The sequence below is a fragment of the Chelon labrosus genome (assembly GCF_963514085.1).
Source record: "Chelon labrosus genome assembly, chromosome: 20".
NCBI classification, from domain to species: Eukaryota; Metazoa; Chordata; class Actinopteri; order Mugiliformes; family Mugilidae; genus Chelon; species Chelon labrosus.
In genome coordinates this window covers 7,020,269-7,258,716 of record NC_140353.1, presented here as the reverse complement: position 1 = coordinate 7,258,716, position 238,448 = coordinate 7,020,269, and the positions used below count along the sequence as shown (strand labels likewise).

The following is a 238,448-nucleotide window of genomic DNA, read 5'->3' as shown; positions in this document are numbered from 1 at the left end:
CACTGTTGTCATGACAGCAAGAGGGGACCAAAACAGGAAGTCTCAGATCAGCGTGGCACACTGTTGATTGTTTTTTTGACAGAAAGTACCGTGTAATTAGGAAGAATCCCAAGCTAAGCGCAGCCGGTAACCCCAGGCTGTCTCTTGTCTTTGGATTTTACCTGCTCTTTTAATTAAATACCATAGTCAGTTACATGTTGTGTTGTACAATTAGGTTGAGTAACTTTCCAAGAAGGCAGTGTTTCCTGCCACAGAAGGGAAGAACTCTGATAATGATCAGTTGTCTAATGCGCTGTGATAGCTAATACTCCGAATCTTTTACACCTTTCCGCCCTGGTCCGAGTGACGTGTCTGCCTCCACCATTAGAGCATTGTTGATAAGGGTTAAAAATGTATGTTTAACACTTTAAAAATTCTATTTTTACAGTATAGTGACCAAGTACCAAGTACCTTGGTATAGTTACCAAGTATAGTGACTACCAGATTACCGTCATGCTAACATGCTAATATCAAATATCCCAAAACTCCATCAAACAGCTTTTAACACAAGTTGATACACACAAAAAGAAAGCTGAATTCTGAAGTTGATGCCAGAAACATGACTTTTTCATGCTAAACAGGTATAATAATGTCAGAAACTTATACCTGACCAAGTCTACATCAATGCTAATGGCACTGTAAAACTGACTTGTTCATGCTAACCAGGTATAGTGACTACCAGATTAAACGTCATGCTAGCGCTTGCTAAATAGCGAAGGTCTTTTGTTTTCCAGGTATTTGGTACCATTTGTTAATATCGAAATTTCCCAACACTCCATCAAACATCTTTTAACACAAGTTGGTACACACAAAAAAAGCTGAATTCTGAAGTCGATGCCAGAAACATGACTTGCCTCTTGCCCAAGACAAACAGTTACAGAAGATGAATGAATGATTGAATGATTGATTCATGCTAACTAGGTGTGGTGATTACCAGCATTTACCGTCATGCTAACGTTTGCTAGCTAGCAAAGGTCACTAGTTCTGCAGGTGTTTGGAAACAAAACCAAAAGTATGAGTGGATCAGTCAAGTCATTGTTATTCATCCTCTGGGAACCATTTGTTAATATCAAATTTCACAACACAAGTTGGTACACAAAGTTCTTCAGGATGTGGAGATCAGTTTACCAACGCTGCACGCATGCAACCATGCTGGTAGCACAACTAAAAGTAAGCATTTAAATGCATAATTTTACTTTACTTTTATCGTGTGTTTGGGATTTTGTCACAGCATTGTTGTACTGACTGATGCTGGTTTTCACAGGATTATTGTTGTAGTTCCAGTACTTCTATCCACCAGGGTGGATTCCCCCATTCTGACACTGTGCCACACCTAAGAAAACCTGTCACTTATTGTCAAAATTGCAGGCAGGGCTTTCTTCAAGGGGGACATTGTTCTGAATGCAGTGATTGTTCTGAAAGTGGTGTAATAGTTGGCATGCCACCGTGTTGTGATTTGAGCAGTTTGCCTCCCATCGAAGGTCAGAGTCGGCCGGTCATTGTTTGAAATGGCACTCTGGTTCTTTTCCACAAATGTCACGGACAAAGCAATTAGCCAGCCACATCACTGTCCCACCTTCTTTGAGTCACACACATTCCACTGCCATGACTTCCATCACCCACCACCCCTTGCGGTGGTGTGACCCAACCAGAGTGATATCACCCGCTGTGATGTCATGACGGGAAGATACTGTGTAAGAAGGAACGCATGAGCCTTGTTCGAAATGCTTTAGGTTAAGCTGGCTGGGAAACTTAAAAAAACAAAACAAAAAAAAAAACAACTGGAACCAATTCATCTCATCAAAGACAGAGCGAGGGAGACAGAGTGATGTGTTTGGGCATTGCAGACTTTTGAATTAGGCGGAGTTCTGTGCTGGTTTCTGCGCATACCAGCGATGCCAGAAACATGAGCTTTGGATAAAACTGTCTGGGAAAAAAAATAAAAGAGCAAAGAAACAACTGGAAGCAATTCATCTTATCGAACACAGACGGACGACTCAGCTTGGGCACAGAAAGATTTAGGATCAGCTGCTTGGTGTAGAGACTAGATAGATGCCAAAAAGAGTAGCAAATATCAGTACCGCACCTTAAAAGCAAGACAAGACATTTTCCTTATTGTTGCGGTTTGCCTTTGCAGCGCGCCTTGAGAAATCGAACGTATTTGTCGGCATAATTGTGTTTTTAGTGCAATGGGAAGTGCTTATCAAATCCCAAATCTTTCGTTCCTGTTTTATTCTTTTCTTTCACAGACACGTGCACTCACGCATAATAAGCCCCCATCTATTCTAATGAAATGCACAACCGCAGAAATAGGTAAAGTGTTTGATGGTCCGTGCAGCTGCCTTGCAGACCTCAAAGAGGATTGAGAAAAAAGGGGGAGGAGGGGGGGGTTGGGAGAAGGTAGAGAGAGTTTGACAAAGAGACACAGACAGTGAAAGAGAGAGAGAGAGGCAGAAAAAGAGAGGCATGTCTGCTCTTGTTGGTGCGCGGGGAGCTTTGGGTTGACTCTTTTGAACTCACGGTGCAAGTAAATTCCATCTTCGCGTCTACGGGAGGAAGTGCCTCGCGTGCGCACACCTCGCACACACATGTGCACATGCACACGGACACGCCATCACCTTCCATCGTCCTCTCTGCAGCCAGACGCCCGTTATCGTCCGCCTCTCAGACTACATATGCACACACGCGTAGACACAACATACTCACACGGATGCATGCATAAACACACACACACACACACACACACGTGTACGATCCAAGGGTGCAGGGAGGCCATAATTAACATCCAGAAAACCGCACCGAAAGAGCTGGAAGCCATCCAACAATCTCTTTTCCCGCTTTCTCCTCTTTGCTTTCGATCTGCAGCAGTAAGAATATACAGAACGTACTATCATATGGCTGGACACATTCCACTGACTTCAAAGACCTTCTGGTGAACTGAGTGTGCATGATTACAGGGAGGGCTCGGTTTAAAGAGTCTCAGTGAGAGAGAGAGAGAGGGAGAGATGAGGAGGAAGAGGCGAGGAGAGAGAGAGAGAGAAAGCAGCTGGGTTGGTGGTAAACATCTGGTGGTTGTGGAGGCCTGGCCCTGACATACAGGGGAAATAGTTGCGTCGCTGTTCCAAGATCTGCTCCCTTCAGTCTTTCCTCATCCGCTCCCCTCCACACATCTAATCTAAAGTGACTGGCTGTCCGTAAAGATCCCATACGTGATTCAAGGTCCGCCAGCTTTGGCTTTGTCACGAGACGTATTTCACTCAATAGGATTTGTCTTTTTCTAAATCACGGGCCGATTGTGTGTGCACGGTTTCCTCTGTGCAGAAACGTGGGAACGTCTTTCTTAACAGCGCGCCGCAGCTCTTGTTGCACAATTCACTTCTCACTTGTATAAAACGAAGCCCTTCCCCAAGTCATCTGCTTCTCTTTATCTACATCTCCTCCTTTGTGTTTAAAGCTTATTGCATTAGAGAGGAGATCAACATAAATATACCTTGTTAGCACTTGCAGATGATTACGTTTCAATCAACGTGAACGAGGACCTGAGACAAACCCATATGTTCAACAGCCATATTTTCATGCTAATTGGAAAAACTCAGTATGGTTGCTTTTGTTTTTATTCATCGTTTTCCGTAAGGAATATTTTCAATTTTATTGTGCGGTTGAAACTGATGTTTTCAGTGTGGATATGGTAATAAACATCCTGAATCTGGAGTCCAGTCTCAGTGCATTGAATAATAAGCTATTCAGACACATTTCCAACAGAGAAAGAAATGTGAGGCAATAATTAAAGACTTAAATTAGACCGGGTGTATGAATGACTGCATGGATGTATATAGTGTGTATTTACTTCTGTTTCTGTTTCTTGTAGAGTTGAAAATGTGCAAATCAGTTCAATTCAGTTCAATTTTATTTATATAGCGTCAATAACAATACAAATTGTCTCAAGACACTTTACAAAAACCCGGACTGAAACCCCCAGAGCAAGCCTGAAGACGATGGTGGGAACAGGAAGAAACCTTAAACAGACCTTTTTTTGCTTAAACTATTTTATTTTATTTATTTCATAATTCTATTTTATTTTGTCTTTTTTATTTTTATTTTATTTTATTTTTTATTATTTTTATTTTATTTTTTTATTTTATTTTTTTATTTTTATTATTTTTATTTTTATTTTTTTATTTTAACTATATTATACCTATTTTTCTCTTTACCAGTGGTTTTCAAGTGTTTTTTTATTTTTTTGGTTGTTTTGTTTCTTGTGCAACTGAGCGACTGTAACAAAGCAATTTCAATTGTGGAGCAACAAAATCTATCGAAGTCAAAGTCTTAGTCTAAGTCAAAGTCTAAGTCTAGACTGGTCCTAAAACTCAACAAAAACTCCACAGTTGTGTTTGACCAGGTTTCCTCTGAGATCCCCGAAACTCTTTAACAGCACAGTCAGCGTCCCAGCTCTCCAGGTATTGCGGCTCATTTTGATTTTGTACGGGTAGCGCCTTTCAAAACACGTCTCCTCTCTTGCGTCTGAGCCTCTCAGAGACTAGAGCTGCGGGGCAGGTATAAACACAACGGCTTTTCACTCGCTCGGTGTCTGCAATTGGCGTCGACTGCATTGTTTACCCAGCGCTAACCCCTCGCAAATCCCAAATAAGTCTGTTTGGATTTCTAGTGCGGGACTTTTGTCCGTTTTGTTAATAAAAGAGCTAACAGGCCGTTGGGCCTCGGTACAGCCTCGTTGGCCTCAAACGCAATAACACCGGTTGATGTATTCAACGTTTCTTAATCCATAAGTGATTTTCTGGCACACAGAGAGGGTTTGTCCTATATTTTGACCTATATAACATACAGTATTTATTTGATGCAGTGTAAGGGGTTATGTGAAACTCAAAACAAAGAGGAAATGTTTCTGTCACGCACATGACACAGTGGGCAAAGCGTCAAACGGGGTAAAAACTAAACACAGTGTGTCCGCTAAAACGCTAAAACTGGGAGGTGGCTGACATTTTCAAGCCTCTCGGAACTTTATACAGGCTTTGCTGCACGATTTCTGCGGCGATAAAATATCTTTAAAACTTAATCACTGGCTGTAAAGTACAGCTTTATGGAAGGATCAGCGTCACAATCCCCTTTCTGCTGCGGTACAATGTATTTAATTTCCTGGATGTGTTCACGTTCTGTTAAAGGGACTCAAGTAATCTATCAAAAGATTAAACATGAATGAGTGTGACACATTTCTGGGGGGGGTGCCCACTGCATTGAGACCTTGCAATAGTAGTTCTGATTTGATTTTTGTGCCTGATATGTTAATTCCCTCCCTTCGAGGATGAGTTTTGTCTATTAAGCCCGACTGAATTTAAGTGACTTCCTCGCAGGCTCACCGTCTCAGCACTGGGCCGTTTTTCCTTTCGCTGGCTTCGAGTTACACCATTGGCTGTTTTCTTAGTGCAGTTGCAGGAATGTGTTTGAGTGTGTGCCAGCGGAGAGAAATCTAGAACTCAGGGGTAATGAGTGTATTTGGCTGCCTGCTTGAAAATACAGCGGGGGATTACGGTCGGAGACAAACATCGACACAAGTGACGGGGGCACCGATGTGATTTTAACAGCTTGTTTTCGCGCTTGTTCTTTTTCGTGAGGCGAGTACAACGAAGTTACACACGTCTGTTAGATGCTTTGATTTTCTTTTTTATTTCAGTTCACAAAAAATAAAAAATAAACACCTAACGAGGGGCTGCTTTGATTTTAAATTTATTTCTTCCAGACCCTTTGGAACTACACAAGCCGCTTTCATCAAACGGTGGATAAGTGGGTTTGTTATGAAGCTATTCAAACGATGTGTCTGGCACGAAGAAAGGTCGAATGCTCCGTTCCTGACATGCACTCGTTGGCATTAATGTCTCACTTTCGAGCACTAACACACCCAAATAGTCTCCTGCCGGAGCAAAAAACCACTCTGCACATACACGTCTAATATTTGCAGCGTTTACGTCGTATCCTGAACAGGCTTGTGATGTATATATATGTGTTTGTGTGTACGTGTGTGTGCACCAACGTCAGCACAGATTTTGCTGATGCTGGAGGTGTTTCGTTGAACCTAAATCATTTTATTTTAAGCTCCAGTGTCGGGCCTGTAACCCTTGGACCTGTCAGCTGAGGGATGCCGGGTTTCACTGCAGCCACCAGAGGGACTTTGGCCTGTTGTCTAAGTTGTTTTGGAGGGGCTCGGACAGAGCTTTGGCCAACCTAACTCACTCATAATCTGCTACATGTCGACTAAAGTTGCGCAAATATATATTTTTTTCTGTTTTCTTTCTTTAAAAAATGATTAAATAAATAAAATAAAAGACCTCTGCGAGCAGGGTGACACGGGTCGGGCCTAACATGAACCGGTTTATTCTGAATTCAAACATGCTTTTTATTTGCTTAAGAGTTCACCCAAGTTTTTGGCCTGACATGACCACTCAGGACACGACAGCTACTAGATTTATCACCTCTCGCATGCCTCAGTTTTGTGTGAACACCAAGACAAAAGACCAAGACCTCTGTTCAGACGGGCAAGCCACTGCACTGTAAATTCTAACGTGGTATTTAATCAAATAAATAGTTTTTTTTGGCAGCTAGTTTTCGACACTTAGAGGTTTGGGATCGAAAAACCACAGTACGTTTTGTTTCGTTCATGCTATGAGGAAAAAAATGACAAATTTAAGAGAGAGGGAACTCTTTCAATATAAACTGACTCCTCGGGGTAACGTAAGGGGCATGAGACGTGCGAATGGATCTCTGTCCTCTGACTGTTCTCCCAGAAGATTGGGGTCCAGAGTCTCTGCATCTCCAGCCCATCCCCACTTGTTTTATATCAGAAAATCTAAAATGTATTTGATTTAATCAAGTGAACCTGAATAGCTGAGTGAGAAGAAGTAAATCTGAAGCTGTGGTGAATAGTTGATTTAAGCACCTAGTAAATTAAATTAAGTTAAAAAACTTAATAAGTTGGTGTTAGTTGTACTATATATTCAAGTAGTAGTTTAACTGAACAGTTTGGCTCTAATTAACCATGTTAAATTAGCTTTAGTTTTGTTTGAGGCAATGAGTTTGCATTTTTTTTAAGTAAAGTCAGCTTAATAGATTTTAAGTGTCAGAATGAATCTATAACCCACGGTTTAGAAACGGATTAAATATATATTAATATTAAGATATTAAATTCTGCATTAAATAGTTTAGAATGGACTAAATATCACCCTCAGTTGTTGTGTTTGACTGGAATGACTCTGCAGACTTCTTGATCGCTTAAGGCAGGGGTTTTCAAAGCGGGGGCCGCGGACCCCTGGGGGGCCGCCAGGGGGCGCTAGGGCGGCCTCAGACAATTGGAGATAAGATAAGAAAAAAAATTGCAAATCTGTGTAGACCTGGCGGTTTGCACCATTGACATATATACATAGACGCCTAATTGAACGCTGCTGCCTACTGGAGCGGCGTGCCTACAGGGCGGCCATCTTGGAACAGGGCCACTCGCTCCTACAGTGCATTACATCTATGGAGGAATGGGGTTTCTACACAATAAAAGTGATCATAAATCGCTCAGTTGAAGTCTGGCATCTTTTCTTTACAATCTTCTGTCAGAAGCTAGTCTGCTGATAACATTAAGTAGAATTTGTATTTGGGTAGTAAAACCATATTTTTTTATCATAGCTACATAGTGATGTTTTTAACAAATCAATACATTTGGAAATCGGTCCAAAATTCAGCGAATAATTCTACTTTGAGATTGAGGAGTACCTCTTTCCTACGTAGGTTCATGCCCCGCTGCCTCTGCTAGCCCTGTACCAAGATGGCGGCGCTTTAGGCACGTCCCTACACAGTCGATGCGGCGTCTATGTATATATGTCTATGGTTTGCGCCATTAATCAAGCTGCTCTGTCCCTCAAGCTAGGGTGTAGCTAGTGCAAAATGGACAGGTTTTTGACAAGAAAGAGACCGAAGGAACAGACCAACAGCCCTGCTGTGGAGGACACTGCTAACTAAGAACTCCTGGCCAACTAAAATCAGAAAATATGAGGCAGCACTTATGCTAAACTAATGTAATAGTTATTGAATAGTGAATAAAAGTAAGAAAAAAACATTCTAAAAGTTGACGTTTCTTTACATATTCTGTAGCATTGTCTGTGGGTTTGCAAAGGTGGTCCTCAACCAGAAGCTAATGCTGTTTAGGGGGCCTCGGCATGGAAAAGTTTGAGAACCCCTGGCTTAAGGTATAGGGATCAGCTCATTCCTCTGTTTTGCATTTCTCGGTGCGCTACAGTCGGCGGATTACGGTAGAGGAGAAAAAAAACGTAGGCGGGACCTCGACCTCCATGTGCGTCGCGTTTTGATTGACATGGCGGAGTCTCCCAGTACGCGTCGCGCCGCGCCAGCAGACAGGCAAGACCCGACCCTGGGAATAAAAAAACGCGCAGCTCCGTCTGTTTGAAGATTATTTTATTACAGCGAGGTGAGTACCCGTACGATTCTTTCAACATCGCGCACCGCGCCGAGAAGAACGGCAACCGAGGGCGGCGGAGTCGATGTTTGAAAAAGTTTTAGAAGTGCGTGCCTCTGTCTGTGAGTGTGTGTGTGTGTGTGTGTTGAGTTTGGAGAGCCGAGCGCTGACGCCGGCAGTCTGGGCTACTTGGCCAACGCAAAGGAAAAAGGAAAACTGCTTCACCGCTGCGGAGAGGGAGAGAGAGGGAGATAGAGGGGGTGAACTGAAACTTTCGGACCGATTTCCCCGTTTATTCTGAGGCAACAGAACGGCGGCGGTTGTCGCGCAAGTTTTCGGCACCAGTCGAGCGAATGCGTCGGTGTGTGCGCTTTTTTTTTTTTTTTTTTCTTCCATTTTTCTTATTTGGGGGGAGCCTGCTCTTTGTGGTCCCGATCTCTCAGCTTTCCCGAAAAGAATGTGTTTTTGTCTCCGAGGACTTCAGATGGAGTGAGTGCGCAACAGGAGAAAACCTCTCCGCCCTGGCTTATTCCCTAATAAATCGCAGTTGTTGTGTCGCGACGTGCACTTGTGTGTGAGAGTGTGGTGGTGGTGGTGGTGGTGGGGGAAATAGCCGCTTGTGTTGTTGCTGCGTAAAATCAGGAAATGAGCACTTTTATAGCTGGAAAATAACTTGGAGTGGAAGATGCTGAGGCAGTCAGATTTGACAGAGGGGGTTGCGAAATCATTGAATCGGCTCGGTAGGGGGGTACAACGCGCTGGATAGCTGTTGAGAAAACGGAGAAGGGGCAGTGTGATAGAGACTTTCCGCGGAGTTTGTGTGCGGTTGCAGAATGCAGTTAAAAAAAAGAAAAAAAAAAAAGAAAAAAGGGGGGCCTTTGGAGAAGAAAAAGTCCCAACTCCAGCATATCCTAGCATTCCTTCCAGCCAGTCTCTCCCTCTCTCTCTCTCTCTCTCTCTCTCTCTCTCTCTCTCTCCCCCCTCTCTCCCTCTCAGAAACGACTACGTGTCTGTTTGTGCAGGGAAGACAAATCCTCCTCAGCCTCTCTGATGCGGACGTGGAAAACCAAACATTGATCCCCAGCTGGAAATGATCGATAATGTGGCGTTAAAGGAAAACGCACAGATTTTCTTTAAAAAAAAAAAAGAACAACAACAACAAAAAAACTGCCTCCTATCACTTGAAGATGAGCTCTGATCGCTTAAAGATGCGCTCAGCTGCAGATGTGTTTGTTTTAATTACAGGTCAGGTCGGTTAATTGGCACGCTGTCGCCATTAGCGGTGGAGGAGGAGGGTGATAGGCGCGCATCCCTCTCCATCACGCTGGCTTGGCTGGCTGCGCGGCTCTGGATCCACCGGGCACGTTGGAGAATATAGGCTAGAGGGGTGAAAGAAGAAGAAGGGACGGGGGGGATGAAATAACACATCACATACACGCTTACTTTTTTCATGGGAGAGGAGACGGAGAAATCCGATCCCAAATACATGACGTCAGATGACATTCCTTTGGTGAAAGGCTGATGTGGCCATGCAGATTTTTTTTTTCTGTAAAAAAAAACTGATATCCCACTTTTTTTTCCTTTTCTTTTTTTGTTTAGGAGGGTGAATAGGGTTGGCTTCCAGCTGGAAAGGTGTGTTTAGGTTTGGAGAGGAGAGGAATTTTGCCTGTGGTGCATGAATGAGCAATTTATTTCCAGCAATGGGCAGCAAGGGGCTGCAGAGCTGTGACTTGATTTGCATATTTCAGAGAAACTTTTTCTTATATTTGCTTATTTATTTATTTATTTATTTTTTTTATGCAAGTAGCATCTCTCAGGTGATTCATTTTCTTCCTCAGATTTCCGTATTCGGTCACTCAGATTTCAAAAGTTAGCCTACTTAACTTCAGGAAGGCCCCGCTCTACGGCCTCAGGAAATTTCTTCGGTTTCAGCCGAGGCTGCTTATCCAAGTTTGTTGCATTTTGCATTCGAATATCGGCGACGGAGACAAAGGATCAGCGGTGAAGGCGGCTGACTACCTGTAGTTCCAGGTGCTGAGCTGGTCGCCTCTCTGTACCCGCATTCTACAAGTGAAGTTATTGTTTTTGTTTCTCACTGACCAAGTGCTGCACTCGTATCGCTCTCAACGCGAGCTGAGTGCACTGTTCTCTGAGAGTTAAGCCTCCCTGGCTTCGACGTTTACACTTAATAAGAATGTAAACCAAGCACATAGGCCGGCGTCTGAAAAGTTATGAAAGCCGTCTTGTGTTGCAAAAAGAGAAAAAAAAACAAAAAAAAAAACGGAGCCTGGCTGAAAGCTGCTTCTTGTAACATTTGTAAATGACAGCCTTTTTCTTTTGAGTTTTTACATTTTTTTTCCTCTTTAAATCTGCATTTAGCAGACCGTGCTGGGGGGTGAGGGGCTGAGGGGGGCTAAGAATAACCAGTGGATGTTCGACAGCTCCACGGAAGCGGCTCTCGAACTGATGCAACGGCGTGCAAGTCATATTTTTCCTCCTGGTTTTTCAGCTTGCCATTTACAACACGTCTCCCTTCTTTTCTGCGTGTTTTCTATTAAATGAGACGCAGTGGAAGTGCAGTGTTAGGGCTGGGGCAAGGTTGAAGGAGCGCGGCCATTGTTGCCTTTCACATGAACAGGCAGGAAAAAAAGGAGGGTTGGATAAAGCTTTATGTAAGTTAACAACCTGAGCTTTGTCACACAGTGTCCGTCGCAGTGATGGCTCGTCGCTGCCTTACGCATGGACGTCGTGTTAAACTCATTAATTTTCGTCCCATCTGCTCCTGTGTCAGCTGAAGAGAGCACCAAGGCCGATATGCCCCTCTCTAATATCCGGACGCTGGTTTATTCTAAGCACAATGAGGAAGTCATTCCCATGTTTCATAAGGGCTCGTGATGCCAAGAGGATCTGTTTCTGTCTAACCTCAGACATAATCTGGGCCCTCTGCTTTCCACCTTCTGGTTTTTGCTGCCGGCCCATTAAAACCTTCTGGTCGGAATGGGGTCAGGGAACGGGCAGGATGATGCTAGGCATTGTGGTGTGTGTGTGTGTGTGTGCGTGCTCGTGCGTCCGACCGGTAACCTAGAACATGTTATCCGGTGGGTAGTGTTACCGAGCAGTGCTTGTGTATCAGGGACAGAGGCCGGGGAGGCGATAGGGTTACGCAGACAAAACAAAGCTGGCCTGGAAAGAGTGTGTGAGCTTGTGAAAGAGATGCGAGGAAAAGGAGACTCGTGATAAACCTGTTGGCTGTTTTGTTTCCTGTTATGTCGGTCAACGTATATACCTGGTATACTTGTCCAGGTGGTTGACCATTTGATATCATGCAAATTCAATGTGGAGAGTTTTTTTTTTTTTTCAGATTTGCAACTCTTAATTTGAATATATTAAGATTTTTAAAGCCACTTTAGGCTGTGTTTTTATTTTTTTTGCAGACATTTTATGGACCAAACGTGTAATTATCCAGAAAATAATCATCAGATTAAAAGCAAATAATTGCAGCCCTAGTTGTGTGCAGTGCAGTGGTGATTTAGATAATGAAACAGGTGCGTGTGCCCTGGAAGCCTTACGAAATAATAAGTTCAGACGTGCTCGGCCTGCGCAAATTTGAATCTATCCGCCATTCATCATGTCGGCAAATAATCAGTAATAACTGCTATTAATACGCGCTGATTACGGCCCTTTAAAATTCTTCAGCTGGCCCTGATCAGGTGCCCATATTTGGACTATTCCTCCCTCCCAGTAAGCGGCGTGCCTTTGTACGGTGCTGCGATCTGTCTGCAGTTTTTGTGGAGCCCGCCGCACCAACTGCTTCTGCGAACGCGACAGGTGTGCTGCCGCCGCTGCAGCCGAGGCGCGGTTTCGGCCCGAGCTTCCACGGCGCGGTGATGAGAGGCTTGCTCGTTGGCGGGTTGGACGCTCCGCTTGCGAGGTCAAGGGGTCGACACCTGGAGAGCAGCAGCAGGAGGAGGAGGATCTCTGCGGCTTCTCCTCCCGCTGCCTCTCTGGTCCCTTGTTCTTGCGACGAACATGGCTTCCCGCTGTGGTCGAGCGGGCATGGCGTGTTTGCATTAAAACCGCCCCGCTGCTGTGGCGTGATGCATTGCAGGGGCTGCTCTGTTTTTTCGCCCGCAGTAAACAAAACTGACTTTCTGCTCCGTCTGACATGCACTTAAGTTGATTGTGCGGAATTGTCCGGGGCTACGTTGGGATGCGGTGCAGGTTTGAGTCAAGCTCTTGGGTTTGCTTCGTACAGAAAGCGCCTTGAATTCGCTCGAGTTGCGTTTAGCTGCAGCGCTTTTAATTAAAATCTGTTGAGGTTAAATTTAGGTCAGGACTAAACTCCGTGGGCGCCTCAGTGCTCACCGTGAAAAGGCTACAGGTGTAAAGCAGAAACGGTAAATAAACAACTTTGTCCCATTTAATGGCAGCAGCTGGTTATCTCCTGCCTGATGCTTTCACTTTCCATTTCCCAGCTTTTTTCCCTCTCTCCCTTCTCTCTCTCTCTCTCTCGCTCTCTCTCTCTCTCTCTTTCTCTCTCTCGCTCTCTGCTGGCTGTCTTTCTCCTGCATCCTCTCTCCGTCTGTTTCTCTCTCCCATACGAACCGCCGCTTTTTGTTGACGTATCCCAGCATCTCATGTTTGCTTGGCACAGAGCTGCAATGTTTACCCTCCTCCTCCTCCTCCTCCTCCTCCTCCTCCTCTCTTTCTCTCTGCCTCCCCTGCCTTCCTCCCTCCTTCCATGCCTCTCTCTTGCTCTCTCTCTCTCTCCAGAGCCGAGTCTCCCTCCTTTTTTCTTTTTTCTTTTTGCCTCCCTTGATAATTTCCTGCATTGTTGACAGTTGATTTAGAAGAAGATAAAAGAAGCCTTTCAACTTCTCTTTGCCCCCTCCGTCTCCCTCCCCCCATCTCCTTCCCCGTTGCCTTTTCCTTTTCCTCCCCACCTCTCTACTCTCGAAGCATAAAATAGAATCCCGGTCATTTTGGTTTTATGGCTTTCAGTCCGACCCAATCGGATTACTTGGACTAATGTGATTGGTCTGATAGATTATTACAGCTTCACAACAAGCAACTTAACAAATTTTGCATTTGTTAAACATAGTTTTTGGATAAATCAAGTATTTTTTTTTAGCTTACAAACTACTTTAATACAAAAGAAATATTGCATGTTTTCAGAGCCGCGTTGTCTTCAGATGTCTCGTTTTGTCCAGCCTAATATGGCATTTGCATTTCAATCTGAAGATGATTGTTTGTACGTTCGATTTTCCCACTTGGTGCATGACTTGACCAAAAACTTTCACTTCTGTTGAGTGGCAGCCGCTGCTCGTGACCTGGTGTCGGTTGCAAGGTTTTGACGGCAGCTACGCGGCTGCGGCAAAACAAACGGCGGCGGAGGTGGTGGATTAAAAAAAAAAAATGCGCGCAATCCAGAAATTAGGCCCGTCGGGATTGTCGTAAGGGTTTTGCCGACAGTGCCGCAGGTGGAGACCGGCTGGAGGGGACTCGGATGAGGTGTGTTGAACCGGGTCGTTCTGCCCTGCTTGCCCTGCCCTTTGCACAGTTCCTCCTGGGGGGGGGGTTTATGTGTGTGTATGGGTGTGTGTGCGTGGTCAGCTGGCCGAAAAGATGAAGCGCGCACCTGTACACACACACACACACACACACACACAGCCCTGAGTTAATGCACGAAACATACACACAAGCGCGGAGCTAACTTTACGTGCCTGTATTAGCATGCCAGGCGTGTTGGTGTTGCTGGTTGGCAGGCCCATGGAAAGTTCCGCCAGTCGTTAATGGCTGTTTTTATGCCTGACTGTGAGCATTTTGACTGTGCATCTCAAGTGTCTTGAGTCCTGGAACGGGATAACCGAGCCTGTTTCTGGTTATATTTCTGATTATACGGTACATTTCGTTGAATTGGAGCCGATATGTGCAAAGACTTTGACATCTTTTCTCCGAATTTCTCTGCTGCGCGCTCCGTCACGTGGCGGCAGTTGCGCTGGTCTAGAGTGGAGGGCTCTGCTGAAGGAGGAAGTAGGTGCTTTTTAATGCAAACCCACATTTTTTATTGCTTCTCCTTGTTAAACCACTCGCCCACCTCCTCCTCCTCCTCCTCCGCCGCCCTCTCCTTCTCTCAGCCCCTCCAGGCCCTGCAGACACACTTCCACCCCTCCTCTTCTTTGGCATGTCTTCCCCCGCCCGTCCCGTCTCCACATACCTGTCATTTCACCTTTTAATTGTGGCGAAATGCCGACGAACTTTTGATCGAGCGCTGATTTGTGACTTGTGCACAGCTGCAAGACAAGAAAATCAGACGCCGGCTAAACGTGCTAAGATTTTTCGATTTACCCAATCTTGTTGCAGACCCAGTTCCTTATTTTCCTTCACTTCTCCCCTCCTTGCCCTCAAGCCGGACCCCCCACAAATCACTAAAATATCCCAAACTCACATCCACCCACAGTCACACACACACACACACACACACACACACACACTCTCCTGAACTAGTGTGTGAAATCCTGAGGCTGATTGAGGAGGAGGAATGTGACCTTCTGACCCTGTGCTCAGGGGAGGGGTGTTGTAAGTGTGTGTGTGTGTGTGTGTGTGTGTTTGATGTTTGATTGTATGTACACTTTCCGTTGGCTTGCTATTCCTGGTTGCGTCTTCTCTCATTTTTCTCCAGAATCCAGTGTTCTTGTGGCGGCACGCTCGCTCTCAAACACACGTGCAAATTCATAAAAACAACAACAACTTTGTGTGTGTGTGTGTGTGTGTGTGCGAGAGAGAGAGAGTGTGTACATCTCTCAGACTCGGTTGTTGTCCCGTCTGTGAGAAGGGAGACGGGTTTCTCATGTAGGTGTGACTAAATGGTCTTTCTCTCTCAGCACCCTCACACACACACACACACACTACCCACTGAGCAGCCTTTTTCATGGCCCATAAAACTGGTGATCTAAATGTCTCTAGGTGGTTTGTCTGCGTCTACATGCTTGTCCACATGAAAATGGGAGTTTAAGCATCCGTGTTTGTGTGTGTGAGAGAGAGAGAGAGAGAGAGAGAGAGAAGGGTTGGGGTGGGGGGGTGGTGGCTGGGTGAGTAGAGTTCACTTCTTGACTTGGCATAGCCGTCTTAATTAAGACTCATGGCATCCAGCCTTGATGGAGCTCAGCATTAGTGGCAGAGACATGCTGTGTGTGCAGGCCCGGATGGCAGCAGGTCCGCTGGCAGTGAATGAGGGCTCATTGTCTGGACTCCGCGGTTGTCCTCCTTCGCTCCTCTTTACTGGCCGCTTGTAATGTGGAGCTGATTACAACGATTCTAAGGTCGCTGCGTGGAAATGCGCGGCACTGCGGAGGTCAAGTCGGATTTTTCACATCCTCGAATGTAAATGTCTCGACACTGTGATGTGTTTTTACTGGGGATGCACCGAAAAATTTCAGCCGAAAACCGAAAATGCACTTTTGGGCCCTTTTTCAGCTGAAAATTGCTGCGGGTGTTACTTGCATCATCATAACATACTTTTCGGCTGTGTTGTTTCGGCGATAAATTTCCAGCCGAAAAGTGCATTTTCGGTTTTCGGCCAAAAAATGTCAGACTTTTATCGCCGTAACAACACGTGCAAGCAACAAACGCATCAATTTTCAGCCGAAAATGGCCCGAAAGTGCATTTTCGGTTTTCGGCCGAAAATATTCGGAGCATCCTTAGTTTTTACTTGATTCATTTGACAGTTTAGTGCTTTGATCTTTCCTTGGAATGGAGCATCACTTAAACTGACAACAAAGAAAAGAAACTCTTGGTCTAAGTAGTTGCAAATTAACTGATGGATCGACAAAACCCTGATGCTCTCTTCAGAATACTTTCACAAACTTGCATGAGGCTTCGATAAAACCTTAAAAAGTTCCAAAAACTTGTTTCGGTTTCTTATATAAATGTACGTCATCTTCTGTCCCGTGCCAGAATTGCTAAAACCCTGTGTCTATATATAACTGGCATTCTCCTGCGTCCTGTAAAAAGCATTTTAGGCAGCATTGTTAACATTTTCCTCAGTCCATGTGTGTGCTGCAATCACTGTACGGCGTGTGTCTACGTCCTCATTCTTCATGTTTCATGTGTCTATGTGTCACATACTTACCATACGTACACAGATTGCATACTGTGTCCAGTGCATGATGCCTGAGTGATATTCTGTGGTAGTTTGGGTTTTGGGGTTTGACTCCATTTGTCTCTATGTTTATTGTGGATTGTGGAAGAGGCTTTTTTTAACTCGGTTCAGCCGCAACTCAAATTAAGCACTAAATATAAGGAATATGCATGTGAAACTGTTCTTCGCGAAGACCTACACAATGGGCACTCTTGAGTCCTGTGGTGTTTTGTTGTGGAGTCTGGGCTCAGCTTTGAGTTTACTGGCTGGAGTGCAAGACTGCAAGTATTGTGCGCCGCTCGCCGGGGCCATACAATGCATTATGTGTATGTGTGTTTGTATACGTGTGTGCCCATGCTTGTTTTTGTGCATCGGAGTTCAGACATGCCTGTGTGCGCAGTTGCTGCGTGTTTATATGTGTGTGCGCGCGCCCCTGTCGATGTGCGCAGTGAGGAGGAAGTGGCTGTGTTTGTTTAAACTAAGCACGCTCAGCCATGTGGGACAATTTAGCGGGAATGAGAGCCCCTGCGCACACCCCCCCCCTCATCCATGCACGCCCCTCACCCTTCCCCGAGCATGCAAACAGGCCGCTCTCCTCCCCCATCCTACCCCAAAACCTTCTGAATGGGCGGCTGTCTTTTGAAGGCTAAAGGGTTGTTTTGGAAAGCGGGGCCAGTAGTGTGGGGTGAGGATGGAGGGGTGGGAGGAAGAGGGGAAGAAGGAGGGCAGGGGAGCGCTGAGACGGGTCGAAGCTGAAAGTGGGGTGCAGGAGGAGCGCATGGGACGAGGGAGCGGAGGAAGTGGCGGGGAGGCGGTGGCAGGAGCGCTGGTGCGTAGAAATCGAAGTGTAACTAATGCTCATCGGCCGCTGGTCCTTTCTTGTGAAAAGCATGCAACCACGAAAGTCATACCCAACACACACTCATGTCCCTTATCTGAGCCGCCACTTAAAAGGGATCCAGCTCTGCAGGAAAAGCATCGTACGTACGCCTAAGGGCTGCATTACATGGAACCGAGTGCATTACGCAGCAATAAAGAAAAGACAGAGAGGCGGCAATGGGTGAGGACGTATAGAAGAGACATGAACGAGAGCGTGGAGCTAATGCAGACCTGGTGCTGCATAATGGCACCGTGGCACAATGCCGTCATGGGTTTGTTGGAAGCCCACGACTATTTCGTACCGGGTATTCATGAGGAAGAGAAAGCGAATGCCGGTCAAAGACAGGCTGCATAAACCTGAGTTCATTCATTCCTCATATCTCCATGGTGATAAGAGGTGGATGTGACTTTGTAATAACTTGCATTTCTGGAACCGGCACACCGGTTTTATAAATCTAAACTGTCTAGTCCGTTGCTAGATGTTCTGCTTTCTGTCTTTCTGTCTTCTTTATCAACCAGTTGTTTGTATTCCTTTGCGCTCCGCTATCTTTGACAAAGATTACGGGAAACACTTACTGTTTCCTACCAAGAAGCACACCTAAGGGCGTGCACGCGTCTACTGTGTGGCCAGTGGGTTAAAGATCAGCAGGGTTCACTGGTGCTTCGCTTGCAAAAATGAACCTTTAGGCTAAAGAACTAAGAATTCCCGACTCTCTAATAACCCTTGGTTGTAATGAGTAGAGACAACTCCAGTTAACCTTATCATTATTAGCAAGTTAGCCACGCAAAGCCAGCACCGAGACTCAGCCCACCTCAGCTTTTAGTCTCCCCGGCCCGTTGGACTCGCCTTCCAAGAGTGTGGCCGGACCTGAGCCTCGGAGATCCGAGGTGTTAGGAAGGGGTTTGCCTTGAGCTCTCCCGGGGCTCACTGCTCAATCCTCGGCCTCCTTTGGATCTGATGGAGGAAAAGTCTAAACTGTGCTGGTGCAGGAGGGAGGGAGAAAGGGAGGGAGCTAGGGATGGATGGGAGAGGGAAACGGACATGATGAGGAGGAGGAGATGGGGGGGGGGGGCAAAAGGAGAAGAAAAATCTGGAAGCACTGCCATCAAGAAGAGTGAGTCATGTTCATGCGCCTGTGGGAGAACGGCCACTTCCTCCATACTAAACAGCAACAGCGTGTTCCCAGGGCAGTCGGGCATATTCATACTGACGGGGATAATGAAGACGTTGGCAGTACCAATCATGACAGTGGTTGGTGCGTTACGGACAGTGATGAGGCTGATTAAGTCAATGAGAGATGATCAGTTTTTACCCACCCTTAGGACGTTGATGATGATGATGATGATGATGGTAAGGGTGGGTTTGTCTATAAACTCTTTTGTTGGGAGTGTGGTCATCCGTTTATATTCGGAGGCCACCGAACATGTGTAAGATGACGGAGTTAGAGGAAAAGAGTCTGGTGGTCCCGGTTGATGTCATTGAAGGAAACATTAGTGTCTCTGACCGGGATGAATGGCATCACAGTGTCACTTTGTCTCCGTGCGTCGGACCATTTGCATCGCCTCTGTTTATACCGGGACTCCCGATTTATTTATTTTTTCCCTCAGGAAATTATTTGCACTCATCTCCTCTCCTCTTGAGTTACGTCGTGGCTACGTGGCAAGCGTTGGACTGTCAGGGCCTCTGCTGCGGGTTTACTGCCTGTTGGCCCCCTGCCCAACCGCACGCACACACAAAATAACACACACACACACACACAGGGCCAGCTCACAGCCAGCTCACAGCTGCGCGAGGGAGGGCTCGCTGGCAGATGCGCACATCTGCTGGAGCTAGCGGTGGAGGCTACGCCGGCGAACGCACGACTCCCGGAGCGACGCGGAGCCGACTGTGAGACGCCCCGGCCTCCGCGAATAGCCGGGGAAAAAAGCGGAGAGCGCGTCTCAAACTCTTGGCTTGACTCTTAATTTGCCGGACTCATTCAATTTTCTCCCCCTCTGTGTCTCCTTCGCTCACACACAGACATTCTCTCTCTTTCTCTCTCTCTCTCTCTCTCTCTCTCACTGCCTGCTGTCTGTGCTATGACAGGCAGGACTAATGTTTGTTCTGCAGCAATAACACAATTAGGATTCCACACATTTCTTTCTCTCTTTCTCTCTCTACACCCACACAACCTCCAGCTCCCTTGTCCCACTTCCCCCAATCCCAATTTTGTCCTCTTTCCTCTCTCCTCTCCTCTGGCCTTGCCTCTTTCCTTCCCCTCCTCCTTTTTCCTCCTCCTTCTTCTTCGCCTCTTTCTTTCTTTTCATCCTGCCCTTCTCTCAGTTAACAGATTGCCGTCAGTTCCACCCTGCGCAGACAGGCAACAGATAATATTGATTCAATAACACCAGATTGCTTTGTTCTTCAGAAAACTACAGGGCTCTGTCAGTTCTGTGTGTGTGTGTGGGAGTACTATATTCCTGGCACAGTTCTCCTGCTCGGTCCACTGCTCTTCCGCTTTGGGTTTGATGGAGGTGATCTTCCACCGCGCACCAATTAACCTTTCGCTCTCTGTCTCATTCACAGACACACACACAAACACACACACACACACTCTCTCTCTGGCTGGAAGTACTCTCCCACAGCTCCTGACCTGAGTGTAAAATAGCCGTTTCCTCTTCATTTTGTTCCCAAGGAAAACCGATGCCTTTACCTGCCCCTCCCTCCCTCCTTCTCTTTCTCCCTCCATTCTCAACTTCTCTCCTCTCAGTCCCCCATTCTCCTCTTCTCTTTCTCTGCACTCCCTGTACTGTCTCTTCAGCCTTTCTTTCTTTCTCTCTGACCCTGTTTTGTGTTGAGGGTGTTGTCTTGACACATGTGTGTGTGTGCGCAGTTATGTAACTGTAGTCTCTCCCTGGGAATGGGCTCCTGGTTCTTTGAGATCAGCTTTTTGCTTCCTCCCGCCCAGTGCCTCTTCAGCAGCCTATAAGGGGAGCCAGTGCCTTCCCATCAGCCAGTGGGAGAGGGGAGCTGTGTTTTGACAGGGCGGTGGAATGCATGGGAGGCGGGGTCTTTCCAGGAAGTGGATGGCAAAGGAGCCAGATCCTGGAGTCTGTGGCCGAGCTACTTAGCAGCATTCTGAAAACGATTAAACATCCGTATTTGTGTTTGTTGTGGCGAAACGTGCAGATTCGAGCTGTTAGGGTTTAGGCTTTTGTTGTGTAAAACATATTGCGTTTGTCCTAAATGAGAGAGGGTTCTAACTAGAGCTTCCGTCTTGGGACCACTTTAAGAGAGGGGGCGGAAAGAGGGGGAGAGAGAGAGAGAGAGAGAGAGGCACAGGCTTGAAGTCACTGGGTCATCTGTTTCTTGCTCGTGTTCCTGGAAACCAGGCTTGATGAGAGGATTGGATGGATGAATGAGAGGATGACAGAGGAGAAAGGCTTTGCCCAGGGTGCTCATTTTGTGCGTCTGTGGAGGGCAGAGGATGGAGGGAGGAGGATGGGGGGGGGGGTTGCTGAGGCTGTCGTTTACCAGGCTGAGTCCTGACTTGTCCGTGCTCCGGCTGCTCTCGAAGATCTGCAGAATGCCTGGCATTCATAGGAAACAGGAAAAAACTGAGACAGCGGGACGGGGAGGGAAAATGAAAGAGAAAGAGTGGTTTTATTTAAAGAGGAGGAGGAGGAGGAGGAGGAGGAGGAGGAGGAATCCAGACAGCGATGTTTTTTTTTTTGTTTTTTTTTTCCTGCCACCTAATCTTGGATTGATTAAATGCAGTCTTGACAGTTCAACAGGAACATCAGCAGTGTTCCTGCATTTCGTAGCACAGTTGTTAGGATAGCTTCTCATCTGCCTCGAGTTATGTTCAAGATGCAGGCAGTGACCGCAGTGTAACCTTGGACACTTTTGTGCATTCTGCAAACTGGATGAATCCTCGACCTTGCGGGGAATGCGGGACGTGGCAGTGAAAAACTTTCTTGCAAAATTGTTGCAACGAGTTCGGCAGTAGTCAGACCCAGGAGAAAACAGCCTGTGGCAATGAAGTCCTTTAATGTCTCAGTTTGATTTTTTGCGTTTTACTTTGCGTTTGCGTTGATATGTTCGTCCTGTGCAGATACCCCCAGTCTGGCAGGCTTGCCTGGTGATGCAACAGATCGCCCTGCACCCAGACGATCGCTGTAGGTTTCCCTTGAAAAGAGCGCCCGCTAAATGCACAATAAACTTTAATAATAACAAAGTTTGGAAGTGTAATCAAAGATTCCTCTGAGATGTTTACATTCTTTCACCTCGTCTCGATGGGTCGGTGGCTGATTATTTCTGGGAAAGAGGGCTCTGTTTTAGCAGCCTCTGAGCATGCGGTGGCATTGAGGTAAACTGGCATGATTAAAAGTTCTAAAAGAGACTTGTTAAAAGTGAAATGAAAGCCAAGAGCAGCAGCCGGGTGGTTGAGGCTTTCCTTCGGCGTCAGATGTGGTTTGACGAGGTGCCGGATCTCATCTGTTTTGGGAGGGGGGGCAAAAAAAGGCTGCCCTAAAGGCTCCAGTTTAGGGAGTTTGTCGAGGAGCTTGTTCATACTTGGTTTGCAACTGGAACACGTGTGCGCGCTTGTATGCTCCCAGTGCATTCCACTCCACCCGTTCCGAGTTCTTCTTCTTCTCCGTGGATGACATATCATTACCGCAATTACAGGGCGAGAGGACTTCGGCTGCGCACACACACACACACACACACACACAGACACAAACACACAGAGGCGTGCACGCATAAAGGCAGCGCTCAAATGTATGCACACGCATATGCGAGCCAAATGCACGCAGGCAAATTGGAGAACAAGCCGAAACTCAAGCTGAATTTTGATTCTGGGACGTTTCTGGCGTCCATCTCTTTCAGCCCTCTCTCGCTTTCTCTCTCTCTCTCCCTCTCACACACACACACACACACTGTCTGCATATGTGCAGAAAGCTGCCGGCCAATGTGGGAACCAAAAGAGGTTCCATCTTTTATAAATCCCCTCTCTGTCCTTCCCAAGTGTGTGTGTGTCGGTGTGTGTGTGTGTGCGTTCACGTTCCCCTCATAGTAAGCACAAGCACAGCATTCCTTTTTGCCTCCCTCTCCACCCTTCTTTCTCTCCTCTCCCTCCCCCTCTCTCCTTTTCTGCGTCTCCCCCTCTTCCCTCCACCTCTCTCCTGGTAGAAAGGTACTAACTCAATGTGTGTGTGTGTGTGTGTGTGTGTGTTAGAAAGAGGGTGAGTGTGAGAGAGATAGAGAGCGCAGGTCTCTCCCGGACTGAATACCTTTTGTAAAAGGAGCTGGGGTTGAATGGGAGTGGTGTTGGTGGCAGTTTCCCACCATATTTAGAAGCTGCCCCCCCCCACCACTTTCTCCAAACAGACGCACACACACACACTTATCAAGGCATCTCTGTGTGTGTGTGTGTGTGTGTGTGTGTGCGCGCGCGCGCATTAAATGCCTGCACAGATTGAAATTGTCAGCCGATAAGACGGGTTTAAAGGGACCCGGATCATTCTCAGTCCTGCTCGCGGCGTTTCTCTGCGTTGTTTCGATTCTCCGTGCGTCCGTGTTCACTGAATAGTCATTCAGTCACTTCTGAGTACTGACACCTGAGAGCATTCCTCGCCGCTTAACACGCCCTGTGTGCGAGGAAGAGGATACCTGCGTCTCTCCTGTTCTCTCTGTTATCTTCCCTCTCCTTCTGTATCACATTTACGTGCGCATTACCAATCGCGTACGCCCCGTGCTATTTTTAAGGCCGCTAATGGTGCAATTCACTCCCCGTTCATAAAGGAAAGAAAAGACAAATGTTCTCATCGTATGTCGGACGCGGGATTCGCCCCCCCCCGGTTTGATCGCAAAGATCGATTCTGCAAATGTAGTTCCGCACTCCCGACCCTTAAGGCCACACAATTGCAGGAGAATAACATTGTTTAGGTATCAAATAAAGTCCAGTTTCAGTTCTCCTTCTTGTTTCTCTTTTTTGTTTGGTCTGTCACTAGTAGAATCCACCCAATGTGAAACTCCCATCCCAAACAGAAATACAGAAGTCAGGCTGCAGCTCACATGGACCTACAACTGAACTCTTAGTGTACTTAACCTTTCTGCAAAAAGAATATTGGTGTTTTTTTGAGCCAAATAGGAAAAAATAACACTGAATGTACTCAACATTAGTCATAAAAGTGACATTAATAGACATTTTGATGCATCTGTAGTTTAGATAAGTAGCTCACACAGTCCAGTTTCCTCCCTTGAATCATACAGTCCAGTGAAAACTAATACCTTTGTGGCCGGACCGTTTTTTTTTTTTTTTTTTTTTTTTTTTTTTTGCAAAAGGAATCAAGAAACCAAAATCACAACCAGATTAAAGTTTCTGCATTCCTCAAAGAATACCCATGTTCCCGGAAAAGTCAGTGTTGGGGACAAAGGGATTTAGACTTTTCTGTCTTATGGGAGGAAAGCCAAAACCTGTAGCTGATTACGGTTATCGCTTATTATCCGAGACGGCGAAACGGTGTCGTTCTTATCACGGTTTACTGTAAGGGGCCGCAATTAGGCTTCTCGTGGAGGCGCGATAGTGCCGACTGCGATTTGCTCACACAATAAGCGTCTCTGTTCAGTGTGTAGTTTATCCGTCGGTTTGCGCAGTTCTGTTGCGGCAGCGTGTTAACCTTTCGTAGCTCTACAGAAAATAATAAATGCTAAAACCGTTGTAGGCAAAGACGGATCAAACACGCGATTAAAGCGTGATGGCAATCAAATGCACACCGCGTTTGGTTTAGTTATTTACCGTCATAAAGATAAGATAGCATTTTCTTGCCAGTTTGCAACTCAGACACGCTCCACCCTTCTTGCAGACGGCTCTCACAGTTCAACCTTTCAGCTTTCATAGATTGATCCTCTGCCTGTCCCTTGATAATAGTGGTTTTGGGGATAGGAGGGCGGGGGGTATGTGGAGTGTGAGTTCTTCAGAAATCAATGCTTATCTCTTTATCTGACACATTCGCTTTTAAGGAAGTGTCTTGTCAGCCATGCACGAAGTATGTATCATCTCCCTCTGACAAGACTGACCAAAAGATAAGGGAATTTTAGAACAAATCACATGTCAGTCACATCCACCAGCGCCCTGTGCTCTAAAAGTTATATATACACATTTGTGATGAATTTAACGTCCGCATGACTGGGACTGAATTGTAGAAAAATAAAAAAATAAAAAACAACCAAAAACCTCAGTATCTCATGTTTCTTAATCATATCTAAGTATGCAAAAGGTCAGGAAGAGTTAGAACAATGGTCCTAGAGGCAAACTTTATGGAATAGTCAAAATGTTCATCTATGATTGGCTCTAAATCAACATTAGATGAAGCTTTCTGATTGAATATAACCTTTTTTTTTTTTTATTCTTATTGTTTTTCCTTCTTCCTTCTAAGAAGTCGTACACGCTGACATACCGTTTCAGCACTGCTCCGCACGGTGAATACGAGGACGCGGCTGACTTTGATCTCCCCGGCTGCAGGAATTAGAGAGGCAGTTTGTGCAGCAAAGTAGAAGGAATAAATATGTATGGCCAATTAGCTGATGTCGGTCTTATATCACCTGTGGCTGCTGCAGAAACCCCAGGCCGTCACCCAGATTTATTTTCTTCACGTCACAAACAAAAATAAAGTGGACATGCTCAGTCATTTTTTCACTTTTTATGAACGATTCCTTTGGTTAAAGAAGAGTTCAAGCCACCAATAGTCTCCTTTCTGCTAAATATGGTCAATTTTATTAGTACAGTCAAGTTTAAGAGCAAGGAACACCAGTCACAAGCGATATTGGCTCATGCCGAGGTTGCACAAAAGTGTGTTTGTGCGCGTGTTTGTATTTCTTCGGCTGTGGGAACGATGACAGGTAGAAAGAGGTGTGAAGCAGTCGACTGGAAGTAAGTCAGACAGTCTGTTAGGTGGTTGTGAAAGTCCATTATGCTTCATCGAGATGGCCCAACCGGAGTCACTGGCCATGTGTGTGAATGCTGACTGACTGTGTGAGTAATGACTATCATGTTATGAGGTCAGACCTGCCCGTAAATATCTGAGGTTTGTGTGTGTGTGTGTGTGTGTGTGTGTGTGTGTGCGCTTTTCACTCTATGCATCTTTTATGTTACAGAGGCAGTTTCCATGCTTACACAAGGCTTTCTGTCTAATGACAGAGACACGTGTACATGCACATTCGCGCTCTTTCACATAGACACACACAAACATTCATACACCCAGACAAGTAGCTGATTGTTTTCTGGATCCAACATGGAATTTTTCAATTTAACATTTTATCCCTGCTGGGAATCGACACCTTATTCCTCCCGCATTCCACGGGCGAACGGAAACCACTGAGCACGTGTGTGTGTGTGTGTGTGTGTCTGTGCAGCCGTGTACATGTGTGTGAGCATGGTGATGTCTGAAGCTGTCCACAGCAGCATCCATCTGGTAATGATTCCACTGGAAAACAAAGGCCATTATTCATTCATTAATGCATAAAATTTCCAAATTCATACATTATATCCGGTAGGAAACATGTGCAGCAGCTGCAAAACAACGTGCGTCTACATTTACTTCCCTAATGACTCGGCCTTAAAGGCGAACAGGCACAAAATCAAGTCATTTGTGAGGCAGTAGAGAAATAGATAACCTCTCTTTTCTCAAAGTTGCTTCTATACTATGCAATTTCACACATCAGTTCCCCCAAATTGTAGCAAAAGGTTGTGTTTAAGTTTGGAGGATGCCAACTCCGGGAAATTATATAACAAGACATCAGTAAGCTGAACACAAAGCTATTATATTTATCTACAAGCTGGCCTGTGATTACTTGAAAGGGGTAATTTGGCATTTTAGAAAATGTATTTGGGGACGTTTGAGGAAATGGATACCTTTCAAAGTTGAAACCATTGAAAGGACAAGTAGGAGAGGATTGATCTTTTTAAATTGGATACGTGTACGTGAATCTGCAGAATCAGTGGGCACGTTTCTAGTGTGAGTTGGGCCAATCACAAATGAACAGAATGTGTGGCAGCATGCCCTGACGTACCCTGTCAGGAAGCAAGCTAACACATGGTGTTTGTCAAGCAAATGCCTAAAACGAAAAAAAGTTGAGTAAGTGTAAACTGGAAACTTGAGAAGAAGTCCTATTGTAGTTTCTCAACTCCCAAGTTGCTAGTTGGCTGCTAACCCTAACCCTAACCCTAACCCATTAAGTCTTGGATATCCGCTAAAGCCCCGTCCACATTTGACTAGCTCGTCAATGCTGCTTTGTAGCTGACAGATGGTTGTACTTCCCAACCCAAATGATAGGAAATCTGCGTTTATCAAATGCTGCAAACCCAATATCAACATGGTAATTTTGGTGGTAGTGAACCAAAGATCATTGCTGGTGTTTCCTTGCGGTAATTGTTGGGGATACTCTGAGGTGATGGCCTCAGAGTGTCCATTGGTGGTGACCAATGGGATAGGCTCATTCAGTTGATTGACATGTGTCGCAAGCGCAAAGTTGAGGTTAGTTCAGCTCGGTTGGCAGCGCTTGAGGTTTTTCCTGGGTTGACAGAAGATTAGCTTAGCATAGCCTAAAAACGTAAAGCTGGAAAAACCGCTAACATAACCTACGGGATAAGCAATAGCAGAATCTTGTAAGAATTAAATATACGAGGTTGTCATGCTAAGCTAAAGGTTTTGTGGCTATAGTTTGATATTTAACAGAAAGATATCAAACGGCTCCCAGACAGTCATCTGAACAAGGCGCCCAAAAAGCACATTTAAAAGAAATTACAAAAAGCTTATTTTCTCATTCTGGCAGCATTTGAGAAGGGATCCGTAGCTTCAACTGGTAACAATGAAGGGATACAGATACTTGTTGGTGTTGAATGGTATAATCAGATGTTTCAATTTAGGGAAGATTGAAACAGAATTGCTTGGCTAGGAACATGTCGGTAGTTTTGCATAATGGAAACTTGATGGCTTATATTATGACGCTTACATTTTTCTTTTGGCCGCTTTTACTATGTGGACTTTCCAGTTTGAATTCCTCTCATTTTCAGCGCAGCAAAGACTTCCTGCCAGTACCATCACCCAACGCCAGTCCTCGATTAAAATCACACAAACACTGCGCAGTATTGGAATCTCTTGTCCGAGACGATGTAAATATAATGAATTTCTTCAGGAAATGAGAGGTTATTTTAAGAACATGGGGTTATTGGGAGAGAGGTCTCGCACTGTCCTCCTCGCTCGCTCTCCATTTATCATCCCTGCCGATCCTTATGTTACTTACTCCCTCTCCGTTCCCTCTCGGCTCTCTCCTCCGTCTCGCTCTTCTTTTTTTCCTGGCAGAGCTGACAGTGGTGTTACCATCTGTCTGTGATGTGTCCTGGACGCAACTGTCTGTGTGTGTGTGTGTGTGTGTGTGTTCAACGCAGGATGGCCAGGCTGAGCTGGGAATGGGGCTCAGGAGGAGAACGAAGGAGGGTTAAAGACAGGGGAGGCTGGGAATGAAAGGGATGCATAGATTGACATATCCTAAAAGACGTCGAAAGGGTGGCGTGAGTGTGTGTTTTTACGCTGCGACAGCGCAAGCCACAGCTGTGTGATCCACTAACCCCTGCGTCGACCCCGTCGGCGCTAGAGGACGACCGGCTGAAAGAAAAGACGTACGATGGCACACAGCTGTTTTGCCGAGGAGCGTGTGCGCACATGTTATCCGTGTCTGTCAGAGATGGATATCAGATAGATTTGTTTTACCTTATTGTACCGAAGTGAAAGGAAAACCCCAGCCCCTTACTGTATGTGCGTATCCATGTGTGTGCTAATGGGAGCTCATAGCCGTACGTCAGTGGCTTTTTAGCAGCGCTTTCACTCACCGGCTCTGAATTCAAACACCTACGTCATGCAGTAATCTACCTCTGGCAATGAATCTGTGTGTGCGTTTGTGTACATATGGGCTTGTGTGTGTATGCTCTCGCAGAAAAAAAAAAAAAAAAACAGTTTATCTTTATCTGCTGTATATAATTCCCCCCCCTGGAGACATCGTATTCTGACGTAAGTGTAAGGAAGCTTCAGCTGGAGGATCGTGTTTTTATCTAGAGCGTTTTTTCCCCCGTACATTCGAGCTGTTAAGGCGAGGAGCTCGGTTGAAGCCCGATCACGTGCGCGGCGGCGGGCACATGCTTTCTTTTTAAAAAACTGCAGCCCTATAGCTAATTAGGTGATTCCATGTCATTTTCCACTTAAAATGAATGGCCTGGGTTGTTGTTTTTATGTATTTTTTTTTTGTCACAGTTATGCTTTTTGGTTTTTACTGCTATTATTATGCAAGCAAGAGAAACCATCTCCAGATTTAGCTCCCCGTATTTCTCTCTCTGCAAAGAGCGCCGACACAGTTGACCCCAGAAGACCTCGAAACACTTCCCATTCTTGCCTCGTGTTTACATGGGAGACTCGTCTTCTGTGTTGCACTTTCAAAGCCGGCGGCAGGTGCAGTTAGATATCCCCCATTCACCTGTTTAAAGTATTCACCCAGTTTTTCTTTTTTAATTAATCCTCCAAACAGGATATTCATTCTAATCCCCCCTTTATTTTTACAAGGCTATTTATTGTTGATGTGGAGAGCTTTGAATAAGTCTCCTCTGTTTTCCTCTGCCGCTTTAATCTCATTCCTTTTATACTGACGTGATGCGACTTGCTGGATTTTACCAAAGCTAACCCATGCAAAGATGAAAAAAAAGAAACATCTTAGGAAACGCTGAAATATCCTTTTTCTATGCGTCTGCTTTGTTTCCTCATATGCACTACTACAAACCGTTTTGTGTCTTTTGTTATCTGGATCATGCGTCTCCTTTTATCTCAGCATTTATCTCATTGATCTGCTTGGCCACATTTTGTTCAAATAAACCCTATCTCTTCATGTTATGCTAGCGCAGACCCAGCAATGATATTTCACAAACACCTCGGTTATTATGCGGCGTATCAGGGTTTTTTTTTTTTGATCAAGGTTCCTGTCCAAATTGGCGTGACCGCAGTAAACCCAGTGGAAGCAGGCGAATTTAATAAGAGCTCCTCAGCAAAGTAAAAAGTATTTTTTACGCTCACGCGAAGTGGAAAATTGCTCTGTCGATGAAGAAATTGCACGATAAACGCTGATGGTCGCGCACCGCTGGGCGGGAATAACATAACACCGGCGCGGCTGGATTTATATGCGATTGCGAAGTAGTTAATCGTTTTGGGAAGGAAGAGGCCTGGCTTTCTTGCTTTGTGTGTTTGATTGAAGATCGATGCTAATTGTGTGTTTGTCTGTTAAATATTAAGCCAACAGATGAAAAGCTTAGTTCAAAGAAGTATTTCTTCAAAAAGCAAATGGTTGAAGCTTTTGAAATTAAAAAACCTGTCCATCATTAGCTTGTCGTTCCTTTTTTTTAATGCACAGGAATCCCGTTTGATTCCTATGAACAACCACGGGGAAAATGCCGCTGCATGTGAGTGCAACAGTGAACAATAATTATGTTCTCCTTTTCTCTCTCTCTGTACTTTCCCAGGTAGGGCAGTTCAGTCAATTTCTCCATGAATGTACGTCACAATGATGATGACAGACCAGATTCCACTGGACTTGGCTCCGCCCCCCCTCCTTAACGGAGAAGTCCCTCTGATGCCTCACATGGTTAACGGTGACGCAGCTCAACAGGTAAACACTTACTCACACACACACACACACTGTTATCTGTTCAGTTATCATCACAGAAGGAGCTTGCAAACGTATTGACCTGCTTTCAACATTCCTGCGTCGGCATACGCACGTTATCCAGATGCACGCACATCAAAGAGTCCCTCGGGCACTTGTCTTTGTTGTCATTTCACCGCAAGTCTCATGGCTTGTTGCCAAAGGTAAAAGCTGCCAAGCTGTTACAGTAAAGTATTTGTCATATAACAGGTACAACACTAGACACCTGCATGTGCAGCGTTCAGTCCTAGAGGCGGCATATAACTGTCTGAGTGGCTCCATTAATGGATCCCAGGCCTTCGCTTACTTTGGAAAAGGAGTTGGCTTCAGTCAGCTGTCATTGAGTGATCTTATCGGATGCGACGGAGCCAACTGGATCCGCTTCTAAGTGCAAAACCCCGCCCGATAGCAGGCGAAAAGGAAGCGATCAGTATAATTAAAAGCATCGCCGTTAATTGATCTGGGTTTAATTCTGTTGTCGCAGATACATTTTTACACAGTGTGCTTTCGCCAGATGAGGGACGGCGATGATGATGATGATGATGATGTTTGTGTATCATCCCCAGCCTGTTCCCTCACAGCCCAGAGGAAGCGCGGTGGGAGTGTTTTGGCTGCGGCACGTACCAGTTAAGGGGGGGGTTTTGGCTGTAGCACACAGCAGTTAGGGAGCTCTTTTTATTGTAACACCCTGCTGTTTAAACTCGGTTCCCGGTGTGGAATCAAGGATCTAGACCAGTGATTATATAGATTTGAACCCTGCGTGTGTGTGTCCACGTTTGTTGTTTGTTTCTTGTCTTGATCTGTCTTAACTCTGCGTTTGTGTGTTTGTTTCTCTTGCCATTTCCAGTGTCTGTGTGGGCACACGAGTGTCTATGTTGAGTCTGCTTGTCTACCAGCTTTCCTGTCTATCTGCGTCTACCTGCTTACGTGTGTGTTTATCTGCGACTGTTGCTTTGTCGCAGGCGAGCGCGGGCCTTTGTGTACGCGCACATGAACGTTTGAGGAGGAACAGCAAATCATTGTACGATAATTTATGTAAAAATATGACCTGCATAATGGGGAACGTCTCACAAAGTGCCAAAGTGCTTTCACATCAAAACTGTTCTTCCTCCCTTCCTTTTTAAAATAAGAGAAATACCAATTGTAGAATTTTAACATCACGTAAATTATAATTTATGTATCAGTATTTCACGCCTATGACAAATTAAAGTGCAAAAATATGGCCAGTATCAAAAGAGGGAGGAGCTCTTTTAGTTCCCGTGGTTCCAGAAGTCTCATTTCTTTTTGCCGTTGATGATTCACAGTTGGTGCACACTGGCATGGATCCACACTCGCCCGGTTACGTGGTCGGCACAAAAGCTTACAATCTGTGTTCGCTGATTTGGTTCGGTTCATGCAAAAGTCCAGAGATGAGTAAAAAGTGAGCTTCTGGAAGAGCGGTGCAAGAAGCGTCCAGTTCCCTAGCGTAAAATTCTGTAATGTGTCCCACCTAGCAGGAAAAGGAGAAAACTTAAAACACAATCTGAAGGACGAACTCTGACACTGTCTTTTGTTAACTATGACTGTGAAACAGCAGCCCTGGCTAAACCTAATAGATTACGTAATATTTATAGCTGTCTGCCAAAAATTACAGACAAAAAAGATTTCACTGAGTCAAAGATGGAATCATTTGAAGTCCTTGGTAACATCAATTACATCGTTTAATGAAATGGAAGTGTTAAAGAGAAAACCTGCCACTTTTATGTGGCTTTCCGTTAAACGTTGATGGTAATTGTTGACAGTTGAATTAATATATTTCTCCAGGCACGCTATGAACTATATTGACAGAGAAAGCTGCCCAACCCACACATACCAGGATGCGTTGCATGTGCACGCCTTAAGCTCAGTCCTGTAAGCCTTTTAAAACTTGCGCAGCTCATGGAAGTGGGTGTTTCAAACCTGGCGTGCCGTCCTGCAATGTGTGCAAAGCAAATAACGTTACTTCAACATAGATAGTAGCTATTGCTTTGTTTCCCAGGCGTGGCGTTAAAGACAAAAATAACTCAATCAACGGTCGCCTATGCTCTGGCTCCTGCTGGCTCTGACCATCTTTTCAGATGTATCTTTGTTCACTCAAAACCTCTGTCTGCGCACGTACCTTGTGCATTGTAAGGTGCAGACCATTCCCCTCAGGGCTGGTGTCAGCCACTAGGATTCCATTTCTGTTAGCATCAGCTAGCTGTTTAAGCAAACGTGTCTTCTGGACGGTCCTATTCGGCCATACCCTCGGACAAGGCTAATGCAGCTGCAGCCTCGTGAAAAGTTTCAATGCCACGCTCGTTTTTAAAAGATGCAATTTTCGGTGTCGGAAAGGTGGTTGTTTTGCAAATCAGGCAAGTGGCAGTATTTTGTCTAGAGCAGTGGTTCCCAAACTTTTTCTGCTGGGACCCCCTTCGGTACATGAGAACCCCCCCAAAAAAGGTAAACTTTACTGTGTAATATGTTCAGTGTAACAGCTTTGCGTTTGCGTGGGAGCCCGTCAAAAACCTGTCCATCTCATCGCTCCCATCCCGAGCCCACAAAAATACTCCCGTCATATCCCGATCACGTAACTGCCCCACCGAAGAAATCCTGTCCCGCAAAATCCCGAGAGAAAGACTCCTAAATCCCGTCCCGCTCCCTATGTTGTTGTCTAAAGTTGGGTGCACTCACCGCATTGCAGCATCATTTTTTAATTTAATCTCCGGCTCCGTCCTCCGTCCCGGTCCCGCCCGCTCCCCCGTTGATTATTTGCTCTATCCCGTCCCTATCACGTTACCAACAGTGAAAATAACTCCCGTACCACGGGACACCCGCGGCAATACCGTGACTCGCGGGCGTCACGAAAAATTGTCATCCTCTAATCCTATCCGCGCCCTGCGCCCCCATTCCAATGGCTCTGCGACCCCCCTAGGGGGTGCGCCCCCCACTTTGGGAACCACTGGTCTAGAGTAACCAGATTACCAGTGAAATCATTGAGTTGCAAACAAAACATTTATGGCTGTTGCCTCATTTGGATTACTAGAGATAAAGCTCCAAATGGACACAGTGTAAGGATCAGTTGTGGTCAGTTTCAGAATATAGGACCTTGAATTGGCTACATAATTAAAAGCAACAATGTCGACAGTGAGAGAACACCCAGTTCCACTTCTATTTGTCACATTATCGGCTCTTTATTAAGTTAAATATCTCATGTGTGCTCGGTTCTCACACTGTTGCCAGTTTGGCATGCAGAGGAAGGGGGCTGCCTTTGTAATAATTTGAGTTTTTTTGATTCTGAAAATTTAATTTTCTATTAAAAATCTATTAAAAACAAAGTAACAAACCGACCATGACTACTTCACACAGCGTTATTCTATTCAGGTGTATGTTTAAGCTCCACAGACACCCACCCACATGGTCCGACATAGGGGTTTTCTCGGTCCTTGAAAACATGGGTCGCCCTGTACTATGCTGAGGTTCCCATAGCAACAGCAGCCGCAGCGGCAGACAGAGCAGGAAGTGTGTGTGTGTGTGTGCGCTGGTCTGAGGGAGAAGGAGCAGGTTAGCGTTGAGATGGGAGAAGATGCAGACGCTACAGGAGGAGCGCCGGATTTGAGGATTTTACGACGGCGCACCTGTGGAGTGTAAACGGGGCGCCGCGTTTCTCTGTGTGTGTGTGTGCGTGCGTGCATGCGTGTGTGCCTGAGTACCGCGTGCCGGCGTGCGATGGAGGGTCACCTGTTTCATGTCTACAGCCACGTGTACACTCTCAACAATCTGTATGCGGAGAATATGACGGTGAGGTGCATGCGGTCTCCCTTTCGGGCGCGTTCAGCAGAAACGCTCACGGAGACGGTGTCATGTGTTTTAGTTTCAGCTGCGTGCACTTACCTGTCTGTGTGCTCAGTTGTGCTTCAAACCCCTCTGTGCGTGTGTTGCGTTTTATGTGTAGTGATGTTCCTTCTTGCAAGTGTGGTTACCATTAGCTTATCTAACACCTCAGCCGTATGTGTGTGAACTCTGTGTCCGCCCTACTCTGAGATCTGATGGTTACTGTGTTATGTCACCTCTGCGAGCTTATTGGCTGCCTAGCAAAGTCTCACAAGAGTCCTGTTCCGTGATTGTTGGAGATGGATGTACATAAATACATGCATGACATTTTCTCCCTTAATATTGCCTTAAATTCTGCATCTTTCCATCAATTCCCATGTAGTTCTTTGTAACCGTGTGATTTTCCTTGTGTGCTGTGTGCAGGTGATCCTGGTGCAGGTGAACCCTGGGGAGACGTTTACCATCCGGGCAGAGGACGGCTCACTGCAATGCATCCAGGGTCAGTCCTCTCTTATGTCATTATGCCTTTCATATTAATGTGCGGCCTGCTGGGCGCTCTGCAGTGTGTCACCGCGAGACGGAATATTCCCCCGTCATTACGTGCAGGCTGTGCACGCTGATATTAGATTTTTGGGGCTTAAAATTTATCAAGCATTCACTTTTTATTGGAATAAAATCGAAAACTCAACCCAGGAAATGACTCAGAATCTAATCTGCCACCTTCTCTCTGCCCGAACCATGTTTTTTTTTTTTCATTTTACCTTCTATCATTGGGTTTGATTCACGCTAGTTCATTTAAAGGATGGAATAGTTCTTCAGAGATGCAAAGATCTTACAAAGATGCTGCTTTTTTCCTATTGTGTCTTGAAGAAATGAATTGCACAGATGCGTATATCCAAGATTGATGCAGAGCTTTAGATTATCCATGTGCAGGTGTTTTTCCAGATTTCCCCTTCAGTGTCTTCTGCCATAATCGCCAATGGTCGCCTGGGTTTAGATTTCTAATCAGACACCGTGGGAACGCTGCACTGAGCAGCTGGCTTTCAGACTGACATAATGCCGCTTCCTATCGGCGCATTGTGTCGGTCCATTCACGGCGATATCTCGTGCGAAGTGAAGCGCGCGTAAACTCCTGAAAACTCCCTATTTGCAGTCTTTTTAAAGGGAGCAGCCGGTAGTGCAATGGGTAAGGAAAGCGAAGCGAGCGGCGGCGGCGGCATCTGAGGGTGCTCTCTCCAAATTAAAAAGTGCTACTTGAAAGCGCAGCGTGCTCAATGACAGGTCGGGGCGGAACGGGCGGCCGTGGCCACGCTCTCTGGCCACATCTGATATCGGGTGCATGAAAAGGCTGGAAATGTAAGCCACTTAGAAGCTCCTCGAGGGGGGAAAGGAGGTGGCGGCGGCGCGGGATTTCCCCCAACTCCTCTGGAATTGTGTCTCACTTTGATGATGTCAGACGTGTAAGCCGTGCCTCAGAAAACTTTTCAAAGGGCGTCTTTGTTTTCTTCCCGATCTCTCTCCCTCTGTCTGTCTCTCTCTCTTCTTCTCTCGCTTTTTCTTTGGTCTCTGAGTGAAGGTTTTCTTTGAGAGAGAGAGAGAGAGAGAGAGCGAGAGAGACGTTTTGGCTCAGACACTGCCCCCCCCTCCCCTCCATCCCAGTGGAAAAAAAAAAAAAAGAAGTAGCCCCCACCACCGCAGCTCTCTGTGTTGTAACAAATTACAGCCCGCCTCCTTTTCTCCGCCCGCCGTGTAATTCAATTTTTCCCTGAAATCAGAGGGATCGCCCTGGGCAGACAGATAATGCCAGATAGAAACGGTTCGTGATAAGATGGACGGATGCAAGGATGGATAGATAACAGCTGACGGATCAAATCCACAGTATCAGTGACTTGTGGAAAGATGGCTGAAGGACAGATAAAAAAATAATGGTTTCATGGACGTTTTGAATATCGAGACGCTGATTTGCAAAAAAAAAAAAAAAAACCCGCAACACCGACGTGGCTCTGTCTCTTTGTGCAGTAAAATTTCGCTGCGTGCGCTTTCTTGGTGCGTTTCACTACAGTGGCAGACAGTTAATTGGGCTGGGTAGAGGTAGGGGTCATGTTTGAATGCAGATATTATTAATGTGGAGGGCCACACACAAACTCCTGCTCTCTCTCTCTCTCTCCATCTCTCTCTTTCTCTCTCTCTCTTGAGGAGGTCACTGAGTTTAATGAGAGGTGGAGTGTGGCGGTGGTGTGTGTGTTGAAGGCGAACTGAGTCGCTCTTTAGACAGACCCGATGTGATTACTGGGACCTCAGAGCGCCGTGTTTGCGCACGCTTGTGAGTGAGATTACAGAGACCTCAGGGCACAGCCAGGAACCCGGTTTTATATAAAGTAACCTCTGTTTAGCCGCCTGCTGCTGCTGCTGTTTCTGCATCTGCATCTGCATCGTTGTGCATGCATGCAAACGTGCGTGCACGCAGACACACTCCTGAAACCCGGCCCGGAGACGTCAGCTTAGCGGGCCAGAAGGGAGTCTTTCATATTCACCTTCAGCCTTCCTCCGCCCCTGCTCACTCTCTTCCTCCCTCTCGTCGTTTATCCCTCCCTCCCCTCCCTCCCTTTCCTGTGTTTTCCTCTCATTCATCTGTCTGTACCTTAACGCAAACCTGGAGCAGAAAAGAGGCTATTGTATTAACTGGATTGATGTTAAGTGCCGCTCATTAGCCACACCGCTGCTAACGGCTACTGGCTGAACTGTGCTCCTTCATTTGGACTGAAAGTTTATGTGGACTTTTATTAAGCTCTGCAAATTCCACAACCTCAGCTCCACGGGCGATCACGTTCCAAAAATGAACGCTTGCCGTTGAATACGCTGAAGAAAACTTCATGGTTCCCTGTTATCTCAGCGATAAGCTTTAACCTGCTCTTATCTGCCGCTTTCTTTCCCTTCTCTGTTGCTGCTTGCGCCTTTTCGTTTCCTCTAGCGGGTGAATCTGGATCTCGGATCGTTTCCTGAATCCGCTAATTAGCATGTTCTCTTTGTGCATGTGAATGTCTGCATGTCTCCATCCCCTGTTCAAACAGACTGACCCCTCGGTGCTCCGGGGGTCAGCTTCAACCGCTCTCCCCCCTTTGCGCTCTCCCAGTCTCTCACCGTCCTCACCTCCCCCTCTTTCAGCCCTCCCCCCACTATGCCCCCCCCCCCCCCTTCCCCAACTAAGACCATTCCCCTGAGCTTTCCCACACTCACATCAAAGGACAAGACTCTGGAGGGTGTGTTAGAGCACCCTGCTCTGGAATGCGAGTGTGTTAATGTGAGTTTGCGTGCATGTGTGTGTGTGTCTATGTGTGTTTTACAAGGCTGTGTGGGTTTACTGTGTTGTTTGGTCTTTGTTGGACTTTTATGAGGGATGATGAGGCCAGTGGGTGCAGAGCAGGAAGCTGTGCCCTGCCAGGGAGGATGTGACATCATGGGGCTAAACCTCTTCTGCAATTACTCTATGGCTCGAGTTAATATTTGCAGTAGTCAGCGGTTGATTCGTTTTAATAGCTGAATGGTGGTCCTCGGTGTGTCGGTGTCTCAGTACGTTGAATAAGGATGACACCAAAACCTTTGAGGTTAAATGCAGAGGTGGGTAGTAGTTTTTTTCCTGCACCATACTTTTTACTTTTACTTGACTAGATTGTGCATCAGGTTACATTCAACCCATTACTTTTTATTTATTTATCTTTTTTATCTTTTATTCTACACATTAGATACACTTTATGTTGTGAAAAAGTCAGATTTGGACATTTGTGCTTCTAGCACCTTAATGTGTGTCTGATTGCACCATTTTTAAAAAATAAATCAGACATTACGATCACATACTCAGCACTGTTTGGGACACATCAACCGGGCAGAGCTTTTTTCTTGTGTGGTGTCCGGCAACTATCCTGTGATTGGTCAAAAATTGGAAGTGGGCGGGGTCAATGCGGAACTCTGTGAGCTCACAGATGGTAATATTCGCGGTGTGACCGCTAATCTCTCCTGTGGGTAGAGATTGGCATACTGTGTGTGGGTGCATGCTGAATGAACGGCGTGATCCGATGGACACCGTCGTCAAAACGACCGGCCGATTATCCGAAAATAATAAGAAAATTGCCTCTCTCTGCATCTCCCACAATGCTTAGTGCATGTGACATAAGCTGCAGTGGGAGGGGCCTATGAGGACTTCCCTGGAGTTCGGCACTTGAGTTTCAGGTGAAGTGACGTGGCCAGAACAAACTTTTTTCTTGTTCTTGCAGCCCTAGGAGCGAGAACAAATTCCTCGCCTCTCGCAAAGTATGTTACAAGCTTTACTTGAGTACAGTTTTAGGCTACTCTATCCACCTCTGGTTATACACTGGCCGTGACATATCAAGTCAACTGTTAACTGTTCGCCACCACTGGCTTTCTGTGACCCTATTTTCTTTGTGGTTTTTGCTGCACCGTCACCACTAGTCTGACCCCTTTTCAGCAGAACTGCCATGTTGAATCTGTGGCGTAATGTGTAGAAAAGAGAGATCACCTGATCCGGCCGAGTGGCTAAAACATTTAAAACTTCTGTTTTGTGTAGAGTTAGCGTGTGTTTACTCTTCGCGTTCCAGTTTTCTGGTGCACTTGGAAAAAAAAAAAAGTTTCTTAGGAACACACACCTGCCGCTGCTCTCGGCGGGCTCTGATCTGGCAGTTGTCATGATTATATTACAGAATAACATTTTAATGTATGCAGAGGGCTCTGTGCAGAATGTGGTTGTCGTATAAATGTAACTGGCCGTAAAATGAGCCAGAATGATTTGAATGAACTTTATTATCACATGCGTATTAAACTTAATTCATTACAATAACATTGGTTTTCTGCTTTTTCCTGCACAGATTTCCCTCCAAACGCAGAATGAATGCATGATAACAGTTTATTCTCACTGCTGCTTTACTGCAGTGGGATGGCGGGGGGAACGTAGTCTCCCCTGCAGCCCCGTTGGCTTAGGATGTTTTCCTGACAAACAGTGGTTATCTTGGACACTGCCGGTGTGACCTCAGTGGTGTAATGTCTGCCCCAGCTGTGTGCACATGTTTCTTTGCATGTGTGTCATCTGGACAGAGCGGGGTTTGAATCACGTCGAGGTCTGTTTTGTGTTTTGCCAGCAGATGTGAGCACTTTGTTCTCTCTCTCTGTCTCTGTCTCTTTGTGTCTGCCTGATTGCTACTCTCTGTCCCTCGTGGGGTGCATCCTTATTCTGCTATCATCCTTATTCATCCCGTGTATTCACACTCTTCCGAAAAAAATCAGTCAAACCTGCTGTCATTAAAGAGGTTCCAGTTACCTTATTGCTGCTCAGAGTGGCTCAGATGGAGGATGCACAGGGTGTTTTTGATAGATGCCTTTTATCAGGCAGATACTCGCCTTGCATAAGTAACTGGATGCTGCAATGAAACCACATCACCACGACCCTTTTAATCACATTGTGTTCTTTTTCATCAGGTAAATTAAGTGGGGCATGTGTTGAGAGAACCTTTCTGAATGAAGACTGGTCTGTTCTCTACAATCTACAAGCTTTTTGCTTTTGCCATAGTGATTGAATGATGGCGCCATTTTCAGATGATATGATGTGTGAATCAGCCAGAAACAGCAGCTGTAATGTAGACTTTTTTTTTTTTTTTTTAAGTCGGTTTCTACACTTCATGAGGCATCTTACACCAATCAGGCGTAACATTATGTCCGCTGACGGGAGAAGTAAATAACATTGACCATCTTGTGACAATTCAGTGTTCTGCTGGGAAACTTTTGGACCTGGCATTCATGTACCTGTTACTTAAACATGTAACACCCACCTAGACCAGACCAGGCATCCCCACCCCATAGCAATGACACTCCTTGATGGCAGCAGCCATCCCCAGCAGGATGCAGCCTGACACAGACACACACACAAAAACAATTTAGGAACAACTCAAAGAAAAACATGAAGAACAGCACAAGGTGTTGACCTGGCCTCCAGAGAACCTAGACCTAGATCCCAAACTGATCAAGTATCTGTGAGATGATCCACAGAGGCCTCTCACCTCAACCCATAGGACCCAAAGGCCCCCACTAACAACATCCTGTTCCCGGTCATCCATTCTCTGATGAGTCACAACTGTTTTGGAGGCACAAGAGAGACCTACACAATATTAGGAAGGTGGTCATAATGTTATGCCTGATCGGTGCATGTACATATGGTATCGTGTTTCACCAGAACCTGGCATCGATTGAGATGATTTGCGTGTGGTTCCTTCTCTCAGAGTTGGAGAAACCAAGAAACGCTGGAAAATAAGCGATGAATTAAAAACGTGATACACTACGTTTCTCTCAGCCTCCGTCGTCTTCTTTTCCCTTTCTTCGTCTCCCTCCGTCTGTCTCAGTCTGGCGTTGGTCTCGGTTGGATGGACCGTGCAGATTTTGCTCTGGCTGGCATCGATGCGTCGCTGCAGAAGCTTTGCTGCGGCGTTTTTTTTTTTTTCTTCTTTGACCATCTTTCTGCCGGAGTGTGCACTTCTACGCTCGGGATCCCTTTGATGTAAATGGAAATAGCTGGTTGAGCGAAATATGGTGGAAAGTCTCGCGGCCTGTGTTTACACCGAGCCAGATGGCTCTAAACAAGCTGGGGTAGAGGACACAAATACATTTTTCTCAGAAAGGCTTAATTTAGAGTGGCGCTTCCCGTCGCCGCTTGTAACCTGAGGCGGTTGCTTTAAGAACTTTTTCGAACCTGTCTGTGATTCCAAGCAATCAAAATTGCCGTGCAACTGAAAGAAGGTTGCTTAACGTCTGTGTTGCAGCTGACCTCTCAGCTGAAAGCTTTTACAGCTTTTGAACTGAGTGTGTGTGCTTTGATCCCTCCTTTTTTTTTTTTTTGCAGAATCAAAAGAGTAAGTTGATCCCAAATAAGTTAAAAATAGAGCGTGCGTACATGTCCCTCACATCGCTCTGTCAAATAAAAGGGCATGATGTCATTATTATTCCACTTGCCTTCACCCTCAGACATAATAAACCTCATAACCGAGCTTATGTATATTGTAAGCGCTTAAAATGGCTATTGTTTGTGTCTGTGCGACTTTTCCAGACATTCGCAGCTTCCGTTGGTGATATCACTTTCAGACCAGTTTATCTGTCTTGAGAAAAATTACGCAAGCGTCTAAAATGAAGAATTACCGGGGAAAAACGGCCAACTGCCATAGCTGCCTGTCAGACTAGGAAACTGCCGTGCCGACAAGTCGTAAGTCTCAGACGGTGACGTCTCGGCCCTGTGCGTAAGAGTGTTCTCGTACCTGCTCTGTTTAGAATTGTCGAAATTCCCCAACTGCTCGATCTGTATTTATGGAATACGATTCGTACCGGGCTGGAAAAATGGATGATGGGGAAGGGTGGAGTGGTAGAGAGGAATCACATAATGGACAATAGTGTGTTAAGGTGTAGTCAGGCCTCAGTGCACGTGTTATACTTTATTTTGTTTGTCTCTTACGATACTTACAAGCTTGTTTGCCCTCTGGCCGCCTGTTAAACAGATTCTGGAGGTGTGTGTGTGTGTGTCTTAATTTTTATGTTATGTCCCACTGGATTTGGTAAACTGGTCGCCATGGGAACTCTCTCTCTCTCTCCAGGTGGTGTGTAATGGAATGCGATCCCTCTGGGCACAGTTTGTGTGCGAGTGTGTGGTGTACCTGCCTTTGTCTTTAACAAGCTTTTTCCACTCAAAAGTACTTTGCTAGAAAACAAAAAGTAGGTTTGGTACATGTTGGTTAAGTAGCTTGACTTCAGTGTGTGTGTGTGTGTGTGTGTGTGTGTGAGAGAGAGAGAGAGAGAGAGAGAAAAAGAGAGAGAGAGAGAGAGGGAGTTGATTGTTGTTGTATGCCCTGCCCAGCGCTCCCTTCTAAACTCAATGCCCTCACACAGTAGGGCATGAGGAGGCAGAAGCAGGAAGGGGGGGGAGGGGTGGGGAGGGAAGAAATGGAGTTGAAATGATAGAATGAAGGAAGGTAAATAAAGGAAGACAGGCAGAAAGAAAACTGAAGGCTGGGGCGAGCGAGAGAGAGAGAGAGAGAGAGAGAGGGAGAGAGAGAATCAGACGCTGCATGTCTGGTCGTGTCTGCTGCCATGCATTCCGGGTGAGGCCACTTCCTCCGCTCGATGACCCCGGCCACCCCTGCTGCCGCTCGCCGAGCTGGTCCGGCCTGCCGCGGCTCGAGGGAAACGGCCGCATTCGCCGCCGGGGCCTTGTCCGCTTGGGGCAACCCGGGCGTCGGAGGGGTTTTTGTTAGGGAAGCCTTCGTGTGCAAGGCTGTGTGAGAGTAGATGCTTGTGTGAACGGCAGCTGCGTAGAGGAGAGTCCTTGCAGAATTTTCCAGAGACACGGAGGGAGAGAGGGAGAGAGAGGGAGATCTTTTCCAGGGATGAAATTCTTGGCTCTCCTGAAGCTCAGGGTACAGCTGGAGCACTTCTCCCTCTCTCCACCTCTCACTCCCTCCTCCTCTTTCCAGCCTCCTTCACTTCCTCTCCTGCTTCCCTGTCTCTCCTCATCTCTGTTTTTCTGCATTGCTATATTTAACTGCAACATTTAAACTACAAAGTGAGCTCGGGTGATTTGCACGCCCTTTGCAAAATTGAATTTCGTCTCGACACTGGGAGGGTTGGGGGTGGGGGGGTTGAGATTTGATGAAGCTTTATTGAACACACGAGGCTATCGAGGCCGCAAGTTGTGATGGGATACATCAAAGGGGGGGGGGGGGGCTTTGAAAGGCATAAACAGTCATCCTGCACAGCTGCAGAAGTTCCACATGTGATTGTTTACATCGTGTGTGTTTAGGTTTCACAGGGAAGCCCCTCTTTTTTTTTTTTTCCTCCCTCTGATCTGATTGGATGGGCGGAAGTGTATGTCGAGTCAATGCAAAGGGGCGGCTGCACCCCGGGAGGTCAAGGATTGATTGGAGACACCGGTAGAGAATCAGGTTAAATAAGGCCCCGATAGAGAACTTAGTCTGACCTAGAAACTTATTTCTCTCCCTGCCGCCTGTATACATATTATCCACCATATCTTCACTTCCTCGCTGGCCTGATAACCAGCCCTGGGACATGCACACACACACACACACACACACTTATAAACACATGCACTGAAACAGTGGAATTCAGAGCTGGAGTGTGGGGGAAAGTCCCAGCTAATCTAGGACTTCCAGTCTTGCCTTCTTTCTTTCCACTGACATTCATACACCTCTTCTCTTCTCTTCTCTTCTCTTCTCTTCTCTTCTCTTCTCTCCCCCCTCCACACACACACACACACGCACACTTTCTCTGCTGTTTGTGGTGGACACAAACTTGCTGTTCAGACTGTGACTCATACACCAGGAATGCCCCACATTAACATGTGCGGAGATAGAAGGAGAAGAGTGAGGGGAGGATGGGAGAGGAGAAGAGGGGGGAGAGAGGATCGCAGCTGGGTACAAACATGGCAGGTTGTGTACCGAAGGGAAAAAATGAGTAAAAATGACTAAAAGGATTGCTCATTCTTTTTTTTTTTGTGGGTGCAGATTTGTAAGTTTGTTACATCTTGGTTTAAGCGAGGGAGAGAAGGAGGAGGAGGGAGCAAGGGAAGGAGAGCCGGAAATGATTATGACTCTGAGTCTGTTTACACACCAACAGCTGTTGCACTCCTTTTCTCTCTCTCTCTCTCTTTCTCTCTCTCTCCCTCTCTCCCTCTCTCCCTCTCTCTTTCTAGACATGTAGAGTTGATTAGAGCATGGTTATAATGAGTCATCAGTGCCTGGATTGCGTATATTTTTGTGTGCATGCTTGCACATATAGGTTATGTGCACGTGTGCGTATGCACACGAGTGCACGAGCGATAAGTGAAGTATCCAGTGCATGTTGCGTGGTTACCAATCCCAAAACAATTGTATCTGCTGGCCCAAGAATAGCCTCATGTGATAATACTGGAGGCTTCACTGTGTATGTATATGTGTGTGTGATAGTTGTTGCGTCTGGATTTGCAACTGTGCTGCTTTGTTGTGTGTTTGTGCCGAGGTGACCGTGATATATGTCAAGGGAAACTGTCCGAATGTCGGCGTGTTTTATAAGCCCTCTATGCACAACTGTGTGCGTGTCTCTTTTCGTGTCAGCGTGACACGCAAAGAGTGTATTAGCATGTGCCCAGGTGTGAATCTGGCTCGTTGTCTGCGGTTTTGAAATTTGCCAGCGATGTGCTTTGGCCCTTTCGTGCGTGCATGCTCATTTCGAGTGACTGAGTATGTGCGCAGCTGTCGGGGTGTGTGTTTGTGCATGTTGAGATCTTGAGAACAAAGCACGGCTGGGCTCGGTGTCCCTCCAGACGTTACGTTGCTCTCCTCTGGAGCGGGCCCAGCGGCAGAAGTAGGTCGGCCGACAGCACCCCTCCTCTGGGTGGGGTGGGGTGGAGTGGGGTGGTAGGGACTGGAGAGAGATCTGGACTGGGTGGAGGTATGGGCTGGTACCCAGGCTACAGGCTGAACACTAAGCAGATCTAGACTTGTATGCTTGTGGGCCGTTTACATAATGATCGGGACAAGATAAGGTGAGATGTTAACATCATATGGTAGGATATATAACCCTCTGGAATAAAAACAAGATAGCAAACTGGAGTGGATTTGGCCACTGATAATAAATGTTAACGAATCCATAGTTTATTATTCTAACGATAATCCTAATATGTTTCATTATATAGTGGGTGTATCAAAGTTGGGAGTAAAGTTCTCCATTCTGAATAAAAATTTCACAAATAAAAAAAGGAATGTTATTCGAGTATAATAATAATAGCTTGCATATGTTTTTCCATGCTCTGGGGCTATTGAGTGTTAAACACTTATAATTCTGCCGCTGTCTTGGCCAGTTCTCCATTGTTCAAAAAAAAAACAAAAAAAAAACATACCTGGGCTGATTGTGACTAACCTGGATAAATAAAGTCTAATGCGAGTAGAAGAAGAACTATGCAGCGCTTATTCCAGATTCATCTCAAATGATTTTTAAAAATAAATCCTTTTGACATTATATATATATATATATATATATATATATATATATATCGTCTCGATCATGTTTCCCCTTTCTCCTTGAATCGCATACATCTTAAAAGAAATCTAAGAATTTAAGATGGGCTTTTATTGGAAATGTGAGCTACAGAGACAAATTTGAGTAAGTAGAGGGTTGTAATTGTAATTTCATCCCAATGCCAAATGAGGACATGGAGGATGGCCACTCCCAGTACCTCTGGGCAAACCACCAGAGGACTGAAGACTTCAGTGCAGTTGTCTGGCAGTTGTGTTTGGCAGGGGCGATTTTGCACAAGTGGGGGTGGAAACATTTCTGCACAGTTGTTGCAAAAGGAGTATTATTATTTTTTTTTTGGAGACGTGCATGCTAAATTTTAAACATGAGCCTGCGCCCGCGAGCTGGTAAAACACCAGGCCTGGTTTTTACAGTCCTCGCGGCGACAGTTTCTTCTTCAACACGTAATAATCTGCTGATGTCAGATGTTGATGAAGTCATCGTCGATCATTTCATGCGCTGGCATAACTGACAATATGTCCCGCTTGCTTTCTCGTGACACTGTTATTCAACAAAGCAAAGTGGCTCACTCGTCTTGTGGAATGTGCCTACGCATACCTACACACACTCTATGCACGTACAGTAGGACCTGGCGTTCAAGGACAGCAGCGCTCCAGCTTATGATTTACATTCCACAGCAAATTGGGAGCCGGCTCAAATTACAGCCTGTCGCACCGAGCGCAGATTCAGGATCAGAAGTGTGAAATGTGCGTTTTAGACGGTCCATTTGTGCACGGAAGGGTTTGTGCGCTTATGCATGCGCTGGCGTCTGCGTCACTCTGCACTGTGTCATGAGGGCAGCGGGCTGAAGGCAGGGTGGCGCGCAGGAAGTCCTGACTTCCTCCTCGATCACTGAACCTCACCCTGGCCGCAGAGAAAAAGATGTCCGGCGGACTTGACTCACTGGAGTCATGCATATTCTTGCGACACTAACCAATCTGGGCTGTGTATATACAACGCTGTGCTATTTTGAAGTCGTCTCCCACGTTTCCTACTTCCCCTCTTCCTCACGCTGACGCTCTGTTTTTTTATTGTCCCCCTCTTTTTCCTTACACTTCCCATTGTTGCTCCTTGTTCTGTTTCTTCTCTGTCTTTCTGTGTTCCCTTTTCTCTCCCAGAGACTCTGGTCGCTATATCAGCTGACTAAAAGGGGATTTTTCTTCCAAATAAATATATTTTTATATATAGCATTCGTCTTAGATATGAGAATAGGTCATGCTCTCTGCAGCGTGTGTGTGTGTGGTTCTGTGTATCTCTGTGTGTGTGTGTGGATTGGCCAGCCAGCAGAGGAAACCGTCGTGGGAGTGTCTTGCTCTTGGAGCTCCGAGGACAGATAACATTACCCCGCTGATGCTTACATAACTTCCAGGCAACGCCACGTCACAACTGACCCAGACACACACACACACACACACATTCACGCAGACACACAAACATACACACATGCAGGAGCGCAAACACCCATCTAGATAGGACAGCTGCCTTTGTGGGGCTCAGTTAGGGTACACGGAGAAAAAAAATAAAGTGAACATGTGTCTCTTTAGTAACGCTGTTTGTTTTCTTGTGTTTTTGGGAAATCCATTTGAGTCTAGATGTTTTGTATGTAGGTCAGCTCCCAAACAGGCTCCTTTGGTCTGATACCAACACCACACATACACACACACGCGCTTTCCCGAGAGGGTCTGTGTTTCCTTTCAATGTGGCGACCACATGTGCGGGATGAAGGGAATGAAGGGAAAGTGCTTCACTTCTTTCTAGATCTAGAAGCTGAATACTGCTTCAGTATATGAGAAAGAACACCGAGACGCACAGCTGGCCTAGTCTCATTGTCAACACTGACGACTGATCAATACGTGGTAATGTGTGTTGACGCAGCGTGTGTGTGTGTGTAGGCTCATGCATTATTGTGGATGGGAGCGAATGAGCGGTTGTGTCTAAGACCGCTTTTTCTGTGTTTGAGTGTGTTGTGCTTTGGGAGGCCCTGTCGCAGCTGTCTTTGACAGCTGTATCACGGGAAACATCTGATGAAATGTTGCATCACCTCCTCCGTCTGTGTATTTGTCTTAATGTATGTGTAGGCAGCTGGACAGAAACACTAGTTTGTGGGCTTTTTATTTTGTGTGTGTGAATGGTGGAGAAACAGATTTTCTGCTCGTCTGAGATTGTGTGTCACCGTGTGTGGCGAACAGCGAGACAGGATGTTTACCGTGGACGTGTGTGTGTATTTCTTGTGTAAATCTTTAGCGGCAGAAGTTGAACTTTCTGAGGTGAGACTTAATATGTGTTATGTTAACGTGAAGATCTGTGTGTCTTCTGCTCTGCTGGCAAGCGCTGCTCCTTGCTGCCTTACATTTTTTTTTGTCTTAACTGAATGTATTTATTTATGTCTTTGCAATTTAATATTTTCACTGAACCCTTTTCCTCCTTACGATAAATGACCCTGCCCCCTGTGTATCACTTCAAAGTGGTGTCTAATATAGTTACACACAATAAAAAAATGTTGTTTGCCATCATTCCTACTGTCCTCCTGGTTCCTTTAGACAATGGCTCTCAGACAAATATGTGCAAATGTCTCTGACCCCTAAATGAACCTCACATCTGACCACAGATCTCGGAAGTCCCTTGCAGCAGAGCTGTTTAGTTGCAGTTGTGGCAAAACCTTGCAGTTACTTGCAGTTATCAGTCGTGCTTCAACTGATAACCGAAGCGTCTCCCCTAGAAGACGATCTTCAGCTTTGTAACAACCAAACCAGGAAACAAGCGAATTGTGTCGTTGCGCCGACTCCAGCACGCAGTTGTCGTTCACAGTGGTTTCGACTGTGTGATCGAAGGAGCAGGTGCAGACCAGCTTCTGACAGTGTGTCCATGTGAATTAGAATGGCATTTGTTCAAGTGCTCTGATGGAATTATCCGGAGGCGTTGGTGAGGTCACCGCGCTCTGAATTGAACTGTAAATGAAATTAGCGGCGTGAAATGTAATAGAAGTGTAACTGGTGGGCAAAAAAGGCCTCATTCCCTCCCAAAAAAAGCAAAAGTCAACGTTTATTCAGATAGATATTGTCGGCACAAAATAACTGCCTAGGAGTGTCACCAAGATGGCTGCCACGTAGTTTAATGTATAATAAAAGAAGGTGTATCCAAGCGTTTGACTGGTACTATATACAGCAGATCAATCCATATAACAATATAAGATTTCTTCCTTTGAAGAATGCATGTGGGCAGTTTAAAGACAAGAGTGAGCGATGGGCAACATCCAGTTGAATATGTCGTCCAGCTGTGAATCGAGTCTTATAGGCGGTTTATACCTCTGTGTCGATTTGACGCTGTAGCTGTAGCGACAGCCCAGACCCTACGCAGACCCTAACGCCGTGGAAAGACCACCCCAGAAAGACCACAAGAGCTGTGATTTGTCCGCTTGGTAGTAGCGTGTTTCCGCTTTAGTATTTCCGGCTGCTTCTCCAGTTCCTCAATTTTCAATTTGATTGTTTTCCATCAATAAAGATGGAACACATTGAGGAAAGGTTAACTGAGGAGGTTTGGAGATTCGTCTTTGGTGTAATTTTGGTGAAAGTTTCAGTCACACAGCTCCGACTAGCGTTTGGGTGGCGTTTTTACAGAGCGAGCCAGACCGACGGGACTGAGCCTGTATGATTTTGACAACCGCTGCAGTACCTGTATACCTAGTAATGCAATCAGAAAGTGGCATTCTTCTAGATACCTCCCCAGTGTGGTTCAATGTTGATGCCCTGCTGTGGCTCAGGTGCGCTGATGTCATTCCACGTGCAGGATATGACCTCATATCTGATCTCTTGACCTGACCCCTCCGGCAGTCGGAAGCGGACGAAGCAACAGATGGAAGATGAGATGTGCAGGGGAGCAAAAAAGGGGGGAGTTGGGTTAGTTAGCTGTGTTGTCTGGGATTCCGGCAGGATTAGGCTGGAGGAAGTCGTGACTCTATTTGTGGCACTTAAAGGGTAAAGCTGGAGGCCAGACCGGAGAGTGACGTTACAACGAGGCTCAGCGACTACACTGACTTACTTGTGCATGTGCACGCACACGGAGAGACACAATTACAACCTCTTGAATGCACGCGTACAAACGCTTGATTATCCGGAGCTTTTCTATATGGAAGTCAGTCTAATATTGTATGACTTACAGCCGTGTGTGTGTGTGTGTGTGTGCGAATGTGTGTGTGTGAAGGGTAGCAGGACAAAGAGTGTCTTGTGTTTTGGGGAGGGTGTTGGGGGGGTAGTGAGGCCTGTTGGGTCCAGTCCTGGGGGCCAGGGATGGGAATGTTCACTCTGTGTGTGTGTGTGTGTGTGTGTGTGTGTGTGTGTGAGAGCAGAGGAATGCTGCTGTTTGCTGAGTGAAGAGCACAGAGGCAGCAGAGACTGTCCAAACACACGTCTGTTTGCCAAGAGTGTGTGTGTGCGCGTGTGTGTGTCTGAGAGATGGTGACTGAGAGAGTGTGTGTGCGTTCGGGGCCGAGTGTGAGCAAGAGGGGAAAGTGTGCTACGAGCAGTGATGGAAAGAGGTTTAGAGGAGCTCTGTGTGTGTTGTGTGTGTTCTCCCCATGCTGTGACCTTCTACTCAATGAGGACTTTCATATCCACTCCTAGCCTCCATGTCAGGGGAGCAGATGGGACTGAAAGAGGCCTGTCTCTCTCTATACCTGTGACCCTCTCGCCCCACACACACACACACGCACACACATTAAACCCACACTGCAGACTTTGCTCAGGCCATGTTTGCGTGTGCGTAGGTGTGCGTCCGTCTGTTTACTGTACCGTTACCTGTTTGTTTGGCCTCCAAGAGGTCGGGGAGGTGGGTGAGGGATGGAGGGATGGAAGGAGAGGAGGAGAGGAGGAGGTGATGGAGGGAGGATGATGAAGTTGGGAAGGAAGGGAAGGATGAAGTGAGTAATATTTGAAACTAACGGAGGGATGTGAGTAATAACTGAAGCAAGGGAAATAAAAAAGGTCATGCAGGAGGAATTCCTGAAAACAGGGATGGAAGTATTGCGGGTAAATATGGAAAGAAAATGGGATTGAGTGAGTAAGAGCAGAAGAGTGAAGGTGTGGGACATGCTGCAAACAGAAGTCATTGAAAGGAGGAATGTACAGAAGGATGGAGGGAGAGGAAAAAACAAGGGAGGAGTGAAAAGGAGTTGCCATGTCTTAGGAAAATGATAAAACGTTGCCTTTTCTAATTTGTGTGACCATCTAAAGGAGACCAGATTTTTGGAAAAGTCAGCTGACGTTCAACTGGTGTCAACTTGGACGGAAAACGTTGGTGTGTCTTACTACTAGCATGTGTGTTTGTAGGTAGCGAGGGCCTCTCTCGCTCTCTCTCACTGTGTAGTATGATTTATTCTGAGGCCAGGTCTGCTTCCAGCCGTCCCAACGGGGTCCCAACGACTTTAACAGCCGCAGACCTCCTCCATCACAGAGAGACAGAGGAAGAGAGAGATTTGGGAGGTGGTGGGGGAGAGGGTTGGGGGGGCGGTGGGGGTTATGGACAGTGGAAAAGTCAACATCATTTTCAGTCTGCTAATTCTATTTCACATTTTCGTTCGCCTCCTTCGTCGAGGCAGAGATTTCATTTTTCGGCGAGTGGCCCGTGTGCCCTGATGTGTTGCACCTATAATTATCGACGTGCTGCTGCTGCAGAATACGGACGTTATCCTCCTCTAAGCTGTTCTCCAGAAATAAGGAGCAAAACTTGGATTTAGATTTATTTTTGCGTGCCCTTCAGGGTCGGAAGAAACCATATCTCGTATTCTAAATGTGAAAGTGTCACGTTGAATGTACATTTTGAAGTGTTGAATTTAACTGAAATGACTGATTAGATGTTCCTGCACCTAGAGAGGACATCTTTTAAGTGTGCGTGGTACCCATCATTGTCATATGGTCTTGTCCACGTCTTTGTTTATGGACGGCATGAAAGCTCATCTAAAAAATATGAATTACAACTTGTGTTGGAAGGAAATCTCAAGCCCACTCTGCTCTCTTGAGTGGTTTTACTTAGGGATGCACCAAAAATGTTCGGGCCGAAAAAACGAAAATGCACTTTCGGGCCAAAATTTATCGCCGAAACAACACGGCCGAAACAATACGGCCGAAACATCATGTTGTGATGATGCAAGCAACAGCCGCAGCAATTTTCTTCCTTAAAGAAAAAGTAAAAGTAGGGATGCACCGAAAATTTTCGGCTGAAAAACCGAAAATGCCCTTTTGGGCAATTTTCGGCCGAAAATTTATCGCCGAAACAACACGGCCGAAACAACACGGCCGAAACAGGATGTTGTGATGATGCAAGCAACAATCGCAGCAATTTTCTTCCTTAAAGAAAAACTAAAAGTAGGTTCTTTAAGGTTTTGTTAGCGGTCATGTTTGCAATGAAGACTCTAACGCCACCTTCTGATAACAAAGCACTTGATGGAAACGCGTTTTTGCTTCAGATTCGCTTGACAATCGTATAAAAACATGACTTGTGTCGCCCCCTGATGCTGAGCTGCCCTTCAGTGTCTGTGGTTTCAGCATGTGACAAATGTAAATGAGAATTTACTTCAGCATGAGTTGCCCGGTTTGGTAAATAAATCTCCTCCTCCCTTCTTCTCCCAGGTCCTGCCGAGGTTCCCATGATGTCCCCAAACGGGTCCATCCCACCCATCCACGTGCCCCCAGGATACATCTCACAGGTTGGTTTATGTTTGTGTGTTTTTCCCCTCAGATGGCCTCTGACGTATTTTTTAATGTTCATCACGTGTCTGTGTTGTGTGGGAGACTTTCAGACGCAGTGGGAGTCTTGACGCAGGCACGCCGTCCGTGTACGACTGCTTTTAATTAGCTTGTGGCTTTTGTCTCGGGAACAAGAAACAGGAGTACAAATCGACCGCAGTGTCTCACATAAACGTGTTGTTAAGGTGAACACGCTCAATCCTGCTTCGTTTTTACGTCGCCATGCTGGTCTCATGGAAAATTCCTGAAGTGCAGTAAAGAAAATTAAATGGAAATTGTTGCAATACAAGTGTGAGACATTTCTTTGGAGGTCTGGCATGCTGACTTCATTCATCTATCTAACTATCAGAAGTCGGGGGGAGTAGTCACCGTTAAAGAATGGCAAGTATTAATATGGTCGAGGTCTGGAAGTTTGTGGAGAGCTTGTGCACAAAACCACACAGAAAGCATTCCCCAGGCGTTACACCTATCCTGTCTGGTATAGTGTAGAAACAGAAGAAACCGAGGCGGCCTCCTCCCCCAACAGAGCTCAGGAATGTGCTGAACTTGGGGTGTTAAGGTCATTTGTTTTTCTGAGACTCTTGCATGTATGCGTGCCGGTCGCTCTGCCTGCTAAATGCCCCTGCAAGGATGGAAAAAAAAAAAAAAAAAAAGGAGAAAAGGAAGGGGAAGAAGGAGTCAACAGACTGTCCCTCACGAGCAGAGTGTTACAAATAAATCCGCGGTCTGCATGTCTGCATGTGGTGGGATTGTGTTCCTGCGCCAATGGAAGACGGGTCATTGGCTCGCCGTGGGTGGGTGTGTGTTTGCCTTTGCCTGTGTGTGTGTGTGGGTGTGTGTTAGTAGGGTCCGGGCCAAGTGTGAGCGGGAAACACTGTCACTCTTGCATAAACAAGCCTGACGGGGGAGAGACAGGCGTTCGGTGGGTAGGTTTTTGGAGGAAGTGGAGGATGGTGAAAGAGCGCTGCAGCGGTGGAAAACGGTGCGCTGACAACACAAGATGGGTTTTGCACATGTTTGCTTCTGCGCGCGTGTGCGTGGTCCCAAGGGGTTTGCGCTTATGCCTGCGTTGTGATTGCGTATATTTGCAGGTGCCTCTTTGGAATGTGTGTCCTCCTGCTAATAAATGTGTGGGTATACAGGCCAGGGCTGCATGTTCTCATGCAGGGACTTTGCCCTTGTTTTTCTGTAAACATTCTGTTTTTCTCCACTTCTGCAGAGGAGGGGATGAGGGGGGCCTCCGCTTCCTCCTCCTCCTCCTCCTCCTCCACCTCCTCTTGTTCTCCCCCTCTCGATTTTTTTTCTCACTCGGATTAGCTCTGTAGCCCTCCTCCTCCCCGTCCTTTCCCCCCTTTCATACCATCTCTTCTTTCTGCCTATTGTATTCTGACACTGAGTCTGTTGCTGCTCAGTTGATGTGGGTGTTGGGGAGGGGGGTGATGCTATCTGGTGTGTGCATGTATGTGTGTGTTGTTGTTGTTGTTGTTGTTTTTGGGGGACCAGCAGATAACTTCCCCTCTCTGCAGGGAGTGTGTTTGCTCTCTCCTTGGAATGCGGGCCTGTGAAAGTGCCTGAATAGCTGGAATGCGTGGCTGCGTGTCCCGGCCGATGAATGCGAATATGGAATCTATGTTAATTCGAGGCAGCTCTCTGAAACTTGTTGTCATTGAAATCCGCGCACCGTCTTTATGACAACATTGCGGCTCTTGTTCTCCCAAGACACCCTGTCAGCACACTGTCTCAGTTGTCAAATAAATTATGCAATTAATTCCTTTTGTTAGATAGCCACCATTCAGCCGATAGAGCACCTGCTTTCGGACTATAATGGGCATGTGACATGCTCTTTGAATGATAAACATTTACCTAGGACCTCTGAATGACTTGCCTCAAGTTACCTCTAGCCAACATATATATATATATAAAGCAATCGCAGGTCGTGTGCACTTTACAGATCTCACATGATTTGTGGGCTTCAAAGTTCAGATTAGTTCAAGCACACACACGTTTCATTGTCCTTTAGAGCGGCCCTTGTGTACTTTAATATTCACACACCCATCCTTCTCTTTTTTTTTTCTTTCTTTTCTTTCTCTCCCACAGGTGCTGGAGGATACCACAGGGGTCCGCCGAGTGGTGGTTACCCCCCAGTCCCCAGAGTGCTACCCTCCCTCCTACTCTCCGGCTCTCTCCCCGACGCACCACCTTCCCCCGTACCTGGCTCACCCTCACTTTATCCCCAACTCTCCCTCTTTCTATCCACCCGTCAGCCCCGGGGAGCTGCCCCACCAGTACTACCAGCACCACCTACCCCCCATGTACGGCGATCCAGGTACTCTCATGCCACCCGGACGCACGATGCACCCGCCGAATGACCAGGGAACACTGGAGAAATATTGAAATATTATATTTATGTCTAACATGAACGCTGCTCTTCTCTCCTCTAGAAATCATCCCGGTTTACGGGATGTCGAACTACATAGGCAGAGACGAGACGTACAATAAGCCCAAAAAGATAAAGGAACAGAGGCAACTAGAGCGACAGAATCGACTTAATTCCCCTCCCTCCAATCTCTATAAGAGCAGTTTGGGGCCAGCACACAACGGATACAGGTGATCACACCGGGGCTTTATGAGCATTATGAGGTGGACTCTTAAGATTAGCTCTCATTTATGGCTTGACTTTAGTTTAAAATGCTTATAATCTTCCCAGTTAGTCCCCAGTATGGATCGCTTGTAATATTCCTCATCATTTAAGTATAGTTTTATTTAAATTTTTTTGTTTTAAACCAATGACAGCTCACGTACGTAGAGCAAAAAATCTGTTTAATATATCATGTCTTCTTCTGTTTGCGATACAGCAGCAAATCACATGCCCCATCGCTCGGGTCAGTGGGGTCAGGGGGCGGGCTCGGCAGCCCAGGGGGGAAGAAGCCGGAGAGACGACTCCGCAGCAGCCCGAGAAACAGTGAACCAGAGACACACACACAAGGTAGGACGAGCACACAAACCCGCAGCGGAAAAAAGAGAGGCCGGCACACGCTGTCGATGAAGGGTTCACAGTGGGCTTTAATGTTTTTTCTTTCCTGAAAGCACCCATCGATTTGGTTGTTTTTCCACTTTTGAAACATCAAAAAGCGCAGAGACTCACACCTGGATCTGTACACACATGGACACGGACAAATGTTAAGCGCAAATGGGTTAAATCAAAGAGCTGCAATGCAGTGTGTGTTTCTGTTTCTCATACGCAAACATGCTGAAAGCCTCGCATTTAAATTTAGAATGTCACTCCCAAACCAAAAGCAAGGGGATCATCTCGCCTCTCTTTGATTTTTATATGTCTCCCAGTCAGAAAATGGCGCTGCGTTGCCTTTTCATTTTCCAAATAATAGATATGTCACCTTTCAACCACACCATCTGATCTGATATGGCTTTGTTGAAGAATAACTTCCTGCTGACCTCTCTCTGTCCGTCTCTGGGTGACACTCTTTGTCCTCCTCAACCTCGGCGTCCCCCTGCACTCAGATAAAATGCACCTTTCGTCCTCTTTGTCGCACAGAAAGTCACCAAAAAAATAACGAATAGATGAATGCAGCCTCCCTGAGGTGAAGGGATCGGGAGAGGGAGGTGGTGGTGGTGGTGGTGGGATTGAGGTGGGGAAGGTGGAGGACGGGGTAAGAGGGGTTGTCTGGGTAACCGCATAGCTGAACCCGTCCCTGAGCGCTATCGTTTTACCCTCGCTACAATACCGGCCTTGTTGGTGAAGGCTGAGCCGGGGGTGGCGGGGGGGTTGGTTGCGAGAGGGGTGAGAGAGATGAGGTGGGGTTGGGGGAGGGGGCGGGGGGGGGGGGGGGGGGGTCACATACCTGTAGAGTCCTGCTTGAGATGAAGGGAACCTTTGAGCTCTGAGATTTAGACACCGCAGCTCAGTCTTATCGCTCATACGCGCATGAAGAACGGCACATGTGCAAAGACATTAAGAAGGCACACACACACACACTCTTTTTTGGTACTGCTCCTCTTTAACGACATGTCTTTTCACACATCAGATGTACGTCTGAGTTATTACAAAGAGGAGAATATCTCATTTGTGTGCAGTACACGCGAACATCTGTGGAAGTGGTGACGGAAAAGAAAGACATAAAGAAAGACATACAGTCAATTCATCGACTTTTGAATTGTGACCGTTAACCTCCCCACATAAAATTGTGGTTCGTTCCTTCACAGCATGGTGTCAGATCACAGGAATAGTCCATTTAGGTTAGTGGTGGGTATATGCGTGTTTCCCACGTACTGAGTTCACAGTATAGATGCACAGACAAAGGCTTATTACATGCTCGTCATATAATGTTATTTTACTGTAACGTGCATAGTCTGGATATATACGGGGTATTTGGTCGCACTTATTTTCTTAACTTCTCTGGTATCTAGGCACGCAGGTAAATTAGGATTTTTATGCCCACCAGTAATTCCACCAACTGCATTTGGTTTGTGCTATGTGCAGCATTGAAAAACGTAAAATGTTTCGCAGGTAGAAACCGATTTTTAAGTTGTTTTTTAATTTAATTATTAGATAATCAACAGAAGATTCAAAGAAATCGATTCAGGTGACTGATTTCTTCTTTAAGTCGACATATCAAATCCTCTGCTTCAGGCTTCTATAATATAAATACTGCATGACTTCTGATTTTATATATTTCTAGTTAGTCATTAGTTGCTTCCGAAGAAGCAATAAAGTTGCTTTTCTGAATTCTTTTTTTTTCCCCCCCTGAGCACTACAAGGTAAAAAAGATATTTAACAACCAGAGTGAATAAGACCTAAAGGTATGTGAATAATTGTGGGAGTAAGCCAGCTTTTTGTTATAAGTCACACACACTCACACACACACAAACCTGCTCACATATATACTCAAACTGTACACATGCTATTCTGGACATGTGCTAATGCAAACTGCACACACATACGTCTGAGTGTGCTGCAGTAAAGCGGAGGCTGCACAGCTCATTGCAGTAGGTGCACACACACACACACACACACACACACACACCAGGCAATCACAGAACAGTGAAGCCTTTAGTGTGTGTGTGTGCGCCGTAGCAGGAAACCGAGGTCGACAACTCTGTGTCATGTTGCGCGCAGTGTTCGTACTCGAACAACAACAACACACTTGACGGACAGGAGCATGTCAGCACGTATGTTCTGGTCTACCAGGGTCTCAGTACAGGGCTGGAGATCGGGCTGAGTCAGCTAGATGTACCACACAACACACACACACACACACACACACACACACACATACCAACACACAGACACACACACACATGCACAAACACCCCGTGACTGGGCTTCCTGTAAAACAATCAGAGCATGAGGGTCCAGAGGATAGGGGGGCAAACGGAGAGAGAGAGAAAGAGAGAGAGGAGGAATGTTGGATTTGAAGGACAGATGAGAAAGAGAGAGTGAGAGAGAGAGAAAGGAGAGAGAGAGAGATGGAAGGTTTGCAAAGAGGAAAAAAATAAAAACTCAACCAGAAACCCTACATCACAGAGGAGGGAGCAATGGAAAGACAGAGAGTTGAAGAGCAGAGTACAAACATTCCGACAAAGTTGCTGCTTGGCCCGACGCATCCAAGTACAGTCCAACCCAGAATACCACACACACACACACACACAGCCGCCTACGCTTTGCCCTTGATGCCCTTGCTTTCTCCGTGTGTGTGTGTGTGTGTGTGTGTGTGTGAGAGAGTGTGTGGCTGTTGCCCCGGTGCCAGTAAGGCAGCAGGCTGACTTGGCTAGCGCAGTGTCCATTCCCCAGTAAAGCCAGCTCTACAGGCCCATTTCTTCAGAACTGTGCTGCCTGCTGAGCAGAAACAGATGTGGGCTCCGTCCCCTCTGTTCCTCCATCTTGGCTCTGCATCACCACCACCGCAGATCCAGTCTCTCACTTAGGAAAAACTGGGATTTCAGCAGAAACAGATGGACCCGCTCCCTCAGCTCCTCCGTCTTTGGTTTTACGTCACTTCCAAGTTCTGCGGATTCGGGAGAAACCAGATGTGCGCGGCGACTGCTGTGTCCACCATGTTGGCTCCGTGAATGGGGAGTGAGGAAAATAAGGAGAGCAGTAGATATCATAGTGTTATGGTGTGAGAGGTGTGGGACATCTATTACGTAGAGGGGATCTTTAACCTAAATCAAAATTGCATGTGACCTGTTTTCTTTCTTTTTCCTGAAATGCACTCACAAGTGTTATTGGGATTTCTCAGAGTTCATTTTCGCTTGCACAATCACAGCAAAAGTAAGAAAAAAACCCAAAACATTTAATGAATCCTAAGTGTTGACAGAGTAAATCTAAACCAAAGGAATTACTAAAGATTTGTCTTCATTGCCAAACCTGATGACAACGTTCCAAGACTGGTATTTTTAAAAGAGGAAAACTCGACTGGAATTTAATGTTCTGTCAGTTCTTGGTTTAAGAATTTAAACAATTCTTCTTCTGGCATTTTCATCTTAGATAACGCGTTTCTTCTCCCCGATCCGCTTCACTGTGCCAGGCAGAAAGTAGAAACTTACGCAGGATTTTCACTTCACCTTAAGATATTTCTTGCCTCGGCCCATTCACAGCCCGTCTATCTTTAGCTGAGCTGCGGCCACAAGTTGCAATTACAGGGTGACTGTAAATGCTAAAACATATAGTACAACAGCAGCGCAAGTAGGAAAGGAGCCATTAAGTGAGTAAACTGAGTCAGTAATATCACTGGGGCAGCAATTTCTACCTCAGTTTGCTAGTTTTTTGAAGATTCGCCGCCACAAGTCGGTGGTCATAATGGATTAGGTTTGGCTTCTGAGTGTTCAAGACAGCATGTGTGTGTTTTAGGTCCTGTTCAGACCTTGCATTAAGATCCGATCTGGGCTATACGATTGTAAGTCACCAGCTTTAGGTACCTGTGTTCAGACCTGGAATTAACATGTCTCCAAATGCGTCTCCGGATCCAATCTCAGTTTCTCGGTCTGCGTGCACATAAACCCCGACATTTTCTGGGGCACGGTACAATATTGTAACAGCTGATGTCTCTAGTAGATGTTTTTCACTGCTCCAGGACCGAGAACAGCTCTGTTTTATATGTGCGTCATGACTTTGGCACACACGTCAAGTTATTATTTACTGATCTCCAAGCTGACGTTAGTTAGACCTGCACTAAACTCAGATTATAACTCCAACCCCCGGAAGTTTCCGTATGTACCGTAATCTCTGTTAATAAAAGTAAATGAAGACACTGGTGATTGAGGAAATACTTAACTGCACGTAGCTCCTCATACATCAACACGACTGCATTAATAATTAGTTGGCTAACTACTACAAGGAGAGAATGTTTTAAAAAGCTCTTTTTACTTATGATCAGATATTACTTATGGTGCGTTTTCCTTTTCAGGCGATCATTTGTAATAGCGGTTGTGTGTTTTCTTTTTCCTCAGTGAATGAGGCAAAACTCAGGTACGCCCCTGTTGAGTAAAGGAGGTCTTTAATGCGACTTGGGACGCATTGCGTTCACACTACCAATGGAACACGGTAGTGTGAGCACCTCCAAATGTGGTCGGAGATCAGATCTCTCAAATGCGATCTCGATTCGTCCTGGGGGTGTTCACACCTGTTTTTTACGTCATCGGATCGCCCAGATCGGATCTTAATGCTGAACAGGTCCTTAATATTAAGAGCTGAATATTACATTTGATGTGTTTCAGGGGCGGCGCAGTGGTTAGTATTGCTGCCTCACAACAAGACGTCTCTGAACTTGTGCAGTGTTTGTCTATGCATGCATGTTAGGTTAGTTGCTAATTGTTTTTTTTTCGGTTGTACTGATGTTTTCGAGTTTTTACCCACACAGGCAATTATTGGTGATAATTTAAAGTTATTCATTATGAAAGCAACATGAAATAATAAGGCAGCTTTTATTAAAGAGTTACAGGCTGTAACAAGTGGCTTTAATGTGGATGAATAATTATCTGGTTCTATAGAAGTCTGTTTTGAGCCATTAATGCGGAAAACATTTGTTGCCTGGAAAATCTCACTCCATGATGAGTCAGCGTTGGTGATTAATTTTTTGTAACAGCCTCTGACTAATTAATTTTAACTGCACCAATGAAGTGAGAGTTTGAGAACAAAATGGGGCTTTTAAAAGCATGACGTCCTGTAAGGATTTGATGTCACCCTCATTAGCTCTTGTGGCCCTTGACCAAGTAATCGAGTCATGGCTTAGCAGTTATATTAATTATCGGACTCCTCTCCCGGCTCCTCCTGCTGTGACTGTAGTAACAGGCCTGGAAAAGAGCGAACGCACTCCCACCCGTTCCTCGCCAGCTTGTTTTTGTGAGTCACCATGGCGATAATCTCGGCCTCCCTCCCCGCCGCCTTCCCACACACAAACTCTAACCCCTTCCCACAAACCCAAATACGGCCATGTTTGTAGGGCAAGATATCTGGAGGGGCAGCAGGAGTAAAAGAAGGGGAAAGTTGGAGAGGGAAAAAAAAAGAGATGAGCAAAAAAAATGGACGGGGGTGGGGGGAGTAAGGAGACTTAGGAATAAAGGACTCAAAAGGGGGGCATGTGGAGAAAACAAACGAGGGAACAAGGGATGGCTTTACCAGCAGAGGAATGTCTTTCCCGCTGATATCGTGTAACAGGGGACGGTGGGATTAGAAGGGGAGGTCGTTCTCGCCAATCACAATGAGCACACCAGACATTTCCCTGTCCAGCTGAATGAACGCTGTGATACAAGCGATAAACCCTCCGCACTATCAAACAACAGCGCCCAATCATTCTGTGTTAACCAGAAGTGGGTTACATCACACCTCAGGTCATTTTCCAGCAGCTTGACAAAGCTAAAAATATGGACTGAGCAATTAGGAAGAGTTAAACTGACTCCCGCTCAAGGACTTTGTGAACACCTTTTATTTAAAGCTTCTACACGTTGGCTGAAAGTGATGCCATTTCACTTTTCCCACCATTATGTGGCTTTTGGCATGGAATTATAATGTTTTAAAGCACAAAACTGGAAAAGAGGAGTCTACGGTGCTCGGGGTCGGCAATCCAGTTGCCTTTCTTTAACGTTTTTTGACGGCGTAGCTACGGCAATAGCTCAGACCCTAGCGGCGTAGCTGACGTGCACCTCCCCAGAAATGTAAGCGTCGACGCAGGCCGCAAGAGTTGTGATTGGTCCTCTTGGTAGTAGCTTTATTTCTGCTTTAGTATTTCGAGGCAGCTTCTTTATCTCCGCAATTTTTGAATTGATTGTTTTGGATAAATAAAGATGGAACACATCGAGGAAAGGTTAACTGAGGAGGTTCGGAGATACGCAACTAGGGGCAAGTTTCGAGTAAAAGTTTTCACGAATCAAATCAGTACACGCCAAACTGCATATGGTCTGTACATGAGCATATGAGTCCTCTGTACCCAACTTTTTGTGACGTGAACTCCAGAAATCACTGGAATAAAGTGTATACATGGTTGGTAAACTGTTGGGCAACCATTATGATCTAGTTCAACTCTTAACTATTGTGGCTATTGTTGTTTTTAAATGTAAGCTGCACCCCAGTGTGCGAAGGAGGGTTGTTTTATGTGCTAAATAATGACTGAACACACACACACACACACACAGATGTGTTTTCATTTTATTTCTGTAATAGTGCAGACGTGGCCTTGGCCAGTCGGTATCTCTGTCTCGCTCCATCTGCCCACTTTCTGTCTTTTTTTTATTTATTTTTTTTAATCTTCGTTTGCCTCTTTGTTAGCTTTTCTCTTCCTCTGCCACCGTCATTCTCTCCAACCGCCTCTGCTGTCTGCTGTCAGATTGGGGATTTCTGCAGTCACTTTCTCAATGGTTGTTAATGTTTTTTTTTTTGTTTTTTCTCTTTGGCTGAGCGGGGTCTAATGGGGTCAGGGTTCTGAGAAATGCATCCCCCATAATCCCTCGCTGCCTGGCCAGGTTGCTGTGTCGCCCGCAGCACGTACGCACTTAAACAAACACGTGTGCTTGCACGGTCGCAGTGTTTTTGAAGAAGCGGAGAGACTTTTTGACAGTTCGAAGTGCTCATCCTTTTCCATAGTGAGAGAGAGAGAGAGAGAGAGAGAGAGAGAGAGACGAGCTGCAGTGGACAAGGTCTCTTTATCTGTCTTTGCTTGTATGCGTGCATAAACTTAATTATCCAGACGTTATGAGAGGGAACTATCAAAACTAGATAATGCAGCCTTGCTTAGACTGCAGCTTATTGCTGTGACAACGCGCCATGCAAAATATTTACTGTAGTCTTTGTCATGCATGCACATTTTTGAGGTCTTACTAAACACGACTAAGAAGTCAGACTTCTCCTGCAGAAAATTGTTTTAACCAGATTCTTTGAATCCCTTGCCCCGAATAGGAAAGCTTGGTTTCTCATTTTTGTATTAAGTCCAAAATGTAGGTTACTGGAGGAAGACGATATTAACCAGTGTTCTTATTTGCACATCTCTCTCATCTCCTCTCTTTTATTTTGAAATTATTAGTTTGACTTCCTCTTGTCTTTATTTGCTCTCTTTCTTATGGCTCTTTTCCTTTTGTCTGTCCCACTCTGTCTGTCCATCTCGCTCTCTCTCTCTATCTAATCCCCTTTATAAACGATCAGGGCTCTGGCCATGAGAACCAAACCTTCACCATGACAACCGCAATTTCAGGCATGTCCCAACAACCTCTCTAGTGTGTGCGTGTGTGTGTCTGTGTCTGTGTGAGTGTGTGTAGCCCAGCTGTTGAACAGATGGAATGCTCACTATGCAGCAGATGATAATGGTGTGGAATCCAAGGTCTGTGCCCCCCTCTCTTTCTACCTCCATTTTCCTCTTTCCTCTCCTCCCTCTATCTCAACTCTGTCTCCACTCTTTCCTCTCTGTCCTCCACATCTCTTTCTGTCCCTCTCTCTCTCTCTCACACTCTCACCCCCCCTTCCCTTTTCCTTCCAGATGAGTGTCCGTGGCTTTGCTTTGTTCTCCCTGATTAGAGGCTCCTAAAGATGGGTATCATATCTCACTTTGTTCTTTTAGGGGAGACACACACCGCACGCGCCCTGTGGCCCAGTGTGTGTGTCGAGTGGGGGCTGAGTGAGCAGCCGCTGCCACATTTTTCAAATTTTTTTCGTCCGGGCCTTAAAGGTCTTTTTCTGTCCCAGCGCAGACGGTGTCTAAGGAGCACGGGCCGTCATGCACGAGGAATGCAGCCTCCTCAATGTCAAAAGTGACTCATTTTTATTGAAGCTGCATTCGAAAGTGACGTGAATACTTTTTAAATTTGATGGTGCAACACCAAAAAGGAATGCTGTAAACACGTCCGTGTATTTGATGAAGACTTACAGAGCAAGCAGAGAAGGATTAGAAAGGAAAGGAATGGATAGAGACGGAATTTAGTGTGTGCTCCCAAATAATCCAGTGCATGATTCCCATCTCAGTTCTGTGTAATACCGGTTGCATTGTGAAAGGTTGTCTGTGGTTTTAGAACCAGAAGTTGATAATATTAGTTTGCTGGAACACTTCAAACACAGAAGCATTCTGCCCTCTCTCTCCCTGGGATATCAGATAAAAATAATAGAATAAAACAGAAGTTTTATTGTCATTGTCTGGTAAAAAACAACAAAATACAGTTAAGCAGCTCTCTGGTTCGGAAGCAATGAAAATAAAAGCATGAATGTAATTAGTTATAGTGGTGGATGAAAGTGACATTAGCACAGTAAACTGGTATGGTAAAGGAAAGATGGTAAGAGAAGAAAGACACCTCTATTTAGAAATTCTGTAGCTGTGTTGTGTGGAGGGGTTGTACCGACTAGTCGACTTTACTGCTGCACCATGACGCTTTATTCAAGTTGCCGATCATGTGACAATAGTAACACGAACGCCTCCGAGATGACAGGCGAGGAGCCCAGTGGGTCGTTGCATCCGAAAAGGCATCCAGCGGTAACAGAGAGAAGGAGGCTCCACATCAACTATTTGCTGGTGAATTTCATTGTCAGAGTTATTAGACCATATGCAGCCGTAAAGAGATTATTGGTTATTGACGGTGCCCATTTGTATAGGCTAAACATCTGCAGCGCACAGTATTGATAGTCTGTTTAGTGCTTATGTCCAGTTCTGTTGTTTTCTATTAGTTGACATTGTTGCCGTGGTTGTAGAGTGTGTTTTTTGTCCTAGATGTCATTGAATGCACCACGCGAGAGACCTGAAGTTATGATCAAACAGTGTTGACGTGGTCTACGGCCGACAGTAGCCCACGTTCAAGGCGCCACAATATGTGTTCAGGTCAAGAATATAGATTTGATTGTTGCTTTCTACTGTGTTTTCATTTGTGACGTCATCGACTAGTCGACGTCGACTCGACTTTAACCGCATATTAGTCGACTTTAATAAGTCAGAAGTCGTTCAACCCCTATTGTGTGCACTACTAGTCTTTGTAAAGTCTTTATAAACTCCTCATCAAGTAAATAAGGAATAATCAGATATTTTAGAGACTGTCACACTAGCAGTTGCACTCGTATACGGTGTATTAAGGCACAGTTGTTGCCAGTTTAGCTTCACACGATGACGTCATTTGAAGCACAGACTCCAAAACAAACAGACAAAAAAAAAAAAATAATCAGAAACAAAGTAGAAGTGATTAAAACTAGTGATTGTAAATAAAAAAATAAAATAAAAAAAGCCTGTATTTGAGAGTGGTGACATATACTATCACTGCTACTGCACTGAGATCAGTGCTGCGCCTCCTGATGATGTCACAGAAGTTTTTGTAATCCACACCTCACATCCTACCAAAGCCCTCTCCTCCCTCTCTCCTTTCATCCCTCCCTTTCTCCTCCTCTCTGTTGATCCCTAGCTCGCTCTTTGTCTCTCAATTTCCTTGTGTTTTTGTACCTAATCTCTTACCCAGACTCATCTTGCCCGTCCTCTCTTTCTCCCTCTTCGCTCCCTGTCTTTCAGCGTCTCACTTTCTTCCTCTTAAATTCCCCCTCTTGGCTGGTTTTGGCTCGGCCTGCGGCCCCCCTCTCCCCCACTCCCCTTCTCCCTCATTCCTCTTCTCTTCCTGCTGTCCGTTGCGCTCCCCTCGCTCCGTCTGGCTGTCCTCCGTAATCAAACGCAGGCAGTCAGACGCAGACAGGATGTGAGGTCAGACGAGGAGAAGGAAGTCGGGGTGCGTGGGCGGCACACAAACCGAGAGGAGAGGACAGGACAGGAGGGACAGTGAGGACACAGGAGTGTGCGGAGTAACACTGGGACGTGGTTCAGTTTCTGTTTCTGCCGTCAGCCTCGACTCTTTGTGGTTGATCTCTGTATTAAACACTTAAGCAGCTGGACGCAAAACCACAGCGAGTCATAACACTGGGTGATGATGTAAAGCAGTGGTGCTTTTCAGACTTTATTACTGGTCTCCTTTAAATATTAAATACGTCTCTTTCTTCTGTCACAAAGCTCAGCTTGAGGTCCGGCCAACTTTTTTTTTTCACTTTACAGAGAGTATTCATTCCCTGCACAACTGCTGAGCCTGTAACTTGCTGCACATTGCAGTAATTCAGTTAGGGTTATTCAATTTTAAACCTCAATAGTCGTTCTTTAAGTTCAGATTCACCCATAAAGACGTAATGTGTCACGTACGCAGGGTAAAGAGTTATTTTAAAGTCTATATTAGACATATTTATAGTTTCAGACCCCAATTAAAATATTCTGTATTAGCAAGGACTTATTTCCAAGTGCAAACAGTTGAATACACCGATCAGGCATTACATTATAACCACCTTCCTAAAGGTCTCCCTCGTGCCTCCAAAACAGTTCTGACTCTGGTAATGGGGGGGGCGTTTGGGTCCTATGGGTTGAGGGGAGGAGTGTCTGTGGCCAGGCTTGTTCCAGACCATCACACAGATACTTGATCAGTTTGGGATCTAGTGAATTTGGAGGCCAGGTCAACACCTTGTGCTGTTTTGTTTTTAGTTGTTCCTAGACTGTTTTTTTTAATGTGCATCCCGCTGGGGATGGCTGCTGCCATCAAGAAGTGTCATTGCTATGGGGTGGGGGTGCCTGGTTTGGTCTAGGTGGATGGTACATACTTTATCTAAGTAACATCTACACAAATGCCAGGTCCAAAAGCATCTCAGCAGAACATTGTATTGTCTCGGGATGTTCGACGTTATTTACTTCTCCTGTCAGTGGTCATAATGTTGTGGCTGATCGGTGTATGTGTGTTCAGTAATAGAAAACAAATAAATGAATCCAGCCTGTTAAGTGGAATAAATATAACACATGGGGTTAGAGGACTCTGATCGCTCTACAGCACTGATTGTCACAGGAGAGGATGTTTTATAATGAAGCAGGAGTTTAAAATTATAAAAAAAGAAACGAAAAAAGCAAATTATGATTGTATCTTTATGGACATCAGTGTTTATTTCTGGCTGAAAGAGACCGCTGAAACGATGGTACTGCACCTCCTCTTGACTCTGCGCTATTAGCTGCACGAGACAAGCAGGTACAGGACCTCGGGCAGCGAGAAGGCCGTGGTCTCCTTTCTCATTCAGCCGTGATGAATGGGTGGAATAAGCTGTGTCATTCTGTTATTTGACTGTTCATGTCTGGAGCTGTGAGTGCGTGCTTTTATTCCATAAAAGAGAAAAAGTTCATTTTGTCCAAATGGATGAAAGGGGACAAGTGTGGGTGGGTGGGTGGGTGGGTGTGTGTGTGTGTGTATGTGGGTGAGCGCTAATGAGCCAGTGTGTCGAGCAGCGATGCAGAATGTGTACCTCACCTGTTGAACTCTGCCAGCCCAACACACACACACACACACACACACACACATGCACACATGGAAGCTTAACTCCCTCCTTCTATTGCCCATCGCCGATCTCCTGTAACCTGACACCGACACACACACAGCCTTGTCTTTTTTTTTTATTCCATCACACACACGTACGCACACACACAGGGAGGTCAGGTTGAGGTTGTGCTTCCATGACATCACTGTTGCCATGACTCATAGGAGTACCCCCAGGCACAGTAAGGCCTTCTCTCACACAGAACCTGTCACAGGGACTCACACACATGCACACAATATCTCATTCATCACTTGCACATCTGCAGATCTTTAAAACTACCTTATGCACACCGATCAGCCACAACATTATGACCTCCGACGGGAGAAGTGAATAACATTGACCGTCTTGTGACAATTCAGTGTTCTGCTGGGAAACTTTTGAACCTAGCATTCGTGTGGATGTTAGACTTAGACTTGTACCACCCACCAAGACCAGACCAGGCACCCTGCCCCCCCCTCCCCACCACCACCCCATAGCAATGACGCAGGATGCAGCCTGGCACAGGCACACAGACAAAAACGGTTTTGGACTCAAAAAAAACATGAAGAACAGCACAAGGTGTTGACCTGTCCAACAAATTCAAATTCAAAGTCCTGATCAAATACCTGTGGGATGATCCACAGAGGCCCCTCCCCTCAACCCATGGAACCCAAAGGCCCCCCACTAATAGCATTCTGTTGCCAGACACCACAGGACACCCTCAGAAGGCCCATGTCCATTCTCTGATGAGTCAGAACCGTTTTGGAGGCACAAGGGAGACCTACACAATATTGGGAAGGTGGTCATAATGTTATGCCTGATCGTTATATACGTCCGCGTTCATGTTAATCAGCATTAGTTTCACACAGTGTATGTCTTGCATTGTTGACCTTCGCACACACATGCACATCCTGTATGATTTACACTGATGAGACCAAGATGAACAATGCAGGTCTCCCCTGGTTGGAAAAAAACCTCAGCTTCTCGAATCCCGAGGGGGGAGACGGAGGGAGGGAGGGAGGGAGGGAGGAGGGGGAGAGGGGGAGAGGGGGACTTACATTACACACACGTGTATTAACTTGCGCTCATAACAACCTCAAGTGTCCACTAAATCACTATGAGACACGTGTCAGTGTGTTTGTACGCGCGTGTTTATACAGTGTGTGTGTGGGCACTCGACAATATCAAGGAGGCTGTCCAGCACCCCCGTGACACAGTGGGCCGTTGAAGTAAAAAAAAGAACAGCCCGGGATTTTTATCCCTCATACGTGACCTTTAAATTTATTTATTATTTTTTCATCTTCTGGGGTAACACGTCTCTATATAATTCCGTGGAATCATCAATAAATCCTTTCACTATCATCCAGAGCCCAAATGTTTAGTTTTGCCAGTGCACATCTCACATCCAAATGTGGTAAGTTGGCAATGAAATGAAGCTGAGAAAAACAGCAGGAATAATAGTTTAAGAACTGTAAGTTATTGGAACCTTTTTTTCTTTTTTGCATCATTAAATACATCTACATCTACTTCCTGCACAATTTGCTTGTGCAGCTCGCAACAGATGACCGTGAACCACTAGCTTGGCTTAAACGGAGCGGCTCCTTGACTGTCTGAGAGACAGACAAGTCATAACATGAAAGAACAGGCTATTGGGAATAATTTAATAAGATTAATGGGAGAATATTAAAATGTAAGTGAGTGATTTTGAGTGCTGCCGAAATGGTTCCAAGACAAATATCCTAATCTGGGTTTTATTCGAACGCCTACAAGATCCAGAAAAGCATCATTAGACCAACCCGGCCATCAAATACAGTGAATATGGCTTTGTATTCAGCATAATGTCACACATGACAAGCAGTACTGCAGGGCTACAGCAACAGCGTTTGGGAATAATTATTCCCAGGTGTAGGGACAATTGATTGGAAATGATACATAATAATGATTAGGATAATGATTTCTATGAACTAATGACTCTCGTGCACACAACTGAATAGTCACAGTGGTATATCAGTCATATTTAGTTTTTTCTTTTTTGGGGTGATCCCCTTTTTGTTTGCTCCCGGGGAAGGAATTCGTGACTAACGCATTTCTGTGGAACGCTGGATAATTTACTGCTCCGGCTTGATGAGATGGAATAGTCGCTCGTCGAAGAAAACAAGCGTTGCATCACACACACCATTAAGCAACGTTATTTCTGAAGAATTTCTGCCAGTTTTTGCTCTATTTTGGGCTGCTGCCGTGCTATTTTCCACACACACGGCTGAATCACTGGCTGGGTAGAACATGCACGCAGACAATAACGGGGCTGATTAGGAAATCGAAAAATTTATCCTGGCTAACTTTATTCAACCAATTATTTTAGGAGCTGAATGCAAAACCTTGGCTGACCTTGGGCAATAATGAGGCATAGATTTGTAGATATCACAACAACGCGGCCCTTGGGAAGTGAAAACCCCTCAGCCGCGTTTTCGGCTGTTGCTAATGTGGATCTTATTTATTTGTTTCACTTAAAAAAAGGTTTGAGTCACACCGTGTGCGCTGATTGCAGTTATGCTGCACCAAGTATTACACTGGAAATATTTCCTGTCGTCAACTTCTAATAATTGCTTTCTGTTGCTCTTCTGTCTCCTCAGATCATGATTCAGAGGGGAAGCGCGTTCAAGACATGCTGTCTACAATCGACAAACCACAGGTTCGTGCGCTCACCTCTTCCCACATCTGCACCCACACACGCTGTACAACCGCTTTCATCAGTCGCCTCCTGGTCTGGTGCAGTCATAGCTGGCACGAGCATTAATGCCTTTTCCATATTTTTATCTTGTCTCTGTGATTCGCATGAAAATGCTTCCATTGAGGGAAAATAACGCATGTCTCTTATTTTCAAGCCTTTAGTAAAAGTTATGGGGGCCTAAGTGATAATTGGATCTTGGCTCACCGTGGCCACATGAGGGCAGCATCTGCTCATCCACGCCATTCGCTTCTCCTTGTCTCCTTGCGCCTCCATCAGCTGTAAAACTCTGTAAACACCTTTTTTTCTTTTTTTTTTTTTGTCTTCCACAAGGAGGGGAATGTGAATGGATGAGCCGGTGCCCTGCAGACATGGTTTTTGCAGAGAGGAATTGCTCACTCCCGGTTAAAGCTGTTTGGTCAGCAGGCTGCGCGATTGGATCATTTAACATCTGCGAGTTTATTGCGGGGGTCAAAATGGAGAGTGAGAACGGAGCAATGAAGGATAGGGGAGAGTGTAGTATAAAAAGAGACGGAGATGCTGAGAAGTACATAAAAGGAGAGCTGAAACAGCGGGGGTTTACGCGCTCTCATAACCTCTAGTGACCTCTGAAGAGTTTAGCCGACGTCGAGAAGGAGCGGGAAACGGAAAGGCAATAACAATTTTCAGGTTTCCTTGTGCCATTGTTTGCGCTTGTGCCATAAACTGGAGGGGCGATGTAGTGCTGCCGTCTGTTACAGTTGCACGGAAGGCAATAAGAGTGGTTACACGGTGATGAATTGGGACAGACAGCAAAGGAGGCTGTGTAAATCAGCCGTCCACTGCTCAGAGGCGGAAGAAAGTTTTTCGTCTAAAACTGTTCGTTGACTTAGCAGGAAAACAAAAAGTGAATCTGTTGGAGTTGAACTGAAGTGCGGGAGAATGTAATTTGCGTCTTGAAACCTTGATTTGACAAACCGCTGCTCACTAGAGAGAGACGGCCGGTGTGCAAGCAAAAGCACTGACTACATTAACATGCATGCACGATAATATTGTTAATAATCACAGTTGGACATTTAGACCAATTAAGACCATTATGCCAGTTTCTTAGAATGCATCAATATTCATATTTCCATATTATGGCGCACCGACTGACTGTTTGATTAACGGCAAATTGCATTAGGTAAAGTCATTAAATAATTTTGACCCGGGCTCAAGGTAACCGTCTTTGTTCTCCTGTGGGTCAATATGCACGGCTAAACTAATTAAATTAAGGTTAAATTTAGAGGGTGACTTTGGTATTTCAGACCTCGACTTCAGCTACCGGTGCAGACTCACTGGCGATTTCTTTGTCTGCGTAAACGCAAACCTGTGCCACGCTGGTTGGTGTGAAGCGAACGTGACCAAAGTGGACGACTTTTTGTTGGGATGCTGTAGTGTACCAAATTATTAAATGCTCACGTATAGTGAGATATAAAGCTTTCAGTTTAACAATGTTAACAGAAGCGCTGAACTCTAATGAAGCTAATGCATGGACATGTACCTGGCCGACCTTAAGCAGGTGGCGCCACCTACAGAGCTGCTGCTCGGTTAGTGGCATCAGTTAGTGCTTGCTCTGATAGTTTAAGGCCCTGGGTTCTGTAAAGCGTCTTTTGACAATTTAGATTGTGATTGCCACTCTATACTGCACATAAAACCTGGAAATGAATTGAAATATCTTGCAAACTGAACAAGATAACTATAAACTTCTAACCTTCACTGTCTACCTCTGTCTTTTCCTCATAATTTATTGTTTGTTTGCACCATTTCTTTTGTGTTTTCTTTCATTTTGTCCTGGCCTCACTGTCTTTTTCTCTCTGCCTATAAATGTGTCTCTGCATTCAGGCTGCATAACGTGTCGGGTCATTTATTATGCGGACGCTATGGCATCCTATTATGCATGATGCCGTGGTCATGTAAAGATTACCTGACCGGGAGTGATACAAACGACACAGGAGTCCTCACGCCTGCGGGCACAGTGATGGGATACCTCATGAATAACTGTGATCGAGGTTCCCAGTAAAAATGACACATCCGTCTTTTCCCTTATTCGGGGACAGTCTCGGCATAGCTGTGGTTCTGCAGTGCCATCAAAGCACACTCGTTGCCTATTCGGTGGACCCGCAGTCTGGAATGGCTGCGGAGTGCGCTAAATCACGCTAAATTGGCTCGCCCGCTGTTCTCTGCGACTAAAGCTTCCATAAACATGCAGGCACTCGCAGGCGGACACACACACAGGCATGCACAAACACACAAATATTCAGGTGTCTTTTTTTGTGTGTGTGCACGTGTGTTTGTTCAGTTCAAATTTCTTGTGGGTTCATGTGAGCTTGAAACAGCAGCCAGATCTGAAGTGATGGTTCCAGGGTAATGTTTTATCCTGTTACACACACACATATGCACATTCAAAATGACTGCAAAGCACACACCTTTATAGAATAATCTCCCCTATGTATGGCTGTCTACAAAACAACAGAATGGAGTTAAATAAAACTGAGTCAAACCATAGTAGGACAGAATAAAAGTGAAATAAATTGCAGTTGCAAACTGAAAATTGCACTACATACACCAAAACATTTTGCGAAAGGTGAACCGGTTTTGCTTTTATTGTGTGTATAATTTGCATTATGTGTCTTACAGGTGTCCAATATTCAGGCACGCGCCGTACGGCTGTCCTGGGCCCCCCCAGCCGGGCTGATGAACAGGCATAGTAACGGGATGCCTGTTACCTGCTCCTATGAAGTCTCTCTCTCGGATAAGGGACGAGACGGAAAGTATCGCATTATATACAGGTAATATATACCCTCGGAAAAAAGAAAATCCAACTTCGGCTACAAGCAAACCTGTTTAATCTCATCCTGGTTTGACATTTGTGATTTGTTTGTGTGTGTTTCAGTGGTGAAGAGTTGGAGTACCATCTGAAAGACCTAAGGCCAGCGACAGACTACCACGTACGGTAAGGATCCGGTCTTTTTAACCTGTGATTTTTAGGTTTGTGGCTTCTTCCAGGCAGCAAAAAAGACTCGTGTTAAAGGGGAACTACTGTTTTTTTACAACCTGGACCTTATTTCTGGTATAAAATATGATTGTTTACTCACCCACGTGACTTTGGATTATCTGGATGAGTTTTGCGGCAGATAATGCGTTATTTAGAGGCTGCGTTTCGGTGCCCCATTCACTCCCATTCTATGGATATACGCAGGTCTAAATATCTCCCGAACGACTTCAAATTACACAAAAGTTGTATGGGTGAGTAAACGACCGTATTTTATGCTAGAAATAAGGTCCAGGTTGTAAAAAACAATAGTTCCCCTTTAATGTCACGCAAAAGCACCTTTTAATTATCTTTTTTGTGTCTCGTCCATCAGGGTGACGGCGATATACAACTCGGTTCGAGGCTCGTGTTCAGAGGCCGGCTCGTTCACCACACACTGCAGCGTCCCCGATGTCCCGCTTCCCCCAAAACTCTCCCACCGCACCAAGAGCACCCTCACTCTACAGTGGAAGGTACAGAGGCTCCTTTGCATCGTGAAGAGAACTCGCAAACCATTTCACCCGATAAATATCAGCGATTAAACGTTCTTCGGTTGTGATTATATTCGAAATCAATCTAAAGCTCCCGGGCTCGGGCTCTGAATCTTTATTATTAGTCCATTATGTCTGTGTCAGAGCTGCGATACAACTGAGGGAAAAAACTCTGTGATGAATGCGAACTTTATGTTTCGCCGCACCTGGTTTATCTCCCGGCTTCGACTTTATCAGCCCCTGCAGCACCTCATAGACATTCTTGCATAGTTGCACGATGGCGTCGGGGTGCATCCCTGCTTCCTCTCTGACCCTTTTCCATCCACTGTCACTGATAAAGACTGACATCAGACACCCAGACAGGATATGAGGCCAGTCATAAAAAAACACAGCAGGTATTTTGTCTGTCTTGTTGTCAGAGTCTTTTATCCTTGGCTAATCTCTCTGTCCCTCTCTCGTCCCGCCATCCGCAGCCCCCGGGCGACAACGGATCCAAAATCACAAACTACCTGCTCGAGTGGGATGAGGTAAGCGTCTTCCTCGCTCCGTCCGTCATTTGTCAGCCTTTAGCCTTACCTCAGAAAAACAACTTATACCAATCACAGATGTTGCTAAAATGGCGTTAACTCTCGGCCCCTTGGGGCGGCATGTAATTGGACAGTGAGTTATGCTTTTCCAATCAATATCAGGCTTGCCTCTTCTCCTGCCGCTTATTTAAAGTTTCATTCAAATGAATCTTATCAACCCTCGTTTCTCCTCCTCTCCTCCAGGGAAAGAAGAACAGTGTTTTCAGAGAATGTTGCTTTGGGAGCCAGAGACACTGTAAGCTGACGCGACTGTTCCCCGCCTGCGGCTACACGTTCAGAGTGGCTGCGCACAACGACATTGGCACAAGGTACCGTCGCGCATAAGCACACGTGTGTCCAGTAAACATGCATGTATTACTGCGCGCATGTCACCGTGAATACAGTAGCAGAGAAGGCACATGTCACGGCTTGTTCTTGCTCTTCATTATGCACCACCGCCGATGGTAGACACAAACGTGGAGCTCACCGTCTGAAGCTATTACTCTACACGTGACACGAATCTCTTTCCTCTTTCCCATTTTCTCTCCATTCATCCCCTCACTCCCCTCCCCTCGCCTCCTCTTTTGTCATTATGTCGCGGAGCATCTCGCCCGCAGTCGTTAGGGGTGATGGGAAGGGAGAAGGTGATAGAGGGGAGCGGATGCGAGGGGCGAGATATTAGCTCTCTGGCTGAACTCAGAGGAGTGGCCTTAATGCATCTTTCAGCTCGGTTCGCATTTGAAGCCTCGCGGACGCAAACATGCTCCACTCACACAAGCTTCGGATCGTTTTTAGCTTCCCTTCAACTCGCAAACTACTGTCCACCATTATTTTTTTTCTTCTCTCCTGGCTTCACCGCTGGTATTCCCCAAACATCCTCACCTGCAGCCCCACGTGCGCCCCTTCAAATGGGCACTTACTGTTTCTTTTTCACACTTTCTCCGCTTTTTAAAAACACCCCACTGAATCTGTAATTCTTCGCACACAGCATCTCCCGCCGCCTCCGCAAGTCAGTCATTTTCTTCAAACGAAAAAGGTACAGTCCAAGTGAAATGTGTTTTCTTGCAGTGGCTTCAGTACAGAGGTGGTGTTTTACACCATGGGCACCTTGCCGGCTCTGCCTCTGGCGCCGCGGCTCGTCAGGGCAGGGGTGTCCTGGGTGACCCTGGAGTGGGGGCGTCCCGAGGGGAGCCCCAGCGAGGAGCAGCTCAAGTACACACTCGAGATCCAGGAGGACAACAGCGTACGTACCACAAGCATTTCTTCTCCCTCCCGTCACATTTAAAATATGTCTTTCCGTATCAGGGTATATCTTTTTAGACGCCGGCGCTTCACTTTCGGCAATGGCAACTGAAACTTTCACCAACAAAAATAAACGGACTAATAAAGGTGTTTGGTAAATTTATTAGACGCACTGAGCTGTTAATCCTCTAGCACAGATGCGTAGAAACACATATACAGATAGCTGAGTGCAGGGAACTATACCAAAAAAAAAAAAATCTGAATTTACTGCATCCATATTCATGCACATTGATGTTAAATCACACTGAAAGAAAGAAACCCTGACACATACAGTATTACTGATACTGTGCATCTCCCACAGGGAACCGACTTTCATCCAAAGTACACTGGAGAAAACTTGACCTGTACTGTACAAGGCCTGAAGAGGAGTACACAGTATAAATTCAGGGTAAGTAACAATGGTACATACAGTAGATGTATTTGTCTTTCTTTTGACTTATATATAAGTCTGCCACCCTGTCTGTCTCTTTTCTTCAGCTCTTTTACGTGACGATTTGTGACTACAACATCAGTAATGTGCTAAAAAAATATATATACACATATACCAACCCATCTAGGTGTTCCTTATTTCACCTGCAGAGAATTGGCTGCAATTTAGCCAGTGGTGAAACGAGCTCTGATCGTGGTTGCTCATAAATGAGGGAAACAAAATGTACAGGCGGTGGATCTGTTTGTGTGCTTGCATGCGGATCAGTCACCACAAATAACACCTTCCCCGTACTTTCACACGCGCTGACGGATAAAGCGTCGGATGCTTGAAGACCCAAATCCACGTGACCGCACACGAAGAAACGTTGTGTTGTCCGTCCTGTGTGAACATCCGGGAACAACGTGCATTGATTGGGCACTGGACGGCGTAATGGATTGAGTAAAGTGAATACGAATGATAGCGGAGCAGCCAGGAGCAACCACATGTGAAGGAGTAGAGAGTAATTGGCCAATGTAAATCAGGATTAGTTTGCTCCACGCTCCATCTTACTCTTTTCGTCCCTCCTTCACCCTTTCTTCTCCTTACCTTCGTTTCCTGTCTTTAACCGTCCGCTCTTGCTCTTCCTGCAGCTCATAGCGTCGAACATGGAGGGGAAGAGCAGTCCCAGTGAAGTGTTGGTGTGCACCACCAATCCAGACAAACCAGGCCCTCCATCTACACCCTGTGTCACCGGAGCTACACCCTATGGATTCACTGTCACATGGGGTAAACACTTACAACACTTACTGCTGCATCCAAAAGAATCATTGTTTCCCATTAATTCTGATAATTTGAGTCATATTTCTAATGGTGTCACTCATTTGGTTCATTTGCAACGTCGGTTTTGCACAAACATGCTTGAAATAGAGGTAGCAGCCTTAAAAACGGCTAAAATAAATTCGGCTATCGTCCGTCTGTCCTGTGTCAGTACTGGAAAAATAAGGGCAGCCTGTCCTCACATGTCTCACATGTTGTAAACACGGTACGGTGTGTCTCTCAGTCGCTATACGCTCACTTGACACGCCATTAGGTGCACTGGTGAAGACAAATGCATTCTAATGTAACACCTAATCCCCCTCCGTGACTGGTGTAATGTTCAGTTTGTGTTGAGGCAGAGCAAGGAATGTGGTAATTAAAACAGTTTAGGAGAAGGATTTGGTTTGTGGTGCATGTTAAATTGAACATGAAAGTGTTTCTGTTATGTAGCATGTCAAAATAACAGAAACACGTGCCGGTATAACACAATACTATTCAGCGGTACCACAAACCACAGCCTCAAAAATGGAATCACAAAACAAATTCTGCATACTATGACCTTCACGAAGCCGAGATTGATAGTGCTGGACTATTTATTAGAATGCATTCGTTTTCACATGTGTACCTAAGAACTGGCAAGTGATGTGCAGCCGTAAACGCAACACAGTTTTCCTAAAAAGGTTTCCTTTACGACGTATTAAGTCATGATTTTAAGCACAATTCCAAAAACGATGCTACCAATCAGCTGTGAACTGTAACTATGGCAACAAAATCATTGTCTTTCATGCTATTGCAAGCCATTTCAAAAAACAAAACCTAGAGAAATGTTTTTTTCCAATCGAGGTGCATGTATGTGCACCATGATGTTACTATGTGCAAATGATCCCAAACTAAACCAATATCAATTCCTCCAACAGATCCTCCCCAGGACAACGGGGGCTCAGAGGCTCTTACGTACCTGCTAGAGATCTCAGAGGGATGCTCCGAAGGTACGGGTGTGCCATGCATTTGTCAGTCCATCGGTCTGCTCATCTGTCCCCCCCCGTTAATCTGAGTGCTTGCTCTAAGTCCATCATCTCATAACACAAAGCTCCGAATGTACCTTCAATCCTTTCTCGTCTGCGCTCGTTCTCTTTATCGATCTATTTCGCTCGCTTATTCTCCTAAAGAAGAAAGGCAGCTGTGATTTACCCTCAGTTAGCGTCAATTTAAACACACAGCGTCGGCTGAATTTCCCCATATCCGCTCTACAGGACATTAAATGTTCCCTGGATTTCTTCCTGTCCATATAGCGCCGAATGAAAAGAGGCAATAATTTGATTCATTCACCTTCACATCAGACAAAAAGTAATCAGCTGCTCACTGGGGACTAGTCTTAAATATCAAACTATAGAACGACATGATATCAAAGTCCTGTTTTCAGCCGACCAAAACCTTAAAGGGGATCTACTGTTTTTTACAACGTGGACCTTATTTCTGGCACAAAATACCATCGTTACTCACCCATATATTTGTAGTTGTTTGGAAGATAATTAGATCTCCGTATATTCATATAGTGGGAGTGACTGGGGCACCGAAATGCAACCTCTAAATAACGCATTATCTGCCATGAAACTCGTTCATTTCACCAATATTTTGTTATCATACGCTAGTGCTATTCCCTGTTGAGTCCGGAGTTACCTGTTATCATCATCCGGGGTCTAGATTGACCTACAGATCCCGGATGATGTCTTCTGACCTGGATGATGAAAAACAGATAATGCGTTATTTAGAGGCTGCGTTTCGGTGCCCCATTCACTCCCACTATATGGATATACGCTGATCTAAATATTTCCTGAACGACTACAAATTACACAAAAGTTATATGGGTGAATAAACGACCGTATTTTATGCTAGAAATAAGGTCCAGGTTGTAAAAAACAGTAGTTCCCCTTTAAGTCGACTGAAGTCGTACACACTCTATAACTAAATGACTGGCTGCAGGGGAAAAAAGGACCACACGTTCTCTCTGGTTTAACTAAATCGGCCGCAGTGCACTCTTCCTGGTAGCTTTATTAGCCTACATTAATTATAAACAAACATAAAAGCTTGTATTTAATCATAGACATCTAATAAGTAAGACCTGGCAGTATCCATTAGGTTGGGCGAGTTCAAATTAGCAAGAAACTGCTTTGTTCAGTCGCTAATCCTGGAAAGCTATAGACGTAACATTTCTCCTTATGAAAGACTACATCCCTACTGACTTGATTGTCTGTAGCTCAAATTCACTGTTCCTTTTAGTCAGTGTGACCGGATGTGATATGTTTTATTTCAATTTCTTCAGTTGTTGCATCTGTTAATATAAAAAATATATATACTGCATGATATTCAAGAAGCAGCAAGACTGTTCGTTCTGAAACATCACTGCCTACACTGCACACTGAGCAACTGTTGCTCATGCGTTCCCTTTAATGCGTCACCTGTCTTCATCTGTCTTCATCCTTTTAACCTCCTCACATCTCTTACTAAATTGCGGCGGCTGCCGTGTAGGTGAACTGAACTGAGCGTGTTTAATCCTTTACAGGGTGCTCATTAAAATACTTGGAAATTCAAAATGTCAACCCCAGAGTGTTATTGTAGGGCGGCATAAGAAGACTTTTTTTTTTTTTTACATGTGACATTTTTTGAGATTTTCCATTTTTTTCATGTAGAAAATCAAGGTCAGTGAAATTACCATACATGGTTCCTTGTCCTTTAGTGGTAAAACAAATGTAAACATATATTTAGACCATCAGGACTTAAGTGCTGATTCAGGCAATGTCAGCGTACACATTATGACATTAGACAACATTACGCCACTTCTTCGTGGTACCTAATGAATCGATTATGGTCAGTGTTCGTGCAGAGGTGGACCTTGGAGACCACATCTGACCTGAGAATGTCGCCTTGATCTTCGCTGATTGGCCGGGTGGAAACCTCATGCTCTTAAACCTCACTGAGAGGCACGGGGACACAATTTTAAAGAGGGTTTAAAATTGTGTCCCCGTGCCTCTCATTCGTTTTCTCTAACCGCTTGACCTCTGGAGGGTCGTGGAGGGTCGCCCAATGACAGCTGGAGCCTATCCCAGGTGTCACTGGGCGAGAGGCGGGGTACACCCTGGACAGATCGCTAGTCTAACAGCGAGATAGACAACCGTTCACACCTACAGCCAATTTAGAATCACCAGTTAACCTCATGAGCATGTCTTTGGACGGTGGGAGGAAGCTGGACTACCTGGAGAGAACCCACGCAGACACAGGGAGAACATGCAAACGCCACACAGAAAGGACCCAGTCAGCCGATGGGTTCGAGGCATCAGTGCTTGTTCAGGGGTTAAAATGATTTATGTAAGATAAGATAAGATAAGGTTTTATTTGTCACATGCACAGTTACACATTTATGCACAGTGAAATGTAATTTTGTACCTGCAGCCAGTAGTAAAAAGCATTAAAGCAGCTGTATGATTAAAGTGCAGTGATGCAGTGGTACTTAGGTCCAGTTAAGGCTCAGAATTGAGCAGTAGAAACTCTTCTTCAGTCTCCCAGTCTTTGTCCTCAGGCAGCGGATACGTCTGAATCTGTCTAAAACAGATAACACCCACTCACGGCTTCTTAGAAAAATCACTCAGCACTGTCTGATGTGCTGCTGATCTTCGCTCCATGTTGTCAACGTACGACGGCGCAACGACGCGCAATGCTTTGCCATAACCGAAGCGTTACGCAATCACAATACATGCCACTTCGGGTGGGAAACTGTTCTGAGCTGTTGTGTAAACAGTGCCTATATTTGCGTAAGTGCTGCTTCACAAGCGGAGTATTGTATTTCCATATGTGATCCATCAACAACGGCAGCGGCAGCGCAAAGTGTTGTGCAGACATTAATTGGGTCAATGGGATTCTGGAAAAATAATTAGGTCGGGCGCAAAAATGCTTTCAAAAACAGCAGGAGATTCGTTGCGTGCACCTCTGCGCATGCATTATCTGTGAAGAGGTCGCGTAATTGTGTTTATTTTTGTGTGCGTGTGTGTGTATTCTTGCAGCGAATCAGTGGGAGGTGGCGTACAGTGGTCCAGCAACAGAGTGTGTGTGCGAGCGCCTGACACCTGGAACCTTCTACCGCCTACGTGTGTGTAGCATCACCACCGGAGGACACAGCCCGGTAAGACGCGCACATGCACGCCAATCAAGCATAACATTATGACTACTGAGTAAAATTGACCATTCCGTGACGGTACAACGTCCTGCTGGGAAACTTTTGGACCTGGCATTTGTGTGGATGTTACTTAGACATGTAGCATCCACCTGGATGCAGCAGCCATCCCCGGCAGGATGGAAATAACATGAAAAACAGCACAAGGTGTTGACCTGGCCTCCAAATTGAGGCACAAGGGAGACCTACACAATATTAGGAAGGTGGTCATAATGTTATGCACAACTTCAAAATGGTAAAGTGTGACCTTTGGATTTTCTCTGTCAGCTCCTGAGTTCAGAGCGGGGCACCAGTGACGCATCGGTGTTGTTTTAATTAACATTTAGAGCCAGTTATTAATCGTACCGATCTATAATTGTCATTCTTTCTCTCTTTTGTTTTGTCTTCCTGTCCTTATCTCTGCTCCTGAAGTGCACTGTTAGCGTTCCGGTCCGTACATTAAGCGTCCCGCCGGGGCCCTGCCAGCCGCCAAGGATTGTGGGTAAAGCCAAACACAAGGAAGTGCAGTTAGAATGGGGTGAGTGAAGACTTTTATTTCTTTCTTTTTTCTATTTCATCTCTTTGTTTAGTACTTTGTTTGCTATTATGTATAGCGGCCAAATCAGCCTCCGACTGCTTAATACGTTTCCCTGGCCCGCTCAGATGCGAGCCAAGTCAACCGTGTTTCGGCCTAATTGAGCCCTAATTTAGCACATTAAATGCCTAACCCACCCTCATATCTGCCTTAACTCCTCCTAATGTCGGCCCCTATTGCCGATTAGTACTGTTATCTCTTGGCAGGCAAAAGTCTCCCAGCCTGCAACTCTGAGTCCTTTAACCAGTTTAATATAGCTGGTCACATCCCTAATCAGCTCACATTCAGACAGCGCTTGTGCAATTACTGGCTTGTGCTGAAGGTCAGACTTTAATGTATTGGAGGGTTTTCCCCACTGTCTCCTTCGTTCATTGCTTTCATCCTACTGCAAGCAAAGCGACGCAGGTGTGGCGGAGGATAAAAAAAAACCTTAGAAATAATTAAAAATGCACCCGTTGAACCGATCTTTAAAGATAATCTAAACAAACTTGCAATTTTTATTTTAAGTCTTTATGCATGAATAAATTCTTATATTTCTCCTCTCTTACCTCGACCCTCCCCCCCTTAGACTCGCCTGCCTCCGAGGGAGTGTGCGAGGACTGTGTGTTCAGTCTGGAGATGAGCGAGGGGGACACCAAGCCGGCGGAGGTGTACCACGGCTCGGAGCTGCAGTGCACTGTTGCCAGTTTGCTGCCCGGTGCAACGTACAGCTTCCGACTGAGGGCTGCCAACGAGGCCGGGGTGAGAAACGGAAACTCGCTTTGCTCATGGTGGCAGGAATATAAATAATTATGAATGAAGTAAAATATCCATCAGCTAGTGTTTACACCATTTAGAACCACAAAATCTTATGTTAGAATCAGGCAGCTCAGCGGCTCAGCCTTTCAAATTATTACAGTAATTGCTATTTTACGGTTGACAAGCGTAATGTGCTGCATTCAACGGCTCTTGTTTGCTTATAGCTATGGAATCTACTCGGCTCACATTCAGTACATGGTCCGTGGAAGCTCTTAACATAATTTGGGCTACACGACATTCGACATTAAATCATCGCCGCTCTGCTGCTTCCACAAAGACACGAGGACCAGTGGTGATTAGGTCGCCATGTCCCAGACGGCTTAGCAGGGGTACGTGGTTGGAAGCAGAAGTGTTCCACGGTTTGAACACAATATTAGATTGGTTTGATCATCCACTCAGTCAGAGGTGAACTAGCACTCAGACTGGCTGATCAAAAGCAGACACAAACACACACACTCTAAAAAAAAAATAAAAAAAATGGGAAGAACAAGGCACGCATGCAGAGGATGCCAAAAAACATACAACTCAACAGGCTGCCCTTTTAGAATTGTGTTTTCAATCCAGCTTGGGTTCAACCCGAGCAATAGTTTACATGAACGGTCCAAATTTGAAAGATATTTAGTCTACGCTCGTGTCTGACGAAAAAAAAAGCTACACAAAATCGTCATATTTGAGGAGTTAGGTAAGCTTGGAAGGCATTTTTGTTCATCAGCAAAACAGTAGCCAGTTCACTTTCTGCGGGTCGACTAATCTGCGTGTGTTGGTTTCTGCTTCTCTCAGTTTGGCGCGTTCTCCGAGCCGACAGAGGTGACGACTGCGGCGGGTCCTCCTGGCCAGTGCGGCGCGCCACTCATCACTCTCACCAGTAACACCTGTGTAACGCTCAACTGGGAGGTGAGACAAGCTCACGGGGAGACGACTCCATTTGTGGGCAAAGAAAATAAAAACGGAGAGCACTTTTTTCTTAAAAAAGAGGCCCGTCTCAAAAGGCCCACCCTCCCCTTTTTCAGTTTCTGCTCATTGTAAAAAAAAAGACTTTACTTTTCTGTCCCTGAGCTGACAAGAAGATCAAGGGGACCCTGTAGTTCATAGCAGTCCAGATTTCTTGGATCGATAATAAAAGAAAGTCTGCGCTTTGATATTTTTAATTGAAAAAGACTCTTATCCTTCTATTCCCTTTTGGCCTTTTGATGTGGCATTTAATGAAAACTGAATATTTGTTCCTAGTCCTGTGGTTCTTGTTTTGTTTATTAGTTTCACCATCCAGTATAAACCTCTGGTTTGAACTCATTATGCAACAAAAAAAAACCTCTACCTCTACTGGTCACTTTGTATTTTTAACAGGTCACTTTATATTTTTAACATAGTTTATAGTTGTATAAAACATTTTATTTCTAGTTACTTTCTATTTTTTATGTAGTTTTTGTATTGTATGTTCAATGTATGTTACTGCTACTGGATGCTCTATCTATCTATCTATCTATCTATCTATCTATCTAACTCATCTTTTACAGCTGTGGTTTTTATTTGCATATTTTATTATTTGCATTTGATGCATGTACCTCAACATCGTTCCTTTTTTTCGATTTTGCGCCTGAAAGGAAGTTTTTGCAGATTCGTCCGAGCGTCGAATCCGTTTGCTTGTGCTGAATGTGCTTTCCTGTCCGTTGCAGAGCCCCGAGGGTTCGGGCACAGACATCTCTGAGTATCGCTTGGAGTGGGCGAGGGAAGACGAACCCATGGAGCTCATCTACTGTGGGTCTGCCACGCAGTGTGAACTGTCAGATCTTACGCCTGCCACAGATTACTGCTGCAGGCTACAGGTAACACGCAAACTGCAATATATATCTATAGACACATATACACCACCTCCACTGGACTGAGATTCACACAGACGGACAAACTCAAATCGACAGGCACATATGCAGCAAGAGAGACGAATAGATAAACAAAGAAGTGAAATGCAAGCAAGACACAGACTCAGGCAGGACCACAGATACAGACAATAGAAGAGTCCACACAGCCCAAGGGAGCATCAAATATAAAAAGCACACACAGGCTACTAGAGACCAGTGAGAAGATGATGATAATTGATTCAGTATGTGCCCTGACTCTTAATCTGGTGCATAAATAAGGACTCTCTCTCTATTTCTCTGTATATTCGTCTCTCACACACTCTCTCTCTCTCTCTAAACTGAAGTACCCTGAAGCTGTGAATATACATAACTACATGTAATACGTCTCACTTATTTATAGCCTTATTTATTATGTTCAGAGAACAAAGCAAAGCCGGCCTGTTTCTTAATCACCGCTTTTGTGTGTACATGATTTGTCTTGGCGTGTTTCCACGCTCTGGTAGTCTGCACCTGCGTGTGCGTGATATGTCTGTATCTTAAGAAGATTGCGGCAATACATCACACAGGAGGCACCGACTCGGCTTGAACTCCCCATGACTCCTTACATTTCGTACCTGTCCGAACCTGCTCTGGTTCATCTGCTGCGGCGTTATTTCACGTCTGCGTTACTCGACACGCGCTTGTTTTATGGGAACACTTTCCAGACATTATCTCTAGGAAAAGCTAAATCAACTTCTTTGTGTTTTTCAAGCATCACCAAGTGGAATTTGGCGTCTTAAATAAATTAGAAATACTACAGAAATGCAGTATTAGTCTTCTTGGAAGCTTCAGCGTGTAGATAATTTGCTGCCAAGATAGAATAATAATAAGTTAAGACTTTGGGTGCAAGTACGCACCGCAAAGTTTACCTTCAGCCCGTTGGTATTCGCTCATGTTAACGTTGCTGAGCTGTTCTTGGAAAGGGGACCACGGTACATTTTCATAATAAAAAATAAGTGCTGTACATCTTTTTGGCACTTACAGTAAATCTGCCACTCTGCAGAGACAGTTTGTTTTGTCTTGATTCAATTTAACAGCCTTAAAGTGGAAACAGTGCTTGCAAATTAAGTTTGTTTCTTTTTATGTTGTCATTGTTTGAGTTCTTTTTCTCAATCTAGCAAATGTATAACTTTAACTGGCAACATTTAACTGGCAATTTAAAAGCGTTTATTAGAAGTATTAGACGGCACTAGAGTTAGACTAATGCTCCGTCACAAGTGGTTTTCTTTTTTTCCCCCCTCTATTGTACCCTTTCTTGCTCTATGTCTGTTTTATAATTGCCACTTTATTTCACTTTTGTCCCGTCTCACTGTCAAACTTCATCTATCTGTTTTGATTGTTGTTGTTTTTTTTTGGTCCTTTTCGTGACTTCTATGCTGTCCTCATATTTAGTCACTCACCCTCCACTGTCATTACAGCCTTTACCTCATATCCTCCCACTCTCACACCTTCTATGTATTTTTATTTATTTATTTTTTGTGTCCCACTCAGGCGGTGAATCAGGCAGGTGCCGGCCCCTACAGCGAGCAGGTGAGCTACCGGACCCCAGCGACGCATCCCGACCAGATCTCATCCCTCACCCTCCTGGACCTCCCGACCTCCTCGGAGACGGGCCACTCCCCATCCACCTGCCTCCTCCTGAAGTGGGAGGAGCCAAACAGCAACGGGGCGGAGATCACCTCCTACGTCATCACCCTGGACGACCAAACCATCACTGTGGAGTCAGGCTCGAGTCACCTTGTCACAGGGCTGCAGCCAGACAGCGAATACAGGTACTGTTTTATGCTGATGAATTTATGGGGTTATGATTTAATGCTCCTGATGTTAATTCGGTTTTCATTACGTTTAGATTTCAGAACATCTGAACTATAGTTCCTTCCTAAACCAGAAGGAGTTTAATAGAGTTAGAGATGGGATTTATGGCTCTGGGGCTCTTATGGCTTGAAGGGAGCCAGATCTTGTGGATCGGTTCCTTTCAAAGAGCCGTTCAAAAGAGTCATTTTGATATTTATTTTTAAAATGGTCTGGGAGTAACTTATTTTATCCTCAAAATAAGCGCTGTGTTCGAGCAAGATTTTGATCTAGAATCATTCATTCTACATAGATCGCTATTTATCTTGTGAGAAGAAATTTGGTGAACACCTTCGCGCCGACCAGGAATCAAACCCCGGCCCATTGCTATGCTCACCACTATACCAGCTCAGTCACCAGCACCGTCTCAAAGCAAAGCAGCAGCTTCTGAGTGCAACTGTGTGACAGCAGAAAAGCAAGAAAAAACAAAAAACAAAACGACAGCGACTCGTTGTTTGTTTTAAAGAGTCGGTCAATAGATTCGGTTCGTTTGCAAACGTCACATCCCTATATTGAATAACTCTATTAACAGATTTATTGGCCACTGTAAATGGGACTCAGACGAGGCAGACTGAAACAATAATAAGGGGATGAAATGTAAAAAAAAATAAACCTTGACTTCCAGTCCCTAGTGTCGATTAAATTCGTAGAACTAAAACCCTGAATCCTTACTTTCTCATAATAGAGTCAATAGCTCTCTGATCAATGCTCATATCTTTTAAACTGTATTGCAACAAAGGCAGTGAGTTGTGTATTTATTGTCTGGAAGTCTGAGCCAACAGGATTAGTGAGACTTTCTCCTACTTTAGCAGTCAAGTCTCTGGGACTTAAGCGAACAGACAAAGGCAGCATCTCTGAAAACACGGTGCACAAAATACCAAGAAAATTCGATTTTAACTTTATTAAGTAGTGAGAAAATTATGCAGTACATCTGCTTTAAGGTGCAGGTACGTAGAAAACAGTGTAAAGTAGCCTGGGATAGCCTGATGTTTACATGAACTGTGATGTCAGACCTGTTGTACTCGAGCAGCAGTAAACAACCACTTACTAGTCTGAATCACCAACTATTGGCTCCGTGAACGATTCTGATTGTGATTACATGTGTGTTTGTATGTTCGCGTGCATGCATGTGACCGCGCGGCGAGTTCTTTGAATTGTTATTTAAAAAAAAAATAGAGGGTATCCAAGATGTGTGGGTGTGGGGGGGTGTAATGATTACACACCATTGTTATTGTTCTGAGGTTGTTTTTGTCCCAATGTCACTCTGCTCTCTTGCATAATGGCTGCCGCTGCGGCAAAACACTATGTGCATGCGTTTATGTGTGTCCACGAGAGTCTTCCTGTGGGAGTTTTTGTGTGTGTGTGCGCCACTGACTGCAATTCTGGTTGTTATTTACAGCGGGGGTGCACTTCAGATAGGATTATTCATAATTTATTTGTGTGCATGGCTTTGTGCTGGTTTAGCGCAGGGTAAAATGTCTTTATTGGCAGGATATTCTTAATAAGTACTGCTTAAGCTTCAGTTTTTTTTTCTCTCATCTAGCTATCTACACTGAGGACAGGGAACTCTTTACTGAGGACAGGGATGATGGGTTTTCAAGAGAAAAATAGTTATATAGTCCAGTCCTTTTTTTTTTTTTTTAACCTTTGTTGGATAGTTATGTAGTCCACATTATATAGTCCACATTTCATACAGCAAATGAATGAATAATAAAATACCTTAAGTATGATTTAGCTTTTTAAAATATAATTTCCCAGGTGTTAATTCTTGCATTTTTCTGCGTACTAACATTTAACATCGAGAATAAAAACCTATTTGAAGGATTTGAAAAACACCATAAGAGGATAATTCCCACTCAGTTGCACATCGCAAAAAAACCCCAAAAAACATAATCACCAAAATCAGATTCTAGCTGGAGGAAATTAAAGCCGACGGTGCGTTACAGGTTTTCGTTAACAGCCTTTGCTGCTCAGCTTTTTGGGACAAACCTGTCACCAAAATACAAATGTAATCTAGTAGTCACTGGGCCGAGATTAAACTGAGCAAATGCATAGGAGGTTGAGGGTCTCGCTGATCTATTGACTTTCCCTGTACATTCTGTGACTGCAAACATAATCTCTGCACATCTAAATATATACTGTAAAGATCTGATGATATACCCATAATCGTCTAAATCTGAGCTTTGTCTTTAATGCTCCTCCTTCTTCTCAGCCTCCAATAATGTTTTATCCATATTCTTAATCACCTAGTGGATGGACCAACATTGCCCTTTCTCCTCTCCCTTCCCTTGGCTGCATGCATTATAATGAAAGGTTACAGTTACACAGAAGCGGCGATTAAATGTCAGAAATTAGAAGCTCTCTGGCCGAGCACCTCTGATATGGATGCTAATCGGCTGATCAGACACCGACAGAAGGAGTGGTGGGCGAGGGAGAGGGATTCTTAGAAGAAAGGCAGCAGGGGAGTTTGAAAAACAGAAATCCATTTGTTCCAGTTTGTTTTAATTAGCGCTAGAGGATCTGTGTGTCTTCGGGTGTGCACATTTGTCTTCGTGTCCTTGACCACATGGGTACAAATGCATGTACAGAATCCATTGTAGCAAGAAAAAACAGCTGATCTTGTAAAACATTGTGCAGCAGTGTTTTTTCTTGCGTACTATTGTGTATTCATGAAAAATGTGGACCAACGTGTCTGATATATTAAAGCCTCATCCTGGAGATGATTGTGATGGCTGAAAGGTAATGAATGGATCATAGGGATATTAAAGGTCCAAGCTAATGCACTAGCTTTACTGCTTTACTGAAAATTACTCCATCATTACATAAACAGGTCTACAGATACTCTCCGAGCAAATGCAGCTACACGATATATACATTTCCCTGCAGTTTCATGCACATTTACGATTATTTTTCATCTTTAAAAGTGCAATATTCAGTGACAAACAAATCGTAATATCTCTCTCTCCCCCGTGACTTTTAGCGTGCAGATCCAGGCGGTCAATGCCATCGGCTCCAGTCCCCTGAGTCCACCTCTGCTAGCGAGGACGCGCCCCCTCCCTCCGGCACCACCCCCGCTGGAGTGCTCGGCGGCCGGCCCTCAGAGCCTGAAGCTCAAGTGGGGCGAGAACGCGAGTCACACGCGCGCCCTGCTCGCTGACGACATGGTCTACACACTACAGATGGAGGACAAGAACCACAGGTGGAGTACTCAACACACGCACATGCGCACCTATTTATACAACCTCCACATCATAGTTTACTTTGCGGACAAGAAAGGGGTCAAGGAGGTGTCCGCACATATAAAGCATCTTTATTTACACGTACGAATCGCAATAAAAGCACGCATTTAACCTACATTTGTACATTAAAAGAAGACAAAGGAACCCTAGGTTTTTTTGCACTTTACAACAAAAATAATAATAGAATAGAGTAGTTAATAATAGATGTGTAGTCATTCACAGCACCTCCCGTGCACATTCTGTATTATCTCATAGGTTGCACTAACTCTACAAACAGCAGCAGTTCACAACAAGGAGAAAAGCCCCATGAGTCTAAGAGCACTTAAAGGGGAACTACTGTTTTTTACAACCTGGACCTTATTTCTGGCATAAAATACGATCGTTTACTCACCCATGTAACTTTTGTGTAATATTGTAGTCGTTAGGGAGATATTTCAATCTGCGTATATCCATATAGTGGGAGTGACTGGGGCACTGAAACGCAGCCTCTAAACAACGCATTATCTTCTGTGAAACTCGTTCATTTCACCAATATTTTTTATTATGATATGCTAGTGCTATTCCCCATTGAGTCCGGAGTTAGCTGTTATCATCATCCGATAGCTTGACCTACAGACCCCTGCGTTATTTAGAGGCTGCGTTTCGGTGCCCCATTCACTCCCACTATATGGATATACGCAGATCTAAATATCTCCCAAACGACTACAAATTACACAAAAGTTATATGGGTGAGTAAATAATCATATTTTATGCCAGAAATAAGGTCCAGGTTGTAAAAAACAGTAGTTAGTTGTTTACGGTTACTACATTAAGACTCGTAAATTGAAGCCCAGGCCCTGCTAGCATTGTCTCTTTTTAATGAGCAGTCTACAGTCTAAATCTTTACGCATTGCGTTTGGATATTTCGGATCAAAAGTGGCCCCTCTGCAACTCTACAACCCTCTGGGTTGAGGATGTTCTCTCAGAACGTTTCACCCACCGTTCACTTTTGTCAGACTCGGTAACCCGCAGCTCATCAATACAACAAATCGGCACCCAGAAGGTCTATAGCACATGCACACACTTGAGACATAGATGCACACACATACAAGAAGGACAGAACTGCAGCATCTTGAAACTAAGAGAGTGTGTGTTCAGGTCTATTTAGAGGTACTTGTGCAGATCTTCTTGTGGGTGTGTGTGTGTGTGTGTGTGTGTGTGTGTGTGTTTTTTCTCCTCTGTGCACAGTAACTAGATGTACCAGGGAGTAGTCATGCAGAGGGCATCTGGACCCAGCCCGCAACAATCAGCCATCCATTTAACTGACTGGTCGGGCAGGAGTGACAAAGAGCAGAAAAGGGGGGAGAGAGAGAATTAGCAGACTATGGTGCATGGGAAGGAAAGAATATAACCAATGACACATAGTTACACAACTGGAACAAGTGCACGGAGTGACGAGGGAAGGTTTTAAGAGAGTCTTTAAGACATCAGAGCAGAAATAGCAAGCTGAGTAGCAACCACATTTATCGGCTTGCCTGTCTGCCCACCTGTGAGAATGTCTCCCTCCCTCCCTCCGTCCAGCCCTCTACCGTTTTTTTTTTTTGTTTTTTTTCGGCCTCTATCAGTGTTTGAATTAAGGCTTGGCCGGCTTCAAGTTGGCACCCAGGTATCTTGGCACCTCTGGAATGGGCCAGAGAGCAGCAGGCAACAGATGGGGCTCTCTCTGGCAGGCTGTGATCCGTTAACCTCTTTTACACACACACAAACACATAAACACAGAGGCGTACACATAGACACCGACTCCCCCGCCAGCCAAAATGAAAGCAGCTTTCACAGTTTAGCGAATTTTATTTGCAGCTTCCTAACTGGCACAGTGTTTAGCATGCCAATGGGCACGTCTACTTGCGACAAGGCTGGGATGCGTTTGAGTATATTATGCTTATGTTTGCAGGCGCCGTTAGTAGTTAAATGATAGTGATTATAATGTTATTGAGTAGTTCTTTGCGATGTGAAATAGTGCAGTTCATTACATGCCAGCTGGGCGACTTACATCAAACCTGAGAAGCTGATGTTTGGTCAAAGAATAGAACTTCATCATTCGTCTCTCCAGTTTATTTCTGTCCCAGTGCAGGTGTCTCTTCCTGCTCTCTGACAGCAGACTTTGAAGAGTGGTTGATTGAAATGGGTCAAGGAGTATTAAGGCTTTTTGTCCGCTCAGTCAGTTCAGCATCAGGGATGATGTTTTTTTTTCTCCCACACTGCCGTACGCTCCCTTATGAGAGAATTTGCCTCCCTGCCCGCTCCTTCCTTGGAGAAGAAAAACATTTTGGTCCATAATTCAACCTGATGATTGCGTGTAAATCAAGATCGAGGTGAAGCTTTCGCTGAGGCTGTTCAGCGTTAGTAACAGCGAAAAAGTAAGACATAAAAGGGAAGTTTTGGCTTTCTTGGACGTTTGAACCTTGTTTGTGCCTGTTCGTAGAGATGATGTTCTCAAATAAATTACGTTTAAAAAGTCAGACATTTGAATGAGTTTGAAGGCATCCAAGTTGTCCATGATTGGTTTTGACTGGTGCTAGGAATGCAAGGGTTTAGGGTCGTTTTGCTGCACCAGGGGCCCGGCAGCTTGCAGTCACGGATTTGTCCATAAATTCTGCGTCGTTTCAAAGAGTGCTTGAAGATAATGTGAGGCCATCTGGAAGTGGATCTTTCAAAGGGATAATGATCTTAAGCGCGCGAGCAAATCAGCCGAGGAATGGCTCAAACAGAAATGCATTGGTTAGTAAATTGACTAGTCGAGAGCACAATGCCAGATTTGAGTCCCGCTGAAAGACAGCGGGGCAGTTTGAAGCCGAAAGCGTGCAAGAACATCTTGCAGCTGAGTGGATTTGTTATGGAGATGTGGAGTCACTGGATGGGATAGCGATAGGGGAGAATGACCAGGGCATGGTTGTTTCAAGATGTATGGAAACGGCAGATAAATCAGTTGATACGGTATAAAGACAAACAGTGCAAGTAGCACAAATCTCCACACACACACACACACACATTATTACTTTCCCTCCTCTTCGACCTCCTTCATAAGGCCCTCCACGAGCAAACTGTAATTAACTGAATCGCTCCGTAATCACAACGTGTGATTCTTAACCGACTCAATCTAATTACCCCTGTTTGAGATTCAATATCTGCAGCTACTGATAGTTATGACGGGACGTTTAGGTGTGTTAGTGGCGCACGGTGTGTGTTACAGAGGGATGTCAACAGATGAATGGGCAGATCTGGTTTACAGGGCTCTCCTCCAGCGGCCCTCCTTTTCCCGTGTTTGCTTTCCCGTCACGTTCCATTTGAATGAATTAGCCTCCCTTTATTTATTATTGGTGAAACGACCTTGGCAACCAGATCCTTTATTGCTAATGTACCGAACGAGACATCGAGGGCGCTATGAAACGAGAGTATTGCATCGGGAAACAGCTTTGTAAACAAACATATTGAATAGCCAGCCGCAATTCAAACGTAATATTTTTTCTGACGCCGCGTTAAAGTTTTTCGACTCTGCCCCCGTCCCTCGCCGTTCTTCTCTTGCCGTCCTCTGCTCTCATTCACGTTTATTAATCTCGTTTCATCGTTGAATAGATGACTACACCTCGGGAGGGCCTCCGGGGAAATGTGCATCCCCTTTTATAATTTTTACCCTCCGTGGTTTTCACCCAGCCGTGTCTCTGTTTTGCAGCAGGTGACAGAGAAAGATTCTCAGATTTCTCAGGTTCACAATCTTGCCTCCCCTTTCTTTGCTGCGCTCCCCTCTACCCCTCTATCCCCTCCATTTCCCCCGTTCTTATCTCGCCGTATGCAGACTTGTTGCTCACGCTCTGTCCTCCCTTGCTCAGAGCTTTTTCATTTTCGCTTGTTTTATTTTTACTCTGTTGTTGCCCCTATAAAGGCGGTTGGGTTTGTTCTTTTCTTTTTTTTTTTTCCTTTCTCATTTCACTTTCTACTCATCTGTATTGTCCACAATGCCTTCTGGCAGTGGTATCGGGAGTTGTGAGGATGCCATGGCAACGTGGACACTGCTGTGCAGAGGAGGCTTCAACGTTCTGACACAAAGGATTTTTAAGATGAATGCAGGTGGAAGACCAGACATACATACCATACATAAGAATTATCCCTCCATCCGTCCATTTGTACTTTGTCAACATTTTTCTCGCCCTTTCATGTGTCCCTCCGCGCAGACATACATACACTATATTACCAAAAGTATTCGCTCACCTGCCTTTACTCATTCTATGAACTGAAGTGCCATCCCATTCCTAACTCATAGAATTCAATATGATGTCGGTCCACCTTTTGCAGCTATTACAGCTTCAACTCTTCTGGGAAGACTGTCCACAAGGTTGAGGAGAGTGTTTATAGGAATTTTTGACCATTCTTCCAAAAGCGCATTGGTGAGGTCACACACTGATGTTGGTCGAGAAGGCCTGGCTCTCAGTCTCCGCTCTAATTCATCCCAAAGGTGTTCTATCGGGTTCAGGTCAGGACTCTGTGCAGGCCAGTCAAGTTCATCCACACCAGACTCTGTCATCCACGTCTTTATGGACCTTGCTTTGTGCACTGGTGCACAGTCATGTTGGAAGAGGAAGGGGCCCGCTCCAAACTGTTCCCACAAGGTTGGGAGCATGGAATTGTCCAAAATGTTTTGGTATCCTGAAGCATTCAATGTTCCTTTCACTGGAACTAAGGGGCCAAGCCCAGCTCCTGAAAAACAACCCCATACCATAATTCCTCCTCCACCAAATTTCACAGTTGGCACAATGCAATCTGAAATGTACCGTTCTCCTGGCAACCTCCAAACCCAGACTCGTCCATCAGATTGCCAGATGGTAAAGCGTGATTCATCACTCCAGAGAACGCGTCTCCACTGCTCTAGAGGCCAGTGGCGGCGTGCTTTACACCATTGCATCGGACGCCTTGCATTGCACTTAGTGATGTGTGGCTTGGCTGCAGCTGCTCGGCCATGGAAACCCATTCCATGAAGCTCTCTGCGTACTGTACTTGGGCTAATCTGAAGGTCACATGAAGTTTGTAGCTCTGTAGCAATTGACTGTGCAGAAAGTCGGCGACCTCTTTGCACTATGCGCTTCAGCATCCGCTGACCCCTCTCCGTCACTTTACGTGGCCTACCACTTCGTGGCTGAGTTGCTGTTTTTCCCAAACGCTTCCATTTTGTTATAATAGAGCTGACAGTTGACTGTGGAATATTTAGGAGCGAGGAAATTTCACGACTGGATTTGTTGCACAAGTGGCATCCTATGACAGTTCCACGCTGGAATTCACTGAGCTCCTGAGAGCGGCCCATTCTTTCACAAATGTCTTGTTTCACAGTCTGCATGCCTGAGTGCTTGAATTTATACACCTGGGGCCAGGCCAAGTGATTAGAACACCTGATTCTGATCATTTGAATGGGTGAGCGAATACTTTTGGTAATATAGTGTATCTACCAATCCGAGAGTCAGTCCACACTATTCTTTGCATTCTTTCTGTCCGTCCTTGTACTTGGTCATTCTGTTCTCTATGTGCACCACAAAGCCAAGGAAAGCTGTCTGGAAAACAAGATCTGCAATAAGAATGCATGAAAGGGCTACACAAGCAGCAATATTAAAACATATCCACGATAGTGTAACTGAAATCAAATAATAACGTTTAGATTTGGCAAATGTAAAGTGGCAACCTCGAACATTTCACTCCTGTTTAATATGTTTTGACGCTTAAAGCTGCTGGTTTTCAACGCCGCAGGCCGCAGAAGTCTGGGAGCAGCAGACAGTTGCTGTTTTAATAAAGAAGTTACACAAGGATTGGCCGTTTCCCATCAGTCTGATTTTTATGCCGCACACAGCACGAGTCTCCCAAACAGCAATGCTCAGAGAAAAGACTTGGCTGAAAAGATAAAGGTGTAACCCCCCCCCCCCCCCGCAGTTCTTCATCTAATAGCTCACTGTGGGCGCTCTTTCTTGTTTCATTGCTCCTTGCATTATTTCACTCGACTGATTTGCGCTCTAAAAAGGCCAATAAAAGTTAAGTGTTTTTTTTATTATTATTATTATTATTATTGTGAAGCTGCAGCAGCTGGAAAAAGTTTGGTTTGCATCAGCAGCATCAACCTGGAACACGTCTGTGGTATCTCAATCTGTATCCTATTCTGATATCGGTTTATATACATTAGCACTAAGTTAAAGGGGAACTACTGTGTTTTTACAACCTGGACCTTATTTCTGGCATAAAATACGGTCGTTTACTCACCCATATAACTTTTGTGTAATTTTTATTCTTTTGGGAGATAATTAGATCTGCGTATATCCATGTAGTGGGAGTGACTGGGGCACCGAAACGCAGCCTCTAAATAACGCATTATCTGCCTCAAAACTCGTTCATTTCGCCAGCATTTTGTTATCGTACGCTAGTGCTATTCTCCGTTGAGTCCGGAGTTACCTGTTATCATCATTCGGGGTCTGTAGATTGACCTACAGACCGCGCGCACCCGCGACGGTCGGCTTGTTTACCTGTAATTTGCTACTGCTAGTTTTTTTGCAACATGGCTGAATATCTGTAGGTCAACCTACAGACCTCTGATGATGATAACAGGCAACTCCGGACTCAACGGGGAATAGCACAAGCATACAATAACAAAATATTGGTGAAATGAACGAGTTTCACAACAGATAATGTGTTATTTAGAGACTGCGTTTCGGTGCCCCAGTCACTCCCACTATATGGATATACGCAAGTTATATGGGTGAGTAAATAATAATTTTATGCCAGAAATAAGGTCCACTACATGGATGTACGCAGATCTAAATATCTGCCGAAGGAATGCAAATTGCACAAAAGTTATATGGGTGAGTAATTTTATGCCAGAAATAAGGTCCAGGTTGTAAAAAACAGGATTAACTTTTATTTAAACCGTAATCTTCGAGATTGCCACTTTAATTATTAATTGCAGCCACACGCATTTATTTACGTGGGATTTCTGTTGAAAGTTAACTTGGCATGCACGCCGGGTTGAAATAAACTCCTTTTGATATTTTCTAAGAATGATTGGTTACTTCGAGGCATTCATTCGACACTCGCAATCTCACGGGAAAGCTTTCCCGGTCCCTCCGGCTGAACGAAGATATTTGATAATGTCGTTCCGAAAATAAATGTTGGCTTTTGTGGATGAGCTCGAGGTTCTGGAAAACACTTAGAAATGAAAGACGGCCCGCATTCGAAGCGGTGTTGTGCGACGGCGGCATCTGCAATGAGCGTCGCAGTTGCGACATCATAAGAAAACTGTGCAGTAAAAGGAAGTAACACATTTTTTTTTTTCCCCCGGTAAAAATGTTCAGGAAACAAACGGACGGCATCAGACAGAACGAGAACACAGCCTTGTCTGATTCTAACCTCTCTCTCTCTGTCCTCCTCTGGCCCTTGTGGAAGTTAATTGGTTGGCTGTTTGGCCCTGAACCAAGGATGCAATTCAGCTCATTAAATGTGTCCTGGAGATTATTTTGTACGCGGGTGTTTATTGTCTGCGCTCGTGTTCATTGTTTTGAAATCCTGCCACACGGCTCTCTCCAAAAGAGTAGAGGTCATAGCTCCTGATGATCTACACGTGGGTTTATTTCTTTTTTTTCTCTCTCTCTTTGGCCGTGTGGTGCAGAGTCAACAGAGAGTAAACTACATTCCAATCACTGAACTAATTCTACCAGCACCGAGTATTAACTCTATTTCCCAGCAGTGAGGCAAGGGATTAACAACGCCATAAATCAGCCCGAGAAACAAATCACTTCTCTGTAGTGCAGCCACATAAAGAGCTCATCTGGAGTTATAGCCTTCTACTAAACCATGACCTCTCTCATCTCTTCTTTCGCCGCTCTCTCTCTCTCTCTCTCTCTCTCTCCCCCCTCGTATGGCGAACCCTCCATCATCGTCTCCACTCTTATAATTACCAGTCACCCCCTGCTTCATTTCTCCTCTCCGTCGCGTCCTCCTCTGATGTTCCTCCTCTATCACTGCCTGTTCCCTTCCCACTTGCCCCGTCACCCGTCTTCCTTTCTCCCTTCCCTCTTTTCCATAACTTCCTTCTTTGCTCACACTTTTACCTACTCGTGCTCGTCTTTTCAGCATCAAATCCACTTTCCTTCCTCCACGAGTCGCTCATTTCCCCACTTATCATCCCTCCTTCGGCCCATCAATCTGTCCATCTAGGCAGCCAGGAACTGTTTTGGCGCTCGTTATCGTCAGATTTGTGACTACGACCTGTCAGTATTTGTCCTCTCCGTTCATAAATCACCCCTATCTTTCTTTAAAATACACCCTTCTCTCCCGCTCTTCTCCCTTTTCAAGGTCTCCACAACTTACAGGAAGTAAATCGTGCCTCGCGGTAGCATATGCTAAACCTATGCATACTGTATGCTACCTTATTAATAATGTGCTTCTTGTGTTGCCTGCTGTGCCGAGGTCATGAAAGTTGGGGAGAAATGCGTCAGTGAGGTCGTGAACATGACCCGTGTCAGTCCCCAAAGCTATTTACTGTCTTGACGTCTCATTTTTCACACCTCTTGTTATCAGTTTTTACCCACAACTTCCTTTCCTCTAACACCGTTGGCCTTTTCCTCTGACTCAGCCTTTACTCATCCATCTCCTTAGCTCCTTTGCGTCCGACCCTCGTTCACGTGTTGAGGTTTCTGTCCAGATCCGTGACTCACCGTCTCTTCCTGTCTCCTCCGTCCAGATTTGTGACAATCTACCGCGGCCCCAGCCACACCTACAAGGTCCAGCGGCTGATCGAGTCCAGCAGCTACAGCTTCAGAATACAGGCCATCAGCGACGCCGGGGAGGGTCCCTTCTCTGACACACATACTTTCTGCACCACCAAGTCTGTACCACCTGCCCTCAAAGGTAAACTCACCCGGAGAGAGTGTGTGTTTATGTTTTGCTATATGGCTAGATTTTGGATTGCTAAATTTGTGCACAAAAGTCCTGTCTTTGTTAGTAATTAAATACAAACTATAAACAATAAAACCAATATGTAAATTGGTTGAAAGTTCTGTACCCGTTTAAGCAAAAGAAGCAGTTACTGGTATTCAAAGTAGGTGGACGAATCAACATTTTACTTAACTGCTAATCTTTTGCATGTGTATGCGTTACTTGTTTTATTTACTAAGTGCATACATGAATAAATCTGGATTTTTTTCAGAGTTGGACTTAATGCAGTTTGGAATTAGCTGCAAGTGACTGCATCTTACGAACTTAGCTTTTTAAGTTTTTAATTTAATGTCACTTTGCTAGCACAAGGTTTAGCAACTTGCCATTGTCACGCATTAACAAGCTAACGTTAGCTTTGATGGTCACTTTGGCTGTGCACGATTTACACCTGTGAAACACTCCACATGATTACATTGTGCAGCCCATTGTAATTTATTGATTACATGCACATCTATTAATGAGTTTTCGCAACCGGTTGCAAAGCAGAATTAAAGCCATGCACTTAATCCAAAGTGGCGCTGCCCTTTATATGCAAAGAATTATCTACAAATATGCCAGTTAGTTAGCTCACTTGATGCACGTTAGCGTTGAGAGCTGCAGCTTCTTGCGTTTCCTCTTTTGCACTCTGCTGCTTTGTCCTTTGGTTCTTTTTATCGGCTTGGTTGAAGTCATGCCCAAGATAGATGACGAGAGACTGATCCAATCACCTGCCGAGTATTCTTTTAAAAGTAGCCGCCTTTCCCAAGCTGTCTCTTGAGACGATTTCAGACAAAAGAATCCGATTCTTCGGGTCCATGCGGCTTAAAAATGTGCTCCCTTTTGGGCGTTAAAGATGACATGTTTACTGTAGCCTTACTTGATTATCGCCTCCAGTATATGATGTTCGCTGTAAACCCGAGAGCTGGTGGCTTATCACTGTGACAGTAATCACAGCAAGGCGTATCCTGTTATAACCAGAAATTGTTATAAATATCCCTATGAGGCCCCGTAAATGTGCAGCGTGGCGGCATTGACATATCCATTAACAGCCTCTAGGGCCCAAATGGCTTCTGTAAAACTCTCAGCAGTGCACGTGCGCCAACTGAAAGGCTCTCTGAAAACAAGCGTTTGTTCGGGAACAATAAAGAGCTGGAGGTGTTGGGATGGATCAGTAAATAGGTCCCTGGGTGTGAGAAGAGTTTAGTAAAACGTGTTTAGCGACGCAATTAATGCAGGATATATTGGATCAGTGTTTTCACATTATTTCCTGTGAAATATTACACTGTCCCCTAAGGATATTCTTGCTTTGCAAAACAATTGCCGACACACAGCAGAACGATTAATGCACATGTTTTCACGGCCCGGTGTGCTTTCGCTAGTCTACGCAGTCTGTCATTGACCACCATTAGCATGACAGCAGTCGTTAGTACTGATATGAAATAGTCAATTCTGTGACCGAAAAGGGCATTCGTTATAAATTGGTGATTGGAAGCATGATATTTAGATCAATAAAAGGTGTATTCCTTTAAGATGAAGAAATGCCCCTCATCTGCCCCTGACCTTCTTCAAATCCAATGCTGTCAGATGTTAGAAATGATGTTTTGACGCCATTTATTCCAACAGCCCCTAGAGTGCACCAGCTGGAGGGGAACACGTGTGAGATCTCCTGGGAGACGGTCCCGCCAATGAGAGGAGATCCCGTGAGCTACGTGCTCCAGGTGCTGGTGGGACGAGAATCAGAATACAAACAGGTTTGTCGCTCACAGACACGGTCCTATATATATATGTGTGTGTGTGTGTGTGTGTGTGTGTGTGTGTGTGTGTGTGTGTGTTTGAGAGCTCTAGTGTCTGTCTCAGCCGAGAGCGGCGTTTTTAATTATTTTATTCAAATTCATTGATGTGGAATTGCATACAACTACTAGGAGGATATTACTAATCTCCCGAGAAGCAGAAAAATTCAGTTCGCTTTGATGGGAAGGTGCGCACGGGAGCAAGTTCGCGCATATGCGAATAAAACCCTGGACATAAACTTGCACACGGAGGAGTAAAGAGCAAAGCCACTCTCCCTCTCACTTGCTCTCCCTCGCACCGAGAGACATTACGTTGGGAAATTGAAGGTGATCTGCGGTGCCGGCAGTATTTACAGAGAGGTACCGAAGGATTTCTAATGAGAATTACAACACAGACTCAACTGGGGGGGAGGAAAAAAAATAAAGATTTCGGCTGGAAATATGGGATTGGATGGCTGGCGTCTGGAGCAATGAGCAAACGAGTGGATAAAAAGACATTTGTCTTCTTGGCTGTTCAATTTAATGTTACTGAGTTAGGGGATGGTTAGAGGGGAGAACTGCTGATACTCGCCAGTGGATAAAACATCAACTGTGTATATAAGTGCGCAAGTGGGATGTGTATTTGCTCTGTTCATTAGGTGCACACAAATCAGCTGTCCATACAAATCAGTGACGCTGCTTTTCAGCTTCCCTTTCTGTGCGTGTTTTTCTCCCTTTTGTGTTTTTTTTTTGCTTTCACAAGACGGTGTCCAGTGAGTGCAAGTCTTATGTTCATGTTCTCTGTCTTCTGTTTGAGGGTCTTAAGGCTAAAACTAATGTTAAGCACACCTGTTGCGTCCTGTGTAAAAGCTTGTACATGCAGTACAATGTGGCCTTTCGGAAACAGCTTAGTTTGCAGCTCACACATGCTCAAAAAAAACTTGTCGCCTTCCTTGATCAGCCACAAGTGACTCTACAGAACCAACTTTTTTTCTCCTGGGGATGATTGGAACCAGAGTGTTAATAGGTTGTCCTATATGGGTACCAGGTCATTGGATTATCATACATCTGCTGTTTTCTGAGAGTCCCATGGGTTAAGTTGAACAAATTAGCTAATAAGAGTCATTGTCTTACCATTGTCTTTGCTGCCTGGCTAAATTTGGATATAGGAATTACTTAGGGCGGAAATAGTGGTGTGGTGGTTAGCACTGATGCCTCAGAGCAAGAAGGTTCCGGGTACTCCGGCTTCCTCCCGCCGTCCAAAGATGTGCTCGTTAGGTTCATTGGTGATTCTAAACTGGCTGTCGGTGTCCTTTCACAGGACAAGCTGTTACAGAAGAAGGTGAATGAATTTAGTTAGATTTAAATTGCAGGAAAAACTGGCAGCGGATAAAATGCTAGCGGCACTCGGTACATAACTGATGACGGTAACTGCCCAAATTTAATCAGAAAAGAGACACAGTCTGCAAGGTGTTGCGGAAGCATGAGATCATCAGAGACGGTCAGGAACAGCAGGTGCGGGTCTTTGCACCGTAGGATTGAGATGAAATGTCAATGCTTGAACCATTTCTCTTTGTAGAAAGATACTTAATGAAAAGTTCCACCAAACAAGAAATCAATCATTTGCAGCAGTGGCCTTGGGGAGCGTGCAGGTCTCCTCTCTTCTCTCTAGAGCACGTTTTTTTGTAAAAATCTACTAGTATGCTTTTTATCTTCTATGAACAAAAACCTGCATATGCTCAGGTCGTGTCGTTCCAATCTTATTTTTGTTCATTCTCATTGATCAAACTTTACTTTCCTCCCCTCACAGGTTTTCAAGGGAGAGGAGGGTGTGTTCCAAATCTCTGGCCTCCAGGGCAACACGGACTACCGCTTCCGCGTGGGCGCCTGCCGCCGCTGCCAGGACACGTGCCAGGAGCTGTGCGGACCGCTGAGCCCCTCCTCCTTGTTCACGCTGCGCCGCCAGGAGGCGTCGTCATCGGGGGACCAGTGCGCCGTGGACGCGGGCAAAGCGGCGGGCCTGATATCGAGCGACGAGCGCTTCGCGGCGCTGATCGTGTGCGTGTTCGCGGGCTTCTCCATCCTCATCGCCTGCCTGCTACAGTACTTCTTCATGAAGTGAGGGAATTTTACCTATAGGATAGAAAGAGAAAGCGAAAAATCACAGAAAAACTTTTTAAAAAATACGTCTATGAAAGAACCGAATGAAATCAAAACAAACACTTGAGATGTGCTTCTAAAGGCTATGTTTTTTTTTTTGTTGTTTTTTTTTTCTTTTCGTAGTCAAAGTATCGATTCAGGCTTTTCTCACCTCGTTCCTGTTTTTCTTCTGCCTTCACACAGTTTGATATCATTTCTTTCCACGTCTCTTTGTCTCATTGTCCATTTGTTAAGGATTTCTGTGGAGGGAAGCCTTCTCTTGGCTGTACCTCGGTTGGGAAAGAAAACTGATAATCAAGCCTTAAAATAGCTGTGGGCAAAGCAGTTGCTCCTCAGACTGACTTGCATGTTTTATTTTGTATCTTTTATTTTTAAAAAAAAAAAACATATTCAGTTAGAGAGCGTGTATATTTCATGACAACCATTGCCTTACTTGTTTTCAATGTTTATTTTATTTTTTTCCTCCGGCTGCAGTCTTTACTCATTCAGCCATATTCAAGTGTAGGCCTTCAAAGCTTTAGCCGCTCGTACTCGTTCAGTTTGTTACTCCTCTGCAGGCCGTCGGTCGGCCCGCGTGCGTGCCCTCCGACCGGCGAGAGGCCCCAACGCACATGCGCGTGCGCGGACTCACGTACGTAACCATGCGCACACATATAATTACGCTCATGCAACGACAATGAGAAGAAAAAGAAAAGACGCGTTTCCTACCTGAGAAGTCAATCGCATATCTTGCTCAGCTTTTCACGTTCAATCACTCACTCGTTCAGCTACCAAAGCGATGCAATCCATGTGTGGTGTAAGATGCTGCTATCCTGTGATTTTTTTTTTTTTATTATATCTGAGAAAGAATGGAAAACCAGTAATCTAATATATATACACAATATATAAATATATAGATATATATTATAGCAAATATCTGTAATGCTATAAAAGTGATGTAATATAAGTGATGGCAATGTAAGGTCTGAAGTACAGTGCAAAAGGGGAGAAGTGGACTCTAGGTGCTCATTAACAGCCGCTCTGAGGTCATCTTGCGCATAAGGTTGAAGGAGCCCTTAAACACTGGTCTTGGATTGGTATATGAACCTTCGTTGGTATACGTATGTTGGGCGGGAATCGGCTTTAGAGGGCCAGGCTGGGGGATCGCCAACGGCTGCGACTTTCCGGGAAAGGGCTCGGCTGAACGCGCCGTTCGGCCCTCGGTCTTCTTTCCGTATCCTACCATCTCAAACACCGTTGCTCCAGCCTGTTTATCTGTAGCTTTAGTGGCGACATGTCCGTAAAAAAAAAAGTCACAGACCCAGAGGTGCTAACAGCCTGCCAGCTAGCTGCCCTTCTCGGAGCTCTCTCTGTGTGTGTGTTTGTGTGTGTGTTAACCAGGAAAACCATTCGGAGTTAGCACGAGCTTTACCTCCCCCCCCCCTCCCCCACCACCCCCCAACTTTTGAAATGTAACCAGCCGCCAGCCAGAGCAGTGCCGAAGCTGTTCCTCCTTCCAGCTAGTCTGTGAATCGATACGTTTGAAGAGTCTTCTCCTCGTTTCTCCGCCTATAATGATCTGTAATTACCTTTTTGCTCTGGCTGCTCCTCTCTTGCTTTCGATCCATCCCATCTCTCTGTCCAGGCTCCATTTCACTCTCTCTCTCTCTCTCGCTCTCTCTCTCTCTCTCTCTCTCTCTCTCTCTCTCTCTCTCTCTCTCTATTAAAAGGTGCTTTATTGACATGTAATCAGAGCGGTAGCAAGTCTGTGGTCTCTCCTCAGACGGACATGTTCTCTGAGGACTTGAACTAATGTTCACTAACCAAACAAGCCTTTGACAGAACACAATTCAAACAGAACAGGGCATTCGGACACGCGTAACAACCCCCGACCTCCCGTCTCGCGTCCCCTAAACCTTTTTACTTTTATTTTACCCCCGACCCGACCAACGAAGCCAAGGTACAACCCAATACACCCCCAGATGATCCAAAGAAGTCACTCTGACTTGCGTGGTTAACGTGCGACACGTCCGTTTCTTTTTTTTTTGCGGGTGCCGGGACACGCGGGAGGAGGAGGGTTCGGATGGGAGACGGAGGTGGTAGTTAGCTCTAAGTGGCAGCCTGTAATGTACCTCAGGGATAAAGCCTTACAGAGGGGAGATCCAATCCTGTCATCCCCATTGCTGTCCTCATCATCACCATCACGTTAGCCTCTCTTCCTCTGTTTTTTCCGTCTTCCTCCCTATTCTTTCCTCTTTCATTTTTATTTTATTTTAATTTTTTTTTTTTTACATATATACTGTATCTCGTCCTCCTCTGTCTATGCTGTGCCTTGCTCCTGTATGTGTCAGTAAAGCAAAACGGTTTACTAGCTCAAGAAAAAAACAACCTTTGCCAAAGTCGATGGGAAAGTTAAGGTAGAGTTCTTTTTCTAGGTTTTATTTATACTATATATTTGCATACAGTACTTTACATGCCAATTACAGTGCAATCTTCATTTATTTATTGTTTAAAGATTAAGAGACAAGTGTAGTTATATACTAATTTTTTTCTTGTAGCATGTTTTTTTCTTTAATTTTTTTTTTTTTTTTTTTTAAATAAATGGATGTATGTTAGATTGTATGATTAAGGCCAGCATTCCTTATCTCAGTAACCCTTTAAGTATTTCTCTTACAGCTGTTGGGAACCTGTAGCTCATCAGTCCATGCAGTGCAGTTATCATTGCCGTTTCAAACATGTAACCAAATGCCTATGGTTTTTATTTTAGTTGTTGTTTTTTTTTTGTTTTTCATCTCCTGTTTCGGCCGTGCACAGGCGAGCAGTTCTTGTAATGCTTAGAGAGACATGTAGCAAGCCAGGCCTTTGGGTCGGATCAAGTCAACCTGTATTGGGATAAACGTTTGCTGCCTTTGGCTTTTTTTTTTTCTTTCTTTTTTTTCTGATTAGTGTTATAATGAAGCTTCTGATATCTTTTTACTGTTTTAATGCCAAAGTGCAGGCTTTCCGTGTCCACTAGATGTCACTTTTGCAGCCGACTAAAGGTTCCTGTGATGTCCTTCTGTAACGACACAGCATTACGATTATTATTACTATTGTTGTTATTATTATTCTCTCGAAAGGAAAAACGAAAAAAAAAACATTAACTTGATCTGTGATTACGCTTCTTTTCATATTATCTTTTTATTATTTTGTTTTTGTAAAGCAAAATGTGCCATTTTTTTGAAATGTGTAGCCCCCTTTCGGAGCAGAGTTTTATAACACAACGTGATTTCACACTGAAAGGTAAAGAAGGCAAACGAAAAAAAAACGAAAAACGAAAAAAAAAAAGTACAATCATCGCAATGATTTCAGGCAGATGACGACAATAATAATATCGACGATTCCTTTTTCCAGGCTAGTGCTGGTGTAGCAGTAGTGAGTGATTTGTATCCAGTGTTTTTTTTTTTTTTTTTTTTTTTTCGCTAAGAGATGATATACAGAGATATCTATAGAGCTATAGAATAAGATGGTAAATACTACGACTAACAGAGTTGAAGCACTTTTTTTTCATGCCGAGCATTAGGCTTGACGAGGTTGACGTGAGCAAGAGGAGGCCCCCCGAGATCCTCGATGCTCAATTCCATACACTACTGCCAACGCTGTCTGTTACATTCATTTGGCATTAATCTGCCGTTGGCGTCACTGTGACATTGGCATTACGGGGGGAGGGGGAGCACAGTTTTGTGCGACCTCAAATTGCGCCCTGCTCGGCCCAGAACTCATAGTACAGCAACAATGGAAGTACAGTTCATGGAGAGCATGGCGCCTTTTGTCAGATGTGCTCATTGAGCGTCTACCTACCCTGTTGCATTGGGGGCTTAAATTGCTGATGTTATGTTGCCCACCCACAGCCCTTTGCCCTCCCCCCCCCCCTTTTCAAGCCTTAATGCCCCACTTGGAGAGCAGAGGTTCATGGTGCATTTGATGTCAGGCCAGTTATGCTAGTGTTGAATAGTCTAAGGTTACAGTGTTAACTCAAAGGCTTCATTTTTGTGGGCAGGGTACTCCCTTTATGTTCTTTGTTTTTCAAGTGCTGGTGATTTTTTTAATTTTGTTTTTTTTAAGAACCTCCTCACTTACTTACTCACCTTGCTGGTCCTGCACATCTGACAGTTCAAGAATGAGAGATAACGTTTTGCCCAGCAGCCCCACGTCTGTGCCTTCTGATCATTTATTGTTTTTGTTGGTTTTAGTTCATTTTTTTCTTTTTTTTTTTTTTCAATTTTTTTATTTTATGTTTTGTACGTTTTTACAGTAAGTAGAGATTTTGACTGAGAGATTGGCGATTTGACAAAAAACGTACAGAGACTCACAGGTATTTAACTATTTTCTAAGAGAGACAAAAGCGTTAAAAAAAAAAAGAAACGTATTTTTACCTCACGATTTAAAAACAAACATTCCAATGTTGTCATGGTCTATGAATTGAGATAAGAAAAAAAAAAAAAGAAAATCATGCATTTCTTCTTGTATTGTAAATGTTAGACAATTTCATATGCATTATATAAAAGAAACTGCCATATCAATTTTAATGTATAGATTTTTGCAAATACTACCCTATGTATGTAAGACGTAACTGTATCGGTAGCGTATATATAATATATTTATGCCCAATAAATGTTTTAATTTTTTTCTGAATATGATTGCAATGGTTTGTTTATTGCTCATCGATACTGTACTTCTGCAAACACGCTGTATACTCGGGTATTGTTTAGTTTTGTATGGATCACTTTTCTAAAGATAGGCATTAGAAACCGTCAGAGAATGGGAATGTCCACGGTTGTATTGCAGTATCGATTTCTATCTTCAAGATTTCACAAAAGAAAGATGATTCTCCCCTTTGAATGCAGTTGTAAACACCAAGGAGTGTAGGAATCAATATTTCTAATATTGGGATTTGCTCATGTTAATTACGCTTAAGAAAAGTTGTGATTCATTTTTAGATGAATGAGACACAGCGACTCGCTCACGTTTGTCTTTTGTCAGGTGAGGTCCAACGAGTGTAAATTTGCCTGTGTGAACGTTTATCATCTCCAGATTCGCTCTCCGGTGGCCTTTAGCCAGATAGCAGTGTGGAGAGTAAATCATAGACATTATTATACCGCGGCGTCCCAAGGGCAGCCGGGGAGAGAGAGCAGTGCGCTACACGCTTGGTTCCCCTTAGCCTGAGGCCACCCAAGGACTGCAGAGGAATATCACTCTATTGGGCCTTTATTTCAATAAGGAGAGGACATTTGGAAGTAAAGAGCTAAATTTATCGAAGTAACGGGAGCTTGTGCAAATAAATATTTGGACGGTCAGACTCCAATGAGAAGTATTGTGACAGACTGGAGTTCCAGACAGTGGCTTCAGGAACCCCATTGGTGGATGGTAGTCCGCCCATGCTGGTGGCAGTGGAGCTAAAAAACCTGATGGAGATTGGTTGGGATTCCCTGAACAACCAGGTTGAGGTGGAGGAGAGCTGCACAATCGATGGTCAGAAAAATCTTAAGTAAGAATTTAGAGAACAATGACTTGGAATGAATGGTGGGGACAAAAATGGCTCAGCAGTGATGTGGCTCCTCCTCATTGGAGGATGCTGAAAGAAGAGAAGCAAGATTCACTTTGTGTAAATACTTTACTTGCCAGAAGGGGGCGACAAATGTCCACATTGTAGCTCTAAGGGAAAAGCTGCCAACTATAAAAGGACTATCGAGGACATTTGGCCATGAGGTTCATGCCCTGCTCATAATATTGGGCCTAACTCTTAGTCTTGTTCACTTGCTCAAGAAAATTAACTGTGTGTGGACAGAGTCATAATCTGCAATTTCTGATTCGGTACCATACCAAATTCTCAGACAACTTTGCGTTGCTCTGCCTGAAAGAAGACGTGCACAGTCTCATCTAAGTTTCAGTCCATGTCTGTGTTGTAGCAGCAAGCATCTCTCCGTCCTTGATGGTGTCACCCAAAAAAAAAAGAAAAATGCTGCTGCCCGTACAGACACACTCTTCAGTTCCACCATCCTCTTCTTTGTCCAAATTTAATTTATTTACAGTCTGCACTTAAACAATGTGACTCACTGAGTGATCGCTTCTTTCGCCTTTTGTTTAGCCATCTACTTCAATTGCAAATTTTCTGTCCGGGTCCTCTGGTCCGAATTAACAGTTTTTCTTCAATCCACCCACTTCTTCTATGAACCGAACTTTCAATTCATTAATTTGCACCAGCATTACCTTTGAATTTTATAATCCTGCCAATGTTCTCAGCCAAGCTGCGGAACACCTTGTACTGGAAGGGTTATGCAGTCTTTCTGCAATGTTTTGATCATGCACCTGGGCTGAACTCTGAGGCGATTCAGAGGTCTTTTAAAGCCGTCCTTGGTGTGAGCAGTACCTGCTGTCTTTGAGGTATTGCTGCACCTCTGCTAATATTACAACCCAGTGACTGGTGAAACACCCCAGCGAGACAGACATTGTATAGCAGAGACGCATGGAGAAACATTATGGGCCTATCAGTGTGTGTGGCATATGTCTCTGATTCCACTCCACGCAGTCTATATCCACTCTATTACTTCAGGGATGTCTGAAGAAGGCGGAAGGGTGGAGCGAAGTGGCTCTGGATAAAGTTGCACAAATCTGGTTGCAATTTGCATCTAATACCTCTGGAGGATAAACAAGTCAAGCCTGTCAAGTGTGTGCAAGGGCGCATAAGGAATATAAATATTTTGAAGAAAAGAACAGCAAAGAGGAAGTGAGTTTTTCCCTTTTTTTTTTTTTTACTTTGACAAGACTTAATCATAGACGGATACATGAACCAACAGGAAATATTCACACACATTTTCCAAAAAAAAAAAGCAGAAAAGAAAAAATTCTTTAATCCATATACATACTACTAATAATACCAATAATAAATTGAAAGCCATGTTATCAGTATGTACAGTCAGAAGACACGTAATGGAAATACATTCTTCAGACCTGGGAGGCCTTGTTTTATATCCAGTGCAGATTAGTGGAGGCTGCTGCGGTGATTTTGGGCTGCTGAATCCAGCAGTGTACGGCACAACAAAGCATATATTTACACATAAAAGCAGGAGTGTGACAATTTCTTTTGACCCATTGGCAAATTTTACAAAACTGTCAAAATGCATCCACTGTAATATTATATTGTGTTGCATTATCTTACACACATTTAAAGGAACGGTTGTTGGACATGTTTCGAATGTTTCTGCACCATGTGCTCTCCTATCACCAGTGAACCTACTGGGAAATCAACAAACAAGGAAAAGGAGACCTTATATACAATTCACATTGTGCGTGTTTTAAGTAAAGAACTCGCTCTGCCTGGTTTGGGGAGCTTTTATACAGGCACGGATGATGAAAAGTCAAATAAAACTTAAATGATAAGTATTCAATATGTCCGTCTGCTTGGATCTACAGACTGAGCTCCTCACACAGCTGCAACAAAAAAGATGGCCTTGTACTCTCTGCTGAATCGGGGTAGTTAACATTAGTTGGTCGGCTTGAAGGCAGACAATGGGGCTTCAAAATCAGCAGTGTTTCAAAGGTGCACACTTCACAAGCCTCGGACAGCTGAGGTGTCTATGGTCACATGTTGATTTATGCTGTAGCTTTCTTTGTGAAATTCTCTGCAGTCTGCACAAAGTGACCCCTAATAATGTTGAGACTTCCTCTCAGAGGCTCCCCGTGCACACTTCTGATGACTTATTCGAAACAGCGAGAGGCCCCGCAGACTGACCATTTTACAGTGAACCATAATCACGAAACACCAGAGACTGATTCAGCCACTAAGCATAAACAAAATGCACTAGAATTCCCAAGATACAAGGCATCGAGCGAGTTGAAAACAGCAACTTAACATACATCTGTGCACAGTCTTCGGCTGTTTACACGAGTCACACTCAAAGACACCTGCCACAAGATGCAAGCAAGCCAACACCTCAGCATCTCATGCACACGCACACATGCTGCACCTCTGCTCCCCTCCGAGGGGGCGCAGAGCAGTGCCACAAATTCTACAGTGCTTTCTTTGTCATCCAGAATATGAATACAATATAAGGCATTTGTAGCTGTCTGTGATATTTATATATGTGCATGAATGTTGGCATGAGCCCCTGTCGTTCACATGTGAATCAATATAAGCACTTCAGGCTATTTTGCACTCCACCAGTCTCAAGTGTGGTGGCTTATTGTGTTGTATGAGGAGTGTGTGGCACTTGCTGAATTTATCCAACAAGGAAATTAATTTACAAAAATAATAATAGTAACCTAAGTTCTATTTTTTATTCATGTTGAGCTCATGATATATATCTCATCTCTTTTGGTTTCAGTCAAATAAAGGCAGGTGCTCACTTTTTTTTTTTTTTTTTTTGGTCGCCCTGACAGAAGTAATGGCTTTCAGGTGAGCATTTTCAAGATACGACAAATAGCTTTACAAATATATGTTCAGGCATTTCAGGAGCCACGCGTTTAGAAGCTGACTGTAGACTCTGTCCATCCGTTCGACACGTCTCCCTTCACGGTGCTGGCTGTGCGGCAGCGTATCGGCTGGTTGTTGTCAGTCAGGCCGAAGAGGCGCGCGGCTGCACCCCGGTACTTCCAGGACATGGTGTTATAGAGGATGGGGTTGATGGCGGCACTCAAGTAAAACAGAACCACGGACACCAAGCTGCAGTACTCGGACAGCAGCGACAGCAGGGGCGACGGAGCGTCCAGAGAGCGGAACTGCAGGTAGCGACCCACGTGGAACGGCAGCCAGCACAAGACGAAGGCCAGCACAACCACAACTTGGGGAGGGAGAAGGAGAAAAGAACAAGTGGAGAGAGAGATAAGAAACTTTTCTTTCAAAACCTTTCATTTTTTATCATATTCTTTGGCCTTATATATGTAAAGCATCAGTAAACCGCCTTTAAAATGGTGGCAAATCAAGCCAGACGTTATGCACTTTGCGTAATTTGCGCGCTCTCCAAACTCACCCAGCATCTTGATGGTCTGTCTGTTGCTTTTGTCTCTGTGAGCCACGCGGGAGCTCATGTTCGTCTCCCTGTGTCTCTGCCACAGCCGGCGGCCTATGAGGCTGTAGAGCACTGTCAGACAGAACACTGGCATGAAGAAGAAAACGGAGCTCAGCCACACCATGGCCCCCATCAGGCCTGACTCCACGGCGTAGCGCGTCATCTTACACTCCCTGGTGTCCCCAACCTCCTGAAAGAAGCCAGTCTCGTTCATCCACGAACTGAGGTTTGAAGGCCCCATGCTGTCCCGCTCCACCCCCACCATGACAAACACGGGGCCGGCGCTCAAGAGGGACACTGTCCAGAGGAGGAGAATTAAGGCGCGCACGCGTCTTTTGGTCACCAGGGCCTTTGCGCGCAGCGGGAAACAGATCGCCAAGTAGCGTTCCACTGACAACGCAGTGATGCTCAGTATGGTGGAGTACGTGCATGACTCTGACACGAACTGAAAGAGCTTGCAGAGCGCGTCGCCGAGCCGCCAGGGCCTGTACCTCCACATGCGGTAAAGATCCAGTGGCATACAAAGGAAGATGAGCAGGTCGGACACGGCCATGCTGCACAGGTACAAGTTAGTGGTGGTTCGCATGTCACGGTACTTGCTGACGACCAGAATGGTCATGACGTTCCCGGCCACCCCTACAAGAAACAAAAATGTGCAGGCACTGGTGATGGCCGTGAGGAGGGGGATGGAATAATAATTGAGAGGAGGCAGGGAAGGGTCAGTGTTACTTGTGGCGTTGTGGGTCTCTTCCCAGCTGCAGTTATGGGAGAGGCACTCCGAGTGATTTGGCCAAGAGGGCATGCTGTCGCTGCGCTGTATTCACAGGGCCATGCCTGCCCCTGACTGCTGAAGTCACCCCGGATTTGGCACTCCTCATGCCCCGTGGCGCTGCCCTTTCCTTCTCCCCTTACACACGTTGAGTTCCAGAGTAAACAGCGAAGCGTAGCAGGGAATGGCAGGCGTGCGTAAAGCCAGTATCCGTATGCAGGTTGCAAGCAATCTTGTGGAACACCTGTTTACTTCACTATTGCGAGCTGAGAAAGAATGTCTGAGATTCTTCGGGGAGACGGTAATCCTCTTCAGGCTCTAACAGGAACATAGTCTGAGTTCGATCCACTTCATCTGCACTCAAATGTAGTCCAAAAGTATTTGTCTAACACCAGTTACAAATTCCATGCCGGATATTTTGAGCTATACATCGCCTCCCCAAATTTATGCGGATAAAATTTCGAGGCAACACAGATATAGCAGCAAAACACAGCACAGTATATATTGTCCAAAATTACATATGAAAAAAAACCCAAACAACTTAAGGATAAGTTATCTCCTCCATTCTTCCCATTCGCGAAAACATCCAGCTGCTCAGCGTCCTTCGTGCGCCAAGGTGTTCCAGGGTTCCCAGCACCGGCAGCAAGTCACAGCGTTTCCACGTCAGTCACAACCAACAAAAACAGTGTATCAGTTGCATCGGGCAGCATGTGACGGTGAGTCAGACTCGGGGTCGTAGTGATGCGGTAAAAAAAAAAAAAAAAAAAAAAGATAAACATCTGTCCCGGGAAGGACACCGGAGCTCAAACTCAGCCAAACACAAACGGATAAACAACAACCACCGTGAAAATAAATGTCGTGTGCCGGAAGGGAGACAGTTTTATAAAACTCACAAAAACAAAGAAGCAACGACGCATTGTCAACATAATCAGGAAAAAAAAACAACAGAGCTCCAAAAGATAGAAGAGAGTAGTTGAGACTGACAAAGAGTGGCACTCCACTTAAGCTCCTCCAGCTCTGATGCATACCCAGTGTGAGGATCCTGATTCCCTGTGCGCAAAACATCACGGCCAGGTGAACTGATGCTGCTCAAGGGAGGGGGGGTCTGCAGTGAGTCCAGTGCTGCAACACCATCTACTGGTGCTGTTAGGAGAGTAAAGGCTGGGGGTTTCATGCTCATGGATTTCAGCACAGCAATGTCTACCCACTGTCATTTCCAGAGCATTTTCAAGTGTCCTTGACCAAGATTCAAATTTGCTCCGGCTGATGCTGCAAGCAGGCTACAGGAAATGAAATGTGGATCAGTTTTAATCATGAGCGTAGCATGGTCTAAAATGATCTGCATATTAAAATAAGTTTTAAGTACACACATATAAGAGTGCAGTTTTTGCCCGATCGCGCATGAAATTGGTTAATATCCCACAACTGCACTCCAGATTGGATTGTGTGATTGCACTGTCACTTAGAATTAAATCGTATCATAATCAGGCTGAAGCACAGATTTAACTGAAGACTCCATTGAGCCCACTAGCAGAGCGAGGACAGGAGCCAAAATGCACTAAAGAGGTGTAGAAGAGTGCCACTTCAGTTACCCCTACATGCTTATATGCAAAAAACAAAACATTTATAGCAGTTCCGGACACATAGGCAGCTTATGCAAGATGGATATTCATGTCAAGATTAAAACGGTCTCACGCTGCGATGAGGGCAGAGTTGCACCGCTTTGTTAATCATTAAAATAAAGACTACTGTACTGGCAAGATAACTGGTCGTTCTGAAGTAGAAAGGCAAGCAGCCGGTAACTTCAGAGATTTAATGTTGAGAAAAAATGCTTTGAAATTTAGAAATATTGAGCCAAATCCAATTTTTCCAAGGTTTACATTTCCCTTAAGTTTTATAGCTCACTGCTAAAAACCCATTTGAGGAGATATACAAACAGTATCTGGTTGGAATACTAATTTCTTTTGGGAAACTTTTGGACCTGTGATTCATGTGGATGTTACTTAGACATGTACAACCCACCTAGACCAGACAAGGTGCCCCCACCCCATAGCAATGACACTCCTTGATGGCAGCAGCCATCCCCAGCAGGATGCAGCCTGGCTGACGCAGACAAACGATTTAGGAACAACTCAAAAAAACATGAAGAACAGCACAAGGTGTTGCCCTGGCCTCCGAATTCACTAGATCCCAAACTGATCAAGTGTCTGTGGGATGATCCACAGAGGCCCCTCCCTTCAAAGGCCCCCACTAACAACATTCGGTAGCCAGACACCACAGGACACCCTCAGAAGGACAATGTCCATTCTCTGATGAGTCACAACTGTTTTGGAGGCGTGATGGACTTAGAAGTGGCCAAACTGCCGCCTCAGCAGGGTGGCTGTTACACATTCCTTACATAATACTTTCCATTTGGTGAGGTAAGACGTCAAAATGTCGCGGGTAATTTCTCAGATGCTACATTTTAGCTCTGCAGGCAAGCTTTGCGCAGGTCATTATCACTGCAGTGCTATTCAGCCTCCACAGTCTGACACGGTTACACGGCCCGAGACTATAAAATTCATTTTCTTTGCTCATTTTCCCCGTTGACTTAAACAAATGCCACATTTCCAATCACAATTAGATCTGCCCCATATATCTGTTTTTACAACACTGATGTGATCCTCGCGTCCCATATGCTGTTATCTCTCTGCCCTTTGCGCCGTGTTTGCCACCAGATCAGATACCAATATGTTTATGAGCCCTGAATCATGACGCGTGTGTGTGTTTAAGGGGAGCGAGAGAGCAGGTCGGAGATACATAAATCAAGAAAGGGAGACGAGGAAATATCACCAGCGGACACCAACACAACCAGGAGGCTCATCGGGACAGCTGTGTCGTTCACGTTTTCTTCTTGTCTGGTATGTATTTTGAATTCCCTGTTTACGCGTGTCCAGGCCGTGCCGTTGGTGCGTGTTTGCTCATGGTCCTTTTTAGCTTGTCTGAAAAAAATCACTGAACTTTAGCCATTTGCACTGTGCAGTCAAACAACATGTCAACAGAAAACTTGCTGATATTAGTATTTACACTAATAAAACGCCTAAATTTGACAGATTTGTGGAGCAACAGGACACAACTAACGACACCAGCATTGTGTATCTTCTCAGAAATGTTTTATTATTGGGAGCGACTTCTCCTCACATGAATTTTTGTACTCTTGTAATCTATGTGTAATCATTTACGCGAAACATATCTCCCACAGTTTCCACCGGTTCATCTCCATGTTCTGACTTTACCGCTGTGTGTTTCCGTACGGGAAACATCCACTTCATTACCTTAGTTTTGTATTCATCTGGGCTCTCTGTTCTCTGGTCAATGCAGCAAAGGGCAGGGGAGGGGATAAGAGTTTGGACGTCTGAAATGGGCCTCCAAGGTGTGGTGGATTACAGGTTAAAGTCATGAGTATACACCCACATCTGATGACTAGAGCAACTGGAGGAGTGCGTGCCCGGTCCAGGAAGGGCTCAGTGCGTCGTTTCCTCCACTAGATGGAAGAAGAGATCTCCGTTTTTATGCTGGAATGCGTGGACGTGTGTGTGTGTGTGTTTGGCTTCCAGATGTATGAATGGTTTAGCAGGATGTGGGAAAACAGACACAGGTTTTGGTAAAGATTGTGATTGGTTTCATTTTTTATATTTCATAAAACCCTTTGGGGCCTTTTTAAGGTTCGAAACACAATCCGGTTACCATTTTCTTTCGGAGTTTTTCATTGTTTTGCTGCTTGTTTCTTCAAATCAACAAATACTCAACACACATGCACGCAAAAGCGCAGACAAACACGTTCATAAACACCACTTGGGATAGACACAGTCACCCACACTGGAAGGTGCATGTGCGTACATTTTAGCATGAGCAGAATAAAAAAAAAGGGAGAACGTGAGTATGAAATCATGAGATAATAGATAATAGATGAGCGCTAGTGTTTTCTCCCCAGAGGACTCCTCCTACGTCCCCAGAAGTTCACCACTTTTTGTCATCCAATGAGAAAAGCAGAAGGGAGGACTCTCCGGCCCGTGATTGGTCTGGAGTTTCAGAGACCTCCCCCTCCCTTCCTGAGGAGTTGGACAGAGTTCACAGCTAGTTTCTCTCAGCCACCCTTACTGAGCAGCTGAACAGAAGGAGAACTAGCTGTGCGCCTCCGCCGCCGACACCTCTTGCTGCTGCTGCTGCTATACGGTTCTTTGTCTGCCCTGAGCGGAGGGTGCGTGGTTTTCATTCAGTGAGGCCGAGTGGACTGATCAGAGTGGCCAGCATGTGGACTGAACGTCCACAGAAAGAGCAGGTTGGTAATGTCTCCCTCTCTCTCTGCTTGTCCGCCCTGGTGTATTTGCGTCCCTGAGCTTTTGGGGGGGGGACACGCGCCTCCGTGACACTCCTTGGGTTTGGGTTGTCAGTGGGATCACGTAGAAGAAATGCCAAGTATGTTGCAGCCTGTCATTATTCTTGGTGATGTCATGTGTTGGGTCGGTGCTCGCCGCTTCGTTGCTGTGGATAGCAAACAAATGACAAAGTGGAGCTGTTTGTGTTTGTGTGGAGGAAAGATATGGTTGTGTTGAGATGTTGGAGAGACGAGTTTTGTGGGTTTTGTTTTAGTGCAAGGTCTTTTTACTCATAAAATAGCCTACTGCAACAAGTAGTGCGCAACCTGTTGCATAAGAGTGCACAGGTGTGTGTGTGTGCTGGCCCGCTGCCCCCTTTCTCATACCCTGTTGTGAAAGTTGGTCCCTGCTGCTGGAATGTCAAGGGAAATACTGTATGTTTGTTTCTCTTTCTGCTTTTCTCCCATACAAAGCCAGGTCCCTCTTTCCTCCTTCCTCCTTCCCCCCTTCCTCCTCTCCTCCACTCTTCTCCTGTTGTCTTTGCAACCGATACGCATGATACTGACCTCTGGCATTCAGGAACCTTTTGCACAGTCGGCGAAAGAGTACGTTTCTTTGTAGCGCGGCCTTTGTTGCCGTCAAGTGTGTTCACGTGTATTCGTATGTATCAGCCTGTCTTATTTCGGTTTCTTTGATCGCAGCGGGAGAAGGGCCAAGGGGAGGAATTTTCCCACCACCTATTGTTGTTAAAGTAGTAGTGTGGCAGCTTTTTCGTTTTTCGTCTCAGAGAGGATTGGAAGGATTTGGAAAACTTGCATGCAGAGTTCTGTAAAATGCATTCCAGATGTGGACTTCTGGCTCATGTTCCCCCTGCACACACACTGAACCTCCATCACAAACCCCAAAAATGCTCTTTTGAGTTTCCAGCCAGAAACTGGTTAAGATTGTACTGCGTAAAGTTGATGCTGCAACTTTCACAGTGCAGCTGCGACACAAGAGTTTTTAATTCCCAACAGGAATCTGCGCCGCCTCTGTAGATAAGAGGGTTCAATGTCGCGGACAGGACTAGAAGATAAAACATCAGATGCCAAGACAGGAGCCGTTTTCCTCAACATGTAAATTTCCCAATGTTGAATGTGCCACTTTGCACTCTCGCCACCATCCCCGGGGTAGCTGCCACACTGTTTCTTGGCGCTCTCTATTCTGGAACGCGGCGCTGAATTTCTCAGGCGCCGTAAATCATTCTTATTTTTGTGCTCTGATTCTGGGGCGAGCCAGGCCTTGAAGTGGAGAGCACAGCCGTCTTCTGTGCACTGTAATCATGAGTCACTGTAGTGGTCTGGACGCGGGTTACAGTTTGGTAGTTTCCCAGCTCAGACTTGGCCGCCCCTGGTCTGGCCGAGTCAGGCTTGGCTGCAGCGGAGAGAGGGAGCGGCTCCCTGACTCCTTCAGTACAATGATGCCTTGTTTTAAAACCAGCAGAACGCCACTCAGGCAATGATGACCATTGCTCTCGCTCTCTGTCTCTCTCGCTTTCTCTCTTTTATTTTTCTGGCATCTACTGTATGTCTTGCTTTCTCTGCCTCTCTGACCATCCCTGTCCCCCTATCCGTGGTGTGAAGGATTAGATAATAGGCAGCTTTAGTGTGGGCAGAGAAAAAGAGGTGTCACAGACCTCTCTCATTGCTTCTCTCCCTCCCTCTATCTTCTTTCTTTCTCTCTTTGTACCATCTGCGCCACGAGGAGCTTGGCACCACGCGATCTATAAATGCCAAGCTACATGTATGCCGTCCTCATTGTGTCCGATATATACACGTAGAAGCGCGTGCACCAGAGAGTCCGGGTGGCAGTCTTGTACGCAAAAGTCGACTTTAACAAGGATTAAATTGTTTCGTGCGGCGCGTTCGCAAATGTCAAGCTTGTTATCGCACACCCAGGAGTAGGTGATACATTTCACGAGTTACCTATTCTTCCTCGCACTCGACGGGCAGTCGGTGACAGCACCTCCAGCTGATGTTGGCATGGACCGCCTCCAGTGTTCTCTTTAATAATTTGACACTTTCGGATTGCACAAAAATCAAGAGTAGAGGGACAAAAGCACGAATGTTTGCTGCCATTTGAGATGAGAATACCTACGGTTTTGATTAGAACTTGTAGGATAAAGGGAAAAAACAGGCCGTGGTGGTGATAGACGATAAGGAAGTCTGGCTCGGAGGTGCCAAAATACAGTTGTTGACAGTATAACCTAAAATAAACAGTGAGGATGAATGATAACTGTTGCTGTTGACTCACAGCTATAAAAACTTGGAATTTACACAACTGCAAATGACACAATTATGCAATGAAATGCTGTAAATTTTTATGCTGTGTCCGCCCTTTTTACCAGACTGTTACGTCTGATCCTTTAGAGCTCGCGATGTCCCGTGTTTTCCCCCTTTTTCCCACACACAGCAATGTACAGTATTTTTACAAAGTCCGAACAATTTGCATAACGCACACAAACATGTTCTGATACGGTTTTCGAACGTGAGGTTGCAAATGAGGGCAACGTTAACACAGAAAGTGGTCTGGTCAATGCACAAAGCAACGCACTGTGTTCCACTCCTATGCAAATATGCACTATATTGACAAAAGTATACACCCATCTGCCTTTGCACGCATGTGAACTTAAGTGACATCCGACTCTTAATCCATAGGGTGTAATATGACGTCGGCCCACTCTTTGCATCCATAACAGCTTCAACTCTCCTGGGAAGGCTTTCCACAAGGTTTAGGAGTGTGTTTAAGGGAATTTTTGACCATTCTTCCAGAAGTGCATATGTGAGGTCAGACACTGGTGTTGGACGAGAAGGCCTGACTCACAGTCTTCGTTATAATTCATCCCAAAGGTGTTCTATTGGGCTGAGGTCAGGACTCTGCGCAGGCCAGTCATGTTCTTCCACACCAAACTTGCTCATCCATGTCTTTGAGAACTGGTGCACATTCATGTTGGAACAGGAAGGGGCCATCCCCAAGCTGTTCCCACAAAGTTGGGAACATGGAATAGGGATGCACCGAAAGTTTTCGGCCGAAGATTTATCGCCGAAACAACACGGCCGAAACAACACGGCGAAAATTTTTGGTGCATCCCTAACATGGAATTGTCCAAAATGTCATGGTATGATGAAGCATTCAGAGTTCCTGTCACCCCTCCACCAAACTTCACACTTGGCAGAATGCAGTCAGACAAGTGGCAATTTTTTGGCAACCGCCAAACCTAGATCCGTCCATCAGATTGCCAGATGGAGCCAGTCACTCCAGAGAACGTGTCTCCACTGCTCTAGAGTCCAGTGGCGGCGTGCCTTACACTACTGCATCCGACGCTTTGCATTGCACTTGGTGATGTATGGCTTGGATGCAGCTGCTCGCCCGTGGAAACCCATTCCATGAAGCTCTCTACGCACTGTTCTTGAGCTAATCTGAAGGCCACATGAAGTTTGGAGGTCTGTAGCGATTGACTCTGACTTGTTAGTACCATGCTGGAATTCACTGAGCTCCTGAGAGCGACCCATTCTTTCACAAACGTTTGTAGAAGCAGTCTGAGTGCCTAGGTGCTTGATTTTATTCACCTGTGGCCATGGACGTGATTGGAACACATGAATTCAGTTATTCGGATGGGTGAGTGAATACTTTTGGCAATATAGTGCCGTTCGATCGTGCAAACGAAGGAGCAGTAGCATCGTGATGTGAATCCTTTACAATCTGACAAACTAGTCTTTCATATTGTGACTGAATGAAATGTATGATCACGTCATAGTAGGAATGTGTGTGACTGGCAATTTAGTGAAACATTACTGTGCTGGAAATGCAGTGACACTGAGCTGGTACGGTCCGAAATCCAATTAAATGGATATATAAACAGTAAGTTTAGAAATTCTTTGATAAAAGCTGGAATGTCCGTATTTTTGTATCTTCAGGGAGATTTTAAAATGATTAAATTATGTGAAAATGAGCTTTTGTTAAATGTCAACCAGTTGCCAAGAGAAAGAGCATGAGACTTGACCACTGGTATCATGCACGAAATTCCAGTTTAATGAGAAAATAACCCAGGAGCAGGATATTGGAAATATAAACATTATCTACACAGCTCTGTTCGAAGTATTTAGGATTTGATATAAAGCTCGTTCCACGAGAGCAGCCCGGTTCACCTTTAAGAGCAACTTTCTCCTGTTCCCCTTTATCGTGCATGGGAGGATTTATGTACAGTGTAGACCAAGAGGAAAGCTTTAGTGTTGCCGTTTAACAGCGCAGTCTGAGGTGCACCAGCGGCAGTCACTTCCCACACGGATCTCACAGCGAGCCAAACTTTCGCCCGTAAAACGCGCAACTTCCTGACTTTATTTTGGGCCGAGCTGATACGGGCGTAGATGCCACGGCGACCTTGTCTTCCTTGAACTGCTCAAGGCGCGAGGCTAGCAGGGGATCTGCAGAATCATGCGCTCATAGCTTCTTTTTAATTTGAAACCACAGACGTGGAAGTGTGTTACTTTCAAATAAATCTCAGGGTCGTAAATGTAACACTTCCACTTCCACACGTGCTAAAAAAACAAGCCCAGGCTTTGTTTTTTTTTCCCTTCCTCCAGCTCCTCTGAGTGACATGAATGGCATGAATGCTTGTAAAAGGGTGTGAGAGATTAATGAATCAACTGTTGGCTGTTCTACGGTATTGATTGCGGATTAACTCTGTGAAATATTTAACTTTCGGTGCCACCTTATAATATTGTTTTTTGTTTGTTTGTTTTATTGAATAGTCTTTTGTGTAAGATTTTCGGGAAATATGCCAGATCACCTGCGTTGGTAAGTTAGATGAGATCATTTAATCCACTAAGCAGGAAGTTACTCCTTAGTTAGCTTAGTTCAGGACAAAGACTGGAAACTGGGAAACGGCTAACCCAGCTTTTGTTTAATCTGTACAGAATCCAAAGTCTAAATACATTTGCCATTTTGTGCTGGATAATGTGCCGGACTTTCTTCTTGGCTGAAGTAGAAACTTCCTAAAGTCTCGAGGATTGCCTGGAGCCAATGTTTTCTCCAGTAATCCCAAAGCCCTTTTCTAGTGTTTGCACTAAGCTAACTGCCTGTGGTAGCAACCTGTCCAATAATTCCTTCAATAAATTGCAAATAAAATGTACTCCGTATTGGTCCGGATGCTCTACAGCACTTTTCCCAGAAGGTCATAATAATAATTTTAACCTTTAATTGTCCCGCAGTGGGGAAATTGCAGTTCCTGCTGTTTGACCCATCCATTTGTTCACACAGTGGAGTGTACAGTTGGAGCAGTGGGCTGCAGCCTCTACGGACTGCGCCCGGGGAGCAATTTGGAGACTTCTGATCCCCAAAAAAAGGCCAGAGGTCACACTTTCCATTGGATCAGTCTTTTGGAGAAATAAAGAAAGTCTCCCAATGGAGGGAAATGTTTTCGCACGCAGTCGGCTGAAAATCTACACCTCTAACCCGAGATTAGATTAAAGTCACACATTGCATCCCCACTGATGGATCTGGTCCTGTTAGATGACCTCTCTCCCTGCATGACGAGAAGTGTTGCAGGGAGGGATGTCCCGCGTGTCAAGCTGAAAAGATTGACGGCGGCCCGCTTTACTCGATTCCCGACTATTTCTGCCACCGCTCCCGAGCTGTCCTCCCACTAATTGACATTTAAGAGGGACGGTGGCACACCAAGGGAGAGGGCGGCCGCTCTTAGCTGCTTCTGCTGATATTTATATATACGAGCGGCTCGGCCGGCTGCTCAAACTATCGCCATGACAACAGGACAGGAAGCAGGAAGTAGGCAGTGTTCCATTAGAATGGAGCGGAGAGATAACTCTCTCTCAGGTTGCACGCTGCAGACGCCACTTTTTGCGTGCATGCGCGCGTTGGGGTCGGACGCTGAGAACACATTCCCTTGCTGTTAACCTCTGCACGGGTCAAGCCTGCTGGGGGTCTCGGATATTATTAGAGCTGGGAGATAGCTGCAGTGCCATAAATTCTTCTTTTGGAATCCAAGCTTGCACGCATCTCATAGAAAATTCGAAAACCAAGTGGGAGTTGTTGAATTTCTTAGCACTAACTTGTCACAGTGTTCAGTTTTATTGACCCAAACAAATTATTGACGTTCCTTTCTGCTTTTAAAACTGCATTTCGCTTTAATTCGTCGCCTTTCTTTTTGTTCTGATAATCAGCTTTACTTGTTTATGTTATATTCACGTGTTCACAGTCAACATGGAACGTCCACAGAAGCTGTCGCGCCACTCTTAGCTATGAACCTACCTACACTGGTGTCTTGTAAAAAATGTGGCTGTGCAAAATTACCTCCCAATAGCCAGCGCTCAGCAAAGGAGAGACATGCTTTGCTTAGAAATGTGTCTTAAAATGTGGAATATCTTGAACTGTGTGCACGGTCCGTTGTGTGTTATATTACCACAATAACAGAGACTGGAATTTTGTTACCCAAATTCCTGTGGATAATAATAATAATAATCAGCATTAAGCAGCATCATTAATTCAAAATACTTCTTAAAATGGTGTTATCGTTCCCTTTGTGAATAAATAATGACAAGCTGAAAGGATGAATGAAGTGAATAAATAGTTTCACGGGGCCGGGTGGAAGCAGGCAGCTGGTGGTGACTGCTGGTGACTCTTTTTGACTGCGCGAGCGTGTTGGATCTCGTTCAGCGGCGTGGGAATGTTTACTGTCAAGCTGCTATCTGTTGGTGTACGTGCTCGTGTGTTATTTACTTGTCGTGAACGATTAATTTTTTTTTTTTTTAGCTCCAAGCAGAGGGATTCGACACGTCGCCTGCAAAGACAGGGGGACCTGGACAGGGTGCATTTTTTAAGCCGGAATGAATACATTTTTAAATTGCTGCCAGCTTAAACGTGTCTAGTCGACGGGGAGCGCGTCTCCCCCCGTGTGTGTGTATGTGTTGTTCCCACCCTGACATGCCTCGGCGAGAGCCATCACGAATGTGACGAATCAACAAAACCTCGTCCATGTGCTTCTCCGTCCAGCAACAAAACAAAACAGTGACTTGACGGTTCCACTTTGGATCGCTCGGTCTCATGTGACTGCTGAATCTTTGACTTATGCCCGTGTTTCTGTGAAGATCAGTGTTTGTTTAATTAACGTCAGTAGATATCGGTCAGATGTTTAGGCATTTAAACAAGTTCTGCCGAAGTTCGCGTTGCTGCACATATTTCAGAGCTCTGGGGAGTAGATAGCAGGGGGGTGTCTGTTCTCTGCTTGTAAACACGCAAATCGCTTGCAGTGCAGTTTCCAGAATGAATCTTTTTGGCTTAAGGAGTTGCCATGATGGAGTGCAGCAAAATGAAAAAATGTGTATCAGTGAGGGAGAGCATGAAATGTATACACCGAGCAGGCATAACATGATGACCACATTCCTAAGATTGTGTAGGTCTCCCTTATGCCAGTCGCGACTCATCAGAAAATGGACATGGGTCTTATGAGGGTGTCCTGTGGTGTACCTTCGGGTCCTATGGGTTGAGGGGAGCGACCTCTGTGGATCATCCACCAGATACTTGCTCGGTTTGGTATCTAGGGAATTTGGAGGCCAGGTCAACACCTTGCGCTGTTCTTCACCTTACATTTTTTTGCGTCGTTCCTAAAGCCTGCTGCCATCAAAGAGTGTCATTGCTATGGAGTGGGGGTGCCTGGTCTGGTCTAGGTGGGTGTTACATGTTCAAGTAACATCCACACGAATGCCAGGTCCAAAACTCGCCCAGCAGAACATTTAATTGCCACAAGATGGTTATATTTACTTTACCTGTCAGTGGTCATAATGTTGTGGATGATCGGTGTATGAGTCCTAATCACACTTAAATGAATCCAACTATTTTCTGTCAACTTAGTGTCTTCTTCCTTGCCCCCTCCTCCTGAGTCTTGTTATTTTCCTTCTCCATCTAAACTGAAGGAGGTTTGTCTATGGGCTAGACTTGGTAGCTGAGGACTGACTGAGCACAAAGTCCGGCGTTATTGCATGTTATGAGTATAATCATAGGCATTTTTCCATGCGACGTAAAAGGTCGAGGCGGCAAAATGCAGATCAAGCCAGTGCGCCGCTATTTCCCGCAGCTCCACGTATTCCCTCTCAGGAATGCAAGATTTTGCAGAATCGGATAATCTTGGAAGTGAAAAAAAAGAAGCTTGAACGGGATCACATGGGAAACGTCATGTGTAACAGGTTCAACGGGTTTAGGTTTCTGAAGGATTGTTTGCATGCAGTCATAGTGAAACTAAAAACAGAGAACTGAGCACATTTTCTCTGTAAATACATGAGGACACACACGAGCCTGCTGCATCCTGAAAATATGTGTTTCAAAGATTGAGGGAAAAAACATGGCCGAGCTGTAGAGCTACTGCTGCGTGTGTTGTACGTTTCCTTGCACGACTAAAGACTAAACAAGGAAAGATAATATCTGACTCAGTACTGAATACGAAAGTGTCAAAATCAGATTGTCGGCTTTTTATGTATGAAGTCCATTGAGTCCTTAACCTCAAACCATCAGATAGACCAGACTTCACTTTAATAATACAGCAGATGATCAAAATGTGATATAAATCTTTCACTGTGCATTGCGGTGGCTGAGTAAACCTAAAATAGAAGCAGGTTTTCATGGTTTGGTTTTTTCTGGCACAAGAGCTGAGATGAGAGAAAAAAAAAAAGAAAAAAAGAAGAACAATCTCAAAGTCAATCATTAAGCTCGACATTGTCCGAGTGTCAAAGACAACACGCTCAGCCCTGGGATATGAGTACGTAATAAGTCATCACTATCATGATTTACACGCCTGATTTGGACAGGGTGGAGGACATCATCTGATTTCTTTGGACATTTGTTGCGTGTGTCACAATTGTCATGAACGATTGCGCCATTCCAGTTTCAGGGTGACGCTGAGGTCACAAACCACAGATGATTTATCTGAAATTGATTTCCAGGGGAATTTACAGTCACTTTTACGGTCTGAAGAGGAAGGGTGGTGTGGTGATATTTAGGATTGATTTTGGGGTCTTTGAACTTCTTCAGCCTTGGATTCAGTCATTCTTTAAACAAACAGTTGGTGCGGTGCTACACACACACACAGGCCTGGTATTGTGTTGGGATAAAATTTTAAATATATGTTAACAACATAGACATAAAATATGTTTTTTTATACATAAGCACATAAAATATGACTGGTGATTAATATGTTATTAGTCAATGAGCAAGAAAATGAATGAATGAAATTATTGTTATTGTTCCAATAAATAGAATACAGTCTCAGGATTGTACATTTACCCAAGTGTAAAGGTTAAATTTAAAATTCCACCTTAAACTCAACTGCATTTGTTTGACAGCTTTTATTATCTGTTACCTTACAAATGAATGTTTTTCTTTCAAAATCTTATTAGATCTTATGACCCTCTAATGGCTTTCCTGCAGACGTATGAAAACCTGTCAGGCTACACCCTTAATGTTGATAAAACACAAGCCCTGACATTCAATTTTGTGTCACCATTACAACTTAAAAACAAGCACAAGTTCAACTGGGACTTTTCCTCCATTAAATACCTAGGCGTTAAATTAACAAAGTACGTGCCGGAGTCATTCTTCAAAAACTATGTAATAATTAATTCACTGATAAAGGAAGATCTGGGCAGATAGGCCTCCCTGTCCCTAGGTCTTGGCAACAGAATGTTTCGGTCCTTACCCACTTGTGTCCCTGATGATAAGATAATATCCCGTTTCATCTGGAAGGGCAAAGTTCCCAGGGTGAGATCGAAGACTTTAATTGTCCTGCACTGAGCTACACATGTACGCAGTAAACTGAATTTCCGAATTTCTTACAAACCCAACAATCAGATTGAGTTATAATCAAGCAAATTATCAGCAACCTGTTATAAAACAGCTAACTCTACAATCCTACTTACGTACGAATGCATCTGTAATGATTTTCACAGTCACAGCAGCCCTTAGTTAAAGGGCAACTACTGTTTTTTACAACCTGGACCCTATTTCTGGCATAAAATACGATCGTTTACTCACCCATATAACTTTGGTGTTATTTGGAGTCGTTTATCAGATATTTAGATCCGTGTTTATCCATATAGTGGGAGTGACTGGGGCACCGAAACATGGCCTCTAAATAACGCATTATCTGCCACGAAACTCATTCATTTCACCAACATTTTGTTATGATATGCTAATGCTATTCCCCGTTGAGTCCTGTTATCATCATCTGGGGTCTGTAGATTGTCCGTGAATAGATAACAGGTAAATCCGGACTCAATGGGGAATAGCACTAGCGTATCATAACAAAATATTGGTGAAATGAACGAGTTTCGCGGCAGATAATGCGTTATTTTGAGGCTGCGTTTCGGTGCCCCATTCACTTCCACTATATGGATATACGCTAAGTATATATGGGTGAGTAAATAATAATTTTATGCCAGAAATAAGGTCCAGGTTGTGAAAAACAGTAGTTCCCCTTTAAGTAACATTTTGCTGCCAGGGCATTTACTTGTAATGGAGTATTTTCAACCACCTGGCCACAACAAATAGACCAATTACTGGTCATAGTTATTGGTCCTGGCCTTCCACACTGGTGCATCTTTAGATCACAGGTTTGTATGAATCAAATGCTGTGGCCTATTAACTCATCAGATGTCAAGCCAGTTGGACACCTATGGGAGATTCTGGACCAACGTGTTAATGTTCCCATACGGTCATTAAACCACAACAAATACAAGACTCTCGTAGAGCATTTGCCAAAAGTTAAATGACTTGACTCTCTCTGTGGGAGTGTGTGCACACTCATGAGACAGTCAACATAGCTTACAGCAAGTTTAAGTTTAATCCTCAGCACATGACCACAATGCCTTCAAGTGTTTCTCACTTCAAACTGGCCTTGCGTCCTCTAGGTGCGCCCTGCTCCGGGGTCTGGTTGCTAAGCATGCTGGGTGAAGCTCAGCCTACTACCAGTAGCCTCAACCTGGTGAGCTCTGAAGTTTCTGACACAACAACCACAGACGGAGGTATCAGCATGGCCGAACTCGTGGAAAGCCTGGATACCAGAGAGCTGGACATGGGGGAGGGAGAGGAGGCCGACTACGATGGAAACCTAGGTGCGTCTCCTTATTGTCTGTCTCTTTAAAACTTGCAAATGTCAGGGGCTTCAGTGATAAGCAGCCCAGCTCATAGGATTATCTCCTCACAGGAATGAACTTCCAGGGAATTTTGTCAGACTATGAACTCAATTCATTACTCATAAGCAAGTTTATATAGTCACATAAGCCCAAAGCAATAAATCGGTGACTCTCATCTTAAAATCCTTTCCATGGTATCTGGGATAATTGACCAAGAAAGAAAGTCCATGTCAATTTCAACTAATGCATTTAGCTTCCAAGCTGCCGTCTAAGAGTGCAGTGAGTATGAGGGTGGACTTCACAAACTTTATTGGAGAATAAAAAGGAACATTGGCACTAACACACTGCTAACTGACAAAGCTCAAAACTCTTGAACAAAGGCCGACTTTCCAGCAACGCTGCCTACTCGCTCCTAAGCAGCCCCGAGGAACTCCTACATGCACGAACAGAAAAAAAAAAAAAAATCACACTAACCACCCTCGCCTCGGTTTTCTTTGTCCTAGGGGACTGTCGTATCCCATTTTCAGCGGTGTACGCCACGGTGGGCTTCAGGGAGGACAGCGCTAAGGTCTACCTCCCCACTGTGCCAATCACCGTTCGGATCCTGGAGGTGGAGAGGTTCACCACCGCACAGGACCGCTTCAACTTGTCGCACCACAGGAGCGTCAACAAGGTACTTCACATGCACACATCCAATTATAATGACTCTTTAGCTGTAACTTCCTGCTCAGCATCGATTAATGCCCTTAAGCCTCAAGAATTATTCAAATCTTCCCTTCCCTTTATTGTTTTTCTTTACTTTAATTGTTGTCAACACCCTGTTGTGTGTCTGTAGTCTCTGCCGGCGGTTTTTAAGATCGAGCTGAAGCACGGCGAGTTTACCTGGATGATCAAGAGGAAGGAGAAGCATTTCATGGAGCTGCACAGGGAGCTCAGGACGTACAAGACCTTCATGAGGATACCGCTGCCAACACGCAGGTTGGGTTTGCGTTACTCGCGCAAAGCTTTCACACTCCCACGCACGTGTACACAAACGGCGTAAGGCATTTACATGTGCATACAACAATGCAAATGGGTGTTTGCTATTGACACGTTTCAGAAGAGCTGGCGTACGTGAGTGGCCTCAAACCACTTTTAGTGCTAGAATTTCAAGTTTTTGACAGCTTTTTGGCCCCAAATACAAGATGAGTCTCCGTGTTCTGCACACATTCATTGGCATATCTGTACTTTAGATTCAAGTATGATAACTTCTAAGAAGATATCACTTTGGAACCAGAGCTAGCCGACCATTAGCTTAGCTTAACAAATTCTGTATTCCACTGACAGCCCTCAATGCTATTCATTAAAATCCACTTACTAACAGAGATGTAAAAACAATAAATGTGTGCGCTGGCAGTGGTGAGTGGGTGGACTTCTTAAACTCTGGACTCTCCCCGGATTCAGTTTGTATTCTAAACTGAGATAACAAACCATCTGCTGCTTCATAGTTACCACACAAACAAAACAGAAAAAGGGTTTTCTTCTTCTTCTTCTTCTTCTGACTCTTGGCGAGAGAGCGAATGAGCACATTTTCCCAAAAACCATCCCATTCGGTGGTTCCCTTTCTTTTTTTTTTTTGTTTTTATGAACATTTTCATGGTTCGTAGAGAAACAAGATTAATGGCACTTTGACATTTGAATTAGCTTTCTTTGTTGTCGTTTTATTGATCGCTCTTTTCCCATTATTTTGTGTGTGTGTGTTTCTGTCCCTCAGTCTATAACTCTCCCTTGCTCTGAACCCAGTCGAATCCTTTACTCAGATTTTAATAGAATTTGTCCAACTCTGTTTTTTTTCTCTCTCTTTGCTGCAATGCTGACTCAATTTTGTTTTTTGGGATGGATATATAATAATCCCTCCATTGTTAGATAAATTAGTGTCATCTTTGTCAGCATTCCTGGCTGCAATAATATGAGACTGAGTCAGTCTTCTCGAAATACCTGTTGAACGAGAGGTATTCAGAAATGATTGAACCTAAAAGTTTAAGGACAACATGCAGATTTAAATTACTTGTGTCAACTTTCTGTGTTTCAGCCACACGGTGAGGAGGAGGACGGTGAGGAAGAGCGAGGTGAGGGAGATGCCCTCCCTGCCCAGTTGTAGCGGGGACGAGCTGGCGCGAGAAGAGCAGGTCTCCAGCAGGAGGGTACGTCCAGGCTCTGGCCAGCAAAATTGACTCCTACCTCGCGAGGAGCTTTTCTGGCACTCACTTCTTGTTGCCATGGCTCTTAACTCCCCTGCCAGCAAATGTATCCTCTAAAACACTGTCTGAATGTGTGTGTGTGTGTGTGTTCCTGTGCATGTTACCGTTTATATGCATGTTTCACTCACAGAGGCCAAAAATATAGTATATGTGTTTCTACAGAGGCAATTAGAAGACTATTTGAACAAGCTGCTGAGGATGGCCATGTACCGCAAATACCACCACACTGTGAGTAATCATGTGAAGCAACGCAACATCACAATGACTGCCTGTCAGTTACGTTAAAGTTCAGGTTTTTACTAATAACACCACGGATGCCTGAGAAGCACCGTGTTTTTTCTGCATATTGATATTCTCTGACCCCATGCTGGATCGGTGAGTGTTGACACAGATTGTTAATGTGTTTACCCAAAGGATTAAACCTGTTTTATGTTGACAGACGCAGATAATTTAAGCCTTACTGCTTCTTTAGGCTATTTTGAGTATGACCTCATATGTGCTAAAGGTCCTGAATGAAATGTTTTTTTGTCAGTGTACATTTCTTTTTTTCTGGAAATTACAGATAAAACAAAATTTATTTATTTGCATTTTTATTAGACGTATGACTTCATTTGCTGACTGGCTACTCTATGTTTGCGATGTTACCAAATGTGCTTCTGCTGCCATTACTTACTTTAAAATGATGGTTAAACTAGCCCTAAAACAGAGCGTTGCATCATGCCTGCTAATACTAATACGTTTGGGCGCATCAAGTTGGTATCTGAGGCGACAGCCCACAATTAAAGCTGAGTCACATCACCGCCAGGTGTGTGGCAATAACAGCTCAGTTCAGTGCTCGGTGCGTTTCACAATCTGCGTGTGAAGCCTCTTGTTCTCTCTTCCCGTCTTCTCAGATGGAGTTCATCGACGTCAGCCAGCTGTCGTTCATTCATGACCTGGGCCCCAAAGGACTGTGAGTGTTCTCGCTTTTCTTTTTTTTTTTTTTTGAATGGCTTTTTCCATTCCCGCCCTGTGTGTAGGGGATCAGAGTCAAAATCCCGTGTCTGAGCTGTTCTTTTAGGAAGTATTTTTTTCTCGTTCTGTTTCTTCCAGAGAAGGGATGATCCACAAGCGCTCGGGCGGTCATCGTATCCCTGGAATGAACTGCTGTGGTCAGGGCAAGGCCTGCTATCGCTGGTCCAAACGGTGTGTGAGTGTAGCTCTGTCTCTTTATCTGCACCGATCAGCCGCAACATTAAAACCACTGACAGGAGAAGTAAATAACATTGACCATCTTGTGACAATTTAGTGTTCTGCTGTGAAACCTTTGGACTTGGCATTCATTTGTGTTAGACATGTAGCACCCACTTAGACCAGATCAAGCACCCCCACCCCATAGCAGTGACACTCCTTGATGGCAGCAGCCAAAAACAGTTTAGGAACCCCTTGGGCTATAATCTGGCACATTTACATGTACTTTGTATATGTTCATTAATGTGCATTGTCCTGAAATAATAAAATAAATAAACTCAAAAAAACAAGAAGAACAGCACAAGGTGTTGACCTGGCCTCCAAATTCACTAGATCCCAAACTGATCAAGTGTCTGTGGGATGATCCACAGAGGCCCCTCCCCTCAACCCGTAGGACCCAAAGGCCCCCACAGAACACCCTCAGAAGGCCCATGTCCATACTCATGAACTGTTTTGGGGCACAAGGGAGACTTACACAATATCAGGAAGGTGGTCATAATGTTATGCCCGATCGGTGTATCTCTCTGTGCATCTTTTCTTCTCCCTCCCACTGTTTTAGTTGCCATGATAATGTGGTTCACATCACTGGACATCTTGACTGTTTTTCCCCTCTCGTAACTAAGCAGTTTGAGTTTATTTAAATCTTTTTGCTTCTACTTTGCTGCTACAGTTAATTAGCGCGTCTCCTTCATGTCACACAAGAAGAGCTTATTATTTCCTTTCTGAAACTGCCAACTTTTATAAAATGTAGCTGCGTTGGAAATTGAACATGCATGAACAAATCTTTGGCAGGAGGCTGTCAGAGTGTGGGTGTCAAAGTACAGCGGCCTATCGTTACATATTTAAAAAAAAAAATAAAAAATACAATTACGTAATACGTTTTCTAGTTTTTGTAGTTAGCCTTCATTCTCTCTTCTTCTGTTTTTGTTCCTCCTCTTTATCTCAGCCAAATTATTATGTGAGCAGTTTATATTGTCATTTTCCAAAGACAACAACAACAAAAAAAAAATCCCACACGTTTGAAACGCTCTGCCCATCCACCTACACACTTATGATGATTTTCTTCCCACACCCTTTTCCTCGAAGCACGAACTATAAGAAGTTGAAAGATTAAAAAAATAATAATAATAATAATTTACATAGATGCAAAGATGGTGAATCTTTACGACGGTGATGATGGACGCGACTTTGTGTGTTCTCTGCAGGTGGCTCGTTGTGAAGGACTCGTGCTTGCTGTACATGAAGCCGGACTCGGGGGCGATCTCCTTCGTGCTGCTGGTGGATAAAGAATTCACCATCAAAATGGACTCCAAAGACACAGAAACCAAACATGGAGTCCGGATTGATAGTCTCTCCAGGTGACCTTTCTCAAGTTTGTGTGTTGTGGCTTAACGCAAATGTAAAGGATTCACAGAGTGATTTATTTTGATTATATCGTGCTGTTAAAATTCTTCAGTCAGCTTCAAAATTTTTTTTTACCTAATGTAAAAATGACTCTCTACGCACTAAAAGCCTGTTGCATCTATCTGTAGGTTTCAAGTGAAGGCCAATATCTTAATCTGTTTCCTGTGGCTGATGTAATTTTAGGAATCATTATTAGAAACTAAACTAAAATGAGTGTGTGCAGATAAATTCAACACATGCAACTGTCTGCTTCTGCGTACCGTGTTCCTCAGGACCCTCGTGTTCAAGTGCAGCAGCTTCAGGCACGCGCGCTGGTGGGGCCAGAGCATCGAGAGCTTCGTGAGGAGCCACGGGAAGGCTTTCCTCAGAGACCACCGCTTCGGGTCGTTCGCGCAGGAGCAAGAAAACGTCCCCGCCAAATGGTAAACTTTTTGGAGCTGCTGCTAACACTAACGTTAACGTGTGCTTGGAAAGCATTTGGTAAAAAAATAAAACCTCTCACGGACGTACAGTATTCTACATTTGCAATGTAGTACAGAATGTTCTGTACAAGAAATTGGCACAAAAAAAAAAAAATAAGACACGTTTTCAGCATATCCTCTCTGCCTCCATCTCCTAATCTTTCACTGGTAACTATGGAAATGCACGAGAAGCACTGAGCAGTCAACTCTCTCTTTTTTATTATTTTTTTTGGCTGCATGACCATTTCTTGCTTTCTTTACTTGCCTTCTCTCCCCCTCAGCGGGCAGATTCTGTGATATTGAATCATCCGTGTGATAATGTCAATGCCCTGTCTCAATGCGGAACCTGAAAGAAAAGTGTGCGGTGAACGGGCGGAAAAATATTGTCTGAGGAACCCTTAAGTCACGATGACACAGCTTTGGGTGTAGTCTTGAACGAACGTGCCATAGTGTTACTGAGTAATGAGTGTCAGGGAAGTAACATGTAGTCTCTCTTTGTTTTTTGCTCATTCCGCTGATGCCTTATTTGTGGTTTCTTTTGAGGCAAGCTGCGATCAGACAGAGTGCATTAAAAAGACAGAAGTAGTTTGAGAAGTGTTAGAGACACTTTGCATACTGCATGCTTGTTTAAATTTTTTTGGTGTGGCTGTGAATGTATCAAGACGAGAGCATGTAAGGGCATGTCTGATTTTTCACAGCTCAGTCAGTAACCACCTTTCTTTGCAGGTACGTGAATGGGAAAACCTACATGGAGGATGTGGCTAATGCTTTGGAGGAGGCGAAAGAGGAAATCTTCATCACTGACTGGTGGTGAGTTTTCAGCCAGCATGCCAGATGTCAAATTCTTTTGTTTTTAGAAGGTGCGTCTGGTAAAAGTCTTCTTGCATCTGACGCGGCCTCGGCTTTTTCCAAACCTGATAGAACATAAGCACAGACAGATTTTATTATTTCTATCGGTGCCCCTCCTTTCATTGAGTCAAGCTGGTAATTCTAGATAACAGGGCGTTAATTCATCTGGCTGGTCTGCTTCTGTATATTCTGGTACAGTGTCGATGTGTCGTACGCGAACGAGCCGTCACTGGGAGCCGACTCTTTATAGTGAACGAGAAGAGCCGACTCCCATCAGATCTTTAGCCACTCTTTTTCAGCTCTACTGAGAATTCACACAGGCAAGGGCCGGACTTCATTTTTATGGCACACCATGCGGCCAGTCACATTCGAGGACAGACTAGGATCATACCATTACGTGAAAGAAGGAAGGGGAGCCGGTGGTATTTCTGAATGCCAACCTGCACTAAATACTTCTATCTAAAGTGTCTTAATGCTAAGACTTTGGCCTTTATTTATTTGATTAGTTTGCTTTCGTTCTGTTTTCAGTTCATTTAAAGGTTTGATTAAAATGTTAAACAATAGGAACTGAAAAAAATGCATAAAAATAAGGCTTTTAAGGGCTTTTAACGCAACACACAAACCATTCATAATGGCTAAATTGCGCTAAAATAGAAGGCTCTGAATGATACTAAATGAAGAGCCATCCGGGAGCCATAAGAGGCGGCTCTTCTGAGGGAGCCGAGCCAACCGAGCCGAATCTTTGAAAAGCGCCGGACGTCCCATCACTACAGTGCGTCTCTGAACAGTCGAGAGAGCTCATAGTTAGAAAAGAACACCGTGAGAACCACTGCTGGCTTAGGGGAAGTTGCGATAGACTAACATGCATGAAGATATATGTTCGAGCTTAGCGGTTATATTGCTTAAGAAGCATGATGAGAAAAAAGAAATTCAGCTATAAAAATGAATGGTAAGTAAGTGTTGGATTTACATTGTTGGCATATTTAAATATGGCTGACATCTTCAACATGTTAATAGCTCAAAGTGAATGCAGTAAAATACTGATGCGCAGTGCACCGACAGAGAATAAACCATCTGTCAGTAAAAAGGGAAATAAGAAGATCCAGAGTCTTGAGCTTTCTGCAGTTTCTTTCTCTCTACAATTTTGTCTAATAAAAAGTTAATTGTCTTTCTGTTGATCAAAATTCCTCCTTTAAACCTAAATGATTACTCTTAATTTCTGTTTACGTTATTGTAAATTCCCGATCTGATCCGATCTGATCGGTTAGTTGACACGTTCTGATTTGATCCTTCGAACTGATCCCCTTTATATGCTGTGTAGCATTGGTTACCACGGCGATCTACCTCACGTGGAAATGAACCATTCCAGCTTGACTACTCCTTTCTTTATGCTGCAACACCCAGCATTGAATATAACCATCACAATAGCATGAATAACATTTTTTTTGTTTCGGTTCTAGCTTTGGAATTTTTGTGGCACTTTATATCCGCCTACGTTTTCTTTTATAACTTCTCACTTTTCCTAATAAGCATTTACTGGTGCATATAAATCAAACATCTACTGTATATACTTTGCATCTATGGGAAAATGGTTCTAAAATGTAGCAACAAAGGGTCACGGGCCACCACACTGCTTCCAGAGGATGAGGAAACAACTTGACACCCTGACACCAGTTAGTGTAGTACATGCTGTAACACATTACACTATATATTACCCACAAGCCCTTGCCTGCCAGAGAGCCAAGGCAGGGTACGGGCTCTAATTACAGCCTTACACCAAAAATAGAAATACACTGACAGAAAAGATGCACTCTCCGCTTCTGATTACTCGTCCGCCACATCTCTTTTGTCTTTCCCTGCCTCTTCTTTTTTCACCTCTCATGTTCGCCACCTGAGAATTGTGTGCGCTTTTGGGCGTCTAATGCGAGTAAAGAGGGTGTCCTCCTTACTCGAAGTGAAGACATTTTCTTCACATAAAAAAAAAAGCAAAAAAAGAAGAAGTAAGCAATCTTGTCTCATGTAAAAACAAATGCTGTCAGTGTCAGTCACTATTCACAATTACACCCCAAGTGTGAAATAACCCGATAAGACTTGCTGCAAAGATGCAAATCTAATATGAAAAACAATCCACTTGACTGCGTTTTGTATTAAAGAAACTTTATTTCGCCTGCGTCTCATTTGTGCTCTGGCTCACCGAATAGTTTTGTGCCTTTTCTAAAGGGAAATATGTGTTCGTCTCCCCTGACTGTTATAATATCCTTGCCCTTGTAATTTCAGATGTAATAGCTTCTAGTTCCTCAGAGACGAATGTGCAACTGTTTGACGTGGCTGAAAAATCCCTGCGCTCCGAGCCTGTAATCACTCGGCTTATGGTCTTTACCAATGAGGTGTCAGCCTGTGTAATGTGAGCCAATGGTATTGTAGACCTGTAAGCTCAGGATGCCAGCGAGAATGACTCATGAGACTATATCATTATGTCATGTCTGCCATACTGTATGTAGAGATGGGTTACTGGCTGTGATTGGTGACGGTAAACGCAGCTTTTCTGCCTTTACTGATGTCTCTTTGTTAAATTTCTGTGTCTGTCTTTTTGTCAGGCTGAGTCCAGAGATCTTCCTGAAGAGACCTGTTGTCGAGGGCAACAGGTGGAGGCTGGACTGTATTCTCAAGCGCAAAGCAGTAAGTGGACAATGTGGATGATTCACAGTGGAAATAAGTCCTAAAATACGAATTAGATTTTTCCACTTTTCAACAAAATGAAAGCAGGCTTTAAATCATTAGGTCGCTCACACCGATCAGGCATAACATTAAAACCACCTTGACCTGAGAAGTAAATAACATCAACCATCTTGTGACAATTCAGTGTTCTGCTGGGAAACTTTTGGACCTGGCGTTCATTCCTGTGGATGTTGCTTAGACATGTAGCACCCACCTAGACTAGACCAGGCACCCCCACCCCATAGTAATGACACTCCTTGATGGTAGCAGTCATCCCCAGCTGGATGCAGCCTGACACAGGTACACACGCAAAAACGCTTTAGGAACAACTCAAAATATCATACACAGCACAAGGCGCTGACCTGGCCTCTGAATTCTCTAGATCCCAAGCTGATCACGGATCTGTGGGATGATCCACATTGGCCCTTCCCCTCAACCCACAGACACTACAGGACACCCTCAGAAGGCCCATGTCCATTCTCTGATGAGTCAAAACTGTTTTGGATGCACATGGGAGACCTACACAATATTAGGAACATAATGTCATGCCTGATTGCTATACACAAAGCTATTCTTCCACCACTTCGTCTAGTGGTGGCCTCTGGTAGATCGGGGCAACCGTCAGCTGGGTAGAAAGACAGAAACAAAAGAGGGAAATGGGACAGAAGAGAAGGGGTTAAAGGGGTTAAAAGGAAGAGACAGAAACAAGCAGGTGAGCTCATACATGCATCTCAGTAAAGCACACAGTCACCATAGTTACAGGTAAGATTGATAATCGGCAAAAAAGATCGATAGTATCATGCAGAGTCTCTGATGTATTGTCTCGTTGCAAGTTTGTTCAATATACGTCTTCACTGATTCCGTCTCAGAAAGCATTGTCGGTGTCTTGCAATGGATGAATCATCTGAAAAGCCAAATGTTTTTTTGTGTCTCCACAGCAACAGGGAGTAAAAATCTTCGTCATGTTGTATAAGGAGGTTGAGCTCGCCCTGGGCATCAACTCAGGTTACAGCAAAAGGACACTGATGCACCTGCACCCCAACATCAAGGTAATTAAAGGGGTTATGGGTATTTCCCACGTTAATCAGTAATCATATAATCCAAAAAGACTCTTGCATTTGAATTTACTGTATATAACAGTGTGTGTTGTGGTCCAGGTGATGCGTCATCCAGACCACGTCTCCTCCTCCGTCTATCTGTGGGCTCACCACGAGAAGATCATCGTCATCGACCAATCCGTGGCCTTCGTGGGCGGGATCGACCTGGCGTACGGGCGCTGGGATGACAGAGAGCACCGGCTGACGGACGTGGGCAGCGTGACGCGCTCCGTGGCCCTGGAGCAGGTCGGACACACGGCTAATTAAAACGTCCCGTGCTCGCTTCGGGATTTATAGGCAATAAACGCGGGTTCTCACCTCTCGGAGATGAGATGAGGGAGGAGGAAATTGAGCCAAGCGTTTCTTTTTACACACAGTTGCACACGGGGAGTGAAGAGGCAGCAGTATTTATCATCAGTGGCAGCCTGAGTGCATCAATATTGGAGCGTAAGGAGTAAACTCTGTCACGCCGCCAGCTGCCGAGTAAACCTTTCTGTATGTGTGACACACATTGTTATGCACAGCTACGTAAAGTCAATATATTTATTTAACAAGAGAGCAGAGCAGCATATCTCAACAACTACAGAGTGGATTACCACTCAAATAAAATACATACATAAAATGCTAATGATGTGGTTTATCACCATCACTTCTGCATTGACGTTTTGATCTTTGACCCGATGTTTTAATGCTGTTTATTTAGCTAAAATATGATTATTTTTACAGCCCTTTTACAGCTGCTAAAAATCTTTTAATTAAATATAATAACTCAGAACAACTGTGCTTCTTCCAGTAAGTGCAGGAATGGCGCATAATAGTGTATATTTACCACATGAATAACATGCACCGATCAGCCACAACATTATGACCACGGACAGGAAAAGTAAATAACCATCTTGTGACAATTCAGTGTTCTGTCGGGAATCTTTTGGACCTGGCATTCATTCATGTGGATGTTACTTAGACATGTAGCACCCACCTAGACCAGACCAGGCACCCCCGCTCCATAGCAATGACACTCCTTGATGGCAGCAGCCACCCCCTGCAGGATGCAGCCTGACACAGGCAAAAACGGTTTAGGAACAAAACATGAAGAACATCACAAGGTGTTGACCTGGCCTCCAAATTCACTAGATCCAAAACTGATCAAGTATCTGTTGGATGAGCCCCTCCCTTCAACCCATAGGACCCAAAGGCCCCCCACTTACAACATCCTGTTGCCAGACACCACAGGACACCCTCAGGAGGCCCATGTCCGTTCTCCGATGAGTCCCAACTGTTTTGGAGGCACAGGGGAGACCTACACAATATTAGGAAGGTGGTCATAATGTTATGCCTGATCGGTGTATACCTTTAATTGAGCTATGCAATGTTTTGTGAGAGTCCCAAACTTTTTAGACATGACAATCTGGATGTGCTCTCAGAGGGAATAAATCTTTCTGATTTTAATAAACCCACGTCCACTGCAACACTCCTACCTTCCACTTTATTTATGGGGGTGGATTAAATACCGGCAACACCACAGTGGTTTATTGCTGCGTTGTTTCATTCAGATGAAATGGCTCCATTGCGCACTGGACACACCTCATTTTATTTAGGTGTGTCCAATACCCATTATATGATGTTTGTTTTCCCCCCCCAGGCTGGCCACAACAACGCTCCTTCCAATAGGGGCGTGTCCTCCGTCGACGGAGTCTCTCAGAGCAACGGACGAGGGACGCCGCCCGAAGATCCGGTGGAATTACCCAAGCTGAAGGGAATCGGCCGCAACAGGATGGCTCGCTTCAGCCTGTACAGGCACCTGCACAAACACACTCTGCAGCACGTGGACAGCGTAGACAGCGTTGACAGCGCAGGTATGTTAGGAAGTGTGAGGAAAATATTTATGTGGATTTATGCTGCTCTGCTTTGCCAAAAACATGCTCCAGGGGGTTGAGTATGACTCATTTTCACTTTAATGCTTGTCATTTTGTGCATGTGCAGGGAGCGGCTCAGTGCGAAGTCTGAAGACAGGCGTGGGGGAGTTGCAGGGAAACACTCGCTTCTGGCATGGGAAGGACTACTGCAACTTTGTCTACAAGGACTGGATCCAGCTGGAGAAACCTTTCGATGGTCAGACACTCACTCTTTTCATTTTGTCTGAAAAGCTCCCTCCTTTTAATATGTTGTCACAACCTTAATACTAATTTAATACCAGGGTAATTTGATCTTTTACTGGGTCTGTTCCACTCTTTGCAGACTTCATTGACAGGTACACAACTCCCAGGATGCCTTGGCATGACATCGCCTCAGTGGTCCACGGCAGGGGCGCCCGAGACGTGGCGAGACACTTCATCCAGCGCTGGAACTTCACCAAGGCACTGAAACTTGCCCAGAAACACACACCACACGGGGCCATAGAGCAGGATAAGAAGTTAATACTATCTCTGAGGCATAGTTAGCAAGTAGCAGCAAACTAACCTTAAGTTGGGGGAAGTCAGTATAAAAACAAAACTGGACAACAAACACTAAGCTGCCTACATTACAGGAAATGTTTGGCTGGAAGAGTGGAAAAAACCACCCTAATCCTCACACTCATGCTTTCCATGGCACCGACATTTCCTCCAGCGCTCCTGTTTTCCTTCCCTGTCCTCCTTTTCTCTGTGTGCTGTATATTCACCCAACCGTCTCTCCCCCAGATCATGAAACCAAAGTATCGCTCTCTGTCCTACCCATTCCTGCTGCCCAAGTCTCACTCCACGGCCGACGAGATACGATACCAAGTTCCCGACAGTGTGAATGCCAAAGTGCAGGTAAGCAAACAGCAGCTTTTCTTTTTTTTTTTTTTTTAACTTGCACAGAGACGACACAGTATCACAGGAGTTGCATTTCTACTAAATGGGAGGAAAAAAAGCCAACAATGAATCAGACTGTCTGGAAAATAAAAGAGAAAACACAAGAGCACGCGTGGGACAAACCTGCATCTTCCACATCCAAGTCTGCAGCCAAGCATTGCTGAAACACTTTAAAACTCTGTGAGCCAGAAAGTAAACTAGTATTGACAGTTTTCAAACGGATGAAACCGACTTCCGGGTGAAAGTGCATGAAGATCCTGTCGAATATGTCTGCAGGTCTTTTGAGTGAACACGAAGCACAACCGTTCCTTAAGTGTCTATTTTGACTATCCCTGATTGTACTTTGGAAAGCGTGTGTGAAATTAGGTTATTTGAATGCATAAATGTACAGATTATATATGTAAATATACACCTATCAGGCATAACATTTTAAGCCACCTTCCTAATATTGTGTAGATCTCCCAGTTGTGACTCATCAGAGAATGGACATGGGCCTTCTGAGGGTGTCCTGTGGTGTCTGGCAACCAGATGTTGTTAGTGGGGGGCCTTTGAGGGGAGGGACCTCTGTGGATCATCCCACAGACACTTGATCAGTTTGGGATCTAGTGAATTTGGAGGCCAGGTCAACACTTTGTTCTGTTCTTCATGTTTTTTTTAGTTGTTCCTAAATTGTTTTTGTGTGTGTTACGCCTGATCGGTGTATATAGATCGGAGATTAAGCAGCTTTTCATCAGCGCCTTGTCCTGACACGTATTTGCTTGTGCAACAAATAGTTTTATTTTCACTTCTATGCTCTCATTATTGCATTTTCACACCATGCCAATAACTCCCAGAATGCAGAATAAACCGCGCTTGGCAAGGAACGCTGCGACAACTGCTCGGGCTTAATTGGCAATCCAGATCATTTTCTCCTACATGTAGTCCTTACGGTATTAACGTACACTGCAATGAATGAAACCCACAGCTTTAAGATGCAGCTTCAAATGTGCCGCTGTCATAACCAAGCGTCTGTTTGTGTAAGGTGTTGCGGTCAGCGGCAGATTGGTCGGCGGGAATTAAATACCACGAGGAGTCCATCCACACTGCCTACGTCCAGGTCATCGCCAAGAGCAAACACTACATCTACATAGAGGTAAACGCACAATGAGGCCAGGCTGGGAATATAAATCTTCTTGCCCTGTGTTATTTATTATTTATTTATCTAAAAAAGGTTTCTCTCTGCAATAATAATTAGAATTGATCATCACCCTGAATGGTTTATAGGCCTTCAGCCACAAGGTTGTCTGAACCCAGAGAGTTTTTTGTAGTCTGTTTGATTTAACATGATTTTTATCTTTGTTGTTGTTGTTGTTAGAATTTAAAGAGACGTCTGCTGTTGGGCATGCTGTATTTATTACCCGTCAGTTTATTGGCCCCTGGTTTGCAGCCATCTGGCATCTACTCAGTTGTACACTGTGAATTAAACCAACGAAGAATTCTGTTTGCGCTTCTACATGTGGGGTCCGACCGCGTCGACGTTTCACATCATCATCATTCATGAAACGGCCCGTCTGAATAAAGGCCTTTCCACGCTTTGTCAGAAGAATGCCTTGGATCTTTTTTTTTCTCCCCCCTCTCTCTCTTTTGAACTTTCCCTCTCAAAGAGCGCCACCGTCAAACCTCCAAGCATTCCCCATTTATTCTTCTTTTCTGAAGTTCCTTTGTGTTCATTTGGCGGCACTTCAAAAAAATAAAAATAAAAAAAAAATACTAATGAGAACTCCTCAGAGGTTTGTAGATAATGCCAGTAATGAGGTAGCTCTGCTGGAAACGAATTTGATGCCAGTGATTGTGATATTATACGTCGGTGATGAGTGTACTCTCAGACATTAAAGTACGAATTGTGGAGACAAACCGCGACATTTTAACGTTATATCTTTGGGTGTGAATTGTTCCTCCCTTTCGCCTCCCTCAGAATCAGTTTTTCATCAGCTGTGCCGACAACAAGATGGTCTACAACAAGGTCGGAGATGCCATCATTGAAAGGATCATCAGGGCCCACAAGTACGACCCTTTGTTTTACACCATTTATCGCGTTTCACGCGTCTCCCCCTCCCTCTCACAAAGCTAAAAGTCTTGCTCCTATACATATATATAAACAACGTATGTTTGCTTTCAGGGAGGGTAAGAAGTATCGTGTCTATGTGGTCACTCCTCTGCTTCCTGGCTTCGAGGGAGACATCACCACAGGGGGAGGGAACGCCATCCAGGCTGTCATGCACTTCAACTACAGGTGCACCACATGACTCTTCAGTAACACTGAGTTTGGTATTGAAAGAGGAAATGGACACGCGAAAGCAGATGTGGAAGTCTCATTGGGAATATATTAATGTATATACAGCCATCAGGCATAACACTATGACCGCCTGCCTTATATTGTGTGTGCGCCTCCAAAGGGGAGGTTCCACAGATACTTGATCAATTTGGGATCTAGTGAATATGGAGGCCAGGCAAACACCTTGTGCTGTTTGTCATGTTTTTGTGCCTGGTCTGGTCTAGGTGGGTGCTATATGTCTAAGTAACATCCACACAAATGAATGTCAGGTCCAAAAGTTTCCCAGCAGAACATTGAATTGTCACAAGGTGGTCAGTGTTATTCACTTCACCTGTCATAATGTTGTGGCGGATTGGTGTACATTGTATTTTATTTCTCGCAGGTCGATTCAAGTCTGTTTGGTTGCTGTACATACTTTTTGATGAGATTAAACTTCTTGTCTTTTCAGAACCATGATCAGAGGAGAACACTCCATCATCTCCCAGCTGAAGAAGGAAAGTAAGTCCAAGAACAGACTGTCGAACCAAGTGTTTTGATCCCCTGTGTTAAGGTCAAAGGGCTCATTTCGTTTCCTCCGTTTCACCAGTGGACGACCAGTGGATGAACTACATCTCCTTCGCCGGCCTGCGCACTCACGCCGAGCTGGAGGGACGCCTGGTCACAGAGCTCATCTACGTCCACAGCAAGATGCTCATCGCTGACGACAACACAGTCATCATCGGTCAGTCTGTCTCTCGTCTTGTCTCGCCTTCTGTCACTTTTTTTTTTTTTTTTTTAAGTTTTGCCGTCTCCGGCAGCAGCTATTAGAAGCGGGCTTTGCCTCGACACCGTCAAAATGTGAGAAAGCTAAAAAAAATCTGGCTCCGTTTGTCTTTCTGCCGCCACGTGTGCGGCTGACAAATGTGCATAATAATACAGTTTGAGTATGTGTTGAGCTCTGCGTGGCTCTGTTGCACCACCTGCTGGTGCATATGGTGCAACTCAACCCTGTCATAGGCGGCAATCATTCATTCGTTCATTCATCTTCTGTAACCGCTTGTCCTGTGAAGGGTCAAAGGTGTCCCAGCTGTCATTGGGCGAGAGGCGGGGTACACCCAGTCTATCACAAATGAACCTAAGGAGCATGTCTTTAGACAGTGGGAGGAAGCTGGAGTACCCGGAGAGGCATCAGTGCTAACCACCACGCCACTGGGCCGCCAGACGCCAATCAACAAATAGAAAAACAACTCAAAAAGCTGATTTCGGAAATGTTCCTTATATTTAATTTCAAGGCCACTGTCTTTTTTTCTATAATCAGGTGAGGTGAGTGTAAATAAATGTATCAGGGCTTTTCCATTTGCAGCTGTTGTGGAATTAAGCCTTCAGGTTCCTTCAGTGCAGAGATAGATTCTGGTAAAAATATCGGAGACTGGATGCATTCAGTTTCTTTTACGGTTTTATTGCAGGAAGAGAGAGTGAGAGACTCGGAGCTCGGAGAATTAGCAATAGCTACTTATAGGTTTGTCTAAACAGCGGAAGCACAAGTAGTGCAAGGTTCAACAGTGCCATATATGGAGTTGTTTTTCTGGATATAGTAAATTTCCATTACACTTCTCTTCACTTAAGCTTTAATAAGGTATCTGGTTTGTGTGTTTTGCGTGCTCGTTGCAGGTTCTGCTAACATCAACGACAGAAGCATGCTGGGAAAACGCGACAGCGAAGTGGCGGTGATTGTTCAGGACTCGGAGAAGGTTGCAGGGGTGATGGATGGACAGGAGTACGAAGCTGGACCCTACGCACTCCAGCTACGCCTCGAGTGCTTCAAGTGTGTGCCTTTGATTCCATGAGGAAGAGAGGAAAGGGGAATAATGGGGAATTTGTAGTAACATTTTGTTACTCAGGAAGCATTTAATTGTTTTAATTAAGTTGTCCTGTCATCTTCCCCTATAGGTTAGATCCTAAACACAAGCCGACTCTCTCTCTGCTCTTTTTCTAAACAGGACCATCCTCGGAGGCCACACTGACACCAGCATCGACCTGTCCGACCCCGTCAGCGATCGTTTCTACAAGGAAGTGTGGATGACTACAGCCGGCCGCAACGCGACCATTTACGAGAAGGTATATCTGACACGTTGATTATTAACATGGAGAGGGGGAAAAAAAAACCTTGATGTCTTTGAGAAATTGGCACATGGACTGGAAGGTAGTTAAGTGTTTCGACAGGTAACTCAACATTCAGTCCCTTGCTAACTGAGCTAATCAGAGAGGTAAATCTCTCCAGAGTAGTAAGTGTGTTGTCTGTGGCCACGTTTCTGAAGATGGGAGCAACCATAGCAACCAAAGCGGGGCAGGCTACACCGATACGTAAAAACAGAGTTACGGATGTAGCTAAGGTTGTATGATTTCACCATCTCTTTTGATGCCCGCAGCCTTAATAAGGAAGTGATCAGTGGTGAGCACAAGCACAGATTACCATCAGTGTGGTGTTTCCTCATTTGAGAGAGCTGAATGAAGAGAAGGGGCCGCAGGCATGTGTCATATGCGCGCATTAGTGCATGCATATGACAACAGTGTCTGAGCAAGTGCTCTCAACGCCAGAGGGTGCAGACAAAAATTCTGCGCTGCAGCTCTAAACAGTGCACTGTGCAGAAGTTCGTCTAGAATTAGAATTACTTAACAAAGATCTTGACATAAGACTGGAACACCATCATTATTTTTTTTTGTGCTTATTAATGCAACAAGACTAAAAGATTATATGGAGATTTTAGCAGTACCGTTATGTGAATTCATGATTCTAATTCTGTTCTTCAAGGATTTGTCTGAGGAGACTTTTTTGCCTCAATATAGTGGTTCTCAAACTAAAGACCAGGTCCCTCTGGTAGAGAACTGAAGTGGGGTGCATGGAAGACCAAGAAAAATTTAGTGAAACTAAGTTCAATGAGTAATATTTATGCCGGGTAAAAATGAGCAAAAATTTTCAATTTCGATAAAATTAGTTTCTATTATAATGTTTTATGATTGAAAATTGAAAAGTGTAGGGTCGAAAGTGTTTTCCAACTACTTCCTTCATCACATGGATTTATCTCCACTTAAAGGGGAACTACTGTTTTTTACAATAGATATTTAGATCTGCGTATATCCATATAGTGGGAGTGACTGGGGCACCGAAACGCAGCCTCTAAATAACGCATTATCTGCCTTATTTACCCGTAATTTGCTACTGCTATGGTTCGTCCACAACCTCAGAATCGGAAAAAATATTCAGTATATTCATAGCACTAGTGTACGATAACAAAATATTGGTGAGTTTGGCGGCAGATGCGTTATTTAGAGGCTGCATTTCGGTGCCCCAGTCACTCCCACTATATGGATACACGCAGATCTAAATATCTCCCGAACGACTACAAATGACAAAAAAGTTATATGGGTGAGTAAACGATCGTATTCTATACTAGAAATAAGGTCCAGGTTGTGAAAAACGGTAGTTCCCCTTTAAGTGGCTGTTTGGAGACAACACGAGTTGTGCTCTTGAGCTGAATCTCTCCATCAAAGCCAGGTTCATCCTCAGGGAACCCTGAATATTCGCAGCCCATCTTGTAACTGATCAGCGCTTTAGCTCCGATTTATCAAATAACATCTCAAACACAACAAAAATAGAGTGCCCATCAGGCCCGAGCTAAGACAAACTGTATGTGTGTGTCGCTGCAGGTGTTCCGTTGCCTTCCTTCGTCCCTGGTGCGAAACATGTCGGAGCTGGAGCGGTACCAGTCCAAGCCAGGCTTGGCCCAGAGCGACCAGGCCCGTGCTCAGGAGGAGCTGCGCAAAATCCGAGGATTCCTGGTCCAGTTTCCCCTGGACTTCTTGTCCGAGGAGAACCTCATGCCTTCCGTTGGAACGAAAGAAGCCATGGTGCCGACGGAGATTTGGACATAAAGGACGCGAACCCATCGTTGAATATTTAATGTTGGAGCTGGAGCTTGGATGGAGATGAGGATTTGATTCTATTGGCTCGATTGTGACTGCTGGACATTGACAAATCTCTCGAATCTGTTGCTACTGGAAAACACTAATCAGTAGTTGCAGCTTGTTAGGTTAAGCACTAATATTTCAGATGAAGAAGTCTTCATACTAGGGGACAACAGTTGTGACTGCATCGTGACTACATTCAAATTGTAGAGAAATCAGTTTGGATGCTTTGACCTTCGGACTGTGGAAAAAGAACTTCTAAGGGACCAGAGTTCGAAAAGTTTTGTGATGAGCCTAACAAATATCCCCATTCACATTAGAGGTGCATGTGATTCACTGACGTTCGTGACGTGTGCTCGTAAGGTGCATCCGTGCTCTGTACGCCGTTCTTGAGCCTCGCGTGAGAGTCATTGAGCCCCCGCGTGTGCGCCGCTTTCGTCAAACTGTCTGATGGCGTCAGATTTATCTTGAAGATTCTGTTTTGTGAAAGAAATCAAAAAATGTGGTCGCCGTGATGAGACGTGCACAGAAGCCGCTTTACTCGCACGATTTAATAGCTATGCTCTAGTCTCGTTAACAGGATCGCCATGATGCATGTATCAATCCCGTCTCTGGAAAAAAACAAAAAATTAAAATAAATAAATGTTTTGTGACAGATTTGTTTTAGACCTGAAGATTCTGCAATCGGTGCAGTCTGGTTAAGCTAAAAGCCAGGTACCAAACCTGATTCCACCCAGTCTGTCGTACTGTTTCTTGCAATTATTTTGGCTAAGATCAAATCAGAGTTAAAACGCTTGTGCCAGTTGATGGATGAGACAATCAGACTGGATGTTTAAAGGAGTCATTTCCTCTTTGCTCACCAGATGGTGCTAGCTTCTTTGAACAGAAAGACAGCTGAACAGTCAAAAAAATAAAAATCTGTAAGGTTTCGGGTTAAGTGAAGAAATAGTTTTGGAAAACAGTGAAAATAAAAACTGTGATTATTCCAGGTAGCATGCAAATGGCATCGGTGGCTTTCAAATGAAGTTTAAAAATCATTTATTTCCTGTTTCTGGGGAGTTCCAGCTGATTTAATTAGGTAGCTTTTTTACCCGGAAGGGAAATATCAGCATTTTATAACGTGTCCCTACCAACGAACACTTCCAATGAACCCCTCGGGTTTGAATTTCTTTTGGATTGTGTGACTGAACAACGCAAATTAGATAATTTGGCAGAGATCTTCAGATTAGTCACGCACGGGCCACAAAGTTATTTCGATCTCTATGTTCCAGCCAACACGTGAATCACTGGGATATTTTATTTTTATTATTACTATTTTTATGTTTATTTATTTAACAGAAGCAGACGCCGACACTGTCTGCAGCGCATGCATTGTATGGGATATGATAATGAAATGATGATTTCTTGAATGGGACCAGGAGATTGACAGATGTTAGCCGTGGCATTTATACTTGGAAACAATATGGTCCATGAAGAAAGTTATATTGCCAGTAACGTTTACCCATGCTGTATTCGCATTATTTATGAAAGGTGACGCATTTAACATTGTTTAATTAAACATTTCAGTTTTCAAAATGTATATCATGGCTGTACGGACGGTCGCAGATTTGTAATTACACCTCTTGTTTATTTTTCATAACCGCCTCCCAGCTCTCTTCCACTCTTTGTATGTACAATATATATTATTTTTCTTTTGTACAGTTGAAAATATTTCTAATTTTTATCTGTTCACTTAACACAGCACAATTTAAATGTCTAACAAATAAAAAATAAAACTATCTTTGGAATTTTTGTTCCTCTCGTCCCACTGTGTTTAAATGAAGGAGGGCGACTCTCCTGCACAATAATTTTTGCTTTCTAGCCTTTGTGCTTGGAGTAAGTTCACATCTTGACGTGACTGCAGCCGAAAGAAAACGTGTTTTGGTCAGTTGCATAACAAAGATGATTAACGAGTCATAATTCCTGTCTTGTGAAATGGGGTCAGGCAGCAGTAGTGTAACAATTTCCTTGTACACTTCTGCTTACCTGCAACAGTTTCAGTTTGTCACAGTCAACAGTCACAACATCAGAAGTAAATTCAAGTTACGACGTGGGACCTTTCCAGAAAAATTAATCCGTTATTGTTACATCCACGTCATTGCTAAACAAGTTCACATGATGCTGATTAAGCCAGTCAATGCTAATAAAATCTTTGTATTTCTTAGTAAACCAGAGTAATTACGAGGTAGCAATGAACCAACCAGCAAGGATTGTTTTCCGGAGCTGAAAAGGGGAGCAACCATAGCGACAGACAACCGAGCTGCTAGGATTATGAGAACAAAGAAACCAGGGGTTACTAATGTAACTTGGGTTCTATGAATTCAACCTCTCTGGGGAACAGGAAGAAAAAGAGCACTACGGATCCTGAGACACTATTGTGACATCTCAAGAGAATTTTGCATGATAGAAAAATAAAAAAACATCCTCTTTCCTGACACATAGCTCGTGCTCTTTGTATTCTGTATATAAAGGTGTTCCCCTTTGTTTAAGTATTTTTATTTTACTCCAGTCTCAAAAAAGTAATTTTATGAAGCTTGCCCAAATGTTTCATTGTTGGAATTACCATGGTGCCCAACTCATCTGGAAATAAACCAACCAAATGAATGAAATAATTTGTCTGTTAATTTATCAAACTGAAATCGGAGCAAAAGTCTCAAACACACACACAAAAAAAACGATTATTTAAAAACCACAACGGTATCTAGACTGGGGCAGTGCACCGCCCGTGATAATATAACAGACCTTCGGCATCGGAAAAAATGTGACTCTGTTTTGCTGCCTCTTTTGTTGAGCAGGCAGTGGAAAGTTGTTGTACACATGAATGAACCCGCAGTCATTGCCATGTCTTTATATAACAACCAGGAAGAGTTTCACAGCTATTCATACCGTTGCAAATCAAAAAAGAATGCAAATGTGGTACTTCCTTAGGTGGAGCCGGAATTAAACCTTTATCAAGCGCATTCAAAATAAGGATAACAGCAGTAGTGTGTGTGGAATAAATCTTTTTTATTTTTTTGTTTAACCTTTATTTCGCCAGAAAGATCCAAATGAGATGTCCTGGCCGAGATAGGCAGCAGCAAATACAGAATGCTGTTACAAAACGACACAGTTAAAACGCAGACAAAAGACAAAGAAAAGAAAATTTACAAGCAGATTATAAAAAAAGTGCATATTTGTTGGCCTCAAGTACTTTTAAGTTTGCATTTAGAAGTGCTCAATGAAATTAACTCAGTTAGTTTTGAGCCATTCTGCAACATATTCCATGAGAAAGGTGCAGAAACGCCCTACAGCATAACTACATGGTTCAACGCTTTCCCGCTGTGTATGTGTAATGCATTTCTCAGTTGCTTTGACCGTAAAGTTAATCTGGTTAAGTGTGCCTTTTATTCTGACTCCACTTCCTTAGTCGTCGTGTGTCCGTCCCTAAATTCCCCTCATTCCACCTACGGCCGTAACAGGGACCCAGGTACCAGAGAAACTTGTCACTGACAGCTGAGAACAAATACTTTTGATTAATGTTCACCCAAATCCGTCAGGTAGGGAGGGATAAATGTGGCACTGCACTAGTTTAACACAAGTTCAACGTCTCTCTTCCACCAGAGAATCCAGGTGCATATTGTCTTTTGCAGCTCTGGTGGGATCTGAATAAATAACCCTTAATATGAAATTCTACCTTCTGAATATTTAACAGCACCTGAATGTGGTCCAATATGTTTGGACTGGACCTTTAGATCACAGGCCTCATGTTAGTGACATATTTGTCGGTGTGATTGTCCTCTGGAGGGTCACGGGGGGCTGGAGCCTATCCCAGCTACCGTCGGGCGACAGCTCTCCAGGTAATAGATGACTGTTGACATATAGTTAGCAATCAAAAGGCAGTTTTATGATCATTTCATGCAACCAGCTCTCTGACTGCAGTGGATGTCACGGCATGGAGTACAAGGAAATTCACGGGAACTGCACAAACAACTTAATAGAGCCTTACACAAAGGAGGACGAGAAAGAAGGAGGAGACCTACACCTGAGAGCTTACGTTACCACAAATAACTGTACATGGAGGTAATTAAACACTAAGCTTTCCGCCCTTCCTTGGAAAATTAATATACTGTAGTTTGTGCAAGCATAATTTAAAGCCTTTTAAAACTCATCAGAGAAACTTGACAAACAACTGAGAAAAAATACTTTTGATTAATGTTCACCCAAATCTGACAGGTAGGGAGGGATAGATGTGGCACTGCATTAGTTTAACACAAGTTCAATGTCTCTCTTCCACCAGAGAATCCAAGTGCATATTGTCTTTTGCAGCTCTGGTGGGATCTTTTTTTTTTAAATTTTTTTTAAAAAGGTGAATAAATAACCCTTAACATGAAATTCTACCTTCTGCACATTTAACAGCAAATAACTGTGCATGAAAGAAACATGGAGGTAATTAAACACTAAGCCTACCGCCCTTCCTTGGAAAATAGGCCAGTTGTGATTTCGAGGCTAGATTAATATGCTGTAGTTCGTGCAAGCATAATTTAAAGCCTTTTAAAACTCATCAGAGAAACTTATCACTGACAAACAAATGAGAACAAATACTTCTGATTAATGTTCACCCAAATCTGACAGATAGGGAGGGATAGATGTGGCACTGCATTATTTTAACACAAGTTCAATGTCTCTCTTCCACCAGAGAATCCAGGTGCATATTGTCTTTTGCCGCCCTTCCTTGGAAAATAGGCTAGTTGTGATTTCTAGGCTAGATTAATATACTGTGGTTTGTGCAAGCATAAAGGAAGCCTTTTAAAACTCACCTGTGGGAAAAGTCTAAAAGGGAGAGTGTATTTCAAGATGTTCCTGAAGACATTTGTCAGTGTCAGTCTGTAAAAACACAATCTATTGTCAGTTGACATGTCTTTCACTGATTAATTGTTTTTTCTGGTATGATGAAAATCACAGTAAGCACGGACTGCATGCTGTTTGAACTGGAGACTTTTAATTTTTTTGGGTGTCTATACACACTTTTATTTATATGTGGAGTAATATATTTGTCAGTGTTTCAAATAATAGATTTAAACTACTGTTTTTTACAACCTGGACATAATTTGTAGCATAAAAAACGATCGCTTACTCACCCATATACCTTTTGTGTCATTTGCACTCATTCAGGAGATAATTAGATCAGCATATATCGATATAGTGGGAGTGAATGGGGCACCGAGACGCAGACTCTAAATAAAGCATTATCTGCCGCGAAACTCGTTCATTTCGCCAATATTTTGTTATCATACCCTAGTGCTATTCCCCGTTGAGTCCGGAGTTATCTGTTATCATCATCCGGGGTCTGTAGATTGACCTACCTACCCGGATGATGTCTTCTGACCTGGATGATGTCCAGGCTTATTTCCACGACAGTCGGCTTGTTAACCTGTAATTCGCTGCTGCTATGATTCGTCCACAACCTCAGAATCGGAAACCTATTCAGCCATGTTGCAAAAAACTAGCAGTAGCAAATTACAGGTAAACAAGCTGATGTATCATAACAAAATATTGGTGAATTGAACGAGTTTTGCGGCAGATAATGTGTTATTTGGATGCTGCGTCTTGGTGCCCCAGTCACTCCCAGTATATGGATATACGCTGATCTAATTATCTCCTGAACGAGTGCAAATGGCACAAACGTTATATGGGTAAGTAAACAATCGTGTTTTATGCTAGAAATAAGGTCAAAGTTGTAAAAAACAGTAGTTCCCCTTTATGAAAAAGATTTCACTGCTATTTATTGGGTGTGCTACATATTAGATGGCTGTTGATCTGTCTTTGGCACACAGTGACCTCCAGCAAAACATGTTTGGTTAAAGCATTGAAATGCAAGCTCATGCCAGTGGGCAACATATTTCTGTGTTTCTTTCTCACCCTCCCCTGTTTGTTTTGCAGGTGTTGATTGCACAACTGGTTTCCATCTGTGAAGCCTGGTAGTGCCTGCTAACTGGTTGATCCATCTCCAGACAGCTGGAAGATCAAGTTTCTGCTGCTCTGCTTGCCGATTACTGTTTTCCTGCTTGTGTCAGATCAATTTGATGCCGTAGCTACAACGTCAGTCCAGATCCTAACGCAGACCCTAACGCCATAGCCTGACGTGCACCTCCCCAGAAATCTAACTATGCATGCATGAGCTGTGATTGGTCCACTTGGTACTAGCGCTTTTCTGCTTTTTTAGCATTTCCGGCTACTTCTCAATCGCCGCAGTTTTAGAATTGATTGTTTTGGATCAATAATGAGTAAAGGTTAACTGAGGAAGTTCGGAGATACAAATATTTGTATTTCAGGGAAAATTTCGGTCACCATTGTTGAAAGTGAATCAGAATCAGAATCAGAATCAGCTTTAATGGCCAAGTATGTACACATACAAGGAATGTGACTCCGGCAACTTTTCTCTCTAGTACAGAAACAACTTAAATAAAGAGCACAGTACCGAGGCGTCCGTCCGCGGCGCCATCTTGTTTCCAATCAAAGAATAAGGGTTAAAAGCAGGAAGTAGAAACAAAAATGAACCCGACTGGCAAAAAAGACAGTGCTGAGTATCGTTTGAGTGGCGTTTTTACAGAGTGAGCCAGACTGACGAGTCTACAATTATAATGGTTTTAGTATTAATAGATGTGGTTGAAGGTGCGGACTGTAGGTCAGACTGAAGTGCCCTCTACATGTTCCTCATGTAGGTAACTTTTTTATATACACTAGGATTATTGGTTGGTGCCACTTAAGTATTTTTGATTGCGCCTCTTTGTAGACACGACAGTTAGGCCTTTTCATTCATCCATTCATTTTCTGTAACTGCTTGTCCTCTGGAAGGGGGCTGGAGCCTTTCCCAGCTGTCATTGGGCGACAGGCAGAGAACACCCTGGACAGGTTGCCATTCTATCACAGGGCTAACGCAGAGAGACAGACAACCATTCACGCTCACACCTAAGGCCAATTTTAGAATCACCAATGAACCTAACGAGAATGTCTTTGGACGGTGGGAGGAAGCCGGAGTACCCGGAGAGAACCCACGCAGACACAGGGAGAACATGCAAACTGGACACAGTGAGGCTCCTTGGTTGTCGTGTGTCCGTCCCTAAATTCCCCTCATTCCATCCAGGGCCGTAACAGGCACCAGAGAAACTTCTCACTTACAACTGAGAGCAAATACTTTTGATTAATGTCACTGTTTAGACTGCAAAACCAGTTCATATTTTGTGGCTCTGGAGGCATGTTAACAGTACAAAAAAGAAAAAAAAATTATTTCAGCTAGCTGTGGAATTTGAAATAAGTCTGAAGAACTGCTCTAAGGGAAATATAAGGCGTTTTTTTTTTTTTTTGGATGTGGTGTAGAAGAAATGTCATATTTTTGCTTTAAAAAAAATTTCAACACCAGAGAGCAAATTACTACATTAAAAGAATGTGACGAACCTAGAGGATCTAAAGTATAATCACAGAAATGTACCATTCAAAGTGAGAGTAGTTTTAATGCTGCAAAATGGCTCTTCAGTGTTGTTTTAGGACTTAAAAACCACTAGTTTCTTTATTAAAATACACCTGTTTAACATTTTATCAACCAGTCACGAGGCACAAGACCACAGCAGGTGCCAATTCTGTCAGCTAAGAACAATAAACTCAGGCTAAATTGGTCACGACCTCACCAAAATTGAGCAATGAAAGACTGGGTCTGGATTTCTGTGGAAAATTGTGACACAAACTCAACTCGAGGCATGAAACGGTAACATTTATAAGAAACGCAGGCGGCTGCTCCTGCTGGTGTAATGTTATGGGGGTGTTTCCTTGAGCATGTAGAGTCTTGTTGCTGATCATGTCTATGTCTCTTGTGACAATAGCACGAACAAGGCCATGCCGCAAAGCTCATATCATCTCATACTGATTTTGTTTGAACGTGGCAATGAGGTCTAAAACCAAACACAGGAGCTTGAAAACCAAAAAGTGTTTAACTACAACTTTTGGATAAATTCTTATTTTAACGTAAAAAGTAAGTGAATGTGTAGGAGAAAGTGACATAAGTAGTCCATATTAAATTTAATGTTCAGTGGACATAACATGCATTAAATCAAATAATAATGAATTAAAACTAAAATCTTTTATTTTTTTTTAAAAAAAAACAACAACCAAGAGAAGCAAACTTAATCCCATTTATTTTTTCATTTACAAATAAATAATAAATGTAATAGTAATAATGATTTATTTATTTATTTATTTTTTAATCCACTCATAGTAATGACATGTCATTCACTAAAAATTAATTGCTGTTGGGCATGAGAATGGTTAGGAAAAAAAAGTTCGGGAGTCCCCCTACTGCCTCAGCAAACCCCGCCCTCTAAGAGGCGTGGCTTGCTGAGGCACTAGCGCGCCCTCGCCTCCCTCCTCCTGCATATTTACAGGCTGGCTGTCACAGCAGCGGCACAGCTACAAGCAAACCCCACTCTCTGCGGCGCTTCACCTTCCCCCGTACCGTCTACATCCCGCAGACATGGACCTGGAAGTGCTCATGTGCACGGCGTCCGCGCTCTAGCCGTGCGCTCCCGGACACACGCACGTCCCGCTGCCGACCAAAAAGGGACTGATATTATTTTGTCGAGGAGACATCACTGTGTTGGAGAGAGACAGACAGAGAGAGAGAGAGAGACTGAGAGAGAGAGAGGAGAGGGGGGCGGTGGACAGGAGGGAGAGACTGGAGCAGCAGAGGAGACCACACAGTCGTGACAGCAAAGGCCGTTTCAGGATATCGGGCAAGAGAGAGAGCAGCTTTGTGCGTCCTCCATCATGGCGAGTGACTCTCCAGCTCGGAGTCTGGACGAAATCGACCTATCCGCTTTGAGGGTGAGTGAGATGATGTGACCTAGAATTTATATAAAAACACAACTGATGTGTGCGCCTTCCTCTTGCACCTGACGTGTGCTCCATGAATAACAACCGGCAGGGGAAGGCTGCAAAAGGCGGATGTGTGGGAGACAGGCCGCCACAATGTGTCAAATTATAGATCACAGTATATTTAGACATTAACTAACGTGACAGCTGGATCCGGGGTGTGAAGTATTGTTGTAATCTTTATTCAAGTCAGAAACCAGAAGCTTGATTGTGTGTGTGTGTGTGTGTGGTGCTGAATTGAGGCTGTACTGTGATTTTGCTGACCTGGATAGAGGGGTTTGTGGAGCTTTTATTTTTTTCCTCTGGGCCAACCTATTACAAGGCTCTGCATTCAGAGTTTTAAGTTAACCTATTTCTACCACACTCTACTCATTCTCTTTGCATGTTGTGAGGGCGAGACTTTAACTGTCTTCAGGCCAGATTTTATTTATTTAAAAAAAAATGTACCCTGTTAAAGTAGTTTCCCCTCTTTATCTTTTAATGCATTTTTCTCATTTTGTGTGCGAGTTGTATTGTGAGTTCCAGCCTACCTTGTAGTCGCTGTAGTCACCCACTCTCAATCAGAGCTGGAGCTTTGCATGCTGCAATAGTCAGTTCTTTTGTTCATCCGGTACTGCAAACCACAGCACACAGCACACACACACACACACACAGATATACACAGCCTCCTGTGCTTGTGCTTATGCTTGTGCTTATGCGTGGATACCCTTGTTTTTGCTTCACTGGGCATGAAGTGTGTATGTTTCTAATAGGTGGGTGTCTGGCACACTCACACTCAGCCGCATGCAAGTAAAGGATGCTGCACGTGAGAAACGTCGCTCCAGCTAAAGATATGTTTGCTGCTTTGAGAAACAAAACCACACATGCAGGCACGCACACACACAATGCAGTTGTCGTGCGCTTGCCTGCGCTAACCCGGTTCCTCTTCGGTTAGATTGTGCCCTCGTGTCCATTTTTATACCCCATCTTCTGTCTTCACTCTAGCTTGTCTCTGTGCGTTTGTTTCAGTTACACCTGCTCGTCCATCTACCCACATGCGTGTCCTCCTTTTTTATTTTATTTTCTGTCAATGTAACAGCCTGTTTTTTCCCAGCAGCTCGTCTGTGTGACTGACTGAGCGCGCCTCCCCCGTCTATCTGCCAGCCACTCTTGTCTCTTAACATTATCTCCCCGAGCCCTCCTGTCTGCACGGAGTGTAATGTTCACGGGCGTTAATTTTTAGGTCTACCTATCACCGGCGGAATGAGAGGCAGAATTAAAAGGAGGGTAGGGGATATGTGGAGGAATGATGAGGAGGAGGGAAGTGTCCATGCGCTGGGAATCAGTCCATGCATGTCCTGTTCCTTCAGAGGCGTGATGTTAAGTGCTCGTCTCTCGCTGTGACTCTGAGTCAGCGGCAAGGACACACGCACACATGCGCAAAAGCTCGTCTTTTGTTTTTCCACACTGTCACGTTCGTCAAGTTGTTGGTATGTGAAACGATAGTGTAAGATAATCCTTTAATTTGTCCCACAGTTGTTGAACCCTTTTGCTCATTCGTTGCGGTATGCACACACCTAGTTTCCTGCAAGGTGGTGGAGGGTTGCTCGGCTAGATTACAGGATTAAACTTCTGTGCACTCATGCTTTAATGGAAATCCCACAGAAATTGAATTTAGTTAAAATGGTTCACCTAAAAAATACAAAACAACATGGATTCTTTGGTTTGAATGCTTTTTGTCAGCATCATATCACTTCAAAAGCCAAAATAGAGCTGAACAGATAAATTATTTCCAACCGTAAAGCTACTGAAGGGAATATAAAGACTTCTTATGTGCTCTCTTGTTTTTGCTGTATAAGGTTCCTGTTTACCTTCCTACACAAATGCCTTTCACAAGTTATGAGGAAATGTTTTATGTAGTTCCAGTGGAAAATTTAAGGAGGACACGTGCTACCAGAGAAGTCTGAGGTAGCCGCTTTTAATTCCCCAACATGTCTGAACAGGGCCTACCCTATTTATTTAGATGAGTGGACTCACAAACACATGGCGTAAGATGAGTGTACGGTCAACCACTGGGCCGGCCAGACAGGAAGTAGGTCAGCTGTCTCTGACAAGCTTGGGAATGGGGAAGGGTAGTGGTGATGGTGGTGGTGGGGGTACTTATGATACTGGCTGCTGGTGATGACGATGGTGCATTGTGTTTATGCGTGCTCGCTTATACCTGCACAGACCACCACCACCACACATGCACATAGCAGACAGCCAAACACACAGGCTGATACAAAGAGACAGACAGAAGTGAGTGGGAAGACTAGTGGAGCAGAGAAGTGGTTTTTCATGTTTGCTGTCTCTGCACTTTTCACTTTTTTCTCTCACGGCCCCGTCGGCTCCCTGCGACATTTCTCTGGTGTTCGCGCATCAACCCCAGGCTGCACCTGCATGCGTGGCCGCGGCGCGTTTTTTTCACCCGAGCGGGAAAGGCCAGACTTAGCAGAGGCAGGCTGTCGGTGCGCGTCTGGCCGTGACTCACAGTGGCAGCCGAAGAACTGTGCAAGGTCGAAATCTGCTTCTTTTTTTTTTTTTGGCTTTTTTTTATTCATACAGACAGTGGTTTTTATGTAAAGGGAACGCGCGTAGGTCAGAAGGCGTCAGAGGCACGAGCTCGTCCAGTCAGCTGACGAGAGCAACAGATGGCGAACCAGCAGGAAGTCTGCACAAACTCACAAACACACAGACGCACACACACACGCGCGCTCGCTGGCAACGGACTAATGTGCTGTGCAGGGACTCAGGTGTGAGATCTGAGATGAAAGGGAGATCAGGTGAGGATGAAGGGACGGTGACGTGGCCGGAGAAGGGTGCAGAAGGAGGAAGCTGGGGCGATTCGGAGAGAGTGAAGATGAATTCAGCTCAGAGAGGTTTAGAGGGACAATGAGACAGAGAGTGAGAGAGAGAGAGAGAGAGAGGACAGAAAACGACAGAGGCTTGGGGTAAAAGGTGGAGATGTGACCAGTGACTAAAGTAGTCCAAGGCAAAGGCCCCTCTCCGGAGCTTCTCCCTCTCTCCCCTCCCTCTCTATCCCCGTTGCCCAGTAAGGCCACATTCCTCGGCCCCTCACCACGGACGCCATAGTAACGGGGCCACGGCAGTGCCCAAGGCTTACACAGAGCTTATTCATGAATAGTCTATATACTGTATGGCAGCCTGTCGCTGAGAAATACCCCTCTCTCCCTCCCTCTCTCTCTCTCTCCCCCTCTCCCTCCCTTCTGCCTGCCTGCCTGCTTCGAGCTGACCTATTTTTTCCCCCCCAAGTCACTGATGGAGTTGCATTAAGTCCTTAATTCTCCGCCGTACAAGAGCTAAAATGTACAAGTCGAGCTGGTGTGCACAAAAAAAAAAAATGTTGCTTTAAGGCCTCCTGTTTGGCTTTTATTGGCAGCGTGTCAACGGCTAAGACCTTTAAGGACGCCTTTTTATCTTTTGTTTGCTGTATTTAACAGCTACGTTTAAAAAAATAATAATAATTAGCAATTCTTCCATGGAAAGGTTTGTTGTCAGGACAGGTTCGAGGACAGGTTTTCCTGGGAAAAGCCTTTTTGGTGAGCGTAATGCGCCATGTCGACAAAAATAAATTCAAGGACAAAGACGCCAGAGTGTCGGACACGCTGTCTGATTTTCAAAAAACAGCTTGCAAGTAATTCGCAGGAAAGAAATACAAAAAAAAAATTTAAAAAATGAGAATGCCACTATCTAAGTCTTCCTTTTTCTTTCCTCTCACACTTGATCTGAAGTGCTTGAAGGAATCACATGCATGTAAACAAGCCCCTAGTAGGAGCTGAATCCCTCCATTGTGTTGGAGGGATTCACTGGAAGGGGGGGGGGATAAAAGATAGACTGAAATGACAGAAGGAGAGAGTGACAAATAAAAGATGAGGTGGTTGGAGGGATGACGGGGGCATAGGCGTGAGGTGACGGCTCGGCCGAGAGAAGATGAGAAGAGGACGGGTGCTTTTAGGGCTTCAAGACGAAACCCCGCAGCACGTATCCTTCAGCCGGCCGCAGATCCGTGATTAAGATTTGACTCGCGTTAATGTACTTGTGCATGTCTGGGTGCGACGTACTGGGAATTAGGATACGGCCTCGTAAAGGCGAGCAGCGGCGAGGCGTGTTGTTAAGTGTAAGTGGTTTTTATAAGTGGCAGACCTGGGCCCAGCATGACTCCCATCATCCTCTTAAGAGTCTTTAATTCAATCCGGGTCAGTTCTCTGAGATTCGCTTTCTGTAAGACTCCAACTGCACTCACCTGGCTGCTGCCTAATGCACATATGATAGATAGCTGAGTTTTAAAAGAATAATTAGTGAGTAGTCTCATACTTCCTCACAGACTTTTTTACTGCATAAAGATGAGTGATGGCTACCTGCATGCTTGAGGCCCAACGTGGACGTACTGCACAGAAAATATAACGTATCCGTTAGCAAACCGTTGTCTCTGCAGAACACTGCAGTCCAAAATTGACTCTGCTTTTTAACTTTCCGCTAATGCTCGGCTATATTTGTCAGCTGGTCTCCAGTTTTGGTTGGCAGCCTTTTGATATCAGAGCTGATTTGTTGTGGGAAGCATGCTTTCGCTCTAAATATAGCAGAATGATGCATGACTGAGCCAAGACAGCAGTGTCTTGTGCAACCGTGACAACATCATTTCAATTTTGCGCAAACTTTGCTAGAAGAGAGTCAGCCCTCAGCGAGTCCCCGTCCGTCTGGTTTCTAGAATCTGACGGCGGAAACGATTGCCTGAGGTGTAGCCCATGTGATGACCATAGCTCTCTCGTCTGTGTTCCCTGTGCCAATAACTGGTAATTGCAGTTGTGTTTTTCGAGCTCACTTCTCAGGAAAGCAGCAGTTGTTGGTGCGTCATCAGTCGGTTGTGTAAGCCTCACCTTAAACAGACAGTTCATGATGGCTTCAAAGCAAGGACTTTATAATTTCAGTAGTACGTTGTTGGCTTCGATCAACATTGTTACAGGCTCATCATTTTAACTGGAAATCTTCAAAACTGCCACTGTAAGTAACTTACCGGTTGCATGCCTTTGGGGAAAAAAAAGAGTTTTGACGGCGTTTAATTAAAACACAGAACGGATAGTTAAGTTCTTTCGTTTCTGATGAACTTGATCTGTTTTCAGGTTGTGCTTCATCCCCTCAGCAATTTGCGCCGCTCGTGTAAATAAAATCTCGCAGATCAGATTTCCAGCGGCTGCACTGGTTTGCTTATTATTGTTGCTGTTTAATTTCCTATTTCCTGACGATTCATGAGCTGCACGAGTGTTTGTGTGCGCTTGACAGCTTCAGATAAATGCGCTTGGTGCTGAGCTGATAAGAAAGAACGGATAGAGATCTCGCACAAAGGCTTCTGCGGAGAACAATTTCGTGGTCCTGGTAATAAAACCTCATTTGATCTGCAGGTTACTGTCGGCTCGCTGATATTCTACCTTTTAGATATTAAAATGATATGTGCTTTTCAGATCTGCGAGCATTTAGAGCAAATGTGAAAGTACAAGAAAATTAATTCTGCAGTCAGTTCCCCAGACGAAGCACTTGATTTCGAAGTGTAGCAGTATCAACTGTCCTCCAAAGTCGGTGGCACCTTTTGAACGCGTTCTTTGATCAGACTGACCGTGTTTACTCCTGCAGTTTCAGCCTGCGATCAAACCACGCGAGATGGATTTTTATGACGGGCATTGTTTGCTGTGGGTTTTGGTGTAAAGATCGGAACGAGGCTTTGATGTCGGTGAGATAAGCGTCGAGGTTAGGAGGAGTGTGGTAGAGAGGACTGCAGCGTGAAGGGATGAATGCAAGCCGGTAAAAGTCCACACACACGTTGTGAAGTGGCCCTCAGAAGGACTGCAGTCCTGCTGCACTCTAAAATCCATTTTCCATGGCTTGCGCTGCTCACTGACCGATATTCTGTTATTGGAAGAAAATAGCTGATCCAGTGATTTTATCTATCTCAGCGGCATCGTGCCTAAAGTTAATCCTGCTCCAGTGTATCTGAAGAGAAGAAACCCCAGGAGTATCGAGTATCCAGAAGAAATGGGAAATGAAAATTACCAACACGCAGAATTTCTAAATGACCTTTCCGGTTTTTGCTCCAATCTTCCCTAAATCAACCTGGGATATGTAACACTAGGACTAAGGGAAATCATCAATGCATAGTGTCAAAATAGTTTGCATGGAATTATTGCAACAAGAAATGGATTATTAAGGAAGTTTATAGACTAAAATTGGAGGCATGTGAGACAGAAAGTGTCCCTTTAAGGATCAGCAATCAAGGATCAATGAAAATTAAAGAAAAAATCACTTTGTGGGGACTTGTCCGATGTCTAGACTGTCGCTGGACTTAAAGCGAACCTCTTCACAAAAGCTGACGCACGCTGGAGAAATGATGTGTGTCTGTTTTATTTTTACATCACGTGCCCCTTGGTTGCTTTTTCACTCTTCCTCTTCTCAGCAGTTTTCCTTGTTGTTTTTTTTTTTTACATTTAACACATTGTTGTTATTCAGCAGTTGCATGCAGACGCGCGCCGTGATTCATCTGCCACCAGTGAGGTCATGCGGCTGTCATGTGACCCTGGCAAACGCTCAGCAGGAAGGCTGAAATGAGAAAAGGGGAAGGGGGGGGCAATCCGCTTCAGTCATAGGGAACTCTGAACCGCAGACGCTCAGGCGCACGCACCTGCGTACACGCTCCCCCGTGCACGTGCACAAACAAAGGCTGGCGCATGCTGAGAGCCCATTCTGCAAGTGGCCTATAAAATATGAATGATACCGTGCTATATTTTCGTCAGCGAGCCTGAGGACATGTATGAACTGGAGCAGCAAAAACGCTCAGTTTCTGTAGCCACAGCACTCATTGCTTATGCTGCGCATGCAGGAGAGGTTCATGCATGCCTACATCATGCCTTTTAGTGCTTGTGGGTCCTTACATGCATATGCATTTAGAGCGTAACTTGTTTGCTCATGTGCATGAAAAAAGATTAGGGCTGTCAAAATTAACGCGTTAAGGTAGATTAATCGATCATCATTTATCTAATTAAAAGTTTTAATGCAGTTAACCCATTTGCAGCGCAGCATGACTCTGAACGTCTCTGGCAGTTGATCCGGTAGTGACATGCAGCAGAATTTGCCAGTATGCGCATGCATGATGGTAACTTTACCAGAACAAACTGCCCAAACTGCATGTCAGAACTTTGTATTCAGCTTTGAGAGTTAATTCACAAAGCTGCCAAGCCCGGCACACACAAACGCACACATGCACACATGCACACTTGCAGAGAGAGCAGAATCTACCTGTCCGAGCTGAAGACTCTCTAGGCGAAACTAGTCACGCCGATGGAAGGACGCCGTTGCAAGCGACCCGCGCGCGCTAAACATTTTGTGCCCACTCGCACTCGTCAGAACATTTGCACGCTGGCCCTTGTGTGGGAGTGCGTTTTTTTGGCACAGTGTGCGAGAGTGTGTTTGCGCAGCTTTGGGGGTGTGAGAGAGCGAGACAGCGGGAGGATGTACTTGAGACGGGCGCGCGCGAGAGTGAGTTTGCCGGCGAGAGAAGGTGCATGGGTTTTTGGCGTTGCAGAAGACAACAGAGGAGACAAGAAGGGGGTTGAAGGGGGGGGGGGGGGGCTGTCTTCAGAAACAGCTGACAGGTTGACAGGTCTGCTGAGACCAACAGAAACAAACATGTAGAGGCGAAGAGAGGGATGGAGAGAGAGACTGGGGGGAAAAAGAGAGGGGAAACTGTGAAAGTAGAACACAAGAAAGAGACAAAAGTACTCTTAGATGTTCACATGCACCCATTTTTTATCATATACCGATCAGCCACAACATTAAAACCTCTGACAGGAGAGTTCAGAACATCGACTATCTTGTGACTATTCAATGTTCTGCTGGGAAACCTTTGGACCAGGCATTCATTCATGTGGATGTTACTTAGACATGTAGCACCCACCTAGACCAGACCAGGCACCCCCACCCCATAGCAATGACACTCCTTGATACAGGCACACACACAAAACAGTTTAGGAGCAACTCAAAAGAAACATGATTGACCTGTCCTCCAAATTCACTAGATCCCAAACTGATCAAGTATCTGTGGGATGATTCATAGAGGCCCCTCCCCTCGACCCATAGGACCTAAAGGCCCCCACTAACACAGCAGGACACCCTCAGAAGGCCCATCTCCATTCTCTGATGAGTCACACCTGTTTTGGAGGCACAAGGGAGACCTACACAATAATAGGAAGGTGGTCATAATGTTATGCCTGATCGGTGTATGATGTATGGTGCTGCACTTTAGCATCCGATGAACATTTATCTGTAATTCTTTGTCACTTCCTTTTGTGGCAGCACACGTACATCTACTCGCACGTCGGCAAAGTTCAACTGAAGTTTCGCATGCATGGTATGAAGTGAAAAGGAGAAAGCAAAAAAAAATCTAGACAGGGCGAATGAGTAGTGAAAGTGGTGATGAGCGAAGAGATGGAGATGGAAAAAGAGCACACGTGTGGCTTTTCAGAACGGAAATAAAGAGATGCTCTTATTGAGAGGGGAATTGTAAGTGAGAAGGTGGCATCGTGTAATATCTGGCTTTGCGTGAGGCCCGGCGTGGATCAACACGACGGAGCGGTTTATTTTTGGTGAATCGGCAATGAAACGAGCCTCCAGCTCTGTGCCCAGAAGAAGAAGAAGATCTACTTTTAAATCAGCTTCTCACCTTCTCTTTCCTGCGACATTATAGAGCCATCGTAGAGGAAATGTCTCTGCTAACTGGAATAATTTCAGCTAACCACAAGAACTTGACTGTGTGACAGTGTCATCCACTTATTAAGCGCTTTGTAGTGCGAAGGGCAAGAGTTAAAGCAGCCACTTTACAAAAGCACGTTCTTAATATTACTATAGACGCTGTGAATATGAATGTCTTGAATTAACGAGGCCCTGAGATTAGCCCTGATATATTCACCATCGACTTCAAGGCGGAAAGTCTGGGATGTAAAGTTGAGAGCAGTTGACCCAAAAAATGAATGATGGCAACATTTAAAACACTTGTTAGGGAGGACAGAGACTCGCAGATAAAAAGGCCTCAGTGTTTCTGGGACTGTGAAACTCCTCTGTTGGAATGAGAGGAGTGCTTGAACGAAAGGACTTGTACTGGACGCTGTCAGGAATTAAAGAGAGAAAAGTGAAGATAAAAGAGTGAGAGAGACATAGATGGACTTCAGCTGGTTGGGAAAACAAGACGCTGGCAGACGAGAGAGAATGTGGGAGAGAGAGAGAGAGAGAGAAGGAAAGAGAGGGTGAATACCAGCTATTGTTGGAATGCCGTAGCAACATGCGGCAGAGAGGAAAGGGGGAGGGGGAGGTGTGTGTGTGTGTTTGCGAGGGTCAGTGGGTTTTATGCTCTGTTCGGGCTGCTCCTTGTCAGAGATGCGTCGGGTTCTGTGCTGGCAACCCTATAGCGACTGTGGGCTTAAATTATTAGGTAGTCTGGAAGCGAGCCTAAAACAATCCAGAACTGCATTTCAGACTAATGTATCAACAATGGGAGAGCTCAGGAGATAGAGCAAGACATTGCTTCAGAGTTTAAACTACAATCACTGGTTGGAATAAACGCACGCTGTTGCACAACGGATACGAGAATGTTGTACTTCCGACTATGCCGGCAACTCCGGCGTGTTAGGGTGCTAACCTTTGCTAATTAGCAGTAAACAAAACGAGGGGGCTGGAGACTATCCCAGCTGTCATCAGGCGAGAGGCGGGGTACACCCTGGACAGGTCTCCAGTCTATCACAGGGCTAACACCGAGACACAGACAACCACTCACACTCACATTCACACCTACGGCCAATTTAGAATCACCAATTAACCCAGCGGGCATGTCTTTGGATGGTGGGAGGAAGCCGGAGTACCCGGAGAGAACCCACGCAGACACAGGGAGAACATGCAAACTCCACACAGAAAGGCCCCTATTAAACCAAATATTGTTGGACTTGAACGTCCACCTCCAACATTTGGTAGCAAGCCTTCCGGTAGGTGTGACTGGCACCCCAGGAAAAGACAATATGGTTCATCCGCCGGGGACGATGTGTGTCTGATTAAAATCCATCCTGTAGTTGTTGTACTACTTTAGCTCCTACCAAAGGTTTGGAACAATCGAAGGCCACCCTGCTATTCCTAGAACCGTATGAATTTTTAGAAAAAATATGCATGTCATGACACTGTCCGAATCTCTGCGCAGGTTCTCAGTCATCCAGGTCATGGTCATATCCAAAAAAAAACATTAAAGAAAGGCAACTGGACTTGTAGAGCTTCTTGAAGACGTTTCGCCACTCATCCGGGTGGCTTCTTCAGTTCTTAGGGACTGGTGGGGAGTTGAGATTTAAATAGGAACAGAAACTTCCTAGACTAGTGTCTGTTAACGTCTAGACTCCTACCTGTCGTTGTCCCTGTCCTCTTTCCCTCATGAATGGTGCTCAAACCACCCATTATCTGTCAGAAGCTCCACTTTCAAGGTGTGAATGAGGGTGAAACTTCTTGGGGACGGAAGTTAAAACTGTGTCGTAAATCGATATATCTCAGTCTTCCTTCCTTTACTCCTTCTTCTGTCTTCTCTGGTTGACGTTTGGATGCTGTTGTCTTCAGCGGAGCGTCGCTTGTCCTTCAGGTGTAGGTGGGCCGCACCTGAATCGTTTCCCGACGAGCCGGCTCTCCTGTCTAAGCCAGATTAAACGTATACGACTACGGTAGACATTATGCTGTGCTGAGCGCACGAATTCCAATCATCTCACCACGTTTGCATTTGCATTTACAGGATCCCGCTGGCATCTTCGAGCTGGTCGAGCTGGTGGGAAATGGCACCTACGGGCAAGTGTACAAGGTAAGACACTCAAGTAAACAGACTTTGATACATTAGTCATGCCGTTTTGATAATGCGCTCCCCTATCTTATCTGCTTTTCTTTTTTTTTTTTATTTATTCTCTTGAAGTAACCCATAAGGAATAAGAATAGGGATGTGCTCTGTAACTGAAGGAAGATAACACCAGCCAGCAAGCTTGGGTGAAATGGAGCGAATGTTAAACATGTTGAACAGAGAGAGAGGAGGAGGCAGGATCTGGGGCACATTCAGCTACTTGTAGGAAAATTCCCTCAACCATTATTTCTGTATGTGCAATGGTTTTGTACATGTGGCCCCGTAGATAAGATGTTTGGTTCGGGGGGGAAGTGTTTTTCTTGTGACATCGCTGTGGTTTGATCTTTCGTCTTCAGATGGGCCGTTTAAACTGTATCTCTCAGTCCAAGTCACTGCCTGAGCTTCCTCTTCCCTCCGTTATAGCCACATCGTCCCCCCGCTCCTCACTTCCTTTTCCTGATTGTGCTTCTTTATCCTGCCACGGCCGCAGGATGTGGCTCCGGGCCCGTGTCACTCTCTCCGATCGCCGCTAACTGCAATAAACACGTGTTTGCTCAAATGCGCCGCGGCCCCGTGGACGTCACCCAGCGAGTGCTGAGGTGTGTCTAATGGACCGGAGAGCCAAGGTCAGGTGGTTGATGGAGAGTCGCTGGTCCCGCGGCCGATTGGATCGGATGAAAGGTCAGGCGGAGGTCGGGCGGAGGTTTCTCCACACTTCTAGAAATAGGCTGACATCCTCGCGCGCTCGTTGGAGGAGAGAGGAGGGGAAAAAAAAAAAAAACACGGAAGGAACAAAGAACAGGAGAGTTATGTGTATCCGTTTAACGCTGACTCCGCTCTCTGCCGTCTCGGTGAAAGTCACGGCTCATTTGCTGGCCGACATTCAGCCAGTCCCATACATTACCTAGCCACAGAACGCCTGGAGCAACAGCTCTGGCCTGTTTGGTTTGAAGTCCGTGCAGCTGAACAGCGCGGGCTTGCATCTGTCTGGCGCATTCTTGTGAGCGGAAGTTGCGGAGTTGTTCTGCAGCAACACTTTTACTAAGTTGCTTCAAAGTCTTCTGTACGTATATTAGATATGAGTCTGCACAGACAGAGATTTACAATGCAACTTGACTGGTCGACTGAAGCCTTCAAGCATGCGGCAGTAAATCTAGTTTTCCCATGTGCGTGTTTGACAGTTTGGAAGCTTCATTGTATTTAGAACCTCGCATGTATGGAATTTTACTTCCCACGCCTCAAAAATGTTGCAGTGGAAAGTTGGTCTCGAGTCTTTCCGTTGGGAGCTGATTGTGTTTTGGCAAAGATCTGCCAGGGCCGATCACATTTGCTTGCGGGGCCGCTATGTGGTGATGGACAGAAGTCACACATGTCATCTGGGAGTTGATTTAGCTAACAGCAAAATGGCTACGATTGGCTATAGGACAATCCAATTGCGTTTAGAAGTATTTGGCTATGCCAGCGGAGTCTGGCTATGCTAGGCTAGTCCTACAGAGCTCAGTCAGAAATTCTCAGTCATCCAGGTCATGGTGTATCTAAATTAAGGCTAAAGATAACGACAATTACTGTCATCATCATCATCATCATCATCAAATATTCATTATTTACAGCCTCTTGGTTTTGCAGGCCTGGCTGCTTTTCTTTGTAGCATGTGTTCGAAAACTACATGTCTCAAACCCCTTACAGAAATGAAAGGTTTTCAAATCAAAATAAAAAACTAAAGATGCTTTGCTGTGTTTCCACCGGTCGTCTCAGGGCTGTGGAAATGCAGAGACAAGATTAGACTCATACATACAGACAGGGAGCAGAGTTACTTGAGCAAAGAAATGCCATCTATTTTAAATTTCTCATCCGGCCGAGTTCCCCCGTGTAGCCGGCAAGCCGCCTGAAAAGGATCAGCGTCTTGTGAGCAGGTGAATCTCTGACTCACCGAGATGATGAATTGACCTTCAGCCTGCTGGGTATTAGCGAACTGGAATTGCTCCGGCTCTCTCTCTGAATCATTTTTAAACACTTGTTATATCAGAATAATAACACACAAGAATATCGCGCCGCGGCTCTGGATCGGCGAGTCCTTCTCCGTGCGCTGTGGAGCGAACACAGGCGGAGATTTTTGCTCAGGTGTCGGCGGCAAACATGGATTTACTCCTGGATTTGAGTCTAAAAATAAATTCAAGTTGATGAGTGCAGTTGAGACTGCAAGATGTGCTACAGCAGTCGACACACGGGCACCTTTACACCAATCAAGCAAAACATTATGTCCTAATATTGTGTAGGTCTCCCTTGTGCCTCAGAAACAGATGTGACTCATCTGAGAATGGACATGGGCCTTCTGAGGGTGTCCTGTGGTGCCTGGCAACAGGATGTTGTTAGTGGGGGGGCCTTTGGGTCCTATGGGTTGAGGGGAGGGGCCTCTGTGCACCATCCCGCGGATACTTGATCAGTTTGGGATCTAGTGAATTTGGAGGCCAGGTCAACACCTTGTGCTGTTCTTCGTGTTTTTTTGAGTTGTTCCTAAACCGTTTTTGTGTGTGTGCCTGTGTCAGGCTGCTACCGTCAAGGAGTGTCAATGCTATGGGGTGGGGTTGCCTGGTCTGGTCCAGGTGGGTGGTACATGTCGAAGAAACATCCACACGAATGAATGCCAGGTCCAAAAGTTTCCCAGCAGAACGTTGTATCGTCACAAGATGGGCGATGTTATTCACTTCTCCTGTCAGCGGTTTTAATGTTGTGGCTGATCAGTGTATATACTTCCTTGATTGTCTTTTGTTGTGTAACGGATGCGTACAAGTTTAGCCTGCCTTTGAGCTTTTTTTGAAATTTTAATACGCTGGAGTTAAAAATGCATCAGCTAAAAGCTAAAACATTTTCCTAGAAGCTGGCGTCTTTGACATTTAAACTTTAATTATAAATACAAGGATTACGAAAAAACTTTATTTTCCCAATTATATTATTTGTGAAGCGAAAACACGACACGAATACCAGTCCGCCTCATTCCCGCCGCGGTATTATTCCCCGGTGCAGTGAAGCTACATATCCACGCATGCATCCCTCTGAGCGTGTGCGTGACTGTAATGGTCAGCACAGTGTTTTATGTTATTGGCGAGCGAAGGCCAGCGGAGTGTGCCACATATACGTAGATGCACCTCTGCGTGCCTGGGAGCCGGAGATAACGGGCCTTATCGCCAATTCCGCGGCCGCATCTAGTTAAATGATACAGATCTGCTCCTTGGTGCTCTTTCCTTTCCCCCCCCATCGCTTCTCTCCTTCCCCCTTCCCACAAGTCTCATCTCAATTAAGGGAAAAATGCTCGTCCACGTCGTCGCCGTTTGTTGTTGTTTCTGAGTCAGCAAAAAGCAGCAAAAAAAAAGAAAAAGAAAAAAGGAAATACTTTGGCCCGCGATAAAGGGTAAAGGAGGAGCCGCGGCGGAAAGGAAAGATCGTTCTAGCTCTTTCCTCTTGTCTCCCTCTCTCATCTTACGTATCCGTGGCGGTTGCGTTTCATTGCTTTCCCTCTTCTGTCCACCCACCCGCCTCCACTTTCTTCATCCTTCGCTTTTCCGGATTTCTCTTTATCAATATGTAATCACGTTTTCTCTTCTTGTTTCCCTTTTTTTTCGAGTTGAAACTTCCCCAGTGAGCTGTACTTAAGGGAGCAGCCCCTGCCTACAGTATGTGAATATATATATATATATATATATATATATAAATATAGCTTCTACTGGCTGCTTTAAAAGGGCCATAAATAGAGAACACGGGTAATGCTGAATAATTAAACACATTCTCTCTCCACTTCCCTCCCTCTTCATCTTCCACTCTCGCTGCTTCCTCCCTCAGCTTTCTCTCTTTCTCTCTCTCTGCTGTCACTCCTTTCTCACCGGAGTCTCCATCGCTCCCTCGTCAGTATTTCCTCCACTCTTTTTTTTTTTTTTTAACTTTATCTTGCTTTTGCGCCGTCTCCCCCTTCTCTCTTTCTTTCTGATGCCCGTGAATATTTAATAGGGCTCGGGGGGAGTTGCACTTCTCCGAACTGTTGAAGCTCCCCGAGCCTCACGCGGTGCAGAGGAAGTTGGGAATCCATCCCCGTCCAGCCATTGGCCCGAAACACCGACTGCCCGACCGGCTGACTGACTGACAGGAGACTGTATTGACTGACAGGCTTATTGATTGGCTAATTGATTAATCACAGCTCCCCGCCATTCCCACGGGAAGGGTGATTTTTTCCGGCGTGATGGATGCAAGGACAAGTCGAGAGGGCGACTAATCATATCTCGGTCGCAGGAACACGGCGCGTTCACACGAAGCCCGTGAACGATCGCACGCCGAAGCCCGCCGCCTCATCGACTGTCTCCTCGATTTTGGCAGCTATATAAACCACTTCCTGTGTTTGTGTAGGTTCGTGCGATTGTGTGAGCGTGCTGTCTTCACATCTCTCTCTCTCTCTCTCTCACTCCTCGCGACTCTGCTGCTTCTCCGTGCAGCGAGGAAGAAGGAGCCGCACAAATAAGTGGAAGGGAGCCGACCGGTCTTTTTCTCCCCGATGACAGAACGCATCAATTCTGCTCCTCCGCAAGGCAAAGTGCTCCGTACACTCTTTAAATATTCACCAGTCACTCACTGAAAGACACACACACACACACACAGCGGAGCAGATGTGATGGTTTGGGGACGCGGGCCTTTGAGGGCTTTTACGTTGCATGTTCACCCACTGTGACAGCAACTCTGCACAAAGAGCAACTGCGTGGTTTCCATTTATTACGCTGATGTTTAAATCAATGTGTGCACAAGGGCCCGTGGGGGTTGGGGTGGGGGTGGGGGTGGGGGGTCCTGCCTGGCATGCCCTCATCATGTGGCGGTATGTGTCAAAAGTGGAGGTGGTGTTTACTCTTCAGGTGCATGCCATGGGTTTCGGCTGTCACAAAACATGAGCGCGTGATCGCACGGTAATCTTGTTACCCCATAGTATGGATGTAAACAAAGAGACTGGATATAGATTAGGATGGAAATCTGAAGGAAAAACAGTTAATCTCTTTCTTTCCGTCCTTCTTTTTAACGGCTGTACCCTTCCTCCTCCTCCTCCTCCCTCCTATGCCTTCTTAAGAACAGAATAAAACAGTTTTTTTATCTTCCTTATCTGCAGGAAGTCATGGACCATGAGAATTCTGTTTTGTCTTTGCACGCCCGTCACAGCCACCCCCTCATACATATATACGTACATATACATGCACCTAAGAGAAGCAGCATGAGGTGAGAAAGCCTGGCATAAAAACAATGGCGCCGGAAAATTATGTAAGACGGAGCGACTCCTCTTGTTTCATGTCCTGAACTCATCCAGCTGGTGTTACACGGCAGGAAAGAAGATCTAGCAAAGCAAACATGCATCGGCTCTTTGGAAGATAGATTGTACTCAAACGGCAACTTGACAAATCAGCGTCTGGCATCTTGCGCTGAATATCTCATGTCTTCCTCTGTGTGTGCGTTGGATTTCAATGTAATTACTTTTTTTTTTAAAAACCAAAAGGCTAGCATATTAGTATTGATTTTAAAGTCCTCATTAGGACCACGGTATAGAACTATTGAAGTGTTACTAATATCCTTCCAGTGCTGGTAACACCAAAGACGTTGTTGCAGCTGGAGACAGAATTAAAGTGCGGTTTAATTACGTAACCTACGCACGTAGCCTACGCGGGTGCGAGCCATTTGTACTTATACGCTCATCTGTCTGGCTCGCTCTGTAAAAAGCCCGCCCAAACGCTAGTCGGCGCATGTGTCTTTTTTTTGCCAGTCGGGTTAATTGTTGTCACTACTTCCTGCTTCACATTCAACAACTGCGACTGAAACTTTGGCCGAAGTTCCGGCGAGACGTACAAATGCGCGTACCTTTGAACCTCAATGAGTCTTTCCTCGTTGTGTTCCATCTAAACAATTAACTGGAAAATCGCGGAGATGAATAAGCTGCCGGAAATACTCAAGCGGAAATACGCTAATACAAATCCAACCAATCACAGCTCTTGCAGTCTACGTAGGGTCTGCGCTGTCGCCGTACATACGGCGTCAAGTTGTCGCAGAAGCATAAACCGCGCATAAGTGTTCGGATATATCACCATGTCAGATCCCTTTTCTGTTTTAGCTGTTTGCCGTAGTTCTGAGCTAACTATTATTTTAGCTCAGTAATATTTCTTATTATTTCTTGTATTTAGCTGGAGAAGGAGGAAACGTTGTCAGCCCGTAAAGGAATATGTAAATGTGATATAGAAGATGAGCCATGTGTCGTATTTGCAGATACATGGTAAGGGGAGTAAACCTCTCTTAGAGTAGTTACAGGTTAATTTTCTGATTTGATTAATGTGATCCGTGTTAGGCGGTCTAGTTTTAAGTCTGCAGATTTGAACCAAACAGTAAAAAATTCCACAGTCATTTCTTTTTTTTTTTTAATAAATAATTATAGGCCAAAATGTTATTTACAATTAAAATATGTTAGTTGTCATTCTGATGACGTCAATTATGTTCGTCCCATGTTTCTAACTCTTTACTAACTCCCATACCTCTGGTTTATAAACTGCTGGTAGTATGATAACAGGCTGACATGTAGTGTATGTAATGCTGCTGTCAGAGGGTCTCAGCTGGGATTTGCCTTCAGGCTACAGGGCCCTGGTATGATTTCTGTTTATCTGTGTCTACGGTGAGTGCATATGTGTGTTAGCCGGTTGTCATTTTACTGTACATGTCCCCCGTGCAGGGCCACTGCTGCAGCAGTGACTACGTGTCATCGCCCCTCTTTTGCCGCTGTAATTTTATTGTCTGTCACCACACCGGCACGCCACAGTCTCTGGGGGTCCCCCGTGAATGAACTGCGAACCGCGACCGAGGTGGATGTTGCTTGTTACCGTGGGAACAGCAGATGTGCTCGTTCCAGGCCACGTGCAGAGATGCATGCACGAACACACGCGTGCGCTCGCACCTGGCAGCGTATTCATTAGCCTACATCCTCGCTCTGCCCCCCCCCCCCCCCCCCCCCCCTCAAGGCCACTCGCCCCACTTACCCACAATGCATTCCTTCCACCCGGGCCGGAGTCAATTAGCCATGCCTGATGTCAATAACAATCTGTCATTTTCTCTTTGTTTTTCTTACTCGTTCTCCCTCTTTCTAGCGTGTGATTTAAATCCGCCACTCTTAAATTGATAGTTTGCGCCGTAAAGATCTATTTGTCCCCTCTGTCCTCTTCTTTATTCTCAGCTTTTAGCTCATTGTTACTGTCTTCGACTCCGGCCCTCCTCCTTCCTTTAAAAATGCACCTTCATGGTTTCCGTCCTTCTCCACACCCTCGCTCAGCTGTTTCTTCCCGTCGCTCCCTCACCTTCAGCCTGTACAGTAAATCATCAGGGCCGCTCGCTTGACCTCCAGAGCTGCTGGAGCGTGGCGCCGATGGTGCTGAACCGGCCGCTTTCAAACGCAGCCCTCCTCCTCTTCTCTGCAGTGTTTCCTCGCCAACTCGCTTACTCCCTCTTCTCCTACGTTCTGCGCCGGAGAACTTCTTGCGATCGGAGGAGCATTTGTTATTCCATATTAACGTTGTAACTTTAAAGGCATTTAGTCGGTGCTAACTAAGCAAGCAGGTCAGCCGTAGCATCCCGCTCGGAATAATTAGGCCTTGCGTGACCACCTCAATTAGCACGGACTGGCTAGATCGGTGGTGCAACCGTTTTACAATCTGTTCAATGCATGCATTCTTTCTGCACACGTTTGCCCCGCGTGTGTGGTAAACATCAAATGACAGGAACATTGAGGTGGCAGAACAATGATGGATTCAGCAGAAAAGGTGAATTGCACCATGAATACTGTATGTGGAGGTCTGTCTTTGTCATCGTTGTTCCATAATGGTTTCCAGTGACGGGATTTGTAGTTAATCGTCTAAAACCTGCAGAAGTAAACGCCGGGTGTTGTGTTTCATTTTCAGCTGAGCGATGGTCTCACCAACACGGATCCGTTTTTTTTTTTTTTACATCGCACGGCTCACCCTGTCAGCGGTTTCGAAGTAAAATTTGGGCGGCTCCTCCCGACCTTGGAGCTTGGCTGCGCGGCATCTCCGCGCCGTTGAACTCTCCCCGAACCAGTTTTCATTAACTTCTCGGCCGCTTCCTCCTTTCCCCGCCACGCCTCCTCTTCTAACCAGCAGCTCGCACATGTAGGACAACAGCCTCTCATTCTTGCGCGTGAGTGTGCACGTACGTCTCTGTGTTGATGTTTTTAAAGCGCCGTGTGCTTTGTTGCTAGCGAGGCCGTTGAAGTCAAAGAATCTTTGGGCTGTGGTCCAAGTAAACAATTAAGTTGTAACCTCTAATGTGATTTTAGTTTAAGGAATGTCGTCCAGTAAACATACCCAACGATTGACTCATTTTGGCAAGATTTTAATTTGCGGGCTGCCGTCACGACCGAATAGAGCCGCTGTTGTAGAGGCAGGGCCCGTGCAGCTGTTTGGTCGGGTAGTAAGAAGATCAAGCTAAAAAAAAACATTCGCATACAGCACATCTGTTTATGTGCAAGTTTGCGTTTCAGTTAATCTGGGTCAGTCTCAAAAGCCCAGCATAAATAAGCTTTATGCGCACATTTATCCAGCCAGAGCCTATCCTGTTAGTGTTGGTTTAGCTCCATCACGCCGGGTTACGTGTGATGATGAAGACAGGCTTTTACTGTTTTCTGAGTTTCCCGCATACACACACGCACGCACAGATCATCTTTACATTTATGGCGTTTAAATATCAGCCTCGTGATGTGATTATGACCCAGCTTTGTGTATCTCCCCCCCCTCTCTCCCACCGGCGTACGGAGCGGCAAATGGTCCGATTTGTTTATGATTACATTTGCGCTTGTTTACGGGCTGTTTTCCTCCGTTTGAACCATTAAGTGTGATTATTTCAGCGCTCCGCCGCCTTCGCCCGAACCCGGATTAGTCTGCTTCTTTCACATTTGTGCTTCCGCCGGCTAGTTAATTAGCTGCTTTTACCGCGAGGAGGCAGGTTAATGAGCGTCTGCATTTCAGGCCGCCGACGGATCGTTGTTTCGGCAGGCTTTAGCTGATAACGCGAGAGTGGGAATCAGCATTCAGGCTCACCTCCTCCTCCCTGCAAACCCGCCAAACCCCCTCCCGTCAATAAATGCCCTCTAGACTATTCCACAGATCATTGCGCTCATCTTTCTTCCTCTCATCTTTCTTCTTTCCTACTTTTACCACCCCTGCCTCGCTTTCTTTACAACCTCCCTCTCCCACAAACTCTCCGCTTGAACATGTTTCCCTTATCTTCGCCGGGCTCTTGTTATGACTTCTCTCCTTTTTTTTTAAATCTCCCACCGTCTCAATCTGTCTTTCTTTTCTCTCCCACTCCCATGCTTTAGTGTGGGAGCAGCCTCTGGGTGCTTCTGTATTTCCCGGGTAGTGCACTAGTAGATTGGAATGGAGGCCTTTGTCACTTTTATTTACTGCCTCAGTGGTTCCACAACAGCGTGCGCGCGGGCGTTCGTTGTGTGCGTGCGAGCACGTGCGAATGCGGAATGATTGCAGGTGTTTGAGCCGCAATGAGCTGTGTCCGGGAGTATTGCCCCGTGTATTTCTTCGGGCCCCGTCCAGCAGAACTGAATTTGTAATATTTGTTAGCCGAAAGTAGCTTTTATTCCGCATCGCGGCTCCTGGAAACCTTCCGCCGAGCGGGGATGGGATTGTAAAGCTCACAGGCTGGAACCGGTGGGTGTTGACACAAAGGTACAGACTGAAACGGCAGTTGTCTGAAATCCTTCAACCCTGACACGGCTGAACTCGGGTTTGGAGTACGTGACAGCGGCCTCGCTCTAGGACATGTCGGTCAGAGAGAGACGACAGAAAGTAAAATGTGTAGAGTGAAAGCCCCGGGGCACGTCTCATAATCTGCTCCTCTCTCTCTACGAAGCACGGCATGGAGGTGCTTCTACCACGCCGACAGGTCCTGCACCAAGGAACAATGCTCAGATGACTTTCAGTCAATTCCTGATGTCTGTGTATGCTGGTGTGGATTATCAGATTAGGATTATGCCATGACCTATTTCCTTTTCACAAAGAGCTGGCAACACAGTCTGGCAGTCTGTTCCTAGTTTAGCGAATGCGTGTAGTGTGTGTATTAATATGCTCAGGCAGATATGTTTGCATTTGTTTCCCTGCATGTTTTGCAAGAAAGAGAAGGCTGATGCCCTACATTAGGTCTCAGAAAACTGAAAAAAATAATTAAAATTACATTTGAGTGCCGGTGCCAACACTGCAGTGCATAAACTAATAAACCGCAATTCAAATATACTTTCCTTTGCATTTCTTATAGTTATTTTAGCGGCTGCGTTAGCGGGCAAAGTCGAAAATAAAGCCCTGGTGACGAATGATAAGTCACCGTGCGGACAATTGTTTGGATTCCAGGCAGATGCTGGTTTCCTCCCAGGAAAGTGTTGGTCATGAGCCACTCAGACGAACACAAGAAGTGTCACGATCAATTTAGTCATTAGACGGCGGCTTTAACAATAGCCAAGCTCGATGGTACGTGACATTTACTGTGTGAAACATAATGCCCGCTCTTCTCCCTGAAGATTTTGTTTTATAAAGCGTGCAGGTTGTTCAGACGTCGGTGGAGGCAGTCTTCATTTGAGATGTGAAAGCCCTGCGGAGAAAATAACTCCTTAACTAAAGTGTCAAGTCTCCCAAGTTGCTTTTTTTTTTTTTTTTTTTTATCTTTGTGAAATGAATAAAAACCACTGGCTCTCTGAATCAGTCTTACTTATTTTAGGCTTTCGAGTAATGGCATTCCTAGTTAATGAGCTAAAAGCTGCAGAACAAGTGTTTACATTTCGGCTCATGTGAAGGATGGGCTTAGAATCACACAGCTCATTCTGTCCGTTGTTTTGAAGTAAAATTTGGACGCCTTCTCCTGACCTTGGAGCTTGGCTACGCGTCGACTCCTCACTGTGATACTCGGCTTTCTCGCCGAACCGGTATCCATTAATTTCTCGGTCACTTCCTTCTCTCCTTCCCTCCTCTCCTCGCCACGCCTCCTCTTCTGACTAACAGCTCTCCCATCTGGGACAATGGTCTCTCATTCTTTGCTCGTGAGTGTGCACCGCCGTCTCTGTGTATATTTAAGTGTCGTGCACTCTGACCGGCAAAGACTGTTGCTAGGCTACGACAGGAAGTGTCCTGCATAGTAAATGTGTCCGAGGGGGGTGTTCTGTGTGTAATTGACTTGGCAAGGGCAGGGATGCGCACGCAAACAAATAAAATGGACACAAGCTGCTTTCTCACTCACTTTCTCACATGCACACGCACACATTTTAAGTATCACAATATCACAAGCAGGTTGAATTAAGACAGGGTCGTCTCTCCTGAGGACGATAAAGCATTGCTTCCCTCTGCAGCCCGCGGTGCTCGTGAGTGTTTGTGTGGAAGCACATGGAAGCAGACAAACTGTTGAAAGAATCTTCTCTCACGAACTCATTCTCGCGCATCAAAGTCCCGTAAAAAAAAGATATGCAGAGTACCTTTTTTCATAGGTGCCAAGTTTTTACATGAGGTTTGGCGCATGCAATCAATCATAATTATGTGGAATTACAAATATTGCGAATCAGTCAGAACCCTCGCCCTCGGGAAGGGAGAGAGATGAGAGAGCAAATCGTAATTAGACCTCAAAATCTGTTGCATTTGTACCTTTTGTTAGTGGAACATTTACACCATCAGCAATGACAATAAAACCACTGACAGGAAAAACATTGTTACTTAGACATGTAGCACCCACCTAGACCAGACCAGGCGCCCCCACCCCATAGCTATGACACTCAGGATGCAGCCTGACACAGGCGCACACACAAAAACGCTTTAAGATCAACTAAAAAAAACATGAAGAACAGCACAAGGTGTTGACCTGGCCTTTAAATTCACTAGATCCCAAACTAATCAAGTGTCTGTAGGATGATCCACGAAGGCCCCTCCCCTCAAAGGCCCCCCCTCTAACAACATCCTGTTGCCAGACACCACAGGACACCCTCAGAAGCCCCATGTCCATTCTCTGATGAGTCACAACTGTTTTGGAGGCACAAGGGAGACCTACACAATATTAGGAAGGTGGTCATAATGTTATGCCTGATTGGTGTACTGCATGTTGACTGTCTGATTATAAGCAGGATAATACTTCTACGTGACATGAATTATGATCCGAACTTCCCCAAATAAACCTCTATTGAAACGTAATCATGACATATTTGAACATGACATCTATGAATGAACGTAATCCATCTTCTCAGTCCTGTTTGCTTCGTTTGGCTTATTGGAACATACACCACGCATCTGTAGTGTCACAAAACAAGCAATTTCATGACATAATCTTGGGCCGCAGGTGATTGTTTTGAAATCTTTTCTGGTGTTTTAGAATCCAAATGATTTATTCGTTGGTTAAATGAGTTGACAAGCCCTTCTCGTCTGCAGCCACGTGAGATTAAAGATGGGTTTGGGCATTTGTGAGGCTATTCTGCTTCATTGCATTACATTTAAGGTGTTTTACGATGTAGTTTGCAAAGAAATTGGCCAGAAATGATGTGCTTGGACCAGACCGAAGCATTACTGGCCCTGATTGCTACATCTCGTGAACATTGATCCTAAACGAGTACGATGGACGTTGGCTTTTAAAAATATATTTTGTGAGCCATCGTGAAAAGACCAACACTCTATTTAGAATTCCCAGCTTATGCAGTACAGTCACTGACCCGCAGGGATGACGCCAAGTAATAACTCCTCCATGATGTGGCCGCCCGAAGGCTGATTGGAGATCAGTTTGGTATCAGTTTGCTGTCTCCATCACTGCGCGGCCTTCCAAGCGGAACAAACGCAGTCAATTTGGCCCGTTATCGCTCAAACACACCTGGCCTGGCGGCGTCACAGCTCCTCGTGGATGTGTGTGTGTGTGTGTGTGTGAGTGACAGATGTTTTGCTATCATATTTGGTCGAAATACCTCCACGGGATTAAAGAAGGGAGAAAAAAAATTATAGCTTGGACACATGAAGATATTTTCCTATTTAATTTGAAATGATGAAACCGTCTCAGAGACATGTTAGATGGAAGCATTTGTGTGCAGCGGGTGTTTGTTTCGCGGACACACTCGGGCCCACGTCGGCGGTTTGCAGAAGGCTCCGCGTGCATTAGCAGAGGCAAAGTGAAAAGGGCTTGCATGAAGTCTTCGGCTCGTGTCACATTTGCTCGTCGGGCTCGGAGCTGAGCGCTGTTTTGTCGGCATTAGCGTTCGGCTCAGTCATGTTCACGTTGGACCCGCTTTTCACACGCCGCCGGGCTGAGCTGCGAGGCGTGAGAAAGGGGGACGGGGACGGAAAATGCGAGGGACAGGGAGGGGAGATGGGAGCGAGACGTTTTAGAGAGGGAGGAAGGGAGAAATAATGAAAGGCATCAAGAGGAGATTGTGAGAAGTTAAGAGGGTTAGATAATGAGAGAATCAGAGGGATCAGAGGGAGAGGCAGAGAGAGAGAGAGAGAGAGAAAGTGCAGATCTAGGTCAGAGAGGCATAGCAGTCAACAAACGAGTGGAGGAAGGGATGAACAAGCCTGTGAGGCTAAAGACACTTCTTTCTGAATGGGATGGATCAGAGAGAGAGAGAGAGAGAGTGGGCAACTCTGTGAGAAGGAGAAAGTGTACCATGCAGCATCATTTGATTTTTTTTCTCCATTATTTATCATTATCAGAATTTGAACTACAGCTAAGTCTTTTAATGTTTGATTAAGGCAATAGGGGAATGTTTCAGATGTTTGATTTTCACCTCCTTTTCTCCTAAAGTTTGATGAGATGATGAGTTAATTGCGCAGCAAGAAGCAGGAGATGATTAGCTTACGTTATGTTAGCATAGCATAAAAACTAAAAAAAAGCAAGCAAGCAGCTAGCCGAGCTGCGTCTCAAACCGAAACAAAACGTGGCTACCGACATGCAAACGCAACCATTTGTGGTCGGCGCAGCAGTGACGTCGTGGAACCATTATGTCCTCCACAAGGTTGTAAGCAGCCAGTGTGCAGACTTGCTGTCTGACGGATAAAGTGTTGATTATTGATTTTTACTGGTGCTGTTTTTTTGTGTTTTTTATGTGAAATAGGAAATTTGGAGCTCCCTAAAGTATTGCATCTTACCTTTTATTCCTAACGTGATGTACTGTTGAACGCGGCATCATTCCCAGCTCCAATTTCCAGCTTCCTTGGTAAATGAGCTAGGTAAAGCTAGGCTAACTGCCTCTTGGCAATTTATCATAAAGTTGAAATAAACATATATAACTTTTTAAAATAGTATTTTGCAAACAATAGTCCAAAACTCCAGTATAATCATATGTAAATCCAAATTTGAAGTGTTGCAATCAGCGAATATTTGTAATTTTTAGCGCAGTTGTTGATGAAATCGCGGATTTTTTTCTTCACCTAAAGCAGGGGTCTTCAACGTTTTCCAGGCCAAGGACCCCCAAACTGATGGAGAGATGTAGCGGGGACCCCCTACTTATGTATATGTGTATTTAAAGACATTTAAATTTATGTAAAAAAAAAACAAAATCGCGCCCCCCCCCCCCCGCAGTACCTCTGCGGACCCCCTAGGGGTTGCAGACCCCATGTTGAAGACCTCTGACCTAAAGTAATGTAATAGTTAACTTTTTTTATTATTATTATTTTAGTCCACCTCAACCCCAGCTTTGCATTTGCAAATGAATTAACGGGGTTGAGGACAAAGACGGAGGAAGAGATGGAGAAGACGAACAGACTGTGCTAATTCTTCTCGGTCGCTCCTTTCACATTCGGTCATTTAATAAGCCCGGCTGACGTTACCGCTCCGGGAGTAAAAGGAGAGACGGAGGGAGGGAGGGAGGGAGGCTGTCAGGTGGCTCAGAGTAATGAATCTTTATCCGGCTCCGATGATATCCATGTCCAATATCCATTTGACACATTCTCTCCCTCGCTCTCTCAGCCACTCTGTAACTCTCTCAGTCATCCTCGCCGCCTCCCTCCCGACGTCTTTGTGTGCACATGTGTGGGTGTTTGCAAGAGTTCTTCTGTCTGTGTGAACAGTAGAAAAAAGGGTTTTGTATTTTCTGCGTGTGTGTGTGTGTGTGTGTATAAGTATATGTGTGTGCAAGTTTCTGGTTAGTAAGTGGCTGTAATTCCTTTGTTGGTCTTCAACAAAGCCACTCCTTGTGCTTGTGGAATTGGGGCAGTCTGATCCTAATGAGAAATCCCTGGTCAATCTTTCCAGCTCTTTTACTCTCACAGAATCTGGACTGTGTTTTTATATGTGTGTGTGTGTGTGTGAGCCAGAGAGAGAGAAAGTGAGAAAGCACGGCTGATCACAATGTTCAACCATCCCCATCCAGCGCTGCTTAGTTTGCATTGTGTGACGCCGGATTGCGACACAATGAATTATCATATTAAAACCCCGGCTTTCTTTTAGCAATAGATCAGCAAGTTGAAAGTTTTTTTTTAGCTGTTTAATGAGAAATTCAACTCATGGCGTTGGAGTCCAGGGAGCTCTGCTGATGTTAACAGATTGCCTCTCATCTTGTGGGAACCCTGCTTTCAGCTCCCAGACGAGCTTCGCTTCGTCATATCCTCGTGACGTTACACAATGATAAGAGACAACCTTAAACATTTAGGTATATCCCTTGACTGATGTAAAAGGACGAGGCAGAACTATACTGCGAACATTTTATCACACAGAAACTGTATATACATATCGAGTAACACCCACTCAACAGCTTTCCGTTAGGTGGTATTGGCGCGCCTATGGATGCAATCGATCCGGACAAAATAAATATACATCACGAGGCAGTGAGAATGAGTAATAACCTATGGAAGAGGCTGTCCAATCAAATTAACGACAAAGCAATGAACCCACCGAGAGACTGTGTTGCTACCGTGGCGCTCCTTGCCTGCTCACCGGCTGCAGCGCTGGTTATCAGAACGGCCCTTCGATTAAAGCCCTCAGGAGTCGCCTTAGAGCCAGACCCTTAATGCCATCTGGTTTATAACAATTCCACCAGGAAAACAGTTCTCCTCTTGTTTCCAGTGTGTGTGTGTGTGCGTCTCCTTTCCTTTGTGCATTCATTTGTTTGTGCTGCTCTACTCTGCTCTGCTCAGACTGTAATATTGCTAATCAGTCGAGTCCAGACAGGTGCGAGTAATAGCCGTCAGTGGTTTCGGCGTCTCTAGCCCCGTTAGCTTCATTAGTTAATCACAGCCGCAGATGCTCCGCTGCAAACGAACCGCCCGGGCCTTCCGTTTGCCCCACAGCGTCCAATCTCCCCGCTTCCTCGCCTCCTAGCTCCCCCCAGGCACCTGCCTAGCGTTGATATTACACGGCGGTTGGTGTGGTGTCTGTGTTTTTCTTCCAAATCTTGTGTAATATATAAGACACCGTCAAACGCACGTGTAAATAAATGCTAAGTAGCATCGGAGAAAATCTTGAAGTCACTCGCTAGTCATTAAAGTGCGGTTTATGCCTCTGCGGGACTAGATGGCGAAACGTGCGCACGTAAGCTACGCCCGTAGCCGACGCCGGTGCAAGCCATTTATACTTGTGCGCTTGTCATGTCTGGCTCGCTCTGTAAAAACGCAGCCAAAAACACTAGTTGCCGCTGTATCTTTTTTGCCAGTCGACTTAATTTTTGTTTCTACTTCCTGCTTCACTTTCAACTTCCTGTTTCACACTCAACAAGTGTTAAGACAAGTCGTACAAATGCTTGTACCTTCGACCGTCCTCAGTCAGTCTTTCTTTGGAGCGTTCCATTTTAATCGATCCAAAACAATCAATTTGAGAATTGCGGGGATGGAGAAGCAGCCAGAAAAATACTAAAGCGGAAACACGCTACTACCAAGTGGACCAATCACAGCTCTTGAGGTTGTGGCGAGTAGTTATGTTTTTGGGGAGGTGCACGTCAGGCTATGGTTTGGGCTGTCGCCGTAGATATGGCATGAAATTGACACAGAAGCATAAACCACCTATAAGAAACAGCTGTTTATTGGGACGCTGCATATTCAAGACGCTGACTTTAAAAGCACACTTTTGTATTTTCCTCTAATTTCTCCACTATCAAGCAATTATAAAGGCAGATAATCCAAAAAAAATAACTAGACATGTGAATACAGTTGTATATTGTGCATCGTTTCATTAAGAAAACTGCTAAATGGACGTTCACTTATTTCTCTGACTCCTCGTCTCTCTGTCTGTTTCCTCTCTCCACCAGGGTCGTCATGTTAAGACGGGGCAGCTGGCAGCCATCAAGGTCATGGATGTCACCGGGGTAAGGACGCACACATACATGCACATAGAAAACCCATCTCGAGTGATTATACCGCTGTCGACCGTGTCATCCAATTATGAGCCACGGGTCTCCTAATTGTGTACGTGCGCGCTTCCGCGTGCGCGTGATGCGGCAGGGAGGAAACGAGGACAGGCCCATTGCCATGGTAATATTAGCTGGAGGTATTAGGATAGCAGTGTGGTCTCAGGCGTGTCTGTAAAGCAGGAGGGAATCTCAGCTATATTTAGAGCTCCTCTCACCGTACGCCTCCCCGTCAGCACTCAGCTGCCAGCGAAACAATGAAAGCAGCAGGAATGGAGCGGACCGAGGAACAAGTGAATGAACGAATCGGGAAATAAACACGTGCAGGCCGAGATGACGGCCGATGAGCAAATAAGGAGCGGATGAACAAATGAACGAAACTGCATGGGTGCGGTTAAATCTGCTTAAATGCTTGAAAATAGGAATCACTGTGGTAATTGCTCATGAAAATTAAATGAAGGGCGAACAGCAAAATTGCCAACTTAATGAGCCGCTACTGTAAAAAAAAAAAACAAAAAAAAACAAAGCTCTTTGTTTAGTTCACCAGCGGTCGCTAAATTGAATTAATCATTGCACATTTTTCCGACACTGCGGGTAATAAATGAGACATTCTCGACTAATAAACCGCTACCATAACAACTGCTTTCAAACAGCGAGCTGTTGGCATTGTGGCAGTAACCCCCCTAAAATGAGAGTAATTAAAAACTAATGCTGTTACTGTGGATAATGTAGGGCCCAGCTGTGTGCTTTGCAGCAACGTTTTATTTTATTTTTTAAACGGATCCAAAATCCATCAGCAACTCGCTTCCGTTCTCTCTGTCAACATCCCATTAAGATGTCCGAAGGGGTCGCGGGTAGAGGTCGCGGCGCTCGAAAAGCCTGTTGATCTTTGTGTTCTGTTTCAGGACGAGGAAGAGGAGATTAAAGCAGAAATTAACATGCTGAAGAAGTACAGTCACCATCGGAACATTGCCACCTACTATGGAGCTTTCGTCAAGAAAAACCCTCCTGGCATAGACGACCAGCTATGGGTAAGACATTATGTATTATGTGTGTGTGTGTGTGTGTGTGTATATGTACATGATTAGGCTGTAATCTTTTTAGAGAAACACATACCAGAACAGAATAAAGTGACTCTCTCATTTTTCACTGTTACTTTGCGTGAGAAAAAGCAAATGTGCATTCATGTCTGTGTGTGGGTGTGCACTGGAATATGTACGTATATTTATGTGTGTGTGTGTGTGTGTGTGTGTGTGTGTGTGTGTGTGAGATATAAAGATCTGAATCAGTGTTTGGCTGGCTGGCCGCCGCAATAAATCATGTGTTAACGCGATCTGAGGGAGCTCTCTCTTCTCCGATCCTGTTGCATTCATCACGCGACAATAGGGGGACTCTCGCACAAACATGCGCAGCCAAATATACTGCCTGCGTAATTCTCCCTGACTCAACAGCTGACAGTTTTCCCTGACTGTGTTAGCGGGCCCGAGTCTTTCGGTGTGATAGTGTGATTTAAAGTAGTTTTCTGTTCATATCTGGCCATGTCTCAACAAGCGTATGCAGGGAAAATTGTGTTTGGGTCAAATGATGGATTCATTCATGTGATCCTTACTTTTGCTATTTATAACCTGACGGGTAGCTAGGATATGTTGAAGCTCCGATTCGTACAAGTGAGCATTTCAAATCAATTGTCAAATCAAGCTGCAGTGATTATCTTATGAGATCCCACATGAGGCGTTCCCTGTAGTGAAGACGCTCACTCGTGCTAATCGGAGAACCGGGGTTATAATCATAACCTTAAGTTACAGTTGATTTTCATTTGAAGATATGTCTGTTGAGTTGCTATCTGTCGCCAAATGTGGTAACAAAATGAAAACACAGTCGTTAAGGTTGCCATTTAAAGGGGAACTACTGTTTTTTTCAACTTGGACCTTATTTCTGGCGTAAAATACATAAAATACAGTCATTTACTCACCCATATAACTTTTGTGTAATTTGTAGTCCTTCAGGAGATAATTAGATCAGTGTATATTCATATAGTGGGAGTAACTGGGGCACCGCAACACAGCCTCTAAATAACGCATGATGATGATAACAGGTAACTCCATACTCAACAGGAAAATAGCACTAGAATATCATAACAAAATATTGGTGAAATGAACGACTTTCGCTGGAGATAATGTGTTATTTAGAGGCTCCGTTTCGGTGCCCCAGTCACTCCCACTATATGGATATATGCAGATCTAAATATCTCCCAAACCACTACAAATTACACAGAAGTTATGTGTGATTAAACAATCGTATTTTATGCCAGAAATAAGGTCCAGGTTATAAAAAACAGTAGTTCCCCTTTAAACCTGCACATGCTGTGTATTGATGAATGCTTAATCTTGTCAAATCTCAAACCAAACATTTGTCCAGTTCTGGTTCAAGGTCAGAGTCGATTTCTTCGACCAGAAGTACTGATTTGTTATCTGTGATCTTGGCGCACAGTATCACCTGCTGACATATTTATGGAACTCTAGTACTTTGGTAATAAGGAAAGAAATGTATTTGTCGTTAGCTCGTCTTACAGAATACCCGGCTATGAACAAGTAATATTGTTTGTCAGTTTTTTTATCGCAGGATGTCGGTTGCCAATAATTACTAGCTTGTCTGGAGCAATTTTAAACGTCTGCGTGCATGTTCGTTTCTGCAGCTCGTCATGGAGTTCTGCGGAGCTGGCTCGGTGACCGACTTGATCAAGAACACCAAGGGCAACTCTCTGAAGGAGGAGTGGACCGCTTACATCTGCAGAGAGATTCTCAGGGTAAGTTGACAAGTCGCATCTTGAACTTCTGTTTAGCTCCCGCAGTGATTTATTATAAGACGCAGTTGTAGTTACACAACCACCAACAGCAATAATATTGTAGCAAAACACGGTGATGACTCAGTATCGATATGGATATTTATTTTTGTGAGTGGCAGCAGATCAACCAGAAGCTGTGGCAAGTCGAAACAAGCTTCGCCGTTTTCAAATTTGAGAGCAACAAAATCTTGATTTTCTAGATCTGAATACTGAGTTGTGGTGTTCAGTATACCAACTGTCTAAGGGCGTATTCACACCAGGAAGGTCCGTTAGTTCACTTGCTTTGGTCCGGACCAATTTTTTTTTTCTTTTTTTTTTTTTAGTGCGGTTCGCTTTCACACTGTGATTAATTGGTAAATAGGCTACAATGGAGACTTTGCGTACTGTAGGTCTACTTGTTATTATGCTAGCAATATGGTTTATAAACTTACAGCTTGTGCTCGAGCGTCAAGACCGTTTGATGCAACATGAGTTTAACCATATCATGCTCGTTATTTTGCAACGGCTCATCTCTACCTAACCTACCTGCGTTTGTTTGCTTCACGTTTCTCTCTCTGTTGTGTGTGTCACTGGGCTATCCTACATTTCCCATAATGCGCGAAAACTACGGGAAACTACGGGAGCTCGTCAAATCCAAAAAGGTAGATTTTTGCAACTTGGGTCGGATCGAGGTCGGGCTGCTTTCACACCATAAAGGAACCGCACCAGGGTTCGGTAGGAACCGCTCCGAGACCACCTCCTCAGCTGGGTCTCGGTCCGCTTGTTTGGTCCGCACCAGAGTTCGAGTGATTGTATTCACACCAGTCAAAAAGGTCCGAACCAAGCAAGGAAACGAACTTGAGTTCGTTTTAATCGAACTAAACAAGGCAGGTGTGAATACACCCTATATAGACTTCAGCTGATGACTGATACAACAACAAGGAAGCCGTTTGGCAGTTGTCAAAACCTTAATTTAACAGTTTCATGATAAAAATTAATATAAGAAATAAAAGGAGCGGTAAGGATAGCTATACCCTTAATTCCGTGGTACCAAACTTACTTTTAAAGAATGTGTGTCATTTTTTGGGCACAAACCGGTTCTCCGATAGCTATCAGAAGTTTTTTAGGTTCCATGATGTCTCTGTTGTGGGCTGTTGTGAAGCCACGTATTGAATCTCTCTGGGAAACTCTAGTCATTCTCCCACATCTAATCTCCGCTATCTGTTATGATGTGTTTTGTGTGCTGAGGGCTGTGGCATCACAGGGAGCAACAATATCGCTGTACATTGTCAGCTACGTGCAGCAGTGCCGCTGCTGTGGCAACAGTGATTTCTTTTCATCCTCTTTCATTCCTTTTCCCCCACCTCTCATCCCTCGCCTCGTCGTGTGCTTTCTGCTTTGTCTCCCGCTGCCTCTGTCCCTTCACATTTTATGCTGTTTTTATGTTGTTCTCTCTGTTTCTCCAGCACTGTTTTTAATATTTTTACTCTCGGTCTCCCAGCTGCCTCCCATTTCAGTGTACCACATGTCCTTTCAGTTGCTTTATTCTCGACCAAAGAAGCGTAACTTATGAAACTGCAAAAGCATGAATGTCTGACACATTAATATGTTTTGTGTGCATTTAACTTCAGTTGTGACAAGGAAACTATCATCTGCTTTTAAAACTATTTACACCGATCAGTCACAACATTAAAACCACTGACAAGAGAAGTAAATAACATTGTCCATCTTGTGACAATTCAGTGTTCTGCTGGGAAACTTTTGGACCTGGCATTCATGTGGATGTTACTTAGACATGTAGCACCCACCTAGACCAGACCAGGCACCCCCACCCTATAGCAATGACACTCCTTGATGGCAGCAGCCATCCCCAGCAGGATACAGCCTGACACAGACACAGACACAGACACACACACAAAAACGCTTTAGGAACAACTCAAAAAAGCACAGAAGGTGTTGGCCTGGCCTCCAAATTCACTAGATCCCAAACTGATCAAGTATCTGTGGGATGAGCCACAGAGGCCCCTCCCCTCAACCCATAGGACGGCACTAACAGCATTCTGTTGCCAGACACCACAGGACACCCTCAGAAGGCCCATGTCCATTCTCTGATGAGTCACAACTGTTTTGGAGGCACAAGGGAGACCTACACAATATTAGGAAGATGGTCTTAATGTTATGCTTGATCGGTGTACAAAACATAGTTTTTACTGGATGTTTCTTTTGTGTGCCAGAGATCAAGGGCAGCTGCCCAAATCAAGTCTGGAGCCACTAGTCCTGCTCAAGGACACTTCCTCTTGGAAATGAGCCTTTTATATAATGCTGATAATGATAATATTTATGATTCGGCTCATCACTGCTGTGGCTTTCCTTCACGCCGTGTCTCTGTCGCTGTCTGCAGGGTCTGACTCATCTACATCAGCACAAGGTCATCCACAGAGACATCAAGGGACAGAACGTCTTGCTGACTGAGAACGCAGAGGTCAAACTAGGTCAGTCTGTCATCTAACCCCACTTGACAAAAACTGCTTTTGGACTGGGCGGGCGGTAGGAGGTATAAAGTTTCATGTGGCTCAGGAGTGTGCGTGTGTGTGTGTTTGTGTTAGTTTGTGTTTGGCTTTTCTTTCTTCCTTTATGCTGAATACCAGCCTACTCATCTCTTTATAGCTCAGCCACTCTTCATGGTGCAGACTGCTGAAGAAGGGACTCTCTCTCTCTCTCTCTCCCTCTCTCCCCATTTTCCCTTAATGCCCAGTGAGGAGGGGATTATAAAGTGTGTGTCTGTTTGTAAATTGGGCAAGCTATTGCAGGTTGGGTAATTCTTTTCTGTTAAGAGTACCTTGAGGAATTCACTAAAGCCGAATGCCTTTTTTTGTGTGTTTTGTGTATTTGCTGCGCAGTGGACTTTGGAGTTTCGGCTCAGCTGGACAGAACGGTCGGGAGGAGGAACACATTTATTGGGACGCCATATTGGATGGCACCAGAGGTCATCGCCTGTGATGAGCACCCTGAGGCCACATACGACTTCAAGGTGATTTTACAGCCTCATTTCCTCTGTTGACGCTCGCCCCCTCGCACTTTTTAATCACCCTGAATATTTATGTTTGCTCCCTTGCAGAGCGATTTATGGTCCCTAGGAATCACGGCAATAGAGATGGCTGAAGGAGCGCCACGTACGTAACCCAGTCAATATCCCACACCTCTGTTGCACAGCGTTCCTTGGTGCTACTGCAGTAGATCACTGTAATCAGGAGTCAGATTATTTTACAGTCTAGGCTACTGCAACTCAACTAAAGCCATAATTTTATGAAGGCAAATGAGTGGCTATAAAATTGGTTGTCAAGTTGCTGGGCTCCTGCCCGGTGTTTGGTCTTTCTTTTGTTCGTTATCTTATTCCTAGAGGTGCTTGCACGCAGTTGTTTTCATTAGGGTTGACGGGACTTGTTTCCACCCTCCATCATTTTGTTTTATTAAAGTTGAGCATACACCGATCAGGTAAAATGTTAAGGCAACCTGCTGTCAAACAGCTCTGACCCATCCGAGGCTTGGACACGACGCCTCTAAGGGGGGGTGTCCGGTGGTTTCTGGCACTGGGCGAAGCTTGTGCTGAGGCTCAGTCGGATTTTGATCCTTCAGAGTTTGGAGGGCCGGTCAGCGCCTTTGACTGTTTTTCCTGAGCTATTGCTGAGCTGTGTTTTGCAGTTTGGTGGGACACATTGTTCTGATGGGGAAGGCTGCTGCTTTTGGGGAATGCCGTTTACACTGGATGGGGGTGTGTTTGGTCAGCGGCAATGTTTAGGTGTCGTAATGACATCTACATGAATGCCGAGAACCAAGATCTCCCAGAAGAACGTCACATTTTAATGAGAACATCAGCTGTCAGTGGTGATATGTTGTAGCTGACCTGTGTTTTGGTTTGATTGGCACCTGGCACATGCTGGCCAGCCTTGTTATCAGTGTTGTTATGCACTGATCAGCCACAACATTAAAACCACTGACAGGAGAAGTGAATGACACTGACCATATTGTAACAATGCAATGTTCTACTGGGAAACCTTTGGATCTGGTGTTTGTGTGGATGTTACTTAGACATGTAGCACCCACCTAGACCAGACCAGGCACCCCCACCCCATAGCAATGACACTCCTTGATGGCAGCAACCATCCCCAGCAGGATGCACCCTGACACAGGAACAACTCAAAAGAACATGAAGAACAGCACAAGGTGTTGACCTGGCCTCCAAATTCACTAGATCCCAAACTGGTCAAGTATCTGTGGGATGATCAACAGAGACCCCTCCCCTCAACCCATAGGACCCAAAGGCCCCCACTCACAACATCCTGTTGCCAGACACCACAGGACACCCTCAGAAGGCCCATGTCCATTCTCTGATGAGTCACAACTGTATAAGGAAGGTAGTCATAATGTTAGGCCTGATTGGTGCAATATGTTGTTCAATTGAGGGCTGGCTAATTCTCCCTTGTTTGATGCTTTTTACCTTTTCTTTAGCGCTGTGCGACATGCACCCAATGAGAGCCCTCTTCCTCATTCCACGCAACCCTGCCCCGAGGCTCAAGTCAAAGAAATGGTGAGTGTGCATCCCGCAACCCTTCCACAGCCGCAGGTAACTCAGAGCATCAAAAGCAGGAGAAATGACCATGTCTTGTGTACGTGTGCACGGGATCAGGTCGAAGAAGTTCCAGTCGTTCATCGAGAGCTGCCTGGTGAAGAACCACGGCCTGAGGCCCAGCACGGAGCAGCTCCTCAAGCACCCGTTCATCAGAGACATACCCAACGAGAGGCAAATCCGCATCCACCTGAAGGACCACATCGACCGCACCAAGAAGAAGAGAGGAGAGAAGGGTGAGGGAGAAACTCACTGCTGTAGACAAGTGCACCTATGGATTTGGCTGGTGGAGCAACAGTTTCATTAAGAATTTACACCTAATCGATGGCATAGGCAAAAGGGTTGGCTGACATTAAGGAGAGAATTATGTTTACGGTAATTGCACTGTTCGTTGTTTAATCCTATTATTTCTGGGATTGCATCTTCAGTGGAAGACGATATATAGACAGACAACTACAAAACCTACGTATACTGAATGTTTATTGCTGGAAAGCTATTTTAACTTCAGAGTTCAGCAGGCACCTATTCTCTGTAAGACTGAAGTGCTTTTTCACACGTTCGCTGCCTGAAAACAAAGACTCACTGCGGGTGTGAGATCAGATATTGGCACGCATGCCGTCACATTCCTGCTTTTCACCGAGGCGGGGAAGCAAAAGTGACAGACTTCCAATAAGCTCCACAATGGCACAAACACACACCGGTGACTGCCTGAGTGATAGACTTGACGGAACCGCGCCCGTAAGAAGCACATTAAGCGCTCCAAGAAACAACACACTGCGGGGCGGACGTCACATTGATGTATAGAAATGTCCCGTCATTGTGCAGGCTGACTTTCTCCGCCTGTCACTTCGTCACAGCCGGCAGGGCGGCTCTGTGTGGATGTGTCTGAGGAAGAACTGAGCCGTTTGTACGAGCGCTATGCTTTTAGCAGCGTTTTGACTGGAAGAGCTCTGAGCTAATGTTCTCCACCTCGCTACACACAGTAAAATTACAATTTATACTCTTATTCAAAGCGGCTAAAAGAAAGTGCCTTGGAGGAATGGGCGGCTGGGAATGCCTAAATCATGAGCAGTTTGGTAATGAACAGAAGTACTTCACTGGTTATTACCTTTCTCACTTCTGTTTTATGTTTTTATTCTTTCTCCCCGCCAGATGAGACGGAGTATGAGTACAGTGGCAGCGAAGAGGAGGACGAAGAAAGAGACATGGGTGAACCAAGGTCAGCGTCTTCACATGCAACACACACTTAGACACAACATGTATTTGACTTCTCTCAAAACAATACTGCATTTTAAAAAAAAAAAATGTTCAGCTCCATCATCAACATCCCCGGGGAGTCGACCCTGAGGCGAGACTTCCTGCGCCTCCAACTGGCCAACAAGGAGCGCTCGGAGGCCCAGCGGCGGCAGCAGCTGGAGCAGCAGCAGAACGAAGAGCACAAGCGCTTGCTTTTGGCCGAAAGGCAGAAGCGCATCGAGGAGCAGAAAGAGCAGAGGAGGCGGCTGGAAGAGGTAAGAGAAATGACGACTCGAATACTGCTGTGGTTCGTCCACCACGTCAGAATCGAAAAAGACAATCAGCCATGTTGCAAAAAACTAGCAGTAGCAAATTACAGGTAAACAAACTCAGAGATGACATAATCCAGGTCAGAAGACATCAGCTAACAATGTAATGATGATAACAGCTAACTCCGGACTCAACGGGGAATAGCACTAGTGTATCAGAACAAAATATTGGTGAAGTGAACGACTTTCGTGGCCGACAATGCGTTATTTAGAGGCTGCGTTTCGGTGCCCCATTCACTCCCACTATATGGATATACGCAGATCTAAATATCTCCTGATTGACTACAAATGACACAAAAGTTATATGGGTGAGTAAACGATCGCATTTTATGCTAGAAATAAGGTCCAGGTTGTAAAAAACAGTAGTTTAATGCTTTAAATTCATAATTATTAGCATGTGTGAACCCTCTGGGTTCTATATGATCTACAGTAGAGAAGATACCTGGAGACAGGATCTTTAAACTAACGAAACTGTACTTCACCATTTTAGTAGAGGGAGTAGTTCAGAGACTCACACACAGCCTATTCCCCAGTTTCCCACTCTTGGTTTTTAGAGAGTAGGCTTATAAGGAAAAAATCCTTAGCCCATAATCTGTTCGCTCGCTGTGAGTTTCCGCCGGGGTTCACATCCCAACGCACGGCTAAGCGCCACGACTCGGCCCGGCTAACACGACCCCGAGCGCGTGTCTGTGACTCTGGATGCGACTCCATGTGTGAAAGTGTAAACGCAGAAACGGCGCACACGCACAAAAAGAAAAGCCGGTCAAAAGACGTGGCAAAATGTTGAAATACTGGCTGCGTGGTGACCCTATGCTCTCCGTGTGCTTCTGTTCTCCTGACAACAACAGCAGCAGCAACGGGAGCGCGAGCAGAGGAAGCAGCACGAGAGGGAACAGAGGAGACGCTACGAGGAAATGGAGCAGCTCCGCAGAGAGGAAGAGAGGAGGCACGCGGAGAGAGAACAGGTTCATACACTCGCTAATTTATTACATTAGAACTCATATATGTAGACGGGCAGTATGACGCCTGTTTGCTCTTCTTTTCTGCCAAATATTATTGTCTTTGTGAGACACTTTCTGCTTTAACATGTCTGCTTGAATTAGCTCGGTATTTTTTGAGTTTTACACACAAATAAATTACCCAGCTGCTCTGCAATTTTTATGTGATGAATATTCCTATTCATTGTCAGGTAACTTATTTTCGCACACCCGGAAAGGGCTGCACCCCCTCAGGTTTCATCTCTAATAATTCAGTCCAAAGAGTTCATTGTCGTGTGCACAGTATGGAAGCGCGCTTCCCTGTGCAGTAAAATTCTTCTTTGCCGTCCACATGAATGCCTAGCAATATAAAATCTTAAAAGTAGACTATAAAATAGAAAGATCCAGTGTCAACGGCATCTAGCAGTGAGGTTCCACATTGCAACCGAAAACTCCTCCCTTAACCCTTATTTACCACACATAAAGATGGTCAAATCCTCTGTGTCATCGCCTACACGCTTCCTGGAATGGCGGACGCACAATTATGCGTAGTTCATGATATCTAAGTGGCAGGGTTTTATAACAAATCTCCGCCCGTACAGTCATGAATGGGGTCATTAGATATTGAAACCAATCTGTAAACATGTTTTTTTTTCCGCTGTAAAGTTGGGCATTTCTGGATGGAGGTCAATGAGGTCAATGCTTTTGAAGTCTCAAAGGCTGCTGCTGGAGCAAAGTCTGTGTGGACATAAAGTGTGAATAGAAAATCCTTTTGAAGTGTCGAACAAAAAGCTTTTAACTTGTTACTTAGTAAATAGTGGCTGCATAAAAGCCTTTATGGAAACTTTTCTTTCTGCAGTCTTTGTTTTCTTTGTATGTTTCTTCATTGCAAGTGAGCCCCATTCTTCCTTGCGCTGTTTTTTTCTTTTCAGTTCCCATTTTTTTACTATCATTATGTACTGTACTGGAAAAACTCTTATTTTTGGAAATCGTGGCAACTCCTCCCATGACGTTGTAGCTTAGGCCCTTTTTAGAAAGTAGGAATATTACTATGTAAGGCTCTCTGTGTAGTGTTGTCAGACCAGACTCTCTTGCACCTTCAAAAATCTGAGTTGCCGTTTCCGGGATAATTTTTTTGGTCCCACTCTTGCATGTATTTAAATAATTCTGTAGCTTTCTGTCTTTCTTTTAATAATTCTTTCTCTTGTCCTCCCAGTGAACTTTCTGCTCTGGTGTGCACATTTTGTCCGTTATCGTTCTGCTGCCTTCCTCTCACGCTTTTCAAACGTTTTGGAACAAAATCCTCAAACCTGATTATTTTTTTCTTTATCATATAATATATTGTTTGAGGATATAGACTTCCTCCCTTTATCCGGCTTCTTGCTATCACATCTTCTCCACACTCCCAGCTACCTCAGGAGGAGATTCCCTTTTGTAGTTCCCCCTTTTTCCATCTCAGTCCTCCTCTCTCAATGTCTCAAGATTACAAGATGTTTCTCTCAGTCTGTTTCTATCTCCTTCTGCTGACATGCCGCTCAGGAGTATATCCGTAGACAGCTGGAAGAGGAACAGAGGCAGTTAGAGATTCTCCAGCAGCAGCTTCTACAGGAGCAAGCGTTACTGCTGGTAACCATGGCCCTCCCACGTGCTGCTGCTACTGCCGCTCCCCATCTGTGCCGTGTGGTCCCTGTCCCCCCCCCACTTCATGCACCCGAGTGGCAGCTCAGTACAGAAGAACTGTCTGAGCCCCTCAGCCTGTTAGCTACAGATATGAGGAAAAACATGAAGCTGTAACAATGCTTAACTCTAATGCCTGTGTTGCATTAATTCAGATCACTGATTGCATGTACGGTATCATTAAGCTGGCTGGATCTCAAAGGAATCCCCAGAGGTTGTAAAAATCTCCACGTTGGCCCACACAAAGAGAAAACTAGGACATTGCGGTGTTTCTCTCTGTGCCCCAGTCTTGTCTAATGCAACAACGGCGCTATATAAGAGAAGAGAATAACACAGTTTGTCATTGTAGTGTTTATCTGCTGCTCCTTTCGTGCAGTTTATAGTCAGAAATAGGTAAAAGCATGCGTAGAGCCTGCAAGGAACCCTTTTGAGATCCAACCTGCAAAATCTCCACAGGCATCAACAACAACCCGTGACAAAGACTTCCCCTTTCCTTTTTTTCCATTCTTACTGCCTCTATCCCTTCCCCGTACATACCTTCTTCTTCCTCGTGTAGTTATTTGCCTGCACCTGATACTCTTGCCCCTTTCATCCATCGTCAGCCTTGCCTTTGTGCATATCACTGTGAAATGTTTGTTTATGCTCCGTGCATATGCATGCAGTATATCAGTATTTGTGACGTGCATGAATGCATCGCTTGAATCTGACACAAGTAACAGGCTTGTGTTGCAATATAGTAATTGCAAATACACGCAAAGTAGTACAAGCACGTTTTAGGATCTCTTCCCATGTTGAGAACTACTCTGGGCATGTGCTGATGTATTTAACAGCAGTAATCTGGGAAGTTTTAACGTGTCATTTTGATTTGCAACTACTACTTTTCTCCCCTCTGTTTGTAAATGGGTTGACACTTGGGTGACAACTTCTGATCTGTTTTGAAGTTTACCTCCGTCACCCTTTCACTACATTCTGTTCCGTGTCCGTCCTCCCCCAATCCTAATTTTCTCGCTATACCAATCACGTTCTTTCTTTTTTCCCCACACTCATGTCTCATATGTTTCCTTCTTTCCCATTCACCTTTCTTCCTTCCCCCCCTCCAGGAGTACAAGCGTAAGCAGGTCGAGGAGCAGCGCCAGGCAGAGCGGCTACAGAGGCAGCTCCAGCAGGAGAGAGCCTACCTGGTGTCTCTACACCAGCAGCAGCAACAACAGCAGCAGGAGGGAAGGCAAGCAGAGAAGAAACCACTGTACCACTACAAGGATGTCGTTAATCCTAAAGACAAGCCTTCCTGGGCTAAAGAGGTAAGTCATGTGGGCATGTGGATATGAATATGTGATGAGTTATTTTCTAAAATGTGAAATAGCTTTCTTGGGTGAGGAAGCGTACCAGGTCTGAAGAAAATTGTGCACTAATATCTTATTCAGCAGACCTTACTGGAACCAGCGGGCATGCGAGGACCTGAAGGGGGAAGGGGAGACGACATTTTAACATTTACACAGCTGCTGTGATAACCACACTGTGGTGTGTGTTGTGTTTGTGTCTGTTATGCTGCTGACCCACCTCTGACTCTGACTCCTAGATGGCGAAGCCGCAGCAACCTGTAACCTGTCACCCGTCCCGTCCCAATCTTCAACACCACCAGTCATTCAACAAGCCAGCTGTATCCTCCATCCCTCAAGGCCAGCCCAGATTTCAGGGCCCAAAGCAAACCCCATCCCACGGTGCCCAGCTCCTCTCCACCCATATCCCTCAAATATGCATTTCACTAGAACCAGGGGTACCCTTAGATCCAGGGTTGAAGAAGGAGATAAGTCAGCAGGTCAGAGAGTTTAAGGCTCATAAAGATGGTCAGAGAGGCCGTAGCCCGGGGCTCGTTAAGGAGCACAACAAGGCTGTTGGACAAGTTCCCAATAAGGGACCTAAGCAGGGGCAGAAAGTAGGCTCTAGTCAAGGGCTAGGACCCAACTCTTCTCCACCTGGGCCTAGTAATCAAAAAGGAAAGCCTAGAAGCAGACCTCTATCTGACCCCAATCAGGCAGCCATCCTAAGGCTGAAGTCTTCAGACCAACAGTTGAAGGCTGTTCAACCGCATCCTCGGTCTCCAGGACTGGTCCAGAAACCCAAGTTGGGATCTAACCTTCTTGTCAACCCACTGGTCCAACTGGTTAGTGGTCGAATTCGCACAAAGTCGCCCTGCAGTAGAATAGATGTAGACGTAGCACCTGCAACTCGGGGAAGGAGTCAGTGCAAATTGAAGCCAGCTGTCAGTGATGAGAGCCTTTTTATGCGCTCAGATCAGGGCACATTTGGCCAGACTGACCCCCTCTCTCAATCCTTCACTGTAAATGGTCTCTACATCGACATACCTAGACAAAGGAACTCCTACTCACCTGCCTCAACCAATGGCAATCGTCTCCACATCCCTAATAATCTTTTCCTTTCCCCTCCTTCTAACAGCCACAAGAGTGGTGAGAGAATGGGGCAGAATGCAATGAAAGGTAGCTCCTCTATGTGTGACCTTAATGCTTCTGCCCCTGCAGACTTACTCAGACAGAACTTGGCAAATGTTAATCAAGTTCGTCGCTCTTTTGACCACTTGGCAGGCAACAGTCCCGTCTCTAAGTCCTCCTCTGAAAATGTTCTCTACATCGACATACCTAGACGAAGGAACTCCTGCTCACCTGCCTCAACCAATGGCAATCATCTCCACATCCCTGATATTAATCTTTTCGTTTCCCCTCCTTCTGACAGTCACAAGAGTGGTGAGATAATGGGGCAGAATGCAATGAAAGGTAGCTCCTCTATGTGTGACCTTAGTGCTTCTACCCCTGCAGACTTACTCAGACAGAACTTGACAAATGTTAATCACATTTGTCGCTCTTCTGACCACTTGGCTGTCAACAGTCCCGTCTCTAAGTCCTCCTCTGAAAATGGTCTCTACATTGACATACCTAGACAAAGGAACTCCTACTCACCTGCCTCAACTAATGGCAGTCGTCTCCACGTCCCTGATATTAATCTGTTCGTTTCCCCTCCTTCTGACGGCCACAACAGTGGTGAGATAATGGGGCAGAATGCAATGAAAGGGAGCTCCTCTATGTGTGACCTTAGTGCTTCTGCCCCTGCAGACTTACTCAGACAGAACTTGGCAAATGTTAATCAAGTTTGTCGTTCTTCTGACCACTTGGCTGGCAGCAGTCCACGTAATCCAGTTCATTTTTTGTATTTTTTACCAACAACTGCACAAAATGTGCCCTCATGCTCCCCCCCATCCTCAAGATCAGAGTCCAATGGTAACATCTCCCCCCAATTCTCTCCTGACTACATGGCTGATCGATCTTCTCCAACTTTCTACGCCACCCTCGTCTTGCCCAACCAGACCTCCTTTCCAGTTCTCATCTCACCTAATTCTACACCTCATGGCTCCCCGAACGGCTCTCCCTTTGGATCCCAGACCATGGTCAACATGACAACTGTTGGAGCAGAGTCCTAGACTCTTCTCCAAATCACATGTATATAAGAACACACATACACATACATACGTTGTACTTCTGTATTATTGAAAAAAATCAATTCCATGAGCCCCATCCAATACAGCTACAACTGAGTCCCAACCTCAGTTGTTTAATACCACATGGAGGTTTTGGCACACACACACACACACATCTTTATTACCAACAAATTCAAACTCATAATTTAGACTTATCTGTAAAAGAAATACGCCACTTTCAGAAGCTAATTCACTTACAAGGTCTCCACAAAGATAGAAGTACAGTATATATTGTACATATTGCTCACACATTGTACAAGATAATAGAACTACATATATGTTTTACTGTAAAATACAAGTGTACTTACTCAGTTTATATAGTTCTATAGTTACAGTTATATATTGTTCCTTTTTATACTGAAAATGTTCTCTACTGGGATCCAAAGGAGAGGTGCTGATGTTAAGGGATAATCTAATATCACCCTCATTTATACTGTAGATAGTTTAGTCAGTTGCAACCCTGCGCCAATCCCCCTGCCCGCCCCCTTATGTCACTTATCAGCCATTGCCCCCCACAATGCACCATGGTGAGGCTACTTCTAGGAGTGTTGGCTTCAACGGCATCGGGGAAACCCACCCATCCCATCTTCCATTTTGGTCAGTCAACAAGTCAGTCAAATCCGAGCTTGGTGGCGGGTGCTAGCCGAGTGGTGGTGGGATCCTTCTTACAAACCTAAATCCTCAGAAGATGCTTCCCGTCATCCATCTTTTTTTTTCTCGTATGATGTCGATGTAGCATTGTCCGCGTTTTACTATTTGTCTTCCTCCGATGCTCTGTTTTTCCACTGTAGTAGAAAGAGTTTTTGGGTGGAGCAGCCCAAAAGTTTTTTCTTCTAAAGTGCTCTACTAATAGTATTCTCTCTATTTCTTGTAGGACAGTGAATGTTTACGCTAACCTTGATTGCTTCCCACAGATCAAACTTGGCTTTGATCGCCGCAGTGTTTCTCCTGAACCACCAAATGTTTCTTTTCCATTAGTTCTTTGCAGATTGTTTGTCTACAGCTGATTCTTTCGTCAGTAGTGGCCTTTCAACTAACTCCCCGGTGCTTAGATACATTTCTGCCAACGTAGATGCTTCAACATTTTAGTTGACCTCCCAGCAGGCATCTAACACAGATATGAGGGATGACACAGTATTGCATAGTTGTTTTGGCCCATAATCTCACATGCAAAATTAGGAGCTCATGTGAAATTATAGAAAGCCTATAGCTCTCACTACACACGCATAGTTACCTGGGTTTTGGTGAAACTGTGCTCTGCTGAGCCATGACTCAACCGTCAACTGTTGAGCAACTGAGTTAACTGAGTAGCCTGTTTACTCTGGGAAAAGTGTGATATTGGCAGTTAGGAGCATTCCTTGGAGCCTTCTCTTACTGCACAGCAGATAATCTGTTAATCAGATTTCACTGGCAAGAGTAGGTTTTCTGCCTTCCTCGCGTCTGCGTTGACATACTGGCACTTTTCACTTTTTCAAGCACAATTCGGTGACAAAATGCGCTGTACACAAACAGTAAAGGATGTTTTTTGAGTGCTTTGCACACACTCGCAGCCAGGTTACAATGTGGTGTGTTTTGTTGGAGATTAGGGATTATTCTTGACCTTTCCCTACAGCCTTAAGATGATCTTAGTCCTCAGCTGCATGTGGGACACTGAGACATAAACCCAAACAATGACATGTGGGGAGACAAATATTCAGCACATGGTGGTAGACGAAAAGCCAGATCCATGCATGCTGCATCTGCGTCTTCCTCAACCTGTGAGTCAGGATTTTAGACTTTGATAAGACTTCTGTGGAAGTCTGGATGCAGTTCAGCTATGGAATGACTCACCGCCGAGACAGGTTATAACAAGCCGAACTTCAACGGAATCCCTTAGAGTGCCACCACAGTTATATGTCATAAAATGATACCCATCCAGACACAACATGTGATCAGGAAACCCTTACACAAGCCCTTTATGCAACCATGAACATTTCTGTTACGTTCCACGTTGTTGTCCCACAGAGCTGAGCGAAGTTAAGATCACCTATTGGTTTGTCGAAGTGCTTGGGTGGCATTACCCATCGTGGGTGATTGGTTGTGCTGCGTGCAGGGCTGTGAGTGACAGTGGTGTGTGTGTGACCCGTCTCAGGTGGAGGAGCGATCTAAGCTGAACAGACAGAGCTCCCCAGCGCTGCAGCACAAAGTGTCCAACCGCATCTCCGACCCCTCCCTCCCTCCCCGCTCCGAGTCCTTCAGCAGCGGGGGCATGCAGCCCGCCCGCACCCCACCCATCCACCGCTCCATCGAACCACAGGTGTGTGTGTATGTGTGTGTGGAAAAAGGAGGTTTATGAGTGCTTGGTGTTTTTCCAAGAGACAAGTATTTCCAAATAAATAATCACAAACCTCTTCATGCACCTGTAATAAAAAAAAACCAGTTTCTTTAATCTCTTTCATCTCATCAACGCACCTATTTACTATTCCTCTCTTCTGCTGTTAATAAATATCTTCTTTCTCTCCCTTCCAAAGATGGCGCACCTGGTCCCGGTGAAGACCCACACCGGCTCCATGTCCGGCTCCCAGTCTTTGCAAGACCAGACGGGTTCAGCCCTGAGCGAGGGAGTAAGCGCGGGGTCCCCCAGGCCCGAGATGCCCCGTCAGAACTCAGACCCCACTTCCGAGACCCCGGGACCCCCACTGCGCATAGCGGACCGGGAGAGGGACAGGGACAGGGATCGGGACAGGACTGCCTGGCTGAGAGAGGAGGACATCCCACCCAAGGTCGAGAATCGCAATCAGAGGGGACGACTGACGATAACTGATCATGTATTTTTAAACGTTTTAATTACATTTAGCTTATTAAATGAACTTGCCTGTGCCGAAATGTTGTGCGGTGTGGTGTCGTTGTAATGCAGATTTCATCAAGTCTAGCTTGCAACTAGCTGTGTAACTTTGAATACTGTCCTTTTTACACTTTTACAAAGGTTTAATTGGCTTTTGCAAAAGTCTTGAAAGAGCTGCTCAGCTGGAGAGGCTGCCTTTGACAATGAAGGTGCTCTAAAAGAAAAATGCTTCACTTAATCAGCGTGGTGCTGCAAAATTTCTCAGGCTATTTAGATGTTCCTCTCTTTGTGTTTTTATAATTTCACCGCATTGATTAGCAGTGAAATGACAAGCATTAATGATACAAGGTTTGAACTCCTTTTTAGGGGAAAGGGGCTTCTTGTACCAGCTGTGCTGATCTTGTGTCTGGGTGTGTTTGTGTCTGTGTCCAGGTCCCCCAAAGGACCACTTCCATCTCCCCGGCCCTGGTCAGGAAGAACTCCCCTAACGGAGGAGTTGGTGTTGGTCCTCGCACAGGTTCTCAGCTCATAAGGGCCAGGTAAAGACAACTTGATGTTAATACAGTATTTTAAAATTCCTTCCGCAGCTGTTCGACCAAAATCTTAACAGAAGCTATTAATTGTCGTAAATCTATGAAGTTGCACTCACTCTGTTTTTTGCAGTGAGTTGCCTTACGTCAAGCACATAACAATGCAAGTTAAAAAAAAATATCTAAATGTTTCCATCCTGTTTCAGCAACCCAGACCTGCGCCGCTCGGAGCTGTCTCTGGACGCCATGCTGCAAAGAACTTCCTCCAACTCGTCGTCTTCCTCCTCCCCCTCATCTCAGGGAGGCTCGGCCGAGAGGAGAGGTATGAAAGCTCATGTTCAAACGCTCGGCGCGCATTAACCGATACGAGAGCGCACGCCGGGTGAATTTGCATGTATGCTCGCGGGCGAATCCAAAAACCGAGAAGCGCTTCAAACGTCACGTGGCTTCAGAGGCTATCAGCAGGACACTGTCAGCTGCAGTTCTGCTCCGATCCACCTGTCTGATGTGCCCTGTTACTCTTGGCCTCGGGAGAGACAGTAGAGAGGAAATGAGAGAGGGAGATAGAGAGAGAGGCGTAGAGGGATGTGTCAAACAAGAGGCCAGAGGGACATCTGAGATATGCATGGCTCTCCCTCAGACAAACGCATGGCATAGAGGGAGGTTGAAGCGTGGATACGTTTTCTTTTATGTTTGTTGGATGATATATTCAAGAATCTATATCGCCCGAGAAACGGATAAAATCGCCAAAGAACTGATCCTTCACGAAGCAAACTAACGCTGTTTTCCCCGGCATGTGGGCGGCGCCATCTTGCAATTTTGGAGCCAGAGTCTGGGCGGTACAAGAAGTTATCCAAAAAAATTGACACTTCAAAATTCATCAACATTATATTAACTACCTAAAATGACAGAAACCGTCCTTGAAAAAAAATATTTGATGTGTATTTTAGTGTTTTAGTTTGGCCCAAGTCCCATCCGCTAACATAAAGGAGGTTGAGCTTATGACCTATACTGCAGCCAGCCACCAGGGGGAGCTCTACTTGCTTTGGCTTCACTTTTGAGGAGCAGTTCCTCCCTCTATCTTTATACTGTCTCTGATTAATATTGGTCACATTTATATTCAAACCGTTTTCGAACAGGTTTTGAACTGTCCTTTTCTTTTTTTTTTCTTCTGACAGGTCAAACCAAGCAGGAAGGATCCCCTCCGGGAGCCAATCGGGAGAAAAAGCCCAAGCAGGAGGACGGCCGTGAATCAACCAGACCCAGCAGACCTGCCGTAAGTCGCAAGACAGACACACACACAGATTCTATCACAGCGATCTCCTCTCTGGGAATCCTTTACAGGCCTCTTCTTCTTTTTTTTCCTACTATTCACTTGGACTTTCTTTCTTTCTTCCTTTCTTATCCTCTTTCTCCTTCCATTCCTCAGAGCTATAAGAAAGCCATAGATGAGGTTAGTGACAATCGAGTCCACTTTACTTTACTTTACCCCGGTTTTTCCTTTGCCTCCAGCTTTCTAGCCCCTTCTTCTTCCCTCTCCGGCATGGTGGAGTTAGTTAGCGTCACAAGAAAGAAACTCTGAAAATAACGGGGGGGGGGGGGGGGGGGGGGGGGGGGTGTTATGGCAGTGGCAGAAGCATGTGTGCTTCTCCCGCACACATACCTGAGAGAGTGTACGTGGACGCGTGCTCGTGCCGGTTTTGTGTGCATGTGAGAGCTCTCGCGTGAAAATATGCGGGAGCTAGCTGGAACTGCCGAGCACCTGAACACAATCTCTGAATCTCTTTTCCTGTTTTCCTGTTGTCACGGTTACTGGTCAGGAGGAGCTGGTAAGCACACCCGTGTGTGTGAGGGTCTTCTCCCTCACAATCCCCCCACCCCTCCCCACCCCCTTTACGTCTGCTGCATGATTTGGTCTGATCCATTGGCCGGGGGTGATGGGAAAGGGGAGGGACCATGGGCCAGTTGGCATGGGGGTGATTTGGTAGGAGGGGGCAGAGTAATTCTGCACTCCGGTAGTGCATCGAGCTCGATTATCTGTCTTTCTGTTTTCTTAGATTTGCTTGTGAGTGAATAAAAGTGCTGATAATGAACAATATATAGAGATATATAAAATATTTAAGTGCTCTCAAATCAGCGCTTTTGTTCGGTGGCACTTTCAGGCCCAGATGTCTGTGTGTGTGTGTGACAACAGAGTAGTCGTCCTTTTGAAGCTAATGGTTCGTCCTGTCCTCTCGGCTCCCCTCGCCCTTGTATGTGATTTGGACTCTCAGGTTCTGAGACTGATGATACGGAACTGATGTCTCCTTTCTCCTCTCCTTTCTCCTCTCCTCTTCTGTTCCGTGTTGCAGGACTTAAATGCGCTGGCGAAGGAGCTCAGAGAACTGAGGGTAGAGGAGGGCAGCCGACCTCCCGTCAAGGTAGGAGGACATTGGTGGCAGCGATATTCACGAGTGAGATTTGTGTACTTAATTAAAGGGGAACTACTGTTTTTTACAACCTGGACCTTATTTCTGGCATAAAATATGATGTTTACTCACCCATATAATTTTGGTGTTATTTGGAGTCATTCGTCAGATATTTAGATCTATGTACATCCATGTAGTGGGAGTGACTGGGGCACCGAAACGCAGCCTCTTAATAACGCATTATCTGCCGCGAAACTCGTTCATTTCACCAATGTTTTGTTATGATACGCTAGTGCTATTACCCGTTGAGTTATCTATTCGTGGACGTGCAGCAGTTTGTTGTTCTTTGGCCAGCTGTTCCTCTCTCTGCCTCTGCATCCTCCTTTCGTCAAGCTCCTCATCCGTATATTCTGGCTCAAAACGGTAAGGACGTCCATCATAAACAAAGTCGTCATCCACAACCTCAGAATCGGAAAAATATTCAGCCATGTTGCAAAAAACTAGCAGTAGCAAATTACAGATAATGCGTTCTTTAGAGGCTGCGTTTCGGTGCCCCACTCACTCCCACTATATGGATATACGCGGATCTAAATATCTGACGAACGACTCCAAATAAAAGTTATATGGGTGAGTAAACGATCATATTTTCTGCCAGAAATAAGGTCCAGGTTGTAAAAAAACGGTAGTTCCCCTTTAAGCCACACGCAGACAGAGGATGAAAGCAGATCCAGATGCTTATTTTCATTGTGATCCATGTTAGGAGAGTAAAAAAGGTAATGTGAGAGATCTTTATGTCGGAGTCTTTTCAGTCAATCAAAGCTAAAACATGCACATTTCACCACTCATCCAAGTGGCTGCATGGCTGGTTTTTATACGGAATACCCGCAGGTGGTGATTACATAAAAACTCCAGTGTATGACTCAGGTTTGTTTACGACCAAATAGTTCATCGCAATTACCTGGGTGGTTCCTAGGACATCTTTTGGGACAATGCCCAGGACAGGTTAATGTGAACAGCCGTTTTCGCTTTTATGTCACATACCAGAATTAATTCATGGCTGTGGTTGTTCTCAGCAGTAGTATGCCGGATGCTTATTGAAAGCTGCAAAACAAACTTTGCTTTCGTTTTTACTCAACAGGACCCGATGTGAGCTCTGGCAAGTGTTTTTGCAGTGTTTCTTTACAGATGCATTTTAAACACTGCATCGTCTTCTCCTCTGTGGGCAAATTACGATTCATTTTGTGCTCTGCCGCCACAAACTGCACATTAACAGGAAAGCGTAAAGACTGAGCACTGTGTATTGCGTTGCCCGATGTGCGTGCACTGCATAAACAAAACAAAGGTCCAATTACGGAGGCTGCAAAAATCCACAAGACCCCGTTAATGATTTTAAATATGTGCAAGTCCAAATGAGTTTTGGAAGTCGTTTCAGCGCAGCCCTGAGAACCTTGTTTTCTCACCGTTGTTTTCGCTCCAAACTATTTTCTTTATTAAAAGTGTATTCTTGTTGGTCCGATTTCCGATAAAGGTGACGGACTACTCGTCTTCCAGCGACGATACGGAAAGCAGCGACGATGACGGGGAGACGGTGGGGCACGATGGCACGGTCGCCGTTAGCGACATCCCTCGCATTATGTAAGATGTCTTCTCTGTTTTTCTTCTCTCTCACTACGATTTTTTTAATACTTGTGTACCCCGTTGGTGCTCATTTATACGGAGATGTGCAATTACACCGATCAGGCATAACATTATGACCACCTTCCTAATATTTTGTAGGTCTCTCTTGTGGCTCCAAAACGGTGACTCATCAGTGAATAGACAATGGGCCTTCTGAGGGTGAGGGCCTTTGGGTCCTATGGGTTGAGGGATCAGTTTGGGATCTAGTGAATTTGGAGGCCAGGTCAACACCTTGTGCTGTTTTTCATGTTTTTTGAGTTTTTCCTGAACCGTTTTTGTGTGTGTGCCTGTGTCAGGCTGCATCCTGCTGGGGATGGCTGCTACCATCAAGGACTGTCATTGCTATGGGGTGGGGGTGTCTGGTCTACTCTAGGTGGGTGCTACATAACATCCACATGAATGAATCTCGGGTCCAAATGTTTCCCAGCAGAAGACTGAATCGTCACAAGATGGTCGATGTTATTAACTTCTCCTGTCAGTGGTTTTAATGTTGTGGCTGATCGGTGAATTTAGCATATGCATAACTGCAGTAGCTTGTTGGTATAATTCTAGCGGGACCTCTCTGTGAATGATTTTCTTTCTTATGTGCGTGCTGCAGGCCAGCAGTGCAGAGCAGCGGTGAGTCGTATGGAGGGCTAATGGAGGACTCACTGGGAGATGCTTATCGTAGCTCCAAGGACGGTACTCTAATGATGAGAGAGGTGATGAACACGTTTGCACGAACCATGCATACACACACAGAGCCTTCATGCATTTAGACGTATTGTTTTTCGATTATACTCTGCTACCAAACTAGGCTCTGCTCTGCTAATTTTCCCGTAAGACTCTCTTGATACTGACGCGTACCTGTCTGTCTCTCAGGCGGAGGAGAGGAGGAGAGCCGGTCACAGTGAGAGTAACGGGTTCGGTAACCACGGTAACCTCCCCGACCTGGTGCAGCAGAGCAACTCTCCCTCGGCCACGCCCACCACAGCCCTGCAGGAACTGAGCGAGATGGCTGAGGTCAGATGTCAGACGCATGACGCGCAACCATACATGCGCACCCATTCTTGGAAATAATGCATGATTATATTCGTGTATATGAGCAGCTGCTGACACTGTTTGCCGTCTTACAGTTTGGTGTGGGCGGGTCCAAAGCGTCGTTTACCCCGTTCGTTGATCCGCGGGTCTATCAGACCTCTCCGAGTGAAGACGACAACGAAAACTCAGCAGCAGGTAGGAGCGTTGCACGGGGTTCGGAGTCTTGTTTTCATTTTTAAGTTCATTTTGCAGCCGAAATACTACCGCAATTGTCTAATCATGTGCTTCTTTCTCCTCCCTTCGTCCGTGACATTCCAGCCATGTTCGCCAATGAGCTGCTGAGGCAAGAGCAGGCCCGACTAAACGAAGCCAGAAAGATCTCCGTGGTGAACGTCAACCCCACCAACATCAGGCCCCACAGCGACACGCCGGAGATCCGGAAATACAAGAAGCGCTTCAACTCCGAGATCCTGTGTGCGGCGCTCTGGGGTAGGTCTCCGCTGCGCTGTGCAAGAAAATCCTCTTAAATCCTCTCAAATATCTCCCGCCTCTTGTCATTTTTGTTCATCTTTCTGCGCCTCTGACTCTCTTGTGCTTGTTAGGCGTCAACCTCCTGGTGGGGACAGAGAACGGTCTGATGCTGCTTGACCGGAGCGGGCAGGGAAAAGTCTACAACCTGATAACCAGGCGGCGCTTCTTGCAGATGGATGTGCTGGAGGGCCTCAACGTGCTTGTCACCATATCTGGTAGGGGGAAACATTCACGTTGTATGCACGGTGCATTCTAATACCAGAAAGCTAGTTATAGCTCATTTTAAACTTCAGCTGATAAGGATTGTCTTGGCAGCATGTGTTTGATTAGTGCGGTAACTCATCCTTACACCCAGAGATGGATTGGTTTTCACCCTCAGCATCTTACTTGTTATGCACATCAATAAGTGTTTTTATGTTTTAGAAAGAGAAAATAAAAGTGCATGAATAAATAAGGATTTTAGAATAAGTATTAATTAAAGTCACCCAGGGGTAATCTGTGTATTTTTAATTCAATTGTATTTGTCCCAAGTAAATTTGGACTCATTTCTGTTTTCTGCATTTTCTGCATTTGTCCCTCCTCTCTCAGGGAAAAAGAATAAGTTGCGCGTCTATTATTTGTCGTGGCTGAGGAACAGAATACTGCACAACGACCCAGAGGTAGAGAAGAAGCAGGGATGGATTACTGTTGGAGAGCTGGAGGGCTGCGTGCACTATAAAGTTGGTAAGAGTCTGTTTGCGTGTATGCAAGCAGGGTTTAAAGCCCAAGAAAGCAGTAAAAGCTGTTGGTGCAATAGTGACCTGGAAATGTAATTTACTATTTGTCTTTGCTGTAAAAAAAAAAGTTGCTGAACAGCTGGAAATATGAGCTTTTATTTAACTAATTTTCATCAAGCTTTGACTAATGTGGCCTCAATGTTAAGAAAACAACATTTTTCATTGTCAGGTTATTAGCTGATCAAATAAATTGCTCTTTCTTGTAGTTTGGGTAAATGTTTGTACTTGTCTTTGTCGTGTTTCCAGTTAAATATGAGAGGATTAAGTTCCTGGTGATTGCCCTTAAGAACTCTGTGGAAATCTACGCCTGGGCTCCAAAACCCTACCACAAGTTCATGGCCTTTAAGGTACAGACCATATCGCTCACAATCATATACACCGATCAGTCACAACATTATGACCACTGACAGGAGGGGTAAATAGCATTGACCATCTTGCGACAATTCAGTGTTCTGCTGGGAAATTTTTGGACCTGAGATTCATGTGGGTGTTACTTAGACGTGTACCAACCACCTAGACCAGACCAGGCACTGCCACCCCATAGCAATGACACTCCTTGATGGCAGCAGCCATCCCCAGCAGGATGCAGCCTGACACAGGAACGCACAAAAACTGGTTTGGGAACAACTAAAAAAACATGAGGAACAGCACAAGGTGTTCACCTGGCCTCCAAATTCACTAGATCCCAAACTGATCAAGTATCTGTGGGATGATCCACAGAGGCCCCTCCCCTCAACCCATGGGACCCAAAGGCCCCCACTAACAACATCCTGTTGCCAGACACCACAGGACACCCTCAGAGGGCCCATGTCCATTCTCTGATGAGTCTGTTTTGAAGGCACAAGGCAGACCTACACAATATTAGGAAGGTGGTCATAATGTTATGCCTGATCGGTGTACGCTAGACACATACATGTGTAAGCATGCAACACATCCTCATTTTTACAGTACTGTTTGCTCTCCCTTTCAGTCATTCACTGAGCTGCAGCACCGCCCTCAGCTGGTTGACCTGACGGTGGAGGAAGGTCAGAGGTTAAAGGTCATCTACGGCTCCAGCGTGGGCTTCCATGTCATCGACGTGGACTCGGGCAACCCGTACGATATCTATATCCCCTCACATGTAAGTGTAAGGCTGTGTTTTGTATACGTCCCTGTGACTTTTTTAGCTTACCTAAACCTCGTTACAGTGCCGGGCGTGAACGTGGCCAAAGTTTCACGAAGCCCTTTGAGGCAAAACCTCCGGCTGACCTCAAGGCTCAGTTTTCAATCTTTATTTCAGTCTTTATCAGCTCATTATGTATTTTTTATTCTCCCATCTGCTCTTGGCACAGCATAAAGGCAGTAATACTCACCAATCAGAGATGTAATGCTGTAATACTTGTTGCTGTAGATGTTCATTCTGCACGCTATCATGTGTCGGATCAGATTTGGCCTTGAGCAATTGGCGTGTTTCTAGTTTGCTTTTTGGAGGCAAGGGAGTGAGGCGGTGCTCAAAGGTGATCGGTTCTCCAAAGCCAATCCGAAGTAAAGAGCCTTAAAGTTCCCGGGAACCAATATTACACACGTCTGAACTGAGGGATTGTCAGGCAGTAACAGGCGGTATGAAATAAATAAGATTTAGTCTGGACTGTGAATCGCTCAAAGCGAGTCCCAGCATTAAAAAAAAAAAAAAAATGGGGGGTGGAAATGAACAGAATAAGTCCTTTTCTTTTTTTCTTTTCTCTTTTTTTTGTGAATGCGTTTTATCAAAGCCTACACATAATATAAAGGGGCTCCGTCATTTTCTCCATTCCTTCAAGTTCCATATATTACCTGGCCCACGCCAAGGTCGGCCGTGACTCATGCTGTCCCGTGAGGATCGGCTCCTAGGAGCGCGATGACTTTTTGAGAAATTACCACTGATTGATTTACTGTCATGCACGTAACAGATTGCTGTCGGCTTTATCAGGTTTTATTTTATTTTTTTTTCGTGTATTAGACACTGAATTTCTCTCACTATAGTTGCATAAAGAAGCTGCAACTGCTTCCAAATTTCCTATTGTAAAAAAAACTATTTTTACATACTTCTTTTATGTTTTCTCACCGCACCTTGTAGAGACATGTAGACAGGTATTCATTAATTCCGGGCTCTCAATCACTCACTCAAGCTAGTTGAAGTGTCAGAATTATTCCTGTCGCCTTCTTGAATGCAAATTATGTTCGGTGCTTGAATGCAGATTTGCTTGTTGCGCGGCTGTCAGCGATCGCGTGCATTTACGCCAATCGTGCTCAGGTGCAGTCCGCTGCTGCCGAACTGTAACTTGCAACGGGGGCCGCCTTTAAAGAACTCATGATTAAAGATCACTGAGGTGTTTTTTTCGTGGTTTCCGCCTTTCATCCGTGTGCTTCTTCTCTCTCCTTCCCCCCCGTCCAAACCTCTCCTCCAGTGTGGCAAACAGACCAAGGTGACATCCTGCCATCCGCCCTGTAGACTAGATCAATAGATGTCTAGCGCTTCTAGTGTCCGTGTGCAGTGCAGTTCACTAGCGTAGAGATTAACGGAGAATTTAACCAGAAGTCAGCGTGTTTGTGTGTGTGGAAAAAATTCATCTTTACCCACAGCAACAACATTCACAAGGCTCTCAAAAAAAAAAAAAAAAAAAATTTATGACAATAACGAGTATTAATCTGGTTAAATGCCAATTCTATTGAATGCAGCCCTTGCAATAAGTGTGGCGATGAGTCCAAGTAATTTTGCATTTCTTGTGAGTTCTTGTGTAAATGCAGTTTCTTGTGGAAAAAGATGAGTTTTTGTTTTTTTTTGCTACTTATCCAAAACCGTAGTCTTAGGTTCAAATGTGTTGGTAGTCTACTAGCACAAATAATGTGACTGTGTGTAATGTGAACATCACCCCAGAGCTGAACCTTTTCACGCACCGATATTCCTGATGTCTGACAGCTCTTTAGAGGATTACAGATTGCTCGCTGATCCAAAAAAAAGTAAATAACAACCGGCTAAGAACCGACAGAATCCGGGTGCATCACGTTCCGGTGATGGAACCTCTGTAATATTTTAATCTAGATTATGATTAACGTCGACGGATGTGAATTAAAGCCTCCTGCGTGCGTCTGTGCTAGATCCAGAGCCAGGTGACGCCCCATGCCATCGTGGTGCTGCCCAAAACCGATGGAATGGAAATGCTGCTGTGTTACGAGGACGAGGGTGTCTACGTCAACACCTACGGTCGGATCACCAAGGACGTGGTGCTACAGTGGGGAGAGATGCCTACCTCTGTTGGTACGTCCCACTTCTGCATTATTATGTTTGTGTTGATTTAAATAGCTTTTTTTTGCCAACATTAAAGGTATATAAGAGTAAAAATATTACTAATACTGCTTATTAATACTATATATAAATAAATGGTCAAACCTAAAGTTAGAAGGTTTAAATAACTACAGATGTGTATGGTAGTACAGTCCCTGTGTGTGCATATGTGTGTAACTATACAGACCTGAAGTATTATGAGGTCCTTTAGGTTTCACTAAAGGTTTAATGGAATAACATCGGTTTTAGAAAAAGAAAGCATTTAAATATATAATCAATAGCGATATAAAAAAATAAACGTGAGATTAACAAACAGGGGAAGCAAACAATGACCCCAACAAACTTCCTGTATTTCACTGCCCCCGTGTGGCGGTCGGTGGTAGTGCATTTATACTCAGGAGCTTCCAGATTCTACACTGTGCTTGTGGACGCTCCAGATTGTGGACTTTTGCTTAAATTGAAATGCAATCTGTGTGGATAGAGACCTGTCCCATGAGGTTGACTTGCAAAGTTCACAAGACCTCCGTTTGTCGCTGAAAGGTCTCTTAAGCTTCGGCTGCAGCGCGCAGCGGTCGACCTTTGTTCTCTGTGCGATGAAGAAAAAGCAATAAGGATTGCCTAATAGAAATAAAACATTGCATCACCAATAAAGTAAGAATTAATGTCTCTAGTGCAGCCTGCATTCACACAAGTAGGAAAACTGAATGACGTGTCAGTAGGATTTTGTATTTGTTTAAAAAAAAAAAAAAAAAAAAAAAAAAAAGCACATTGTCACAAAAGCTTTTGTTTTCTCTTTTCCAGCCTATATCCATTCTAATCAGATTATGGGCTGGGGAGAGAAAGCCATAGAGATCCGCTCTGTGGAGACAGGTCATCTGGATGGAGTCTTTATGCACAAGAGAGCCCAGAGACTCAAATTCCTGTGTGAGCGGAACGACAAGGTAATACCCAGTTGGACCAGGGGTCTAATTGTCTTATAATTTTTATGTATTTGCTTATAGGATATATAACGTGAGTCACATATAATTTAGAAAAGGCTCTGGCCTTTAGTAAACTGGTCTTCTGTCGCACATTAAACACAGTATACACAGATTATGGGCCTTATATGCATACACTTAAACTTTTACAACCTTTTACAACCTTCATTCAGTTTATGTCTCTTAGGTCTATAGACCTTACCCTACACAACATAAACAGCAATATCTAAATGTGATAAGCACAAATTATATGTATATAAACCTATACACATGCTCACGAGTTTTCAAAATGGTACAGTGCAATTGCTATAATTTACTTCTGCAAAAATAATTGTGTTTTTATTGCTCTGACGTGCTCTTTACTTTCTCTTATCCAGGTATTCTTTGCATCCGTGCGTTCGGGAGGTAGCAGCCAGGTCTTCTTCATGACACTCAACAGAAGCTCTATGATGAACTGGTGACGTGTCCCTTCGTCGTCCACTCCTCCTCACTCTCCCGCTGGCCGGCCTGGCAAAACCCACCTCGGCCCACCGCACATCTCACAAAATAAACCCGACTTGACGATTGAGAGACCGCAAAGAGACTCTTTTAACACTGAAGAGACTAATATGGTTTAGAGAAGAAAAAAAAAAAAGATATTATTTTAGAGAAAAGCAGCTGCGACAAGTTGTAAATGAAGATACGAGCTACCATAGATTTAGTCGGGTCATGCAGAAGCCATCAACTGACTGGCAGACTGGTGCCACTGACTTTCCAAATATTCTTCCCTCTTTCTTCTTCTTCTTCTTCTGCCTCTCTTCTCTCAAAACAGAGCAGTGCATTCAACTGTAGAAATACACTTAACACCTGCCTCTTCCTGTCTCTCTTCAACCCTTTTGTCCCCCTTTTTCGTCTGCCCTCTTCCCGATAGATCCAATCACTCTGACAAACATGCCGTTCCTCATTTCCTGTCCCACCGTGTCTGGGCTCAGTCCCAGGGAGCTACACCCGAGAGGTCGGAGGAGCAGCGTATGAATACGATTTGGTCAGAGTTTAAATATACAGGGGGGGCAGCCGAGAGATGACATATCTGCTCTGGATGTCGGCGATGAATGCCCGACAGCCCGATTGATTTTCTTTCTTATCTGTCACTCCGCTCCTCCTCCTCCTCCTCCTCATCCTTCACCTCCCGATCATCATCTTTTTGGCTTTCCGAGGAAACTCGATCACGATTTAGTGTTCGGCCGCATTCCGCTGACAGAGATGCGGTGAGACCCTCTGCTGTCATGTGGATTTTAACAGTATGCAAAGATGTCCGCGTCCCTTTAAAATGAAATCACCGCTCCATCTGTCTTGTCTTCCTTCCTCCTGGAACTGCTCTCCACACATCATCATCATCATCATCGTGGTCTCCCTCTCTCTTCATTCTTTAAGTCTTTAAACTCTGAAGGTGCTGCATCAGATATACTGTAATATTAAACGAACAACGAGAGCGTCATTCTGCTCATTTCTGTTCTTTTCTGTTTCTGTGGAACAGTTTGGAGTCAGTCAGTCGTTGAAGTGCGATGAAGTGTACAGCACATGTGTGTGTGTCTGAAATCGGGCATGTGTCTGTGTGTGTGTGTGTGTGTCTGTGGGTGTGTGTGCGCGCGTGTGTTTTAGCTACTTGATGTTGAAATGAGTCCCATTCAAATCAAGTCGGAATCAAAGTAGGACATTGAAGCTGCTAATGTCCACCGAGAGAGTCAAGTCATTCAGTCTTTGCGCGTGAACTTTTACCTTAAAGCAACATTGAGTGTGTTTACATGCAGATTTACGGTGGCGTTTGACGTATCTGAACGCCGTGCATTTAAAAACAGGCAATATCAGCGGTCGATCTATTTTATTTTTTATTTTTTACCGGTTTCCTTTGGCACAACGTTCACGATCGTGGCCGCCAGCTTAACCTGAGTACGACCTCAACGGGATTTGAGCTACTATCCCAAATACTGTGTGTGCATGTGAAAGCACTCATTGTCTAAAAACTGTGGCGTCATTTTGAATCATGCCCCACCCCCACCCCACCCCCACCCTATCCTTCCTGGTTGGTTCTTCTGACTTTGGCTCCTAACTGTTTGTAGAGTGCCTAGCATGATGTACGCAAAACTATAAACGGAGGCCAAAAGGTTATTCCTCACATTGTAACTAATGTTTTATTTTATTTTATTTTATTTTTTTGCCTACACAATGACAGGGGATATTGTGGGGCGGGGGTATGTGTGTGTTATTACCTAACTTTTAACACATTGCTGATGTTATTCCTCTGATGGAGATGTGCGTTAACAGATTTAAGACTTGATTCAGACTTTGAAAGCAACTGAATATGACGAAACCTCGCCATGCCCTTCCAAATAATTGTACAGCTCGACATCATCGACGCGGTTGATTATCTATAACACTATTGAAGGTGGATTAGCTTGCGCTGCCGCGCCAAAGAGCAATGCAACTGAGCAATCGGCCGACGCGCTTGGTATTTATTGTTGTCCTCTTTCCACCTCTCCCTGGTCCAGATGGGTTAACTTCACTCTTATATAATGCAGTTTTCGGCCTGTGGTTCTCAAAAAAATAACAACAACAACAGCGATGTAGTTATCTTTTGAATCAGGTTTATTCTGTTCTGTTTTTTGTTTTTTTTAATTGCCACATCATGCAGTAGCTGTTCCTGTGCAGCTTTTAAGTTGCGTTCACTGATCTCTGTAAGGGGGGAGCAGGCTTTTAGCAATAAAAAAAAAAATACATAAAAACGACAAGCTGAAAAAAAAATACACTGTCTTCCCTGTGTGTGAACGGATGCGTGCGTGCATGTGATTAATGATCAAGCGTGAATGGGGAGTTATTACTGTGTCGTGTGTCCATCGTGGATCTCACTCTTCCCTCTGGAGAATGCTGACGGTAGTTACACTGATGTCTCTCCTTTCAAAGATGAAACCACTGTATTCTTTCTTTATTCTGTTTAATTCTTTGTTTTCTTTTTTTTTTTCTTTTTTTTGAAAGAGCATTACTAATGTCCTGTTTTGGGATTTATTTGTTTTGTAAAAGAGATGCTGTAAGGAAGAAATAAATAAATGAAACTAGCATTACACTTTTGGATCTGTGTCGACTATGTTTGCTAGAAAGTGTGTGGTTTTTTTTTTTGGTTTTTTTGGCTTGTTTTTTTTGGGTTTTTTTGTTACAAATCTCGTCTTTGGTATCAGCTTTGAACCTCAGACTTTGTCCAGTCCTCAGTATTCCCTAAGTATATCATTAACCACAATACTAGTAAGAGAGAGATAGGATGAGAATGCTGTAATTATAATAAAAAACAACAGAGCATTATCATTATCTATACCGTATTACCTCGAAACACCACACATAGGATTCTTAAATCTGTCCTTTCCAAAGTAGATCATTCACAGTCGCCATAGTAATCATTTCTATAAGACTAATGCATGTGTTTGTGTACGACCACTGTCTGTCTGAGTGTAGGTTTATCAGAGCTGTCAGTGTGTGTGTGTATCCGTGTGTGTTCGTTGATTAGTGAGTGGACACAGCGTGATCGGGCATCCAGCTCTCATTGATCATTACCTTAAGTCCTGGCTGACACTCTGCAACCATCATGGAGACGGGAAAGGTAAGATAACCCGTAGCAAATGCGTTCTATTTCTGTATTTCCTAAACGGTTACGTATTCCACCTCCTTGTGCGGGACCGTGCAAGCTGGAACGTTTTCTTTAGTCACCAAAGTGCTGGAGATGAAAGAAGTTAACCTCTCGAGTTTTTTCCGCCTGGAACTGTTTTTTTACTCTGTCAGTGTTACCCCTGGAGGAACATCTGATCTTTCTGAAACAGTTCAAACATATCTGTAGAACTGTAGGAACAGATTTATGTGCTGAGTGTTCCTATTTAACTGTGATATTGTATTCTTTTAAATGTCATAAAATTCATCAAAGCACTCATCAAAAATGAAATTGAAGTCGTCTGCTTGTGTGCATGTGCACATGTGCGTCCTTGTAAAAGCGGTTACCTTTGACTCCTGCAGCAGCTAACGGGTACGCTGGCTGTGGCTGTGTTCACAGCAGCCCTCGGGTCCCTACAGTATGGATACAGCCTCGGAGTCATCAATGCGCCACAGAAGGTAGGCTCTTTTTAACATAAAATTTTGTGTTAACGTTTGCATGCGTATCAGCCACTCCTATTAACTGCTATTAACGGTACTCTACTACTATGGCCTTTGACTCTGGACAATAAATGCACACCTATCTGCAGCACAGAATCAGACTCACCTTTTCGCACTGTCTAAACAAAAACAAGCTTTTTTCTCCGGTCTGTAGCACTTAAGAGACCTTCTAAAACAAAAGCATGCCTTGTTGAGCAGCAGAGAAGCCAGAATGTATGCCGTTTTGACCTCTGCAAGATGTTTGTAACATTCCCTGTGCACATTTTCACTTGTCTTTATAATTCCATGGTTGTTAGACCAAAAGATGCCGCTGAGCTTCTTCAGGCATCCACTGTGGAAGATGAACCTAACACTGCTGTTGTGTGGGTGTCTTTGTTTTTAAGTAATATTCAATCAGAATTCTTCTTCTCATATCTTGACATTTCACTGTCTTCTGCTGTTGATAAGTCTGCCTAAAAAAGTCACCTAAATCACCTGCTTTCTTGGCTTATATGTCAAGATTTTCCCATCTTTTCTGTTTTTCTTTTTTTTTTTCCCTTCTCTTGTGTCAGACATGTTGTGATATAACTGTCACTGGCAGTACTAGGTCAGTGGCAAAGTCCAAATATTCCAGCTGCCAAGCAACTCGTACAATGCTGCTACATTTGGCAAACTGCACAGAGCAAGGAGCGATTCTTTTGCACAATGAATATCATCGATACGCACAGTTGTGAATAAGATTTGTCCTCAGAATAGATCTATGAATGCAATGAAATCTGTCTCTGTCCATGCTCCTTGGTGACACGTGTCCTTGTCTGTGTTGCAGGTCATCGAAAAGCATTACGGTCGGTCCCTGGAGGTGTGGTCAGAGATGGATGAAGTCCAGTCAGAAAACGGCACAGGGGAGTACTTGGAGGCGGGACAGCACCCCTCCGTGATCATGTACTGGTCACTGTCGGTGTCGATATTCTCCATCGGCGGCATGTTGTCCTCCTTCTTGGTTGGATTTGTGGCAGACCTGAAAGGAAGGTCAGGAAGGAGAGATTAAAATGATAACGTGACACTTTAACCTCATCTATTGCTTTGTATGCATTTTCAATTTCTCCAAGGTATTTGGGATTTGGGACCTAAGATGTATAAAAAATTAAGCATTGTTTTTGAAAAAAAGTTATGTCCTCATATGTGGACACGCTGTATATTTCAATATACACATGTCACCAATGTGTAACACAATATAAAACAGTTTATTTTAATATCTGAAATTGCTGTGCAAAGACAGAATTGCATACAATAAAATCCCAATGTCCTCAAACAAGTACTTGCTAATTAGTGACATTATAGCTTATTACTATTGACAGAATGTTCGGGTCATATTATACTGGAAAAGTTAATAAGCATAAATACACAAGTTTCAACCATAAAATTTGATGAGGTTTTAAACCTAGTAATTTTGTCCCATGGTCGGCTGTAGAATGAAAGCCCACCATCATGTTTGTACACAGTCTATATTGACCCTTTGCTACCACTAGATGGCTAAAAGTGTCTACTTATGAGGACAACAGGTCTAAATGAAGCAGAATGCAGAATAAGCTGCCACAAACCTAAAACTTAATGTCCCCATACGAGGACGCCGGGTCTCAGGAGTATAAGAAGAATGAAAGTTTGATGGAAAAATCAAAATGTGCCGATGGTATGGAGAGTTATGACGGGAAGTGCTCATGGTTCTGTTCATGATCGATGCTTTCCAACTCTTTCTGCAGGGTAAAGGGCATGTTAATGGTCAATGTTCTGGCTATAGCTGCTGGACTGCTGATGGGCCTTTGCAGGATGTGGAAGCCTCACATCATGGTCATCGCAGGCCGTGCTGTGATGGGCTTTTACTGTGGTACATTAACTCACACGTCACAGCCGACAATTCATACTTGCATGCTTTTGTTGGAAATACCAATGGATTTGTCCTAAATTGTACTTGGACAAAAGTAAGAAAGTAGACACTGCCTTTCTATAGTTGTCTAACCGCAAATGTTTGTTCAAGTCAGTTAGCTCGTGATGTGTGTTTCAGGGTTGACATCTGGGCTCGTGCCTATGTACATTGGAGAGATTGCACCCAAGGCCTACAGAGGGGCTCTGGGGACGTTACACCAGCTGGCTATTGTCATCGGCATCCTTATTAGCCAGGTGAGTTACATCTCTACCTACGCACGTATAGCATCACTTTCGCTTGACAGAACACTGAGCACTTAACCTAAAGTGTAATTGTGTTCATGTAGGTAATAGGCTTGGACTTTGTGCTTGGTAATGATGAAATGTGGCCCCTGCTGCTGGGTCTGTCCGGAGCACCGGCGGTGTTACAGACCCTGATGCTGCCTCTATGCCCCGAGAGCCCGCGGTACCTTTACATCCTACTGGGCAAGGACCAAGAGGCTAGAAGAAGTAAGAATTACACACAGAACTGCTCTACTGTATCATTTTCTTCTCTCTAGTGGCACTCAGAAATATGCTCTGTTGCCTTGTTGCACAGGGTAAGATGAGAAAATCAATACCGCAAGTCTAACTGCTAACAATGTGCTTAGCACAAATGCTAGAAACAAAAGGAAACAGATCTGTTCAAATATAGCAAGTTACACAGTCAGCATCTCTAAATTAAGATGAAATATATTGTTAAAGGTAAAGTATATACATGTTGTTTATGTGTACTACTAAAATCTAAACAAGAAAATATAGTATGAGATACACTAATCAGCCACAACATTATGACCACTGACAGGAGAAGTAAAAAACATCTTGTGACAATTCAATGTTCTGCTGGGAAACTTTTGGACCTGGCATTCATTCATGTGGATGTTACTTAGACATGTAGCACCCACCCAGACCAGACCAGGCACCCCCACCCCATAGCAATGACACTCCTTGATGGCAGCAGCCATCCCCAGCAGGATGCAGCCTGACACATGCACACACACAAAAAACGGTTTAGGAACAACACAAAAAAAAAAAACATGAAGAACAGCACAAGGTGTTGACCTGGCCTCCAAATTCACTAGATCCCAAACTGACCAAGTATCTGTGAGATGATCCACAGAGGCCCCTCCCCTCAAACCATAGGACCCAAAGGCCCCCCACTATCGACATTCTGTTGCCCGACACCACAGGACACCCTCAGAAGGTCCATGTCCATTCTCTGACGAGTCACAACTGTTTTGGAGACACGAGGGAGACCTACACAATATTAGGAAGGTGGTCATAATGTTATGCCTGATAGGTGTACAAAGTGGTAATATGTTAGCTTTAGAGCTGTTTAAATATAATCACCTCCAACATTGCAGCAAATGAGATGTTTTCCCAAAATGCAGAGCCATTCGTTTACCGAGAGTTATAAGAAATGTAATATAGGGTTCATAAGCACAGAAAGTTAAGAAAGTGAACTTGAAAAACAATTTGTCATGAACTTTTGTGCTTATTCCTGTGTATATGTTTTCAGGGGTATAGTGTGGGAAATAATGTAATTCCTCTAAAGGGACAATTTAATGGTTTCTCTTGTATTGCGTGCGTTAATTGCAGCAGTGTTTCCACTATACTGGTGTTGTGCTTCTAATGGAGCGTATTTACATTATGGATGTTTTTAAGGATCAGAGCATTTATTCTCCCACTGCAAATGACTCACTCGCACTGATCTTCGCTCTCATCTGCCTTCGTTTCCCCGTTTCATTGCAGGTCTGCTCCGTCTAAAGGGGGCGTACGATACGTCTGCTGACATGGAAGAGATGAAGAGAGAGAAAGAGGAAGCGGACAGGGAGCCCAGGGTCTCCATCTTTTCCCTGGTAGGTGCCCGTAAAGGAGGAGGGTCATTTGCGACTCTCTTGACTTTATTGCATGCGTTCACCTCCCTGGATACAGTCCAATCCAGAGCAGTTCAGTTTGTCAAGTGCGTGCTGACAGTGTGTTGCCTCTGGGGACGCAATTTGCAGTTGGAAAACGAGATAAGAAATTGCAATATAGCCTGTGACAGAAGTATTCAGCATTTCACAAATCATTTGAAATTGCAATAACATCATGATGACCTCATGTTGTTGGGCCTGTGGTTATTTGCGGCCCAAGCTTTAAAATAAGTTACTCTGTATCACACTCTGTATTACTCTCTATCACACCAACTACAGTGTAATATTCTTGGTCAACAAGCGCACGCCCTTTGAAGTGTACAATCAGCAAATAAAGTACGGGGATACTGTGTCCCAGCGTGTAATGATTCGTGTAATGTTAAATCATTACTTAAGTAAGTTATATAATAACTTTTAATGATCAATGAATTCACGGTAAAATAAATGGTCTCACACGTCTCACTGTGCTCATATCAACACACGATGGTGTTTGAAACTAGTCTAACAGTTCCATAATCTATGTGGTGCAATTCTAAACAGTGCAGAGGGACAATGGGTCAAGAAATGCACCAAACATCTGCTCACGACAAAAATCCACTGCATGTTCAGGATGCGTGCCTTAGTAAACCGGAGTCTGTGTTCTCTCCTAGATCTGCTCAACTGTGTACAGGCAGCAGCTGTTTGTCGCCCTCATGATGCACCTCTCCCAACAGTTGTCGGGCATCAACGCGGTAGGCCGTAAAAAATCCCTTCTTCTTTCAATGTCATGATAACAGTATGTGCATGCCAACAGTGAATGTGTAACAGTAAAAAACAAAAATGCCAAAATGTCTGACTTCTTTTTTAGAAGAAAAATGGAGATTTGTGTAAATTATTATTATTATAACAATGTGAATTCATGTGTGAAAGATCTGTGTGGCTCTATTGTGCTTGTCTTCCCATTGCTCTTTTTCAAGCATATTGTTGTTTTAAATTTGACTCTCTTTTGTTTGTCTTAAAGATCTTTTATTACTCTACGGCTATCTTCGCTCGAGCTGGCGTCGGCCAGCCGGTCTACGCCACTATCGGAGTCGGAGTCATCAACACGGTGTTCACTATGGTGTCTGTGAGTAGCTGCGCTGATGCAGAACGCACGCATTGCATTACGCGTGCACACACACGTATGAGCTCCAGACTGCAAAACTGCACTAGCGTCGTTTGTTGTTCTTCTATGCATGCAGTGTCACATAAATGTAAACTTACGGATGAACGGTGAACTGTGCGTTCCAGGTTGCACTGGTGGACAGGGCCGGCAGGCGCACTCTGACGCTGGTTGGTCTTTCAGGGATGGCCTGCTGCGCTATCGCCATGACAGTGGGCCTCAGATTCCAGGTAGGAAAAGTGTCAGGTCTCTCAGGAATTTTGAGCTAAACAGGTAATGTTCACGGCGAGGTCTACAGTAGTTTCACGCCTTGTTATCGGAAGGATGTAAGTTTGTCCAGTAGCTGGATTTGATTATAAATCTTTATTGTGTATATGAATATCAAAGTTCACCCGTGGCCTTGGAAACATACCATAAAAAAATAAATAATAAAATAAATCAAAGTCCATTGCTCTCAGTTTATCTGAAGGATTTCAACTGCGCCTGAAAGTTTTCACCAGCAGATGGAGATGTTACGGGTAGTAGTTCCGCTTTGAGCAGTTAACATACACCTGGGAAAGATTTGCCTTTGCAAAATTTGAGTGCCTTCGTTTGAGGGTGGCAGCAAACCTGTTCCACACCCACTATCTGTGAACGTGTTAAGATTGATTGCAGCATCAAGCGAGGAAGGCTCATATGCATAGGGCCTACACACTTGGGACCTGAAGAAGGAATATTATGGATGCAGGCAAGAGTGCCTTGTCTTTCCTGCATTTAAAGTTAATGTTGCAAATTCATCCATCAAATAAAGATGGAAGAGAAAAATGGGTTAGGGTTAGGGTTATAAAAAGGACAAATAGGTTTTGCAGTTTTATCACACACCTGACTGATGCTGTCTCCTCTCCAGAATGACTACGCGTGGATGAGCTACGTCAGCATGTCGGCCATCTTCCTCTTTGTGAGCTTCTTCGAGATTGGCCCCGGTCCCATTCCGTGGTTCATAGTGGCCGAACTGTTCAGCCAGGGACCCCGGCCCGCGGCCATCGCCCTCGCCGGCTGCTGTAACTGGACCAGCAACTTCGTCATAGGCATGACGTTTCCATACATACAGGTGTGTGTGAAGTCCAAACTTGAGCGACTCCCGGAGCACGTTGACAAATCAAACAAGCTCGTGATTTCTTTATTTTTGTTTTTCTCATCAGGAGTGGATGGACAGTTACGTCTTCGTCCTGTTCGCCGTGTTGCTCGTCGGCTTCACCACGTTTATTTACTTTCGGGTCCCCGAGACCAAGGGCAAAACTTTCGAGGAGATCGCCGCCGTCTTCCACAAAAACAAAAAGCGCTCGACGCCCAAAGACATAAGTGAACTGCAGCAGCTCAAAACATCCACAGATGCTTAAATCAGCAGACAGCTTGTCTCACCTCCTGCTATGCAAGGGTGTGTCTGTCAGTATTTCAAGTGTGCATGTGGATTTCTCATTGTAGTATTGGAATAATTAAAGATTTTTACACAGCTTAATATATATAAAAAAAAAATTGCTATCAAAACCACTGGCAGTCATCATGTTTGAGCTATATATGGAGTGATGTTTACATGTATTGAGTTAGAGTCAATAATCTATATCTTAAATACTATTTGTGTGTGAAAGAGAGACCTACACAAATATGACACAACTCTGCAGTGCAACACAGCTCTACCTAGCTTTATAGCGTCTTCTATTGTTTTTTTGATAAATTCGTACCATTACCATACAGTAGCAGCGTTTTTGGCCACAACATGCATGCTTTCAAGATGAAAACCTAGTGCACACTGCATATGCTCCATACTCTACACCTAGGAAGCCAGACAAAGTTTACATCCAAATGTGAATACAGTGCAATATATAGGAGCTAAAGATCTTAAGGTGGAAAGTTCAAAAGGGCGCTAAAACGGGAGTGAATATTGGATTTCATTTGATCCCTCGGCGTAACACCACTGCTTCAAATTTAATATTTCTTTGCTGGATGTGTGAACAGGAAACTCTATGTCTGTGACTGTCTTATTCAACGGCTTCTTTGTGCTGTCCCCCCAAGGTGCGTACATTTAAAAATCAAGAGAGCGAGAAAATAAAGTTTATGTTTGCTGAACCCTCAACAGAAGAGACAATAAAATATCACTTAAAGAATGTGCTGTATTGATATTTATTGCCACCTCTAAATCTTTAACATTAAAACCACTGACAGGAAGTAAATAACATTGTCTTGTGACGATACAGCGTTCTGCTGGAAAAGCTTTGGACCTGGCATTCATGTGGATGTTACTTCGACATGTACCACCCACCTAGACCAGACCAGGCATCCCCACCCCATAGCAATGACACTCCTTGATGACAGCAGCCATCCCCAGCAGGATGCAGCCTGACACAGACACACGCACAAAAAACGGTTTAGGAACAACTAAAAAAAAAAAACATGAAGATCAGCACAAGGTGTTGACCTGGCCTCCAAATTCATTCAAGCCCAAACTGATCAAGTGTCCGTGGGATGATCCATAGAGGCCCTTCCCCTCAACCCATAGGAGCCAAAGGCCCCCTCACTAACAACATCCTGTTGCCAGACACCACAGGACAGCCCATGAAGGCCCATGTCCATTCTCTGATGAGTCACAACTGTTTTGGAGGCACAAGGGAGACCTACACAATATTGTAGGTGTAGGTAGGAAGGTATTGTTACGTCTGATTGGTGTATCCACCGACCTTTAAGGGAGTGCCGAGAAAAGATAGCTGCAGGTGAATATTTAACCGATATGACCGGAAATGTACTTGGCTAGGTGTATTTTACCAAAGGCCCCAGGAAGGCTTCAGGGCTAGATGAGCTACCACACAAGTGGAGACGCCAAAAACTTGCTGAACCAGTTTTGGCTTGACCAACAAGCGGCCTCCTCTCCCCTGATTAGAGGCCGATCTTGGGTCAGTAATCTTCTAAACGGCAAAAGACATCCAGCACGTCACCAAAAGCCTCTACGTTATCTGCACTCTCTGCACCAGCTGCAGTACAAGAGCTCCGTGTACGCAAAGGGAAGTCCCTCCCTTGTTAATGATAAAGGAACAAGACAGACACCTTTTTCCACGCCTTATCTGCACCTGAGTCGGTCTCTCAGATTCACATCTGACCCAGATTTCATGCAACATTAATGGTTAGCTTGCTAACCTAAGACACAGTAAGGCTAAGTTGAGCCTTTGGTTGGATTACCTTCTAAAGTCAATTGATCTTTTCCTCAAAGAGCATATGGGGGATATTTGCGATAGATGGCATTTCTAGCGTTTAAACTAGCATGGTCACGGTAAGACCACCACATGCCTACTCTAAAATGCATAGCTTAAGGCACTTTTGTGATGTGGGTGATTTTCCTAATTTTACAACTAACCCACAATACTTACTTGACCCAAGGACAGATCTAAACGGCCAAGGGATATTAACAGGTTCACCTTATTGGGATCGAAGCAGATCCAACATTAGTGTGAGACAAAACGAATCTTCTCTCATTCGCTAAAGGAGTGGGTCACATGAGTCAGAGATGAGCTACATTATATACAGGTTTAAGCAGGTCGAACAGGTTCTGGCTCGGCCTACAAGCATACTCCTCATCCCTCATTGACGGCCGATTTGGAGACAGCAATTCTCTAAATTGTAGGGAAGCTCTTGTTGTAGTGGGAAGAAGGTGTGGTGTTTGCGATCGGTCGGATTTCCATATTGCATAGTCTTGTAAAGTTTTGAGTTATATCAAATTGATGTGATGTGATGTGATGTGGTGGTGAGCGCAGGCGCAGCAACCAACCTGCTATGACATATATTTTGAGTTTGAGCTTGACAATCAGGAATCAGTTACAGTATGCAAACCGTGTCGGAGCATTTCAAGCAAAAAGAAGGAAAACTTCAAACAAACTCATTTAATACCCTAAAGATAGGTATCCTGGTCTGTAAACAGGATTCAGGGTGAGCAGGTTCCAGTGGAACAAGCCCACTTCTCCACCTGTTGCACTGCTGCCAGGTGAAATTTTGAAACTGGACTCGGTCAGCTTGAACTGCACCTCGGACTCCGACCTGACTGGCACAAGCTCTTTATCCAGTGAATGATCAGGAATGATTCACTGATTAAAGTGAAGAATCCACTGAAGTTAGCCACCCGTAGCATCACAACAGAATTTTGCAATGGGTGGTGAAATTATTTTAAGACTTTAAATAAAATCACTTGTGCTTTTTGAATGAAATGTGAAAATTTTCAGTTGGCTAACAGTATGTATGGGATGTTTCCCTAAAAGAATTTGATCTGTGCTGGCCAACATTACACCTCTAGCAAGTTCCAGTTCTCCTAGAACAGGCTTTGGAACAGGCATGGGTGGCTGGACGGAGCAGTTTTCCTCATCCCTGCTGGTGGTGAACTGTAAGTGGGGTGCGGGAATGAGAACCGCCCACCACACACACTTAAAGTGACGTGAGTTTGAAACATATTGTTTCATATTCATAGGATTTCTAGTTGGTGGACAAGAACTTGATGAAATTAGACACATAAATATATCTGGGGAGGATCTGTAAGGAAACAATTACTTTGGAGCCAGTTGGCGTATGGCAGATCCACACAAAAACCATTCAGGGAATGGGTGGGGATAAATGTTTAACTGATGAAAATGTACTCTGCTTTCCAGCTTTTCTGTTTACTCAGCAACACCGTCTCCCTTATATGGCCCCCAGCAATGCTCCAGGACTAATTCCAGACTAATTACAAGTCGGCTGAGTCAGCCCTCCCTCGTAGAAGCTGCCTTTTGTTTTTTTTTTCTCCAAGCTAAACAGTCGTGACTTAACACATGTCAGGAAGCACGTAGTATCTTTGCTCATCTCCAACAGTAAAAATGGCAACCTCTTAGAAATGGTACAGTAGTTTGTATAACATGGTTGCCTTGAACATTTCTCATTACAAGGAATAAAAAGAAGGCGCTGTAAAAATAAAAAATCTATGTTGCGTGTTCTGATGTGTTATATAAAAATCCAAAAGGAACTTTGTGAAAAAAAAAAGACTGGTTAAAGTTAGGCCAGAACTTTGTTTGTTCCAGGCTGCTGCTGTTGCTTCAGTTTACATACACGGTAATATGTAAGTAAGAGACTGGTGTTGGAAATCCCTTCAGATAAACAAATATAAAATATACACCGATCAGGCATAACATTATGACCACCTGCCTAATATTGTGTAGGTCTCCCTTGTGCCTCCAAAACAGTTGCGACTCATCAAATGGACCTTCTGAGGGTGTCCTGTGGTGTCTGGCAACAGGATGTTGTTAGTGGGGGGTCTTTGGCTCCTATGGGTTGAGGGGAGGGGCCTCTGTGGATCATCCCATAGATACTTGATCAGCTTGGGATCTAGTGAATTTGGAGGCCAGGTCAACACCTTGTGCTGTTTTTGAGTTGTTCAAGGAGTGCATTGCTATGAGGTGGGGGTGCCTGGTCTGGTCCACATGAATGCCATAGCCAAAAGTTTCCCATTGACATTGAACTGACTCAAGATTGTCAATGGTATTTACTTTTTCCTGTCAGTGGTTTTAATGTTGTGGCTGATCGGTGTATGTAGTTGAGTTAAAGAAAAATTCAAACTACTAAATAAAGTCCAGCTACCTCAAATTTGTGCTTGAGTAGGATTGGCTTCTTCTTAAGTAAATGTAGTAACCTCCACTGACTGCATCTGCACATGTTTCTGTTATGATGTCTCCTCCTTCCCTAACTTTTTAGGGACCCGGAGGCCCCCTAATTTGTATATATATATATATTTTTTTTTAACATAAAATGCACAGCTTGCAGTCTTTGGGCCTACGTAGAACAAGGATTTTCCACATGTAACCAGATCCTGTAGCACAGGATGTGCAAGGGAGGGGTGGGGCCTCTACAGAAAGCTCCACCCATCCATGCGAAGTAATTATCCCCGACCTGATAGACGAACGAGCGGCACGGCACTCCCTTTTCGGTGCAGTCAAGACACAAGGTAAGCCAAACTTTCCAGACCGGGGGGTAGATAAAAGTAAAACATTTGACAATCCATCCATTGTTGATGTACTTTATTGTTTTTCGGCGTAAGTGACTCGTTGCGTAACGCGCAATATAGGGATTCGCGCGTCGTCCCGGCAGTTAATGATTAACGTGGAAGTTGCGGGTGACGTTTGGCGAGCTAACGTAACAAGCTAGCACAGCGGTTTAGCTAACATTAGCATAGTTAGTATAATGAGCGCGTGCTGGCGGGTGCGGGTCGCGCTAGCTAGGCTAGGTTAGCTTGATGGAAAATGCACGAGGTGAGGTCCTGGAGCTAGCTTAATGTTTTTAGCGCTGTCGTGTCAGATGCGCAGCTGACCCAACTGCCACGTAACGCAGGTACTTAATGGGGTTTGTTAGCCTTTTAACCTAAGCTACCACGCCAGTACAGCTCCAACTTTATTTAGACCCACTCGAGCCAAATAACTAGGAATTTAAACCAAATGTTTTGATACACGTTAGGCGTTTTTGCCTCGACGCGGTTAGCAAGTGAAGTTACGGTTTTCAAGGTACTTTTTGCTAACGAGATGTGGCAGCACCGCCTCGGTTGCTTTATAAATGTTTATACACAAGTTTTAAGGGCAAATGTGGAGATTTAGATCCACGCTTTTGTAATGTATTACTCTAAAAAGTGTGTGAGAATAAGCACAGAGGCATTTTAATGTGCTGCAAAGTGGAGCATCGATCACCTTTTAGCTAACATCTCTCATCGCTTTTGGGATATTGATTTATAAGCACTTACAGACGAACCGCAGTCAAAATAGAGAGTGACCGTGAATGCACCAGGCTGCTGCTGTGGAGTCTGAGCTTCTTTCGGGTTGTTGTAATGAGTCAGTGTTACCAAACTTTCCTCACCACAAAGTCAGAATCACATTGTTGTGTTTGTGCAGTATTGGGTCTTAAATCGGTTATAAATCTCCACGAGGCATGCTGCTGTTAACCACGTGTGTTTCGTTCTTGTGTTACACAGAACAACCCCATCATGGCAGACACCGAGTTCTCTTCTGCGGACGCTGGGGCATCAGAGACGTACCCCGTCCAGTGCTCTGCGCTGAGAAAGAACGGCCATGTCATGCTGAAAGGACGACCCTGTAAGATAGTCGACATGTCTACCTCCAAGACTGGCAAGCATGGACATGCCAAGGTAAAACCATCCCTTGTCGCTTTTGGAATGCAGAGCTTAAGGCACTTTTATGTGATTTTGCCCGATGCTCCCAGTTTTACAATTAAACCCCAGCTCCTACTTGACCTAATCAATTAATGTATTTCCACAGGTTCACCTGGTTGGAATCGACATCTTTACTCAGAAGAAGTATGAAGATATCTGTCCATCTACCCATAACATGGACGTTCCACACGTAAAAAGGAAAGAGTACCAGGTGAGAAGTCCCTAGCATACATTCATGTGTGTATGCATGCAGCATTGGCAATCAATACTGTGTTGTGTCCAGTAATGGATTTCCTGTTCTCGACTGGGTGTTTTTGAAATTCGTATAATAACAATTGGATTATATGCAACATAATACCACTGACGACATTTGAAAGAAAATAAATGCGTTCCCAAATTGCTAAAGGGGTCTTATGTGTCAGGGGAGAACAGTCTCTTCAGTAGTTGTGAAATTACATATGGGCTTTAAACTGGCTGGGCCAGTTTTGTCTCGGCCAACCAGCGGTCTCGGCTTACCTGATTGGAGGCCTCTTTTGAGTCAGTAATTTTCTAAAATCCACAAGACGTCCTGCGCGTCATCACTGGTAGAATCTTCTTAAGTGAAGAGCAAAAGGAACAAAGCTTTGACAAATTTCAGCAAACAAGATGAGAACAAATCATGAGTCCACCCAAAAATAAGAGAAAATGTGTTCCTGTCACAGAAAAGTAGTTGTGGATAGGGTTGGTTAATCGAACGGAGTAAAAATAAAGTAAAATGGACCGATAAGTATACTTGGACGGCCATTAATATACTGGTCTCACCAAGCGGAGCTTCTGAGTAGCGTGACATTGGATTTTATTGCTACAGGTTTTACAGCAACTAAATCCAAAGACATTTTATTTAATTTTAGTCATTTAATAGGTGATTTAATTTGAGTTTTCTGTACTCGACTGTCTGCGTTAGAATAGCATTAGTTGTTCTTTGCCTGATTTTTAAATGACAATCAGTCTTTTTAACTATTAACTGTTTTTTCTTTTTTCTTTACCCAATGAAACCTTTAGGCGCTTGGGCTCACGGACGGATTCTTGAGCCTGATGGATGATGGCGGCGACGTCCGAGAGGACCTTAAATTGCCAGAAGGTGACCTGGGTAAAGACATCGAGAAGAAGTTCATTAAAGATGAACAGTTTGTCGTAAGTTACTTTCTAATGAAAAGGGTTTATCTGTGATTGTCAGTAGGTTTTGAGGGATGTGTTCCAACTTTTGTATCGTTACAGTACTGCTGGGATTGAATTACGTTTCATGGTTTTCCCTAATTTTACGCCATGACAATATAAAACCAGTATGTACAAATTAGGGATTTCCCAATCAAGTTTTTTTTGCCCCTGATCCGATGCCAATCTTTTATCAAAATGTCCTCCCCTGGATGTTCATAAGAGCTTTTCTTATCTTACGTATTCTCCTAGCTCATGTGTGCACTGTGCGACTGTATAAATACAATGAATGTTGCTGTCAAAGCTAATGTAGCGAGGACATGGTAGCTTGCACCATAGCTCCAGAAAACCTGTGTTCTGTACAACAGGATGTCGAACTCCATAACCTTTTCTGGAATATGTTTAGTTTGACACTAATCCAGAGGAAGATTTTCTCTTCTTTCAAACACAGCATTCTGAGTTTGTTGCTGTAGTATCCATGATAATGACGAGCTCCTGCTAGCCAAACATCCGCATTCACTGACATCCCGCTCCTCACAGAATCCAAACATCGACCAAGCGTACTCCTGGCCTTGTGACTGTGTTTATTGATCCTGTTTTCCCCCTGTTTTCAGGTCAGTGTGATCAGCGCTGTAGGGGAAGAGCTTGTAATCGGAACGAAGAACATGACTGGTTGATGAGCCGGGGAGGTTCACACTGGAGACCTCGCTCATGTCCTCCATTTTGATTTTGAAGCCTCACCATAGCCCGCTGGCCTTCACCCCACTTCACCCGCCAGTGCTGTCGGCTGAAATCTGGGAACTGCATCTGACTGACAATTCATTTCAATCAATGAAGTAATCCACCCATAGCAATCACAGCATACCTTACAAATGTTTATTGATACTATTCCAGGAATTCCTAAGAATATTCCAGCAATTTGTAACATTCCTCTTCAATTATAGGCGATATACTTTTTGTTTTTGTGCATTACATTTCTAAGCACTTGTCCTTTCTGTATCAAATGGGGAGGTTTTCAGTCACCTCACTTAAATTCTCCTGAAATCAACCCCCCTAATGGATTTTATCTCCTCTGGCAGCTTGAACAAGTTCCAGTTTTACTCGGTGCACTGTTCAGAGAACCCAGAAATATAACCTCATAAATAGACGGAATATGCCTTTTACTTAGGGATTTACATTCACACAGATCATTGACTTGGTTTACTCGACTATTAAAATATTGAAACAGCCATATAATGTTGCTATATGGGAGCCTGTGACCCTTCGGTCCCAAGCTGCTTCTCTAACCACTACGCCACAGCACCCCCTCTTTTCTTGTTTTTAATCTGCAGACAGATTGATGAGTCCTGGGAGAAAGGGAAGACTGTTAACCCTCGTCTTCGTCAAAGTCTTTCTCTCACCTTCCTCTGTCGGCAGTTATCCCAGAGCTTAGACCGACCTCCGGCTCGCTCTATAAAAACCTTTTGTCTAATCAAATCCATCTGATCTCCAAACTTGCCATCGCTTTTAATCCCTGCTGCTCTCTCCGTTGACAAATGTATAGGTAGCGATTTTGAAAGAACAAACACTGAAAGCCTTTATTATTCTAGTCTTTATTTCATCTTTGTGTTTAATTTCCACATTTGAACTCTCTTAAAACCTAATATTGCGTCGTCAGAATGCCACAGACATTGCCTTTCTTTACGTGTAATTGTGGAACTATTAAACCATTTGTAGCCAAGCGGTTGTTAACGCTGCTGGTTATCCAAGTCACGTTTGTATTTGAAAGACACTCGTGCCCATGAAGAAAATAGATGTGGAGTTGTAGGTGGAGATGTTGGACGAATGTAGTTGTAGAAAGGGGTTCTAGTGGGATATTTAGGATTGCGTGCAGATAAAACGGACGGTGGCTTACGTGTTATTCTCTATGTTTACATTTATACAGCCTGTTACTGGAACACATAAGGTAATGGGAAGATGTGTTCACATGCTGCAATAATGTGGTCGCTGGAGAACCTGCACTTGCATGCAGGTAGTCAGATTCTACCTCCTATCATAGAAATAAAACCAAATGGTATGTGTTAAATGTGTTGGCAATATATTTGAGTCATTGCAGACGTTGTTTTTTAATTTTTTCCCCCCCTTGTTTTCAGTTGTGTATTTGAACTGCGTTAAGAATCCATTCTTTTAAAAGTGCTTGTGTTAAGAAATGTACAAATAACCATCTGTTGGCTGTGAACTTGTTTCAGGACAGGTTTCGGCCTCGCTTGGTTTCTGTAGCAGACATCCCTCAATCCATTACATGAGGAGGGAAAATGTTTACATGTTGTTTCTTACATCAGGTTACTGCTTTATGTTGACACCAATCAGATTTCTGTGTAAACGCACAGTTCCACGCGATCATCGTCTCTTATCATTCCGTTCTTGTTTAGTTTGTGATGTTTCCCCTCAGTAATTTCACGTTAGGAGCTGTGGCGTTGCTGCAGCGACTTCCAACTCTTTGTTTTTCCGCTTTTGATACAAAACTGCACAAACAGCAGTAGTTTGGATTGCATGCAAACTGTGGAAGCTGTGTGACTCTATTACGTGTACTAATTGTACATTCCACGTTGAGAAGTAACGTCTTAATGAAATGAATCATTTGATTAGCAAATGGACACTTAAACCAACAAACCTGCGTTGCAGCGGGCGCCCATACTAGACAATTCGAAGCCCCTGCTTGCCTTCATAAGCACATCAATCCTCACACAACCCCTTACCATTTCTCTGAAACTATTAAGCCTAAAGCATATCAGGAACACGTGACCAGTTGTATGCAAACTAGAGGAAATGTGAGTGACCTCACCGTTTCCTTCAAGTGCTGATCTGTTCAGAGTCTGTTAGGAATAACTTCAAAAAAAATGACTGATCTGTGTCATGACAGTAGATTTTTCTCAGGGCTCTAAACTCTAAAGTGTTAGGAGGTGCGTTGATTTACCTGTGTCACCAGTGTGTTAAATAAATGTGACCATGAGAACGTGTTTTTTGATTATTCATCTGCCTCCAGTCTTTTCTTGGTAAATGTTACCTGTTTGTCTCTGGCGTCTTTCGGAGAGGCCTTCTTCACACATACTTTCTTTTTGGTCGAAAGGAAGCAAATACATTGTATGCATGTATTACAGGTACAGCACGTGTAACTTAAGTAATTTAGAAGCGACTTTAGGATGAGATTAAACTTCTTTATTCCCATAATAATCCGTGCAGCCACTCGGAGTGCGAAAAGCTCATGCATGGGCAGAGATGAAAGTTAGACGGACACCGGAGGATCTGTTTACCTAAAGACAATCTCTCTTAGAAAGCCCCCAGCAACGTCTGACTGATTCCAGACACTCTACTCTAATGCACAAGCTCCTCCACCCATCCTCAGAGCTATACAGTCATGGAAACGCTCTCATCTCCAACAGTAAAAATGTCAACCTCTTAAAAATGGTACGGTATTTTGCGCACGACTGTGACATCACTGCAAAATAATCTGTCCTAATGGACTATATAAAAAGATAATGCAGAAAAAAATTACATGTACTTTACATTGTACTTTATACTAACTTGAATGTTTTTCTGTCCTGAGGAATGAATTCTACTAAGTTTGATATAAAATTGTCCATGCATCCTTGTTAAAACAGTTTTTTTTGTAGAAAATAAAAGTAATAAGGTCAGAGCTTTTGTATCTTAGAATCTTCAGACCATAAGCCATTTTGTCACACGGTTTTCATCAGAACAAGCTTGCATCTTGCCTCCATGTCCGTGCTCTGCCTCACATTCATATGTTAAAGCGCCCACAAAACGTATATCGAACTTGGGGTCAGTGTTTAAGACACAATGTTTACTTTTTTAGGGACTATTTTTATGGAGAATATTGTATTTTAAAAGTAAAGCACAAATTTCACAACGGAGTTATAATTTGAAAATAGGAATACCCATGGGGTTTGCACTTCTTATGTCCTTTTGACACTCATATTTCCCTTAGTAGTAGTGGGATATGTAGTTTTTCTTAAACATGTAATTGCTTGACTTGGCCACAAGAGAGCTCTGTTGTCCACTTTAGGTCAGCTGCATAAAAAGAACAAGTCCTGCACACTCAGCTTTTAGAATCTACAGCACAGTTCACTTTAGTTCAAACCATAGATGCTCACGAAGTAAAAAGTTTCCCTAAAAAACAACTAAAATAACAGAAGTAATAAATAAAAATACATATACTGTAAGTATCTAAGTGTACATACATAAAAACTGTACAGCTGCTGTGCATGAGAGCTCTCACACCTGGCAACAAGACAATTTCCAGGTATTTCTCATTAGCATCATTTCCTTTTTTAGGACCAATTGTGTAGATTTGATTCAGTGCTAATCAGGCAACTTTATATATGCTACATGCAGCTTATTTGCATGTCACCAAGATGTTAATTCAATACATATGTGGTGCATGATACCTGCAAGATCAATAGTGGATACCATGGAGAGAGCTAGCATTCAAAGTAGTAATTATAGAACAGCTTACTGCATTCATAAGAGAACTCGGATAGGATAGGCATATACATCCACCTTGTGTAAATCCAGTCTCTTACAAATAATGCAGTTCATTTGTTTTGGAAAATATCTTTGGTAGGAACCTACATCCACAGCACAGTCGCATACTCTCGGTTAAATGCCCACATTCCAGCGAACAAGCCTAATGGAAACACAATATATTGAGGCCCTATAGCTCATTGAGACTCTGTGTCCATTACAAAGAAACCTCCAGTGTCTCCGTCCTCCAAGAACATTTTACCGGGACATGCTGAACTCTTTCGAGGCTCACGTGGAGGGTGAAGCGGGGATAGCGAAGGGGCCAAGGTTTTATCAGCCATTCCACGGCGCTCCGAACATATTTATCCAGACAGCAAAGCTGGATTCCTGGTTGTTTTTTTGGAGGAGATGAGCCTGCCTGTGTGAAAATGATTAGAGATTTGATAGAGTTTTGGGGTAAAGGGCTTGTCCTGTAAGGCAATGAAAACAGCGCTCTAAACACACACACATCAGCCGGTCAGCGGTGGGGTAGGATGAAGCGTTGAAAGGGCCTTTATGTAACTGCGGGACCCATTTCTCGAAACAGCATGAGATGGAGAGAGAGAGAAGAGATCAAAGCGTTAGTGTGAACCGTGTGCTTTTATTGCAACTCTTTGGGATTAGCTGCGTGTGTGCGGTGGTGCGCCCATATTCATGGCGTCCCACAGTTTTGTGGGGATCCAGTCAGGGTTAGTCATGACTTGTTTGAACTTAAAACTTATTTTGAATTGAAATGAAAGGTGAATTAATTGAACTTTTTTTTAAAAGAAACTAAGACGGCATATTTCCCTGATGAGACAACATTAAGGGTCAGTTTGACGAGCCACATGTGTGACTTTGTCTGCTCTCGTCTGTGTCGGGGGTGCTCAAGTGTTTTTTTGAAGATAAGGGAAGCTATGGAATCCAGATTTTGAAGTAAAAAAAAAAAAAAAAAAAAGAATAGAGAGAAAGAAGAACACTTCATCTTATCCTCTGACAGGATTTATAGGACTGATGGAAGACAGAAGGAGGTGTTTCGTCCTCCTTTCATGTTTTTCGGTCCCACTGAGGGAAGAGCAGCAGGGAAGGCTTCTGTACGTGTGTTGGGGTAGGAGGATGAATATTGGAAGGTACCATTTGGGGTCAAGGTCGACTCAGACTGCGGGAGTTTTAAAATCCTGGCCAATTTTGAAATCAGGATGGATCATACACGTCACAGAAACTTCTCAAATATCCTTCTGTCTGGTGCAAACAACGAGATTTAGATTATTGCGTCAGACTAGGAAACATTTATTACAGTGCACCATGTGATCTTTTTGGATCACAGTCCAGTAGGTGGCAGTAATGCGCCTGAAATCTGGTTTGCCAACTACCAATAAAGCCAAAAGCAGAAGAAGCAGAACCAGAACTTTTTAATACTTTCAAATGAAAACAGAGGGTTTAGGCCTAACAAGTATGGCTGAGGACATGGTTGAGGTTCAGTGAACAAGCTGTTTTAAAATCTGTCTGCGGGTTAGCGTCGCCAAATAACACCGTCAGCTTCCTTGTGTCCTTGTCAACTCATTTTTATGATGTGATAGTACTGACGTAATCATTCATATTTTAAATTCTGGGTATCAAACACGTTTGATATTACCCAGGGCAGCCCTAATGAGTCTGGACGTTTAAGAGTTCTTTCTGGAAACCCTCACATTAACGGATAATCTGGGCTGAACCACGGTACCAGATTTGCCATAAGACTTTGCCCAGGCATGCATGGTTCCCTGACTAGGTATCCTAACCATGAGCTCAACATTTGTGGTTTTGGGTGGATTTATTTTCATTGCATTTCATACACGTTTCATACACGGCTTTAAACCTGTAGAGCACACGCACAGAATTCCTCATGAATTACAATGTTAGCTCAATACTGTACGAGTTCAAATCAATCTGATTGATCTCCAGACATGCTAGAAGGACCAAGACTGAGATGCTGTTTCGAATTCGATTCAGAAAGATCTCGGCATGTGCGACTTCAGACAACAAATCAGATTTCATTTTGGGACTCCATCTCTAGGTCAAAGTCAACATGTCGTTTGGGAAAATCTGGACCACTGTGCTCTGCGGTGTCTGTGTGAGCCTTTGCACATTCGTAGCTGACTGTGACTAAGATCAGAAGGCCGGGGGAGCGTCCTGTCCTCAGAAATAGTTAAGTCAAACAGAAGTGTTCATCTGAGAACGGGCCTCGCAGCAGGGAGTTACTATTTTAGCTGATAACATTCTGTACACTCATACCGCTGCGAAGATGCCTCTCCCTTCGACAAAGAAGACGTCACGTGGAAGACTAGATATTTGGCAGAACACACTGTTGCTCCTTTGTGCTTCTCCTCTGCGCTGGAACGATTTTAATCATGATATAGTCATTGTGCACGTTTGGACTATCGGCACACGGCGCCTTAAAAACCCAACAAGACAAAGCATCGAACAAAAACTCTTATGGTTAAAAAGCTGCATCCAGGAGCCTGGAGTAGATATATTATAAGCACTACAAGATAAAAATAAGTAGAACACTTTTAAAACACACAAGTCTTTAAAGCAATATACAGGAAGTAGACATGATTTACTTTGTATGAATAAAGAGCTGGAGCTATGCAGCTTCTGTTTTCTCGGCCAGTGCCTCTAACAGTGCTCCGGTTAAATGCAGCGTGCTGTTTCTGGCCACCTGCTGCCCTCTGGCACTGCTTTGAACTCTTTTTTTTTGTGCATGCACGTTCGTTTGTGTGTGTGTGTGACCTACGAGGTATGTGTGTATATGTAAGGGCAGTCGGTAATCTAGTAGTTGGAACGATGAAAGGGCGCGTTCGACATCTGGAGGATAAGAGACTGTAAAGAAGCGCTGGCGTGGGCCGGGGCGGATCGTTATTCATACCAGATGAGGGTAGCTCCTCACGGCGGAGGAGTTAAACACTGTAGTGCTTCTGCTTTATTCTGCAGGCTATTTGAGCAATTTTCTTTCTGAATGAAGTGAGAAAATCAGATGGCAAAGCACAACTTTGACGTCAAAATATCAAGATAAAAATTGGCAAAGACTACTAGAGGTGTGGAGTCACTATTTGGCCTTACAACCAGAAGCTATTTATTGATACTGCAGTTTGTAAAGTTGTTTATTGAGCATCTAATCTAGTTCACTAAAGAGAAAATATACACCGATCCGCCAAAACATTATGACCTAACAATGCCTAATATTGCGTAGGTCTCCCTTGTGCCTCCAAAACAGTTGCGACTCATCAGAGAATGGACATGGGCCTTCTGAGGGTGTCCTGTGGTGTCTGGCAACAGGATGTTGTTAGTGGGGGGGGTCCTACGTTTTAAGGGGAGGGGCCTCTGTGGATCATCCCACAGACACTTGATCAGTTTGAGATCTAGTGAATTTGGAGGCGAGTTCAACACCTTGTGCTGTTCATCATTTTTTTCAAAAGTCTGCATTTCTTTTCCCTTAAAAGATCACAGCATCATCTGGTCAGATAGAAAAAAGGAGTGTGTGTGTGTGTGTGTGACTGTGACAGTTCACGGGTCTCATGGTTAAGTTGACAGTCAGCCACCATTGTCTGATTATTTTCCATGTTTATGTTATTACTCACGCTGACCTGCTGAGGCAGATGGGGCTGAAAGGACATTTTGGGACTTTGGGAGGAAAGCTGAGGCGATGCTATCGTACTAATAAACAGGTGTCCATCCTCTTTCCTCCCACTCGCATCAATTTCCAGTACATAGC

General features: G+C 44.7%; 6 protein-coding genes across 7 annotated transcripts; 5 read left to right on the top strand and 1 right to left on the bottom strand.

Moving 5' to 3' along the window:
• The first annotated feature begins 8,197 nt into the window (after window positions 1-8,197).
• Window positions 8,198-106,294, top strand: fndc3ba (fibronectin type III domain containing 3Ba). The gene is made up of 27 exons (XM_084569283.1): window positions 8,198-8,521; window positions 30,075-30,220; window positions 34,511-34,586; window positions 51,826-51,902; window positions 54,040-54,268; window positions 54,384-54,549; window positions 54,798-54,928; window positions 69,418-69,476; window positions 72,171-72,322; window positions 72,427-72,486; window positions 72,899-73,037; window positions 73,529-73,582; window positions 73,826-73,950; window positions 74,690-74,864; window positions 75,225-75,311; window positions 75,983-76,118; window positions 77,066-77,137; window positions 80,207-80,325; window positions 80,788-80,893; window positions 81,519-81,691; window positions 82,529-82,642; window positions 83,422-83,571; window positions 85,135-85,415; window positions 88,475-88,693; window positions 97,480-97,646; window positions 99,336-99,463; window positions 101,292-106,294. Exons 2-27 carry the CDS (start codon window positions 30,104-30,106, stop codon window positions 101,601-101,603), a joined length of 3,624 nt encoding a protein of 1,207 aa, XP_084425409.1. The 5' UTR covers window positions 8,198-8,521; window positions 30,075-30,103; the 3' UTR covers window positions 101,604-106,294.
• A 3,758-nt stretch (window positions 106,295-110,052) lies between these two features.
• Window positions 110,053-111,545, bottom strand: ghsra (growth hormone secretagogue receptor a; the record flags this gene model as incomplete). Its single annotated transcript, XM_084568863.1, is given in 3 exon segments — window positions 110,053-110,439; window positions 110,629-111,472; window positions 111,474-111,545. Coding segments are annotated over 3 exon segments (1,233 nt in total). The 3' UTR covers window positions 110,053-110,122.
• Window positions 111,546-115,337: 3,792 nt separating this feature from the next.
• On the top strand, window positions 115,338-149,159 carry pld1a (phospholipase D1a). Its single transcript, XM_084569424.1, has 26 exons — window positions 115,338-115,757; window positions 126,747-126,950; window positions 127,475-127,644; window positions 127,807-127,949; window positions 129,043-129,154; window positions 129,374-129,439; window positions 130,105-130,163; window positions 130,304-130,396; window positions 131,647-131,799; window positions 132,118-132,267; window positions 133,033-133,116; window positions 135,753-135,834; window positions 136,812-136,922; window positions 137,031-137,216; window positions 138,613-138,826; window positions 138,954-139,082; window positions 139,209-139,327; window positions 139,649-139,762; window positions 140,826-140,936; window positions 141,759-141,847; window positions 141,963-142,076; window positions 142,567-142,616; window positions 142,705-142,839; window positions 143,769-143,922; window positions 144,098-144,215; window positions 145,806-149,159. Exons 2-26 carry the CDS (start codon window positions 126,779-126,781, stop codon window positions 146,028-146,030), a joined length of 3,153 nt encoding a protein of 1,050 aa, XP_084425550.1. The 5' UTR covers window positions 115,338-115,757; window positions 126,747-126,778; the 3' UTR covers window positions 146,031-149,159.
• Window positions 149,160-154,508: 5,349 nt separating this feature from the next.
• Window positions 154,509-215,689, top strand: tnika (TRAF2 and NCK interacting kinase a). Of its 2 annotated transcripts, XM_084569509.1 has the most exons (34): window positions 154,509-154,955; window positions 165,844-165,909; window positions 183,224-183,280; window positions 184,228-184,353; window positions 186,018-186,128; window positions 188,548-188,638; window positions 189,047-189,177; window positions 189,265-189,319; window positions 190,656-190,734; window positions 190,834-191,009; window positions 191,926-191,992; window positions 192,086-192,284; window positions 193,187-193,303; window positions 194,855-194,941; window positions 196,093-196,293; window positions 196,572-197,156; window positions 200,674-200,838; window positions 201,053-201,349; window positions 201,799-201,905; window positions 202,103-202,218; window positions 203,075-203,172; window positions 204,248-204,316; window positions 205,833-205,939; window positions 206,580-206,682; window positions 206,843-206,983; window positions 207,097-207,196; window positions 207,320-207,490; window positions 207,604-207,747; window positions 208,121-208,255; window positions 208,555-208,655; window positions 209,279-209,428; window positions 211,426-211,585; window positions 212,414-212,553; window positions 212,967-215,689. In XM_084569509.1, the coding sequence occupies exons 1-34, from the start codon at window positions 154,899-154,901 to the stop codon at window positions 213,048-213,050; spliced, it is 4,593 nt and encodes a 1,530-aa protein (XP_084425635.1). In that variant the 5' UTR covers window positions 154,509-154,898; the 3' UTR covers window positions 213,051-215,689. The 2 variants fall into 2 exon arrangements, with proteins under 2 accessions (XP_084425635.1, XP_084425636.1); XM_084569510.1 differs by lacking the exons at window positions 194,855-194,941; window positions 196,572-197,156 and having other exon boundaries at window positions 154,510-154,955; window positions 201,053-201,304.
• A 410-nt stretch (window positions 215,690-216,099) lies between these two features.
• On the top strand, window positions 216,100-223,139 carry slc2a2 (solute carrier family 2 member 2; the record flags this gene model as incomplete). Its single annotated transcript, XM_084569508.1, has 12 exons — window positions 216,100-216,217; window positions 216,625-216,720; window positions 217,568-217,770; window positions 218,502-218,626; window positions 218,804-218,919; window positions 219,012-219,174; window positions 220,456-220,562; window positions 221,270-221,350; window positions 221,620-221,724; window positions 221,889-221,990; window positions 222,647-222,850; window positions 222,942-223,139. Exons 1-12 carry the CDS (start codon window positions 216,203-216,205, stop codon window positions 223,137-223,139), a joined length of 1,515 nt encoding a protein of 504 aa, XP_084425634.1. The 5' UTR covers window positions 216,100-216,202.
• A 4,518-nt stretch (window positions 223,140-227,657) lies between these two features.
• On the top strand, window positions 227,658-233,154 carry LOC311505670 (eukaryotic translation initiation factor 5A-1-like). The gene is made up of 5 exons (XM_084569353.1): window positions 227,658-227,749; window positions 228,764-228,937; window positions 229,068-229,172; window positions 230,003-230,134; window positions 230,770-233,154. The coding sequence occupies exons 2-5, from the start codon at window positions 228,776-228,778 to the stop codon at window positions 230,830-230,832; spliced, it is 462 nt and encodes a 153-aa protein (XP_084425479.1). The 5' UTR covers window positions 227,658-227,749; window positions 228,764-228,775; the 3' UTR covers window positions 230,833-233,154.
• The last annotated feature ends 5,294 nt before the right edge of the window (window positions 233,155-238,448 follow it).

What these genes read in the sequence shown, in the direction of transcription:
- fndc3ba (XM_084569283.1), top strand. Translation starts at nt 30,104, where the DNA reads ATGTACGTCACAATGATGATGACAGACCAGATTCCACTGGACTTGGCT. An exon ending in CTCACTGCAATGCATCCAGG is followed by an intron (nt 34,587 to 51,825) that starts GTCAGTCCTCTC and finishes TTCTTCTCCCAG; the next exon opens with GTCCTGCCGAGGTTCCCATG. An exon ending in GAGAATCAGAATACAAACAG is followed by an intron (nt 99,464 to 101,291) that starts GTTTGTCGCTCA and finishes CTCCCCTCACAG; the next exon opens with GTTTTCAAGGGAGAGGAGGG.
- pld1a (XM_084569424.1), top strand. Translation starts at nt 126,779, where the DNA reads ATGCTGGGTGAAGCTCAGCCTACTACCAGTAGCCTCAACCTGGTGAGC. An exon ending in AGCAGGTCTCCAGCAGGAGG is followed by an intron (nt 129,155 to 129,373) that starts GTACGTCCAGGC and finishes GTGTTTCTACAG; the next exon opens with AGGCAATTAGAAGACTATTT. An exon ending in GAAAACGTCCCCGCCAAATG is followed by an intron (nt 132,268 to 133,032) that starts GTAAACTTTTTG and finishes CTTTCTTTGCAG; the next exon opens with GTACGTGAATGGGAAAACCT.
- tnika (XM_084569509.1), top strand. Translation starts at nt 154,899, where the DNA reads ATGGCGAGTGACTCTCCAGCTCGGAGTCTGGACGAAATCGACCTATCC. An exon ending in GATGGCTGAAGGAGCGCCAC is followed by an intron (nt 189,320 to 190,655) that starts GTACGTAACCCA and finishes CCTTTTCTTTAG; the next exon opens with CGCTGTGCGACATGCACCCA. An exon ending in AGGCTCAAGTCAAAGAAATG is followed by an intron (nt 190,735 to 190,833) that starts GTGAGTGTGCAT and finishes GCACGGGATCAG; the next exon opens with GTCGAAGAAGTTCCAGTCGT.
- LOC311505670 (XM_084569353.1), top strand. Translation starts at nt 228,776, where the DNA reads ATGGCAGACACCGAGTTCTCTTCTGCGGACGCTGGGGCATCAGAGACG. An exon ending in GCAAGCATGGACATGCCAAG is followed by an intron (nt 228,938 to 229,067) that starts GTAAAACCATCC and finishes GTATTTCCACAG; the next exon opens with GTTCACCTGGTTGGAATCGA. An exon ending in TTAAAGATGAACAGTTTGTC is followed by an intron (nt 230,135 to 230,769) that starts GTAAGTTACTTT and finishes CCCTGTTTTCAG; the next exon opens with GTCAGTGTGATCAGCGCTGT.